The following is a 214680-nucleotide window of genomic DNA, read 5'->3' on the forward strand; positions in this document are numbered from 1 at the left end:
AACATGGATTTATGCTGTATTAAATATAATAGCAAGGAATAGAGACAGATGTTTTATCAAAACGGGTTTCAGGTAACGGTGTTGCATTTGAAAGTAGAAAATAATAACAAATCTACTGCATATGGGCAACTTATTTACTAAACTCATTGCTATTGAAATAGTTATTTTTAGATATTTTAAATAATTGATGATTGATTATACATTTATTGCATTTATTACATACTGTATATTGTCCCATCACTGGGAAAAAAAAGTTCAGAAAAAATATTCAGATGAAAAAAACAAATAAGTCAAGAGAACTACACACATCACACTCAGTAATCAGATTCCCAGCATGCACAGTGGCATGAATAAATTATGCAAATGACAGGTTTTGCTCTCTTACCTTATTTGCTGCTTTTATTTATGATGTTGGTTGTTGTGTTTGTTGTCTCTTTCAGTTATTTGTCATGTAGCTCATTGTTTTACTTGATGTGTTTCTTGATTATCACCATCATTGTGATTTGCATGTAAAGTGTTGAGACCTGTGTCTCTTTGACAATGTAATTTAAATATGATTGAGGGATTAGATGCTGGTTTCTGATCATCAACTGGCCATTTTACATCAAATAGCAGTTTATTTCTCCCCCTGAAATTGAGATGACCCTGACAAATATACATATATGTTTATAAAATTAAAATATGTAATTGAACTAACAGTCAAGTTTACTTAAATGTTGACACAAATTAAAATTTAAAGGCGAAGTCAATTTATACAGTATATTCAGCTTCTTTTTTTTTTTTTTTTTTAAATAAACATTTAATTTATGGAACACAAAAGCAGATTTTAGGCAGAATGTTTGGGACTGAGAGCCTCACACACAAATGCTTGGTCGGTGTCCTGTGGAAAAATCAACGTGTGTGTTCTGCTCATTATGTTGTGGTGGCACCAAGCGGAGGAACTGGCACTATGAGTATTAGCCTTTTCATATGCTGATCCATGAGAGGCACAGATGGCCCCTTTTTCTCGTATCCAGGGACCCACTATTGATTAAGTTCCTGATGTAAAAAAAGACTTAATTACATATGAGACAATCCCACAGACAGTGAAAGAAACAAGTCATGAAGGCTCAGCTATATGCTATCCTGTAAATGCCTCTTTCAATTAACATCACTCAAGATGCAAGTTTTCTGTTTGCATTTTTATGCTTACATGGTGAGGTCCCAGACGCCCACATTGCAATTTGTCACAAAACGAAATAAGACAACCATGACTGGCTGCTTCCTGGCAGTGACCTCATCAAAGGTTATGTTTACATTATTCTTGTGTGCATGACAAAACTGGTTTGTTGCATAGGGAAGTTTATGTCAGAATACATGGCGATAAACAGCATGACTTGCAGTCATTTAATCCCTTCAACTTGTTGTGAACTTGAGCTCTTTTCTAAATATGCAACAAGAACCTCTAACATTATTACATTTTCTGCCCCAGTTTTTATTTTTTTATTTTTTTTATGCAAGCTTATAATCTTATTTAGAGGCTGTGGACAGTTTAACAATTCATGGTACTGGTAACCTACATACAGTAGTGGCCAGAAATATTGGCACCCCTGGTAAATATGCACAAAGAAGGCTGTGAAAAAAATCTGCGTTGTTTATCCTTTTGATCTTTCATTAAAAAAATTCACAAAAATTTAACCTTTATTTGAAGTTAAACAATTGAAACAGGAAATATCTCATGATTAAATAAATATTTTTCTCCAAAAAGCACTGGCCATAATTATTGGCCCCCTTTTATTCAATACTTTTTCCAACCTCCCTTTGCCAAGATAACAGCTCTGAGTCTTTTCCTATAATGCCTAATGAGGTTCGAGAACACCTTGAAAGGGATCTGAGACCATTCCTCCATACAGAATCTCTACAGATCCTTCAGATTCAGAGGCCTATGTTGGTGGACTCTCCTCTTCAGTTCACCCCACAAATGTTCTATGGGGTTCAGGTCAGGGGACTGGGATGGTCATGGCAGAACCTAGATTTTGTGGTCAGTGAACCATTTTTGTGTTGATTTTGATGTTTGTTTTGGATCATTGTCCTGCTGGAAGATCCAACCAGGGCCCATTGTAAGCTTTGTGGCAGAGGTTTTGATTTTTTATCTGTTGGTATTTGATAGAGTCTGTGATGCCATGTATCCGAACAAGATGTCCAGGACCTCTGGCAGAAAAACACAACATTAAAGATGCTGCACCACATTTAACTGTGGGCATTGGGTACTTCATCTCTGTGTACGCCAAACCCATCTCTGGTGTTTGCTGCCAAAAAGCTCTTTTTTTGTTTCATCTAACCATAGAACCCGGTCGCATTTGAAGTTCCAGTAGTGTCTGGCAAACTGAAGACACTTGATTTTGTTGTTGGATGAGAGCAGAGGCTTTTTTTTTTTCTTGAAACCCTCCCAAACAACTTGTGGTGATGTAGGTGATGTCTGAGATATATATATATATATATATATATATATATATATATATATATATATATATATATATAAACTTTCTGACCTCAAGACCCAACTAATTTCTGCAATTCTCCAACTGTGTTCCTTGGAAATTCTTTGGCCACTTGAACCATCCTCTTCACTGTGCGTGGAGACAATATAGACACACGTCCTTTTCCAGGCCAATTCTTAACATCTCCAGTTGATTGTAACTTGTTAATTGTTGCCCTGAGGGTGGAAATGGGCATTTTCAATGCTTTGGCAATTTTCTTATAGCCAATTCCCATTTTGTGAAGCTCAAAAACCTTTTGCCGCACATCAGAACTATATTCTTTAGTCTAACCCACTGTGACTGATGATTAAGGGAATTTGGCATGTGTGTTACCTCATATTTATACCCCTGTGAAACAGAAAGTCATGGTTGAACAATTTCATGTTCCTAGTCACCCAGGCGCACTAAAAAATTTAAAATATGAATGGGAATATTCTTCAGATATATTTTACTCATAAGAATTTCTAGGGGTGCCAATAATTGTGGCCAACGTGTTTTGGAGGAAAATATTTATTTCATAATGAGATATTTCTCCTCTTTTAATTGTTTTACTTCAATTAAAGTTTAGATTTTTGTGATTTTTTTGAATGAAAGATCAAAAGGATAAACCATGCAGATTTTTTTTCACAGCCTTCTTTGCTCATATTTACCAAGGATGCCAATATTTTTGGCCACTACTGTATGTGTCATGCCCCCTTCGTCCTCCTCCACTCCAGCCATCAACTGCTCTAGTTCACCCGCACTCTCATCAGCCACACCTGTTCCCAATCACCTCATCAAGGACTCTATATAAACTCACCTCATTCACTCACTGTTTGTCAAGTTTTGTCTCAGATCACCATTCCTCAGTGTTATTCTTCTTTGTTTTGCCTTTTATAGTGCTCCGTGTTTTCTTTGTAGTTTTGTTTGTCATTAAATACACTGCAATTGGGTTCACTCCAACTCCCGTCTTTGTCTCTCCTTCCATCCAAAGTATGACAGAAGATTAAATCTCCAACAGGAACCCAGCAGAGTGCCTTTTTTATTTGGACCACATTAGCATGTGAGTTAGCTAATGAGGTTGACTTCAATGATGTGGCTCTTCAGTCCACAGCAAAAAAGGTCCTTAATGAGCCTGTCAAATCCCTTATTTCTCATGGCCAAATCATATGGATTCTGGCCCAATTCATTGATTTTGCACAATTGATGAGTGGTTCATCTTTCACAGTGGGAGTGGCTGAGGACCTTGGCACTCCTACAGTGAACACACAGCCAGAGTCAACCTCAGAGACTGTGTCCACGCCGGCCACGAGCCAGTGACCACGCACTCTGATCCTCAGCCGCCTGCTTGGCCCCCTTCTTGGGCCTGCCTCCCTGTCCACTGGATCCCACTCCCTTGGAGGTGCCGGACCCCACCCCCATCTTTGGGCTGCCCCCTTGGTTTCATTAGCTGGTTCTGTTTTTTTGTTTTTGGGGAGTCGGGAGCCGCCCCTTGGAGGATGGGAGGGGGGGTTACTGTCACACCCCTGTCGGTCTCCACCACTCCAGCCATCAACTGCTGTAGTTCACCTGCACTCTTATCAGCCACACCTGTTCCCAATCACCTCATCAAGGACATGCAGTTGGGTTCACTCCAACTCCTCTCTTCATCTCCTATCCAAAGTATGACAATATGACATGGTTTTACTTTGGTCAAAGTTATTATTACACTGACTTATACTGACTAATATTAATAAACATGTACAGTTTATACAGTAGTGAATGATTTTATGGAGCTGCTTGCTGCTTTTTGGTAATATAATTATATGAACATTTTACCATGTAATATGTGCAACATGTGGGACATTGTAATAAAAGGTGTTACTTTTATATTATACTAATGCATATGATAAATCTACATAATTGTATTTAGCAAAAAATTAATGGTCATATCCTCTGCATCCACCCACCCCCACAAGGGATGATCCTATAACTACTACTATAGTGCCCAAGACACTTAAAGGGACAAAATGATTATGTTCTCATTTATCCTCATGTCATCCTCTTTGAAACACAAAATATATTTTTCAGAATGTTCTGGCTGCCGTTTTCCATACAAGTCAAGTTGGCTTATTCTCATTTTCTCTTTAACATGCAGTATAACGAATCTGACACATATTGTACATGTCTCAAGTGAGGGGATGGGGGCTTTTGCACTTCAAAAAGCACCATAAAAGTAGTCCGTGCCGACATGCATACATTCAATTATGGTGCATCAAGATGAGCCACACTTACGTACCAAATAAAGTATGTTTAAATGTAAGAACAGAGATGTCAGAGCTACAATTAACTCCAATAAACTTCAATAAACTTTTCCATAGGGATTTTTTTAAACTACTTTTTTTTTATAACCAAACCAGCTAGCTCCAAGGTGAATCATAACACTACACACTTTGATTGGAAGCAAAAAAGTATTTGAAAATTGGACATAAGACAAAATGTGCATCGCAAATTGCACACTTCTGCACAATTCTATGACATTTTGTAGTGTAAGTAGCTTTAGTAGTATGTTTACACTGAAAATGCAACAAAAAGTGTACTACGAGTACCCGGATGATGAAAAAACACCCCGCATCTTAAATCGCATACTGTCAGAGTATGTACTGTATTTGATGAATGTATTTATCAGCCGGTAAAATAGTACATTATTTAGGTATGCATGCATTGCAAGTAATATGAATAGATTCTGGACATACTTCATCTGGGGACATAGGTATTGACCCATGACCCAAATATATAATGTAATAACCATGAAAATATTCTGCACGAGGTTAGTTTTTTTGCTTTAAAAGCATCATTTGAGCACGAGGAACAACTTTATATCAATTAAAGTTGTGTGAATATGTACATTATTTGAGATATAAGTGTTGGACTGAGGTTGGCTAATGTGCTGAAACAATCAGCAACACATCTTGTGCATTTAAAACGTCACTTCTGTCACTGAGAAACAGCAAATGCTTCCATGTAGTAAAAAGCAGTTAGTAATGTTCAATTTGGAACAGAAGGCTACGACACTTTAAAAATTCATACACTAGATGGCATTAGTCTTATGGAGCTTTTATGCAGCCTTTATGTGCTTTTTGGAGCTTCAAAGTTTGGTCACCATTCAGTTGCATTGTATGGACATTCAGAGCTGAAATATTCTTCCATATATCTTCATTTGTGTTCAAAAGAATAAAGAAAGTCATAAACATCTGGGATGGCATGGTAAGTAAATGAAATAATTTTCGTTTTTGGGTGAACTATGCCTTTAAACAGGATTTTCACTAATAAAGTTGAAATAATGCAGACTGATGGCTTCAGCAGAAGCATATACCATCGATTAACAACATCGGAGCTCACAGTAGGTCTCCATTTAGGTTTATAAGTTAGCCTATTGTTAATAATCAATTCCCAAAATATGTTTAGTATTTCTTAAAGGTGTATTCAGTATTTATTTCCCCCAGTTTTACTCCTAAAGAAATAAACTGTAATTTTGAAACATACAGTATGTATAAAATCATGATCACTCACATGAGATGAGGACTCTAGTCATATCAGTAACCTTATAAAAGCTGTTTTATTTTACATGGGCAGGGATGCTCTCATGGGGGCTGCCATTTTAGAATCACATGACCAGCTGAATACTACTCACTTAATCTCAGTAATGGTCTTGTTATTGGACACTTTCACTCTTGGATTCAATTAATCAGGACTGACTGTAAATGATGAATTTCTACAATGGCATCTGTAACTGAAAACTATTGATTTTGAATGATGTTGCATCCACAACACTAGGTGTCACTGTAAGTACAAGATGACACGAGCAAAAAGGTACTGTGTACCTGTAAATCTGCATCCAGTGCAAATGATGACAGAAGTTTAATTTTCAGGTTAATCCAGTGGTACTGTGCCTGTAATAAGAGCACTGTAAATCAGTCAGGATCAAAGCGTCAGCTAAATTAGACAAGTAAGGGCTGTTTTCTTGAGGTCTCGAAGTTTACACCATGTGACCCGGTGAATTCGAAGTCTGCCAGTAGGCGGACAGATGCGCGCGGCAGGTGCTCCCTTTAAACGAACACCCCACCCACTAGACTGGGGCAAAATAAGCCATCTGCGTGTCCTCCAGCAGCCAGGCGACGGGAGGAGGGTGAAGCATGTTCAAACCGAGCACCACAACACGGATGATGACGAACGGAGATCCGTACTCCTGTGAGACTAGACTGAAGTGACGCTGTGACATCATATCACATTCATGTCTCCGTGTGCTTCACCGAGGACCATATGAAGTGATGCGCAGACCAAACCCAGTCAAAAGATGAAATGCTTCTCCCGGTATCTGCCTTACATCTTCAGATCTCCTCCGAGTACCATCCTCTCCTCCAGCTGTCACACTGAAGGTAAGTGCGCTCAGTTACGAGTTCATATATATGAATGGGGGGATGATTCTAGTGGAATACACAAGCACACATATTCTACTGTAAAGTGCATGGAGTGCTCACTATTTATATTTCACAGTCAGCTGAGCTCACAAAAACACACGTGTTGGAGCGCCTATGATGCTTAACGAAGCTGTCTTGGTTGTCCGTCTTTTATATTTTGATTGTTACACACTGTAGGCAATATTATAGTTCCAATGTGTGTTTGCATGAGTACAGAGAAACAGGGTGAATACAGGTTAAGGGGGGCAATCTGGTAGTCATGTATCATTATGTTTTTATTCTTCCTTTTAAAAAAAGAAGAAATGAAAAAAAAAATAAAAATAAATCACCATTAAGTTGATGCTATTTGTATAAAAACACCAATGGCAAATTATCAGAAACTGTCCCACTTTACCTATATCCACCCTGTACTTAATGAACAACATGTAAACGGGGGAAAATAAACCTAAAAAAAAAAAAAATGTGCTTCATGTGGTTACATCTAAATTAACTGGGTTTTATTCAAGTCAAACATTTTATTTAACATCACTAAATCAACCTGAATACATTAGGTTACACCAAAACTCATTTCAAGGGTTAGATCTGGTAGAAATAGCTCCTTATAGTAATAATGGCACCGAACAACTGCTCAACTTACACCTTGTCATATATTTCTGTTATATATTTCATGTATGATGATAATTATACAGTATATTTAGAGCATGAGAGAATATTTTGTGGTTAAGTGTTTTTAAAACAAGCATACTGAGGTAAACCAGGGCCACCTGTTAATTTTTGTGACCTAACCCAATATGGGGCATGTTGTCACATTTTATGGAATTAGTTGTCACACTGGAACCTGCCAATAAACAGCCTATTATAGATTTTTTTTTTTTTTTAAACACAAAATACATAACACTGTTTAATAAAAGGCAACATACAAAAACTGTCAAACCATTGTTTTGGCCAAAAATATAGTAATTAATAAATTATTTAAATCTATAACATTTAAAACACAGTTGACAATGTGCCCTAATAAAAATGTCAGCCTGATCTCATGAACGTAACGTGACCATGGAAACTTTTTTGCAAAACTAAATGATGTGCTTCATTACACGTTTGGCTGTAGTTCCCCAGTTAAATGTCCAGCAGGGGGCGTCAAAGAGTGAAACGATGTCGTAATCAGACAAGGTTTTTTTATTAGAAGGAGATTTTAATGAGTAAAACGTACCTCCCTTACCTATAACTTTAACCTAAACTTAACCAACAGTGTCCTAAAAGCAAATGAGAGGTAAACAAAACAGACATCCTTACCTTTAACCAACACCTAAACCTAACTGAGAGTGTCCTAAAAGCAAATGCAACATGAACCACATTTTCTGAAGCAACCACTTTTGTCTCACGTGTCAGCTTGTGTGCTTGGCTGTGCTCAAATCACAGTCTTCCAAGTCCAGAGTCAAACACTCTATCGGGTGAGCAACCACGGAAACGAATCACATTGGGATAAGTGTGTAAATGTAGGTGTGTCTGTAATACAAGCCTTACAGTACAATGCGTTAGAGTACAAGTGTTTTGATATCATAACATAGCGGGGGGTGAGTAATAGTGTGAAAAATAAGTGTTTATAAAGTCATAATCAGCCGTTGTAGTCGTGATCTGTGTGAAAGTGAATAAAACGCACAGTTGTTGTAGGGCCTCTAGTGTTCATTTCACTGCAGCAAGTATAAGTCAGTTAGCAAAACTGTAGTTATAGTAACGTTCATTCTACGAGACTAGGTTGCAAATGTCCCCAAATGGACAATTATGAAAAATCCACTTCTCTTGAGAACACATTTAAACCTTTCAGTAAAAATCTGCATCTTCATAATATAGTTGAGCCTTGCATGAATGTATATATGTGTGGTTTTATTGTGTTCACTTGCTTACCCAACAGCTATAGTAAAAATATAATTTTTCTAATTTAAGCTAGGTTTTTGAAACCAATATACAAAACCATTGCTAAAGGAAACACATTTGAGGGTGATTGGACTTTTGACTCAAAACTTTATAGTTACTAAGATACAGCCTTTGTGACTCCTTCCATGTGACAAGTGGCCCCGGTGACAAATTGAGCTATTTTGACCAGTGAACCTCATCTAAGCTGTTATTGCGTTGGGAATGAAATAGTGTTCAAATAGGGGTAAAGGTGATCGTGCACATGATAGGTCCCTTGGAGCATAGGTGCTACCTTTCTAATAAATGTGTCATTTTCATATATCATATGTTGAGTTGATGTTACCTTACCTTTCTGAACTGATTAGGAATTTGAAGATGGCATGTTTGTGTATCACATCTTTATTAGAGCGTTCCACTGCATACATGCATAATTAGATTTATTTCAGATTGATTTGTGGCACATGAATCTATGCTTGAAAACTAGTGCTGTCAGGAGTCTGTTAAAATTGCAACCCATTCAAACAGCAGCCTATATGTTTAGCTATAGAAGCACTAAACTACATTTGCAAAGATGCAGTCTGGCTCATAATTGTCATCTTAGCACTGAATTTGATTTAATTGGCTGTCTGTCCATGTTAAAGGAATAGTCATTATTTACTCACCCTCATGTTGTTCCAAACCCCAAAATGAGGTATTTGTGGGCCAAAACAATGGTTTGACATTTTTGTATGTTACCTGTTCACAAAACAGCAAAAATGCAATGTGTTTTGTGTTTCATAATTGTTTTACTATTTACATTTTGCTTAAGAAACCGATCCATTACAAACTCTGCTCCAACAGCTTCTTTCTTTAGCTGACATATTGGACTTGTAATGCAATACAACACCAGCTATATGTCCTTTTCTCTGATTCTTGTTCTTTCACGTCTCGTTATTCCTTTTCTTTTCAATCTCCCTTTTTTCCGGAGGATGTAAAAATGCTGGTTATCATTACATGCTTCACTGCGATTCCTGCCACTGGTCTGGTGAAATATTTCAGTTCGTTGTCTCTCCACATGCCTGATTCTGTGCTCCTCTCTTACTGCTTTCATCTGTGTTTGCTGCCTAGGCTGCATCGATTGGATCTTGAAAGGTTACAGTTCCCTTGCTGCCGATGATGCATTCTAATACTATGCATGCAAGCCTATTACCAGTTTATATTTGTTTTGAGGACAATCTTTGTGCCAGGGAGTTGTTTTTTATTAGACAACTAGCCTTTGAGCTGCTCTGCTACCCTGGAGTGATACACTTGTGACTCAAATGGGAGACAAAAGAGATAAAAGCAATGTAAAGAGACAGATGTCATCAATTCATCCCACTGCTAGAATCTGTTGAAAGACTGAAGGTCTGCATACCAAGAACAAAACAGAGAATTGAAATCAATCGCTGATGAAAAGTCTATTCACACCAACAGCTAAATTAAGGTGTGGTCACACAAACTGTACCTTAGCACAGCAAAATTCCACGGGTGAAGAAGGCATTGGTGGATGTTGAGCACATGTGAAATAAGAAAAGAAAAACTGCCAAACAGCCTCTTTTTAATGCTGCACAAGTTAAAAAGAAACTCACCGCCAAAATGATATCCTTGTCCACTGTGAATATTCAGTATAGCTGTGTACGAAGCACAGCCCACACAGAGGGCAACTTCCTATTGGTCAATGCAGCAAATTCACCTGTCAAAGTTCTCCAAACTTGAAAACGCCACGTGAAAGCCGCGAGGGGAAATTCTTTGCCACCGGAGGTCCAATGCGCGAAATTCACGATTGCGCAGATTCCCATTGAGATGACTGTATTTCTCCCACGGAATTTCGCTGTGCAAATTCTTAAAAAAAAGCACATAATGATATTTTCAATATTTTATAAAGTATAAATGCTATGAGTTTAAATTAATGCACATACCTCCATTAAAACGAGTCTCCGTTAAACTTCAAAAGGTGATTTTCCAGTATCAAACTAAACAGTTATGAGCATGGTGAGTAACGGTTCCAGAAGCATTTTCACTTCAGTATATCCCTCTAAGATTATATTTTTACTCTACACTGATGCCTAGGATTAGGGTTAGGGTTTGGGATAGGGTGTAAGGTTAATAATATATGCATTCCTGTTGACTGTATTACATCATCTAAAACTAAAAACAACTCACTTTACAACTCTCTTTTGGTGCCACTCTGTGGACATTTCACCCTGAAACTGGAGCTCATATATGCGCATTAATTTAACAACACTTCCAGTGTCTGCCACTGGGGACAGTGATTCAAATTTCAGCAAGCACAGACTGATTTTAGATGAAGATCTTTTGACCTGCTGTCGCCGAATTCACAGTGAGATCTGATCCCTAAAATCTGCAGGTTCAGTTTTCATCTCCCTCATGCCTCATTGAAGATTTAGTCATCACCAGTCAGATTTGACTGCACTGAGACCCCTGGAATAGGCCTAGAAATGCATTATTTTGATTCAAAGTCTTGTTCACACCGAATTTTCACTCTTGGTGTGAATAGACCTTGAGAGTAGAACAAAAAAAAAGTTTAAAGGTGGAAATAAAAATGAAGGAAGGAGAGGAAACAATTGCTAAAGAGGAAACGGGCCTTTGTTGACAGATTTAGGTAGATAAGTTACTGTAGGGCAAACTGGGGAAAAAAAAAGACTGTCTGTCTATCAGAGAATCCCCCAGTGTGTGTTGAGAGAACAAATGTGAGAGACAGAGAGAGCAGTGGATATTGATTGACCTGTGGAGTCTGGTACAAATAGAAAAAAACATGTTTACTCTGGTTTAATTGAATAACAAACATCACAGGTTAAGTTAAGCTCAATCGACAGCATTTGTGGCATAATATTGATTACCACAAAAAATTATTTTAATTTTATTATTTATTTTTTTGTATTTTTTTCTCCCCAATTTGGCATGCCTAATTCCCAGTGCTCACTAGGTCCTCGTGGTGGTGCACACCTTGATTCAGGTGGCGGAGGACGATTCTCAGTTGCCTCCACTTCTGAGTCAGTCAGCCCGCGTATCTTATCACATGGCTTGTTGGGCACGTTACTGCTGAGACTTGGCACGTGTGGAGGCTCACGCTATTCCCGCGATCCCTGTGCACAACTTACCATGCACCCATCGAGAGCGAGAACCACTATATTGTGACCACGAGGAAGGTAACCCACGTGACTCTACCCTAACTAGCAACCGGGCCAAACTGATTGCTTAGGAGGCCTGGCTGGAGTCACTCAGCACACCCTGGATTCGAACTTGCAACTCCAGGGGTGGTAGTCAGCATCTTTGCTTGCTGAGGTACCCAGGCCTCCTTTTTCTTTAAAAAAAGCTAAAAGTTACAGTGAGGCACTTAAAATGAAAGTGAATGGGGCCAATTTTGTTATGTTAATATACTCACTTTTCCAAAAGTATAGCTACAAGACATAAACAGTATGTGTGTTAACAGGATTTTAGTGTGATAAAATCACTTACTAACCTTCTCTGTGCAAAGTTATAGACAATTTTAAAATTTAATTGTCATGACAATGTAATGTCAACAAACCCAAAAACCCTAAAACGACCGTAAAAATGATGATTTAAACAACTTTACAGCTCAATTAATACATTAATTTAACAGAGGAATTAATGTAAGTGCTTTTATAAAATGATAAGCTTCACATTTCTGACTTTAAACCCACCAAAAATTGGCCCCATTAATTTCCATTGTAAGTACCTCACTGTAACCTCTATTTTTAGAGAAAAGGAGGGACTAGTCAAAATAATTTTTTGTGGTAATCAATATTATGCCACAAACGCTTTCGATTGAGCTTAACTTGTATTGAACCCAAAATATTCCTTTACAGCTCAGGGCTGTTAACTGGAAGGTTGCTGGTTTGATGGTGACCCATTATGACTTAAACTTCAGTCTATTCCTGACACAATGCTAGCATATGGCCTCAGAAGACTTGTAATATAGCACACAAGTCATATGGACCAATTTTATGGTGCTTTTTTTTTTTTTTTTTTTTTTTTTTGTGGAGCTTATGGTCCCATGTCATTGCATGCTTTCATCGTATGGAAAAAATCAGCATGATCATTATTCAAAATTTGTCAATAATGTCAGTTAATAAATACATAAAGTTTATTTTTGGGTAAACTCTTCCCAGTACCCCAGGTTGCTCCATGAGGATATAAGTGTTTTGAAAGTTGCTTTAGATAAAAGCGTCTAATAAATGGCTAATTACTGCTTAAAGATGACATCAGGTAGTGGTTATTACAAAGCATGCCACATGTCATGAGCAGAAGCAGAAGAAAGACACTTGTTTCAGGCTTCAGTAAATATACAGTATACATACAGAATATGATATGAGCACAGCAATCACTTGTGACTGATGTCTGGAATGACTGACGCGTGTGTTTCCTGAGCAAATCACAGACTGTTCTATTGGAGCATGTTAACACTTTTTAGTCTGGCACTACTGTAAGTGTATGAAAGAGTGGATGTAACTGGAGTGCAGGAATGTAAGGGAAAATGGGTAAGGGAAATCAGAGAGAACAAGCTGAACCATCTCTGGGTCTGGGACACACTTTAGCGGTGTCAGCAACTGTGAGGAAAATCAGGGCAGCCAAGAGTTTGGATGCAGGTTACAAATAAATAAAAAATAAAAAAAACTTTTATGGACATATCCTGGATCACAAATCATTGATTTGTAGGCTGAAAACAGCTTTTTTTGTGAGCTATTGAGCTTGATTGTTAAAATTCAGTTGCTATTTCTTCTTTACATGCCGTCATATGTCCTGACACCTCATTTAACTTCTGTTCCATCAACCTTCTATTTTACCTCAAGTGCCAAGCTTATTTTCACAGAACATTCTGGAGTATTAGAATCAATCACACACAGATGCTCTCCTCCTGGGATCTGTCACGGAAATCTGGGGCCATTTGTGCAAGTTTATAAGTGTTCATTAGAGGGACATCTTCGACAGTTCTACTGTTTGACAGCCATTCTTTACTATGCTGTTATTCAGACACATTACTTTTTTGATGCAAATCTTATATTCATAATAAATTCAATAAGAGTTTATTCTGTAAACGTGTTTCAATCATAGTTTATGTACATTTCACAGGGGAGTGTATATGTTTTTTTATATGCATTTTGAAGATTTTATTTGCATCTTGGTGATTCCATCCAGCAGTTTTTATGAGAAATCCCAAAATTTGAATAGAAATACTTGGATGGAAACCCAGCTAGTGAGTTGTTTTTCCCACTCTTATAAAAACCTAAAAACCTATTTCCTACTCTCGTAATGTTAACACATTATTTTTGTATGTTAAGTAAGGGATAATGTACAGTCAGCTGGTTGTTATTGCAAAATAAACCCCAATGGTGATCAGGTCTTGTATCAGCCTGAAGGGGTTTATTTTGCAATAACAACCGCCTGACTGTACATTATCCTGCTTATTGCATGGCTGCTAACAAAATGAATAAATACATGGACATATAATATTTATTTGTGATGAAATTATGTAATTATGTGAGAAGAAATAAATCACAGAATAGCTCAACCTCCGGTTGCGTCGGAGTTCTGTTGGTGTTTATTTTGTAATTAATGACTGTCTGACTGCTCATTATCTCACTTATTACACTACTACTTGCTAGATAAATAAATAAATGCACATGAAACATTGATTTGTTGAAATTATTTTATTAGCTTACTTGTAGAGATCTCACAATGTTCCGAGAAGCAGGAAAGATGGCTCACAATACCCGGATGAGCGGTCTGATACATGGGTTTGCGGTTGTTACTGAGCAATATCAGACCGCTAGATGGCGCAACTGACTAATCAGAAAACTGAAAACTTAAACTTTGCCTGCTGCAAGCCCCTCCTCCCCTCGTGTACGGTGGCCGTTCCTCAGCCTCCAAGCGGCCGGCAGCGACTCCTCCGTCCCCCGGCGGACAGCCGTGGCTGCTCCTTTCGGCGGTTGGCAGTGGCGAGGACTCCACAACAGTGCATCCCTCTTCCTCCCCGGATTTCGGCACCAATGTAACAAGGTTTAAAATGGGCAAGGAGGAGGCGGGAGCCGGACGAAGCATCAAAGTAATATTTTAATGAAAACTTAAACAAAAACACTCAAAACCCAAAGACACACACGGCAGCTTCATGTGGCTCTCTCTCTCCCGAACTGCTGCATCCGGCTTGGCTTTATCCCTCTCCTCGATTGATTAGCCCGACTGGGGCCGGCCATGCGCTTTCACGGCCCGGCCCCACCCTCCTCCTCGTCACACTGTGACTCAATATTTCATAATCAGGGTTTTCATTTATACTCCTGTCACAAATGATTACTATTTGAACATCTCAATTGTAAAACAGTGATCAAAAATTATAGCTGAACACTGGGGGCCTGCATAGCTCAGCGAGTAAAGACGCTGACTACCACCCCTGGAGTTGCGAATTCTAATCCAGGGCATGCTGAGTGACTCCAGCCAGGTCTCCTAAGCAACCAAATTGGCCCGGTTGCTAGGGAGGATAGAGTCACATGGGGTAACCTCCTCGTGGTCGCTATAATGTGTGCTTCTCGCTCTCGTTGGGGCACGTGGTGAGTTGTGCGTGGATGCTGCAGAGAATAGCGTGAAGCCTCCACTCGTGCTACGTCTCCGCGGTAATGCGCTCAACAAGCCACATGATAAGATGCGCAGATTGACATGTGCATATGTTAACAAAGTGACACAGAACCCGCAGAAGGAACATATCATTGCTTAATCTCGGTGCTCATGATAGGTCTTTTTTGAATGGTTTAGATGTTATCGCAAAAAAAAAAAAAAAAAAAAAAAATGTCTCTATGGAGAAATTGAATGGGAAACTATATGACATCTTATCATGCATATATAGTTTGATGGGTTGTTTTGAAGTAATCTTGGATTTTTTCATATCTAGCAAGTAGTACTCAGTTGTTAGTTTTGTTTGCTTAGATTTGCTAGTAAGTGACCCAGTGTGAAAAATTCAAGCCACAGTATCCAGTTCAGCAAAAAGGCATCATTATGTAAGCTGTAGATTCAGCTGAGCTGTGATGGAACTGCTGGGTTATTTAATACAGAATGGCATTTCCCTTAGCTGGTGTATGAGGCACATTTAGCCAAGTATCTCCTTTATTACTTTATAAATCCTGTGTCAGTGCTGGCTTTGATAACAAAAAGTCAATGCATCTGGGGCAAAAATGTGTCTTCTATACATATTATGGAAAGAGAAAGAGTCAGGACGTGAGAAAAGCAGACATTGAATATCAATAAGTAATTCAGGTTTCATTATGGAATATATGTATGTACATAAGCCGAGACCCAAAGATGAACTGCAGTCACAAAATTGAATTGTTAATGAAAGCGAAGTTGCATTGTGCACACAGTGCTTATCAAGCATGAAGGAGCAAAGTCATAGTCTTACTGTTTGCTGGAGTCAGAGTTGGCACAATTTTGGCAATTATTAGGGCAAATTCAAGAAGCATTCCTTTCCAATAGTACTGCAGTGGTAGTGAGTTGGGCACTCATTTTAAGTACATACTGTACTGCTACAAGTTACCATCACATAGAGGCTAAAATTTGACTCAAAAAACATGTTACATTTTTCAAGAACTTTAAAAGAATGTATTAACTCAAAAACGTCTGAAAATAAGGCAGAGGCTATTTACACTAAATGGAAAATTTGATACTATTTTCACATTTAATTACTATACTTTTAATTAGTAACACAATAAATAATTAAAACCCACTCAATATGCATCTGACAGTGCAAGATAATATTTGATTTATGTTGTTAATTAACAAGAATTCAGGACAAATGCCTTCTGGCTACATATTAATTTAGTGAAGAACTTAATTTGATGTTCAGTGTATTTGGAATTAAAGGCATAGTTTGTAATACCTAGCTTCTGCTAAGAACAAAATGTAATGTAAAAACTTTCATGTATCTGAAAGAAGAGGTCGACCGATAGTGAATTTTGCCAATACCAATAACTAAGGTGGTGAAAAGTGCAGATAACCGATTAATCGGCCGATATTTAAACAAATAAAAAAAATCGATTGGTAGAATGTTAAAAAAAAGTTTGTTTTGACTTTCCTTAGAATGACGGGCACAGACATAGAGGCTTCAAGAGGCAAAAATAAATAAAATCCCAGATGCAATTTATTGTGCAAACAAAATCCCAGTAATGACCAGAACAAAATGAAGATAACATGGGACTTTTAACTATAAACAAGCCCTAAACCGGGACTCTTAATTTGAAATGATGCAGACTTGGCTCCGTTGCAATGCTGTATATTTAAGTATTTACCAAATTAGGCTTTTTATAGCATATTCACCAGATTAAGGATTTATTATTATTTTTATGTATTTTTTCACAAGAAATGAAGTAGGAGACTTGATGTATGTGCTGACAGGGCACGTTACCATATAGTGCCTTTTTTTTTTTTTTTTTTTTTTTGCAAACCATTGCTTCAATTTAGAACACTTGATTTATCCAACCAAAAAAGTTAGATAAAGTACACTAAAAATATGTATGAATACTGGCAATAATGAAAGGCTGTAGAATGTTCCAGAGGAGGAACACAGAGAAATGATAATAATAAATAAATAAATAAATAAAAAATAAAGTATTGGCAAGAATCGTTGTTGATTTTGCCGATAACCGACTGTTCCAAAAAGCAACTTTCGACACTGATTAATCATTAAAACCGATATATTGGCCTACCTCTATCTGAAAGTTGGCCAGCATCTTGTCTTGTGTAGCCAGACTATTGACTATATTGGGCATAAAGTCTGGTCCACTTTGTAGCTTATTCTAGCAAAGAATGCCCATTTTGGAAGACATAGGCTGCGTTCACACAGTCAGTGTTTAGGATTGACAACCACATTTACTTACAGGTGTATTTCTTGAAATGTCCTGTTCATACAACATCTTATAGTTGTGGCTTGAATACTGTCTGTATGAACAAACAACCGAAGTCAAGCCTGTATTGTAACAGCTGTAACCCATAGTGACAGTGGCTAAAGTAAATATCAAAGATGTCGACGTCTGTAACAACGGCATTGATGGCGTGTTATTAAATAAACAAGTCCAATTGAGGCGTGAATTCATCTATCAGAACATAATTAACAGCCAGCATCTTTGAATGCTTTTTAACCGCGTGCAGAGTGCAGCATTTGTATTGTACGTCTCGTTCTCACGAGCAGCTCCGGTGGAGGACAGTGTCTGGATCTTCGAAAGACACGCAGCTCATTTCTCTGTCTCCATGAGTTAACAAAACCCCACATAAAACACACGAGACACATGCGTGTAAAATGCAGCATGGCTCTCTCACATTATATGACGTGACTGAAAACTAGTTGTTCAGTACTGTTCCATTCACACAGCACAGATTTGCCGAAAAATAGGTTGTGAGCCCTGAAATTTTCCGGGTGTCAGTTCGGTTATAGAATGCAGCTGTCACTCTCATAAATAACTGAACTGTGTGTGAACATAACCACATTAAGCACTCAAATACAGGACTGACAACCGTATCCTGCTGCAGTGTGAACGTGGACATAGTTTGACTGACATCTAAAGTGACCTTCCACAAAAGTGCTCATTGTATCAACTCTGAAAGATATATTTTCCTGTAAATTATTACTAAAATGTTTTTGTAAAGGTGGAAATCCTTCAAGATCGCCTTGGGCTTTGAGTGGTGTAGTAAAAGCAGAACTGTCTTGACAGTCCCTTTGGCTCCTAATGTTTCCGCTTGCTCTCAATGGTTTGGCTGCAGTTGTTACTGATTTTTTGCAGCAGTGCTTGTCTGGTTCTAGTCCCTAAAGGATACTATTGATGCTGGCTCCTGGCTCATACTTCAAACTGGATACTCTTAAATTTTCATTTGCACAGAGACCTAAGGTCTCATTTAGATTGTGAATTCTTGCAGTGGAGTTGTGGAGGTGCCTTACACCTGTCACACGATGTGCAACATTTGCTCAGCTACGTAGTCTGACACTGTTGTGCCAGTGCATCAGTTCCAGTGTGTTTAGACCAGCGGTTATGCAGCCCTGGATTTTTGTAAAAGCTAACAGCAATGACAGTGAAGCAGCACAAGTCCTTGATAAAGCAGTGAGATCAGGATCGGGGTGGAAATGTGGGTCAAAAGGAGTGGGCAGGGGTGAATCAAGGGATTTGGCCAGCATGTATATGCACATCTGGCTGGCATTATATATGCATGAGGAAGTGGCAACCAATGATAGACCGACGTGTTGAAATCAATGGTGGTCTTACATCAGGCAGAGGTTTTGTCTTATGACAGGGCTTTACAATAAGGTCTAGAACAGTGGGCTGCAACCCCCAAAAATGGGTTGGTGGTGTATTCTGATAAGGTTCCGGACTGCAGAGAAAAAAGCATTGCTACAATGCAAATAGTAAAATGCAAGTGACTCAAGTGATTCAAGTTATTTTTTGTATAAAAACATCAGGCAATTTCATATTTCTTTCTCCCATTTTCACTTTCTGACAAAGTCAGGAAGATTTTGTGGGCTAGAGCAAAATATATTCTTCATCAACAGTACCCAAAATACATACAAACTAATTATACAGTCAACACTAACAACTACAACTTAATCATGTCCAAGACCAATTTGCTTCTGTCATGATCAGTGGTGGAAAGAGTACAAATTTTTTTTACTTAAGTAAAAGTACTGCTACTGAAGAAATAATTCACTTGAGTACAAGTACTGAGATATATTATGACTCAAGTAAGAGTAAATAAGTAGTTTGCCAAAAAACTACTCAAGTAATTCTGTTACAAGTTACTTTATGAAAGTTATATTATATATATAGTATATACGCTTCCATTTTTAGAACACAAAGACATTTTTATTCTTGAAATAAATTTATGCTTCCTTTCACCAAGGATGCATTAAATAAATCATAAATACTGCCAAAATCATTAATTGCAAATTATTATTACGGTTGAAATAATTTTTTAAGTGGTATTTATTCCATTTTTTCTTTACCCGTGATGGCAAACATATACTGTGTAACCTATTCCTTACAAATGCATTCTAAAGTGCTAATTTGGTACTCAAGAAAATGTTCTTATTATTAGAACAATTGAAAATGGTTGTGCTACTAAGCAGAAATCACAATACAGTGAATTGTGATACAGGTACAGGTATTGATGTAACGAATGGTTACTGAGATGATACAGGATACATAGGATCTATGTGCAGGCTTTAATAAAAATGACAGTCAAACAACAAACAGGAACTGACAAAGAAGGAACTAAACTAGAGGGTATTTATACATACAAAAGCTAATGAGGGAATGGAAAACAGGTGAGAACAATCAGGAACAGATGGCAGTGATGAGGGCAGTGCATACTGGGAAATGTAGTCCGGGAAAACACTTCAAAATAAGAGTGCTAGGAAACATAAAGGAGACAGACTGTGACATAACCCCCCCTTTAAGGGGCGACTCCTGGCACCCCAAAGATGGCTGAGGAGGGCAGGAAGATACTGGTGAGGAAGGGGACCCGGAAGATGACCAGGTGACCAGGGCGGAAACCCCAGGGTAAGGATTGGGTCCAGAGGTCTGGGGGGGCCACCACAGGGTAGAGACTGGGTCAGGAGGTCTGGGAGGTGGCCTCAGGGCAGGGACTGGGTCAGGAGGTCTGGGAGGTGGCCTCAGGGCTGGGATAGCATTGGGAGGCCTGGGAGGTGGCTGGTATGTATTATTGTATTACAGTTGTAATAAGTCTTAATTAACATTATGGTTATTTAACATATTGAGATATTATTATTAAGTTAATTGTAGCATTTTTTTATATTATGTTTTGTGATTTCTCATACTTTTCTTTATATAATGTCCATGCCTTTTGGCATGGACATGCCTCTAGCGGGTGAGGCTTTTCAGACAGATAAACAGCAGCACAGGGCAGGAAATTTAATGCAGGAGTACAATACCGAACTGATGCGGATTGATAGAAGCGGATAGCCCATCTGTGACCGATGGTGCCAAGAAAGAAGTCAAAAGAAGATCACAATGTATGTAATTGTAACTATATCAGATACTATTAATAAAACACGGGAACTTGTTGCGTGGGCATTTTTTGCCCCCATATTTTGAATTTCGGGGATATTTTTGCCCCACGTCCCCATTAATTTCCGACACAGTTGGCATTGTATCTTTCTAAGGTATTTAAAAGTTTATTTTAGACATATAGTAGCAAGTAAACGAGATATCCCCAAATATATATCAAACTACATTGTGTTAATGTTTGACACAGTTAAAACATTGCCTAGCTTAAAAAAAGTGAAGTTTGATCAGATGGTTCCCTTGTACCTGAATGAATGGCTCCTTTCCAGAATAAAATGAAAAATGCAGAAAATCACATTATTAGATCTTGTATAGTGACAGGGCAGAAAGTCTTCAAGAAGCTAGAGAAGCGAGTACACCGGTGTTAGTTTATGCAATCTGCTGTGCTCATGATGCTGTGCCCTGTGGGCTTCCGTCGTGAGAACGACAGACAGATAGATAGAACAACAGACAGATAGATAGACCGACTGACCGACCGAACGACAGACAGGTAGATAGAACGACAGACAGACAGCGCGTTTTAATTTATAAACAGATTTAGCACTTATAACTTTCTTCTTCCCAAAAATTCAGAAATAAGCATTTTTGTGTACTTTGTAATTGTGGTGAAACATAACTGTAGCGAAACTGAATATTTTTAATCAACACAAGTAAAAGTAAAAGTGCTATTATTTATTTATACTTCAAAAAGTAGAAAAATGTGTTCTCAAGTACTGTAACGAGTAGTTGTAATTCATCACTTTAAACCTCTGACAGCAGAAATATATGGGGCTTTTCCACTGCACGGTACAGCTCGACTCGACTCTGCTCGCTTTTTGGGGGTTTTCCACTGTGGATAGTACCCGTTAACTGATACTTTTTTAGTACCAGCTCGGTCGAGATTCCAAGCGAGCCGAGCCGATACTAAATGTGACGTCAAAACCCTGCAGATCACTGATTGGTCAGAGAAAATCGTCACTACCAGCGTCACTGGATTTGCGACACGGGACATCAAGCCGCTAGTTTTAAAGTTAGCAACAGCGACAGCAATATCATTGTTCACGCGACTTTCGAATTGTAAAAAGAAATGGCTGTGCGCAAAACCACGCTGTGGTCAATAAACGAGGTGTAGACGTTCCTCTCGTTAGTGACGAACGAAAAGACGCGAAACGATAAAGTCTTTCAGGAAGTGTCTCAGCTGTTGGCCGCACATGATTTACCAACAGTGTAGGGAAAAGTTAAAAAAACTTAAAAGTGACTACAGAACCATCAAGGACCACAACAGCTGGAGTTGTTCAAACAGAAGAAAGTGGAAGTGGTTTGACCAAATGGACGCTATCTATGGCAATAGACCGGCGAGCAATGGGAGGGAGAGTGCCCTGGACTCGCCGTTGTTGGAGTCCATGATTGAGGATGGTATGTTTTGTTACGTTAACTCTATATTCTGCTTGAAACCAGCTACTGGAAAGCTTGCTTCTAAAACAACCAGGCCAATTTAACTGTTACTCTTGTGTAAAATCACCATGCAACAACTGCTTTATGCAGCACAATGAGCTAGTAGCTAACAGCTAGCGGTTGTGTTATTGTTTGTGGTCAGTAATGTTTGTGTCATGTTTAAGATGATGTCACGGCAATAGAGGCGGCGCAACTATGACGATCATCTTATAATCCCACCCACGTTGAGGCGGCACTAAACTGCAGTGGAAAAGCAAGCTCAGAAAAGTAAAGCGAGCAGAGTCGAGTCGAACCGTAACGTGCAGTGGAAAAGTGCCAATAGATAGACCGACTGACCGACCGACCGACAGACAGATAGATAGAACGACAGATGGATCAATCGACCAACAGACAGACAGATAGATTGACCGACCGACCAACAGACAGATAGATCTACAGACAGACCGACTGACCAAACGACAGACAGATAGAATGACAGACCGACCAACAGACAGATAGATAGAATGACAGACAGACAGATAGAATGACATACAGACCGAAAGACAAGACAGACAGACAGATAGAATGACAGAATGACAGACAGATAGTTAGAATGACAGACAGACCGACAGACAGACAGATAGAACGACCGACAGTCCAGACCGACCGACAGACAGATAGACCGACTGACCGACCGAATGACAGACAGATAGATAGATAGAACGACAGACAGACAGATCAAATGACAGACAGACAGATAGAATGACAGACAGATAGATAGACCAACTGATAGAACGACAGATAGATGGATCGACAGACAGGCCGACTGACTGAACGACAGACAGACAGATAGATAAACCGACTGACCAACCGACAGACAGACAGTTAGAACGACAGACAGATATATAGAATGACAGACAGACAGATGGAACGACAGAATGACAGACAAGACAGACAGACAGATAGAACAACAGATTGACAGATAGATGGATAGATGGATGGGTACCTGTGATAAATATGTTATCCTTCAGTGTCCTACTGTTGGCACTCTAGAAAAGTAATGGACTAATAGTCTTAGATCAGTGTGAATGAATCTACTCAACAACCCACTGCCATTAGACAGCTCTAAAGCACTTAAATAAGACACAGAGATGGAGATCAATCGCAAGAAACTGCATTCATTTGCAGATGACAGATGATCAGTCTTATAACAGATAATAATGAATCAGACTACAGGAAGGAGGACTCTACACTGAATGAATGGTGTTGTACCCATAATCTCAAGTTGAATGTCTTAAAAACAAATGAAATGGTATTTGATTTCCATTAACCATCAATGGCCAGGATATTGAAAATGTACAAAGCTTCAAGTTCCTGGGAATTACTATCTCTGCATCTCTGAAATGGGATGATAACCTAACAGGCATTATCAAAAAAGCCCATCAAATACTTTTCTTTTTAAGAAAAAAGTTTGGTGTATCAAAAGATGGTATGTCCAATTTTTATAGAGCAGTGATAGAAAGCATATTAACTTTCTCTATCACAGTGTGGTTTGGCAGCTCCACAGCTCAGCAGAGAAGACAGATCGGTGGCATAGTACGATCTGCCTCAAAAATTATTGGTCATGATCTTCCTGCTATTTCTGATATTTATGTGTCACGTATGCAAAGTAAAGGAATGAAAATCTTGAAAGATCTCACACATGCTGCTAAGTGCCTGTTATCTCCTCTACCTTCAGGTAGATGCCTGGTAGATGGGCAATTAAATCTAAGTCCACACGCTTCCTAAATAGTACTTACTGTAGGATTGTTCATGTTCTTATTTCCTCCAAGACTCACACATCTGTACCTTATACCATACAATGATGGGCTGTTTTCTTATGTTGTACCCAGTGGTGCATGATGTTGATTTGCTATTGCACTTATGATGATATTCTTTGTTTTTTTTTCTCTCTCTCTTTATTGTATGTTATTATTGTTGTGAGCTCACCGGAAAAAATTCCAGACAACTATGTTGTTTGGCAATAAAGTATTGATTGATTGATTGATTCATGAGGGGAACTTTGGTGCACATCTATACTTAGACACACTGAATGCCACCTCGCTACAGGAGGGACTGCAATTATGCTCTCAGCAATGAACAGAATAAAAGACCCCATATACAGCGATTACCTTCATAAGCACATGTTCAGTTTTGTTACTATGGAATGGGAGCCAGGCATTGTCCTCTTTATGGATTGCATTCACTAAAGCACTTCAGTTGGCTCTGCAGCACAGCTGATTGAACAAAGCAATGATGTAGTCTTGACATGAGCACACATGAAAGCCAGCACAATGTCAAAATTAATACTGTGAAACTCTGGATTTTCTTAAAGCCCAGATTTTCAGAGTTTGGGGGTGAATCATGACCAGAGGGGGAAAGTAATGAATTACAACTACTCTCGTTACAGTATTTGAGTAAATTTTTCAAAAGTTTCTACTTTTTAAGTATAAATAAATAATAGTACTTTTACTTGAGTTGATTAAAAATGAAGTATTCAACTTTGCTACAGTTATTTTTCACCACAATTACAAAGTACAAAAAAATACATGATATTTCTAAATTTTTGGGAAAAGAAACACTAAATCTGTTTGTAAACTAAAACATGCTGTGCGCGGCACGACGGAAGCCCGCAGGGCACAGCAGCTTGCATAAACCGCCGCCAGTGTCCTCTCCTCTCTAGCTTCTTCAAGACTTTCTGCCCTGTCACGATACAAGAACTGTAATACTATGATTTTCTGCATTTTTCATTTTATTCTGGAAAGGAGCCGTTCATTCAGGTACGAGGGAACCGTCTGAACATGTTTAACCACTGATCAAACTTCACTTGATTTTAAGGTAGGCAATGTTTTTAACTGTCAAACATTAACACAATGTAGTTTGACATATATGTGGGGATATCTTATTTACTTGTTACTATATGTCTAAAATAAACTTTTAAATACCTTAGAAAGATACAGTGCCAATAGTGTCAGAAATTAATGGGGACTCGGAGCAAAAATGCCACCAAAATTTACAAAAATATCCCCGAAATTCAAAATATGGGGGCAAATCATTTTCATGCAACGAGTTCCCATGTTTTATTAATAATATCTGATATAGTTACAGTTAAATACATTGTGATCTTCTTTTGACTTTTCACTAAACATTCTTTTTTTCCCCACCGTCTGGTTCATCGCACCATCGGTCACAGACGGGCTATCTGCTTCTATCAATCCGCATCAGTTCGGTATTGTACTCCCGTTAAATTCCGTAACTGTTTGCCCCTCTTGTTCAAAATAAACTGTCCTAGTGGGTAAAACTCTTGCTCACTGTGCTGTACTGTACTTCCCTGCTGTTTATCTGTCTGAAAAGCCTCACCCGCTAGAGGCCAAAAGTGTGCAAGGGATGGATGTTATATAAAGAAGGTATGAGAAATCACAAAACATAATGTAACCAAATGCTACAATTTACTTAATAATAATATCTAAATATGTTAAATAACCATAATGTTAATTAAGACTTTATTATTATAATTGTAATATAATAATACATATACAGAACAACCACTTTTAGTGTTTGAATCAATCCTATCTCTCACTAAGCACTAGTTGGCATGTAGGAGTTGATAACAGTTTGTTTAATAATCTCATTCCATATCTGGATAATTGCTGCTATATCATAGAGGATACATTTCCTCTTTGATTTTGGATTATATTAGTTTTGTACAGTATGTTAACTTAAAGGTGCAGTATTTAACAATTTCCATGTAATATTTTCCCCTTTTTTTCCAATGTGTGAAAGGCTTGTAACGCAACTTAAAACATTTGCCCTTCCCGGACTTCCTAGGTTGCCTATTAAAGCCTATAGACTGATTTTCATGCGAAGGGAGCGGGTCGTTTTTGCCGGGAAAATCCAAAGGATGTGACGTTTATACGCACTCCCAAGAGCCTTCTACTGCGTCCCGTCTGGCTAAGTGGGAAAGTGATCGTGGTCGAGCGAAAACTAGATTGAACCTCGGCAGGGCATTTGATTCCTGGAGGGAACTTCGTTCGGCTTTGGGGATCAAAACCGACCCTGAATTGCCATTCTTCTTATTGGACAGGTAAGCTTACATAACTGTAAAGCATGTGAAATATAGTGCCATAAGAATTGATCTGTATAATTTTAGCTAACTTGATCTTGCCTGCTAACGCTGATGAATTGTAAGCTACCTTGCTTCGTAACTTTCAAATAATTTCAACGATCTTCTCTTTATACTAAAAGTCAGGTATACAGGATAAATTTAAACAATATGCTAGTTTCTTAATCGTAGTACAACATATGACATACAAAACATACGTAATAGTGCAACTTAACAGTGCAGTGCAACAATAAACGTCTTGGTTACTGATGTAACCTCTGTTCCCTGATGGAGGGAACGAGACGTTGTGTCGATGTAGTGACACTAAGAGTTCGATCTTGAGAGACCCAATCACCTTTGCTTAAAATAGAAAAGGCCAATGAAAATTGGCGAGTGGAATTTGCATGCCACTCTCTGCCCCGGACATACGGGTATAAAAGGAGATGGCGTGCATCACTCAATCAGATTTATGCTGAGGAGCCGATAGAGAGTCCCGGCCATGTCAGCGACCGGTTCAGTGCCACGGCAGGAGGGACACAACGTCTCATTCCCTCCATCAGGGAACAGAGGTTACATCAGTAACCAAGATGTTCCCTGTCTGTCAATCACTCAACGTTGTGTCGATGTAGTGACACTAGGGGTTCCTATAGGTAATGCCGCAGGCGTTGAACCACGTCACGAGGCATGGAAGAGTGGACACGGGCAAGCTGCTGCGTGCCTCCAGCGAGTTAGGTAAGGCAGCTCCCTAGTCCCATTAAGGGGGGAGAAGGCACATACCCAAGTAGGCTACCGGTGGTGCCTTTCTTAATTTTAGTAATCTAAAGTAATCTCCCGCTGAGAGCACTACGGAGACCACATCCTGCCAGCGGGAGGTTAACATGTGGAGCATACCTCACATGGACTTACCAATGGGGAAATACACATACACTATATTGCCAAAAGTATTCGCTCATCTGCCTTTAGACACATATGAACTTAAGTGACATCCCATTGTTAATCCATAGGGTTTAATATGACGTCGGCCTACCTTTTGCAGCTATAACAGCTTCAACTCTTCTGGGAAGGCTTTCCACAAGGTTTAGGAGTGTGTTTATGGGAATTTTTGACCATTCTTCCAGAAGCGCATTTGTGAGGTCAGACACTGATGTTGGACGAGAAGGCCTGGCTCACAGTCTTCGCTCTAATTCATCCCAAAGGTGCTCTGTCGGGTTGAGGTCAGGACTCTGTGCAGGCCAGTCAAGTTCTTCCACACCAAACTCGCTCATCCATGTCTTTATGGACCTTGCTTTGTGCACTGGTGCGCAGTCATGTTGGAACAGGAAGGGGCCATCTCCAAACTGTTCCCACAAAGTTGGGAGCATGGAATTGTCCAAAATCTCTTGGTATGCTGAAGCATTCAGAGTTCCTTTCATTGGAACAAAGAGGCCAAGCCCAGCTCCTGAAAAACAACCCCACACCATAATCCCTCCTCCACCAAATTTCACAGTTGGCACAATGCAGTCAGACAAGTACCGTTCTCCTGGCAACCGCCAAACCCAGACTCGTCCATCAGATTGCCAGATGGAGAAGCGTGATTCGTCACTCCAGAGAACGCGTCTCCACTGCTCTAGAGTCCAGTGGCGGCGTGCTTTACACCACTGCATCCGACGCTTTGCATTGCACTTGGTGATGTATGGCTTGGATGCAGCTGCTCGGCCATGGAAACCCATTCCATGAAGCTCTCTATGCACTGTTCTTGAGCTAATCTGAAGGCCACATGAACTTTGGAGGTCTGTAGCGATTGACTCTGCAGAAAGTTGGCGACCTCTGCACACTATGCGCCTCAGCACTCGCTGACGCCGCTCTGTCATTTTACATGGCCTACCACTTCGTGGCTGAGTTGCTGTCATTCCCAATCACTTCCACTTTGTTATAATACCACTGACAGTTGACTGTGGAATATTTAGTAGCGAGGAAATTTCACGACTGGACTTGTTGCACAGGTGGCATCCTATCACAGTACCACGCTGGAATTCACTGAGCTCCTGAGAGCGGCCCATTCTTTCACAAATGTTTGTAGAAGCAGTCTGCATGCCTAGGTGCTTCATTTTATACACCTGTGGCCATGGAAGTGATTGGAACACCTGAATTCAATTATTTGGATGGGTGAGCGAATACTTTTGGCAATATAGTGTATGGTGATACCACATAAGGACCCTATCTACAGAGAGGGTACGCAGCACTGCGGCTGAGACAGAGAAAGCTCTGACGAGGGGAAACACAGGTTTCACCTAAGGGGGAAACCGAACAGTGGAAACTCATCATACGGGATTACCAAAGGGGAATCACCACGCATGGAGCACTGAGCCCAAGCACACGGGCTCACCTGAAAAGGGGAATACCATGAGTACTGGGCCTGGTGGCGTTACTCCTCCGCAGAGTTCGTCACCAGACAGTGCTAAAGAATTAAAGAGGCATCCGGAGTTCACCAGTACGGGGAACTGTTGTGGACAAAAAGCGCACATTATCACCTTTGAAAAAGGGGAAAGGCGCAATGCAAGTGGTACACCCAACCGGTTGGTCTACCTGCTGTTACCGCATAACACTCAGGTCAAAACCGGGTCTATGCATAGGTTATAAAACCTCACAAAGGTAATGGGTGTAGCCCGTCCTGCAGCTCTGCATATGTCTGCTAGAGAGGCCCCCTTGCTAGTGTCCAGGAGGATGCAACACCTCTAGTGGAGTGTGCCCGGAACCCCAAGGGGCACGGCAAGTCCTGAGAATGGTATGTGAGAGAAATGGCATCCACAATCCAATGGGCCAACCTCTGCTTGGAGACAGCTTTCCCCTTCTGCTGTCCTCCAAAACAGACAAAGAGCTGCTCTGAGCATCTAAAGCTCTGCGTGCAGTCCAGATAGGTGCGCAGGGCGCGAACTGGACACAGCAGCGACAAGGCCGGGTCTTCCTCCTTTGAAGGGAGCGCTTGCAGGTTCACCACCTTGTCCCGAAAAGGAGTAGTGGGAACTTTGGGCACGTAACCGGGCCGGGGTCTCAAGATCACGTGAGAGTGTGCCGGCCCGAACTCCAAGCATTCGCTGGTAACAGAGAGCCCCTGCAGGTCCCCCACCCTCTTGATGGAAGTGAGCACCACCAGGAGGGCCGTCTTCAGAGACAGAGTGCTGAGCTCGGCCTGCTCCAGGGGCTCAAACTGGGCTCTCTGTAGGGCAGGTAGGACCACAGAGAGATCCGGCACGGTCTAGGAGGATTCAATCTCCTCGCGCCTTTGAGGAACCTGTTGATCAGGTCATGCTTCCGTCCAGTGTATCAGGGTAGAGGGAGACAGCCATCTCTCCAGCCCTTCCTGAAGAAAAGACAGCACAGACCCGATGGCGCATCTCTGTGGGTCTTTCCCCCAGGAAGTGCACTGCTAAATGCACCGCTACGGGTATAAAAGCTCAGAAGATTCGTCTGCTTCTGATAGCAGAAGCCCACCCTCCGATGCCATGACCGAAAGCTCATCCTCGTCGCAAGCCGCGAATGACACATTAAACCCGCCCTGAGGCAGACCGCCTGCATCGCTCGACCGCTCGTCCGGACAGAACAAGCATGATGGGGAATGGGAGGTCCACGGGGACTAAGCCGGCCAGCTGAGCATCAGCCCAGGACAGACTGGGTTGGGGAGCAGCCACGGTGGCTCCTTGCTTCATGAAGAAGGAAGTGAACTGCGACCGCAATGTTCTCATGGGCATGTTCTCGCAATGAGAACTAACCCTTCCATGAAAGCCGCCTCGGCGTGCTGGCGCCCCAGACACTCGAGGCAGATTTCATGGGTATCCGGAAGGAAGAAATAATGGCCACATCCAGTGCGCAAACGTGGAAGGAAATCTTTAAAAAGACACCAAGCGTTTACGCGAGCTCTTTTAGAAAGAAACTCTTTCTAATATACTCTTTTAGCACCTGCAGACTCAGGCTGCTGAAGTGCCCAGGGGAAACACAGCACTCAACCGTGTGAGGGTGACCACTGATATGTGGCGTAAGAATCCAGCAGCGTAGCAAAGGGTGAGAGGACGAACACACAAGCATTCGGCTCCGAAGAAAAAATCTTCCACTCGCCAATTTTCATTGGCCTTTTCTATTTTAAGCAAAGGTGATTGAGGCTCTCAAGATCGAACCCCTAGTGTCACTACATTGACACAACGTTGAGTGATTGACAGACAGGGAACTGTCTGGTATAGTTCGGTAGTATGTAGCTGTGTGTGTGTATCAGTATGTTATGTTAGCTGATAAGTAGTTTTAGTTTAGTCTCAAAGTTTGTAGTAAAACAATCATAACTGTGTAATTTTAATTATGCTACCTCATCTGTCAGCATGATGCCGGTGGATCACGTTCAGTCTCTTTGTACGTTACATCATTGTTTTGGTGTTCCTATGGAGTGTGTGCACGAGCGTGAGCACGAGCAACAGGTAGCTGGCTGCAGTTCACTTAATAGCCACAGGTGTCATTAATAACAAGGATTTCTGAATCGTACATTCTGCACTTTTAATTGCCAAAATACTTGGACATATGTGAATGAGAATAAACCTGAAATAGGAATGTATTTCAGTCACAATGCACATTATGTAGTTTAGAGATGATTTGGAGACATTTAGTATGTTACAAATGTCTATTTCTATTTAAATAAATGTTGTATTCTTAAAATTTTCTGTTTGTCCAAGAATCCTCTTGCAGCAATGCAGGTCTTTGGCATTTAGAAGCTGCTAGTTTAGGGCCTGTTAGGAGCCTGTTTCTCAAACTAGAGACTGTGATTTACTTGTCTTTTTATTGTGCATCTGACCATCCACGTCCCTCTCTATCCTGGTTAGAGATTATTTTTTCAAAACAGTTATGCATGGAATAGCCTTCATCTCTCTAAAACAATAGACTTTAGGAGAAAATATAATCAGGAGCAATGTGTATTTTTAAAACCAAAATATGACTTGCAAGTGTAAAGCAACTTGTAAGAACTCAATACCTCAGCAAATGGGGAAAAAACCCCACTGTATTGTGATTTCCGCTTGGTAGCGCAACCAATTTCAATTGTTCTAATAATAAGAACATTTTCTTGAGTACCAAATTAGCACTTTAGAATGCATTTGTAAGGAATAGATGACAGAGTATATGTTTGCCATTGCGGGTAAAGAAAAAAATGAATAAATATCACTTAAAACAATTATTTCAAACCATAATAATAATGTGCAATTAATGATTTTGCCAGTATGTTTGATCAGTTTAATGCATCCTTGGTGAAAGGAGGCATCAGTTTATTTCAAGAACAAAAAAATCTTTGTTTTCTAAAAATGGGAGCGTATATACTATATATAATACAATTTTCATAAAGTAACTTGTAACGTAAATACTTGAGTAGTTTTTCAGCAAACTACTTATTTACTCTTACTTGAGTCATAATATTTCTCAGTATTTCTACTTGTACTCAAGTGAATTATTTCTTCAGTAGCAGTACTTTAAGTAAAAAAAAATCAGTACTCTTTCCACCACTGTCTGTCGTTCTATCTATCTATCTGTCGGTGTATTGGTCTGTCATTTTGTCGTTCTATCTGTCTGTCTGTTGTTCTGTCTATTTGTCTGTCTGTCAGTTGGTCAGTCTGTCATTCTATCTATCCGTCTGTCTGTCGGTCGGTCTGTCTGTCTTTCTATCTGTTTGTCTGTCTGTCTATCTATCACGGAATGGGGTGTTTTAAGGAAGGACCCAAGCACAGATGGCATCAATGAGCTTTTATTTAAAACAGAAAACAAACATAACAGAAACTCTCTCAAGGCAGAAAAGAACACAAACAAAACCAACTGAAATAAATACACATGGCCGGGAGTGCTAGCAGCGATTGGGGAATGGCCTCCGTGGCCGGGAGTGCTGGCAGCAGCAGGGAAACTGCGGCGAGAATGGCTGCCACCTCCTGGTGGTCGGCCGCGAGAAGGGCTGCCGCCTCCTGCCGGTCGGCCACGGGAACGGCCGCCACTTCCTGCCAGTCAGCCACAGAAATGGGTGGGGTTGCTGCAGCTAATCCATTCTTCCTCCTCCTCTGTTTATGGGTCATAGGAGGATTGGGGATTGGGCTTGTTGTGGGTGGTAATGCCCACCTGGGGAATGTCCTACTGGTATGGGAGTGCAGACTCCCCGCAGTCGAGAAGGTGATACACAAAGTCCCAAAAGCCCAAATGCCCCAGCTTTTCCATCTCCCCCCGACTGAGAGACTGATCGACGCAGATGTTAAATACATTCTTAAGATCAGTCTCATTATAATCCAGCTCGTCCACTGCAATAAAAAACAAAAAAAACAAAGGCAAATTCCCTCATGTAAGTTCCCCTCTGACAGACATTGTGGAGGTGGACAAGCTGGATCATGCGGTGACAGGTTGAAAATACCATGGGTGGAGATGGAAAAAGGAAGATGCCCATTGTGCCTCTGCTTGGTCCAGTAGTGGCTGGATCATTCTGTCACGGAATGGGGTGTTTTAAGGAAGGACCCAAATGCAGATGGCATCAATGAGCTTTTATTTAAAACAGAAAACAAGCATAACATAAACTCTCTTGAGGGAGAAAAAAACAAACAAAACCAACTGAAATAAATACACGAAGAACTGAACCGTCAGGGAAGGAAACCAACCAACGAATGAAACAATCCAGCACAGGACAGCAAACATGAGGAGCGAATAAAGGGAGAGAAATCAAACAGGTTAACGAGGGACAGGTGAAACCAATAAACTAATAATGAGCAGACAAGGAGGTGGGGTGTGACGCAAGACTGATGCAAGACTGAGAGACACGTGGCAATACAGTAACTAAACATAGCCACGCGCTCTCACAGACACATATTGCCAGAGACAAAGGCAACTTGCGCCCATGCCAAACGACAGACAAGACGGGACATTTGTGCGAGAGTTCGGCTACAAATAAACAGGCACCAAGACCGAAGCAGCCGAACCCCAGCACAACACGACAACGGATTGCGACCCGGGCGCGCAGCACATAGCGAGCGCAAGAGAATGCCTGACAGCGGCACAAGGACGAGCCATGCACTCTCACATAGACTAGACAAGACACTGAACAAGAGTGTCAGAGCTCAGCCACAAAGACAACAAAACACAATCAACGTAAGTGGCTGAACTCTGACATCTATCTATCTATCTATCTATCTATCTATCTATCTGTCTGTCTGTCTGTCTGTCTGTAAAGAACTGGAATGTTCATAGGAATGTACTCTACAAGCTTGTGTAGTTTGAGTATACAGGAAATTTGCTGTCCTAATTGGGCTGTAATTCTATTGCAGTTATTATGCACTGAGATCAGGCGAGGTTCATCAATAACTGAACCTCACAGCAGTAGGTTGTCTGACTTGCCTTTACTCATTTCAGATGTTAATTTCCTATTCAGCTCTGCCATGAAAACCACGTCTGTGACTGCGGGTGAGGCATTTATGGTAATTGAGTGTGCACACATTGAAGTGTTCCTGATTCTGTCTGCCTTTGACATGGGAAATCAGTACAGTGTTTTGGAAAAAAAAGTTTAATTTTGTGCTAAGTAAAATGGTCTAGACCAAGGTAAGGAATAAGAGTTAATTAAATGATTTCTCCTTGGGACATGCACATTGAAGTTATGGGGTCTCTTTTTTCCAACAGGGCTTACAGTTAAATAACAATTATTTCCCCTTAATTTTTCACTGACTCGAGCATGTTGATGAATGCACTGTAAAAAAAAAAAAAAAAAAAAAAAAAAAAACACACACACACACACACACACACCCCCCCCCCCCCCCCCAAAAAACCCCACATAGATAGGGTAGGGTGGGGTAGGGTATGACAGAATATAGGATATGATCACATTTGAAGCCTGTTTAGAGAGGAGCAGTAAAAGAGAATAGAATAAATAAAAAAATAAACACAATAAGAGTAAGTGGTTAATATATCAGCCAGGCCTTTTGAGATCATCAGCATCTTGTGTCAGTTCTGAAATTTAAAAAACAACAATTATCAATAGAAAATGAGTATTTGGTAACACTTTACAATAAGATTGTATACATTCAAAATAGTTAATGCATTAGGTATCATGAACCAACAATGATTTTTCTCTGAATATTTTCATTGGTAGCAGCCACTGAAAAACCCATATCAGGTGATATTTTGACTTCTAAAGGCACATTTTGTCTAAATGCTACAGTATGCTTGTCTGCTGCCACAATATACAGTATGCATTTGATGTCATATATTTAAATTATAGGAATTACAATATTATTTTGTACATTATATTTATACATTTTAATTATTATATATTAAATTATTTTTATTTTGGGGCATTTCACTATAAATATTCATATATGCAATAAATTGCGATTAACTCAATTAATTAATTTGTACATCATGTATTAATTTAATAATGTATTTTAATTGATTGACATCTCTAATTGGTATATGAAAGTAAATGATTCTGTCTGCAAAAAGTGCTAACATGTAATAATACCCTATTACTTCAACAGCAAGCGAAATGTCTCAAGACCTGTCAACTTCCTTATGACCATTAAATGTAAAAAAAAATATATATATAGGCAGGAATAACACATGTACGTTGTGCATCACTGCTATTATAATCTGTAAGAATAATACATACTATGATCACAAGACACAAGTAAATGTATCACATTCATGTTAGTGTTCCATAGACAAATGATGTAATGTCTAAAGCTGGTCAGTGGGGGGCGCTACATGAAAAGTGTTATTATTGTTGAGGAGGCTAGAAGTGCAGCACAATAGTGATGGACAGCAGTGTGTGAAGCCAGGTGGTCTTGTTTCTGCATCACTGCCTCTGTCCTTTACTCCCATCATGTTAGGCTTAAATGAACATTCAGACTGCCAGATCTGTGACTCTCTAGATGTGAATTAGACTGGAAGTGTGTGTACATGTGCTTTCATACATCTTCTATTTCATATTGCACATTATGGACATTGTTGTTCTGCCTAAATGACAAAAGCAGAAGCTTTTGTTTTTTGCTCAGACCAAAACACTGCTATCATCTAAACTATTCTCCACGATCCATAGAAACACATTCATTATGTATAGTCATAACCCATGGGAGGAAGACCCCACATCACTGGGTTAACGCTTCTCACTCTAGATCACATCTAAACCTGACTCTGAAAATTACGAAGGTCACCTTATTAATATTTAAGCACCATTAGTATCTTCACCCATTTACTTACCCTCATGTTGTTCCGAACACGTATTACTTCTCTGGAACACAAAATAGTCTCAGTCACCACTCACTTTCATTGCTTCTTTTATCGATGCAATCAATGAAAGTGAATGGTGACTGATGGTAAAATACTGTTTAGCATCTCCTGTTATGTTCTATGGAAGAATGCAAGGCATATACTGTAGCTTTTGAACAACACAAGTCAGATATTGGATATAATTTTTACTTAAGGACTCTGACCTCATGTTTTGGACAAATTAAGGAATATTGATGATATTGTGCTCTGTAATGAATGCTTAATGATGGAGAGATGTGTTTCCTCATCGTCATGGTTACACTGCCTCAGACAAAGTGGGAGCAGTGGGGGAGCGTAATTTCCTGCTATGAGCCGTCTGCCTGATTCACGGAAAAGCCTTCTCCACATGAAGCGTGACTGATGTTAAGGACAACAGGTCAGTGTTTAGGAGCAACGGCTCTGTGGAGCGAAGGCCATATGGTGCTGCTGGTTGGCAGAATGGCCGTCTGATTCAGGCTCACTGAAGAGACCTGTTCCTGTAACTCAACTGGTAGTTCAATGCCAAGGTCATGGGTTTGATTCCCAGGGAACAACCCCAATTCCGAATAAGTTGGGACAGTATGAAAAATGCTAATAAAAGCAAAAAGGAGTGATTTGTAAATTCAATTCACCCTGTGTTGTAATGAAAGAACTACAGCATATTATTTGATGTTTTACCTTGTGAATTTAATTGTTTTTGAAAATATAAACTAATTTTATATCAGATGATTGTTGCACACTCCAGAAAAGTTTAGATGGGCAATTTAAGACCAATAACAATTTGATGAGTTGAAATAACAAGATGATGTGAAAAAGGAGATGTTAAACAGGTGAAGCAATCATGTCATAGTAAATAAGGAGCCTCCAAAAACAGCCTAGTCCTTCAAGAGCAAAGATCAGTCGAGACTCACCAATTTGCCAACAGATGCGTCAGCAAATAATCCAGTACTTTGAAAGCAATGTTCCCCAAAGACAAATTGGAAGGATTTCGTGCTTTTTACCCTCTACAGTGCACAATATAGTTAAAAGATTCAAGGAATCCGGTTAAATCTCGGTGCGTAAAGTTCAAGACCGAAAACCACTTCTGAATGTGTGTGATCTCCGATCCCTCGGACATCACTGTTTTAAAAACCATCATTTGTCTGTAATGGATATCATAACATGGGCTCGGGAATACTTTAGTAAACCATGTTAGTCAACACCACTCGCCTCTACATCCACAGCTGCAAGTTAAGACTTTACTATGCAAAGCAGAAGCCGTACATCAACACATTCCAGAAGCGCCGCTGACTTGTCTGGGCTTGGTCTCATGTAGTGATAATCACTTTTGGCACTAATTAAAATGTACACAAGGTACAGGACACCAAAGCATGTGGTGATTTTTGATCATGCGTCACTCAAGGTGTGTATGTGTTTGTGTTTATGAATGTAAGAGGGCCCCTCCCTCCATCCTCAGGGCACAAGCTAAAGAATTTAATTTAAACAGTATAAAAATAATCCAGTTGGATCATTCAATAAATTAGAAATATGTAAATTGTAGGGAGTTGGTCATCTGATTAATCTGAAGGATTTGTGAGATTCACCCTAACCTTTAGAGCCCTTCTGTATCATAAACACAAGAAAGACATGGGTATAATAAAATACATTTTATTTATAAAAAGATAAACAAGAACAACTAACAACTACTAAATGGTAATAATATGCTATAAGATTCTACGAATGGATAAGAAAAATGCAAAGGATGGAAAGATGCAAGTGGTTGAGATGGATAAAGCTATGGCAGAGTATTGGTTATCTTCTGGAAAGATAAACTGCTTATTCTCAGTAAACTAATAAGGTGAAGACCTTATCTCTAGTTAACCCTCTGGAGTCTGAGGCATTTTTTGGATCCTGGAGATGTTTTGACATGCCCTGACATTTGTGCTTATTTCAGTTACTTACACCATATTAATCGCAAAAGTCTCATTATACTGTATTCAGCACAAATTGTGCTACAATAATACTGTATGTGAGGAACATGTATGTACATGTTTTTATTTTTGAGAAAATCAAGTTTAAACTTTATTAGTAAAAACAAAAACAAATTAAGGACACTGGGTTAAGGCCATAAACCACATACTAAATATTTTTTCACAAGACTTTTAAGTGCTGGATTTAGTAGACCAAGAGTCTTTGCGACAACATATTGTGAAAACCATCCTGTCCATTCATTCACATCAAACACTACATTAATTTAACTTTTGTATGACACCTTTTGTTTTAGGGCGTTTTGACACCTGGCTCGTTTGGAGCGTTTGTTTTGGAACCTGGTGCGTTTTCTCCCTTGGTTTGGTTTGTTTAGGCATATATGAACAATCGCACTTGAATCTGCACCAAAACAATCGGTCCGAAACCGCCTGATCGAGGTGGTCTTAGACCAATTGCAGACTAACTTTGGAGTGGTTTGCTTGTGGTGAGAATACAAATCGACCCAACGGACCAATGAACCAAACAATATCCCTATAAAAACCATGAACATAACTGAGGGATCTTTGGAGAAGACATCTGTAGATCAGCACTTCTTTGTAATTAATCATTAAAACGTGGATATAGCCTTTTGACAACTATATTAGATATAATTGCACTTTTAAAATAGGAGCTGTTTTATAATTCCTGAGGTAATTTTGGTACGATCGTTTCTCTCTTTTGGATAGCGGAAGAACACGGGTAGGACGGCGTTAGCAACTTTTTGACAAATAAAAAACATTTTTACGCAGCTTTACTCTGCTGTTTGTGTGTGTGTATGTGTGAGAGAGGGAGAGAGAGAGATCTGTGAGAACAGGCACGTTTCAATAGAGAAATAATGCAAAAGCAACTAATGACGGATAAAAATAACCATGACGGAAACTTTACAACTCATATCTATCCGAGTGACGGATCATTTGTATTTGCTAAATTAAATACGTGGCTCCTTACCATTCACGCTGCAATCTTATCACCACGTGAGGCGATAAGATTGCAGCGACAAGCAATTGTGGCGGAACGACATGCCCCCCCTCTCGTCATTGTCGCCCCGCCTCTGAGGGCCATCCTTCAGCCAGGCTCACGACGGGATTGGGCAGGAGAGAGAAGAGGCGCATAGTTAATAAGCCTCGTTTGGGCAGTGGGTGACAACACCTGATGTGCATTGGGCAGCGGGTGACAACACCTGATGTGTGTTTAGCCTCGTCACTGCTGCCATATAAATGCAGAGTGCGCCTCCTAAGGGAGCCGGCTTCTATTTTCCATGCGTACACACACACTGGCATCCTTGCAGGCACAGGTGCAGAGCAGGCAGGGTTCCGGCCGAGTTAGATGAGTTGCCGGACCCGCTCCCTGGACCCCCCATCACGAGTTACTGAAGATGTGTCGCCAGGGAGGACAGCACGCGTTGCAGCTGACGGGCTAGGAGGCCGGGGCGCCTTCCCCTCACTCTTGCCGTGGGCATGGGAAGACAGGCCGCCAACGACGCCACCGCCCCTTGCACCCCGGGAAGCAGGGGGGCCGTCAGACCCCGCTCATTCCCTGGACCATTCCATGGACTCTTTCCCGACCTTCACTCAGCCCCGTTTCACCATGAGGATCCCAGATCTGCCCTTCCTTTGGACACTTATCCCCCTTGGCCACTTTATTTTCCCATTCTTAACATTTTATGTTTATTGTTATTTCCAATAAACGCCTCTCCGAGGCCTGACACCACACCCTCTGTGTCTGTGTCTTGCTCAACCCGCTACTCAATCTGTCTGTCCACACTAGACCCAACAAAGCACCGCAATACACATACATTAAAATAATAATAAATGACAATTAAATCAGAAATCAGAACAGTCAGTTGGAACAGTCTGTTTAATTGAATGTAACTTATTTTATCACTATAGCTGCATATGGGCATACGCTTTCTACGGCAAGCCCAGAGGAAATATACTGTATACAATCACACACATACTCAGGGCAAAGTTACTTTATGAATTGCATCCTAATTCAATCTATTACCATTGTTTATGTTCATGTGGTATCTCCTTTTCCTAGATAGCAAAATACACTCAAGCCAGTTCTGGTTAGGTCCTCACCTGCTGAAAACGTACCCCTCGTCCCGCTTCCGTCTGTTGTAGTCATATTCCAGACTTTAGTGATGTACTGTCGCAAAGTGGTCTCATCATTGCACATTTGGCAAAAAGGAGTGCTTTTGAACACCCTTCTGAATCATAAAATGACAATTGGGACACCCTACGGTTCACATCAAGTGTGCCATTTCGGACAGTGCTCTTTTTTCAGAATGTAAATCGTCATCAACACCAACTTAGGCCAGGTGGACACACTGCAAAGGATGTAATATAAATCTAGGGATGTCCCGATGCCATTTTTTTGAGAACGAGTACCGATACTTTTTTTAGTACTCACCGATACCGAGTCTGATACCTTTCTGAACTCAATATCAGCAGTTTATTTCAAGTTTATTATCAAAATTGTGTTTAAATAAATACATTTAAACGTTTTTTTTCTCCCCTTTTCTTCCCAATTTGGAATGCCCAATTTCCAATGCACTCTAAGTCCTCGTGGTGGTGTAGTGACTCGCCTCAGTCTGGGTGGCGGAGGACGAATCTCAGTTGCCTCCGCGTCTGAGACCGTCAACCCGTGCATCTTATCATGTGGCTTGTTTAGCACGTTACCGTGGAGACATAGCACGTGTTGAGGCTTCACGCCATCCACCGTGGCATCCACGCACATCTCACCATGCGCCCCACTGAGAGCAAACCACATTATAGTGACCACGAGGAGGTCGTCCCATGTGGCTCTACCCTCCCTAGCAACCGGGCCAATTTGGTTGCTTAGGAGACCTGGCTGGAGTCACTCAGCACATGCTGGGATTCAAACTCGTGAACTCCAGGGGTGGTAGTCAGCGTCTTTACTGGCTGAGCTACCCAGGCTCCCCAATAAATTAAAACTTTAATCAAATGAAAGTATAACAATTAATTTTCAACATGAAACTGTATTATATTTTATCAAATTAAGTGATTTTATACAGAACCTCACAGCACAATCCTAAATACAACATTGGAGTTATTTTTGTCAAATAAAGTGCTGCATAACAGAGCATTACAGATTTGAGATATTGCTTAAATATAATACAGTTACTATTGATTTATTATTATTAGTAGTAGTATAACAGTGAATATTACATAACTATACAGTAGTGATCTATTTCTGTAGTACTTTTTTATTTATTTAAATTGAGCTTTTATTTTGGCGGAGCTTTTATTTTGAAGTGTTTCTGTGTTGTTAGACCAAGGAGCTCTGACGTAATGATGGCAGATTCCCAATCCGGAAAAGCCATCACTATGTATCTCAAAGTGATTATTAAACCGCAAAAGGCTACATTTAAATAAATAAATATGTAGTCTGTATATAACTCGTGCTAAAAAGTGAATTAGTGCTCTGCCTGCTGTCATCTGCTACAGAGTATGTGATGCTCATAATAGTGTTTTCCATGTATGAGCCAAGGATCTCTTAAAGGTATGAGCAGTTTGTGTCTCTATGTCTGCACAACACCGGCTCCACACATTCACAAGCACTCACATTTAAAATGCTGCATCTGTTTATCTCATTAAATCACAGCTTTTGCTGTTAAAAAATCTCACTAGGACATGACGTGATTTTAATCTGTGTTCTGAATGTTTACGTAATGACATTCGTATGGGCACGTGTGATTTCCAATTTCCAGGTGAAATGTCCACAGATGGGCACCAAATGCGAGTTGTATTTTTTTAGTTGTAAATAATGTAATACAGTCAACAGGAATACTTGATTTATTTACTCTACCCCTTACCCAAACCCCAACACTAATCCTAACCATCAGTGGGGTAAAAATGTAATCTTAGAGTGAAAATGCAACTTCCGAATCACGCTCACCATTGTTTATGTGAACGCACGTGCTTCCTGTTTTCCATGGGACCTGAACCCGTGTCTCTGAAGCTGCTCACATTATGCGTTATCAGCAGTGCCACAGGAAATAGTAAACACATTTTAATTGATGCAAAAATATCTGATGGGGGATGGCGCTTGTCAGTATACCAGAAAGGGGTCGATGTCAGAGTACCGGAATATTCGGTAGCAATATGTCGAGCTTCGTGTGATCATGTTGGTAGATTCTAAGCCAGGACATCTGAACTGTTCTTGGGTAGTTGACATGAAATTTCAAGCAGTGCCCTGCATTATGACTATTTAAAAAAAAAAAAAAAAAACATCTTACAATTCTCCTATAATTATTAACCATGCAATTTGTATGACCACAATGTAACTGAGGGACTACATAATATTTGTACATAATATGCATACTTTTAAAAATTCCTTTGGCACACAGCAGGTCCATTAAAATAAGATTTAAATGTAGAAATGGGAAACTCTGCCTAACTTGTACATACACGCCCACTCATACACATTTATATCATCATCCTGTAATCATTTCTAAATCCTTTCTTGCTTTAAATTTTAGCATTCAGTTCTAGTATTCTTAGTCCTGCAGATCTTTTATTGTTCTCACTGTCTATTTTAGTCCCATTGATTTAGCAGTATTCATTATCTCTTTGTCCTGTCCCCCTGCCCCCTGCCACCCTGCATCTAAGGCATCCTGTATTTTTTTTACAGCACTTTGCAAGTTTCTGACTCCCTTCCCTTCTTATATCCCCTCCTAAATAGATAAATTGTCTCACTTCCTAATACAGCTTTGTGGAGCATGGCAAGGTGTCAAGGGAGAATAGAGGATGATGGCCCAGCTTAATCATGCAAGATCTGGACATGCAGTGTACCCTGGTGTAACTCACTCTGACTACTTCATACTGTATGCTCTCACCAGTGACTTTTTAGGCTTTATGTATTGTACTGTGACTCAAGCTCATTCCCAGTGGATATCATTTGTGCTGTGGTCATGGCTGCTATGAAGGTCAGCTCAATAGTGTCAACAGCAGTGCTGCTTGGAGCATATGGTGAGGTGTAAGTAACACATACACACCAGTCATGCTCTATGTACCAGGGTCGGATTGGTCATCGGGAGAGTTGGGATTTCATGACTTCCTAATAATCCACTATACATATAAATTGGCTACATCACTGTACTCTTCTCTGCTCCACCAATGGCTGGTGTGTGGTGGGCATATGGCGCACTATGGCTGCCGTTGCATCATCCAGTTGGATGCTGCACACTGGTGGTGGTTGAGGAGATTCCCCCACTTGATGTAAAGCGCTTTTAGTGCCTAGAAAAGTGCTATATAAATGTAAGAAATTAATTTTCCCAGTGAGCAGCCAGCAGGCTGATGCACATTATGACATACTGTATATAAAAAAGATTAAAAAAGCCAAAATTTATGAATAAATCTCTTTTAAAATATTACATTATTGCTGTACAATGTATTTCATTTTGAATATAAAAATGACCTCCAGAATGCTTTATTCCTCAATGTTTCACGTGGCCATCTGCTATTAGTCTGTTCACGATCCAGCTGCATAAAGATAAGCATGAGTACATGAGATTGTGTGTCCTGTGCTATTATAACAGTTTCAATGCGTCATCAATTACATCAGTCAGTGGGTCGTAACATGGAACAATCTGTTTTATTTATGCGCAACATAGCCTATGAAACCATATATAAATCAAAAATAATAAATAAATATATTAGATACTGTATGTTAGATATCTAAACTTATGTTCAGTGGGCCGCAAGAATTTTGAAATTCCTGGTAAAAATGTGTCTCCCAATTCAACTCTGATGTGTACCGTATGTACAGTACATGCAATAAGGAAAAGAAATAATATAAAAGATAAAAAGATAAATATAATTGATATTATGCTTTTCAATTGTACATTAATGACAGTGAGCATTTCTGATGTTTGTGAAGGAATAGTTCACCCAAAAATGAAAAGTAATATATATATATTTTTTTTATGAAAGGCACATTTTGTTCAGGTGATATGGTGTAACCCTGAGAAAACTTCTTAAAATACTTGACAAAAAAATTAATGATAATAGTAATAATAACAATATATACATATATATTAATGTTTGGTTCAAGTCCACCTTAGTCGAGTCCGAGTCAAGCCCGAGTCTTTAAACAATCAAGTCCAAGTCGAGTCCGAGTCAAAAATGGGTCCGAGTCGGACTCAAGACCGAATCCATAACAGACCGAGCAGAGTCGAGTCCGAGTCCGAATGAATCTGTTCATGAATCTGAATTAAAATTGTAACCGTAAACTCAACATCAATATTTTAAGCTTATTTTAAACTTCACAACTAAGAAAAACAATTTGTCAATACAAATGCAACAAAAACACCTCTGTTGCATTTCATATTCACATTTTATGATTAGTATCCTGCTGAACAGACTTCAAATTTAAATTCGAGTTTCAGAATGAAAACATATCCTTTAGGTGTATGAAGAGAAAACTGTCCTTCAACACACTTCTTATTGTGTTCTGTTGACATTTCAATTATTTGTTGCTTTTCCCCTCCACTCAAACATACACCAAAGAAAATGAAAGCTGTGTTAGTCATTACAACCAGAGTTATCTTTTTTTTTTTCAATTTGGAATGGCCAATTCCCAATGTGCTTTTTAAGTCCTCGTGGTCATGTAGTGATTTGCCTCAGTCCGGGTGGCGGAGGACGAATCCCAGTTGCCTCCGCGTCTGAGACAGTCAACCTGTGCATCTTATCACGTGGCTTGTTGAGCGTGTTGCCACGGAGACATAGCGCATGTGGAGGCTTCACGCCACCCACTGCGGCATCCACGCTCAACTCACCACGCGCCCCACCGAGAGCGAACCACATTATAGCGACCACGAGGAGGTTACCCCATGTGACTCTACCCTTCCTAGCAACTGGGCCAATTTGGTTGCTTAGGAGACCTGGCTGGAGTCACTCAGCACGCCCTAGGATTCTAACTAGCGAACTCCAGGGGTGGTAGCCAGTGTCTTTAACACTATACCACTGAGCTACCCAGGCTAATTAATTTAATTAATAAGCTAAGTAATTAATTAAATACATTTAATATGTTTACTACATTTAATAAATGGTAACATTGAAACATTTGATAATGCCTATAAAATTAAACATAAAATAAAAGCAGAAAAGATCAGATACCATTAAAAGAATATTTATATACAACAGTACTACACTCCACACTTTTCATTCCACTTGCAGTGTCCAGGTGTAGCCTACTTCCTTAAAGTTAAGATGACATTTTTTATGACAAACTCTCCTTGAGCTGACGTTTCGTTCTTTTTAGTATGGATAACTAAATATAATGTGTGTTCTTTGTTGTATTTTCGGACTTTTTTGCCATTGAAACGCAAGTGCCAGCTTTACAGGTAATACACAGAGGTTGCGCTACAAATACGTGACGGACTGAGTTGTACAATTTCCATCATGGTCTATTTCATCCTTCATATTAGTTTAAATATCCCTAATATGTAGCATATTTGATTTTGTCTCGATATAGTCAACATTTTCAGTTAGAAATAGTAACATAAGTCTGATAAAAACAAAATTCTATTTAATAATTTCAGAGTTGGGGAACGTACTTTCAAAAGTGTGCTTACGTTATTGATGTTTCTGGATGAGAGTGGCAGACACGTGTGGTGATCTCTTTTGCGCACACATATACAGCACACACACGGGCGAGAGAGAGAGAGAGAGAGAGAGAAAGTATACGCTGCTGCTCTCAACCACAATAACCACACATAAGGATATATACGTGTGATAACTGATGTGCAGTATCAAATACACAGAATGTATGATAGTACTAACTGTAGAGAGCACATCAATATGAAGACAAAGCCAAATCCCGGACATTTAGAGGCAATTTTGAAATCCCGGCCGGATGCTTTTTTCAGATCTGAAAAAGAGGACGTATGGTCACCCTATGTTACGTTATTTTTTTGCTTGTTTGTTTGTCATTGCATCACAGATGCCATGGACTCGGCTGAACTCAGAAAAAATCCAGAGTCCAAAAGACTCGAGTCCGATTCAAATCCGTGTAAAAATGCATCCGAGTCCGTGACAAGTCCAAGTAAATTAAAATTGGACTCGTGACTTGTGACTCGGACTCGAGTCTGAGTCCGAACTCGAGTACCCCAACTCTAATATATATATATATATATATATATATATATATATATATATATATATAAATTTACCTTGAAAAAAATATGTTGGAAAACTTTTTTGAAATTAAAGATTAAGTTTTATACACTCACATGTATAAATTTTTTGTTGTTGTAGAAAATACTATAATTTTGTTTCAGAAATATACAGTATGAGACCAATTTGGACATAACGATTATATTTCTTCAAATTTGACATGTTTTAAACTACATTTAAAAAGATTTCACATTTTTATCCCCTCGGACAACCTTATTTTTCAGTGACCAAAAAAGGAGATGTTTAGCAGAATGTTCAGGCCGCTTTTGTCCATACAGTGAAAGTGAAAATGTTACATTTTTGGGTGAACTATTTTGTAAACTATTTGATTATTGAATATTCAAGAAGATACTATTTTGAAGAAGAAAAACTGAACAGACTAACAGTCAGGCCATTTTATTAGCTCATAAATAAAGTACAGTTGCCAGGAAGCTCTTCGTCTCTCTCTCTCTCTCTCCATCTCTCTTTTCCATCTCTCTCCCACACATGCAGACACAAAGAGTAATGATAAAGCTGGCTCACTGCTGCTGGTCTAGCTGTGTGCCCTGAATAGATGAGTGTTAATTAAAGCAGGAACACTATTGATGTGACCCTCCACCAGTATGAATGTGTGTGCGTGTATGACAGTGTGAACGAGAGAGGGGGAAAAAGGGACACTGGTATGCAAAATTTAGGCAATATTTGGGCTATTGCATTATGAATAGATCCAGAATGTATATTTCCTTACTAAGTTCAGTACAGTAAATGCATTTTTAGTTTGTTTTTACAAACTTAGGGTTGAGTCAAAATGATTTTCTTTAATAAGTCAGCATGATATCGAAATTGACCCCATTTACTTTTTTGTTCCTGGTCTAATTATGCATGATTCATCGGTGGACGTTGTTCCAAAGAAAAAAATATTTGTCTTTGTAATCCTTCAGCAAAATGCAGTAACTTGCTCCATCTCTGAAACAAATTTTCATTTCAGCTGACATCATCTAGGCCGAGTGGGCAGGGAAAATAAAGTTAACTGATTGTCAAATAGCTTTTAGGGATTGCTTTAGGCTACTTTTGTGAGCAATGAATAAATTATGGCTTTTAGATTTGACAATAAGTGTTACCATTGGATTATGTCAAGATGATTTTGGACAAAAAGCCTCTTCAAAAGTGGGTGCCGGGAGGGAAGTAGTCATCCACAATCGACTCACATTTAGGTCAGGCTTAAGTGTAGTATGGAATGTCCACTATTCATAATCCAATCAATTCCAAAATACATTTTATTTTCTCATTGAGAGAATACATGCATGTTTTTACATTGATTATGTTTAATATGCCGACAACATGCAAGGTCATGTAAACGCCATAAGCGTCGTTCTTTTTTTGTGGTAAGGTCATTAACGGTTAAAACAATAAACAATCTGCACACATCGATTTTTGCCCATTACCTTGATTTTGCACTGCATGTAAACACCTTTACCAGCGTTCCTCACAGCTTATCCAGTGTGTGCAAGTGTTGTGCGTTTACTTTTTGACAACCCTATTAAATCAAATCTGATTTTTGGAATAGTTTGATTTTTGGTAGTTGTCAGCGAATTAGTGTGCATGTAAATGCACTTAGTAAGGATTCGGTTTCACTCAAAAATATGTCACATTAACATAGTAAAATGAGTTGCGAATGCTGTTTCATGTTGACTTTTAGTTGTATTTAAAAGAATGTTCCGGTTTCAGTACAAGTTAAGCTCAGTCAACAGCATTTGTGGCTTAATATTGATAACCACAAAAAAGTTTTTGACTCATCCCTCCTTTTCAAAAATCTTAGTTACAGTGAGACAGTTACAGTGGAAGTGAATGGGAGCCAATTTTTGAACGTTAAAATACTCACTGTTTCAAAAGTACAGCTACAGGACATTAACAATATAAGTGTTAACATGATTTTAGTGTGATAAAATCACTTACTAACCTTTTCTATGTAAAGTTATAGTCAATTTTACAACTTCGTTGCCATGACGATGTAATGTCAATAAACCCTGAAACTCTAAAATGATTGTAAAAATTACCATTTAAATGACAGCTCAAATAATTCATTAGTTTTATCAGAAGAATTAATGTAAGTGCTTTTATAAAATTATAAGCTTCACATTTCTGCCTTTAAACCCCCAAGAAATTGGTCCCATTGACTTCCATTGTAAGTGCCTCACTGTAACCTCGATTTTTGCATTTTTAAAGAGAAAAGGAGGGACAAGTCGAAATAATGTTTTGTGGTAATCAACATTATGCCACAAATGCTTGTATTCTGGGTTCATCTTGTATTGGACCCGAAATATTCCTTTAAGCCATAATATTCCTTTAACCTTGTGCGATCCCATGTACACATGCATGGATGTTGTATTTTGGCTTTGCTATACGCATAGCAAATGTTGTATTTTGCATGGATGTTGTATTTTGGCTTTGCTATACACATAATTTAAATTCATTTAAGCTGATTGATCTCAGTTCAGAAGACTCTGCGTTGTCAGTAAAGATTAAACTTTCGGCGAAAAAAGTCATGTGACAGAACAACATGGCGTCGAACACAGTGGAGTTTGTCTTTGGGAGAAACGCCAACAAAACTACATCTGGTAAGAAACCTCATTAAGTTTTTACACTGAAACCTGTTTGAGTCAAAAGATTAGAGTCTCTAGTTTCATCTGATATGTCATTTTTTAAACGCTGCTAAACACAATGTACACCGATGTGTACTTTAGCGTAGAAATATATGTTTACATTGCATTATCACATTGAGAATCAATGGGTTCATCCAAAAGCTGAAAAATTTTGCTTTCAGAGGATTTATATGGAGTTAGGATGAAAATAAGGTGCATTTCGAAATGTTCCGAGACCAGTGCAGACAGGACTGTACACTGGAGGTTAAGTGGTTTACTAAACAGGGAGCTAGGGTGCATCCTATAGCTTTCTATGCAGTTAAGTGCATTCACTCCTAAAATAAAACCAAAAGTTCCATTTCAGGCTGCAGATGATGTTTGGACCACTCAACATGTTTGGCAGACATGGGTCAGTGATAATCAGTATATAGATTCAGAATTGTATAATGCAAAATTTTATTTTAACATGGTTGGCAGTAATTGGACGATGTTGGCCATTACTTTTAATCAGAATTAATTTTGCTAATTTCTGATTGGTAAAATGCTTCAGCTCTGGCTATCTTTTGTTTCTTTGACTGTGCAAAAAGAGAACATTGAGAACAATATATATATATATATATATATATATATATATATATATATATATATATATATATATATATATTGCATGTTTATTAGATGCTACTAGTTACAAATCAAAAAGGGAAATGGAAAATGCACAAAGCAGTCTCATGAGGTTAAAGGGTTAGTTCACCCAAAAATGAAAATTCTCTCATCATTTACTCACCCTCGTGCCATCCCAGATGTGTTTGACTGCTGAACACAAATTAAGATTTTTAGAAGACTTATGGTTGTATGGATTACTTTTATGCTGCCTTTATATGCTTTTTGGAGCTTCAAAGTTTTGGTCACCATTCACTTGTATTGTGAGGACCTACAGAGCTGAAATATTTTTCTAAAAATCTTAATTTGTGTTGTGCAGAATAAATAATGTCATACACATCTGGGATGACATGAGGGTGAATAAATGAGAGAATTTTCAATTCCTTTATGTAAATGTACAATTCTTATCCTCAGGTTTCGACCCAAAGATTATGACTTAATTAAAGACTCCATTGACTGTGCAGAAAAAATATCTTATGTAATTCCACCAGAACTAGTATTAAGATTACTCCAAGGGTTTTCCCTGCCCTGTTATCTTCTAATTAAAGGGATTTGATGCAGAGAGGATTTCATTTGCCACATGTGACATGCAATAGGATTGGGATATGGGGATTTTGAAGTGGTAAACGGTAAGGCAAGAAGGTGAATGCTTCAGCAGTCTGTATTATGGAGGAAAAAAGATCAAGCATTTGACTAATTTCATGTGCGTTTCAAGGGCAGTGATGTGTCAAATAACCCGTGCAGTCTTTAAATGTTTCAACATAGAGTGGAGAACAACATGCAGTTAAACATGAGTAAATCTGATCCATTGTTGTCTGCTTAAAGGAATATTCCATATTCAATAAATTGAATCCAGGAATATTCTTTAAACAGATTGTTCACCAAAAAATAAAAATTCTCTCATTATTTTCTCATGATATCCCAGGTGTGTATGACTTTCTTTCTTCTGCAGAACACATTTGAAGAAAAATAGAAAAATATCTTAGCTCAGTAGGTCCTTATAATGCAAGTGGATAGTGATCCACCTTTTGAAGCTCCAAAAATCACAGACAGTCAGAATAAACGTCATTGATACGACTCCAGTGGATAAATTAATGTTTTTAAAACTAATGACTTTTAAAGTTAAGTACTTAAATATGGATCTTTTTCGCACCAAAAGCAATCGTTGCTTTAGGTGCGAAAAAGATCCATATTTAAGTACTTAACTTTAAATTAGCGCTTCGGTCAGCAGCAGTATGCGCATGTGACGTAAACACGTTGACATGTTCGCACGAGAACTGACACGCGTGCGTCACGGCCGGAAGAGCAGTGCTGTTTACAAGCGTAGGAGTAGGAGGAACGCTGTACAGCAGCTTGGTTGGTTTAGGTTTAGATCAGTATTTATCTGTTTGTTTACTCACAATGGAGCATTTGTGTGCTCATCCTGGATGTCTCAACCAAGAGAAAAACATGAGATTACATCCATAACATGCCAACATGAATTCGTCACACGAAAGACCACGTGAACTCAGCGTTCTCGTGAATGCGTATACGGCTGCTGACCAGAAGAGATGGTTTATAGTTAAAAAGTACTTAAATATTGATCTTTTTTAAACCAAAAGCGATCGTGCTGCTTTAGAAGACATTAATTTAACCGCTGGAGTCGTATGGATGATGCATAAGCTGACTGTCTGTGATTTTTGGAGCGTCTGATCACCATCCACTTGCATTTTAAGGACCTACTGAGCTGAGATATTTTTCTTCAAATGTGTTCTGGTAAAGATAAAAAGTCATACACACCTGGGATAGCATGAGGGTGAGTAAATGATGAGATTTTTCATTCTTAGGTGAAATATCCCTTTAAGTTAAGCCCATTTGACAGCATTTGTGGCATAATGTTGATATCCACAAATTGTATTAATAAAATAAGTAAATAAAAATCAATGGATAAAAAAATCAATAATAATAATAATATTTTGGACATGTACCATGATAGTACCATGGTATTCTTCGAAGCAGATTAGAATCAACCATTGAAAAACCCATAAAGTTCGACCACTAATTTGACTATTGGAGCCCTTATTGTCTGTGGTGGTTACTGCTCTGTTTTAAAGTACTATGGTAAATGCCATGGAAGTACCATTGAAATACATGAGTATAGTAATTATTCAGGAACATGATCAGACCAGACATACAGGTAGTTGACATACAGGTAATGACAGCGTCATTCAGTGTGACAAGCTATACGATATTCACACTATGTTAACAAAAGTGTTTTTAAAAATTGTTGCATAATTATACATGCAGTTTTTATGAACTTTCATAAATTATATTAAATATTAGAACTTACAAAAATTAATTTCTCACATTGCAAGAGGACTATTTGTGCACAAAACTTAAGAAAAACAAAATATAAAAAAATTGTCATTTTAATAAATAAATATGCTGTAATTGTCAATGTTATTAATCTACACCCATATATCAAAGTACCATCACTGTACCATGGTATCGCTACAGTACTTTTTTGTAAAGATAAGCAGGAGCTCATCATCATCATCATCATCATAATCATAAAATTGTCTCAGATTAGCATAATTTAACAAGTTCTGATGGACCATCACACGTCGCATCATGAGCCAGACTTAAGTCATCACAACAAGTGGTCTCCGCCAGCACATTTGCGCACACTCTGGAGTGATGCTGACGCAGGTGTACAGAGGCGAGCTGTCGGGGAGGAGTCATCACGTCACGCGCCCTGTAGCGCAAGTCTCTCTCTCGCGCGCGCACACAACCGATGCGGCGTGTTGACAGGAGCGTTCGCGTGAGCAGTTCACTCAGCGAGCTCTGTATGCCGGTAGTCTGTGAGGCAGCATCGCCGGTCACGTCTGACGCTCCTCAGTCGCTGAATGACAGTTGATTTCCAAGTATGAATTTGGACTCGGCTTGTTGATGTATTCTTGGATGACGCCCGTTCAACTTGAAATGACCGCAGACAGCCACGCCTTTTGACACTGCGAACCGGCACCGACTTTCTACCGTCTTTCAGTCCTATTATTGTTCATTTATTCGAGGATTTAAGTGCGACTGCTGTTTAATATCCGTTTACACCATGACGCCGGTGCGCGCGTATCTCGCGCGGCGGACTCTGAGCTGAACGCACGAGCGCGGATCATGGATTGCGCGTTCTCTTGCTGCGTTTCTCACTGTAATCAGCGCCTTTCTCAATGGATGAGGAAATAGACACCCGCAAGATCAACAACAGCTTCCTCCGAGACCACAACTATGCAACTGAAGGTAAATAAACATAATAAATGAGTCATATGAGCGGGTGCACATAAAGTCAAAAATCCTAAATGATGTGTACAGGACTGCTGAATGACATAATAATTTGGAACCAATTCTGTATGATACTGAAGGGATCAGACTGGATAAACTGGAATATTGAATAAAAAAACAAACTGAAATGGCTGAGGTTTGGTTCCAACCTAAATACCGATCCTGTATACATCCTTTGACTATAGGGATCCACAGATTTGAGTTCTTTGATTATATGCATGCAAGTGATGCTGGCATCTTGTATCTTTAACACAAAGATGGTCTGATGTGTAATACAGATTGTAGTGTTTTATTGTGGCCCAAAATAGCTGAGCAGCAGTCTAACACCTTAAGAAGCTTTCCTGCTGGTGGTTTAGTCTGCCCAGCTCCATCAGTATAAGAGCTGACAGTTTAGATCTGTCCATCCATCCACTCAAGTTTATAGCCGATTATCCTATGTAAGTTTAGATTTGTGCAACATTTGAATGTGGTCCATAACAAATGTAGGATTCATGCACGTTTCACAAACCACGGTTAAAGTAAACCAGTTATCCAACTTAAAAAGTCAACCAATCCTGAAGGAATGTGTGCAGGGATTCTGTTGGAATTTCTTTAATAGTTTGGAATTCTAAAGCATCCAAATGGGAAATTTCTTATACGATTCCAACACAACACCAAAAAGACAAGCTATATATTTTAGAACAGTTCCAAAAAAGACTATTATGTTTATCAATTGGATATAACCCCTGTAGATCATCTAAAAGAATTTAATGGAATTTTTTGAGGATTTTAAAATCTATCTCCCCCGTCTTTTATAGACATTATTCTGATAAAGACGACACAATAACCAATAGAACTCTAAGAATCTAAAATAACAAAAAAGCTTTAGTTTATCATCTTATTTGATTTTAAAAGAGGATTTTTATTTTATCCTATTAGGATCCTTTAGGATTGAAGAGGAATCCAGTTCACATTCCTTTAAGAAATCTACATACAGATTAACAAATAGTTCATCACCATTCCTCTACTGTCTTCATAAATTTACAGACATTATAAAGTTCTCTCTTCTTTCCACGTCAGTAGACTGCAAACTCTAGAGATCATATTGAGAGTATAAAGGCATTCTTCTTCTCTGTCAATAGACAGCTGATGAGTTTCACTGAGCCCAGGCACAGACAAGAAGCCTTCAACAGGACTGGTGTGATGCATTAGTGAATGGGGGGTTGGTTGGAGACAGAGACGGAGAGAGAGAAAGGGAGGGAGGGAGGGAGAGATGGAGGGAAGGGAATAAATCAGAGATTAAAGGCAGAGAACACATAGACAGATGTGATGTCATTTCAGCTGTGAAAATCCACATTTAAGTCCTCTTCCCGTCTCCAGACTCTGCTCAAATCCAGCCTCTGGGAGGATCTTTTTCCTCAGTATTTTTCTCAGGATGGTATGGTTGAATCTTACAAAAATGTGTAGTTACATTTCACCCCAAAAATTTTATGAAAATTAATCAGATTAATTTAAAAATTAAGAAAATAAGTGAATAAGTAATTACAGTGCATCCGGAAAGTATTCACAGCGCTTCATTTTTTCCACATTTTGTTATGTTACAGCCTTATTCCAAAATGGATTAAATTCATTATTTTCCTCAAAATTCTACAAACAATACCCCATAATGACAATGTGAAAGAAGTTTGTTTGAAATCTTTGCAAATTTATTAAAAAATAAAAAACGAAAAGAAAATCACATGTACATAAGTATTCACAGTCTTTGCCATGACACTCAAAATTGAGCTCAGGTGCATCCTGTTTCCACTGATCATCCTTGAGGTGTTTCTACAACTGATTGGATTCCACCTGTGGTAAATTCAGTTGATTGGACATGATTTGGAAAGGCACACACCTGTCTATATAAGGTCCCACAGTTAACAGTACATGTCAGAGCACAAACCAAGCCATGAAGTCCAAGGAATTGTCTGTAGACTTCCGAGACAGGATTGTATCGAGGCACAGATCTGGGGAAGGGTACAGAAAAATTTCTGCAGCATTGAAGGTCCCAATGAGCACAGTGGCCTCCATCATCCGTAAATGGAAGAAGTTTGGAACCACCAGGACTCTTCCTAGAGCTGGCCGCTCGGCCAAACTGAGTGATCGGGGGAGAAGGGCCTTAGTCAGGGAGGTGACCAAGAACCCGATGGTCACTCTGACAGAGCTCCAGCATTTCTCTGTGGAGAGAGGAGAACCTTCCAGAAGAACAACCATCTCTGCAGCACTCCACCAATCAGGCCTGTATGGTAGAGTGGCCAGACGGAAGCCACTCCTCAGTAAAAGCCACATGACAGCCCGCCTGGAGTTTGCCGAAAGGCACCTGAAGGACTCTCAGACCTTGAGAAACAAAGATTGAACTCTTTGGCCTGAATGGCAAGCGTCATGTCTGGAGGAAACCAGGCACCGCTCATCACCTGGCCAATACCATCCCTACAGTGAAGCATGGTGGTGGCAGCATCATGCTGTGGGGATGTTTTTCAGTGGCAGGAACTGAGAGACTAGTCAGGATCGAGGGAAAGATGAATGCAGCAATGTACAGAGACATCCTTGACGAAAACCTGCTCCAGAGCGCTCTGGACCTCAGACTGGGGTGAAGGTTCATCTTCCAACAGGACAACGACCCTAAGCACACAGCCAAGATAACAAAGCAGTGGCTCCGGGACAACTCTGTGAATGTCCTTGAGTGGCCCAGCCAGAGCCCAGATTTGAACCCGATTGAACATCTCTGGAGAGATCTGAAAATGGCTGTGCACCGACGCTCCCCATCCAACCTGATGGAGCTTGAGAGGTCCTGCAAAGAAGAATGGGAGAAACTGCCCCAAAATAGGTGTGCCAAGCTTGTAGCATCATACTCAAAGACTTGAGGCTGTAATTGGTGCCAAAGGTGCTCCAACAAAAGTATTGACAAAGGTTGTGAATACTTATGTACATGTGACTTTTTTTTTATTTTATTTTTTTATAAATTTGCAAAGATTTCAAACAAACTTATTTCACGTTGTCATTATGGGGAATTTTGAGGAAAATAATGAATTTAATCCATTTTGGAATAAGGCTGTAACATAACATGTGGAAAAAGTGAAGCGCTGTGAATACTTTCTGGATGCACTGTAATTTAATTAATACAAAATAAATGTATAAATAAATGCGCTGTAATTGTCCGTGTTATTTGTCAATACCCGCATACTGTATCAAATAACCATCACTGTACCATAGTATCACCACTGTACTTTTTTGAAAAAGTATCTTCACAAAAATTATTCAGATGATCATAATTCATCAAATCCATGTAGAGGTCGACCAACAGCCGATAACCAATTAATCAACGGATAGTTTTTAAAATTGATACTGAATGAAAAAATAACAAAGTAAAATAGTGCTGAACTTCATTACAAAAATAAACAGTACTGACTGAACCATGAAAATTTACTTTTTAAAAGTATTATTTCATTTAAAATTGACGTTGTTTCCTTGGTCCACAAGAGGGCGCAATAAATACATAAACCATTCAGCACCCTTATATTATTGCATAGAACGTTCCTATCCTGGCTGTTAAAAAAAGAGCATTTCATTTTCAACTAATTTGCATAAAATAAATAAAACATTTTAGTCAGTCCATATTCTCAAAAGTCAAATGTAAAATGAGGGGGGAAAACGCTTCAATAGACAGTTCAAATGGTGTTACACTTGCACTGATTCCTACTACTCCAGACTCAAACTTCATAATAACAGCGAAACACCACATTGTTTTTTATTCAGTACAGTTGTATGTAAAGTAGCAATATTCACAGATAGCAGTGGTATTTGGCTGAACTCAGTGGTGAAGTGGCTCAGACTATGAGCCCAGGCCAGGGGCTGTTCAATCAGATGGAACACAACAGACTGGAACCGAACGCGAGGATCTTGAGACACATATTTCCAAGTTGAACATCTTTCCTGACAAAGCGTTTAAACAACTCATTGCTTAATCTGAGAAACGCTTATTAAGAGAGCAAGACGCAACAGCCAAAGACCTCCACCAACAGTAAGGGGCTGTTCACACCAAATGCATTTGCAAACATCCATTTGTTTTTCTATGTAAACGCGTGCTAGACGAACGTCTTTGTTTCCCTTTGTTTTTGTTTATTCAGCGTCTCGTGCAGGAGTGCTGTTTTTTAGATGATGCGTCTAATTAAAAAGAACTTTAATAGCATATTGAGACACCTGCTTTCTGTTAAACTGTATTTGTTGCACTGTGTCTAGCCTTTTTTAGCGCAAGCATATGATCAATCTGAAGTCATCATATTACAGTGAGGATAAAAAAACTGAATTGAAATCAGAAGCGTTTCTGATTTGTTTATATGTTTCTCTTGGCTGCATAAATATATTAATTTGCTTTCTAATATCACTAGCTTTAAATATGCAACTTATCTGGCTAACGAATACATAAACGTGACCTGCTGGATATAAACTAATGCAAATAGATGGTAATAAATGGCAACAGTCGTGACAGTTAACATTTGGGTAGGACTTGCCTATATTTTTGTCACATTGTTCTAACCGCTTGAGGTTAGCTTTAATGTTAGCGTCCTCTCAGCCTTGTTGTCAAACATACTGCTGTTCTCTACTAATGCAGCAGATCTAGTCAACAAATTAATTACTTTATAGTGATATAACAACATGTACTGTAGTGTACTGTATACATGCCTTTTCACTGTTGATGTTTTAAATCCGCATCTGAAGTGTTCTGAAGAGTGTAGTCTCATGTGTCAAAACAAACCACAAGGCATCAGTGAAGTGTTTTTATTTCACCTCTAGAGGCCGCTCTCATACTGTATAACAACAGCTGACCCTTCCCAGCCGCTCCAGCACCAGACACAATGGGGAAAAACTATCAGTGTGAATTTTTGCCGATAACCGATAGTTCCAGAAATCATCAACGATCATGCCATGGTCCCCATTTCTTTTGTCCCCATTTTTTTTCCCCATTCTGTTGGTTGATGTGAACATTAACTGAAGCTTCTGACCTGTCTCTACTTGATGTTATGCACTGCTGCAGTCGCTTGGAAATTGTTGGTGCCAGATGGGCTGGTTTGAGTATTTCTGTAACGGCTGATCTCCTGGGATTTTCACACACAACAGTCTCTAGAATTTACTCCGAATGGTGCCAAAAACAAAAAACATCCAGTGAGCGGCAGTTCTGTGGACAGAAATGTCTTGTTGATGAGAGAGGTCAAAACAGAATGACCAGACTGGTTCAAACTGACAAAGTCTACGTTAACTCAGAAAACCACTTTGTACAATTTTGGTGAGAAGAATAGCATCTCAGAATGCTATTCTGATATGCGGGTTGGCACTGTTTTGGCGGCACGAGGGGGGACCTAAACAATATTAGGCAGGTGCTTTTAATTAAATGTAAATTAGGATGGATTGGGGACCATACTGAAGTTCACATTTTCAAGCAGACTGTAGTTCAGAAAAACGCTTTTACACCAACCAAATGAATCAAAACGTGATGGCAAACAGACTTGAATCAGCACTAAAAGCTCTGTGGTGAAAGCACTCTTATTTTAACACTAATGCTTATTGTTGGCACTAAAATGGTAAAAATGTGAATTTTTGTTTGAAAACTTCCAATTGTGCTATACATGTTGGCATCAATTCAAAACTACTTTAGCAATTTGTTTTTCTTTTTTGGAGCATTTCAAGTGTTGATTTACGTCTGTGTGTACTTCACAAGCAAGCGCTGCTCTCGTCTGGAGATTACAATCTGCCACTGTGGTTTTGGCAATCGGATAAATAAATAATGACTTGTGCATTTTTAAAATTTTAATGCATCCATGTTTACCACTGCTATGCTCTGTTCCCCAGTGTTCTGTTAGAATCTTTGTGCAGGGTAGACAACAACAGACCATATATAAACCATGAAATCAAAACCATCACAAAGAGACAAAGTTGAAACTCAAGCATATGATGAAAGGTTGATAAACACTTGTTCTTCAAGACCTTTTGACCTCAGTACATTGTCAGTCACATAGAAAACAAAGGTAATGTTTTTAAAATTATAACTGAGCAGACAAAACAGCCTGTGAATGTTATGTCTGCAGTAAAAGCAACCTGGTCTCATAGAATTATGTCAGCCTATGTTCAGACTAATACATTTGTGATTGAAAACGCATTCTTTTCTCTGTGTTTTGGCCTTCCGTCCACACTGAGACACTGTTTTTGTCCAGCAAAAACAGAGCTTTTTGAAAACGCTCTTGCAAGTGGATGAATTTGAAAACCCCCTATTCGCATTGTAGTGTGGACAAGGAAAACTTAAACACTGGAAAACAATGATTATTTGTTGTCATGTGACGCAGTCGTGATCCATCCAACCCAAAACAATCAAGATGGCGTCCCATGTTTTAGCGGTGTTATTGTGTCTGCTATCCACTTTGATAGCATTGTTAAAGGTACAAGTTACCTTGTACAACCTTCACATTGCATTTCTCCAAAGGCGACAGGAAGTTTACTCAGAATTGCTGTCCAGCAGAGGAACACCCAAGACAATTGCGTTTCAGACCGTAAATGAAATCGCAAATTTTCACAGTCAGAGGATTTAAGCATTTTCAGACATTTCAGTGTGGACAAGAAACTTTTGGAAAACGTATGAGAGCGTTTCGAAAACAGAATTTTGTGGACATTGCCTTATTTGTTACACTGTCCTGGTGAAATGAACACTAAAGGCACTACAACAACTACTTTTTTCCCTTTCACACAAATCATGAGTACAATGCCAGATTATCAGTTCATAAACACTTACTTTTCACCCTGTTCAATACATTTTAGCATTTGCATTACATAACCAACTACATTTACAAACTTGTTCAAGTGTGATCAGATTGTGCAGTAGCTCAACTGATAGAGCATTGCACTTGCGATGCAGTGGACTGGGTTATGACTCTTGAAGAGCATGCAAGTTGAAGTGTTAGGCGAAAGTGTCATAAGCATCACAAAATTATGCTTTGATCTCATATTTTCTATCTTTAGGTTTAAGGTTAAGGGTAGGGAGGTTTTGTGTATTTAAAACTCAATAGAGCATTGACTTTAAAAGCCTCATTTGTTTGGGAGAACAACTTGCTTTTAGCAACACACAGTGGACATTTAACCTTGGAACAGCTGCAATATGTGCCATGAACCAGGTAATATAATTTAGCAAAAATATAGCCACAGTCATGTAATTTCCTGGCTGGGTAAAAGAACACTGCACTCTTCAAAGAGCCTATTTACTGTTTGATTAGTCACTTTATGAATCTTGATTGATCGACTTGCATTCCGATTGGGTATACATTAATGTGTTTCAACAAAACAGATATTAATCTGATCAAGTATTCCCAAACTATATGCAAATTTATCTTCCGAAAATTAACTTCAGCGATGCTGCTAATGCCGGGCAGTGAAATTTTTGTTTGGAGAGTTTCTGTTTTACAATCTTTTCACCCTATATGGCAGTTCACAAGTTCGTCTGTCCATCCAGCTTGTAATGGAATTAAAGGGATGTCTCTGCTCTGAATGCATCTTGAAGGCTATATACACTTTTCATGATCGTCTAGATATCAGTTGATCAAGTGTAAATACCCCCAAAGACATTGGCTGAGAGGTTGGGTATTTTATTTTCTGATACTATTACTAAAAAAAAGAAAATTAGTAGTATCATATGGTGATCTTCACTGAATACAGATCAGAGTGAAAACTGACCTATTTACATTCTTAAACCCTTTCCTGGACTTACTTCAGCATGATTCACTGGTGCATGTTATTCCAAAGAATATACAGGTCCATCTCAATAAATTAGAATGTCGTGGAAAAGTTCATTTATTTCAGTAATTCAACTCAAATTGTGAAACTCGTGTATTAAATAAATTCAATGCACACAGACTGAAGTAGTTTAAGTCTTTGGTTCTTTTAATTGTGATGATTTTGGCTCACATTTAACAAAAACCCACCAATTCACTATCTCAAAAAATTAGAATACATCATAAGACCAATAAAAAAAACATTTTTAGTGAATTGTTGGCCTTCTGGAAAGTATGTTCATTTACTGTATATGTACTCAATACTTGGTAGGGGTTCCTTTTGCTTTAATTACTGCCTCAATTCGGCGTGGCATGGAGGTGATCAGTTTGTGGCACTGCTGAGGTGGTATGGAAGCCCAGGTTTCTTTGACAGTGGCCTTCAGCTCATCTGCATTTTTTGGTCTCTTGTTTCTCATTTTCCTCTTGACAATACCCCATAGATTCTCTATGGGGTTCAGGTCTGGTGAGTTTGCTGGCCAGTCAAGCACACCAACAACATGGTCATTTAACCAACTTTTGGTGCTTTTGGCAGTGCGGGCAGGTGCCAAATCCTGCTGGAAAATGAAATCAGCATCTTTAAAAAGCTGGTCAGCAGAAGGAAGCATGAAGTGCTCCAAAATTTCTCGGTAAACGGGTGCAGTGACTTTGGTTTTCAAAAAACACAATGGACCAACACCAGCAGATGACATTGCACCTCAAATCATCACAGACTGTGGAAACTTAACACTGGACTTCAAGCAACTTGGGCTATGAGCTTCTCCACCCTTCCTCCAGACTCTAGGACCTTGGTTTCCAAATGAAATACAAAACTTGCTCTCATCTGAAAAGAGGACCACTGGGCAACAGTCCAGTTCTTCTTCTCCTTAGCCCAGGTAAGATGCCTCTGACGTTGTCTGTGGTTCAGGAGTGGCTTAACAAAAGGAATACGACAACTGTAGTGTCTGTGTGTGGTGGCTCTTGATGCCTTGACCCCAGCCACTGTTAACAGCCAGCTTCTTTGGCAATGAATGTTTGTGGCTTACCCTCCTTGTGAAGGGTGTCAATGATTGTCTTCTGGACAACTGTCAGATCAGCAGTCTTCCCCATGATTGTGTAGCCTAGTGAACCAAACTGAGAGACCATTTTGAAGGCTCAGGAAACCTTTGCAGGTGTTTTGAGTTGATTAGCTGATTGGCATGTCACCATATTCTAATTTTTTGAGATAGTGAATTGGTGGGTTTTTGTTAAATGTGAGCCAAAATCATCACAATTAAAAGAACCAAAGACTTAAACTACTTCAGTCTGTGTGCATTGAATTTATTTAATACACGAGTTTCACAATTTGAGTTGAATTACTGAAATAAATGAACTTTTCCACGACATTCTAATTTATTGAGATGCACCTGTACATTTTGTCTTAATAATCTTTCATCAAAATGTAATACTTGCTATGACTCTGAAACAACTTACCTTATACATCACCAATCCCTACTCTCACATCCACCAATTTTGGCATGTAAGACCAATTTTTACTGTCTAACCAGACATAGGAAAAGAGGAATCCAATCATTTCCTGTATAAAAGGAGTAAGATGCACACAGTCAAATAAGCATGTGAGCATTTGAAAGCAGCCGTCTATCAGTCAGACAGTGCACAGGGACAGAAAATGAGTCGGTGTTCGGTACTACAGAAACACTGGAATCTTTTTTTTTTATTTTAGAATCGACTTGTTACCGAAGTATTGGTACTTCTGACATCCCTAGTAGGTATAGTAACCTGATTCTATGAGATGAGGTTGTAAAACAATTAACAAAATAAAAGAAGTTGTGTAAAATCAAATGTGATCCTTCAACATGAATTCAGGTGGATGAAAGGAAAGAAAGAACCTAAAGTGCACAGTATGTGAAGATATTGTATAAAGACTCAAGTATACTCGCCCCTCCAGCTTCAGCAGAGGCCTAAAATAGGGCTGCTTCCTTTGGGACAACTCATGAGTTCAAAGGGAAGAGAGATGCTGAAAAACAGAGGGGGGTGTTTTCTACAGAGTATATTATAAATAAAATACACTGAGATGTGTTGTTATCTGTGGATGTGACTTTTCTTTGTGCACCACTGTGTCATGAAGAAATATTTAAAAATCACTTTTTCTGTGAAGTAGAATGGATGCAACTTGCATTAAAGGGATTGCTCACCCAAAAATCCAAATTCTGTCATCATTTACTCTCCCTCATATCACTTTCTTTCTTGAATTTAACACAAAATGAGATGTTAAGCAGAATGTTAATAACTAACAGCCTCCGTTCTCTTTCACTTTAATTACATCAGCTTTTGAATTGGTGTTTCATGGAAGAAAGACAGTGATAATGATTTGGAATGACATGAGGATGAATAACTTAACCTTTTCATGAGTAGGGTCTAAATTACCCTGCAGTCCCTGAGCTACAGTATTTTTGCAGGTGACACTGCACAGCTGGTAGAGGGGGCAACATTTTTTATTTCTTGTAATTATAAAAATAAAAATACTGTATATAATATAGAACAAATGGGTTATGTCTGCTGTACTGTATTTGTTTTATTATATATACAGTTGAAGTCAGAAGTTTACATACACTTAGGTTGAAGTCATTAATACACATTTTTTAACCACTCCACAAATGAGCAATTTTCCCAACAGTTGTTTACAGACAGATTGTTTCACTTTAATTGACTATATCACAATTCCAGTAGGTCAGAAGTTTACATACACTAAGTTAACTGTGCCTTTAAGCAACTTGGAAAATCCCAGAAAATGATGTCAAGCCTTTAGGCAATTAGCCAGTTAGTTTCTGATAGGCTAATTGGTAGGGATGCACCGATCCGATACCCGGATCGGTATCGGCTCTGATACTGACATTTTTAAATGGATCGGGTATCGGTCTGATGAGTCCGATCCAAATCCGATACGGTGTGTTAGTCATCTTCGTTACTGTCAAGCTCCAAAAATGACATAAAAGAACCATAAAAACACCATTAAAGTAGTTCATATGACTCGTGCATTTTATTCAAAGCCACTTGAAGATGTGTGATAACTCTGTGAATCACAAAAGGCTGTGCTTTATAAGTAAATATATAAAATGCACGCGCAGCGCCAGCGCGTCAGTGAATGGTGCTGCTCTGTTGACACACACACACTCTCACGGCTATTTTTAGCCTTCACGCAGTGTACAATATTTGAGCGCTACTCACAAACAACAAATCAGATGTAGATGCTCAATAGTTCGGTTTACTTATAATATGCATTTAGAATGGCACCGGAGGAGCATTTTACCAGAATTTGAATAAGAAGCGAATTAAACTACTGTGAACATGCCTACAAAAAGACACCTACAGGACTTCCTGAGGATTTCAGAATGTCAAAATAAAAGCCAGAGGGTTTTAAAGTTAAAGGTGCACGATTGAAATATATTACTTTAGTATTTAAAATTCTAAAAGTCAATTATAATAGTAATAATAATGATGATAATAAAATATTATTATTTGTTTACAAATTATAACAGTATTTAAGTTGAATGAAAAGTGAACTGATATCTTACAACTAAACTGAACAAAAAATAAATCTGAATCCTTTAAAATCCAGATACAAAATTGAAAACATTTTGCAAAAAAAAAAAAAAAAAAAAAAACTGCTTCTTTTCTACTGAACACTTAGACTGGAATTACTGTTAATTTTGCTGCTACACTATCCAGTAGACTAGATAACAGTAATGTTTCTCTTAATAAGCTATACATTTATATTGAAATAATGTATATTTACACAGAAAAGAGTACCCCCAATTAGTTCCACACAATAATGTAAAGATATTCTAAACTGATTATGCAAAAAAAAACAAAAAAAAAACAACAACACTGGTATGCGATCGGTATCGGCCAATACTGAGATTTTGGATATCGGATCGGAAGAGAAAAAAGTGGTATTGGTGCATCCCTACTAACTGCCGAATTTGAGTCAACTGGAGGTGTACCTGTGGATGTATTTGACATAACCTGAAAGGCTGCTCAGCAAGGAAGAAGCCACTGCTCCAAAACTGCCATAAAAAAGCCCGACTACAGTTTGCAAGTGCACATGGGGACAAAGATCTTACTTTTTGGAGAAATGTCCTCTGGTCTAATGAAACAAAAATTGAACTGTTTGGCCATAATGACCATCATTATGTTTGGAGGTAAGAAGGGTGAGGCTTGCAAGCTGAAGAACACCATCCCAACCGTGAAGCATGGGGGTGGCAGCATCATGTTGTGGGGGTGCTTTGCTGCAGGAGGGTCTGGTGCACTTCACAAAATAGATGGCATCATGAGGGAGGAAAATTATGTGGATATACTGGGCTATGATTAACACTAGAAATTCATAATTGTGCTGTGAATATTTATGTCTTGGGCTGTTTCAAGTGTATGTACACAGCCTTTGAGCATACGTTTGAGTGTCTGTCTGTCTGTGGCCCCAAGAAAGCTCAGCTGAATTCATCTGTGTTTACAAGAAGCTGCAGACATGCGTGTGCATACGGGTGGCACTAATTGGAATAAGACATTTACTCATAGCACACGTGAAGCGCTTTTACCTTGGGCTGCATCCGAAAACATAGGCAGCTGACTTGCTACCTTGCTGCCTAATCAGTAAATGGCTTAACTGACATCTGTTTTGAATGAATGGAACTCTTAAGGAAACTGGTCTGTGAACAGTTAGCAAAGCACCTTATTTTCATCGTACCTCCGTATACAGCCTCTGGAGGCAGCATTTTCCTGGTTTCGGATGCAGCCTTGAAGTTGCGCTCACACGCTTGTGCAGATCCAGTGCGAGCCTCAATCTCCTGACAGTATAAACACCCTGGATTGCCTGCTTGGATTGTTACGGAGTGACCGCCATGATTTGTGAATGAGAGGAACTTTTGATCCTGATCCTGAAGTTTTTTATTCTGGCTGATATAATATGCGCTTCAGAGGAAGATATTAGATGAGCGCTCAACGGGAAGAAAACACTGGATTTTCGCGAGGTTTGTAAATGTCATCTGTTTAAACGAGATATAATATATATTTTATTAATATTTGCCTTTTATCATTAGAAAAGTTAGAGGGAACTGTTGAGTAGAGACTGTTAGAATATGTGCTTCAGAGGAAGATTTATGAGCGATCCACATGATGCTGGATCTGCTGAAGTTGTGTGAGGTTGGTTTATTACATCTGTTTAAACGATATGTGCATATTTGCAGACGGTATATGATATTAGTTTTATTGATATTTGCCTTTTTATCATTAGACAAGACAGTTAAAAGTTACAGGAACTGTTGAGAAGAGAGAGGGAGAATGAAACAGGTGAACACTTTAACATTTATCGGCTGATTTATCGGCCTTGGCGATATATCAGACGACCTCTACTTGTGTGTGTCAAGGTGTGTGGATTTTGCAACATATGTTGCTGTGCACAAGGTCCCATCTCACATCCTCCATTTAACAGTCGATTTGCAAGTTCCATCTGTCTATGAAGTGGCGGCACTGACTTTAGAATTACTTTACGGCTGATTTCATCTGGCATCTGTGTAGAGTCCATGCGATCAATCTGAGGTCATTACACACCCCAGGAAATCGCTTAATTCCACAGGCAACTATTTTTAAGAGTTCTTTCATTTCTGTGAAGTCCTTGAAAATGAAAAATTGGTGCTGGAAAAAGTACTTGAAAGTCATTCAGTGATACCTGTGTGAACCCTGAATTAGGTTTGACTGAAACAAGTGCCTTGGTAACACTTCAGACCTTTGTGCATTCCTAGTGTAACTCAGGCAGTTGTTGTTTCCATCCTGTACCTGTCCCGCAGGTGTGATATTCCGATGTACCGATCCTGTGCAGGTGTTGTTACACATGGTCTGCCACTGCGAGGACAATCAGCTGTCCTTCCTGTCTCCCTGTAGCGCTGTCTTAGGCGTCTCACAGTACAGACATTGCAATTTATTGCCCTGGCCACATCTGCAGTCCTCATCCCTCCATACAGCATGCCTAAGGCATGTTCACGCAGATGAGAAGGGACCCTGAGCATCTTTCTTTTGGTGTTTTTCAGAGTCAGTAGAAAGGTCTCTTTAGTGTCCTAAGTTTTTATAACTGTGACCTTAATTGCTACCATCTGTAAGCTGTTAGTGTCTTAATGACCATTCCACAGGTGCAGGTTCATTAATTGTTTATGGTTCATTGAACAAGCATGGAAAACATTGTTTAAACCCTTTACAATAAAGATCTGTAAAGTTATTTGGATTTTTACAAAATTATCTTTAAAATACAGTGTCCTGAAAAATGGACGTTTCTTTTTTTTTGCTGAGTTTACTTTTTAAACAGTAATGATGCAGTGACCTATTAAAAGGTAGTTGTAAGTCACCATTCTCCCCCCAACAGTCCCTCATAAAATAAAGCCTTTAAGACGCTTGTTCATGCGTAAATATGATTACCCCGCTCCCAGATTCATCTGATTGGGCCATTGTTTTAAAACATTGATCCGCTGTATGCGCTATGTCAAAATGTAAACTGTTTTTAACTTGACACAGTGTCTTAAAAACATGGAGCTCATGGCATGAGACACAGAAAAACAGCAAGGTGCACCATAAAGGGCAAATACTGGCCATCACACAGGATGTGTTTTTGCGTTTCATGTATGCTTTTTTTTATTATTATTGTTGGTGTATGTACATATGTATGTAAAATATTTGCAAACATGTAAAAGCTTGTATGCCCCTTATTTTCTGAAATGTTCACACAAAAATGAAAATTCTGTCATTGTGTACTCACCCTCATGTTATTTCAAACCTGCATGATATTCTTTCTCACACAAAGCTATCTCATGGCTTCAGAAGATTATATGAGTCGTATGATGTTTTGTTTTGGACAGTTGGAGCTTTAGTCACCCCTCAGTTTCATAATATGGAAAAGAGTGGCCAGGGAATAAAAAAAAAAACCATATATATATTTTAGTATTTCACAGAGTAAAGAAAGACATTGAAGAGCATAAGTGGGAGTAAATTATTTTAGGTGAACTTTTCCTTTAATACTTCATAACTGATATTTTTCAATTCACTCAAAATTTTTGAAATGCAGGCTTTTTTTTCTTTCTTTTTTTAATTTTTTTTTATACAATTGTCACAAGTGAAAGAGTAATATTCCTAAACTGTGGTAGGCTACAGTTTGTTGCTTATACAAATTCATAAGATGTGACAGAGCATTAAAGAGTGTAAAGTATTGCTAATATTACAAGCTCATCATATAATTAAAAGAACATCATAGATGTTGAACATCATAGAAGTCTTTCAATTCCATAATGACTTTCCCAACTGTTTTGCTCTGTCGGTGGAGTAAGGCAATCTTTGTCTCAGCCAGAGGGGTTAACTTATTAAATTTCACATGCTAATGTCCCCAGTCAAAGATGGCACATTAGCATTTGTAGTCACTATCATGACACTAGAGACCAATACATTAAAATCAATGAGAGTCCTGTCAGAATACATGTATGGCAGGATGAACTGACATTGAAAAACATGTATTTTTTTTATATTAATTGTTACATTGTTACTAGTACAGACATCCTGATATAAAAAATTTGTGAAATGCTAATTTTTGATATCTAAATGCATTTTAACATGTCAGATTTGGTATTTCAGATATCTGGAAATGAATGTCAGTTATTAGTAAGTTAAAGAGTAATTAAATATATCTTAAAAGGCTATCTTACTAGTTAAAATAACATTATAGATATCTGAAGTTGTAGATATCCACTAGTGAAAACAAAGTTACTGATATCAAAAATCAGCATTTTTACTAGTTGTAATTCAATTGTTGATATCAGGAATGGATATTTGCACTAGTAGCAATATAATAATCTGTATCAAAATATCTGTATAAAAATTGTAATTTTAACTAGTAAGAAGTGCATTGCTGATGTGTGTATTTGGAATTTCAACTTGAAATAAATTAATTATAGATATCTGTAACTGACAATTATGAAATTGTGAAATTCTACTAATAAAATGCAGTTACTGATATCAAGAATTATGTTTTTTACTAGTTAAAATTCAATTTCGTTTATAACAGGAATGGGTAATAAAGTAATGAAGTAATTTTTGGTATCAAGAATTGACATTTTTACTAGTGTACACTTAATTACTGATATAAAAAATGACCACTTTCACTAGTAGTAATTCCATTCCTGATATCAAGAATTAGCATTTTATAGTAAAAAAAAAAAAAAACACAATAATTGTTGATATCTAGAATTCATTATCAAGTACATGATTAAGTCAGTTCGGCTTGCCATACCAGTCGTTATTAACTGAAAATTGTGTCTTCCGCACTAGCTCTCAAATGCTGTTTACACTTCCTCATGTTAAATTGGCACATTCGCAAAAAATATGTCAAAATCAGTGAAGTTTGTGTGCGGTTTGTATACAAAGGTGCGGTCACCTTCCTCTTCTCTGTTTTGATGTTGAGTTTGCTGCTCTATTGGCTGTATGCAAACAAAAAAATTTCGGTTACATCATGAAAGTGCCAGATTTAAATGGGCAGAAGACAAGATTTTAATAACAACTTAAATTTCAGTCTGTTCTTTACACAAAGCTATTGTATGGCTTACAAAGAGTTGGAAATTAGTACAAAAGTTGTATGAACTACTTTTATGACATTTTTTTCTTCCTCCCTGCTGGAAACAAACAAACAAATAGGTTCATTGGTCTTCACTTGTCTCCCAGTTTTGCCTATCTTGTCTGTTTGCTGGTTTTAAAGGGGTTTTGGATACTTTTTTAACAGGTTATGCTGGGTGACCAACTGGCCACCTTGCTAAAGCAACTGAACAACATGGAGACCAGCATAAATCAGCTATGAGCATCTTAAGCCTGGTTATGCCGTTTTTGAAGCATGACAGCCACTGGTCACTGTCTAGTTTTGTTGAACGGATAAGAGCAGCCTGGACATTCTGAGATGTTGGTGAGATGTTAGGTGTGCAGCACAGCTCAACAACCTCGGCAATGGAAATAGAGGGAATTTGTCACACTAATGTGTGTAAGACATCTGAGTTTCACCCATTTACATACCCAATACCAGATACTTTATATTTTGCCTCCATTTACTAGGGATGTGCGAGACTAGTCGAGTAAACGGTTCTGATGCTGATAGTCGACACTGGAATTACTAGTCGGTTAATATTTCCCCCCATTAAACTGATCAACATTTTTACACATCTACATTTGGCTTTATATTTTTACAGAGGATGCGCTTAAATTACTGTCATATTAATGTTACATATTTTAAATAGAATTAATAATACAAAAAATATTTTAAAAGAGGATATCTGGGGGGGCCTAGGTAGCTCAGTGAGTATTGACGCGGACTACCACCCCTGGAGTCACGAGTTAGAATCCAGGGCGTGCTGAGTGACTCCAGCCAGGTCTTCTAAGCAACCAAATTGGCCCGGTTGCTAGGGAGGGTAGAGTCACATGGGGTGTAATGTGTGGTTCTCTCTTGGTGGGGCGTGTGGTGAGTTGTGCGTTGATGCCACGGAGAATAGCGTGAAGCCTCCACACGCGCTATGTCTCCGTGGCAACGCGCTCAACAAGCCACGTGATAAGATGCGCAGATTGATGGTCTCAGACGCAGAGGCAACTGAGATTCGTCCTCCGCCACCCGGATTGAGGCGAGTCACTATGCCACCACTTAGGCTTAGAAAATGACTGTTTTTATTTTCAAAGAGGTGCTTACGGGTTAAACTATCTTTTATGTGTGCACGTCATGTTTAAAATACATTAGGTTTATTTTAGGCTGCATCACAGGCCTATTTTTTTCTATCCTATACCATTTTTTTTTTTTACATCGTAACTTCTTGATTAACGTTCTTTACAGAACAGCTGTCATTAGATCAATGGCTAATGCACGACTGTACATCGTGAAATACATGCAACTTTCCAGCAAATTTTTTTCTCTCTTGTAGATTTGGCTTAGTCTACATGTTAATTATTTTCAACAATGTCCTGACTGTTTTAATATGTTCAGTAACTGTTACGTGGTGAATTCCGTTTAGAACAGGCTGGGTTGATCTATTGGTCCTGCACTATTCATTCAATTGTTTTCAATAAATATGCATGTTATAGTCGCTAACGTTGATTCAGTGAATGCGTGTCATGTTCTATATTTAATGTATAATGATCATAATTCAAGGCGAGCACGTCGCTGATAAATGCCCCTTTTCAGTAGAATTTAGCTTCGGATTTGGAATAGATTAAGTATTTTAAATGGGTCGCATCAATTTTATTTTATTTTTCTTTTACTGTTTCTGAAGGTTGGTTTATTTTTACATTAGTCGACTTCAAAATTTCAGTTTAAATGTCAGTGAAATAGTTATTCAGCACATCCCTACTATTTACAGCGTATGGGCATACTTAACCTGTATTACAGATGCATACGGACACAGATGTTGCCTATAATAGAGACAAACAGTGCCAGTGTGCATTGTGCCACTGAACACTGATGTGAAAGCGTTTATAAGCTACTGCATGAACAATAACAGCCAGACCCATTAATGGAGACCAGATGTCACTTTCACAGATGTGCTCCCTCGCTCTGGACTGCTCAGACACACTCAGAACTGCATATATAACTGTAAATCCCATCAAATAAAATGCTCTTTAAAGGGATAGTACATCCCCCCCCCCCCCCAAAAAAAACAATTTTGTTCCATGCAGATAAAATAGTCATTTGAGTATGGAACAACATGAGAGTGTGTAAATAATCACATAATGAAAAATAAATTTTGGGGCTGAACTATCCTGTTATCTCAGCTTTTAGTTTGGCTCTCCTCAGTTGCGTCTTTGTTTAGTGCTGGTACATAGTCATAAATCAGGATTGATTTATTTCCTCCAAGCCTGTTGTAGATACCTGTGGGGTTATTTATGTATCCTTATAGAGTGGGCCTTTCTCCAGTACCGCGGTGGAAGGGTAGTGCTGCTTCAGTACCTGAGCTCAGCAAAACACCTCTTTATATTTACTGCAATCCTCCCAGTCAGCATCAAGCAACCCAATACAAAGCTTCCCACTGCCCCCTAACAGTCAACAATGGAGGGCCAGCACTGCAGGGAATTAAATTCAAAATAGGTAAAAGCCTTTAAATTCTGTATACGGGACCAGGAGTGGCTTCTGTAAATCTGTGCATTTAAAATGATAGTTCACTCAGGAAATGTGCATGGGTCTTAAAAGAGATAGCAGAAATGTCAAAGCTGCTCTTTTCCATATAATTGGAGAATAATTGGACCAATCAAGCTCCAAAAATGACCATATTCCATGTCTTATGTATGTTATTTTTCACTGAAATCCTTGTCTTCTGCCATAGCTCTCAAAATGTCCTAAGACATGTGAGAACCAGTTAGGTTTGTCTGGTTTTATTCTGCTCCTAATTCTTCTTCAGAGTGTGTTATGCTTCTGTTTGCATGCAAACAAAGTTCTTGCACACATGAACAACACACTTGAACTGGCAGAATGCAAGATTATTTCATGAAAAACATCTAAATTTTGGTCTCTTTTTCACACAAAACTATTGTATGGCTTCAGAAGACTTGAAATATAGCACCATATATGCAAGTCATATGGACTGTTTTCATGTTACATATACAGGATATGTGTCATTTTGGGAGCTAGACCACCCCAGTTATTTTTCTCTATATGATAAAAGAAAGAAAAAACACTACCTTAGCTTGCAAAAATACTCTCAGTTGTATTGTGTGAGGGGTGCCTACATTAAAAAAAGCAGCTTGGACATTCTGCTAAGTAATGCATGGTATGGGCTGCTTTCATGATATGTTTTGGAAATTGACTGCTCCAGTTACTATTCACTTTCATTGTATGGAAAAGAGCAGCTTAGACAAATATTCATTTATAATTCATTTTATTCATTCATTTTTGCTTTACATGGAAGAAAGTAAGTCATACGGGTTTAGAACAACATGAGACTGAGTAAATGATAACAGAATTTCATTTTTAAGTGAACTATGCCTTTTACATGCAGTAGTACTTTACATAGAGCTGAACACTGGGTGAACTTAAAATGATTAGACATGGCAAAGTCTAGAATTTCTTTTCTTAAAAACTAAACATCAGTCAGTAACTCAAATCTTGAATTTCTATTTCTAGTTTCTCCATATTTTTGACCTGAACCCTACTGTACTGTACTAGTTCCCTTAGGCCTTTAGCCTCTCTATCAGAGTGGTGCATTTTGGGTAAGCTGAAAGCAAACTCCAGCGGTCTACTGCTCTATCACTGTTAGCATGTAATCTCTCTGGATCATTAGATTCAGAGTGGGGCCTGTGTGTTATTGACTGGTTCTCTGTAAGTGTTGCTGCCAAGCCAAACACCCCCCGGCCATTCTATTCAATTTATTCATGAAAATAAATATTTCAGCTTCAGCCCCCAGGGGTATATTCATTATTCCCAAAGAAAATCTGCCCATATATTTGGCTCACAATACGATGGCAGGAGGGCAGTTCGGTTGATTTAGATATTCACGCAGTAGTTTTTATTTCTTGCATTAGCATTCTACTCTGTTATTGATAACAAAAGACGCAGTTTTATGTTTTGAAAATGTAGTCAGATTTCTTTGGAATACTGTTACTCTTTCTTACAACATAACTTCTTCCTATTTTTGTTGTTGTGTGTTTTTATATTATTTATTCAGTGGGGCTTTTCAAGTATACTGTTGCTCATACTGATAATTGAGTTTAAGTGAAGAAAAACATAAAAACAGACTTTTTGTGTGTTCATGCTATGGACATGAATATACTTCATACTGAGCAACTTGTTGACTTGTAGAGATACATTTCATGGTGTTCTGTTAGAAACTGGATTAGTGATCTGTGAGATGGATATGCCTCAGGGGCTGTGTGATCCATCCATGCTTCTGCGATTCTCTTGTTAAGCCAGGGCATTAGTTTAGCTGTTGCTTGTTTCTTGTAAACAAAGGCAAGCATTTGTTTTTCTTTTGATGGTTCATTTGCAATGAAAGGGTTATTTAGCTGCACTTACAGTGCATCCGGAAAGTATTCACAGCGCTTCACTTTTTCCACATGTTGTTATGTTACAGCCTTATTCCAAAATGGATTAAATTCATTATTTTCCTCAAAATTCTACAAACAATACCCCATAATGACAATGTGAAAGAAGACTGTTAACGAAACGAAAAACGAAAAAAACATGTACATAAGTATTCACAGCCTTTGGCACCAATTACAGCCTCAAGTCTTTTTGAGTATGATGCTACAAGCTTGGCACACCTATTTTTGGGCAGTTTCTCCCATTCTTCTTTGCAGGACCTCTCAAGCTCCATCAGGTTGGATGGGGAGCGTCGGTGCACAGCCATTTTCAGATCTCTCCAGAGATGTTCAATCGGGTTCAAGTCTGGGCTCTGGCTGGGCCACTCAAGGACATTCACATAGTTGTCCCGGAGCCACTCCTTTGTTATCTTGGCTGTGTGCTTAGGGTCGTTGTCCTGTTGGAAGATGAATCTTCGCCCCAGTCTGAGGTCCAGAGCGCTCTGGAGCAGGTTTTCATCAAGGATGTCTCTGTACATTGCTGCATTCATCTTTCCCTCGATCCTGACTAGTCTCCCAGTTCCTGCCGCTGAAAAACATCCCCACAGCATGATGCTGCCACCACCATGCTTCACTGTAGGGATGGTATTGGCCAGGTGATGAGCGGTGCCTGGTTTCCTCCAGACATGACGCTTGCCATTCAGGCCAAAGAGTTCAATCTTTGTTTCTCATGGTCTGAGAGTCCTTCAGGTGCCTTTTGGCAAACTCCAGGCGGGCTGTCATGTGCCTTTTACTGAGGAGTGGCTTCCGTCTGGCCACTCTACCATACAGGCCTGATTGGTGGAGTGCTGCAGAGATGGTTGTTCTTCTGGAAGGTTCTCCTCTCTGCACAGAGAAACGCTGGAGCTCTGTCAGAGTGACCATCGGGTTCTTGGTCACCTCCCTGACTGAGGCCCTTCTCCCCCGATCGCTCAGTTTGGCCGAGCGGCCAGCTCTAGGAAGAGTCCTGGTGGTTCCAAACTTCTTCCATTTACGGATGATGGAGGCCACTGTGCTCATTGGGACCTTCAATGCTGCAGAAATTTTTCTGTACCCTTCCCCAGATCTGTGCCTCGATACAATCCTGTCTCTGAGGTCTACAGACAATTCCTTGGACTTCATGGCTTGGTTTGTGTTCTGACATGCACTGTTAACTGTGGGACCTTATATAGACAGGTGTGTGCCTTTCCAAATCATGTCCAATCAACTGAATTTATCACAGGTGGACTCCAATCAAGTTGTAGAAACATCTCAAGGATAATCAGTGGAAACAGGATGCACCTGAGCTCAATTTTGAGTGTCATGGCAAAGGTTGTGAATACTTATGTACATGTGATTTTTTTTTTTCCGTTTTTTTATTTTTAATAAATTTGCAAAGATTTCAAACAAACTTCTTTTACGTTGTCATTATGGGGTATTGTTTGTAGAATTTTGAGGAAAATAATGAATTTAATCCATTTTGGAATAAGGCTGTAACATAACAAAATGTGGAAAAAGTGAAGCGCTGTGAATACTTTTCTGATGCACTGTAGATCTCTGCACTAGACACTCACCATGATTTCATCTATTAAAAAATTAATGCATTTGGGAGGAACCACACAATTTTTTGTTAGTTGTTTATGCCAAGTACCTCTATAATATCTGGAGAGAGCTATCTGTTAGCATTCCCAATGATCTCAATGGTAGTTGCTCGGTTGGCACATGTATCACCCCTCCATGATTTTAATGCTTCCATCTATGCTCTAGAGACTTACTTGAGATCTCAGTTATGTTTCATATTTGTTTAAACTTTCCTGAAATTACTTAGAAGAAAAATACATAAATGAAACAGTTAGGCCTATTTACATTCAGTAAGAGTATAGCGCTATAAACTTAATGCTGATAGAATAGCTCAGATCATTTGTTTCTTGAAAAATTTGATGACAAACATTATTGCTGAGAAAAGCAATAATGTCAAAATCTCAGTTGTCGAAAATCCCAAAATACACTAATTATAGAATAAGTGACACATTTTGACTCTTCGGTTAGTGCAATACTATGTGTAGTTTGTGGATTTCAGAAATGTACATCTGCAAAGCTCTGGAATGCATCATGGAAAAAACTCTTTACAGGTACATTACTGGTTTCAACATAATTTGTACTTAAAGGGATAATTCACCAAAAATGAAAATTCTCTCATGATTTACTCATCCTCATGCCATCCCAGATGTGTATGACTGACTTTCTTCTGCAGAACACATATGAAGATTTTTAGAAGAATATTTCAGCTCTGTAGGTCCATACAATGTAAGTCTCTGGAGTCCAAATCTTCAGGGTCCACCAGATAAAGGCAGCATAAATGTAATCCCGTGGTTAAATCTATGTGTTTAGACACAATATGATAGGTGTAGGTGTGAAACAGATCATAAATATTAAAAATTCTCCTCCCTGTCCATTAGGGGACCCCTCCATTTGCAGCGAAAGCCATTCACACATCTGCATAAAGTGAGATATGCCTATCCTCATTCTTTTGTCTGCATTCTACCGTTAACACTCCTTTTTACATCCATCTTTGCAATAGCATCAGTGTCATCATAAATTATAATAACAGAGTGTAATCAGCACATATTATGGCCATGTATAGCGTGTAAGCGCATTAGCTACATGAATTCAGAATGTAAATAAAAGAAATTACACATTATCTACTGTATATACATTTATATTACTTCAAATCATCATAGAGTAGTTAAAACAGCTTCTTTTACTGATCTTCTGTGAATTCTACTCATAGAATGAGGCATGAAGTTTTTAATGTCATATAAGTTGATTTTGAACATGTAGGGTCCTCATATTTAAATGCTCTTCTTAACACCTTCCCAAGCGGTGTGACCGGTGTCTGAATGTTCACAAACAGTATGTCGTTGCTCAGCTGTTTCAGACTTTTTCTAACCTCTGGATGAAGAAAGAAGAAGAACTTCTCTGTAAGTGTGCTAGGGCCTTTAAGAGCCCTTCAAAAACTCGGTCACTGGTAAAACATCTACTAAAATACAATGGGATATTTGAATGGCTGTCAATGGAGGAAGATGTTTTTTGCCCGATATAATAGTAAATAACAGCAGCATGGCATAACTGGATCATGCTAACCAGCCAAACCTTGACCCCTTTGTTTACACCTGCACATCTGAAATGAAGTGCATGTACTGTTCTGTTGATATGCCATCAGGCCTGGCTGACTGATTTAAGGTTTAGATCAGACTGTCCTGACCAATACGTGCCTAAAGAGATCTGTGATATGGCCGCCGGCTAGCATGGATCAGTTATTTATAACCCTAGAGAGAATTTTGAATGGCTGTGTTTGTTGTTTATTGCCACAAGATTAGCAACTGCTATCTAAGCTTCTTAGTACTGCAGGTCAAATCAATAGGAAACAATGAAAACCTCAAATTAATGGCATAATGGCCATGCTGTAATGCGTGCTGGACATCGTGGAGGCATTGAGTTTAAATTAGTTATGAGTCTATTAGCATATATTTCCAGAAGTACATATTAGATAGGTGCATATTCATAGCCTCTAGCTTGTGTCCTTGTAACCGGGTCAGGGTGCAACCGGTACAATAATCTAGTCAATCCTTGTGACGCACGTAATTTATATACCTCAGAGCACTAATCTCTATCCCATGCAGTTGTTTTGAATTTACCTCTACAATCTGTCATTCCTACGTCTTTTTCTCTCCTCACCATTCCACCCTACAGTTATTGAAAAGCTGCATTGCAAGATCTTTTTTTTTTTTTTTTTATATATATATTTTCAACATTCCCAAAAGCTATGTGTATGCTAATAAATCCAAGCTGGTGAAATGTAGGCATGCAAGCTGTACCCATGTGTCTTTTCTGGAAATGATTTTCTGAAACGTGAAGGCTTTGAAGCTGCTTAAAATGAATTCACTTCACCTCCTTTTTCATAATGAAACCTCCATCTCCCCTCTCTACTTTTGTTCTGCTCTCCCTCTGCACTTCAGTTTCAGCACAGCCTCAAATCCAGCACTATCTGCATCCTCTCTATGCTAATTTTAGACTTCTTCTGATGATACATCCAATCTCACCAAAGTCAGGGAGTCAAAAATGTCCACATAGCCAATATCTTGCATTCATATTTAATTATATGAGACATAACACTGTCTGCTATAAGGGGTCGAGGGTGAACTTGCTTGCTTTATTGCAACCCTGGAGTCATCTGTTTGTTATTACGAGAAAGGATTTCATTTGGGGACAGTCTGGTTTCACGTATCATGATGACTTTTAACCCAGCTGTGTTTGGAGGTTCAACTGGCTTTTTGATTTATTTTCTCACTCCAGATCCACCAGACAAGATACAGTTGGTGGGTGAATTGATAGATGTTATTCTATAAGAAAAAAAAAAAAAAAATTCTGTGCAACATATGATAAAGAATACATCTTTGCAGTGGGAAAAATCCTGATTTTTTTCAGTTTTAGAAATGGACATCGCATCTGGAGCATGCATATGGTGCCTTAAAATTATGCTTGCGTATGTTGCTTACTAGGTTTTGCAACAGAGTCAGGAAGTCAACAATTAAACATGAATTATTTTTAATCTACATGTAAAGCAGTTATAGGCCTCCAATTTCATTTCATATTTATTGAAAAGCAAGGAAAAACCATTGAAAAACCTCTTTGTTACAAGAATTATTCTTGTCTGATGAATTGACTGCAATCATTAACAGCACATAATCACAGGAACAAAACCATTAGCTTGCACACTCATCCGATTTGCTCCATTAATTAGCTTTTCTATTCAGTTCCTCACTTTTCTAATGTGTTAATAATGGATACAGCTTACAACAACACTTCGCTGCCAAACTGCTACCCGCTAACACACACCAGCTCTGTGATTCTGTCCACAAAGCCCTTCCCAAAACACCACCACTATTATTACACACACTAACCATTACTGTCTATCTCATGTCATCTATCTTGTATATTTGATGCCTCTTCCTTCCAAAAACACACATTTAACACAACTGGGAATTTGTAGAATGTGAAATGAATACGGGGTGGAATCAGTTATGTCTCAGCTAGTCAAAAACTCTGACTGCCCGCAGGCTGTTCACTGATCGTCGCGTTTACAAGGTACCATTTTGATACAACAAGTGCTTTTGAGGATGGAATAATCACTGGATTAGTGACTGTTTAGTGACATTGAGTCTGAAATATTTTCAGTTTTTTGAGCCACTAAGTAGCAATTAAATTATATATTCTCAAACTGATATTTTTAGTCTCTACACATTTTAGCTATTTCTGTGCAACCATTCACAAAATGGACAGTTCTTGGCCAGAATAACCTACAATGAGGACCAGAACTTGCCGTTCAGTCAAAGGTCTGGCTCTGCAAGACCAGATATGAGCTAATATTACATTATTTTACAATCACAAGTGTAAACCAAACTTGTCTTACGGAATCACATAACTATACCTACATTTTGCAAAATATTTTTTTTGCTGCTCGTTGTGTGTATCGCTGCAGTTTCGTGGTGAAATGAACACTAGAGGCGCTACAACAACAACAACCTTTATTCACTTTCACAGAAATCACGTGTAAAACGGCAGATTATGAGTTCATTAACCCTTACTTTTTGCTCTGTTCCTCACACAATGCTACCTTATGACATCTTTTACTATAGCACATGACTTTTAAGGTGGTACATTTTAAAGTGTACATTACATAACCAACTACATTTCTGAGCTAGTGTAAATGCAATCAAATTGCACCATAGCTCAACTGATAGAGCATTGCACTTGGGACTGGGGTACGAGTTGTTCGACTTGTGAGCCGAAAGTGTCATAGAAGCACCACAAAATGTCCTGGTTACTAATGCAATTTCTAGGGCTGCCCCCTGATAGTCGACCAAAGGTTAGTCGATGAGAAGTGTCTTGGTCGACCAATCGGTTGGTCACAGAAAAAAATATATATATACACACACACACACACACACTCTACCGGTCAAAAGTTTTGAAACACGTGACTGAAATGTTTCTCATGATCTTAAAAAGGCGTATGCTTAAATGTTTCAAATTAGTTTTGTAGACAAAAATATAATTGTGCCACCATATTAATTTATTTCATTATAAATCTAAAATTTAATAAAAAAATTAAGTTTTTGAAATTGATGGCTTGGACCAAATAATGAAGAAAAGCAGCCAATAAGTGCCCAACATAGATGGGAACTCCTTCAATACTGTTTAAAAAGCATCCCAGGGTGATAACATAATTCCCATAGTTCCATTTATGTTATTCCATAGTTTTAATGACTTTACTATTATTCTAAAATGTGAAAAAAAAATAAAACAATTATAATAAAGAATGAGTAAGTGTTTCAAAACTTTTGACCGGTTGTGTGTGTGTGTGTGTGTGTGTGTGTGTGTGTGTGTGTGTGTGATATATATATATATATATATATATATATATATATATATATATATATATATATATATATATATATATATATATATAATCACAATATCCAATTACATCGGGAACCCAGGGCTGAGGAATCAGTGAATATTCTTGCTTTAGTGATTTTGCAATGAAAATTAAATTAATTTATTAAAAAAACGAAAAACTTAAATCAAATACATTTCTAAATTCAAATTGCACTCCAAACGAAAAAGCAAATAAAATACTGAAGTGATAAAAAAAATATATATATATATATATATATAAGTAACCACCTTTTCATTTACCGTCAGGCAAATATCCGTCTAAACATGCAGGCAGAAAATTGCTTACACAAATGAAGACACAAAAACAATTCTAAATGTAAAAATAATAATTATAATGATGATAATAATCACTGAAATATAAATCATGGTTCAAGGTGAATGTGTTTTTGTATTATTTTATGTTTTAATCACAGATATATAGGCTGCAGAGTTGCGTTCACATTGAACTGCTCTGTGGAAATAAAGCGAACTGAACTCAAAGCACCTCCTGAGCTGAGATGTCCGAGGTCATTTGCAGCACTCATAGACGATACTGTTCTTGCATAAAAAAGAAAAAAAATTCAGATGACAGAAACAAAGAGTGAGAACCTTTTACATGCGCGTGTTCCATGAGACTGCACACCTCTGTGCAAACTGCATGCGCATAGATGGCTTTTCTGCCATCTGTTCTTAATAATATAATAAAGTGTGTTTCTTCAAGCGCGTGTCTGTGTGTCTACGTGCAAATTATTTTTAATATTAATTTGATAATAATAATAATAATAATAGCAGCCTAATAATAATAATAATAATAAGGTTATACATGGGAAAAAGAGCCAAATATCGTCTTGACATCGTCAAAGGCATCAGCTATTGGCGATCACTCTGACCATCGTCGATCCCCGAGATCATCGTCTGTTGACACAACCCTAATGTGCATTTCTCTCTATAAATTAACAAAATGTTCAGACAGTCTTCTTGCTGGTTTTTCCGACACATTCAGAATCATTACCACTTTTGCCGGTGTCACTGCAGCTCGCTTCGTGCGTGCACTTGTAAAGTTTATATTTTAAAGGCTCATTATTACGGTTTAGTATTTCTCTGTAATGTTGAACAGTGTTAGCAATGTTACTTATAACATTCTTTCTCAGCCCTGGAACTCATACCATTTTCTGATGCCCCCCAAAATAGATATATTTAAGTAATTAAATGAATATCATAAACGGCTTAAATTAACGCCTACTAGTTGACTAGGAAAATCTTTGGTCGGGGCAGCCCTAGCAATTTCATCTCACATTTGCTTTTTCTCACACTGTTGGTTAGGTTTAGGTTTAGGGTAGGAAGGATGGTTTTATTTAATTAATTCTTAGGGATAAGTTAGAGTAGATAATTAACCCTAAAAACCTCTTTGGTTTTTCATCTTACATTGGCTTTTATGACACAGCTGTTTAGGTTTAAGGTTTAGGGCATGAAGGTAGTTTTTTTTGTTTGTTTTTTTTAACTCGGAGCTTAAATTTAACTTTATCTGTTTGGGAGAGCATTTAATTCGCATTTAGCACCATACAGTGGACATTTCACCTCGGAAATGCCATGATACGGGTAAGCAACCACATAATATTATTTTGACTGGTGCAAAAATGGCACCACAGTCACGTAATTTTCATGAGATAAGGGGGGTTCACACTGTGGTTTAATAAAACAAAGTATCCTGTCAAGTTCCAAACACAATAATGATTTTACATAAAACAATTTGACCTTCTTTCCATCTATACCTACCCAGATGGTCAGGTGTGTTGTTTTCTTTGTCTCCAGCATTTTCTTGCCACATTCTCTGCCGATAATGATAGAAAAGAAAACGGAGATAAGTAGTCAAAAAATTGGGTACTCCAGGGGACTAATTAGGTCAGCGTGTTTTGCTTCTCTGAGAACTCATTTAAAATTCTGCTTCTGCAAGGAATCTGAATACGATTTTGATGTAATTATTTCATCCCCTCAACCCCACTGCCACCTTTTCACTCTAGCCCATGATCCTGTGTGTGCTCTGATATGGTTGTTTAACGTATTTTTTAACAATGTGGGTGAGTGTGGTTTTCAGACCTATGTGTAATCAATGATGTGTAGAAATATAAAGTGTTCTACTGAGAGTTCTGTGGCACATCTGTCCAAGTGTGTCCCTAATAGGGTCACATTTTCCCCCTGTAATGAATTCCTTTTGTTTTGTTTTTCTTATAATGTCTGATGGATTTCTTAGAATTTTCTTAAAAAAAAAAAAAAAGAAAGCTTCTTTACCACTTTCTTTAGATGTGGTTTCCAAAAACACAACTGAAATCTCACAATTTACATTATGTGGACATGTGTGTTCCCTGCTGAACATTATAATCTTAGCTGTATTAGCTGGTTTTAGCTGGATTAAGATGCTCTAGTCGGTCATCCTGCCTAGGCCAAGCTGGTACTCAGTTGGTTTTAACTTGTTTAAGCTGGGCTCGTTGGTCTCCAATCTTGGCCAAGCTGGTATTCAGTTGGTTTTAACTTATTTAAGCTGGTCTGGTTGGTCTCCAGTTCTGGCCAAGCTAGTATTCAGTTGGTTTTAACTTGTTTAAGCTGGTCTGGTTGGTCTCCAATCCTGGCCAAGCTGGTATTCAGTTGGTTTTAACTTATTTAAGCTGGTCTGGTTGGTCTCCAGTTCTGGCCAAGCTAGTATTCAGTTGGTATTAACTTGTTTAAGCTGGTCTGGTTGGTCTCCAATCCTGGCCAAGCTAGTATTCAGCTAGTTTTAGCTGGTTTAAGATGATCTAGTTTTTTCCTCACTGACTGGTCAAGATGGTATTCAGCTGGTTTGATGGTCTCAGCTGGTTTGAGCTGGTCTAGTTGATCTTCCTGCCTTGCCAAGCAAGTATTAAGATAGTTTTAGGTGGTTTAAGATGCTCTGGTGGTTTAAGCTGATCTCTTGGCCCTCCCTGGCCAAGCTGGTATTCAGCTGGTCTAGCTGGTCTCCCAGCCTGGCACATCAGGTATTCAGCTGGTTTAAACTGCTCTAGTTAGTCATCCTGCCTGGCCAAGCTGTTATTCAGCTGGTTTAGGCTGGTCCAGTAGGGATCCCAGCCTGGCACATCAGGTATTCAGCTGGTTTAAACTGCTTTAGTTAGTCCCCCTGCCTGAAACAGATAGTATTCAGCTAGTTTAAGATGCCCTAGTTAATCTTCCTGTTTGGCCAAGCTGGTATACAGCTAGTTTAAGCTACTCTAGTTGGTCTCCCAGCCTGGCCAAGCTATTATTCAGCTAGTTTTAGCTGGTTTAAGCTGCTCTAGTTGGTCTCCCTGCCTGGCCAAGCTGGTAGTCAACTGGTTTGCAGGTCTCAGCTGGTTTAGGCTACTCTAGTTGGTCTCCCAGCCTGGCCAAGCTAGTATTTAGCTGCTTTGCTGGTCTCAGATGGTTTAGGCTACTCTAGTTGGTCTCCCAGCCTGGCCATGCTAGTATTTAGCTGGTTTAGGCTACTCAAGTTGGTTTCCCAGTCTGGCCAGGCTTGTATTCGGCTGGTATTCAGCTGGTATAAGCTGCTCTAGTTGGTTTCCTTGCCTGGCCAAGCTGGTATTCAGCTGGTTTCCTGGTCTCAGCTGGTTTAGGCTGGACTAGTTGGTCTCTCAGCTTGGCCAAGCTAGTATTTAGCTGGTCTGCTGGTCTCAGCTGGTTTAGGCTACTCTAGTTGGTCTCCCAGCCTGGCCAGACTAGTATTTGGCTGGTATTCAGCTGGTTTAAGCTGCTCTAGTTGGTCTCCCTGCCTAGCCAAGGTGGTGTTCACCTGGTTTGCTGGTCTCAGCTGGTTTAGGCTGCTCTAGTTGGTCTCCCAGCCTGGCCAAGCTAGTATTTAGCTGGTTTTAGCTGGTTCAAGCTGCTCTAGTTGGTTTCCCTGCCTGGCCAAGCTGGTATTCAGCTGGTTTCCTGGTCTCAGCTGATTAAAGCTGGTCTAGTTGGTCTTTCAGCTTGGCCAAGCTCGTATTCAGTTGGTCTAATGCTCGTTCAGCCCGGCTAAACCAGTAGTTAGCTGGTTTAGCTGATCGACGAAGATGGTCTCCCAGCCTGACCATGCAGACAAGTGCGCAAAACCACTTTCAAACCGGTTTAGGCTGGTATAAGCTGTTTTTTTCAGCAGGGTTTTTGTAAGGACGTTGATGAGCCAATACTGAAGGCTCACAAGTGATGGCTTAAATGTCCATTGATAATCTGAAAGAACGCCCATTAACTCACTGCACAATGACTCTGATTTTGTCACAGAGGTCGAGTGTTTGCCAAGCTTTACCACTTTTAGCACAGCAACATAAAGTTCTTCTTTCATGCAAACAAGTTGTCCTATTTTCAATGCAACTCACAAAGGAGTGACCACTCTTACTTTGATTTACGGATGCTGCTGGCATGTGGTACAGAATAGGCTAACAGCTTAACTACCAAAGAGCTTTCCCTTTTCTCTGATTAATCCCATCAAGAACATTGTTTGTGCAGTAGATTTTCTGCATGCATACAATTTTGCTTTTATTTGTATAGCAAATCGGATGTTTGCTCTGTGTACAGACAACCTATCTTGTTGCTTGTTTAGTAGCTTGTTAAATCCGAGCAGGGCACAATTAGGTGAAGCGTATGAAAACCTGTCCGGGTCATATTTAATCACAAAATCAAAAGAAAAAAAATTAGAAATTATATTTTGCATTAAGAAAGTGAAGCCCATTTTAGGTCCACAAACATTTTTGTATTGTTATATTTTCATGTCAGTTAAGCACATTTTCTGGCCATATTCTCTTTACTGTAATGCAGTATTTTAAAATCAACATAAATTAAATGTGGTACAACAAATTCTACAAACAAAATGATGTATTCGTACTTTACAATTTAAATAATATATATGTTATATAATTATATATACATACTGTGTAGGTTTCGTGAGATAAACAGATTAGGCACATTCAAAATTTCTAGACCCTATTAGATGTTTGCTTCATATCAGTTCAAGAGAATCTGACCATAAGATAATAACTAGTTAAAACCAAGCTGAGCAAGGCGCGATTGCTCTAAATTCACTCCGTGCGCTGCCAGTTCACACCACAAAAACAAAGTCTTTGCAAGAATCCCACACAGCCCTTGTTTTAGTCCAAAGAAGGGTTGTCATGGAAACGCTGCACTTACATTCTCTGTGCAGACCATATAAAAGCCCACAGAGGTGTATTGGTGTGAAAAAACAACAAGCCTTTTCAATCCCTGTTTCTTTTCTTAGACTCTGTCTCTCTCACTCTTTCCGTCTGTCTCACATTATCACTCTTTTTTTTTGAATGAATAAAGCAAATATTTAGAAGTCATATCATCTTTATTTGTTTGGGATTTATGCAAATGATTCCAAGCAGACTATTTCAGGGGTTCTGCTGGACTCATTTTAAGATTGTGAGGCGAGAGTGGGCGAAACGTGAGACTATACAGTATCGCCAAATAGAGTTACCTGTGTGATAGAGCAAAAGAGAGAGAGAGACAGAAAACTGCTGTTAGTGCAGCAGAAACAACCCTTTTCTTTTCACATTAAGGATCACATAGCAACAGTACATCTCAAACCTAGAGAAACAGATGCATATCCTTGAAGAAGACCAAGGAAGATGTGTCAAAGGTAGGAATTGATCTGCATTTGCACAGATGAGGGAGTTATTGCAGTGTTTGCTAATGCACTTTGACTGTAACGCCTTTCGCCATTCGTCCATATCTGAGATTGTATTCATGTGGCAGCCAGGGAGTGTGCGTAGGGTGTAATACTGTTGTTGTGTTCTTGCTGGGTCAGAAAGGGCTCAAAACTGCAGTTTATTTTGGGAGTTTGACATATAAGCTCCAGGTAAGGTGAGGACACCTAGAAATATTCAGAAAACATACAAAGATGTCTAGATGTCTAGTCCACCTACTAGAGGACGATGTTAACGATGCAAAACAATTGTTTTGTTTTGTTAATTGATGAGCTAAAATGTATGGGTCTTTCATATGCTATTATATTTTCCATGGACAGTTCAAAGTCTGAATTACTACAAAATGTTTAACATTTAAAGGGATAGTGCACCTCCAAATTTTGTCATAATTCATAGACAAAAAGTGTGTTTCCTCTGTTCCACAGACGAAAGTCATATGTTTGAAACAACATGAGGTTGCACGAGTACATTTTGTTTTGTTTTGTTTTTTTTGTTTTTTTTGGGTGAGCTATCCTTTTAAGTCTTCTTCTGGCACAACAAAGCATTTTTAGACACAACGCAGACACATTAAGCACGTTAATATTTAAGCTACCAGAGAAAATGCTGTACAAAAAGAACCTGATTTCCTGATTTTCTGGATTCCCTATCGTTAGAGGGGCTGCTTTAATTAACTGTCCCACCCTGGCCCACTTTTCCCCAGTGGTGGGCTGCCGATTAGACACAGTATCATCTCACAATTGGAGCCATTCAGCTATGAAGCTCTTTGAAGTGCCAACAGTCTTTGTAGGTTTGGAAGTGGGTCACATACAGTTCAGATCATGTTGGGTATTTAGAAGTGTGCTGTATCTTTTGTAGCACAGGTAAGGCCCAGGAAGACAGGTTTAACTATTTAGATTAAAGAAATAATGTAAAAATTTTTCAATGTGCCGTAAACAGGGTGTTCAATTAGAAAATGAGGGTGGGACTTGATTTTGTCCGTCTGAATTTATTTAATGTGGAATTGATTGGAATTGTGAAAAGTGGGTGTTCCACACCAGAATGGAGCCAGACCTAAATGCAAGTATGCAGTGATTGTAGAGAAGTCTTCACCTCCTGAAACCAGTGTTGTCTTTCCACACAGTTTTTATTTTAGTCATAATATTTGTCTTTTGACGAAAATGTCCTTTAAGTTTAGTCAATATTTCATCGTCATATTCATTCATTTTAGTCAGTTTTACTTCGACTATAATGGCTCTGACTTTTAGTCGACAAAAACAACATATTTTAAATGACAAAACATGTATCGAACTGTAACAGACCAAACTTTTAACCAAATATTTTGAAAAATGCATAAACTGCCTACAATTATTTAAACATATATCAAACATATATTTGTTTCATATGTTAGATTAAACAACATAAGAAAACTGTCCTCAAATAGCATATAATAAATATACTAATAAATATTAGCTACTTTTTTTTTTTTTGAAGTTACTCTGTTGTGAATTCTTCACGTTTAGGCAAATTAGGATATAGCGTTAAGAGTAGTGCGTTTTTAAGGAAACGGCATATAAAAAATGTAAGTTACGCATTCTGAATAGCATGTAATTTAGTTTGTCCACTTGTTCATTGGCTTCATTGTCTGTGCAGATGTAAGTTGTAATATTACATTTATGTTGTGCATACAGGTGCATTTGAGTGAGATAGTTAACCCTTTGGTAAAATTCATTAAACAGGTGTTCAGCACTTTCATCTTACGCAGCTCAAACAGGGAAATTATAAAAATAATTTTTTCTTTCTAGATTTTTTTTCTTTAAAAAAATATAAAATACAATAATTGCTTGCTGTTTTCCTCATTTGTAAGCCGCTTTGGATAAACGTTTCTGCTAAATGACTAAATGTAAATGTAAAAACAGTGTTGACAAATAAATTTAAAAAAAACTTGTCAGTGAACATTTTCGTCAGTAACCTCGCTGATGAGATTAACACTGCCTAAAAGACCAGAGGCTGAAGGTCAAGTTCAACCTCAAGACAATCTCAACACGTCCCACTATTTTTTGTTTCAAATCTATTGTTATTTGCTATTATTGCCTTAAATTTTATTAGATTTAATTATTGTGTCAACTCTCAGTAAGATTTTCGAAAGACTGCATTACCTACAATGGTGGCCTAAGGCCGTTTTCAAAATCATTTTCAATTTCCTAACGTCATCTTTTTCCGAATTATGCGGTAAAGGAGAGCATTTTCGAAACGGTCCATTTTCAGTGGAGAAAAACGGTGTTGTAGTGTGGATGAGAGGCATAAATGTAGCAAAATTCAATCGAAAATGTATTAGTGTGGACATGGCCTAAAACAATGACTAAATAGCTATTTGGATATCAATTAACATTATCCAATAACTGGCACAGCAAAGCTGACGTCAGTATAAGAGCAAGTTATTACATTTTGATGAAAACTTACGGAGACAATTATTATCTTTTTTTTTTTTAAATGTTTTTTATAATGTGTACTGATGAATCGTGTGCAGTAAGACTCGAAACATTTATATAGAAAGAGTAATTTTGATTTCTGATTTAGATTTTTGAGGAAATCCAAGGAAGAGACTTGGTAGCAAATAATGTGAATTTCCATTAATTGAGACCAACTGAAAGTGAATTTTGCCAATACCGATAACTAAGCTGGTGGAAAAGGCAGATAACTGGTTAATTGGCTGATAGTTTTTAAAAATGTATTTATTAAATGTTAAAACATTTTCTACATCGTTTCTTACTGTGACAGGCACAGACATAGAGGCACCAAGAGTCCAAAATTAATCAAATCTGATTAATTTGATTAAATTAAAATAATATCTGCTACTATTTGCACTGGTGTGTAAATAGCATATACCATTATTTGCACCAGGGTGCAAATAGCATCTGCCAAAAAAACAACCAAAAAAAACAACCTAGATGTATTGCACACGGGACCTTTAGCTTTGCACATGCCCCACAGTACATTGGGGACTCTTATTTTGAAATGTGCTCTCAGCTCACACAAACACATGCAGCTCACAAAAACAAACAAAATATGCACTCTTACAATCATCTACAATGTATTACAATATAAACATCATAAGGTAATCATTGTCATAGGCTAATAACTACAGTATAAGCAGTAATTCATTAACAGTAATCATCATTTATCAATAGCAGTAGTCACATGGCACAACAAACTCCATGCAGAGTCAGTGATTGTTTTTATTTCATCTCTAGAGGCCGCTGCTATACTGCAGAACCAAGAAGTTCTAAATGTAGAACCCCCCAAGCACCCAAAACAGAGGAATAATAATAATAGCTATCGGCATTGATTTTTACCGATAACCAGTAGTGCCAAAAAGCAACTATCGGCACCGATATATCGGCCGAACTCTTGCCATTAAGCAAGATTGCCTTAAAGCAGTCTTTCCTGCTGTTATGAATTAATCTATCAAATTTGTTCTGTACTCATCTCCTTATGTGCCATTTGCTGTGTTGGCTGGCTCTTGAGATCCAAATAATTTATTTTGTTTGAAAGCAATCAATCCACCACATGCTGCCATAATCTTATCTGAGTGTATGCAGACAGGAGTGAGAGTTCATACCTTTTGTGTGTCTGATCTTTCACCTTTAATAATGTCCTTCATGAGCACAAGGGATTTTGTCACACTAGTGGATGACGAATTGCTGATGATGTCACACCCTAAAATCTCTCTGTGAATCTGATGTCATGCATTCATCCCAGGGACAACGTGACAGGTGTGTGCTATCTGCTACATGTCTAGTACAGTCCCCTTATCAACCTAGAATCTCTCATTGTTCACTGTTTCTGGCATTTCAAAGGTCTAGCTAGCATCTTCCTGGCTTTAGAAGATGATATTTGTTGGCATAATGGTAGTGGATGATATTTGGCGGGATTTACATATCAATGGAGTGGTGATGGAATGGGGGGATGTGGGGAAGTGAGACAGGCTTCTTTATGATGGGGGAGCATTTGGAGAGTTGCTCTTGGCGTCAGCCTGGATGAGCGTGTTATCATATTTGACATGAGATGGTTGGACTGGTCTCAGGACAGCTGTTAACTGTTCAGTTGAGTTATTCAGGCCCAACATGTTTCTATTGAGATTGGCAACCAATCATAATGCTGTGCAATGTTAAGCTTACCTTTTAAGTTGAAAAAAATCCCTTTTATATTATTACTTTTTAGCATTTGTCTCATTGTGGAGTATAAAATGTAAATATTTTGAGTTAACACTTTGATATATCAACTTCTTTGTCTTCCTTACAGCTGACATCATATCCACGGTTGAGTTCAACTCTACAGGAGAGCTCCTGGCCACTGGGGACAAAGGCGGACGAGTGGTGGTCTTCCAGAGAGAACAGGAGGTAATTTTATCCAGATAATATATTCTCTTTAAACTCAAGAACCTTCTGAAATCTGATTGGATGAGCCATGTTCAAAGCCATTGTAAAATAGCCAATATACGCACACCAGTGACCGCACATTGTTTAAATCATGTATTAATGCGGCAATGCTTTAATTATGCACGGCCTCCTGTCACCAAGGTAGTATCGTGTTAGCCAAAACTCAAAATACTTTAAAATAGTAGTTTTGTAAATACGCCATGGCTGTTATGTCTAGAACTACATAAAATAATATACAATACCTGATCAGGTAAGAATGCGCCGCGGTGGTCGACTAATAGACTAGTCGTCCAACAATTGACTAGTCGATTAGTGCGGTCGACTAACATTAATATTTTTAGAGGTGGTGGTTTAATGGGAAACACAGTTCTCAAATTGATTGAGAGAACTTCTTAAAAAGATTTTTTGCATGATTATAGCTTGCTGTGCTTAAAGATGAATAATAGTCAACACAGTAAAACCTTCTGCAATACGTTTTGTGTCTTTATTGCTTTAAGTGTAGTCCATTTATGCACCGCTCCTGTTTCAGCCATCAAAACACTGCATCAACATTACAAGACAATCACTATCGGACTTTAAATCCTCTGCTTAGTAATGTTTCTGTTTTTGCGAGGTGCTCTGGAGAGATTAAAGTCTTTTGCTGATTCTGTCTGACACTGCTTATATAAATAGTTGCTGTCAAAAGGGTGTTTAAACGAATTGATGTCGTGAACTAGATTTGTACCCGCATCATTATCTTGCAGTTCTGCGCTTTTGAATATGCAGTGAGGATCAACCTAAGATTATCAAGTGCTCCAGTTACATTGAAGCCCATCATTCTGCATTCAGGATGTGAATAAGCGGTGTTGTGCCTCTCTTTCTTATTTCTTACTTTTACTTTTATAGTATTTCTGCAATAAGATGTTATTGTTATTTTGCCTATATTTTGGTGAATATCCTTAGTGTTCGCAAATCCCTCTGAAACGTGTCTGATCGGGGTCAAGTGATCATAACAGAGCCTAATTATATGTACATTAATATCCTTCACACAGACTAGGTGACTGGTCGTTCAAACAACCGACCGACTAATCGATTAAGGAAACGGAAGTTTTGCACATCCCTAATATAAGGACTGTATCTTTTTTTGTCATACAAACTAGTCTGAAGCATGGCTGGGCATTGCCCTCTACATTTTCCTTGAGTTAGGATGACGAAACGACCAAGGGGGACCCGGTCAGGCAAAAAGAGAACCTATTGCCTCATGATAGAATTAAATCAAACTTGTAGCGTGAAATTTCTTGCAATTTGGATAAAATGTGATTAAGGTATTCTGACAACCCTCCTAAAATCAGTAAGGTAAAATCAGTCAGTACTTTTACATGCACTTTAGAAGTCTTATTTCAGTTTGACTAAAATAATTTGTCTTTTTAAGATGTCATGTGAACGCTTTAGTCTGATTTTAGCGTAGTCGGACTAACAGACTTAGATAATGCGATTGTAGCTTGGATTTGTTCAGCATGTATACACGTTTTTTGGACCACAGTTGGCCCTGAAATTGCACACTTGCTCCAAAAGACAGTGGTGATGATTGCCGTGTATTACCTGCACTTTCTCAGCTGACGTATATTTGATTACACATTATGTCTTACTTGGGACAGACAAATGAAGACTGTTGCTTGACGATGCAAAAAAACGCTGTAGCTTGATTATAACTGTGCGTGTAAACATACTTAGTGTAATTCACTGTCCTTTGCGTTTCATAGATCCTAAAAGGGAAGTTTATCTTTATTCAACTGTCTTCTATTAACTGAAATAACATTTTGTGTGTTTGTAGTGAACCATCTTCGATGTTGTGTCTAAGAACTGTTCAGATCTAAAACCCCCTCAATGTTTTGTCTAGCAGGACAAGGGTGTGAAACCCTGCCATCCACCCCACCTCTTTGCATCATCTTTAAAGAGATTTCATGGTGTCTGTTAATCCTCACACCATGATTCATGCCCCACTCTGTTCCAGACCCCCTTTAACCCCCTCCCTCCCACAGAGGGGAAATCTGTTTCCATTAATACCCCCGTCTTCTCTTGGCTGATCTGAATTCTCCTTATTGATTTAGATGCTTCCCAAGGTGAGAACTGACCCTGAAGGTTTGCATGGACTGATCGGTGTTGAGATATTCCTTTTAAACCCAGACCACCTTTGTGCCTTGAGATCGGAACCTGCCTCACTTACATTTTACAGCCTCCAGGAACAAAGAAAATGGAAAAATGTAATACTTATTCTACATTCTATTTTTGGCTCTAAAAGAGCTACAGACAGTGGGATATGGCTTACATAGAGGGACTTAATATGAACCAGTGTTCAAGCTGAAATTTCCAATTAACATGTGTTTGTGCTGCCGCTGATTATGTCTTATATGCATAATTAAGTTCAAGCATTTTAATGCGGAGCGCTGTATGAATTGTTTATGCAGTCCTCTTATGATGTGGGATACATTTGTATTGCATGATAACATGCTATAAACAAAAGCAATGCACAAAATACAAAAAGTTTGGGAATCTTCTTGATTCATCGCTTCTCACAACTAAAACGTCTATGTAAATGCACTTTTTTTTGTTTTTTTTTTTTTGTTGGTATAATACAATTGATTTCTAATTTGTTATTGGGTGTTCTTCAACTTTGGGTAATTTTATGTCCCAGGGGTTGATTCTCATTCACATGAACAGATTTAATTATTTTTTTATATAAGGGTCACTATAAGGGTCATTAAAAACTGACTTGGAAATTTTTATCAGGCCTTCAACATTTATTTTTGATACCTTTTACTGTAAATGCCTTTTATGTATAGATTTTTACATTTTAGGGTTGGGTTAGGGGTTCCAGAAATTGAAAATCCATAATAAAAATACAAATGATTAGATTTTTAAAACTATCATTATCTAAACAAAGAGTGAAATAAGAATAAACTCTTTCAATATTCAATTCTCTATTCAATTTTTTTTTTTTTTCAATTTCTCAAAAATTACAACTGTCCCACAGTTGTGGCATACTTTCCACCACACTAAACAATTTTGCCACAAATAAAGTTTCTTTAAAAATTAGTGTACGTGTTAACCAAGTCGACAAAAGTGTCAGTCAAGTTCATGCTTGAGATTAAATATGACACAAGTAATGTTTGAAGAAAACAAAGAAAAATTAAGGTAAATATCACCTGTGAGCAGGATATTTGTATTGGCTGTCATTTCCAACATACAAAGCTGTAACTTTGCCGATTAGCCTTAGAAAGACAAAGGATTCAGGCTTTTTATGTTAAAGTAAAAAAAAGAAAAATAATAATAATAAAATATATATGTATTATTATTATTATTATTATTATTATTATTATTATTATTATTTGTTTTATTTATTTATTTATTTTTAATTAATTTTTTTTTTTTTTTCCATCACTATCATTTCCACAGCAGAATTCAGTTAAACACAAAATAGAATTTGATATGTGTTGGAAATTACACTGTGATGAGAATTTTCATCACTTTCAGAAGAAACAAATGACAAAAATTAAACAAATCTCCTTTGTAGCATGTACATAGTTAGATAAATAATGATAATAATAATACAAAAACTAGTGAGTAGTTTCTTTCTCAAAATTACTAAAAAGAATCGGATTCTACTTAAGTAGAAACAGAATCAGCTCCCTTGACATTTTTTATATTGATCCATTGACCATTAACACTATAAAGGGATAGTTCACCTAGAAAATAAACATTCTGATCTCATTAAACACCCACATGACTTTCTTTCTCTGTGGAACACAGAAGGACATGTTAGGCTGAATGTTAGGGACTGACAGCCTCAGTCACCATTTACTTTCATTGTATGAAAAAAGCATGCAATGAAAGTAAGTGGTGATAGAGGCTGACGTTCTGCCTAACATCTCCTTTTGTGTTCCATGGAAGAAAGAAAGTCATACGAGTTTGGAACAACATGAGAGTGAGTAAATGAGAACAGAATTTTAAGTTGGGTTGAACCACCCTAAAGACTATTTTTCACTGTCTTGATTTAACCATAAATACTTACTTCATTGCAGAGTAAGAACCAGCCTCACCGTCGGGGGGAGTACAATGTTTACAGCACCTTTCAGAGCCACGAGCCTGAGTTCGACTACTTGAAAAGCCTGGAGATCGAGGAGAAGATAAATAAAATCCGCTGGCTGCCTCAACAGAATGCCGCCTATTTCCTCCTCTCCACCAATGGTGAGCCAACCACTCTCGTATGATTTATCTGGAAGCTTTCATCCACTGAACACACCAGAATGTTTTGAAAGCTGGTCTCCAGAGCGGGAGTTTGGTCCCCATTAGTCATCTTTAAAGGAAAAGTTCACCCAAAAATGAAGATTCTCTCATCATTCATTCACCCTCATGCCATCCCAAATGTGTATGACTTTCTTTCTTCAGCAGAACACAAATGAAGATTTTAAGAAGAATAGTTCAGCTCTGTAGGTCAGCTATTCATTGTTAAAGTCATTGTTTACATATACTGTATGTAAATGAGATATACAAAAGGCACCGATTTTGCAGAATGACCATGTTGAAAATGTACACTACAGTTCTTACACAGTTAAAATGTATATTTTCAGAAGAGTCATTAGATATAAGATGAACCGCAGTAGAAACATGTTCCATGTGTTTTCTTTTTCACTCCTAACAGAAATTCATGCTAGTCCAAGCTAGCATTTCCAACAAAGTTAGCCATTTTGACTTCAAAATACAGGTCTGCGAGTTGTGATATAAATCTTAGATTAACTAAAATGTATTTTTTTTTTTTTCATTTGCTGTGTCTGTTATAGTTACTGTTAAATGGCTTAAAATGATGTGTTTATGCAAAGTGGCATGCTATTAGTACAGTATGAAGCTCTAATATACAAACTCACATTCATCAGTCTTCTGAGATGGATGGTATGCATGCAAGTATAGTCCTACTTTTGGACACATCAGAGCTGTTAGGGATTCAGGCAAAAGCAACGTTTAATCAGGTTATTTAGGGAGATATTGATCTTATTTGATGAATCTCCTGTCTATTTGTGTCATGCCAGCTAAGTTCACTCCCTTTTCTTGCTATTTGCCTTCCAATGGATCAGCAGATTAAGTTTCTCTCTGTTCCTGCCACAAACACTGTTCCCCCTTTCCTTGTTGTCAATCATGTCATCTCTTCTCCCAGATAAAACTGTGAAGCTATGGAAAATCAGTGAGAGAGATAAGCGACCAGAGGGCTACAATCTGAAGGATGATGATGGAAGGATACGGGACCCCACCACCATCACAGCTCTAAAGGTTAGTCATGTTACCTATGACTTCCATGATATTGTTTAGAGCCTCAGATGGCACATTCACCGATTACCTACTGTCTGTTCACTGACCATTAGGGCTGGCAATATATAAAATATTCACAATGTTGTCGCGATGATTTGACCGGTGATAAAAAAATAAATAAGCAAAATTGGAAATATAGAAATATTAGTCCAGGCTGCACAATTAATAAAAATAACATAAAAAAAAAATCCAGTTGAGGAAAATATGACAGAAATATATTTCTGTTGTATCAAACAAATCCTCAAAATAATAATTGTAATTCAGTATCATATTATAATAACAAACTTGACTGGACAGTAATACATAATATTCAACTGAGTTCCAAAATATAAATGAGTGAAGTTGTAGTTTCTGCACACCCTGTTCATTCACAGAAATGTCCCAGGAGATCAGCAGTCACAGAAATACTCAAACCAGCCCATCTGGCACCAACTATCATGCCACAGTCCAAATCACTGAGATAAAATTTTTTCCCATTCTGATGGTTGATGTGAACATTAACTGAAGCTCCTGACCCGTATCTGCATGATTTTATGCACTGCACTGCTGCCACATGATAGGATGTTTAGATAATTGCATGGATGATTTTTGGTGCCAGATGGGCTGATTTGAGTATTTCTGTAACTGCTGATCTCCTGGGATTTTCACGCACAACAGTTTCTAGAATTTACTCCGAATGGTGCCAAAAACAAAAAAACATCCAGTGAGCGGCAGTTGTGTGGACGGAAATGCCTTGTTGATGAGAGAGGTCAACAGAGAATGGCCAGACTGGTTCGAACTGACAAAGTCTACATTAACTCAGAAAACCACTCTGTACAATTGTGGTTAGAAGAATATCATCTCAGAATGCTATTCTGAGATGCAGGTTGGTGCTTTTTTGGCGGCACAAGGGGGACCTACACAATATTAGGCAGGTGGTTTTAATGTTGTGACTGATCGTGTGTGTGTGTGTGTGTGTGTGTGTGTATATATATACAGTTTTGCTCAAAAGTTTGCATACCCTGACAGAAATTGTGAAATTTTGGCATTGATTTTGAAAATATGACTGATCATGTCTTTTATTTAAGGATAGTGATCATATGAAGCCATTTATTATCACATAGTTGTTTGGCTCCTTTTTAAATCATAATGATAACATAAATCACCCAAATGGCCCTGATCAAAAGTTTACATACCCTTGAATGTTTGGCCTTGTTACAGACACACAAGGTGACACACACAGGTTTAAATGGCAATTAAAGGTTAATTTCCCACACCTGTGGCTTTTTAAATTGCAATTAGTGTCTGTGTATAAATAGTCAGTGAGTCTGTTAGCTCTCACGTGGATGCACCGAGCAGGCTAGATACTGAGCCATGGGGAGCAGAAAAGAACTGCTTACAAGCAGTTATGGAACAAGGTAAAGATGGAAAAGGATATAAAAAGATATCCAAAGCCTTGAAAATGCCGGTCAGTACTGTTCAATCACTTATTAAGAAGTGGAAAATTCAGGGATCTCTTGATACCAAGCCAAGGTCAGGTAGACCAAGAAAGATTTCAGCCACAACTGCCAGAAGAATTGATCGGGATACAAAGAAAAACCCACAGGTAACCTCAGGAGAAATACAGGCTGCTCTGGAAAAAGATGGTGTATTTGTTTCAAGGAGCACAATACGACGATACTTGAACAAAAATGAGCTGCATGGTCGAGTTGCCAGAAAGAAGCCATTACTGCGCCAATGCCACAAAAAACAACACCTTGACATGCCTCACATCTTCTGGCACACTGTAATTTTGAGTGACGAGACCAAAATAGAGCTTTATGGACACAGCCATAAGCGCTATGTTTGGAGAGGAGTCAACAAGACGTATAGTGAAAAGAATACCATCCCCCTTGTGAAGCATGGTGGTGGCTCACCGATGTTTTGGGTGTGTGTGAGCTCTAAAGGCATAGGGAATCTTGTGAAAATTGATGGCAAGATGAATGCAGCATGTTATCAGAAAATACTGGCAGACAATTTGCATTCTTCTGCACGAAAGCTGTGCATTGGACGCTCTTGGACTTTCCAGCACGACAATGACCCTAAGCACAAGGCCAAGTTGACCCTCCAGTGGTTACAGCAGAATAAGGTGAAGGTTCTGGAGTGGCCATCACAGTCTCCTGACCTTAATATCATCGAGCCACTCTGGGGAGATCTCAAACGTGCGGCTCATGCAAGACGACCAAAGACTTTGCATGACCTGGAGGCATTTTGCTAAGACGAATGGGCAGCTATACCACCTGCAAGAATCTGGGGCCTCATAGACAACTATTACAAAAGACTGCACGCTGTCATTGATGCTAAAGGGGGCAACACACAGTATTAAGAACTAAGGGTATGTAGACTTCTGAACAGGGGTCATTTCATTTTTTTCTTTGTTGCCATGTTTTGTTTTATGATTGTGCCATTCTGTTATAACCTACAGTTGAATATGAATCCCATAAGAAATAAAATAAATGTGTTTTGCTTGCTCACTCATGTTTTCTTTAAAAATGGTACATATATTACCAATTCTCTAAGGGTATGCAAACTTCTGAGCACAACTGTGTGTGTGTATATATATGTATATATATATATATATATATATATAAACTCAGCAAAAAAGAAACGTCCCTTTTTCAGGACACTGTATTTTAAAGATAATTTTGTAAAAATCCAAATAACTTTACAGATCTTTATTGTAAAGGGTTTAAACAATGTTTTCCATGCTTGTTCAATGAACCATAAACAATTAATGAACATGCACCTTTGGAACAGTCCTTAAGACACTAACAGCTTACAGACGGTAGGCAATTATGGTCAAAGTTATAAAAACTTAGGACACTAAAGAGACCTTTCTACTGACTCTGAAAAATACCAAAAGAAAGATGCCCAGGGTCCCTGCTCATCTGTGTGAACGTGCCTCGGGTATGCTGCATGGAGGCATGAGGACAGCGGATGTGGCCATATAATATTCCATCCAATAAATTGCTATGTCCGTACTGTGAGACACCCAAGACAACGCGACAGGGAGACAGGAAGGACAGCTGATCATCCTTGCAGTGGCAGACCACGTGTAACAACACCTGCACAGGATCGGTACATCCGAATATCACACCTGCAGGACAGGTACAGGATGGCAACAACAACTGCCCGAGTTACACCAGGAACGCACAATCCCTCCGTCAGTGCTCAGACTGTCCGCAAAAGGCTGAGAGAGGCTGGACTGAGGGCTTGTTGGCCTGTTGTAAGGCAGGTCCTTACCAGACATCAGCGGCAACAAAGTCGCCTATGGGCACAAACCCACCTTTGCTCGACCAGACAGGACTGGCAAAGGTGCTCTTCACCGACGACTTGCATTTATTGTCGAAGGAATGAGCGTTACACCGAGGCCTGTACTCTGGAGCGGGATCGATTTGGAGGTGGAGGGTCTTTCATGGTCTGGGGCGCTGTGTCACAGTATCATCGGACTGAGCTTGTTGTCATTGCAGGCAATCTCAACGCTGTGCGTTACAAGGAAGACATCCTCCTCACTTATGTGTTACCCTTCCTGAAGGCTCATCCTGATATGACCCTCCAGCATGACAATGCCACCAGCCATACTGCTCTTTCTCTGCATGATTTCCTGCAAGACAGGAATGTCAGTGTTCTGCCATGGCCAGCGATGAGCCCGGATCTCAATCCCATTGAGCACGTCTGGGACCTGTTGGATTGGAGGGTGAGGGCTAGGGCCATTCCTCCCAGAAATGTCCAGGAACTTGCAAGTGCCATGGTGGAAGAGTAGGGTAACATCTCACAGCAAGAACTGGCAAATCTGGTGCAGTCCATGAGGAGGAGATGCACTGCAGTACTTAATGCAGCTGGTGGCCACACCAGATACTGACTGTTACTTTTGATTTTGACCCCCCCCCTTTGTTCAGGGACATTATTCCATTTCTGTTAGTCACAGGTCTGTGAAACTTGTTCAGTTTATGTCTTAGTTGTTGAATCTTTTTATGTTCATACATATATTTACACATGTTAAGGTTGCTGAAAATAAAAGCAGTTGAAAGTGAGAGGATGTTTCTTTTTTTGCTGAGTTTATATTATATACAGTGCCTTGCAAAAGTATTCAGACCATTGACCAATTCTTTCATATTACCGAATTACAAATGGTACACTGAAATTTCATTCTGATTGATATTTTATTTTAAAACACTGAAACTCAAAATCAATTATTGTAAGGTGACATGTTTTTTTGTTGGGAAATATTTTTATTAAAAATAAAAACTGAAATATCATGCTTGCCTAAGTATTCAACCCCCACACATTAATATTTGGTCGAGCCACCTTTTGCTGCAAAAACTGCTAAGTCTTTTGCGGTACATATGTACCAGCTTTGCACACAGTGACGAAGTGATTTTGGCCCATTCTTCTCGGCAGATTTGCTCCAGGTTGTTCAGGTTGGTTGGGTGATGATTGTGGACTGCAATTTTCAAATAGTGCCACAGATTCTCAATAGGATTGAGATCAGGACTTTGACTGGGCCAATGTAGGACATTTATCTTTTTGTTCTTGAGCCACTCCAATGTTGCTTTGGCCTTGTGCTTGGGATCATTGTCAGGCTGAAGGGTGAGTTTCCTTCCATGCTTCAGTTTTTTCAGCAGACTGAAGCAGGTTCTCTTGCAGTAATTCCCTATATTTTGCTCCATCCATTCTTCCTTCAATTCAAACAAGATGCCCAGTCCCTGCTGATGAGAAGCATCCCCACAGCATGATGCTGCCACCACCATACTTCACTTTAGGGAAGGTGTGTCTTGAGGCATAGGAAGTGTTAGGTTTGCACCACACATAGCACTTTGAGTTTTGGCCAAAAAGCTCTATCTTGGTCTCATCTGACCACAAAACCTTCTCCCACATAGCAGCTTGGTCACTCACATGCTTTCTGGCAAACTCCAGACGTTCTTTCAGATGGTACTTTTTGAGTAACGGCTTCTTTCTTGCCACCCTCCCATACAGGCCAGCATTATGCAGTGCTCTTGATATGGTTGACTGGTGCACCATTACTCCACTCCCAGTCACTGAACTCTATAGCTCCTTCAAAGTGATTGTTTGCCTCTCTGTGGCTTCTCTCACATGTCTCCTTTTTGTTAGAGCACTGAGTTTTGAGGACGGCCTTTTCTTGGCAGTGCCTGGGTGGTGTGGTGCAGCTTCCACTTCCTGATTATTGATGCAACTGTGCTCACTGGGATATCCAAACATTTGGATATTATTTTGTTCCTTTACCCTAATCTATGCATTTTTATTACTTTATCTCTAACTTCTGTGGAATGCTCTTTGGTCTTCATTTTCCTTCAGATTCACAGCCTGACCAATGATCCTTCAACAATGGTTTTTTTTTTTTTTTTCTCCATAAAATGTGATTGCAACATTAATTATTCACAGGTAGATGCCAATGGTAAAGTAATTGTGTCCTCGTTAGGGCAGTTTCTTTCATCGGTGTAACCTGGCAGCTTCCACAGCACAGGGGTTGAATACTTATGCAAGCAAGATATTTCAGTTTTGTTTTTTTGTTTTTTATATTTCCCAACATAAAACCAATGTCACCTAACAATAATTGATTTTGAGTTCCAGTGTTTTAAAATAAAATATCAAACAGAATGAAATTTCATTGCACCATTTGTAATTCAGTAATATGAGATAATTGGTCAGGGGTCTGAATACTTTTGCAGGGCACTGTATATATATATATATATATATATATATATATATATGGTCCAATGAAATTTCATTCTGTTTGAAATTAAAAACTGAAATACCTTGCTTGCATAAGTATTCAAGTCTTGTGCTGTGGAAGCTGCCAGGTTACACCGATGAAAGAAATTGCCCTAACGAGGACACAATTACTTTACCATTGGCATCTACCTGTGAATCACTGCATGCCCAATTATTAGGCATGTGAGTATTCTGATCTTATCATTATTTCCATGCACATTTTCCAACTCCAAACCATATAAACTTGAATGCTTATTGGATTCAATCATTTTCAGGTGGTATATATTTGTATAATGAGGGAGGGCGTGGCGAAAGTGACTAACACCTTATATCAAGGTGTGCATAATTATTAGGCAGCTTCATTACCTCAGGTAAAATGGCCCAAAAAAGAGATTTAACTGACACTTAAAAGTCAAATATTGTAAAATGCCTTTCAGATGGATGCAACACTCTTGAAAATGCTAAACTATTGAGGTGTTACCACCGGACAATCAAACGTTTTGTTGCGAATAGTCAACACAAGTGATGGCTGAAATTGCCAGTTCAGATCGGATTTAATCAGGACACACAAATTTTCTATAACCTCCTGAGTCCCCCACGTGACTGGTGTGCATTTTCCATTTCCCTTTTTGATTTCTAACTAGTAGCACCTAATAAACATAAAAAATAAAAAATGTATGTCCACATATGTAAACAGCAGGACATTGTTGTGAAATTTTAAGAAATACCAAGCTATAGAAAGTCAGATTTTTTTCATCAAATAGTGTGTCCAGGAGTGTTGGTTATTCCTGTTTTTGAGACGTTACAGCTGATTTTCTATAAAGCTGAATTAATAATTCTGATTAAAAGTAATGGCCAGCATCATCCAAACACTGCCAACCATGTTAAAATAAAATTTTGCATTATAAAATTCTGAATCTATATACTGATTATCATTGTTCCATGTCTGCCAAACATGTTGAGTGGTCAAAACATCATCTGCAGCCTGAAACGGAACTTTTGGTTTTATTTTAGGAGTGAATGCACTTAACTGCATAGAAAGCTATAGGATGCACCCTAGCTCCCTGTTTAGTAAACCACTTAACCTCCAGTGTACAGTCCTGTCTGCACTGGTCTCAGAACATTTCGAAATGCACCTTATTTTCATCCTAACTCCATATAAGGCCTCTAAAATCAACAATTTTCAGCTTTTGCATGAATACATTTATTCTCCATGTGAAATGCACTATAAATATATACAGTAAGAATGCATTTACTAATGTTAATGAATAGCACCGTATTGTACAGTGATAACAAAATAAAATGAGGGCTGTCGATTTAACGCGTTAATTCAGTGTGATTTAATTATATTAAAAAAACATGTTAAAAAAAATAATGCAAGTAATCATGTCCCTGGACCATGATAAGGTATATTCCTTCCATCTGAGCAATTCAAGCTTATAGTACCACCTGTATTCTCCAGGGGGCAGTAAGTGAAACTTCAGCTGTTTGGGCAATGCGGTTATACAGAGAACAAACCACACTCACCGACAGCAGACAAAAGAAGATGAAAACACGTTCTTGCTTTCAAACACAGATTGATGGAGCGCAAATACAAACGCAGGGATCTCAAGACGTGTTTTTCTAAGCCTCAAACTATGTTTAACTTGACACAGCAACCTAAAAACTGTATGTTTATAACGCAACGCAAACGAGACACTCCAAAAGCGTCTGACGCAGGTGTGCATTGACGCGTCCTTAGAAAAGCCCTCGTAATAAATCTACCTCGGACTGATTGACGAATTCAATTGCAAAATGGATTTTGTGAACTGTAGGCCAATGATAGGCAGATGACATAAGTTCAATAATATGGAAATAAACAAAATATTGCATACTGAAGCCACTTTTGAATTGTCTTTTTGGTAACACTTTACAGTAAGGTTGTATTCGTTAATATTAGTTAATGTATTAGATATCATGAACAAACAGTTAGCAATATATTGTTTACAGCATTTATACAATTTTGTTAATATTAGTTAATAAAAATACAACTGTTGATTGTTAGTTCATGTTAGTTCATAGTGAATTAACTAATGTTAACAAACACAACTTTTGATTTGAGAAATGTATTAATATATGTTGAAATTAACATTAACTAAGATTAATAAAAGGTGTAAAAGTAGTGTGCATTGTTAGTTCATGTTAACTAATGTTGTTATTTAACAAATAGTACCTTATTGTAAAGTGTTACCGTCTTTTTTTAATGCTTTACTCATGTGCCACAATGATGTAATGCATTTTAATTATCTATATTATTATTTGTTATAATATATAGTTTAATTATAATGATTTAAATCTAACTATAAGTATTTAATCATTATTTATTGAATTATTGTTATTTGAGGGGCTTTCTAAGCAAATATTTTTATATGCGATCAATTGCGATTAATTCGATTAATTAATCGGCATACCACGTAATTAATTTGATAAAAAATTTTAATCGATTGACAGCCCTAGAACAAAATTTATATTAAAATGAAGTAAAATAACCCACAGATGTGTTATAGTTGAAAATTATTCAAAATAACTGTATTTTTTCAACTTTTAAGGGAATAATGTCCTATTTTCCACATATGTGGACTTTATCTTTATCAGCGTGCTGACACTTGGAAAATGAATGGATTTTTTAAAGCGGCATATCAAATGAAACTAGAGACGCTACTCTTCACAACTAAATAGGTTTCAATTAAAAATCTTAAAGAGGTTTCTTACCAGAGGCACTTTTGTTGGCACTGTGCCCGTAGTAGTGCTTCACGGAAATCTATGTCATGCTGTTGCGTCATGTGACACGGTGCACCAGAAGTTTAATGCTTAAATGACAGTGTAGAGTCATGTCAACAGTATGCATTCGGTTTTAATTCATTTAAATTATGAATTGCGTATAGCGAAGCCAAAATACAACGTCCACGCATGTGGATGCGGGATCGCATAATGTTAACAGTCCACCTGGAAACAAAGTCGTGTTTACAAGGTACCAGGCTGATACAAAAAGCACTTTTGAGGATGAAATTATCACTGGATTTGCCAACGTTTTCCAGGTTAGTTGCATCAAATCTTTTAAAGATATTCGGAGTTTTGTTTGATGTGCTAAGTAGAAAGTTACCAAGATATCCACAAGCCAAATTATATATTTTGCGAGTTATGTCCACGCTCCTAAACAGCACGGAAAAACAAAACAAACAAATGCAAGTTATGGCTGAAATCACCAGTTCAGAAGACCTGGATGTGCACTTATCAACAATCCACTTTCTTCCTTTTAAGTGGGCGGTTCTTGGCAAGAATAAGCTGCAATCTGGACCATATGACTTAACGCCACTAGTCAAAAGTCTGAATTTAAGCATATGGAGAAAAGGAGCTGTAAGTCTTAATCCTTTGGCTCTAGAATGTGAAGGAAAATAAGGTCAAGCTCTGCTGTAATTTGGCAGCCATTGCTTGCATGATTGCACCCCCTGCACAACATTTGGTGAGTTTCATATCTCACCAAATGCAGCTGACAAGGTGTGGGGTAGTATGGTGGAGGTCGTCAAATTTATTGTAAAATGTTTGTTGGATGCTTGTTGTTTGAGGCTCGAGACTGGAGAAAGACCTGTGCATCTGTCAGTGCAGACCCAGAGGAATATATCCCCCTACATACATGGATTCACACCGTGAAAGTGAAAAGTGTCCAGGGGTGACCTGCTGCTACAGCTGGGGGCAGCTGATAAATGTCAAATGTTAATTCTGTGTTGATACTCTGGTCTTTTCTTCAGGGAATCAATAGATTGATGCCATTTGAGAGCTTTTTTAGTATTGTTCCTCAAAATACAAAATTTTCCCGTGAGTTTCACTGAATATGACAATGCAACAGTAAAAAAAAAAAAAAAAAAAAAAAGGCTAACATTCCAAAGTGCAAGAAATAGTTCACCCAAAAATGAAAATTCTGTCATCATTTACTCACCCTTATGTTGTTCCAAACCCGTATGACTTTTTTTTTTTTTTCCATGGAACACTAGAAGAGATGTTGGCAGAATGTTAGCTTCAGTTACCATTCACTTTCATTGAAACTTTTTTCCAATTAAAGTGAATGGTGACGGAGGCTAACATTCAGCCTTAATTTCTGGCAAAACTATCCCTGAAATTTAAGGCCAACGCAAATGTAGTAATAACTGAAGCAATATTACGTCAGCGAAAAGCAACAAAAGCAACAATTTCCCTTTTATCTACCCATGTGCTGAGCTAAAGGCTTCTCTCAGTTCAAGAAGTCAACTGGAAATATGATATTGATTTATGCCAGCAGTCATCCATTCAGAGAGATATCAATAGTTCAACCCCAGCATTACTCAGATCGTGTCATTTCACATTGATGATAATTTTCTTCACTGAGTTTGGATTGATCCCTTACGTAATGGGTGACTTAGTAGATCGATGTAAAATCTCATTATGTGAGTGGGAGATGGACTTCTCAGACATCACTGAAACTTAATAAATATCCCAAAGCTTACAGACAGTTGGTTCTCATACCATTATTGCCAGTAGAAGAGATGTCCAAGACGAGATAACACTCATATGAAAACAGCTTGTATTTAGGGGAAAGCTATTGTACTTACAGTATTTAAGGTATATATTATACATGTCCTGTGGACTCCTTTTATGGTGCTTTGTTGTCATTTTTTGGAGCTTGACAGCCCCTGGTCCCTATTTACTTTCATTGTATAGAATAGAGCAGCCAGAACTAAACATCTTATGTGTTCCACGAATGAAATGAGTAAATGATGACAGTATTTTTGTTTTTGGGTGAACTATTTCATAAAATGGAAATGTAATGTGAATTAGATAAATCATCCAGGTATCTAGACCTGCATCCATTATTCATTTAGCATTGATTTATCCCTCACGGTTTCTGTTGATGATACAGTGGTGGCTCTGGATAGATTTATTAAGGATTGTGTTCTTGAGATGGCTGTAATGTGTGCAGGGCTGCAGTTCTCTCTGATCCTTAACTAAGACTGCAGTGCACTGGAGAGCAGAGCTGGAAGAACAGAAATGCAGTCCCGTGTGTGTGTGTGTGTGTGTGTGTGCGCACTTGCACAAAAGCACGTTATTTATCACTTTGCACAGGCTGAGCAGAGTGGAAAAAGAGATAAAGGGGGAGGTGAGATGGGATCCCTCACAGGGAGTCCACAGGGTACATGTGTCCCCATCGGCAGGCTGTTATCCATGACGAGTGGTCTAACCCGTGTTTAATGCCTTCATCTGCGACTGCACCTCCAACACCAGGGGATTCACCCCGCAAAATTGTTTCTGCAGGGCGGGGGGAGGGAAGGATGTAGGTCGTCACTGCCAATAAAATAGTCAATCAAAGACATCTTTAGGATGGTGGAAGATGTGCGCTTTTGTGGTTGACTCGAAAACAAAAGAAGGGATATATGCGTGAATCACACCCAAAAAAAAAAAAAAGTGCAGGTAATATTTCTCCAGAAAAATCAAATGAATAAAATGAGATGTGTTTTGCATAAAGACCTTGAAGCCCATTTGTAGGACCATTAAGATATTTTCCTTCTGACATTATTTTCATGACAATAAATCATACACACATTCTCTTTACCATAATGTGTCAGGACACTTTCCTTTTGATTGTTTTGTAATTCATTTATTCTCAATGGTGAATGTCATTACAGTAAAAATTCTATATTTATTTATTTATTTTTTTCAGGCAGCGCAACAAACATTACAGGCAGTACATTAAATTCTACCATGACATAAATTCTTGAAATTTGAATAATTTAAAGAACTGTCATGAAAATGTCACAATGCAAAAAATCTTAATGAATCTCACTAAAGTTTGTGGCAGGTCATATTGCTCATCAAAATAAAAAAAAACAAAAAATAAAAAAAAAAAACATTATTGTAATGCATAGTTCACCCAAAAATGAAAATTCTCTCATCATTTACTCACCCTCATGCCATCCCAGATGTGTAATGATTTTTAGAAGAATATTTCAGCTCTGTAGGTCCATACAATGTAAGTGAATGATGACCAAAACTTTGTAGCTCCAAAAAGTACATAAAGGCAGCATAAAAGTTATCCATAAGACTCCAGTTGTTAATCAATGTCTTCTGAAGCGATCTATTTGGTTTTGGGTGTGAACAGACCAAAATGTAACTCCTTTTGCACTGTACATGTTGCCATTGCAGTCTCTAGGCACTATCATGATATATTGAAATTATGATTGCCAAGAAGACTGCTGTCAAGATGTACAGTGAAAAAGGAGTTACATTTTGGTCTGTTTTCACCCCAAACCAACTGGATCACTTCTGAAGACATGGATTTAACCACTGGAGTTTGATGGATTATGTTTAAGCTGACTTGATGTGCTTTTTTGAGCTTCAAAGTTCTGGTCACCATTCACTTGCATTGAATGGACATACAGAGCTGAGATATTCTTCTAAAAATCTTCATTTGTGTTCTGCTGAAGAAAGTAAGTCATACTCATCTGGGATGCCATGAGGGTGAGTAAATTATGTGAGTATTTTCATTTTTGGCTGAACCATCCCTTTAGCACATTTTACAATGCTTAAATCAAATACATTAGAGAAAAAATGATGATTTCTGAACAAATCTGTGCAAAAATTCCTAAAATGTCCATAGACTGTGTCTGGGCCTGTCGACATGTAATGTGTGAATAAATAACCCCAAATAGTCTCTCATAATCCATGCAGATTTATGATTAAGCTTTAACACACTAAAATAATGAATGACATGTGAATAAAGTGTACCCACATATCCAGCCCCTCTTATCATTAGTGGCTGAACATCCCAGCAGTCAAACTTAATTAAGGCTTGATTGAGAGATAATTGAGGGGCTGGATTGAGAGAGCTTCAATCAGTCTTGATTGTTCCTGTCAACTGAATTCATGAGGCTATGCCCGAATGGCAAATTGTATTATTGCAGGCATATGTAGTGTCTAGTAATTAGCAAAAAACTGTTGACAACAGTTTGGCTGTAAAGATGTCAGTGTTCAGAATGAATTGTTTCCTTGCAAAATCTAGGTAACATTTTGTTAGGTTCCATTTGTTAACATTAGTTAATGCATTAGGTTTCATGAACAAACAATGAGCAATATTTTAAAACAGCATTTATTAATCTTGGTTAATTACTGTAATAAAAAACACTTTTGTTCATTGTTAGTTCATGTTGCATTAAAGGATTATTCCGGGCTCAATACAGCTCAGACCACAGCAATTGTGGCATAATGTTGATATCATCCCTCCTTTTCTTAAAAAAAACAAAACAAAAATCGAGGTCACAGTGAGGCACTTACAATGGAAGTGGATGGGGCCAATTTTTGGAGGGTTTAAAGTCAGAAATGTGAAACATAATTTTATAAAAGCACATACATTAATTCTTCTGTTAAAACTTGTGAATTATTTGAGCTGTAAAGTTAAATCATCATTTTTACAGTCATTTTAGGGTTTTAGGCTGTAAATTGGCTGTAACTTCACACAGAAAAGGTTAGTAAGTGATTTTATCACACTAAAATCATGTTTACATGCATATTGTTTATGTCCTGTCGGGGATTATTGCAACAATGAATCATTAGCTCTTAACTGATTATTCAGCTTGTGCCCCAATTTAAAAGGTTGTATTAAACGTGCTTAGTAACAATAAAAAGGACAAAATAATCTTTTAAAAATACCTCTAAGTGACATCAACTGAATTAAAAGGGAAAAATACTTTTTATTAAGTTTAATTTAGTAAAGAAATTCACTGCAAAAAATCCTATTGTTATCAAGAGTTTTTGTCTTGTTTTCCATTTAAAATTGTCTAAATATCCTTAAAACAAGATTCATTTACTTGAGAAGGAACATATAAGATATTTAGACTTGCTTTAAGAGAATGTCTCTTAAATATAAGTGTAATTTGTATATAAGTGTATTTTTTTTCACTTGGTTATACTTCTGCGAGTATAGTAAAGACAAAATACACTTATATTCATGATTTATTCTCTAAAAAGCAAGTCTAAATATCTTATATGCTGCTTCTCAGGTGAATGCATCTTTTTTAAAAGGATTTTTAGATATTTGAAAATATTAGTATTTTTAATATTATATTCAACATTCTCAGATAACAATTTTTTCTTCTGCAGTATAGCTGCTAAAGTAAATGTACGTAGTTTTAAAGGAGTTTTAGATATTTACAAGCCAAAACAAAAACAAATCAAAAATGTATTTTGTTGCAGTGTATAATAGGGTGAAGACGTCCCTTTCTCACCTTTCTGTTCACTTCAATCCATCTTTAACTCACAAAAAAACAAACTCTCTCTTATTAATAAAGCTGCGTATTGCCAATTTTCTTCACGATAAGAAATGCACAGTGACATATATTATGATTCAATAAGTCGCGAGCCATCACGTTATAATCTAGCTGCTTTAAGTACAGTTAGGCTCAGTCAACAGAATTTGTGGCATAATTTTGATTAGCACATAATACATTTTCAACTCATCCCTTCTTTTGCTTAAAAAAAAAAAAAAAGTATTACAACGGAGGTGAATGGGGCCAGTTTTTTGGAGGGTTTAAAGGCAGAAATGTGAAACTTATAAAAACATCATCACTGCACTTTTTCATAATACAAGCGTTTAATTGTTTTTGAAAATAATGTCATAATGCCAAAAAAATCTTAATGATTCTAAAACAGACTTCTTTTTTCTTTTGATTTTGGGATCAAATATGACCTGGATGTTTTTTCACTTTATTCACCCTGCCAGTCTTTGACTCTAAGCTAGCCTCAACAATGTATTTTTGTCACATTTCTAAGAAAACATTAGGCCTGGTGTAATGTTTTACTGTAGAACAAAATCATGAAATGGTATAGGCAGTTGCAAATATATGTATTTTACAAATGTATACATCAACAATAGGGCATCCCCCATCCCACCCCCACCTGCTAATGAAAAAAAGATGGAGTTCCCATGTGTGTGGTGATAATGACCTGCCTTGGCAGTATGTTCCCCTCACCCACCCCCAACTGCTGGGTGATGAGCGTTCCTCATCTCTGTACTGACTGGAACATGTCTGCCGTGCTGGATCTGTCATTAGTAAAGGGCTGGCCCATAAAACACGTCTTGCAGTGAAGCACATGTGTCAGCTTTTAGATTAGTCATCATTAAAGAGACGGTAGCCCTGTGCCTCCTACTACTGCACTGTATTGGGATCTTTAAATGTTGCCATTCAGTTTTGGGGGCTGGTGGGTGCAGGTGTGGGCAGGTAATTAGGGAACAAAATACCACCTCTGTGATTTCAGTTGCTGGATGGTATCTCTGATTTTTTTTTGTGGAGGAAATGGCACAGTTCCCTGCACACATTGTAGGGCTGCATGACTATGACCAAAATTATTTCCTTTAAAATTGCATTTGCATGTTGATTTACAGAATTTACATTAAAAAACATATTTTGTTTAGGGCAACTGCATGCCATAGATTGTACATCCAAAACAAGCTGAGAACTATGTTCATGTGAGACATAAAATATGCATCAGACTGCACTAAACTTGCTCTTTAGGTCTGTAAATGATATTCTAAATTCTGTCTTATATTGATACAGACGCTGCTGCATCTAATGTGATGATGTTTCGTTGTATCGCTATTTAAAATCACCTTATTTTCTAGTTATAAGCCATTATTTTTGTATGCCACATAGGTGGGAAATCTTTCCAAATTGCCTGTTGAGTTTAATGGGTTAAAAACAGCATTTAGACATCAACCAAACTGCTGAAGTGAAATGACCACTAATTTGATACAATATTTGCTCCAAATTATCAAAAAAAAAAAAAACAAATGAAAATTTTGTAAAATGTGCATTATCCATTGGCTAGACTGATATCTTAATTTTGACAGATTAATGAGTCTGGCCAATATAACAGTAATTAGTTAGATTTCATTTTGGGGCAATCCCAAATCTTAGGATGTGTTGCAAATATTGACATTGTACCTTTTCTTTTACCCTTCTTTTCTCCCCCCGACCCCCCTGCCTCTTTCAGGTGCCTGTGTTGAGGCCCATGGATCTGATGGTGGAGGCAACACCTCGTCGCATTTTTTCTAATGCACACACCTATCACATCAACTCCATCTCGGTCAACAGCGACTACGAGACATATATGTCCACAGATGACCTGAGAATCAACCTGTGGAACTTGGAGATCACGAACCGAAGCTTCAGTATCCTTTCACAGTTACCCAAGTTAAATGTGAATGGTTTCGTGTATAAAAAAAACTTGAGTGTGTGTGTGTGTGTGTGTGTGTGTGTGTATATATATATATATATATATATTTTTTTTTTTTCATTGTACAAACAAAAATTGGGGTTTGATGCCTTTGATTGATTGTACTTTAACATAACGTAGCCTTGTGCCGCTTTTAAAAGAGAAGGTTACAGCACTAAAATTTTATTGGATGTTTCAAGTTTGAAGCCGTTATAAAATTGCTGGTGTTCACATGTCCGGGAACATACATCAAATAATGTATTAATGTGCCAAGTCAACTGAATTCTATACTAATAATTGGTCTTTTTGCGTAAAGCTACACTATATAACTTTTTCCACTCTAGCGGTTGAAGCAAGATACTTGCGGAGGAACATTGTTTTGGTAATTATGTGAGTTGGGCTTTGGCTCTGCTCTTCTGCGCGGATGAATCTGATGGCCGTTGTAACCATGGTTACAGGTGATCTTATATCAGATTGAATGCCACTAACGCCAACAAAACTTGTCCCCTCCCCTAAAAAAGAAATAACGAAAGAAAGAAAAAGACGGATCCGAAACATATGTCTTATTAGCATTTAAGTAGCATATCTTCTGCTGTTATTTTGACTTATTGAAAACAATTGTTTTAAAAATAAATAGCATTACAAAAGTTTGGCAATGATGACTATCTGATATGACTAGCAATCGTTGTCTAAAGTCAAATGATGGAAACTATTATAACTTAGCTAGCAGGCAAATAGACCAAGGTAGTAACTGGTTTAGAGATTGGCACTGTTACCAGCATAAAGTTAAAAAAAAGAATTCCCCATTTTCCTTCCTCGAAAATGAAATCAAGCACTGCAGAACGACAATCCATAATAAAATGGCCCATTAGAGTTGCTAACGCTATCTAATGAACTACCGCACTAAGAGAGCTTCCTGGCTAACTATCGGTCCAATAAAATATCTTACCTGTTAAGCAAGAAAAAGCCATCTTTGGGTCGGTTTAAAATCCTTTCAGATCTCGGGAGTTGTCGCCACCTCTGAAAAGCCAAGCTGATGTTGATTTGTGTTTTATTACGGGCTCTGTCGCTTTCCCTTTTCGCTTGCAGACTGTTCGAGGTTTCTTTATTTTGAAAACGGGTGATCCCCCAGAGGGTTGCCTTTTTGAATGATCCATGGTCAGTGTTGCTCATGTGTTGTGACTACAAGCTTTCAGCTTCAAACTAATACCACACATATCACCGCACATACACACACGCTGTAGTAGCTCTGGACCTTCTTTTCTTTATTTACGGACATGACGTAATTACGCATGGACGACTGACAGAAGTATGCAATGTCCCGCCAAATCCGTCCCGACAGCTCTAAAATATAAATCATTATTATAGGCTTACCATAGTGAATCAAGGCAAAAACATGGTTTGGAAGACAGATTGTTGGTGTACTTAATCATTAATGAAATTGTTCATTTCTAACAAAAAAATCTTACATTGTGCAGCTTTAACACCCTCAACTATGATAACCATACAGAAATGCATGGCCGCTCATGGTTTATTGCTTTGTTTTGCTGTAAGTTATTCTGCACCCAGACACAATAAATAATGGCATTCTTCTGTTACTAAACTAAGTACAAAAGGATTCTCCAAAACCAGCGACAAAACCAATAAACCACCACTGGACTGTCTCTGCTGTCACTTAATTCTGACAGATAACACCTCTGTGATGTACATTACGCCCATTACCCTTTATCAAGTTTCCGCCACTAATCTTGACCCTTGCCTAGCACTCCCGAAGGTAAATAGTGTCTGGCTTACTCAGACATGCGTCCCTATCGATCATTATTGATTTCTGTTTTCAAGGACCCTGCAGAGCTGAGATGAGAAGCTCTGTAGACAGTCTATATGGATAGTTATGGGCTAGTGTTGCTCAGGGGACTTGGAGAGAAGACAAAGCCTGTATTAACCAAAGCTCACACTGTAAACGTATGATCTTCACCATGTCAGGATGAATAACTTGTCACTGCACAATACCAACAAATCTATATGATGCTATTTTTATTGCTTCTTGAGCTCTTTTGTCAGGCTTTTCTGATTTAAGCAGGTAGTGAAAGTGTAGCAAATTATCAAATGCCCCTGGGAGAAATTTAGCACGAGAGATTTTCTCAGTTGTGGATTTACTTCTTTGTAAGCTGGTTTATCTTTGTCTTTTGGGAAATGTAGAAGACATTTCTTTTGCTGCTTCCACTATATAGTCTCACATAGCCAGGCTCTTGCAATCAAACAAAAGTGTACTTGGTTCGTCTTGCGCACAGCGTGTAACGCAAATTTCATTATCAGCTGTCTGCGCTGACTGTCCGTGCGCAGCCCAGTTTTTCTAAACACGTGGACAGTTCTCGTCTGTGTGCGTTGTCTGTACATGTGCCTGCTGTTGACTGCACTAAAGCAGTCCTGGTGCACATGCGTCACGCAAGAGTATACTTTGAAAGGCTGAGCGATCGACAGTGCGCGAGAGAACAGCACGCAGAAAAATGAAGAGACTTTAGACTGGATGAGTCTGTCTGATTGACATATAATCTGACCAACCACAGAGATACTGGTGTGGAAAAACTTGAGGATATCCAACATCCAATTTACTTGCTTCTAAGTGCCTCCAACAAACAAGATGTTTAATGAAATGGATTTAATGGTTTATGAAGATTTTTTGAATTCATTGTTCATTTCAGTTTACATTTTTCAACAGTTTTTTTTTTTTTGTCAGAATATTTGTCTTTTGACAGAAATGTCCTTTCAATTTAGTTAATATTTCATCATCATATTCATTTTAGTCAGTTTTTCTCTAATATGGCACATCATTTAAATGAACAAAAATAAAATTTAGTTATAATGTGCAAAATTACATAAACACAAACTGTATCAGACCAAACTTAAACCAAATATTTTGAGAAATGTATAAACAACTTTATTATTTAAACAGGTATCAAACATATTGATGATTAATATGTAAGATTTAACAACACAAGAAGCCGGTCCTGAAAACCTGAGCTCTTGAAATAATAGCAAATAATGAATGTACTTAAGTATTAGCTACTTTTCAAAAGTCACTCCAATGTGAATTCCTTTATTCTTTAGACAGATTAGGATATTGCGAGTAACGTTACGCATTTGGAATTGTTCGTAATTTAGTTCAGGGTAACCTGTTCATTCGCTTTGTCTGTGCAGATGTAAGTTGTAATATTATGTTTATGTTGTGGATATAGTTGATTAATGTCACATATATAGGATGCGTTTGAGTGAGGTAATTAATCAGTGAGTAAAGTTCATTGTGCAGGTGTTCAGCTCTTTCAGTTCAAGTGGGGAAATTATTTAAATAAATTCTATTCCAGATTTTTCTTAAAAAAAAAATTATATACAGTATATACAAATCATTAGTGCATTCTTAATGTCACAGCATTATTTGCATTGTTAATGTCACAGTTTTATTTTTTCATCAACAGTTTGATTCACATCATTATGCATCTTTTTCCTCTCATCTTCCTTATCGTTGCCAAACTAAATCAAATAAAAAAAACCTCAGTCAACGAACATTTTCGGCAGTAATTTTGTTGACTAGATTAACACTGGTTCATTCGTCTAGATTTTTCTTCATTTGCCATGTGAAATTTTGGATTGTGTTGTGGTTCCTTCATCATACTTACTCAAGATATTGTGGACATTAAGCCAGCCAACATGGAAGAACTGACTGAGGTGATCACAGCGGCGGAGTTTCACCCCAACCAGTGCAATACTTTTGTCTATAGTAGCAGTAAGGGCTCCATAAGACTGTGCGACATGAGAGCCTCCGCACTCTGTGACAACCACTCGAAGTGTGAGTTTACTCAAGTCTTTAGTTCTTTTGTAGGATTTTTGATTGATATCTGCTGAACATTTCGTTTGTCAAAGTGATTGTTTGAAAAATATATGTAATATTTGCAGAGAGTTCTTGGTTGAAACTAACTGACCCTCAATACCCCAACAATACCAAACCCTCTAAAACCTCCTAGACCTTTTAAGATCCAATATCACACCCTCCAAGGCTCAGACCAAGATCTGTTGTCCAACAACCAGGATGTCCATTTTAATGAAGTAAATCGCATTGAGCTACTTTGTACAGTGACTAAGTAGCCGTTAAGAGCCATGCAATTCTTGTGAAATTTTCCGCAATAGTGACGATACCATGCCGACATGTGATTGAGATAATTGTAACTTTTAGCACACTGGAAATAGACTGTGGTTGAGACCCTCATCTACACCAAGACTAAGTTTTCAGACCCAGACCAACAACACCTTTATGTAGTCTGAAGACCAAGACAACAAGTTGATGAAGCCAACTCTGCTCCCAAAATATTGCTTAAATATTAATGTCTTCTTTTTTCTGTCTGTCAGTATTTGAGGAACCAGAAGACCCCAGTAATCGCTCCTTCTTCTCAGAGATCATTTCCTCAATCTCAGACGTGAAGTTCAGCCACAGCGGACGCTATATGATGACCCGTGACTACCTCACAGTGAAGGTGTGGGATGTCAACATGGAGAACAAACCTCTTGAAACTTACCAGGTACAAAGATGCCATTGAGATGTTGTCCTTTGAAATGTTTTAGGCATTACCAAAAACTTCATTGCAGATCTCCAAACATTTGGCCCACTATGACGACACTTACTTAAAAGCCACAAAATTAACCATGCTGACCATAATGCTTTGAGATGATCCAACAAAACCACTACTCCATGCAGAAAAATAATCTGTCTTTGTTGAAAATGTCTTCATTCAGACGTATTTTGTGTGTGCATTTTACATTTCCCCTTTTGATTTGGAGAGCGGGACAAAGTTGTGGAATTTTAAATAATACCAAACTATAGAAAGTAAGCTTTTTTTTTATCAAATAATTGTGTCCAGGAGTGTTGGTTATTCCTGTTTTTGAGATGTTACAGATTTTCTATAAAAGCTGAATTAATAATTCTGATTAAAAGTAATGGCCAGCATCATCCAAACACTGCCAACCATGTTAAAATAAAATGTAGCATTATAAAATTCTGAATCTATGTACTGATTATCATTGTTCCATGTCTGCCAAACATGTTGAGTGGTCAAAAGAAATGCACCTTATTTTCATCCTAACTCTATATAAAGCCTCTGAAAGCAACATTTTTCAGCTTTTGGATTATGCACAGTACAGAACAATTGTAAAAAAAAAAAAAAAAAATTTTAATCATAGCTTATATTTTATGTTTCCTAAATACACACAATAATCTTTTTGATTAGAAATGATGCACAATAAATATATTCTGCACAAATTACATTTACCTTGATTTTTCTTCAAACATCACTAGTCTCATATTTCATCTCAAGCATGCACGGTAAATATACAGCAATGCATTTACTAATGTTAATGAATAGAACCATATCGTAAAGTGATAAAATGAAGCGAAATGACCCACAGATGTGTTAATGTTGAAAATTATTTGTAAAAAGTTTTTTTGTTTTTTTACTTTTGGAGCACGGTCCTAATTTCCACATATGTGGACTTTATCAGCGCGCTGATGTGCGAACAATAATATATATATATATATATATAAAGCAGCATATCAAACGAAACTAGAGACACACCTCTTTACAACCAAACAGGTTTCAATCAAAAAACTTGGAGGTTTCTTACCAGAGGCACTTTTGTGGTCGTGGGGTCGCACGAGGTTAATATAATTCAGTGGTGGAAACAACGTTCTAAAATTTCCAAATAATTTCATAGCTAACATCTTATGTTTCCTAAATACACACAATTAAATACTATTTTTACACTTTTTGGATAATTTGGGGAAAATTACAGTTTGATTAGAAATTATGCACAATAAATATTCTGCACACAAATTATATTTACCTTGATTTTTCTTTTTCTTCAAACATCACTAGTCTCATATTTCATCTCAAGCAGACTCTTCTGACAATTTTGTCCACTTTGTTAATAAGTACACTAAGTTAAAAAAAAAAAAATATATATATATATATATATATATTATTAGGTGCAACATTGTGGTGGAAATGACGCCACAACTGTCGTAACATTAGTATTTATTTATTTTTTTTAAATATAGAATTTATTTTCACAAATATTTAAATGGTTTGTGTTTATTTTACTCTTTGTTTAAATGATCGCAGTTTTAAACATGTAATAATTTGTATTTTTATAATTATTTTCATACCCAGAGCAGCCAGATATCAGGCCCTCTAGGGGGTGCTGATCACGGAAAAAAATATTATTATATTATTCAACAACCAATTGCTTGATCTGGGTTGTTTTAAAGCTTAGACACTTATCTTTACCATGAATATAGCTGATCTGACCAAATCTAAAAGACTGCTTATAAATTTGCTGATAAATTAGAACGGTTCCATTTTCAGAATTTGCAAATTTGCGATCACATGCGTCATATATTTTTGGAAAGGTTTTGATTAGTAGAATATAACAAGAAAATGTGATTCATTCAGAGACCAAACTACAGTGAGTATTACTGTGTGAAATCCACATAAACAGATTAACAATTATCGTCACATTTTGGTTTATTCACGTAAAATAAACATGATTTAGAAAATGGCATATCACAACTTACAGTAGACATTTCTGAATCAAACAAGCCCACACTTAACATAATATGGGTGGCTATCGCTAATGGCGTCTCTATAGCGATGGTTTCTCTGGGATCAATTCATTGAAACATGATCCTTTATGTCAAGGATGTGTCAGATCATCCTCATTGGATGTCTCGAGAGTGTTAGATTCCATATTTGGAAACAGGCATGCATCCCACGTGACCACAAACTGTGCACAAGAGGGCGCTCAATGCACATTTTTTGGAGTGATGGAATGATAAGCCAATGTGATCATTTTTAATTATTAGGCACTAAGTTAATATCTGTTAGTTTAAATCTGTTCGATTAAACAAAAATCAACCCCTTAGACACCCTTGCGCGTTTAGCAGATGCTTTTATCCAAAGTGACCTTGTATTCTTTTCCTAGCATGTAATTATAGATATAGTTTAAACATTCATGTGTAATCACAAGTATATCTTATTGTCATTGTAAAATAATGCACAGGAGTTTACTGTGTGCATTGTGGACTGAGTTTTTGATCCTCTGTGCCCGGTTCTGTCTTTTACAGGTCCATGACTACCTTAGAAGTAAGCTATGCTCTCTGTATGAGAACGACTGCATCTTCGACAAATTTGAATGTGTCTGGAATGGGACTGACAGGTATGTCAAAAACAATCAAATTGTCAGATTTTGCATTATTTTGTGACTTTGACTACCAGTTCTTTTTTGTAGCTTCTTGCAACTACCAGTAATTGTCGTATTCTTTTCCCATTAGTGTCCTAATGACAGGCTCCTACAACAACTTCTTCCGTATGTTTGATCGAAACACTAAGCGGGACGTGACTCTGGAGGCCTCGCGGGAGAACGGCAAACCCCGAGCCATCCTCAAGCCACGCAAGGTTTGCGTTGGTGGCAAACGCCGCAAAGACGAGATCAGTGTGGACAGCCTGGACTTCAGTAAGAAGATCCTTCACACGGCTTGGCACCCCAATGAGAACATCATCGCCGTTGCCGCCACCAACAACCTCTATATATTTCAGGACAAGGTCAACTAGCATGTAGCTAGCAAGTCTCCAGTAATCATAACGACAAAGGGACAGAATGTGTGATGGTTAGCCTCACTATTAGTGGAGACTTGGGCTTCAAAAGAGGAACTTCTAGATGAGCTTCACCTTTTACAGCAGACTGTTGGTACTGCACTAACAAAATGTAAAACTTGAAGGTGCACCGCAAACCACGGACAATGACACTGGCTTTTGGACTGCTTCCGTTTTTAATTTTTCGCATTTTCTCCCTTGCTGTAGTTTTTGTTGGGGATGCAAAGCAATACAGAGAGGATTGTTTTACCTATTATTTTACTAAAGGCCCTTTCACATGAGGGCTTCAAAGCAAGTGAAATGCTTCACTTTGACCTCTACATGAAAATTGTTGCAGAAAGTGTACCCAGTAAAAACGAATGAAATGTATTTGAGCTTAGAACAAAAAACATCTGGCAATTGTTACGATACATCGCTGAAGGAAAAAAAGGACAAACAAATTTTCTTTAAATGTCAATATGCCAGATTTAGATTTTCACGTCCATGTAATATATCATGCAAATTGTTTAGTAATCATTTGATGCACTTTGAATGAATTGTCAGTTGAAACAGTATGAGCTTTGAGTTGCAACTCTTCTGGGTAACACTCCATTGAGGAGTTCAATTAATTGCGTAACATTAATGCAAGTCATGTGAAAGGGCCTAATATGGATAGTTCACCCAAAACTTAAAATTCTGTCATCATTTACTCCCCCTTATATTGTTTCAAACCTGTTTGACTTTCTTACATAGATACAAAATGAGATGTTAGGCAAAATGCTAGTCTCAGTCAACGTACACTTTTATTGTATGGGAAAAAAGATGCAATGAAAGTGAATGGTGACAGACAACATCTTTTGTATTCTACGGAGGAAACGTTACATGGGTTTGGAAGAATGTGAGGTTAAGTAAATGACAATTTCATTTTTTGGGTTGAACTATATTTTTAAGGTAGAGCGAGGAAATGTTTTAACTGAAACAGTATTCAGGCTATGTCCGCTTGATTCTGATCTTGGCAGAACTGAGGATGCTATTGGCTAATAGAATTTGTTTCATCAACTTTTCAACTTTCAGTTCTCATTTTACTTCATGGAGGTGCATACATCATTTCGGAACCCAACTACTGTATGGTTTGATTGATGCAACAAAGTGATGGCATAAAACTGAAGTCAAATGATGTAGCAATGTTCTGCTTGTTCTAATTTTATAAAGAAATGGGGAAAAAATTTAATAAAAATCAAGAGGAACAAATATTGTATTCTTTGAGTTCAGTGACAGAAAACACACAACTGCTAAAAAAACAAAAAATGTTGCATTTATTTCCAGTTAACACACACAGAAATATAGCAACATGTCCAAATCAAACCACTTTAAGAAACATTTCATATACACATGGATTGGAAAGTGCACGACTCGATTCACTCTTTCCTGCATTGTCATATTAGCAGCGTACTTAAATTGGTACTCCACATCATTGCCACAATGGGCTTCAGTACCAAGCGTGAATACATTTATCCCTGCAGGTTCAAAGATTGACTTTAACGGATTAGTTCGCCCAAAGATGAAAATGGTTATTTACTCGCCCTTGTATTGTTCCAAACCTGTATTGCTTTCTTTTGTGGAACACAAATGGAGAATGCAAGTGAATGTTCACTGAGTTTCAGTCCCTAACATTCCCCTTTTGTGTTCCACAGAGGATAGAACATCATACAGGTTTGGAACAACAGGAGAACATCATTTTCATGTCTGGGTGAACTATTCCTTGAACAACTAGCCTACAACCAGAGGGCGTACTTCGAGCACAGTTTGAGTAGGTAACACGGATGTTTCGAAGTTACATGATGTCTTTTAACACTGTGCTATGATGAACGCAGGGCCGACACGTGCTCGAGTCCTTTAGCGGCCAGTAGTACCTCACTTTGTGGAGCGGCGGGTGGGTTCTGAAGCCGTTGGGGGTGGTGGGGGTCCCCGGCGGTCCAGATCCTCAATATAGAACATGATGAGTTTGCGCCGTTCCTCTGGAACACACTCGAGGACCAGGTAACGTTTATCGTTCTGTAAGACTTTCTCAATGTCCTTCAGGTGTTGGTCTGACTCCTGCATGAGCTTCCGTGATCTAAAGAGAGAATGCGAATTTAACCAACCATTTTTTTTTTTTTTAATAACCAATACTTTAATCCTGAGATATTAATGGGATAGTTCATCCAAAAATGAAAATGTATCATTTATTCATCCATTGTTCCATTCCTGTATGACTATTTTTCCCATGGAACACAAAAGGAGAGCACAAGGCAGAATGTTAGCCTCAGTCAACATTCACTTTCATCATATGGGAAAAAGTGAATGAGGCCAAGGATCTGCCTTATGCATTCCAGAAGAAAGTCATAGAGGTTTGGAACAACGTGACAGTGAATGAAAGGGGGACCATTTTAATTTTTGGGTGAACTATTCCTTTAAGAACAGCCTGTGAAACACGCATACCTGTATGTGATGAATTTCGTTTCTTTCAGGAGACTTCTAAAGTCAGCTTTTGCTGTGATGTATTTGTCCTTTATGTAATCTTCAAATTCCCGTTGTTTTTTCTAGATGTTTAGAGATAAACAGAAGTCAAATATAGCCACATGATGCATAAACAACATTAGCATGATATAGAAACCAAACAACTCCACTCACTCTATCACTGCTGGAGAACTTGATACAGCGTGGGTCTTCTTTGATGATCTTCTTCACTTCTTTCCATGTGGTGGTCAGGGTTATCTACCATTAAACAGTGACATCAGAAGCATCAAAAATATACTATATCAACAACAATTTTTCTCAATTTACCAACCATTGCCAGGCGTGGAAATATTGACATTTTGGAGAATTTTCAGAGTCTTTGAGTGCATATATTTTATTTTTTATATAGCTTTTTATCAAGCCCTGTCTCACCATAGAGGTCTCATCTAATAGCAGCCTGAAATGTTCTTTCTTCCTCTTGGTAAGAGCCTCTACATGTTCCTCAAACAGTTTCTCCTTCTCATGTCGCTCCAGCAGAGAGGACGTCTCCCACCGGTGGTCTTTACGCAGATTGCGCCTTGTCTCTGACCAGGAAGCATCGGTTGACTTTACCTATGTGCAAACATAGGTATGTCAGCTTAGGACTCAACATGACACACAATTTTTGATTGGAGCAAAGATTTCTAAGAGTGAGCCAGCACTGACCATATCAGACATGAGAGCTCTGAAGTGCTGTATGGCCTCCTCTCGTTTGTACTGCTCTCTCTCTCTGTCAATCTCTTTGGTCTGTTCAGATCGAGCTTTCTGCACTTCCCGCTCTCTCTCCCTCAGACTGGCCTCAATACGAGCCTGTCTCTCCAGCTCCTTCTCCTTCTCGGAGTCCACACTCTAGACAACACAAAGACACTTCTGATGACGAGAAAAGCAGCAAATAACCACGCGAACAGAACATGAACTTTGTACATTAAAAGACAACGTGAAACAGCATTCACATTTAACTTCCACAATCTGACATTTTTCCAATTGGAACAGAAAATTAAGTGGAAAAAAACAAATGTAGGAAGGGTAGTCTTTAACATTAAGCAACAGCACATGGAGTAACCGATTGCAGTGCATCCTTCGAACCTTCGCCTGCTTCTCCACATACTGTTGGTACAGTTCTTCTCTAGCGGTCGAGCTCTCCACGGCTTTGTAGCGCTGGTCTGTCTCCAGCTTGTCCTTCACTTTGCTCCAGCGCTGTGAGATGTCCACATGGTGGTCTGACAGTAAATCAAAGAAGTCCTGCTTCACCTGCAACCACAAACAGGGCATTTGAAGGAACTTGAATCAAGTTTTCAGAGCTTAATAAATTGTGCCAAGCCATTTCCATCATGTGAAACCTACATATTAGAGCTAGGAAGCTAAACATGGTCGAAATGCACCATTTGATGATGTGCAGCAAAACATTTCTTGATTTTTAAATAGAATGGTGTTTTGCTTTTGTGTGTCTGGAAGATTTTAGAAATACTTGGCTGTATTTAGGGATGAGGAACACCTTAAGACTGGTCTAGTATCACAGAGTGGTACACTAAGTAAAACAAGGGCGTTCCAAGTGTACTGATATATTATAAGCTGTTGGTCTGTGCATTACTCTAAGACAATAGCTGATTCAGCTTAGGCTTCTTTTGGAACTATCAATATAAAAAGACAAAATAGCTGGCCATATTGTGTCTAAAACGTAGTTACTTGATATTAACTTGAGCTATTAAGTGCAGTTGTAGACTGATATATCAGTTGTACCGATTAATCAGTGCAGATAGTTGTCGATAGATACATTTTCAAAATAAGAGTCATAGTGTGTTTCGGGCTTGGTTATAGTTAAAAGTCCTGCTTTTCACACCAAATCTTCATTTTTTATTAGGATTGTGGTTGCACAATAAACTGCATCTGGAATTGTATTTGTTTTGGACTCTGCATCTGTGCCTGTCATAGTAAGGAAAGACTAAGACAATTTTTTTAACATTCTATAAACTGATTTTAAAAACCATCAGCCGAATAACCAGTTATCTGCCTTTTCAACCACCTTTAGTTATCGGTATTGGCAAAAACCACTATCGGTCGCCCTCTAGTTGTATGGCCTTTTCCTCAACTTCTGGATAAAAACTTTTGGATTAGAAACACCACAATACAGAATCAATTACCAGATACATTTAATTTCCTTTAACAAAAAGACGTGACTAGTCATTTCTGAGTGGTTGTGGGAGGCTGGTTACAGACCTTATCTACTTTGTTCTTCGAGTCTTCTTTTTCCTTCTTTCTCCAAGCCGTCATAAACTCTGTGAACATGGCCTCTCTGTCTTTCATCTTCTCAATGGCCTTGAAACGAGGATCCTTAGCATGTTTGGCCGCAAACTCACTGAACGTAGTCCTACAAGTTGAAAGCAAAGTTAAATCTGTGGCATCATGTAATACCTACTTGCCTAGACAGTCTAATGGCACTTTTCCACTGCACATTACGGTTCGACTTGACTCTGCTCGCTTTACTTTTCTGAGCTTGGTTTTCCATTGCAGTTTAGTGCAGCTTCAACGTGGGTGGGATTATAGGCTGATCGTCATAGTTGCGCCACCTCTTCGCGTCTCCCCATCCAGCTCTCGTTGGATCCTCTCCTCGGCTACTAACGAGAGGAACGTCTGCACCTTGTTTATTGACCATGGTGTGGTTTTGCGCACAGCCATTTCTTTTTACAATTCAAAAGTCACGTGAACAAATGATAATGCTATCGCTGTTACTAACTTTAAAACTAGCGGGTTGATATCCCGTGTCGTAAATCCAGTAACGCTGGTTGTGACGATTCTCTCTACCAATCAGTGATCTGCAGGGTTTTGATGTCATATTTAGTATTGGCTCGGCTCACTTGGAACCTCGACCGAGGTGGTACTAAAAAAAAAAAAAAGTACCAGGTACTATCCACAGTAGAAAACCCCCAAAAAGCGAGCAGAGTTGAGCTGTACCATGCAATGGAAAAACCCCATTAGTCCAGCTTACAATACAAGTCTAACTACAGACCTAATGTTAAGTTTGGCATCTTCCATCATCTTCCTGAAGTCATCCTTAGCCTGCATGAGTTTATTCTTCTTCTCCTTCCTCTCCTCTTCAGCACGAGTCTTCACATACTGATCAAACACCTGCTCAGACGAATGGAGGCAAATTCACAAAGCTGTCCACTTCCAATCAGGACTTGCAGGCTATAGCTCTCATTTAAAGCTTCTACAAACCACCAAGACCCAAGTACTTGTACCTGTTTCCTCTCTTTGGGGTTGAGCAGCAGATATCGAGGGTCAAACACAATCTTGTGCAGCTCCTTGTCCCAGGTGGAGAAAGCTGAAACCTGCAAGTATGAAGTGGACAAAAGGGATGACTTACCAAGGAACAGTTTATCCTATAAAATTCAAGACACTTTAACAGCAAAGAAATAATTCAGTGCTTCATTCAGCTTTTAATGCTTACTTAAACAGCTTATGTAGGTGTGCAAACTTTTGGCTCCAATTTGATGATCCAATTTTCAATTGATCTCCAATTAAAATGACAAATATTTGAAATCTATTTCAGGTCATGCAGGATACTCAGAGTTTAAGAAAGTCCCATAATCCGTAATATTTATAGGTAGTATAGAAATTACAATCAACTAGAAATACACGAATGGGTCATTCCGTGTCAATTTAACCAGTGGTCCCCAGCTCCAAAGATTTACTGGTGAAAGAAAAACATAAATGATTCTGAAAGCCAAAATATTACATGCCACAGATGGGGGGGATTATATAAAAACAACTATTTTCACCGATGATTTGAAGCAAAACTACAGATAATTATTTTATTTTTTTTACTTAGAATGGTGGAAGTGTCACTTTTTTTATTTTATTTTTTTTACTTAAAATAGGTAGGTCTATTACTAAAATCAGTTTAGGTTTAATCCATCTCAAGTGGTCAAAGGTTGCTTTGAGAAGTGATTACCTCTGTATTGGTATTGCAAAACCACCAGTTTTTTTATTTTATTTATTTTACTTGGTTTAACCACAGCTGCCATCTTTGTGTCATGGCGCACAACAAATTTTGGTTATACAGCTGTTTATGGAAACCTCACTCTCTCAGCTCAGGATGGTCCTAACTCTTTGGAATAAAAACTGATCTCTAGAGCAGTGGTTCCCAACCTGGGGGTCGCCAGAGCTTCATGGTGGGTTGCCAAGCTCTCTCCATTTTGAGGGTTACAAGAAGAAAATAATCAAATGTGTGAAAGTTACAATTATTTTTGTAATAAAGCACAAACAAATAGGGCCATTTTTGAATATTTTAATAATATTTACCTGTTTATGAGATATATGCAGTTTTTTTAAAGATGCTGCAAAATTGCTGGTTCTTTACAGTACAGACTAGCTAGCCAAACGAAAGCAACAACTATGGCAAAGTGAGAAGAGGAAAACATAAGTGGTAAAAAGAAAACAAGTATTTATTTTAATTGATCTATTTATTTGAATATATTTGAATTTAATTTGGTTTGAGGCAATGGACAAAGTGCAAAATGTGTGTGTGTTTTGTGGTAAAAGACTAGCAAATTAAACATGAATGAATAGAATGGGTGCGCGATTGAGTACTCCAGGAGTTGAGCACTAATGGAAAAGCACTAGATATTATCCATGTCTTTTCAACACTAAAAGATTGCTGATTACACCCAGGAGAGGGGGTCATTCTGGATTTTTAATGTTAAAATAGGGGTCCCCAGGAAAAAAGGTTAGGAACCACTGCTCTAGAGCACATTACAAGGTACATGTATAAATATTTTGCACATTCTTGTTACTTAGACTTTGAACTTAAGTCCTAATGTACAGATCAAGATTGCTCAAATTTCCACTTTTAGGGTCAATTTATAATGGGAAGGGTTCGAGTCTCAGTCCTAAACATTTTTTAGGAGGTACCTGGGTAAGTGTAGTGTACATGCAGAACATTTCAGCTGTAAGACTTCTCTTATATATATATATATATATATTATGGGGGTGAGAAAGTGCAATTTTTTTTAACATTTCCCCTCACTTTCGGGTTGATAATCTCTGGTGGGGGACCAGTAGTCAACTCGGCAGGTGTCAGTTTTCTGAGAACATGTTCATGGGAATCCATGCTTTGTCCTCAGCAGATATCTTGAATGATGTTCTTGGTCCAGGTGGGTGGAAGAATTGTACAAAAACACAGTTTTCCTCTCTGATGTCCTCATCCAATCCTAACCACCACTGTTCATCATAGACACAAGTGACACAGTCATTATTCCGTAGGATCAGAGGGACAGATTTCATCACTGCATGTTCTTTAAACTCTTGCGATGCAGATGTAAAGAAGCACCTGATAGTACACTGATATTGCCTCAAAACAGTGAAATTTCCTTGTACTCTTAATTCTCTCACACTTAATCGAACCTGTCCTTGAGTTTCAGTTCATGAAGTTCCGTTACTTCCTCGCTTATGATGTAGATGTACTGAATGTAACCCCCTTACTCTTTTCGTTGCAAAAGAGGAAAATATCTTCAGGGGTGAGGATTTTGACCCTCTGTTGTAAATTTTTCTTTAATTCTTCCACCCACCTGGACTAAGAACATCATTCAAGATATCTGCTGAGGACAAAGTGTGAGTTCCCATGAACATGTTCTCAGAAAACTGACACCCACCGAATTGACTTCTGCCACCAGACGCTCCCACAACATTTCCGAGAGACTGAGTGAGGAAATCTCACAGCTTCTAATAAAACATGTACATGCAAACATGTAAAATACTGTTCATTTTTGTTATTTGTAATGCTTATATTACATCTGTTCGTTTCTCAAAATGCATGAATAAAAAAGGCTTTCCCCAGATTTCTACTAGCCCTAGCTCTGTATCCAGTGGAATCTCAAACTAAATTTTTTTTTTTTTAAAAGCAGAATGTTACCATAGAGGACTTATACCTGTGAAAATTTCAGGTTCCTATCTGGTCCACCACCAGAGATAATCAACCTGAAATTAAGGGGAAATTTTAAAAAATTGCACTTTCTTGCCCCCATAAAAGAAATGAGAAGTGTCAAACCTGAAATGTTCTGCATGCACACTATACTTACCTAGAAACCCCCTAAAAATGTTTTAGGACCGAGGCTCGAACACTTCCCATTATGAATTTACCCTAAAAGTGGAACTTTCAGTGATCATGATCACTACATTAGGACTTAAGTTCTAAGTCTTAGGAGCAAGGATGTGCAAAATGTTTATATATGTACATGTACCTTGTAATGTGCTCTAGAGATCAGTTTTTGTTCCAAGGAGCTAGGACCATACTGAGCTGAGATATTGAGGTTTCCGTAAACATCTGTATAACCAAAATTTGTTGTGCGCCATGACACAAAGATGGCCGCCTTGGTTAAACCAAGTAAAAAAAAAAATTAAAAAATAACCGGTGGTTTTACAATACCAATACATAAGAGGTAATCACTCAAAACAATTTTGAAAATTAAAAATGGTCAAGCAACCAGCTTTACAATTATTGGCCCACTGCAGATGGACTGACCCTCGACTTTAGCGCCCCTAGTTGCACTATATGCCAATGGTGTGAGTCCAAAAATTGGAATAAACATTATTTGTGTTGTTTTATCAAGATTAGGAGTGCATATAACCCCAGAAATATTAAAGATATCTTATTATCCTTTTATATTCTGGTTCAGAACAAACTTTGCATTTTGTATCTTAATTTTTAAGGCCCTATATGGTTAAATCCCAGAGATACAGGGTTCTCAGTGTGGTTTCATGTGTAAATTGTTACATTTGGCCCAATTACAATGGTCAAAATCCAAATGTGGGTCATAAGATTTGAAGCTAGTTTTTCCAGTCCAACAAAATAAAGGTCTGATCTACAAATAATGTTCAAACTAAAACCTACATTTATTCACATACAATGACGTCAACCTTTTCAAGAGTCCTAAAATTCACCATTATAAAGATTAAGCGACACATGTGGCTCTTCAGTTAGTCCAATACCTCTATTTTGTTTTCGGATGTCAGAAATATCTCTGAGATTTAACCATACAGGGCTGTGTTTCCCAAAAGAATCACAAGCTTAAGTTGATTGTGGAGACCATTGGTGCCAATGGTTTCTATGATCTATTTAGGCTTACAATGTTTTTGGGAACTGCAGCCCTGTTCCTTACGAATAAAGATACAGAAAGTTTGTTCTGAACCAGAATATAAAAAGATATTTAGATATCTCTACAACTTCTGGAGTTATAGGCACTAAAAACCTTGGAAAGACAACACACAAAACACAAATTTCCACACCATTGACAATGCAACAAAGGGTCCTTAAGTCAACTGATTTCAGTAATATACCTACCCATCTCTGTGTAAAAATAAAATAATGATAGTGCCACCTTCCTAATGTTGTTTTTTTTTTTTTTTTTTTTACCTGTAGTTTTGCTTCATTATGGGAGAACATTTTCATTTTAACCCACCCCCTTTACAAAACAATTGATTACTCAAAAATTATTCAACAGCATCTAATATTTTGGCTCTCATTAGGGCCCAAACACTGAAAGTGCGGAGACACTATTGTTCTTCTAAGGATTATTATTATTAGGGCCCAAGCACTGAAATTTCTGTAACGCCCCCTTGAAAATGGGCATGTATGGGGGGGCTCTATAGCACCCCCATTTTTCAACTACAGTCACCAAAATTGGTCGAACAACTTTCATACAGTCATTAGCTCCGTCCAACAGAAAGTTGGCCATTTTAGATTTTCTGAAAATCGCAGGCTCTGAACTTTTAAATACTCCTCCTAGGAGATTCATGTGACTGGCACCAAATCTGTGCAACATCATGCCAAGACACTGTAGATGCTACATTGCGAACAGATTTTGATATATCGAATGGTGTTGCCATGGCGAGGCATTAAATTAATGGTGAAAAATAAGAAACAGGAAGTGCAATGTGTGATTTAGATCTAAATTGAGATGTATGTTTAGTCTTGGGGCTAATCGCATGGATTTGACTATTTTGGGTCATGGTCACTACGCCGCCACCTGGCAGCAGGAAGTGTGGCTCTCACAACAGACTTTAAAATAGTCCTCTTTTATTTACCCAAATTGCTTCAAAATGGTTTAGAATAATGTCAAACGCATGTGTCCACCTTCCATTGTTTTCCGAAAGCCACTGGGTGGAAATGGACCAGTTGTGCTTGGGCCCGTCATTGCTGCTTGCAGCTTTATTTATTATTTATCTCGTTTCAAAAAAGTAATAACAAAATAAAAAAAATAAAAAATAAATCAGCCAGGAAAGTTTCTAAACCTTTGGTTGATTTGACATGGAATTAACCTAATGCAAACTCCCAATAGTCTGAAAAAAAAAACAAAAAAAACAAAACATATCAACGAATCTGTTTCCACAGTACAGAGCAAAAAGTACAGGGTCAACAAGACCAGACCAGAGTTTTAATACAAAAGCTGAAACAGCTTTAGAGATTCCATTATGCAAAGTTACAAGAGAGGGCACGAACACTACTGTCAAGCACAAATCATCTAACATGACTTCACTCAAGCCCCTTTTCCACCGCCCGGGTGCCGGTTGCCTAGTCTAGAACCATTCCACATACAGTATTTCCACCACAGATAAGGCAAAAACACTTCTGCGCCAGAAAAATTGGCTCAGCGTCAGCCCCAAAAATTTGCTGGTCTAGTAACAGAAACCAACAGAGGTCATATGCAGTATACACTGCATATTGAACAACCAAACATATCAACTAAGCTTTTTCCATTGGAAATGCTCAATGTGAGGCAAGTTCAATTGACTGAAATCTTGTTCCTACACGTCGTGTTGCACAATGGGTCCAGCCACTATATTTTCTCCATCCATCTAAAATAATTTTATTTATTGTAACTGTAAACAAAGACTGTGATGCGACATCTTTCTGGGCAGGTTATGTAGTAACATAGTAAGTTACGTCATAGTTTGGCTCTCAAGTCAGTGAAAACATGAAATGATTCTGAGAGAGGTCTGCAGACCCCCCAAGCCACCACCAGCTTGGTAACCAGCACCGTTTTGGTGGAAAAGGGGTATAAGTGCACCTCAGAAAAGACAGATAAGAAAAATGTTCGACAGACAGAGTTGAGAGGAATATAAGATTCTGATAATAATAATGATAACAATACAAATAAAGGATAGTAATAAGAATGAACTTAAGATTGTACCTTGGTGGGCTTCCATTCAGATTTATGTGTCTAACATTACAGAGCTGGTTAGAGTATTGCGTTGGATTGAAGTGTTTTACCCCTCTCTCCAGCAGCATGTCCCTGAACTGGTTCATGCGGGCCTCTAGGGGCACCAGTGCCCGATCACGAGCAGCCTTCAGCTCGGCCTCCACAGATGCATCTTTCTCTGCCTCCATCTCCTTCGCATCATCCTTCCTGTAAGGGAGAGGAGGACAACATAAGGAAGAGTGCTCTGGAATGACATTTCACTTTGTTTTGCTTGTTGAAAATTTTGAAGTGTTTGAGAAGAAACAACTCGAGATTTCCTTTTCCCTTTCATTGCTGTGTGTGTTTACATGCACAACAATATGCTGATAAAAAGATTATTAGCGCATTCTAAAAACCAGAAGAAAACTGAGTTTACTTGAGATTTGTAATTATCAAATCATGTCTGTTTACGTCAAAACGTAAACAGACATGCGCACATGAGTGCCAGTGTTTACATGCAGAGCGTAATCAAGGTAATGGGCAATAATCTACATGTGCCGACAGTTTAAGGTGTTTACATGACCGAACACATTGTCAGGTTATAAACGGGGTTCCCACCCTTTTTGACCAATGAAATTCCAAGACTTTTCCATGACCTTTCCAAGCATTTGTGATTACTGGAAACAGAATTTTCAAATACATTTGAATGATTCATTCAGATTCATTCACTGTGAGCCATTTTAACCCATCTTTAACCAAAAAGAACGATTCTCACAAATTGCTATGTCTTCAAGCCATTGTGTTCAAGGTTTTTAACAGCAAACACATTTATCCATCAATCTGCGTGTTTTTTCAATTGTTTTTCTATGTAAACGTGTCACAAGCGCTGTGTCTCAAGACACCTGTGTTCTGTTATATTTGTTGCGCTGGGTCTAGCTTTTTCTTAACTCAAGAACGGATTCGGACTAAAGAGCAATATCTAGCTGATAAGATATTTCCATGACTTTAACAGGCCTGGAAAACACAATTTGAAGGTTTTCCATGACTGGGAATCCTGCATAAGGCATAATCGGGGTAAGATCGTGCATGTAAACGCACTCAATGGGAGCTATAATTCTATTAACAAATATATTTGAATTTAAGTAGGTGTGATCAAAGGCTTAAAATCTGGGGTCTACTTTTAAAGTCCTTGCATAAATTAGATTACATTTTTGTGATGCTTGTGGTTGCTTCCATAGAATACTACAGTGTGGTGTACTGCAGGGGTCAGTGGTTAGCCCCTTATGGGTTGTGTTGAGGGCTGTGGTACTTACTTCCTCTTCTTAGCCTTAGAAGGCTCATCTTCCAGGGTCTCTTCTGTAAATGGCTCAGTCTCAAGACTCTCTTTGCTGATGCCTGCAGTCAGAAAAAAATAAAATAAATAAAAATAAAATAAAATAAAATAAAAATCCAAATCCTTGCAGAAAATTACTAGGTGCCAATTTTCAAGTTAATTCAGACACTCAAAAAAAATTTTCCACGCTTGCAACAATATTGACAGAATTCGTTAACCAGCTGGTAAAATCTCAAACTGTTGGAATTAAACACAAACACAAAAAAGGTTTGAAAGCTCTACCCTGGAGAGGAAGAGTTCCAGGCAATTCCAACTTAAAATGTTAGACTTATATTTACACAACGCTATAGTATAGCTTCAAAAGACATGGAATTATAGTGTGCAAGTCATATGAACTACATTTATGGCATTTTCTTTGTCATTTTGGAGCTTAAAGGAAAAGTTCATAAAAAATTCCATAAGACTCCAGTGGTTTAATCCATGTTTTCTGAAGCAATCCAGTTGGTTTGGGTGAGAACAAACCAAAATATAACTCCTTTTCACTGTACAGCATGATTTCAACCTTGATTACACATCCTTGTGTTTGTGGCATGTACAGGGCGCTAGATGGTACTAGCCTAATTGAGCTTGAAATCACGATCTCCAAGGAGACTGCAATGGCAAGATTTACAGTGAAAAAGGAGTTATATTTTTGGTCTGTTCTCATCCAAAACCAATTGCATCTCTTCAGAAGACATTGATTAAACCACTGGAGTCGAATGTATTACCTTTAAGATACCTTTATGTCCTTTTTAGTACTTGCATTGTAGGGACAAACAGACATCATATCTCCATTAAAAGGTCTTTGTGTTCCGCTGAAGAAACAAAGCCTTGAGATGACATAAGGTTGAGTAAATTATGAAAGAATTATCTGTGGCACTTAAATTAATTTTCATTTTTAGGTGAACTATTCCTTTATTTTTTATTTCACCAGTATTGGTATCAACAAATAAATGTTAGTATCGATGACAATCCTTGTTCTACAATTACTTGTTTCTTCATAATGCTGATCATTCATAAACGATTTCAGACAACCCATTAAAAACACTGTGTAACAATTATTATTATTTATTTTATTTTTTTGTTCCTGGGTAGTAAGTGTTTTTTCCTAATTGCTTATGCCTCAAAAGCATAGAAAATGGCTATTATTCCCCACAAACTTTGCTTTTGTGACCAGGACAGTGATATTTTGAAATGTACCTATTTCCAATGAGAAAACGTGCGAATGTGTCTTTTCGTTCACATAAAGTCAGAAAAAAAAACAACATATGAATCCAAATTAACATGTATTTATACTCAAGTAATATTCAAAGCCATGCTGGTCCATAATGGTAACAGGTACCTTCCCCTGGCTCACTCGGTGCACCTCAAAGAGGATTAAAATAGCATCAAGACCTTTCTGGACTCCTTAAAGTATGATGAGTATGGTTGGGAGGTCACAGGAGAATTCAAAATGGTGGCATTCCTGATGGGTCTCCAAGGCGGTTTTACCAAGTTTCCCTGGTATCTTTGCCTTTGGGACAACAGGGACACCAAGGCGCACTACCACAGGCGGTACTGGCAACAGCGGATTGAGTTCTCTGTGGGGAGGAACAACGTCAAGTGGGAGCCACTGTTGGACCCCCAAAAGGTGCTGATGCCACCACTGCTCATCAAATTGGGCCTTATGAAACAATTTGTCAGAGCTCTAGATAAGGAGTCAGCAGCCTTCAAGTAACTTTAAGACTTCTTCCCTAAGCTGTCTGAGGCAAAGGTCAAAGCCGGTGTCTTCGTCAGACCACAGATAGAGAAGGATTTTGGATTCATATGTGACTTTATGTGAACGAAAAGACACAAATTCGCACGTTTTCTCATTGGAAATTGATACATTTCAAAATATCACTGTCCTGGTCACAAAAGCAAAGTTTGTGGGGAATAATAGCCATTTTCTAGAGGCATAAGCAATTAGGAAATAACACTTACTACCCAGGAACAAAAATTGTGTTACATAGTGAAATCACATACACCATGCAGTACAACTCAATAAAAACACACACAATATGCAGTACAAGTCAGAGTTTCACCTATTTTCTTGTTGTTATCTTGCCCCCTTTTGTGGGGGGGCTCTTGAATGTATTTGTCAACATCAGCCCGGCCCACCAGCTCCTCTGGTTTGTCCCACATGGAGAGTCGTGTGGTTGGGTTGTAGTAAAATACACGTTCATCTCCAGTCCAGACCACACACCTTTACACATTTTTTAACATTTTACTGTTAAACCTGTTCCTTTTGAAGAGGTTAAAAATAGCAACATTAATCATTGAATAGTTAGAGATAAAGGGGCTCACCAGGGAGTACCAGGAATAGGGTTTGTGGCTACAGGTTTGGCCTTCTGTGCTGCTTTTTCCTCCTCTGTCATCTCTTCCTCTCTGGGCAACTGAAACATGACAAAAAATCATCCATAATATTCCCTAATAAGGCTACATAAAAAATAATTTTAAGATTAATCACAATCAATTCTTAAAATCCTATGATCTGTATTTATATGCACAACCCTCTACAATGGAAGTAAATCACTTACATATGCAACCAATTTCATGCTAAGTGAGAAACCTTTCAAATTTCTCTTGCCAGGGATTGAGTAGTATAATGGGGTAGTTGAGCACCGAGATCCTTTCACTGCATGTTGAAAGTAAATATTTAGTTTGTCTCATTCTGTGTGTCCAAAGACGAGATCCACGCAATCTGCTTGTCACTAAAAAATGTCTCTCAAAAACAACCAAAATTAATCATTTAAAAATAATCAGGCACCGCACGGATGCAGTAAAGGAGCCATTCAACTCCACTCTCGTTAATGTGGTCAACCAAAACACTTTTGTGAGACGCTCGCTGAACTGCAGTTATTCTTAAAGAGACAGTACCGTTTTAGCACTTGTTCTACATATCAATGTAAATGCTTGTAAATAACACAAATTATGCATATGTGTATATATATACAGTGGTGTGAAAGTGTTTGCCCCCTTCCTGAGTTCTTATTTTGTTGCATGTTTGTCACACTTAAATGTTTCAGATCATCAAACACGTTTAAATATTAGTCAAAGATAACACAAGTAAACACAAAATGCAGTTTTTAAATGAAGGTTGTTATTATTAAGGGAAAACAAAATCCAAACCTACATGGCCCTGTGTGAAAAAGTGTTTGCCCCACCTGTTAAAACATAACTTAACTGTGGTTTATCACACCTGAGTTCAATTTCTCTAGCCACACCCAGGCCTGATTACTGCCACACCTGTTCTCAATCAAGAAATCACTTAAATAGGACCTGCCTGACAAAGTGAAGTAGACCAAAAGATCTTCAAAAGCTAGACATCATGCCGAGATCCAAAGAAATTCAGGAACAAATGAGAAAGAAAGTAATTGAGATCTATCAGTCTGGAAAAGGTTATAAAGCCATTTCTAAAGCTTTGGGACTCCAGAGAACCACAGTGAGAGCCATTATCCACAAATGGCGAAAACATGGAACAGTGGTGAACCTTCCCAGGAGTGGCCGGCCGACCAAAATTACCCCAAGAGCGCAGCGACGACTCATCCAAGAGGTCACAAAAGACCCCACAACAACATCCAAAGAACTGCAGGCCTCACTTGACTCAGTTAAGGTCAGTATTCATGACTCCACCATAAGAAAGAGACTGGGCAAAAATGGCCTGCATGGCAGAGTTCCAAGACGAAAACCACTGTGAGCAAAAAGAACATTAAGGCTCGTCTCATTTTTACCAGAAAACATCTTGATGATCCCCAAGACTTTTGGGAAAATACTCTGTGGACTGACGAGACAAAAGTTGAACTTTTTGGAAGGTGTGTGTGTCCCCTTACATCTGGCGTAAAAGTAACACCGCATTTCAGAAAAAGAACATCATACCAACAGTAAAATATGGTGGTGGTAGTGTGATGGTCTGGGGCTGTTTTGCTGCTTCAGGACCTGGAAGACTTGCTGTGATAAATGGAACCATGAATTCTGCTGTCTACCAAAAAATCCTGAAGGGGAATGTCTGGCCATCTGTTCGTGACCTCAAGCTGAAGCGAACTTGGGTTCTGCAGCAGGACAATGATCCAAAACACACCAGCAAGTCCACCTCTGAATGGCTGAAGAAAAACAAAATGAAGACTTTGGAGTGGCCTAGTCAAAGTCCTGACCTGAATCCTATTGAGATGCTGTGGCATGACCTTAAAAAGGCAGTTCATGCTCGAAAACCCTCCAATGTGGCTGAATTACAACAATTCTGCAAAGATGAGTGGGCCAAAATTCCTCCACAGTGCTGTAAAAGACTCATTGCAAGTTATTGCAAACGCTTGATTGCAGTTGTTGCTGCTAAGGGTGGCCCAACCAGTTATTAGGTTTAGGGGGCAATCACTTTTTCACACAGGGCCATGTAGGTTTGGATTTTGTTTTCCCTTAATAATAACAACCTTCATTTAAAAACTGCATTTTGTGTTCACTTGTGTTATCTTTGACTAATATTTAAACTTGTTTGATGATCTGAAACATTTAAGTGTAACAAACATGCAAAAAAATAAGAAATCAGGAAGGGGGCAAACACTTTTTCACACCAATGTGTGTGTGTGTGTGTGTGTGTGTGTGTGTATATATATATATATATATATATTAGGGCTGGGAAATTTTACATGTTAATTTCTGTGGTTATTAGTTGACTGTTTAAATAATAATAATTAAATAAATAAAACGCAATTAATGCCGTTTTTTTTCCCCACTTCCTGAAACTTCACTAATGTTTTTCCCCACTTACAGTGGCTAAAATTGGCATATTTAAAATTTCCAGCAGGTACATGCTCGACGGCACATCCTAGCACAGAAACCGATTGTGTGGAGCAGTGCACGCTTAGTCACTACATGTGCATGTCAATGGGCATAATAAAGACAGCAGCGGATTTTCTGTACATACAATGGAGACTGCACCCGCAAGTGGCAGGACAGGTTTAGCAGAGATACCGACAAGCTGCCATATGTCTTCACAATGCAAAACCACTCAAAAGAGACCCAGCATGTGCGCGACAGAGATTCAATGGCTGAAAATAACAGTTATAAGATTTAAAACTTATGCAAATTAAATCTGTGTGTATAGTGTCTAATAAGGGATTGGTAATGTAAACTTAAGTTTCTCTTGCCAATAAAGTTTGATATGAATTTAATCTGCCCACTTGATCCTATTATTAAAAAAAGTCCACTGTAAAACACCAGAAGGTTTTGCCCAATTTATAATTTCAGCACCTGATTTTATGGCATGTATAGATACACTTGTGTCAAAGATTTCTGTGTACATGTAATAATGTGTCTAAATAACTATACACAAAAAAACTGAACATTTAACATGTTTACATTTAAATAAAGTAAATGCCCTTAAATAACTGCCCCTTAATGGACCGTTTCCAATGAGATAACAGGCAGGTGTAATACAAGTTATGTAATTTGTCAAGCACATTTTATTCATCCATCATCCTGCTGTTGTTGAGAAGGTAAATAAAAACTAATGATTTGACTAAAGTAGTAAAAAGGAGCGTAATCAACGACGAGCGAGCAGAAGAGAATTGCTGGAAAAATGCGCATGTAGTTCATGCATAGCACGACTGCATGTAGACTATATTTCATTATGTAAAAGAGCATGTTTCTGGAATTAAGGTGTAGCAAGAATATGGACATCAGTTGAAGAATGGTGTGGATTTACAGTAAACGCTGTCAGTGAATGGATTTATTATTGATAATGGAAATGAATAACTGATGAGAAGTAGCTGAATTGGCTTCATTATATGGGCAGAAACAGGTAAATGCACTCACTTTTTCAGAAACTCTTGCCAACAACATAAGAATGAATGACTGAATGAATTAGTAACTTGCGCGTGTTTTTTTATTGTATTCCGTCTCACAATATTAAGATATTTGTGGGTGTTCTGTAGGCAGAGTACATGAGCTCGTTCATGTGCACATGATTTTAAGATCAATTGTGAATTATACAAAAACCTAAAACAATCACAGCACACCTTTAAGTCTTAATTGCTGTGATTTGGTCACTTACCTCTTTGGGCATGCCAAAGGGGTCAACTTTGGCTTCCATGTCTATATCCTTGGATTCTGAATCATCATCAGTCTGACGATCTTTAGCTTTGTCACGCTCCTTATCTGCTCATACAAATACAGTAATGTTTATGAAAGTATCACTGACTCAATAAAAGCATATGTGCACAAAATCAAGGCTAGTATACCTCTTTCTTTCAGCTCTGCAGGTTTGTCCCAGGTTGACTCCAGTGTGCGATTGTTGTAATAGTAAATCTTCCCATCGGCTGTCTTGTACTCAGTCCATTCAGGAAGAGGAAAAGCCCTCGCCAGAGACGCAGGAGCTGCAGTGATAGTCAGTTGTGGGTGCATCATGGGTACTAGAGGAGGGACCATACCTGGCAGCATACCTAAAAACAAATTAAAAGTAATTCACAAATGAGGACTTTGAGCCAAATATTGTCTCAAAGGTAAAAACAAATTCAGTCAAACTGAGTTCTATCCAAAATTGGGTCTCTTCACCCCTATTTCATACCTGCCAACATCGTTTTGTGAAAAACAAGGTGTTTTTATTGGGGGGGGGGGGGGCATTTGGTTCGTATGTACGAGGAATGGCAGCTGGTGGAGTTTCTGGTGCCCACCTAGGGTAAGATGGTGCCCCCGTACGGAGTCGGTGCACTACGCAGACTGCATAATATGCGTATAGGGAGCGGCAGTACCGGTCAGTAACTAGGTTGAAGATGAACAATACCAAGAAATTGGCCATGTATTCATATAGTCCCTTACCACATCCTTCACAGTTTTAGCAATAAATGCTTTGAGTTATTAATAAAAAAAAAGTGTAGGCTATAACCTTTCTTATGCTGAGAACTTTCCTGACCCATGACTTATAAAAAAATGTAATTATTTTTATTTCTTCGATTATTTATCTTATGTATAGATCTGTGTTGGTTTATATGTATTTTTAAGTTGTTGTTTTTTTTTTTTTTGTTATTTACTTTATTTAAAAAAAAATGTTTTGCTTCACCTGTACTTGTCTTAATGACTCAGTGATAATACTTATACATTGTTGTATCTGTGTAATTTTGTACATCTTATTGAACCTTCTGTTTTTCAACAAAAAAATCCACAGTTTTAGCACAATGTGTGGACTTTGCAGACGGTCTCTTACCACACAAAAAAAATAAATTACATAATGTCATGTTCCTAATGAGAGCAGATTGTGCATAATTAATCAGCACAGCTAAATACATTTTCTAAAAGGTAAGTTCCGTGTGACGGCAGTCTGTAAATGCAGTAAACACACCTCTCTCTGCGATTTACACAGACATCGCTTATCTCGTGTGACTCGATGGTAAACATTACAGACGTCTGCAGTAATAATCACTTTACACACATGACCAGAAAACTAATCCTCTCTGAATATGGCTTTAGATTATGACCTCAACTATGCTCAGATTCATTGAAACCACAGTGAGACTATTTTATAATTCACATTTGGCTGGACAATCAAAGAAACCTTGGAGTCATTTGTCTCAGTTTCAATGTTTGTATAGTTACTGCGTTTTGGCTTTATAGGTCAGAATAGTATTTGTATGCAGTGTACATAGAAAGTAAAAAATATATCTCTGGATGACAGTAAGTTGGTGCCATCTAGTGGCTTTAATGTGACTATAGCAATGTTTCCATCCAAATTGCGAATTTATGCAACAACAAAAAAAACCTTGAAATATTGTAAAAAAAAAAAAAAATTATATATATATATATATTCCACTGTGCTGTGGAAAAGTATCTGCCCCCATCCTGATTTCTTCTGTTTTTGTGTATATCTCATACTAAATATTTTCAAAAATTCTAACAAAATCAAACATAAAACAAAAGGCAGTCTGAGTAAACACAAAATACAGTTTTTAAATGATAATGTTATTTATTGAAGCAAAAAAGTTATCCAATACCAACTGGGCCTGTGTGAAAAAGTATTTGCCCTTAGTTACTAAATCCCCAAATCTATGAAAATGCATTCATAATGGGGTTCAGCTGCACTAGACACACCCAGGCCTGATTAATGCCAGTCTTGTTCAATTAAATCAACACCTAAATAGAACTTTTTCAGCAGCATGAAGTTGGCTAAAAGGTCTCACCCAGTAGTACACTGCCAAGGTCGAAAGAAATTTCAGAAATGAGGAGGAAAAAGGTGATTGAAATACATCAGTCTGGGAAGGGTTACAAAGCTATTTCAAAGTCTCTGGGATGGGGCACTTAATCTGGGAAGATTTCTCCAAATGGAGAAAACTTTGCACAGTAGTGAACCTTCCCAGAAGTGGCCGACCTTCCAAAATGTCTCCAAGAGCACAGCGATGACTCATCCAGGAAGTCACAACAAAGCCAAGGACAACATCCAAGAAACTGCAGGTCTCTCTCGCATCAAAAAAGGTCACTGTTCATGACTCCACTATCAGAAAGACACTTGGCAAAAATGTCATCCATGGAAGAGTGACAAGGCGAAAAACACTGCTAACCCAGAAGAACATTAAGGCTCGTCTGAATTTTGCCAAAACACACCTTGATGATCCTCAAACCTTTTGGGAGAATATTCTGGGGCTGATGAGTTGAAAGTGGAACTGTTTGGAAGACAGGAGTCCCGTTACATCTGGCGTAAATCAAACACAGAATTCCACAAAAAGAACATCATACCTACGGTCAAGCATGGTGGTGGCAGTGTGATGGTGTGGGGATGCTTTGCTGCTTCAGGGCCAGGGTGACTTGCAATAATTGAGGGAAACCTGAATTCTGCTCTCTACCAGAAAATCCTAAAGAAGAATGTCCGGTCATCAGTCTGTGAGTTGAAGCTCAAGTGCAAATGGATTATGCAGCAAGACAATGATCCAAAGCATAGGAGTAAGTCCACCTCCGGATGACTCAACAGAAGCAAAATTAAAGTTTTGGAGTGGCCTAGTCAAAGTCCTGACTTGAACCCGATTGAGATGCTGTGGCAGGACCTTAAACGGGCAGTGCATGCTCGTAAACCCTCCAATGTGACTGAACTAAAGCAGTTCTGCAAAGAAGAGTGGGCCAAAATTCCACCACAGCATTGTGAAAGACTGATCTCCAGTTTTCAGAAGTATTTAGTTGCAGTTGTTGCTGCTAAAGGTGGCACAACCAGCTCTTAAGTATAAGGGGGCAGTTAGTTTTTCATATTAGTGATACAGGTGTTGGATAACTTTTTTCCTTCAATTAAAAAAAAAAATGAATATTTGAAAACTGTATTTTGTGTTTACTCAGTTTGCCTTTGTTTTATGTTATATATCGTTTGAAGATCTTAAACAATTTAGTATGAAAAATACACAAAAACAGAAGAAATCAGGAAGGGGGCAAATACTTTCATATATATATATATATATATATATATATATATATATATATATATATATATATATATATACACACACACACACACACACACACACACACATAAATGAATATATTCGGTAAATGTGTTTTCATCATAGTTTATGTGAATGTCTTCTTACACAGTAAAACAATTTATTCACCTCAAGTTAGCGTATATGTTTTTATGCACATTTTGGAAACTTTATTCGCATCTTGGTGTTTCTATCCAGCATTTTGTATGCAGTATCCCAAAATTTGCATACAAATACGTGGATGGAATCTTATTATGACTATTATGATTGCACCTTCTCAACACTAACTGCAAATCCACAATGAACTCTACAAACATGCAATAACCACTACAAAACACCATATACTGAAGGATTTACTATAAGATATAGCATTTTGATCTATGCATTTCTTAATGCAGAACAAGCAGAATAGCCTTTTTGAAGCGGTTCCCTCTCACCTCTATGCTTGCTGGTCTGTTTTGCTAAACAACCTAGGAAAACTTTGGAACTTTGAGTATGGAATCGACCTTTCATACCTGGCAGTGGGATATGCATTCCAGGCAGAGGGACTCTGAATGGAGGTACCATAACTGAGGGGAATCCTGGGATTGCAGCAGGCGGCTGGGCCACAGGCAGGCCTGGAGGGAGACTTTGATGTAACAGTGGCATTGTCTGCACTGCAGTGACTGTAGCCGTTACCGTAGGAACACTGACCACAGCGACAGGCGTCACAGCCACACTGGCAGGGGGGGTGGAGGCCACTGGAGGCATTTCAGTAACACCGGATGCTACAGGAGGGAAAAAGCAAAGACAGGGAAGGAATGTTAGGCGTACAAAATATAACTAGGGATGCATGATACATATTGGTGACCGTAGGCCAATTTTACAGATTTCTTTTTAATGAGCAGCTTCAGACCGATATTGGAAACGGATAAAATCAGGGCTTATATTTCCAATACAAACAGTATACTCTCTATGCTGTTGTGTTTTCTGACTTGCTGTTGTGTTTCAGGATTTGGCCATGTGTTTTCTGATTTGTTCTTTTGTTTTCAGATTTGCTGTTGTGTATTATGATTTTTTGTTTTGTTTTGCACTTCACAGCCACCGTAGATGACAAGCATTTTCTTATCCGAAGCTCCTTTAATACAGGTAATCCACTATGATAATTCTGCTCGAAATTTTGCATTTGTGCTTAGATTAAATTTCAGCTGCATATGGGAAAAACAGTGTGCTGGTTTTGTTTGTACTTTCCTTGCCTTCTATGACTTTTTCGCAGTGTATTATCATGCAGTAACACACTGACATAGTAATTGATGTACAGTGCATCCGGAAAGTATTCACAGCGCTTCACTTTTTCCACATTTTGTTATGTTACAGCCTTATTCCAAAATGGATTAAATTCATTATTTTCCTCAAAATTCTACAAACAATACCCCATAATGACAACGTGAAAGAAGTTTGTTTGAAATCTTTGCAAATTTATTAAAAAGAAAAAAAGAAAAAAAAAGAAAATCACATGTACATAAGTATTCACAACCTTTGCCATGACACTCAAAATGGAGCTCAGGTGCATCCTGTTTCCACTGATCATCCTTGAGAGGTTTCTACAACTTGATTGGAGTCCACCTGTGAGAAATTCAGTTGATTGGACATGATTTGGAAAGGCACACACCTGTCTATATAAGGTCCCACAGTTAACAGCGCATGTCAGAGCACAAACCAAGCCATGAAGTCCAAGGAATTGTCTGTAGACCTCCGAGACAGGATTGTATCGAGGCACAGATCTGGGGAAGGGTACAGAAAAATTTCTGCAGCATTGAAGGTCCCAATGAGCACAGTGGCCTCCATCATCCGTAAATGGAAGAAGTTTGGAACCACCAGGACTCTTCCTAGAGCTGGCCACCCGGCCAAACTGAGCAATCGGGGGAGAAGGGCCTTAGTCAGGGAGGTGACCAAGAACCCGATGGTCACTCTGACAGAGCTCCAGCATTTCTCTGTGGAGAGAGGAAAACCTCCAGAAGAACAACCATCTCTGCAGCACTCCACCAATCAGGCGTGTATGGTAGAGTGGCCAGACGGAAGCCACTCCTCAGTAAAAGGAACATGACAGCCCGCCTGGAGTTTGCCAAAAGGCACATGAAGGACTCTCAGACCATGAGAAACAAAATTCTCTGGTCTGATGAAACAAAGATTGAACTCTTTGGCCTGAATGGCAAGCGTCATGTCTGGAGGAAACCAGGAACCGCTCATCACCTGGCCAATACCATCCCTACAGTGAAGCATGGTGGTGGCAGCATCATGCTGTGGGGATGTTTTTCAGTGGCAGGAACTGGGAGACTAGTCCGGATCGAGGGAAAGATGAATGCAGCAATGTACAGAGACATCCTTGATGAAAACCTGCTCCAGAGCGCTCTGGACCTCAGACTGGGGCGAAGGTTCATCTTCCAACAGGACAACGACCCTAAGCACACAGCCAAGATAACAAAGGAGTGGCTACGGGACAACTCTGTGAATATCCTTGAGTGGCCCAGCCAGAGCCCAGACTTGAACCCGATTGAACATCTCTGGAGAGATCTGAAAATGGCTGTGCATCGACGCTCCCCATCCAACTTGATGGAGCTTGAGAGGTCCTGCAAAGAAGAATGGGAGAAACTGCCCAAAAATAGGTGTGCCAAGCTTGTAGCATCATACTCAAAAAGACTTGAGGCTGTAATTGGTGCCAAAGGTGCTTCAACACAGTACTGAGCAAAGGCTGTGAATACTTATGTACATGTGATTTTTTTTTCTTTTTTTTTTTTATACATTTGCAAAGATTTCAAACAAACTTCTTTCACATTGTCATTATGGGGTATTGTTTGTAGAATTTTGAGGAAAATAATTAATTTAATCCATTTTGGAATAAGGCTGTAACATAAAATGTGAAAAAAGTGAAGCGCTGTGAATACTTTCTGGATGCACTGTATGTCATCATGAAACTCCCCTCGAAGTCTGAACACAAGTGTTCAGAGGACATGCATTTAAACGACCAGGTGTAAACAGCGATATGTCTTGCTTGACCACATGTGATCGGATCACCCGAAACGCATCATAATACCAGGTGTAAATGGGGTCATTTATGTTATTGGGACGAGTTATTCACTGAAATTTAAAACGTAGGGTTAGAGGTTTGTTTTCAAGCAATAGCGAGCCTTAGCAAGCACCACAAATATCATCTCTTGGCCTTTGTCAGTATGCTAGATTTTTCAACACAATAATTCTCTGTGCTAATACTCACTGTTGGAGGGCTGGGAGGTGGCAGGGGTCGGGCTGGTGCTGGGGTCAGGGCTGGTACTGAGGGTGTGGGTGGGGGACAAGCTCTGAGTGGAGACTGAGGCAGGCACAGCTGTAGCAGTGCTGCTAGTTGCAGTGGAGACAGCGCTGTTTGGAGCCGCTGCAGCTCCACCAGACTGAGCTGCCAGAGGATTAAGGTCTGATTGCTGGATGATCTTCACTCCCTCTGGTTTGGTCCAGGCAGACTCACGTGTTCGGGCATTGTAGTAATATACCTGCAAAAGTGTAGTGTTTGAAGTTGATGATTAAAAAGATTATTTAATAGATCTCAGTGTCTGTCAGCACTCTGCACACTAAGGGTGTGTTCACAGTTGTAGTTCAGTTCTCTTGGTCTGGACCAAAAAAGAAAATGATACGTTTAGTCCTGGTTCGCTTAGCGTTCACACTGACATTTTTAACACCGAACCTAACAATACAACACAAAAAGAAACAGGAAAAAGTCACAACCTGATTGGACAGCTTTTATGACATATATTTTGTGATGGAACTTGCCGAACATCCAAAACAATGTTGGATGTTGGGTGAAATGCTCTCGTTAGATTTACATATGTATATATGGTGGTATTTTTACCAGCTGAGAACAAACGAAGAGCTAATAAAATGTGTAAAGGAGTCAAAACAGCGCCAGAAATTCCTCTGTTGCACACACAAATGAAGATATGCTGCAAGGACGGCTGACGGCGGTACCGACGCCTATACGAACTGTAATGGGCAACATAGCTCCTATGATGAGAAGAACCAGGTATGCTTGAGGTCAGTATTAGGCAAATTACTTCCTTCGGTTTAAATTACTAGTTCGGTTTAATCTAACCAAACCTGCCAAGTGTGAACACACCCTTAAACTCACTTCAAAACTACGAAATGCTAGACATTTATTAATATACTTCAAATTGCCTGCTGTGAGCAATGTTCCTATTATAATGCATAATCTGTACGTCTCGGTTTTCTTTTTTTTGGTGAGGACTATAAAAGTTTTGTAAAATGAAATATTTCAGTTATTAGGCCTATTTATTTGTTGAATATCTGTAAATTACCCAGGGCTCAACAATATGGCCTGTTGACTCAGGGTCAGTGTGAGAGAGTTTTGGGCCTGTTGATGGAACGTTCACAGCCACTATCAGGCCAGTGATGTGCTGTCATTACTTATATTCATAGATCTTGTAATGGTTTTCATGCATGGCAAACTTAAACATTTGGTATTGAATATTTTTACCAAAACTTTTAACGAAAGAAAAAATTCACTCATTTTCTAGCGAAGCTAGAATATAATTACTGCAAGAAAACCACAAGAAAACCTAACATTTCATGAAAAATATAAATATTTCTTGCACACATACATATAAATTTAAGGGTGGGAGAAAAATCAATTCTCCAACGCACTGCGATTCTTTCTCCAGTGATTGTGGATCAATTCTCAAACATTCAGAATTGATTCCGAGTTTAATTTAAACAGCAACAGTGCATTGGCACTTATGTGTGCAAAAGAGACAGAGTGAGATGCTAAAAATAAATAGTCAGATGTGCATATACACTGGCGGCCAAAAGTTTGGAATAATGTACAGATTTTGCTCTTATGGAAAGAAATTGGTACTTTTATTCACCAAAGTGGCATTCAACTGATCACAATGTATAGTCAGGACATTAATAATGTAAAACATGTTCAGAACTTCTTAAACTACTTCAAAGGTTTCTCATCAAAAAAATCCTCCACATGCACCAATGACAGCTTTGCAGATTCTTGGCATTCTAGCTGTCAGTTTGTCCAGATACTCAGGTGACATTTCACCCCACACTTCCTGTAGCACTTGCCATAGATGTGGCTGTCTTGTCGGGCACTTCTCACACACCTTACAGTCTAGCTGATCCCACAAAAGCTCAATGGGGTTAAGATCCAGAACACTCTTTTCCAATTATCTGTTGTCCAATGTCTGTGTTTCTTTGCCCACTCTAACCTTTTCTTTTTGTTTTTCTGTTTCAAAAGTGGCTTTTTCTTTGCAATTCTTCTCATAAGGCCTGCACCCCTGAGTCTTCTCTTTACTGTTGTACATGAAACTGGTGTTGAGCGGGTAGAATTCAATGAAGCTGTCAGCTGAGGACATGTGAGGTGTCTATTTCTCAAACTAGAGACTCTGATGTACTTATCCTCTTGTTTAGTTTTACATCTGTCCGTCCACATCTCTTTCTGTACTTGTTAGAGCCAATTGTCCTTTGTCTTTGAAGACTGTAGTGCACATATTTTGTATGAAACGTTCTGTTTTTTTTTTTGGCAATTTCAAGCATTGTATAGCCTTCATTCCTCAAAACAATGATTGACTGATGAGTTTCTAGAGAAAGCTGTTTCTTTTTTGCCATTTTTGACCTAATATTGACCTTAAGACATGCCAGTCTATTGCATACAGTGGCAACTCAAAAACAAACACAAACACAATGTTAAGCTTCATTTAACGAACCAAATAGCTTTCAACTGTGTTTGATTTAATGGAAAGTGATTTTCTAGTATCAAATTATCAATTTAGCATGATTACTCAAGCATAAGGTGTTGGAGTGATGACTGCTGGAAATGGGGCCTGTCTAGATTTTATCAAAAATGACTTTTTTCAAATAGTGACGGTGCTGTTTTTTACATCAGTAATGTCCTGACTATACTTTGTGATCAGTTGAATGCCACTTTGGTGAATTAAAGTACCAACTTCCAAAACAGCAAAATCTGTACATTATTCCAAACTTTTGGCCACCAGTGTTCTAAAGCCAAGAACGGATCGCAGGCTGGCTGTATCAACCACACGATCAACATCCCCAACTGAAACTACGACCCCAAAATTCATTCACAAACTCACGCACACAGCAACGGGAGAGTTTATTCTGATAACACATCAACAAACAACCTGAAAGACAGGCTCGCGCCCATTATTGCACTGCTTTGCATAGAAAGGAAAGAACAACAGCTGAAAATAAGGATGAGACAGTGGATTGGGAGACGTGGGTGATGTTTTTATTTTCGAATTATTTTTTGTCTTCCACTTCCCAATGCCTCTCACCACTTTCGCTCTCTATTTCTTTAGCTACTGCTTATGTCGCTCTCGCTCATCGGGAGAGTGCGCACATGAGATGCTAGATTGATTTCTTGAGCAGAAACCCCACTATTTGTGCCGCTTTACCGTTACCCGTGTTGTGGAAAGGAGAAGCTGACATCTGTGCTCTCACAGAAGCAGATAACTCGTGTTGCCATCCTGGACCAACAAGCGATTGTTGTGGTTAAAGTTACAGGCTAGGATTAATTTTAAATTAATAATTTCATACTATTTAATACTGAGTGTATTGATAATAAAAATTGGAGGACAAGATGCATCGAGAATAGTTTTGTAATCAAATCGTCACCCTTTGAATCGTAATCGAATCGTGAGGCCAGTGAAGATTCACACTTCTACTAAATATACATAGTTACAAATAAAATGTTTTTTGTTTTTTTTATGATGGGGCCAGTGAAAATGTTAGCAGGTTAAGTAGAATCTGAACTACTGGCCCAACTGAGAACAAAGCACTGCCCACACAGAGGTCACTGCCAAACTATTGGTCAAAGCAGCGAATTCACCTGTTAAAGTACATTAAACTCCATGAAAGGGGGCCTGAGTAGCTCAGCGAGTAAAAGATGCTGAATACCACCCCTGGAGTTCATGAGTTCGAATCCCAGGGCATGCTGAGTGACTCCAGCTAGGTCTCCTAAGCAACCAAATTGGCCCGGTTGCTAGGGAGGGTAGAGTCACATTGGGTAACCTCCTCGTGGTCACTTTAATGTGGTTCGCTCTTGGTGGGGCACGTGATGAGTTGTGCGTGGATGCCGCAGTGGATGGCGTGAAGCCTCCACACGCGCTATGTCTCCGCGGTAACGCACACAACAAGCCACGTGATAAGATGCGCAGGTTTACGGTCTCAGACGCGGAGGCAACTGAGATTCATACTCCACCACCCGGATTGAGGCGAGTCACTACGCCACCACGAGGACTTAGAGTGCATTGGGAATTGGGCATTCCAAATTGGGGAGAAGATAAAAAAAAATAAAAAAACCTTCATGAAAAATCCACCGGAAGTCTATTGCGCAACAATTATGGTTGCGCAGATTTTCATTGAGGTGACTGTATTTCGCCCACGGAACTTCGCCATGCGGAGGTAAATGTGACCGCAGCATGCCTTTACCGTTCTGTTAGAATTGAAGGTCTGTGCTTAACACCAATACATTGCTGAGAAACACATCAGTGTCTGGTGAAATAAGACCCTAAACAAGCCCAAATGTATCTTTTAAAACGGAACAGTTATTCAGACAACCCACTGAATATTCTCTTTAAAATATATATTTTTAAAAGCCCTCGTGCATGCATGTCACAAAAGTTAAGAATGCATGGCTCAGAAGAATATACTTTAATATTTTGAAAGGAAAAGATTTCTTTGAAAAGATATATATCTCAGAGCTAATAACCAACAGTATGTGTATTCCTAAAGAACTATGTGATGGTGGTGGTTAGTCAAAACAAAAATGAAAGGAAGCAAAGAAAATCACAAAATCTCTTTTGATTTACAAAACAATTCAGTACCTTTCCCTCTGGTGTGGTGTTCTCTACCCAGATGTCTTCATTAGGCACACTTGAAGCTCCTCCTGCTGCTGGTGACGGAGGCATTCCAGGTGGAAAGATCATACCAGGAGGAGGAGGCATGTTTACGATGGGTGGAGGCATGAATGGTGGCCTCTGGGAAAAAGTCAATAGGATTTTTGATATTGAGACAAACTTCCTTTCATGATATAAAAGTAACATTAAATCACATGTACTTATAGGGTAATTTTGTATTGTCAGACAGTGGCTATCTTTATCCAAACTTATAATATCTACCTGCAGGTGTGGGGGTCCAATGGGTGGGGGCAAAGCTCCAGGAGGAGGTATAGGTGGCATATTGGTGTCAAATGGTGGACGTCCAAAAGGGGGTCTGGGGGGTGGTGGGGGTCCTCTCATAATGCCGAAGGGCGGAGGTGGGGGTCGTAGTAATGGGGGTGGTCCTCGCAATACTGTGCTAGGCGGTGGAGCAGGGCCATGAAAACGTAAGGCCTGCTGTAGCGCCATCCTGAGGATAAATAAAGAAATTAGAAAAATACTTTGCAAGACCTCAACTTGGTTAAAACAGTAGAGTAAAATGTAACTGACAAGATTTCCCAATAAAATCGATGCAACCACCTGTAAGGAAAATATGAAATTATAACATATGGTTTGATTTATATGACTACCTTGTAGAATCACTGCAGTTTTTACAGCCAAATACAAAAAAAAAAAAAAAAAAGTACTGCGGCAGTACAGTATTATGGCACAGTGATTATATCCGATGGTAATAGCATGGTACTTTTATACATCATGGTACTGATCGGTTACCATATTCAAGTACCATGGCATATACAGTTGAAGTCAGAAGTTTACATACACTTATGTTTAAGTCATTTAATTCATTTTTTAACCACTCCACAGATTTAATGTTAGCAAATTATAGATTTGGCAAGTCGTTTAGGACATCAACTTTATGCATGATGTGAGTAATTTTTCCAACAATTGTTTACAGACAGATTGTTTCACTTTTAATTGACTATATCACAATTCCGGTGGGTCAGAAGTTTACATACACTAAGTTAACTGTGCCTTTGAGCAGCTTGGAAAATTCCAGAAAATGATGTCAAGCCTTTAGACAATTAGCCAATTAGCTTCTGATAGGAGGTGTACTGAACTGGAGGTGTACCTGTGGATGTATTTGAAGGCCTTCCTTCAAACTCAGTGCCTCTTTGCTTGACATCATGGAAAAATCAAAAGAAATCAGCCAAGAATAAAATAAAAAAATGGACCTCCACAAGTCTGGTTCACCCTTGGGAGCAATTTCCTAACACCTGAAGGTACCAAATTCATCTGTACAAACAACAGTACGCAAGTTTAAACTCCATGGGACCACACAGCCATCATACCGCTCAGGAAGGAGACGCATTCTGTCTCCTAGAGATGAATGTAGTTTGGTGCGAAAAGTGCAAATCAATCCCTGAACAACAGCAAAGGACCTTGTGAAGATGCTGGAGGAAACAGGTAGACAAGTATCTACACTGGCGGCCAAAAGTTTGGAATAATGTACAAATTTTGCTCTTATGGAAAGACATTGGTACTTTTATTCACCAAAGTGGCATTCAAATGATCACAGTGTATAGTCAGGACATTAATAACATGAAAAATTACTATTACAACTTTAAAAAAAAAAAATTCAAAGAGTTCTCATAAAAAAATCCTCCACGTGAAGCAATGATATCTTTGCAGATCCTTGGCATTCTAGCTGTCAGTTTGTCCAGACACTCAGGTAACATTTCACTCCATGTCTTGTGGGGCACTTCTCACGCACCTTACAGTCTAGCTGATCCCACAAAAACTCAATGGGGTTAAGATCCATAACACTCTTTTCCAAATATCTGTTGACCAATGTTTGTGTTTCTTTGCCCACTCTAACCTTTTCTTTTTATTTTTCTGTTTCAAAAGAATCTTTTCCTTTGAAATTCTTCCCATAAGGCCTGCACTCCTGAGTCTTCTCTTTACTGTTGTACATGAAACTGGTGTTGAGCAGGTAGAATTCAATGAAGCTGTCAGCTGAGGACATGTGAGGCGTCTATTTCTCAAACTAGAGACTCTGATGTACTTATCCTCTTGTTTAGTTTTACATCTGGCCTTCCACATCTCTTTCTGTCCTTGTTAGAGTCAGTTGTCCTTTGTCTTTGAAGACTGTAGTGTACACCTTTGTATGAAATCTACAGTTTTTTGGCAATTTCAAGCATTGTATAGCCTTCATTCCTCAAAACAAAGATTGACTGATGAGTTTCTAGAGAAAGCTGTTTCTTTTTGTTTTGCCATTTTTGACCAAATATTGATCCTAAGACATGCCAGTCTTTTGCATACTGTGGCAGCTCAAAAATAAACACAAAGACAATGTTACGCTTCATTTAATGAACCAAATAACTTTCAACTGTGTTTGATATAATGGCAAGTGATTTTCTAGTACCAAATTATCAATTTAGCATGATTACTCAAGCATAAGGTGTTGGAGTGATGACTGCTGGAAATGGGGCCTGTCTAGATTTGATCAAAAATGATTTTTTCAAACAGTGATGGTGCTGTTTTTACATCAGTAATGTCCTGACTATACTTTGTGATCAGTTGAATGCCACTTTGGTGAGTTAAAGTACCAATTTCCTTCCGAAACAGCAAAATTTGTACATTATTCCAAACTTTTGGCCGCCAGTGTATATCCACAGTAAAAAGAGTCCTATATCTACATAACCTGAAAGGCTGCACAGCAAGGAAGAAGCCACTGCTCCAAAACCAACATAAAGCCAGACTACAGTTTGCAAGTGCACATGGGGACAAAGATCTTACTTTTTGGAGAAATGTCCTCTGGTCTGATGAAACAAAAATTGAACTGTTTGGCCATAATGACCAACGTTATGTTTGGAGGAAGAAGGGTGAGGCTTGCAAGCTGAAGAACACCATCCCAACCATGAAGCCTGGGGGTGGAAGCATCATGTTGTGGGGGTGCTTTGCTGCAGGATGGACTGGTGCACTTCACAAAATAGATGGCAGCATGAGGAAGGAAAATTATGCATATATATTTTAGCAACCTCTCAAGACATCAGCCAGGAAGTTAAAGCTCGGTCGCAAATGGGTCTTCCAAATGGACAATGACCCCAACCATACCTTCAAAGTTGTGGCAAAATGGCTTAAGGACAACAAAGTCAAGGTACTGGAGTGGCCATCACAAAGCCCTGACCTCAATCTGATAGAAAATATGTGGGCAGAACCAAAAAATGTGTGCGAGCAAGGAGGCCTACAAATCTGACTCAGTTACACCAGTTCTGTCTGGAGGAATGGGCCAAAATTCCAGCAACTTATTGTGAGAACCTTGTGGAAGGCTACCCAAAACATTTGACCCAAGTTAAACAATATAAAGGCAATGCTACCAAATACTAACAAGGTGTATGTAAACTTCTGACCCACTAGGAATGTGATGAAAGGAATAAAAGCTGAAATCATTCTCTCTACTATTATTCTGACATTTCACATTCTTAAAATAAAGTAGTGATCCTAACTGACCTAAGACAGGGAATGTTTTCTACAATTAAATGTCAGGAATTGTGAAAAACTGAGTTTAAATGTATTTGGCTAAGATGTATATACAGATGCATCTCAAAAAAATTTGAATATCGTGGAAAAGTTCATTTCTTTCCGTAATTTAATTCAAAAAGTGGAACTTTCATATATTCTAGATTCATTACATAAAGTGAAATATTTCAAGCCTTTTTTTGTTGTAATTTTGAAGATTACAGCTTACAGCTCATGGAAATCAAAAATCCAGTATCTCAAAATATTAGAATAAAGAATTTATAAAACAGAAATGTCGACCTTCTGAAAAGTATGTTAATTTATGCACTCAATACTTGGTCGGGGCTCTTTTTGCACGAATTACTGCAAATAATTATTGCTCAGTGGTCCAAAGTCCTCTTTTCAGATGAAAGTTGGAAATCAAGGTCTCAGAGTCTGGAGGAAGAGTGAAGAGGCACAGAATCCAAGTTGCTTTAAGTCCAGTGTGAAGTCTCCACAGTCAGTGATGATTTGGGGTGCCATGTCATCTGCTGGTGTTGGTCCACTGCGTTTTCTCAAGTCGTGAGTCAATGCAGCCATCTACCAGGAGATTTTAGAGCACTTCATGCTTCCATCTGCTGACAAGCTTTATGGAGATGCTGATTTCCTTTTCCAGCAGGACTTGGCACCTGCCCACAGTGCCAAAACTACTAGTAACTGGTTTGCTGACCATGGTATTACTGTGCGTGATTTAATTAAAATAAAATAGAATACATATAAAAGGAGATTTAATAAATTGTATATTTGCCCTGTGTAAATAATAATATATAGAAACTGTATCTAAAATAAATAAGGGGTGATACATACTAATACAACAGGCTGGAAAAATAGACATTTATTCATTTTAATATCCTATATATATATATATATATATATATATATATATATATATATATATATATATATATACACAGTTGTGCTCAAAAGTTTGCATACCCTTGGAGAATTGGTAATATATGTACCATTTTTAAAGAAAACATGAGTGAGCAGACAAAACACATTTCTTTTATTTCTTATGGGATTCATATTCAACTGTAGGTTATAACAGAATGGCACAATCATAAAACAAAACATGGCAACAAAGAAAAAAATGAAATGACCCCTGTTCAAAAGTCTGCATACCCTTAGTTCTTAATACTGTGTATTGCCCCCTTTAGCATCAATGACAGCGTGCAGTCTTTTGTAATAGTTGTCTATGAGGCCCCAAATTCTTGCAGGTGGTATAGCTGCCCATTCATCTTGGCAAAATGCCTCCAGGTAATGCAAAGTCTTTGGTCGTCTTGCATGAACCGCACGTTTGAGATCTCCCCAGAGTGGCTCGATGATATTAAGGTCAGGAGACTGTGATGGCCACTCCAGAACCTTCACCTTTTTCTGCTGTAACCACTGGAGGGTCAACTTGGCCTTGTGCTTAGGGTCATTGTCGTGCTGGAAAGTTCAAGTGCGACCCATGCGCAGCTTTCGTGTAGAAGAATGCAAACTGTCTGCCAGTATTTTCTGATAACATGCTGCATTCATCTTGCCATCAATTTTCACAAGATTCCCCGTGCCTTTAGAGCTCACACACCCCCAAAACATCAGTGAGCCACCACCATACTTCACAGTGGGATGGTATTCTTTTCACTATAGGCCTTGTTGACCCCTCTCCAAACATAGCGCTTATGGTTGTGACAATAAAGCTCTAATTTGGTCTCAAAATTACAATGTGCCAGAAGATGTGAGGCGTGTCAAGGTGTTGTCGTTTGTGGCATTGGCGCAGTAAAGGCTTCTTTCTGGCATCTCGACCATGCAGCTCATTTTTGTTGAAGTATCATTGTATTGTGCTCCTTGAAACAACCACACCGTCTTTTTCCAGAGCAGCCTGTATTTCTCCTGAGGTTACCTGTGGGTTTTTCTTTGTATCCCGAACAATTCTTCTGGCAGTTGTGGCTGAAATCTTTCTTGGGTCTACCTGATCTTGGCTTGGTATCAAGAGATCCCCGAATTTCCCACTTCTTAATAAGTGACTGAACAGTACTGACTGGCATTTTCAAGACTTTGGATATCTTTTTATATCCTTTTCCATCTTTATAAAGTTCCATTAAATTGTTACGCAGGTCTTTTGACAGTTCTTTTCTGCTCCCCATGGCTCAGTATCTAGCCTGCTCAGTGCATCCACGTGAGAGCTAACAAACTCATTGACTATTTATACAAAGACACTAATTGCAATTTAAAAAGCCACAGGTGTGGGAAATTAACCTTTAATTGCTATTTAAACCTGTGTGTGTCACCTTGTGTGTCTGTAACAAGGCCAAACATTCAAGGGTATGTAAACTTTTGATCAGGGCCATTTGGGTGATTTCTGTTATCATTATGATTTAAAAAGGAGCCAAACAACTATGTGATGATAAATGGCTTCATATGATCTCTATCCTTAAATAAAAGATAGTTTTTTTGCATGGTCAGTCATATTTTCAAAATCAATGCCAAAATTTCACAATTTCTGCCAGGGTATGCAAACTTTTGAGCTCAACTGTATTTTGAATGTGTTGAAACTTGACATCGGGTGACGCACCCTAAAAACGGCACCGTTAGATCGGTTTGATACTGAAGAGCTGCTTAAAAGAAAGCTTTTTTTTCTCTCTCTCGTAAATGTAAATGAGTGTAAATGCCAACATCATCATATATGTCGAAAGGACTGATGCTTGTCAACCAAAACATGAGCTCACTGATGTCATTAAATATCAGTCTGCTTTTTTATTCAGCCGTAAATATTTAGTTTATACGTAGGGTTACGTCCTACATAAATGTAATGGTGCAATGCTCAAATATTTAGTAGAGTGTAAATTGTGACTTAGTGCCCATTTACGCCACAACTAGGCTATGTTGTAACGTACGTATAGCTGATGCAACCGGCCCCTGATGTTTATTTAGCTATTTATTTTAATCTATTCTTTATTTAAATGGTCAGCCATTGACTGATACTAAACAGTACTGATGTTTATTTAGCTATTTATTTTATTTGTATTTATTCTTTATTTTAACGTTGGGCAATTGACTGATACTAAACATACAGTACTGGTGTTTATTCAGCTATTTATTGTATTTTTATTTATTCTTTATTTTAATGGTCAGCAATTGACTGATATTAAACATACAGTACTGATTTTTATTTTATTTATTCTTTATTTGAATGGTCAGCAATTGACATACTAATAGTACTCATGTTTATTAAGCTATTTATTGTATTTTTATTTATTCTTTATTTTCTCAGTGTTCATTTCTAGAATTTGTTGACAATGTATCATAATAATGACAAATGTTCTTTGATAAAAAATATGTTTAAGAAAGCAGCCTTCCGAGTACTTTTGCATAGTCATATCGGTGCAAAATCTGTGAAAAATCCACATAGAAAAGGTCTATTTTCATTCCAGCTCAAAATTAAATATATCGGCCACCATATCGGTAATTGGTGAATTTTCCCCCTCTAAAATCGGTATCAGTCTCAAAAACCCATATCGGTCGGGCTCTAATATTTATATATATTCTCAAAGGAATATCACAGTGCAATAAAATATGTTTGTGAGCGCTTAAATGAGGCACATGGGGGAAATCGCCCTCTGATTATGACCAAAACACACTGGTTATACCATGGCATTTTCATCATTTGCATACAAGTAAACAATTTTAAATAACCATATAACCTTAACCCTTGTGCGTCAATAAAAAAAAAGTTACTCAGAGGTCCTTAGAGGACAAAAATGTCTGCGTCAAAAAACTGCCATAATAATATTATATATTAACATAATTTTCCACTTTCAATTAGTTTTTTTTTCATCAGTCCTGATCATAACTACCAAATATTCATTCATTTTCAGGATTCTAACCCTTTAAATGCCAGTTTGTTTATAAAATGCCACTATTGTTTTTTTATGAAAAAACAAAACAAAAAATGAATTATTTTCCATATACTAAATGCTAAGAGGAAATTTATTATTTATATTTATTTATTTTGGATTATCACAGTCTGGGAAATGTCAATGATTAGCAACAACATTGATGCATTTTGATGCATTCTTTTTTGTGAAGTGTCAGATTAAAAAAAAACACAAAAAAAAAACACTCAGGACCTTAGAGGACAAAAATGTCCATGACAAAAAACTGCCATAAAAATATTATATATTAATATTATTTTCCACTTTCACTGACTTAGATTTTTAACCAACATCAGTCCTGATCATAACTACCAAATATTCATTAATTTTCAGGATTTTATCCCTTTAAATGCCAGTTTGTTTACATAATGCCACTGTTGTTTTTTTTACACACACACACACACACACACTCTCTGACATCCATACCAACACACCCTCACAATTTTAGCTGCATCATTTATTCAATTGGCCTGCAGTGCTCTAATACAGCAAACAGAAAACAGGAAAAAAGCATGTATTTGCTCCATAGGCTAAACATGAATAATGGTGCCATCTGGTGGAAAATATAAACAATTACAAATTTGAAGCCAGGGCTCCAGAATGAAAGCATAATATCATAGAGTTTATGCTTAGATGACACTGGGATCAAATATTGTAGTTTTAATGGGTTTCAATGGGGACATTTTTGTCCTGAAGGTCCTGAGTGTAACTTTTGTGTACACAGTGTATTATAGGTGTATTATAGGAACTGAGGTTGAAATATCAAAATCCCCCCAAAATACACACCTTTTGCAAAATGTATGCCGTATTGGCATTAACACAGCCAAAATTATCGAAAAAACAAAAATGTAAAAAAAAAAAAAATACCCCGAAGTTCGCACAATGGTTAAATCCCACCTCTGTGTTCAGAACTCAACGACTCGTGTGTTTATTGTGATAAATATTAAACTGAAATACTGAACTTCAGTGCTAAGCTAAACAGATTTAAACCCAAACTAGAATTAATTTATCAAACCTCAAAGACGCATAATAAACAAACTCTCAACTACTTTCATGGCTAGTCTCTAACTCAGTTTTAACCTTAAACAGATGTATTGTAGTCACTGTGGGCTAAAGTTAGCTAGCAAAGAAAATATGTCCAACACGTCAGCTAACAATTAGTTCGCTATACAGGAAAAATGTTTATCACTTATTTCGCTGTTAAGTCAAAATACCTGAGTTCTGTTTGTGCCTTCTGTGCGTTTGGCCAAATGCGCATTACTTAAATAATAATGAACACAGTGAATGTTTATGGTGACTGAGCAAAGCTGCTCAGCTAGCAAACAAGCTAACTGTGCTAACCCTGTGCCAGCGGCTGTTTTCACACAAGAGCACAGCACAGGTTAACATAGGTTACCTCAGTCCATAATAATCAGTCCTGTGTCCTCACTGTTAACGCATTATAAAACTAGAAGTCTCCAGTTACAATCAACGACGCTGTTTACACTCCGCGCGCGCGATTCGGCGACAATTATTCAGGTTCTTGTTTTGTCGCGACTAGCAGTTTAGACACGATTGAAGTAAATGTCTTCGTCAATCTACATGCAACATAGTCATAATGCGACTTTTAGTGCACTTTTCTGACCTGTTCTCTCCGAGACCAGTGCTCTCTCCATCTACGTTCTCCGCCATCACTCCAAAAACTAAACACACAACAGCTGAACTTCCTGCTAGTGAACCACTTCCGCCATCATTTCCTCTTTACACTTTCCTTTCACGTTATCGGCCGGATTTACTATTAAAATCTCAATTGGAAAAACGCATCGACTCAATGTAACAAATACTTTATAAGTAACACAATTAAAGAGAAAATAAATGTATTTGTCGTATAATTGCAATGTCATTATAAAGTAAAGGATAAGATGGTAAAGTTATGTAAAAATAGTAAAGCAAAAAAAAAAAAAAAAAAAAAAATTTTTTATATATATATATATGTAACTTAACAGTTTGATTTTGTCTTTTGAAACCCGTTTTTTTTTGTTTTGTTTTGTTTGTATGTTTTTGTCGTTTACACTGTATTTGAACATGTTTAACATGTGAAGAAAAAAAAGAGTATCCACAAACGATAATAAATAAATAAATATCTCAGAGCTCAATCAAAAGGTCTTGTTAAAAATAATTGAGGAAAATTACTTTAATAAAACAGTAATACAATAAAAGACACAAATATTAATTAAATTGTTAAACTTATTTTGTATATATATATTTTTTTTTATCAGAATAATATTAGCATTTGTAATAATCAGAACAAAAATTATTCCTGCCAATTATTCCACAATATGTGGTTCAACCTTTTTTTGGCTCCAAGTATCCAACCTCCCCGTATTTAAACATACATGTACACTTTTGAAATTCTACCAGTATTTAGGAAAATAAATGTTGCATATATGAAAATGCCTATTAGATTTCTATTTTTAAATAGCCTGTTGTATATAAATCTACAAGTATGTGACTTTTATATGAGCGAAAACCACATGAACAAATATTTCAAATATGTTTCACATATATTGACATATGGTATCAGATTTCTTAATAGGTTTCCATCCTCTCTCTCTCTCTCTCTCTCTCTCTCTCTCTCTCTCTATATATATATAAAGGAAATTAGAATTAATATAAGACTATAACCTGCCTGAGACCAAAAAAAAACAAACATTTTTGTCTATAAAATAAAATATTTCTGTATAATTAAGATTTTTAATTAAGGTTTATTTTTTGTTGCATTTGTTACATTTGTTTCATGACCATTAAGCATATTTCAGCATATAATATTTTTATAATAATAATAATTATTATTAATAATAAATTGGCCTGGGTAGCTCTGCGAGTATTGACACTGACTACCACCCCTGGAGTCGCAGGTTCAAATCCAGGGCATGCTGACTGACTCCAGCCAGGTCTCCGAAGCAACCAAATTGGCCCGGTTGCTAGGGAGGGTAGAGTCACATGGGGTAACCGCCTCATGGTCGTGATTAAGTGGTTCTCGCTCTTAATGGGGTGTGTGGTAAGTTGTGCGTGGATAGTAGAGTAGCATGAGCCTCCACATGCTGTGAGTCTCCACGCTGTCATTCACAGCGAGCCACGTAATAAGATGCAAGGATTGACTGTCTCAGAAGTGGAGGCAACTGAGAGTTGTCCTCCGCCACCTGGATTGAGGGGAGTAACCGCACCACCACAAGGACCTACTAAGTAGTGGGAATTGGGCATTCGAAATTGGGAGAAAAGGGGATATAAAAATATAAAAAATTATTAATAAATTGTTAAAATATGTATGCATCATGACAGCATTTGTTTTGTAATTTAACTTATGATTTTAATGAATACAAATCATAATGTCCAGACAGGATGATTTTCATAACTGTATTACAGTCATGAGAATCATCAACAAGAATAATGACTACTAACAAACTCAAATTGTTTCCCAGGATGTGAGATTTACCAATTTATCCACTAGAGGGAGCCACATAACCTTAGATAACTATAACAAAATGTTCAGAATGTCAGATTTCCTGCAGAGCTTAGCTAGCTCCTTATTTACAAGAAATATATTCAGATTATTAAAGATTTAATACCACCAATATAACAACAGAAAAAACTCAAATGTCTTTCATCTCAGAGTACCTCTACAGGTCCTCTGATTTGTTCCACATTTATTTGGCTTTAGTATAAGCAATATCGAAACTCCTCTGAGTAATACTATAATAGAAAATATTATGATATTCAATTAATTTAATGGTCAACACTTCCTCAAGTGAAGGCCAACTCCTGTGTGTGTGTGTGTGTCTAACCTGCTAATGTCTAGTTATGCTCAGCAATAAAATATCCCACGACTGGAAAAGTCATGGAAATTCATGAAAAAAGTCACATGAATAATATAGATAATATGATATGTTGCCACTTGATTGGCCAATGTCATTTGCTTAGGCCAAGCAAGTCAAATAAAATGTGGCAAAAGAATGTGCATCAGGTCTCTGGTGGCAATAGAAGATTGTCCATGATGGTCCACAAACACTACAAACTATCCACTACTAGGACTACCAAGAGTCCTCGTCCACTGATCAATGATAAAAGGCTGGACCCAACACCATCAGATTAAAATCTCAAGACAGATTTTGATGAAATTGTTTAATGGTAAACAAAGTTTCTGAGTACAATAAAATCCAAAAACTAAATCTGAAAAGAAACTAGAATGAAAGAGGCGCTTGCTCTCATGTTTCTCTTTACATTTGAATAAACTAATAGGTGTTCACTCAATAATTTGCCCATGCCTAAAACAATATGTATATGCACAGGATCTCTCTGTATAATGTTACGTATTAAAATAAGAAACTAAACCCCTATGGAATAAATCTAAATAGTAATAAAATAAAGATTTGGTCATTTTGAATATAATGCCTCAGTGCCTGATGGAGGGCCCCCCCGTTTCCATAAAGCAGCATATGGGGAAAATGGACAAAACCAAAAAATAAAGTGACAGTCACCTTCATTTGGGGTTCACAATGCCTTCAGTGATTCTGTAGCCATCATACAATCTTGTGACAGACATTCCATAAATGTAACATTGACTCGCAACAATGCTCGAAACTATAAACTTGAGACACTTCATTCATGCAAGAAAGCACAAACAGATATGATGGTTATTATGAGGCATCATAAACACCAATTCAAGTAGTTCCTGGAAATGCGTAACAGCTCGTTACCACGACAAATGTATTTGTACGGCTAAAGTCGAGAAATACGGGACCCTTAGAATCAAACCTCTGTTCTCACCCAAGGTACTCAGTAATAGTCACACACCTGCTCTGAAACTCGAGTGACATCTCATGATTGTTGCAAGATGGCAATTCCTCAAGTATTGTTTACAAGCTACACATAGATCACTTTCATTATAAAAAGGCAGCCAGTGCATCTCCAGGCACACTTCAAATTACGGTGAGGCAGCTTGCTACACAAAAGTACTGAAACTATACCTACAGATATATAGTCTGTAAAAAATGTTGACCATATTCTTTGACTCGCTGTATGAGCCAGAGAGGCTGTCACGAGCCCAAATAGCAGATTTTTGGAGTGATAACGGAATTCAAGGACTATTTGTCTGTAATAATTCAAACTGAAAATAAAAACAGCAACCAAATATTAAGAACCTGTGGTCATTTGTCCCATCTTATACATTTGAGAACGGAGTAAAATAATTTCTTTTTTGCACACTGCCATATTTACACTGTCAAACACTTGCAGTCTCAATCACAGCATGAATAATGTAAATTATGAGGTAATTTCTGAACTCAATCTTAGTTAAAACGGTGAACGGTGCCATGACAAAATACACAATGTGTATGAAGTTTCTGTTTTAAAACAGTGGAAAATGTACCAAGCTGCAAAGGACACAGCCATCGGTTTTCCTTTAAAAGTACATAATATGCTTTGCACCATTTACAAAAAAACAAAAAAAAAAACAAACACCCTTCGATCACCTACCCCACATGAAAGAAAAGCAGATACTTGTATGCTTTGTTAATCTATCAGGACAGATGATTGAAGAGTCATGACACTGGCTAGTTTTGTCCATTTTACTGGATGCAGCTCCTTCCTTCTCGAAGGTTTATTTGGACCGAGAACCCACTTGGAGCGGATCACCCTTCACTTTCCAAAGTTGCCAAAGTTTGCGAAGGCATCTTGTTTAGGCTGCACCATGGCGGGGTTTATACCCTGACCAATGCCCATGCTAGGCATGCCAAGGGCACCTTGAAGGCCTATGCTAGTGGGCGCCATGTTCATGCCTATTAGTCCTTGATTGACGGGCATTCCTCCAATACCCATAGAGTTAATCCCCATGGTGCCCGTTGCCATAGCAGGAGGCACTCCCATGCCCACGGTCCCTCCAGCCATCATGGGGTTCATTCCTGCTCTGGTAGGAAGCGCTGAGGGTTGGGCATTGAGCGTTATTCCGGCAAGATTCTGTGTGACCATGTTCAAGGGCGGCTGAACACCTAAATTAGAAACCAAACAAATCCTTTAAATTATAGGCCTGAGAGATTTTTGTTGCGTAAAACATTCTGCCATTACGATGAATATATCTAGATATTTTAGATCGCTCTTGACATGATCCATTGCTATGTGATATTGCTTATGATTGAGATTCAATGTAAAGATAATCTCATGGCAACACATTTAACTGTCTAACAATGACTATCCACGTAGAGCTTTGCAAAAAATAGTTTATGTTGGAGATATTTTGTAACCTTGCTGCATCATGGTATTGAGTGTGGGCTGTGTGGGCTTGGGAGGGTTCAGGCCTGCAGACAGGAAATCCAGGTTGATGTTCACGCTTGGGTCTGACCAGGTGGCGGGCATTGATAGCTTTCCCCCTGATTTCTGTAGTCCCATCTGATGGGGCAATAATGGACCCCCTATTGTCTGCAACAAGAAGAGTAATCAATAAATTACTGTAATTTACTGCTTTTGATCAGAGCACTTCTATTAGGGAAGTTATTTCCAATACATTAAATTTTATTGGCAATATAAAACGTAAAAGGTAGGGATGGGTATTTGGGGTATATTGTATTGATACAGGCCACGTACACACTACAAAGTTTCAGGAGTGACAACAGCATTTAACCTTTGTGCTGTGTTCCTCAATGGTGTCCACCAGGTCAAAATGACTGACCCATTAAGATGGTTTATAAATCTCTCATAATGCATATATTATGACAAGATATTGCATTAGAACTTTTTATCAACTTCTTTTTTAATAATTACTATAGGTTTTGTAGTACTTTCTTAAACATATTTTAAAAATATATATGTTTATTGATATACCGGGCAGGTGGGAGGCACTCCCTGCAGAAAAAATAATGTAAAAAAAATTACGTAATAAATTAATAACAACTGCTTGATCTGAACAAAACAGGTGTCGTTTTAAAGCCTAGAATCTGGACTTTACAATGCATATTGATGATCCTACCAATTATTAAATAATGCTTTTTAATGTGCTGACAAATAAGAACTGTTTCATTCTCATCATTTGGTAAAACCATAAAAAAGATGAGCTAGCCATGTTATTTATCGTTGGAAAGGTCAAAATTAGTAGAACGCAATGAGCAAATTTGTTTCACTCAGAGGCCAAACTGCAGTGAGTATTAGTGTATGAAATTCCCACTGACACACATAAATATAATACAGAATTGTAATAACATACATATAACATAGACAATGACTACTATAGCAGACTATCCCGATTCAAACGAACCCAAACAAAACATAATATGATGAGTAGATTTTTAAATATTCCTCAAAAAGTGTACATGGAAAAACGATGCACAATAGGGCGCTCAGCACACGACATGTCTGTGTGTGTGTGTGTGTGTGTGTGTGTGTGTGTGCATATGTCCGAGGACTTTGAGTGTGCAAACACACAACCACGTGTGTGCTCATCTAAAGGGATGCTCCTGAACACTTAATATTTCTGTATTTTTTATTGTAATCCATTGATTTCCAATGGCCAGGAACACAACAAGTGTAACAAAGTATCAAAGTAAAAAAAAAAAAAAAAAAAATGAAAACAAAATGGTCAAAATGTGTGTGTGTGTGTGTGTGTGTGTGTGTGTGTGTGTGTGTGTTTGTTTTAAGATACTATATATGAACAAAGTCAAATAATTGTATTCCAATTGGATTTAAAAATTAAAAAAAAGAAAAATCCGGGCCAAAATGACCAGAACACAACATAAGGGTTAAATGTAGGAATTAATCCTCTAAATTGCCATTCCATGTGTGTAAGGAATTCAGGACTGACTCCCGCAATTGCGATGTTTGACAAGTGATAACCATAGCTATGCTGCAGCGTCTTGCGTCTGTGAACAATAAGCATGAATTACACCTGTTTAACCTTTTTTTGTTTGCTATTTTTGAGCAAAGAGACTATCCACTAGAGACATATTATTATCCGGCAAGGTTTAGTTCGATGCCGTTGACAGAATCGCCGTGTTTTGTATGTGTGTGTTTAAGCGGCTGCTGTTAAACAGTACTCGCTCTCTATGGACTGTAATGTACAGGTTACATGAGAGAAACTACAGTGGAGAGAGAGACTGGAATATATGAATGAAGACACATACCTGTTTTTATGATGGGCATCAGGAGAAGACGGACACATCTCACATATGCTAATGATCATGTCATTAACAACTAGTTACAACTAGAGGGCCAGAGGGCTCCTAGCGGCTGCCGCAGGCCCGAGCCTAGGGGTCACTGGTGGGGGCGATAAGCCGCCCCCAGTGTATGCGCACCGACCGGCATAACTCGGGAACCATAAGGCCCAGAGCCTCAGGACTTGCCGAACACCGCCAGCCCGAGCCCTGAGATGGCACCCTCGGAACGTGGCGCATTTGCAGGTGGCTACCGGCAGGGACCGTGGTGCCCTACCAGACCCCTGATTTTTGAGTCTCTGGGCCTTACGGTTCCTGAGTTACGTGCCGTTAGTGCGCATACTTCAGAGGGCTCCGTATTACCTCCCATGAGGTCTGCCTCTGGCCCTTTCCGCAACCGGGGTTTGGAGGCCAGGGCCCTCGGCATTCCCGATATAAAAATAAATGATCAGACTACGTACTGGACTGTACAAGAGTCCACATGAACCCCAGACCAGTTTCATGTGGCCTCTGGTGTGGTTCGCTGGTATGCACCTGAGTTTGGAAAACAGTCTTCACACTAGAGGTCGACCGATAGTGGATTTTGCCAATACCGATGACTAAGGTGATGGGAAAGGCCGATAACCGATTAATCAGCCAATAGTTTTTCAAATTAATTTATATAATGTAAAAAAAAAAAAAATCATATTCTTTCCTTACTATGACGGGTGCAGACAAAGAGTCCTAAATGAATAAAATCCCAGATGCAGTTTATTGTTCAACCAAAATCCCCAAAATAACCAGAACATTTCAGATTTGAAGTTTAAACAAGACCAAAACACACCGGGGACTCTTATTTTGTAATGATGAAATTTTGAAAATACTATCGTCAACTATCGCCATAGATTTTTGCCGATAACGATAGTTCCAGTAAGCAACTATCGGCACCGATAAATCAGTAAAACCGATATATTGGTTTACCTCTACTTCACACCACCCAAACGAACTGAACTCTGTCGACAACCGGACTCAGGTACACACCAAAATCGCTAATGTGAAAACACCCTAAACCTTAAAGGCGCATTTAATATTACTGGTAACTATTTACAACTTCAATCCAGTCCTAATTCCCATGAAGTTCCCTGAGGCACAGTTCTGGGTGCTCATCCAATCAGCTCAAGCCATGGTCTAAACTCCAAACTGACTCAAAACCTGTAATTCTCGTGTAGGAAATCAATTCATAATCATTCAGAACTTTGACTTCAGGTGTCTGTTTACCTGTGATCTGGACATGGCTGCAGTATGCGGGCACATGTTGAAGGTCATGCTTTGGGATGCACTGAGGGTGCTGTTGTTGGGGCCTATCAGGTCAAAGAGGTCAGCAGAAGGTGGTTGGGTGGATGTGGGTGCAGGCGCGGCTGGAGTGGACACGTCACTGAACAGATCTGAGATGGCAGATGGAGCAGCAGAGGCAGGAGGACTGGTGGAGGCAAAGGCGTTCCAGTCACCAAATTCACCATTACCAGTGGACAGCGAACCTGAAGAGACAGAGAACACAAACAGTGTAAAACTTTACATTTGAAGTGCACGTTATAAAACAGATAGTTCGGCTCTAAAATCTGACTGAGTGAGCCATGCTCGAAGTTGCTTTAAAATAGCTGATAGATGCACACCTTCATTGCAGATAGATGCACACCTTCAGTTTCCAGTGAAAACTTAGTACCTTATGTATAGGACTAACTGTTCTTATCATTATATAATCTTGACATTAGATTTGAAATATGTTTTAATACACACATACATGCTTATTATTGGCAAGGTTATTGCACTGTTGCTGTATGACTGTTCAAGAGCACTATAACTGGATCCACACACACACTGCTCTTAAGAGTGTGTCTCTGTCAGGGGAGATGGGGCGTAAATGATGGGAGCTGATTCGTGTCTGTGCTCATAACACTCAGCAGGTAGCTGCTCCATCTGGACCCCTCAGTCACTCATCAATATTTCACTGTCCTGTGTGCACTACAACTCCAATCACATTTCAGACAAGCCAACAGCATTGTCATTCTACTGCCCAAAAGTAAAGTGCTCCTCACTCAGCATTGAGCTGAGGCCCAGAGAGGAAAAAGCATGATAGGAAGAGTCAACACAAGCCCAGCTAAATAAATCCTTGGTCAAAGGAACCAAAATACTTGTAGCAAGATAATGCACAATGTAAAACATTTTAATGGTTGATAATTGTTCTCAACTCACCAGCTATTTGCAATCAATGGTACATTCTGAAAAGTACATTCTGAACTGTGTACAGTTGTGTATTGTGCATGATGTTTGATTGAACATGCTCTCAAAGTGTGCAGTTGATCATACGTACCAGCAGCTGACGGGAGACTGGCAGAGGCAGCAGGTGAGGAAAAATCTGCAAACTCACCAACGAGGTCTGAGCTTCCACCTGCAAACCATTAACTGGGTTACATGACACATAGACACTATTCAGAAAGCAATTATCCAATTCTGAAAATTCTTACTGAATATGCTGAGAAATTACAACAGATAATATAGACACTGAAGGCATCGTTCACCCAAATATGTAAATTCTCATTTTTGGGTGAACTTTCCCTTAAGATTACTAACAGTGTGCATACACTCACATTGGGATGACAAAAGTACAGATACTTCGGCAACTAAAATAAAAAAAACAAAAAAAATAAGTAACAATACCAGTATTTCTACAGTATCAATATTAGTACAGAATCAATTCAGTACCCGGGTACTATCATCAGCACTATCAATTGTGGTCAATTCAATTGGTGTGCGCCTATTACTAAAATATGGCACTTTTCTGATCACTTTCTTGTTTAATAACTTAGTTGGCTAGTGAGTTTTGTAGGCAAGTACATATGCGGTAAATACACAAAGAGACTTCATTGAACATTTTTTAGTTATGGCGCAATCGCAGAATCAAAGAGTTCTTAATGGATTCACTGAAACGGACAGTTTGAACCGATTCATGTAAACTCATTTCTATTCTACAGCATTTGTTCTACTGAAGTTAAAATCAGACGCTATTTAAATTGCCTACTTAGCACCAAACAATGCAAGTTCTCACGTAAACAGGAGTGCCACTGTGAACGAGCTTCTCTCATAGTGTTCAAAATAACTTATACCTTTCGGATTGTTTCTTACCAAAACGTATGCCTTCAGAAGACTTGGAATATAACGCATGAGTTGCATGGAATACTTTTATTATTAACTTTTTATGCTTTAACCTCGTGAGACCCCGTGTCCTTCTGCGTGGATATTGTATTTTGGCTTCGTAATATGCAACACATCATTTAAACCGACTGATCTGAGCTGTCAGTAAAGGGTTAAACTTTTGTCGTACAAAGTCATATGACAGAACAACATGGCGTCGAACACAGTGGAGTTTGTCTTTGGGAGAAACGCCAACAAAACTACATCTGGTAAGAAACCTCATTAAGTTTTTACACTGAAACCTGTTTGAGTCAAAAGATTAGTCTCTAGTCTCTAGCAATTTATCGTGAAATGGCACGCTGTTAAATACAATGGACAATAGCGTTAGTTTTTCTTTAGAAATCCTATATTTACTGTGCTTTTTCACACTGAGAAAATAAAAAAGCTTTCAGAGGCTTTATATGGAGTTAGGATGAAAATAAGGTGAATTTCGAACCGTTCTGAGACCAGTGCAGACAGACAGCACACTGAAGGTTAAGTTATTCACTAAATAGGGAGCATCCTATAGATTTCCTATGTAGCTAAGTGCATTCACTCCTAAAATCCAAAAGTTCCATTTCAGGCAGATGATGTTTGGACCAGTCTACATGTTTGGCAGGCATGGGAGAATGTTAATCAGTATATAGATTCAGAACTGTATAATGGTAAATTGTATTTTAACATGGTTGGCAGTAATTGGACGATGCTGGCCATTACTTTGAATCAGAATTAATTTTGCTAATTTCTGATTGGTAAAATGCTTCATCACTGGCTATCACTTGTTTGTTAGATAGTGCAAAGAGAGAACATTGAGATTTTGTTGCCAAAGGAGAAAAAACATTGTAACGAAGTCAAATCATTTTTATTTGTGTAGTTTTTTATTTGTGCTTTTCCCAATACACATTGTTCCAAAGCAGCTTTACGGAAAATCAGCTGTAATATTTGTAACATCTCAAAAACATGAATAACCAACACTCCTGGAAACATAATAAACACTTTGATAAAAAAAGAAATCTGACTTTCTATAGCTTAGTATTATTTAAAATTTTACAACTTAGTCCCACTGTTCATATATTTATGTGGACATCAATTTTTAGGAAAACAATTTGCTGTAGCGCTTTTTTTTTCTGCATGTTTATTAGGTGCTTCTAGTTACAAATCTAAAAGGGAAATGGAAAATGCACACAGCAGTCATGCTCAGGGGTCATAAGGTTAAAGTTAGGCACTAATCAACTACCACTGTATTAATAAGGCAGTCTGCATAAAAATGTAAGTAATACAAATTTGGAACAAGGGTGAGTAAATTATGAAGGAATATTAATTTTTGGGGTAAACAATCCCTTTAATGGCCAAATAAAAAGTGCATTCAAATCTTTGCAATCTTCACGATGTTGAATTTTATAATGCCTGCGATCACTGCAAATGAATATTCAATATATCACCCAGCCCTTTTGACTACTGAATCTTTGTCCACGCACAAACGCACAGGCAGACACGTTTACATGCATGCATTCACACCCATGTGCATGCACGTGCACAAACAATAAGGTTGTGACAGCTCATGACTTCCTGACTGATGCTAGTGGACACAGCACAGCTGTCGAGTTGGTGACAGGATATGGAGGGACAGCAGCATCTGTGCCACTATCCCCTGTTCTCTCTCTCTCCCACACACACTGATGCCCAGATGGGGCACTCAAGACTGCTCTGACTACATCCCTGAAGAAGTTACCCCACAAGTTCATGATCTCTGTGACCATAGCATTAAAAGTTGCATCAACTTTCAGATAAAAGTTTCTAGGGTTGGGAACTGAGAATTGGTTCTTATTCAGAATGGTTATATATATATATATATACACACACACACACACACACACACACATATACTGTAAATAAATTATTTCATTATCATTCATGTCCAGAAACGGTGTGGGACAGGTTACACACCAAAGTTAAGCTTGGGGGTTTAATCCCTCACTAGGAGCAATATAAATAATAATACTTGCCTTAAAAAAGCACTAATTAGCAGTTAAATATGAAGAATGCAGCAAGGGAGATCATACCTGATGAAGACACTGGTTGACTTGAGCCAGACTCCACCATCAACAGATCAGCCAGCCCTCTGCTAGATGACTGACTGACTATTGTCTGAAAAGAGACCGGAAGAATGTCACACCTCACTTCTACCACATGAAGGCAGCAAAGACTTGCTTTTCCACCCTGAGTCACTTCATAGAGAAGACTTCACAATGAACTCACACGGTTTCCACACATATTGCCTCTTTTAATGATTAGTTATAAAACATAAGCAATGACTAGTAGAGGCCATGAAAAAAAAAAAAAAAATCAGCCTCCTTTGTACATTTAGGGAACTGCCTTTTATTTTTTTTATTTTTTTAAAGGTCATTGTGTACTGTAATAAAGCAATAAGCTACGCGTTAAGAATGTGCATTAGTGGCGTGCTGAGTGACTCCAGTCAGGCTTCCTAAGCAACCAATTGGTACGTAATTATTTACTTTTATTAGCAGTAACACGATCTGTTTCATTTACAGACTATGAGCCAAATGTGGCTCATCCAATCAGATTTTAGTCCTAGAGCCATCCGTTTAATAATTTATAATGTAGCGCGGCATAAAAAAGAGGGCTTTATTCTACCTTTGTGTCGTCAGCATCTGGACTGCTTTTACCACCAGTGTAATGAGCAGCCGCACCCAAGTCAACAGTTTTGGACGGGACTCCGCCGCGTTTGCGTGTGGAGATGGTGGTGGTGGAGGTGATGCTGTCTGTGGTCTGTGTGATCTGGATGCTCCTGGTTGTTACGGTCTCTTCATCATCCTTGAACTCAGACTTCGCAGGCCGTCCATTCTGTGAAACTTTGTCCTCCTCGTTGTCACTACAGGAAAAGGCAACAGAAAGACAAACACTCATGCTGTTTCAGATTCAGCAAACAGATAGCAATGCATTATCTCAATTCAGGTCATTCAGTAGGTATTCCACAGGAAAAAGAAAACATGATAAAAGGCACCTATTCCACAGGAAATGTACCTGACATGGTCTGGCGAGTCGTCACTCTCTTTCTTGCGAAATTTACTGATTGTGTCATCAATGGTGCTGCCAATTTTGTCGCTTATCTCACCGAGTTTTTCACTGAAGGGGAAACTGCTCTTGTTTTTGTCCCAGTCCTCATCCCATCTGCTTTTGGATTCGGGGTCAAACTGTTCTCCCGCTGAGGATGTCAATAAGGATTTGAGTTAGGGACTTAATTCATTCAATGGACAAAGGCAAATATAAAACATGGTTGACCAATATTGTTATGTAACTTTGTATATGTATTTTTTGTTATGTAATATTGTAATACTGTAATGCTGCTCTATTCATAATACAATTTAATGATGGTAAATGACACTTGTTTCATGCAATATTTACTTTAAAAAAAGAGAGAGATTCAAAAAGAAATATTTATTAATCAAGGACAAAGTCATCACTTACTGTTCATCAACCAATGCCGATAATTTCAAAATGGCCAGACATTGCCTTCCCAATATATCGGTCTATCACTATTAACGAGGGCGTGAGGATATGCTTTGGTAAACTTCGAAAACTGTGGAAAAAACACCTGACTAAAACACGAAAAATATAACTTACTAAAATCAGAGCTCTCTACCCCCTCTGACCCCATGGTACTTTGATCTTCTGTAGCTAAAACAAATCCATCGCTGGCATGCCATCATTAATTGGCAATTTGAAACTCTAGTACAGCTAATAAAGTGAGAAATCAGAGTGCCAAATCAAAGGTGACTAAAATCAAAGTGCAATCTCATTTCACACATGCTGAGAAACAACACTAATGACATGACAAGGGACGTGGCATCTCAACTTGATTAGACACATCTAACAGAAAACATGTTCTATTACAAAAAGCAGAGATCTGATTATTTCTGCATGAACTTGATCATAAACATCCCCAAATGATGCAGTGAGCAAAGTTGAAAAAGTGGTAGCCCTGAAATCAAAACAGCTCTAATCAAAAGATCAGTTGTGGGAAGAAGGGAATCCAGGGTGAATTGGTTGGATGTGAAAAATCTTCAGAGGGCCTAAGACAGGTCCCTGTGGGACACCTGCAGTGCTGAGACAAAGCAGCTATTGTTTTGTGTGAATCACAGTTTCTACAGATACAATAAGGCCCAAAATATCTGACCTGAGACCAAAGGGAATCTCATGCTTCATAATACAGTGAAGTATAGACTAACCCAATGGATCAAAGACCTCAACATTGCGCTACATTTTAAAATAATTGAATAAAACAAAACAAATTTGGCCTGAAAGAACAGTACTCTGCGTTGTTGCCCATACCCAATCTGGTTTGCTATTTTGTTAAAGACCACAAAGCTGCCCAAGGGCAAAGAAATGGAAAACTTCGAATTTGGCAATACTCTGTTATTTGCAGCACTTCATCACTTACAGTTACTTTGTTTGAAGCCTCCTCCCATGCTGTCTGAAGAAACTCCAATGTATTTGTCCTTGTTCTTCTTGGCTTTCTTCCTCTCCTCACGTAACCGGTCATCATCCTGGACAAACTCTACCATTTCTTTGACCTTCTGCCGTACATTTATACCCTGATCTTTCCCATTTTCATCTAGCAAAAAAAATAAAAAATAAAAAGAGCATGTCAGATCATATTAGGCTGCTTTGCCCATTTATTCTTATTTCTGCAAACCTCCATTAGATACAAGATGCTATGTTCTGCAGAGTAAGGTCAACACCGCAAGAAAAAAAAAATAGGTCAAAATGTCAGTAATGCTTCAAGCCCAACTTTGAAGGCTGGGTTCTCACACCTTTTGATCAATGAATTTCCATGACTTTTCCAGTCATTTGAGATTACTGGATAAGGGTTATCAAAGATCATTTTATAGATACTGCACTCACAAAAAGCAATTTGTAGCCAGTGAAATAATGTATAGCTATAAACATTGAGGTATATTCAATTTATTTCCAGATTTCCCATGATAGTGGGAACCCAGTACATGATCTACAGTATAAATGGGTTATTGATGCAAATCATAAAAATAACAGTTAATAAAGTAGCTGGAACAAGGTGATGCCATGTGAGGATCGGACGTGTGAACGACGAGCTCTGTGCACTTTGCTAGTTTTAATAACGTTTATGATATTAAATCGGTGAGATTCGATACACTCTGTTCCATAACTGTTCTAGGAGCACAATATGTCAAAGAATTCAAAATCCTCAGGCTCTGGAGACATTAAAAGACACTTATGTGCTCAAGCTGACACCCCTGGACAGGCCGCGGACCAGGGAGTTGATTTGGTCGGGGAAGTGAGGGAAATGCGGCGAGAGATGTTGAACATGTTGGCAATGCTGACGAAGGTCGTTGCTGACTTGGAGGATCTTGCTGTAATACGTCGTTCGATCATTGCCATGGAGGCAAAATTTACTGATGTGGTCACAAGAGTGGGGGATGTTGAGAAACGGATCGCTTATCTGGAGTAATCGGAGAGGGAATTATCTGCTAATCCACTAGCGACTAAGGTGGATTTGGAGCTTGTCTGGGAGAAGTTGGAGGACATGGAAAACCGTAGCCGGCGGAATAACGTCCGTATCGTATTGTTCCCAGACTTTGCGAACTTGACGAGAGAAACGTGATCGATTCAAGGAATGCAAGAAACTTTTACACCAACGGAAGGTTGCTTTTGCACTGATATTCCCGGCCAAATTGAGAATAGATGCTAAGGATGGCCGTAACACATTCACATGCCCACAGCAAGTGATGTCCTTCATAAAGTCAATGGAGTAAGTCACACTGTGGTACTCACGTTGCAGCCAAATGGACCGGCTCACTGAACATTCGCTTGACTGTTTGAAGATTCTGATTGCTCTTTTTGTGCTGGTTCCGCCTAGCGGCTGGAGTTTATTTTGTAGAGCAACACACCTTCGGGATGGTTTTGTGGATGAATCTCCACGCTCTTTGTGCTTATTCCGCCTATCGGCTGGAGTTTATTTTGTGGAGTATTTCTGGCAAAGTCACTGGAGTAAGTTATTTGCTTACTCTCATGTTGCAGCCGAGTGGGCCGGCTCACTGAACATCCGCTTGACAGTTTGAGGAACCTGCACGTTTTTGTGTGTTGGCGCCACCTATCGGCTGGAGCTTATTTTGTGGAGTATTTCGTGCAAAGTCATTGGTGTGATTAAGTCATTTGCTTGCACTCATGTTGCAGCCGAATTGACCGGCTCACTGAACATTTGTTTGAATGTCTGAAGAATCTGCGCGCTCTGTTGGCGCTGTCGTGCGCGGGGTTAATGTGCACGTTTTTCTGTTCTAAGGGATGTTTGGGGTTTGATTGTTACACTAATGTTGGAATGTGGTCTTTATAATCTTGTCTTTGACACACAGTCTAGTTTTTCTTATATGTCAAAATGTCAAATGTTAATATGAGTGTATTGTCTCTTCCCACGTGGAATGTGAATGGGTTGGGGCACCCCATAAAAAGAAGGAAGGTTATTTCTCTTCTTAAGCATAAGAAATATGATATAGTGTTTCTTCAAGAAACGCACCTTTCTCCACAGGAAGCTGAAAATTTTTGAAAGATATGGGGTGGGCATTTTTTTATAGTGCTGGCTTGAGTAAGAGCAGGGGAGTCATTACACTGATAAGTAAACATCTACAATTCAAATGAGATTATGGGAGAAAGATTTAAACTTGGTATTGGAGGAGGGAGTGTAGGCTAGGATTCTAAAAATGCCAAGTCTACATCTAGAGATGCAAGGGTGTGCCTTATGCAATTTAACCTTTTACATTGATTCTATTGGACCCCCTCTAGATTGTATAGGCTTGGTCTTAAAGACACACCCACCTGCTGGTGATGCCAATCAGAAGATGGGGACACAACCCATGTTTTTGGTGGTGTGTTAAGATCAAAGAATTTTGGTTGAGGGTTCCGAGTTTTATGTGTGACGTTTTGGGCACTTAAATTTCATTTTGCCCCAGACTCTGTATTTTAGGCGATGGGGCGGTCATTAACATGGGGGATAAATATATAAAGAATTGGGTCCTGGCCAGTGTAATGATTGGCAGACAAATTATTCTTAGGGGATGGAAGTTGGCTGGAGCACCCTCGTTTCAAGAGTAGCATACAGAGATGGGCAGGGTAGCAGCATTTGAAGGAATGTCATAGGTAGGTAATATGGAGTTATTTAATGAAAAATGGGGCAACTATTTAACCTTTTTAGAAGGTTCTTGGGGAGGGGCATTGGAGGTAGATTTGTAGTTTTAAACGTATAATTTTATTTTTTATATATACTCTTAAATGTTTCCTCTTGTCTGTTTAAAATGTTTTTTGTTTTTGTTTTGTTTTTTTTGGTATTTACATGTGTGTATACTTTCATTTTGTGTTGGACCAGTAGATGTTTGTAGTGGGGGGATGTTCAGGGGGAGGGACATATTATTTGTTATAATTTGGTTCTGTGTGTGTATGTTCTGTTTCTTCAATCCTGTTTTTTCTTTTTAAATCAATAAAATGTTAACATAAAAAAAGTAAATAAAAATAAAACAATTTTTTTAAATAAAAATTATATATATATATATATATATATATATATATATATATATATATATATATATATATATATATATATATATATATATATAGCTTAATAAAGAATGTACGGTGGCTTTAGAAAAAATTCACCACCTTGATTTTTTTTCATTATTTTTTATGCTTCCAATTTAAAACCTCGTCCACAGGAGCGTATTCAAATGTTTGTCCAATCACATTCTCTTTAAAGTGAGAATGTCCCTCCCCCTTCTACCAACTGCATATACTAAAGGCTATTGGTAATTTTAAAAAGGGATAATCCCTTTAAAATGTCCCGCCCAAGCTTCCTGTTTCAACAGGAAATACATCAAGCCAGGGAAGAAACCTGTGCTCGTCAACCTACAGTATGTCATAAGGTCTTTAATGTTGGCTTTATCAAAAGTGGCACACTTCTTGAGACCAAATCTGTGAATGAGAGATTGAGTTGATGTCTGGACAATTTCTTGCATTTCAGCAAGACATTTTTGTGCAATATTTATTGTGAAACCAATAATTAAAACAATTGATAATCGAGTCCTGCACCTGGTAAAGTAATGTTCAGGTTTACATTTTCAACATAATTCTGAACATGAAGACAAAGAATTACTTCTACAAAATCCCATTTAACCATGCTTTAATTTAACTTTTCAATAGAATGAAAAATAATCAATGCACAATGAATACTTTCTGTAAGGCATGATTTAAAACAATAATTAAGAGTACTTCAAAGAGTAAAAAGAATGTTAAGAATGTCTCAATTACTACATTTTTCTGATGCAATTACATTTTTAGACATTGTGATGACATCTGGCAAGCACTGCAGGCTATAACAGACAATACAGATGTTAAACATCCTGCTAACTGAATCTGCAGAAAAATGTCAAATATCTCACGTTTATAAAAACATTTTTAATAGCAAAGATCTGCATTTGTGATTAGTGAAGTGAAGAACACCATGCCAAATTATTAAAACACCAACACATCTCTTTTTGCTCATGTGCCCTATGCATCTACTTTTACATTTACAATGATTTTTCCACAAATTAATTTTCTGCTACAATGATATTGCAGAACGACTATCTTGTATTTGTATTTAATTTTTATTAAACCTGGCAATCTTGCCATCTGTTTAAACTTACCTACAAAATGATAATTTTCCAAAGAACGCAGGTCATAGATATGTTCTCTGGTGCTGGTGACCACCCGCTCTGACCCATTTCTGATGAGGTATGCTAATAGTAGTAAGGCCTGGACACATGGAAGGGTGAATTATTAGATCAGATCAAGCAAAAAAAAATACTATATATATATATATATATATATATATATATATATATATATATATATATAAACAAATCTGAATACAAGTTATAAAGCGTTAATTGTCCTAATGGCAAAACAAATTGTCAATGAGAATCTTCTAGGGTTTTGTCTTTATCGAATGATCAAATATGGGATGGTTGGGTCAAGACCAATTCATATTGCACCTTGAGAAAGAAATAAAAATAAATGTAAGGCATAATGTCAGCCAGCCAAAAATGAAACACAGGGGTGTTGTATCACCCTGTATGGGTTTATTTTGTAATAATGACCTGCTGACAACACAGTTTGATACATAGCTACTTTCCAAATAAATAAATATACATGAAAACTGAATTGAAAATATTTTAAACATTTACCAAATTTGACATTATTACGGTTTCAATGTGTTTTCTAATTATTACAATATAATACTTAATACAAAGTAAATATAAAATGGAATTATTCAATATTGTACACAACGTATTTTCTTCATAATATTAAGCTTACAATTTTCTCCGTATATGAAAATCTATTGCTGTCTTTCTATTATTTTGGAAGGGGGTCCCTCGCAAGGAGATCATCATGTTTGGGGAGACTTGGCATCAAAATGTTTGAAAACCCTGCATTACAGACCTAAAAATAGGTTTTATTTTCTTAATGGACAGTACAATTTTTCTATCTTTCTTTTGATTCAGTGAATCAGGGAAATGTGACCTGAGCAGTGCTTTGTACCTTGTAAACTCTTCTCCAATTCTTCTTATTGTCTTTAAGCATTCTAGTCCAGAGCATATTCATCACTTCAGGGAACTGCTCGTACATAAACGTTGATCTGTGGTGTGAATAAAGCAGACACATCACGGCTAATGTACTATTCGGCCGAGTACACATCATTGTCTGAATACTAGATCTGAAAAGCTTGGATCCTCAAAGCCCTGAATAACTTTAATCAATAATTTTCAAAACCTTTTATAACTTTAATCAAAAAATTTAAACATTTAATAACTTTGGTTTAATAATCAGTAGGTTATAAAAATATCATGTAACAACGTTGATTTTCTTTAAATATACTTGAATAAAATTAAGTACTTTTGAGAGATTTGCAGCAGCATCAAATTAGACTATCCTAAACTGACTAAATATAAGGGATTGGAGGCATAAATCAAAGTGTGACAGGTTCAACTCTCAAAATAGCCCTTTTCAGACAATAAAAAAACCTACACTAACAGCAGGTTCACATTTGTATTTATATCAGCTATTCAAAGCCTTTATACAATGAACAAAATTCATTTAAACAGAAAACAAGCTTTGTAGACAGACACTAAGGAATTTTCAAACATTCAGGATCATATTAAAATTCTGTCAAACAATCCATCCTCTTTCTTATTTTATGCAGACTGTCTTAGCAGTAATTTAATTCCAGACACTAAATTTGTATAAAATTAGATGGAGAAGGTAATTAATCAACTTTCTGAGCTAGTTCTCAAGTCAGCTATCAATGATGAGATCAATGTAATTTTCTGCATTAATTGCCCTACAAAAATGCCTTGGGGTAATTCTGAGGAGAGTGAATGAATGCCTGAGGGCTCAGACAGAACCACAGAACAAGCACTTACTTGGCGATCTCACCCATGAGCTGACCTGATGGGCCCCAGGGGTCATCATTGGTGGCTTCTCGAACCTTGGACTCGATCTCTGAATAGTTCATCACCACGTTGGTGCTGGGAAACAGCAAAAACCAGGGAACCACAAATAAACACCAGTAATGACTTCAAAACCACACACAGACACAAGAATACAAGTCAATATATCACTGAACATGGAGGCCTTTATAGAGCTTTTTTGACACTTTTGGAGCTCGACAGCACCAGTACAAAGAAATATTCAAAATATCTCCTTTTGCATTCAAGGGAAGACAGACAGTAGGGCTGGATGAAAAAACTAAAACAAAGATGAATTTCCAATTATTTGGCGATTTTTATTTCACAAAATCAAAAATCACAATATTGATTCTTAAAATAACAAGATCGATATTTTACTTTCCCCTTGGATTTAATTACGTCAATCGCGGGGGCCTGGGTAGCTCAGTGGTAAAATATGCTGGCTACCACCCCTGGAGTTCGCTAGTTCGAATCCCAGGGCGTGCTGAGTGACTCCAGCCAAGTCTCCTAAGCAACCAAATTGGCCTGATTGCTAGGGAGGGTAGAGTCACATGGGGTAACCTCCTCGTGGTCGCTATAATGTGGTTTGTTCTCGGTGGGGCGCATGGTGAATTGAGCGTGGTTGCCGCGGTGGATGGCGTGAAGCCTCCACACGCGCTATGTCTCTGTGGCAACGCACTCAACAAGCCACGTGATAAGATGCGCGGGTTGACTGTCTCAGACACGGAGGCAACTGGGATTCGTCCTCCGCCACCCGGACTGAGGCGAATCACTATGTGACCACGAGGACTTAGAGCGCATTGGGAATTGGGCATTCCAAATTGGGAGAAAAAGGGGAAAAATCCCCCCCCCCCAAAAAAATAAATTACATCAAACGCGATCCAGCAGTCAACTGCAAGACAACCATTTGCTGATCTTGATAACAGGCCAAAAGAAAAAGAGAAATTTGTTCTTACTTTATGATTGACTGTTTGCTTATACTGAATAATTACTTGATAACTTGTTTGAATCAATGTTAACTCAAATTAGCTTTTTTTGTGTTGTTGAAATTGATATTGAGAAGTCAAATTGCTTTTATACAGTCAAAATGGTAAATCAGTCATAAAGGTTTGGAATGACATGAGTAAGGTGAACAAATTAAGAAAAATTTTTACATTTTGGGTGAACTAACACTTTGGACCGAACTTTAATAATCTGTAAAACAGTTATATACCTAGCTACTACAAAATCAGACAAAGGGGAGACAAGGAAATTTGGAAGAGTAGAAGGGTGCATCATTAACCTACTGCTCGTGTAAATTCTGTTTAGTTGTGAACAGTTTCTTGCAAAACTTTAGATGAGAGAAAGCGTAGGAGGACAAAACAGTGATCCCATGTGCCTTTATTGAGCATTGTAAAAAAGAAAAAGAAAAAAAAAAGTCTATAACTAGTACACTTGAGTCCTGGTTATAAGACAGACTGAGTCAAGGGGGGGTCAACATGTAGGCCAGTTTGGACTACAGAAGACTGTGGGAAAGATTGACAATTGACCTCATGAGACATAAACATTGCTTATTGTTTAACAGGGATGGACCAGGGTTGTTTAAATAGGTTTAATATCAAACCATTCCTCAGAACTGACAGGACTTCCACATCTTTAGAAATGTTTGGTGAGCACATTTGAAAAGAGATGTACAGTACACAAGGTCATGCCTGTATATCTCTTAAAACAGTTTTGAGAGGGACATATGAGGTCAACAATCCTTGTTTTGGGATGGGCAAAAGTCTAAATTATTGTTCTTTCGTCACAAGTCAAAGTCAAGTTTCAAGTTTTTTAAAGAAAAGTCTAAAACAATTCTCAAGTCTTTTGTCATGAGTCCATGTCAAGTTTCAAGTCTTTCAAGGCCAAGTCTAAAACAATTCTCAGGTCTTCTATCACGAGTCCCAGTCAAGTTTCAGGTCTTTCAAGGCCAAGTTTACAACAATTCTCAAGTCTTCAGTCACAAGTCCAAGTCAAGTTTCAGGTCTTTCAAGGCCAATTCTAAATCAAGTCTCAAGTCTTTTGTCACGAGTCCATGTCAAGTTTCAGGATTTTCAAGGCCAAGTCTAAATCAAGTCACAAGCTTAAGTCAAGCTTCAGGTCTTTCAAGGCCAAGTCTAAATCAAGTCACAAGCCTAAGGCAAGTTTCAGGTCTTTCCAGGCCAAGTCTAAATCAATTCTCAAGTCTTTTGTCACAAGTCTAAGTAAAGTTTCAGGTCTTTCAAGGACAAGTCTAAATCAAGTCTCAAGTCTTCTGTCACGAGTCCAAGTCAAGTTTCAGGTCTTTCAAGGCCAAATCTAAACCAAGTCTCATGTCTTCTGTCACGAGTCCATGTCAAGTTTCAGGACTTTCAAGCTCAAGTATAATTCTTTTGTAAGTCACTTTGCATAAAAGCTTCTGCCAAATGAATAAATGTAATATAAATCAAGTCTCAAGTCTTTTGACATGAGCCTAAGACAAGTTTCAGGTCTTTTAAGGCCAAGTCTAAATTCAAGTCTCAAGCCTTAGTCTTCTGTCAAGAATCAAAATCATAAGTCTAAATAAACTCTCAAGTATTGCAATATTGACAGACAATGTTTTCCTCGTAGATCTCAAGACTTGTGCTTTTCACAAGTCTCTAATTCTAAGTCTAAATCAAGTCTCAAATCAATTGCTTATCAGTCTTAGTCAAGTCCCAAGTTTGTTTTGCAACTTAAGTGTGATGCACACTTAAGTTTAGAAGTTTCTAAATCTGATAGGTGGTGCTGAGTAGACGAGATTTACCCTGCTAACTCTACAACAGCTGCAAACAATTTACGAATTTGAAAAAGTTCATTCTCACAATCCCAGAGGGCAAAGAGGGTGGGAGAGTAAAGGTGAACTTCTGGAAGTGATTACAGACAGTCTAAGGTCGTTGGGTGATGTACGGAAGAAACAGGAATAATGGCAGGTGGGGAACTGCATCCCAGTGGAACGATAATGCAGGTGGTTTAAGAGAACAATGTAACTGATTCGCATTCATTTGAAGAGTGAAAGTCTCAGCCAAATCAATGACAAAATCTGGCATGATCTTTCCAAAAGATCATCTTGACTTAATAGTAAAGCAATTGTAATCTGCAAACACTTTCGAAAGCAAAACCTCAAAATTCCTTAAGGAATTCAGGCAATTCAGATGGCAGCACTGCACACATGGTCTTGATGAGTGAAAGGTGAATTTAATTGTTTGGCAGCTGGCAAGGAAGGATTAAATTGTTTAAGCAGCACTCCTCCATAAAACCAAATTGGCATTCTTCTAACAGCCTCTTCACAGTACATGTGTGTGTATATTGAGCTGGAAGAAATCAGTGTGCTTGACCACTTCGGCATCAATATTTCAAGCATGTCTCTCTACTACAAGTATACACAAGACTCTTAAGCGGCAGTTACTTTTAATAAATCATTAAAAAAAGACTCTTGAACCGCAATAAGTTATCAATTTAAATTATTCTGGCAAATCCTTTACTGAATCTGTCAAAGCAGTTACAGAATTAAAATTTGATTCACTTAACGGAAAGTCATCAGATCTTTCATTCACGTTCGACATGAAATGAATCCAGATTTTTACTGTGTTATGTGTACTTAAGGTTCGTGAGACTTAGATCAGTATTACATCTTAAATTTTCAAGATTTCCTAAATAAAGGTACAAAAGCACTAAACCTACTAGCTTGACCACAAAGTTGTGGCTGAGGTAAGTCTTTTGGCATTAGATTAAAATAACAAGGAGAGTTTACAATAGAGGAAGTGCTGATAGACGTGGTTCACACATGTAGGAGAGAGTGCTACAAAGTTGGCCCAAGATTTCAAGTACAATCTCAGGCAACTGAATAATGAATGATGTCGATTTATGCAAGCAAGGGGCCTGTAAACAGCCACACCAAAAGAAATTCATTCCAGACGCATGTACAGTGCTGTGTACTATGCAGTGCATATTCCACTGGAATATTCAATATGCAGAAAGACAAAAGAAGAAGAGGCATGCTTTCTTTCGCACAAAGAGAAGGGGCACAGACAAGCATATGGGCGTCTTGCCATACTTTGAATCCGCTGCCTCTTTGTTCTATAGGCCTGCCGAGATTTACTCTCGGAGCTTTTTCTCTCCTCCGCTGTTTTCACGGGCAGTGGATGGGCGTATTTACACATTAACTGTGGAGCTATGGCCTGCAGAAAAAAAAAAAAGGAAAAAAAAAAAACACAAACTCAAAACACAGAACATGAAAGCTCTCAGAGTGGTTTCAGCTTCCCTGCTCCGCCACCTCAGACTAAAAAGACTACCTAGAGCTTCAGAGGCAAGCAAAGGTCTGGATGAAGCTTTACGATGGAGATGAGGATGGTGGAAGTTTATAATAAGTATGATGGAGAGGGAACACAAGCGCCAGCTAAGTGATGAAAGGTACGATACCTGGACAAGGGAAAGTTTGCTAGGGAAAGAAATCCCTTGGGATGAGAAGTATGGAGATAGGCGATTCTGAGTTGGGGCTACGACTGAGTTCTTCTTTAAAAAACAATATATAAAGTATTAGAAATTCAGCCCTGGCGATACTGAAGATTTTTGAGGTGTACAATCAACAGAGCAAAGAGGTATAACAAGGAGCGGTCAAACGATATGGGTTTTTTTAATGGCCGATGCCGATATCCAGAGAGCAGGGTATAATATAATGTTGATATATCACACAATTTAATATAGTAAATAACATACAAATAAAATTGCTTATATATATATATATATATATATTAAATTTTATTTAGCACTATATTTAAAATTTCGCACAAAATTGTAACTTTGTAAATAATAAAGAAAATCTTGAAGAAAAAAAAAGAAGAAGATTGTGTATTTTAAATGGTAGCAAAGTCCCTTTCAAGGCAAGTTAGTCCACTTGGCGGCAGGGGTGGGGCCAGAAGGGTGGCATGGGGTGATAGCTGCCATCCTGAAAATTAGCTTTGCCACCCTACTTTCCACCCCAACTCGGACACCGCACTTACTAGCTTTTTGTTTATCATATCCCAGTTCAAATCGCAATATTTTTTTAAATAATACACATTTTGACTTTTGTCTATACCGTGATGCCTAATCCAGGCTCATAAAATATGCGCTTCAGAGGAAGACATATGAGCGCTCTGCAGGAAGAAATGCTGGATTTGCTCAAGCTTTGTAAGGTTCATAAATCATATCAGTTTAAACGAGATACACGCAAACAAACTGTGATTGGTTATTTACAAGTTTCAGATGGCTCCTTCATATGCTAGCAGGCGATTCTCTGCACTCTAGCGGCAAGAGAAACAAATCGACCTAACGCGAAAATTTATCGTGCAATGCCAATAACTAAATTCTTGGCAATATAAAAGTCGACAACTAGTTACAAGGTCAGAAATTTACCAGGACTCAAGGCAAAAATACACTGAGAGTGAAAAATTGCCCCCATATCTAAAATGTGGGGGCAAAATTACCCACGCAGAGAATTTCTCTGTTCCTTTTTTCTTGGTATGTTTCATTATGTTCTATTCTAGGAATTAGAAAAACATGTCTTGAAATCCCTGCATTCAGAGTTGTGCTCTGTCCAGCTGTGTTTGAACGCAAGAACGTATTTTCATCTTGTTCTCTCGATAGTGTCAATCCTGAGTTTGATTTGCTGTCTGTACAGCTGCACGTTGCCCAAACAGCTGGCATGTTACAACTAACTTGGGCCAGTGAAGAAAGAAGACAGTAAGAAACTATTAGACTGCCCTGGGTTGAAACAAATGCTTTCATTTACACACCACACATTTGAAAGTTCCAGTCAAGATGAGTTTCCTGTCAGTTAAAAGCTTTCAGAATCAAAAAATGGTCAATTAGCTAGCAGCACGTGCCATTTATGCAGTCTTAATGGAATTAAACCGTTCCAAAGTGACTAAGTGTTTGCATCATAAAAGGCCAGTCTTTGCAGTGAACAGTGAACTACTTGTGCAATCAAATGTAATAGCAGAAAAAAACTCACAAAATGGAACAAATTGTTTCTATGGCATGTGCATTATTCTCTGTACATGTACTTCTCAATTAGACAGAAATGGACAGCAAGCCAACAAACATAATAAACGTTGGATTCTTTTCTTATTTATTTCCTTGGGTGCCACTGCAGGAAAATATAAAGAAGCCTAACCGAACATAAGCCAGTGAATGCCAATGAAAAGGCCAACTATATCAATATCCACCTCCTTTCAACTGAATTCATGCATGCTTAAAGGATCCCTTTAGCTGTGGCATCCATTACAGTAACCTGACTTGACTGCAGGGCTTGTTTTGTACAACAGGCTCCCAGAAGCACAGTGAGTCTACAACAAAATACTGGGCAGAAATACTGCTTGAGAAGTACCAACTGAAAAGTCAAAATAGTCTCCATTCAGAAGCAAAAATGTTGCATAAGTGAACAGAGTTCGAATCCAGGGTGTGCTGAGTGACTCCAGCCAGATCTCCTAAGCAACCAAATTGGCCCGGTTGCTAGGGAGGGTATAGTTACGTGGGGTAACCTCCTTGTCGTCACGATTAGGGGTTCTCGCTCTCAATGGGGCGTATGGTAAGTTGTGCGTGGATCGCGGAGAGTAGCATGAGCCTTCACATGCTGTGAGTCTCTGCGGTGTGTCATGCACAACGAGCCACGTGATAAGATGCACGGATTGACGGTCTCAGAAGTGGAGGCAACTGAGACTTGTCCTCCGCCACCCAGATTGAGGTGAGTAACCGCGCCACCATGAGGACCTACTAAGTAGTGGGAATTGGGCATTCCAAATTGTGGAGAAAAGGGGATATATAAAAAAATAATATCTGATTTTTAACCTCAGTACCAAAAATGCTGATAGAGTTGGAAAGTTTGATTCATTTCTTGAAAATATTTTTTTAACTGTCCATTTCAATAAATTCATTTGTATAATCATTAAAAAAAATGCACAGAATTTTGCATGCTTAAAATTTTTAAATGTTGGTGAAAATCTATGTAAAAATGCTGTTTATTACTATGTATTGTTATATTGGTGCATATAAATGAAAATTATTAAATATTCTTTCTTCTATTAATTTAGTGGAAAACATGCCTTGATTATTTTAACACATTTCTAATGTATTTTTCTTCTTGCATTTTGAATCTACTTTGGAAAAATGGCTGCTCGGTCAAAATGACAGTTCCTGATTGAAAATAAATTCAGTTTTTCTTAAGTCTTTTCAGAGCAAATATATAAAAAGACATACGTCAAATATTGTAAAAACGCTGAAAAATGGGGGCCTGGGTAGCTCAGTGGTAAAGACGCTGGCTCCCACCCCTGGAGTTTGCTAGTTCAAATCCCAGGGCGTGCTGAGTGACTCCAGCCAGGTCTCCTAAGCAACCAAATCGGCCCGGTTGCTAGGGAGGGTAGAGTCACACCTCCTTGCGGTCACTATAATGTGGTTCGCTCTCGGTGGGTGCATGGTGAGTTGTGCGTGGATGCTGCGGTGGATGGCATGAAGCAGGGAAAAAGCTATGTCTCCGCGGTAAAGCGCTCAACAAGCCACGCGATAAAATGCTCCGGTCTCAGACGCGGAGGCAGCTGGGATTCGTCCTCTGCCACCCGGATTGAGGCGAGTCACTACGCCATCACGAGGACTTAGAGCACATTGGGAATTGTGCATTCCAAATTGGGAGAAGAAAAAAAAAAAAAAAAAAAAAAAAAAAAAAAAGAAAACGCTGAAAAATATTATTTTTTTATAGATAAATCACCCAGACCACTGCCGATGCTCCTAAACTGACCCCCATGCGTATAACAAACCCTGGCATGTTCATCGTTTTAATATAAATAATGAATTAAATTACAATTCAAATTGTAATTAGCCGGTACACAATAGGACACTTAATGCCTATATATCTAATAATATGTCAGAAAGTGATATAGAAAGATTATCTTGATTAATAAAGTATTTTTTTTATAAAGCAATTTGTCTTTGTATGTTGGAATTTGATATTCATCGAAGCTCAAGATTGTAATACAAGTGAAACACTCCATTAAATCGAAAAACTGCAGGAAAAACAGCATAACATGTAAGAAGAGTTGTGTGTTATCTATAATCCTTTCAGATTTCCATGGACATGCTTTCATTCGCATTTTGATATAGTTTGAAGGGGTTAAACAAAGAATAACTTTTTCCACTTATGTCAGCTCCAAAATACTAAGAAATTCTGCTTTTTATGCTTTCACAAGGCTTTGCAAAGGTTAATATTCTCCCAGGGATGGTGAAAAATTTATTAGAAACAAACCAACAGGAATGTCCCACTGAACGGGGCACACTAACAAAAAGAAGGAAAAAACAGTAAGTGCTGTAGTTAAAATGTTCATTTACACCTTGGTTACAAAGATAGTCCTCCAGGCTAGCTTTTTCTTCAACTCTTTTGATGGAGTTGTTTTATATCCTCACCAGCAATGTACCAACAAATTCATGCCATTCAAGCATAGTATCACTCTAAATTTTTTGTTAATATTTAAGTTAACAGCAGACAAATAGCTATTTTTGGCTTGTGCATTATTAAGCACAAAACATTTTAAGTACAAATTTTAGGAATACACCATTACCACTTTTTCTCTACCGGTCGATTCTCATACCTGAACTCTCAGTATCAGCCGATACCACTCCGATACCAGTGTTATTTTTTGTTGTTTTTTTTTCATTATAGATATCTACTGTATACCTCACTGTGTTTAGCTGTATAACTAACTGAGGGTACTCTTTTATGTAAAGAAACAAACCTCTAACTACACATTATTTCAATATAGATCTATAGCCTATTACAAAAATCGTCATTGTTAACTAGATAATGCAGTTGCAAAACTTATTCCAGTGAAAGTCTTCAGAAGAAAAAACACCAGCTTTCTTTGCACATTTTTCCCCCCCCAATTCACAAAGCTATTCGCAATTCACAAAGCTAGTGCATGTCTTCAAAAGACTTTGGATAAAATCCACAAGTCATATGGACTACTTTAATGGTGCTTTCATGGTTCTTTTATGTCATTTTCAGAGCTTGACAGAAATGACCGTGACTGACAGATCATATCGAATCTGTCTAAAAACGTCAGCATTGGAGCCAATACCGATCCATGAATCGGATCGATGCATCCCTACTAATTTTGAGACAGGAGAGGAATTAATTACAATGCACTAGGACCGTGTTTTGGTACAGGCCTTGGCTGACACTATATACAGCTTTTAAGATATTTTCAATGAACTATAAAGTACAGGATCATGGTTTAAGGAGAGCTCAGGATGCAAACAAACTCAGGCAAATTAATGAGCAACATCAATGATCTTTAAAAATAAAAGTGATCTTAAGACAATACAATTTAAATCATACAATTCCCACATGATGGTCTTGGTGAAACTTACAAAGTAGCTTTTAGGTTTCTGAAACAGCACTGAGGTCGAGTCAATCATGGTGTATATAAAATACTTGTTAAAACTTTGAGTAGCATTGAGGAATATTGAGGAAAAATAATAAATAATAAAACCCCACGAGAATGATCTTGCTTATTTTGAGATAAGCAAGATCATTCAGCATGAATTATATTATTAGAGATGGTGATAACACATCTTGTACTTTTCAACTACAAGATGTGCCATCACTGATATTGCTTTTGTGAATTAATTTGTGAATTAATGATCATGCTGTGAAAACCATCAAATACATTAGCTGAACGCTCTTAACCTTATAATAACTCATTCAGTTTTAAGGTAAAGAGCACTTAGCATGGTGGAGCAAAACAAGGCCCACGGGTGATCCCGAGGGAATTTGGAGTGTTAATTGTAGGGTTACAGGTAAATCGTCAAGTCTGATCTAATTTAAGTCTGTGTAATGACTGTAATAAGGTTGAGTGACACCGTTATTCATCCCGGTGTACGAATATAGCTGGTGACTGTAGCTAAGCTAACAGGCTAATTAGCATCAATAACGAATCAGTGAGCCGGCTAACTGTACAGCATTTAAATATCATTTGCAACATTACACACACAAATACACCCATACTGCACACTAACTAGGTATACCAATAAAGAATCCGAAGAGCCTTCAGGCTCGTGTGCTGCTCAGAATCACAATGTTGTACCGGGACAGCACTCTCTATAACATACAAGAGTGTTTTCTTTCTTAGGGTGGATCAAAAACTAGCGAGCTGCCTACCTAGACAGCATTCTTGAGCATCAAAGGCTCATCCAGCACTTTTTTTAGCATAATTTGTGGGCAAGGTAGCGCGCCTATAATCCCTAAAATGCTACACGCTCCTATAATACCAAAAGATGCTGTCTAGGTAGGCAGCTGCTTAGATTTGAGACACAGCCCAAAGGAAAAAACACGTAATACAGTGTGTAAACTATATAGGTTTAGAGAACATTCATGGTAAAAGCGGGGGTAATGGATGTTTACTGAATGTAAACAGTGTAATAACATAGCTCGTAATGTTACATTAATCTTGTGGCGGCGCTGATGATCAGCTGAGACTGTGACGTCACAGTCTCCGCACCGTTATAACGGGCCTCTGCACCGACACACACAAGCTCTTTAGAAAGCAAAAGGCCAGGCATACTCACGCTTTATCCACCAGCTCCCTGACTTTCCACATATTCAACATCCTGGCGCTTTAGGCAGCGGCTCTCCGCCTCAATATCGCGTCGTCCAGTCCGCACACAAACACAGATGGACTCGGATGTCTGTTACAGATAATAACAGAATCCCCAGCCCCATCCGCCTCTCCAGCGCTAATCGACACAGCAGTGCAACGGATCGGCAAGTTATTACGGTGACGCGTATCGTGCGTCAGGGGCGAGCGGACGCGGGTATGACGTCATACGCAGGCATTAAGGGAAGTGTAGTTTTTAGCGAAACATTTTATTATTTGTACAGGATACAATAGACTCCAAAAGTATTCACTTTTTTTCTTATACAACTTTTTTATTTTACTTGGAAAATATCACATCCATGTGAAGAAATGGATTAAAGCTAAGCCAAATTTTTGATTAATGTATAAATGAAGTCAAGCAATATGGCACTACTTTGGACAATATTAAAAATAAAAATAAAAAAGCAAAGAGGACTCATGAGGCACTTCTTTCTTTTAATTTATTATAATTATAATTGCAATTGTAAATTTTACCCCTGGCATAAAAGGTTCATCTTACTTTATCGTTTATCTTTTTTTATTCACATTTGTTGTGAGTTCTATATGTTTGTATGAATCTTGTATATGTATAAGCTATCAATAAAAATAAAAATAAAAAATAGCGAAATGCAACGAGCCAACGCAAGGCACTAGTAGATACAGAACATGAAGTGTGTGTTATACAAACAGTTATTTAAACAGCATACCTAATAAAAAAATATAGCATATAATATAAATATTTATGGAAGCCCATTTCTGCCACATTGAACTAGAAAAAGTGCTTTAAATCATAATTATGAGATACTGTCATATTTATAAAATATAAAATATGAAAAATTATTTGATTCAAAGTCATAATTCTGACATAAAAAAAATCAAAATTATGATACAAACATCTTAATTGCTATTAATCTCCTAATTATGACTTAATATCTCATAATTATAACTTAGCAAAGCAAGCACAAAAGTGCTGTGCTTTTAGCACTTTCCGAGTCTTATGTGAAACGGGCCTTAAAGGAATATTCTGGGTTCAATACAAGTTAAGCTCAATCGACAGCATTTGTGGCATAATGTTGATAACCACAAAAATTAATTTCAACTGGTTCCTCCTTAAAAAAAGCTTACAATTTAAGTGAATGGGGCCGATTTTTGGAGGGTTTAAAAGCAGAAATGTGAATCTTATAATTTTATAAAAACACTTACATTAACTCTTCTGTTAAAACTTGTGTATTACTTCAGCTGTAAAGTTATTTAAATTGTCATTTTTACAGTCATTTTAGGATTTTAGGTTTTGTTAGAATTACATAGTCATGGCAACGAAGTTGTAAAATTGGAAATATCTTTGCACAGAAAAGTTTAGTAAGTGATTTTATCACACTAAAATCATGTTTACACGCATATTGTTTATGCCTTGTGGCTATACGTTTGAAACAGTGAGTATTTTAACATAATAAATTGGCCCCCATTCACTTCCATTGTAAGTGCTTCACTGGAACCCAGATGTTTGCTTTTTTTTTTTTTTAAAGAAAAGGAGGGACGAGTTGAAATTATTATTTTATTGTTGTTGTTGTAATCAATATTATGCTACAAATGCTGTCAATTGAGCTTAACTTGTATTGAAACCAGAACATTCCTTTAATCAAGCCTGAAATCATGATTGTACTTAGAGACTGCAATGGCAGGATGTATAGTGAAAAGGAATTACATTTTGGTCTGTTGTCACCTAAAACCAATGAGATCACTTTAGAAGACATGGATTTAACCACTGGAGTTGTATGGATTACTTTTATGCTGACTTTATGCTTTTCGGAGCTTCATAGTCTTGGTCACCATTCACTTGCATTGTGAGGACCTACAGAGCTGAAATATTCTTCTAAAAATCTTCATTTGTGTTCAACAGAAGAAAGAAAGTCATACACATCTGGGATGGCATGAGGGTGAGTAGATAGTGAGTAAATGCTAGACCCCCTTCAGTTTGCTTACTGAACAAACAGGTCTGTGGATGATGCTGTCAACATGGGACTGCATTATATCCTGCAACACCTCAACAGACCTGGGACTTATGCAAGGATCTTATCTTTGGACTTCAGTTCAGCCTTCAGTACCATCATGCCTGATCTTCTCTCAACCAATCTGACCCAGCTCTCCGTGCCCACCCCAAACTGTTGATGGATCACCAGCTTTCTGACAGATAGGCTGCAGCTAGTGAGACTGGGGAAACTCACATCCGGGACCCTCAATATTAGCACTGGTGCTCCTCAGGGATGCATTCTCTCTCCACTGCTATTCTCCCTGTACACGAATGACTGCACTGCAAAGGACCCCTCTGTCAAGCTCTTGAAGTTTGCAGATGACACCACGGTCATCGGCCTCATCCGCGATGGTGACGAGTCTGCATACAGATGGGAGGTTGAAGAGCTGACTGTCTGGTGCGGTCACAACAACCTTGAACTGTACACGCTCAAAAAAATATGCTCAAAACTGGGGAGATGGTAGTGGACTTCAGGAGAAATCTCCCTGCCCCCGGCCTCACCATCCTGAACAGCTCTGTGGCAGCAGTGGAGTCATTCAGGTTCCTGGGCTCTATTATCTCTCAGGACCTGAAGTGGGACACCCACATAGAGTCCATTGTGAAGAAGGCTCAGCAGAGGTTGTACTTCCTTCACCAGCTGAAGAAGTTCTACCTGCCACAGGAGCTGCTGACACAGTTCTATTCGGCCGTCACTGAGTCTGTCCTGTGTACATCTAGAACTGTCTGGTTTGGTTCAGCCACCAAATCAGACAGAAGGAAACTCCAACAGACAGTCAGGACTGCTGAGATGCGTTTTGGTGCCCCCCTGCCCATCCTCCAAGACCTGTACGTCTTCAGATTGAGGAAACGTGCAGGTAGAATCACTTTGGACCCCACACACCCTGCCCACTCCTACTTTGAACTGTTGCCCTCAGGCCGGCGCTACAGAGCACTGAGTGCCAGGACATCCAGGCACAAGAACAGTTTTCACCCTCTATTTACCACATGAACAATTAAATTGCCTTCATGTATTATGTACATTCTAATACGCTAATATGTAAATTCACATATTTAATTCAATACCTGTGCATACCTCTACCTTGCACATACATTACCACTTGCACGTGTACATACGGCATTCTGTTATATTATTTGTATGTCTATTTATACTCTTACCATGTTTTATACTCAGTGTCTCACTGCAATGTTCTGTGTGCACATTTCTCCTATCACCAAAAAATAAAAATAAAATAAAAAATAAAATAAAAAATTATCATTTTGTACATGAGCACACTTAGCAATAAAGCTCATTCTGATTCTGATCCTGATTCTAAATGATGAGAGAATTTTCAGTTTTGGGTGCGCTATCCCTTTAACCATTTAAAAGCACTCCAACCGAGCTTTTATTATGTTACAATATTGTGTGCCTTATTTATGGCTACTTTTGCATTATGTTCTAACACTTTACAATAAGGTTGTACACCTTTACATTAGTTAACTTAACAGTTATCATGAATTAACAATGAGCACTACTTTTACAGCAATTATTAATCTTGGATAATGTTAATTTCTAGATATACTAATACTTTTTAAACTTTAAAAGTTGTATATGTTTAAAGGAATATTCCGGGTTCAATACAAGTTAAGCTCAATCGACAGCATTTGTGGCATAATGTTGATTACCACAAAGTGTGATAAAATAACACACTATCCTTTTCTTTGTAAAGCTGAAGACAATTTTACAACTTCGTTGCCATAACGATGTAATGTCAACAAACCCTGTAAAAATGACTGTAAAAATGACAATTTAAACAACTTTACAGCTCAAATAATATATGAGTTTTAACAGAAGAATTAATGCTTTTATAAAATTATAAGATTCACATTTCTGCCTTTAAACCCTCAAAAAAATTGGCCCCATCCACTTCCATGGTTAGTGACTCACTGTGACCTCGATATTTGCTTTTTTAAAGAAAAGGAGGGACGAGTCGAAATTAATTTTTGTGGTAATCAACCTTATGCCAGAGATGTTGTTGACTGAGTTTCACTTGTATTGAACCCGAACTTCAATATTCCTTGAACATTAATGCATTATGAACTAATATGAACATTAACCAATAATAAATGCTTAAAAAATATTGTTCATTATCAGTTCATGATACTCAATTCACTATCTATTATGTTAACATGCAGAACCTTAATGTTAAGTGAAACCAACCAAATTGGTTCAGTTGAATGATATGACATAAATGGATGAAAAATGCCCCTTTATTGCCTTTTTTATATAAAAAAGTAAATGTCTGACACTGCTGTGAACCACCAAGCACTGTGCCAAAATCAGCTATTTTATTTGAAAATGGGTTTTAAAGCTAGCATTTTACCTTGCACTTGCTGCCTGTATCTCTTTTTGCTCATGAAACTGGGACAAAGCTTTCCAATTTCTATATAAAACCTCATGGACATTTCCAGTACACCCCTTATTAAAGCCTAACAACTGCAGTCAAAAACAAAATTACTGCATTCAGAAAACACCGTGATCTCTCCTAGCCCAAATAGAAAATGACAGAAAGGAGCCATCCTTGCAAGTCTACTAATCCGGCAGCACTCTGGCATCTTGATTCCATCATGTTTGTCTTTGAGATGGACAGCGGACATCAGTGGAGGTTAGAGCACTGGCTTCCTGATGTCATCTCCAATCCAGGGTCCATTTCTCAAGAGTCTGCATCTTATTGCCTCCATGTGTGAATTCCACTGAATTGCTGAGATTTTAAAGATGGACTCAGATGGAGATAAAAAAGGCAACCTTTCAAATAAACACACTGTATAAATAAATCATTACCTGATGACAATCAAACAAGCAAGAAACATCGATTGTCTAGAGTGACAACAGACACAAGACGGCACTTAATGTCCTCAAAGTCTAGCACTCAAGGGAGCCGAAAGACCATTGTGAGCAGATTTGAAGTCTAGATGAGGACGTCAAAACACTCCAGAACCATTTGATCAGTGTAACTAGGAGGAGTGGCAGAGATTGACAGCTTAGGCTGTTTTGTGGCTGCCAATTAAGTATTCAGGAGTGGTGTGGCCATAGGGAGGGGGTTAAGTGGTAAACAATGTCCATGTGAGGCACTTAGACGTGGGCCCACTGGCTGTGGCATGTCGCATTGTGGTGTGATGAGGCACAAGATCGACGGGCCCTTGGCAGTTTAGACTATCATCATCCCGCTCTTCCAACTTCCAACATGGAGACAATTTTGTGTTCTGTCTTTGGCTTTGCACATAGCATTGTGCTCAAGCCATATCCACACTAATCCGTTTTAGTTTGAAATCTCAGTTTTTAGTTTCCTAACGCCATCGTTCCCAAAGTATGCTGTATTGGAGAGCGTTTTCACTCAGATTTTGCTACAGGAAAACACAGTTCTAGTAGCGAAATCAATGTGTTTTCAAACATATGTATTAGTGTGGATGTGCTAAAATAACTCAAAGCACGCACAATTCCGTAAATTCTAGTGAATGGATTTAAACTTAAAGGAATCGTTCACCCACAAATGAAAATTCTCTCATCATTTATTCATCCTCTGAAGCAATTTAATCAGTTTTTGATGAAAACAGACCAAAATGAAACTTCTTTTTCATTATAAATCAGCAGTCACTCTGGCGTTCATGATTGCAAGCTCAAATCCACTTACAAGCACCTTCTAGCGCTCTGCACGTGTCAAGCGCTAGAAATCTGGGATGGCATGAGGGTGAGTAAATGACAAGAGAAGTTTTCATTTCAGGGTGAACTATTCCTTTAAAACGTAAAGCTCAATGCATTGTCAAAATCACAAATATGCAAGGGTGGCAGATGTGTAGAACTTTGCAAGGAAGGCGTTCCAATTCTGTGCTTGTAGATTCTATGTGGGTCTAATTTTTAGATACCAAATAAGCAAATATAACTATACCTCTTTAAGTATAATCTTTGGTAGTTTGGTAGACTGGGGCTAGTTGTCACACTGGGAAGTTGTTACAAAGGCTATATCTCAGTAACGGTAAGATTTGGAGTCGAAAGTCCAATTGCACAAATGTGTGTTTTCTCTCGCAGAGCTTTTGTGCAATTGGACTTTCGACTCCAAATCTTACCGTTACTGAGAGAACTTCCCAATGTGACAACTAGCCCCTGTCTACCAAAGGCTACCAAACTTAAGAGCTTGAACAAAATTATGAAAAAAAGTACACATAATGAAGCTACACTGGCATAAATTCAGGCCAGGGTCAATGATGTTATAAAAGGCAGATTTTTACAGAAAGGTTTAAATGTGTTCAGTAGGACAGGGGTATTTTTCATGAAAGTATGGTAGGGGGCATGTTGTCACGAGTGTTTTAAATGTCATATATTTATAGAGTTTATTAATTACAATCTTGGTTGACCAAAACAATGTTTTGATATTTTTGTTTGTTACCTTTCCCATTTTTGTTGTTTACTGAATCATTTTGAACTTCATATGTGTTTTAATTTTCAAACTTGGCTGACAAGTCTATAATAGGCTGTTTAATGCCGGAATATAAAGAGAGGCGTAGATTTTGAACTCAAGATTTTTTTAAGATTTACACATTACAATTTCTTAACAAAATTCCAACACATTGAAAATCTTTATCCAAAAAAAAACAAAAAAAAAAACATGATTTTAAATTCTGTTAATTAAATTTTGTTAAAAACTACACAATTCAATTTGATGGAATTTTGTTATGAAATTGAAATGCGTGAATCTTAAAAACATGCCAAATTTTGCTGGCAGTGATGGTGGGGACACATTCCCCTGTCACCCCCCAATGTTCACATAAAAACTGTCAGATCCATAGTGACAACTTACCCCATTTAATGTTGTCATGTTGTCACAAAAGTTCAACGTGTATTCAGTGAACTTTTTTTCTTGGGCAAGAACGGGGAAAATGTTCATAGCCTTTCTGAAGCCAAGACTTCAAGGCATGTGGCTACGCAGATATTGACTTTTCAAAAATAAACCTACACTGAATCACCAGAGTAAAAACTGTGACAACTAGCCCCAGCACATTTGCTTATTTCACCAACTAAAAAGTTTCATGGGACTACCAGCATTTTTTGACATAGTACTATGGCAATGCCATGTTTTTTAGGACATGCATCAGGGTAGTAACAAGATCACAATATTTACTGAAGGGCCTTGAAGTACCATGTTATTGCCATTGTGTATGAATATCCATTCATCATTATATCAACGTACTATGGGATTACCATCTGATACCATCATGACACTTTTTTGCATGGGGTATTTGTCTTAGAAAATGGGTGTGAATCCATTTTAAATCATTAATTTTAACAGTAATTTATTCATTTAATTGAATTTTCATGTAAAAAAATTAGATTTGTATGCTTAGTTTGGACCACGTGGTGAATTCTGCTCTAAGGCCTAAAGTGTTACATTCCCCAACAGAGGGCACTATGACTCCTCAAAATGTACAATATATAAACTCCTAGACCTCACATTCCTGTTAGGAAGTACACCCTAATTATCCAGTCACACATAGTAAAAATATGACACACACACACACACAAAAAAAAGAGTTATTGAACTACATATGTTACTAATAATTTAAAACCATAGTACCTATTTTATACCATGGTCCCGAATGATTACCATTTTCATATAACATTGTAATTATGTGGTACTCCACATGTACTTTCATGGAATACCATGACATTGCCTTGGTAAATGTCTAAAAAACATGGTACATTTTGAAGCATGACAATACAAAATAAAAATAGAATATTAATGGCATAATAAAATTATATTTGTGTAACAGCTCCTGTTTTGTCATAAAAAGATGCATGCAACCACATATCTTAGCCAAGGTCAAATATATGTGGGTGTGCAAGATGTATACCGCTTGGGAAAAGACCTTAGGTCTACTTGTGGTCAGAACAGAGACCAAGAAAAATATCTTTGTATAAAATATTGAGAAAAGTCCATGCAAGAACAACAGTCATAAGCCTGTCAATAAATGACACAATATTAGCATGACATAGTTTAAAACTCCACAAAATAAAGATTTGTGTGTTTGCATAAAATTTTGAACACACAAACTGGGAACCATGTGCCCCTGCAGCTTTGTTTTGTTACAACAGAGAGTGAAAGAAAATACTGCAACTTGTCCGTGACTGTGCACAGTGATTTGGACCTCATCTGCCATGGGAAACTCAGCTGAATAAACAAACCCTGAACATTATCGTTCATAAAACCTGACAAATAGTTCTGAACTGCCATCTTGTCCCAACCTGAAACCCCTTCAAAACCTACAGCCCAAGTCATTTCTAATAAATAAACAATGTTTCTCAAAAAAAAAAAAAAAAAAAAAAAATCTGAACACTATAGATTTTACATAGTTTGTGTATATCAGCACATAATCAATACATTATAAATACATCATTAAAGCACTGCAAAATTCTTACAGTATAGTTATTTTTTACTAACCCTAAGCATTACCCTAAAGTGCTTTATTTTAACCCAGTCACAGTAAGTTTAGAATTCATTCACTTATAATGTAAATAGATAACTGAATCATTGTAGTATAATGCCTTATCATTTAATAAATAAATAAATAAATGTATTTATTTATTTATTATTACCACAGTGCATGGTACTACCAAGATTCAGTTATCTATTCACATTGTAAGTAAATTAATTATTTAATAAATCATCAGATTTCTCTTTTTAAAATGTTTTATGCCAGTGATGTTCAAAACGTTGCTTGGTTGAAGGTGGTGCAAAAGTCTCATGATAGCCTTAACTTGCAAACATAATTGCACAACCTTGAATTATTCATAGTCAATATTCTTGTGCTCTGTGCCAAAAAATTTTTTTTTTCTAAAATATTAAATCATTATGATGTTTTCCAAAACGAATGTGTCCTAGTATTCTGTTGTTGTAAGTAGTAAGTCATGTGGACACATAGCACAAAAATAACAACGTTTCCTGAGAATGATCCAGAAAAAATCTTAAGCAAAGTCTAGGCTTTAGATCAGTCATGCCCTATTACAGGTTGTTGTTTTTACCTTTGTCTCCTGTTGTTTAGAGTAAACACGTAGTAAACGAAGTAAACACGGTTCTGGTTCATAGCTCCTGTTCTCCGATACGTTGTGAAATCATGGCCTACAGTGCTTCATGGCAGAATGCCCTCTGGATCACCCTGGCAACCCCTGTTTAGTTACACTACCGCCAAGCTGGAAACAATTGTCACTGTCATAGACTGTTTACGCTAAATTACAATTGCTGTAATGTTCTTTATCCTGCTCAGATCCTTTGCCTGAACAGCTGCCCTCAGTTTAGGTTGTCACATAAAAAGTTTGCCAGTGTTTTTTAGCGGTTGGACCTATTTTTCTTCTCAGTTTTTGGTGACACCACAAGAGAAATGTCCAAGAGAGAAATGCCCATTGTAGGTGGCATCTAAATATACAAGTTACAGTACCTTTCCACTTTACCGCTCAAGGTTTAGAAACAAGAGGGAGGCGCCTTCTTTATTAACTGTGGCGGCATTTACTGAGATGCAAACTGTTTTATTTCAGGCAAAACCAACAAGAGGGAATGCATTCCAAGGCTGTTACCAATATTAACTGGCTAGTAATACAAAAATTAGCCCTTTTTTAATCTCATTTCTAATCTGGGGTGTACTGGGACCTTTGCCCATGGGATAGGAGAACACATTTGAATTTACCGTCTTGTATAGTCTTGTAAATGGTTCCTTGTGAAGAGAGAAAAGTGATTTGTTATGCACTGAATCTTATATGACTACACATCTTTTCTGAGTTAGATTCTCTCTCTTTTATCCCCACTGTTAAGAATAACCTGATTTCGTTTTGTTGTTGTCTCTCTAGAGCTGTCAATCACAAGGATTAGAAGAATTGCTCAGTTAACAACAGAAAGATAGATCTTTAAAACATCACAAATAAAATCAAAGGGTACTGCTGGAGTCAGCCGTCTTTTTTTCTGTCCTGCTTTGGCCTCTTTGTTTGAAGAAAAACTGGTGCACTTAAGCATCTTTTCTTTTATGGTCAGATTGAATAAGCAATTTAGTTGAGTTAAAAAAGGAAACATCTGTTGTCCTTCAGAGTTAATGTGAACTGTAGGTTAAAATTTCTGCTGCAGAAATTGGTCTGTTTACCGAAATTTGATGCACTGTCCTCAGTGGCCAAAGCTGGAAGTGTTGTTGAACAGATGGGCACATGTGAGCTCTAGTTTACAGGTGAAATGTCCACAGAGTGCTGCCAAAAGTGAATTGTATTTTTAGTTGTAAATGATGTGATACAGTCAACAGGAATGCATATCTTATTAACTCTACTCCCTAACCCTAACACCAACCCTAAACCTAACCATCATATTTAGGGTTTGAAATTTACACCCACCAACCTGCCAAATGTAGGTAAAAACAAATAAAAGACTGAGCACAAGCTGGTCCTGAATAAATTATTTAATCAATTACAATAATGACAATTGTGCAAGTGCACAATTTTATTTTTTACTCTGCTTGTGCATTGTGGGATTTAAATGTATCCAAGTGGCTCGAGTGTTTTGATTACATTCACCAAAATTAGTTCAGATCCATTTAATGATTCGTTCAGTGACCATTTCTGGTGATTCCAGAAGGAGGTGACAAATGAGTGTCTTGTGTGAAATGAGTTAGTCACTGACTCAATGATCAAAAGAACATTTAAATCCTTTAAAATTTTTATGTCTACAGACCTACAAAGAGACTTTAGTAGAGATTTTAAGTATTATAAGAACAAAGCAAATCTATAATTTCCCAACAGTTTGTGAGCTGCGGAGCATGACTTTTATCAAAAGACAACAATAATAGTCTTATAAAAATTATGAGTTTCAATAATGTTCGTACATTTTCATGTATAAAAAAGCATATCTACATATCTATTGACTTCAGTAAAAAGGTATGCAATGTATGTTCTTTCTAAATTGCTCCCAAACGATTGTTGTTTAGCATAGTAGGTCATATACCACGTAATATCTCCATCATGTCAAGTTAAGTCAAGTCAAATCACATTTATTTATATAGCACTTTATACTATAGGCTACAGATTGTTTCAAAGCAGCTTCACAGTAATAAACAAAAATAACAGTAATGTTTCAAAATGCATCAATTATGAAAAATACTTAAATTTCAGCTATAAAGCAGCTCAAGACAGTAATGTAATTATTCAGCTCAATTCAGTTCAAGTTTTGTGTTCTCATCCGATAGTGTCAATACAGTTAGTTCGATAATATTTTAAGTCATTTAAGCCCCCAATGAGCAAGCTAAAGGCGACAATGGCAAGGAAACTCCATCAGATGACAGTAGTGAAGAAAAAAAAAACCTTGTGTATCCTGTAATAATAGAGTATGTACCCCATAGTTCAAAAATACCTACAGTAGCCTATGTGTAGGTACACTATTATTACAAAAAGGTATGCTGTGTATGTTCTTGCTTAATTGCTCTAAAAGTAAGATTGTTGTTTAGCATAGAATAAGGTCATATACCACGTAATATTAGAATAGTTACCACTTAGTTATAAAATACTTACAGTATAAATTATTTGTAATTTTCCAGGTTGTTACCCCTTTATTCCCCAAACTTTGCATATTGTTCCCTTAAACCTACAAGTACATACTTTGTAGTTACACCATTAATACAAAAAAGGTACGCTGTAAATTCGGTGTACTTACACTGTAAATTGCAGGCTGTAATCTAAAGTGTTAACATCACTTCTTACTATTCCATGGTCGCACTTAAAGCTCAAAGTTGATTGAGACTTTTGTCGCGAGTCCGAAACTGTGGAACAGCTTACTGTAATGAACGATAATGAGACAAACAGACCCAAGAGCAGAGGAACAGTACAAAGGATTTATTAACAGTATTAATGAACAGTCACTGGGTTGAGGAATGTAGAAAATCCTAACACCGGCTACAGCAGCAGGAAGAGATCTCCAATGGCATGCACGCTGTAGTCGTGCAAGGGGCAATCCGTGAAGAGAGTGTTAATAGGATGAGTGTGTGCATTGTGGAAGTCAGATTTGTAGAATCCTCCGTTGAAGCTTAGTGAGATGCAGGACAACGCACAGAAGAGATGAGCGAACTTAACTCCCAACACGCAGAGATGAGGTATCCTCCATGGAAGACCAGCTGACACACAGTAATACTGGAAGGCAACCACACACAGACACACGGGCAACCAACAGATACACTTACCCAAGTAGGCTACCGGCGGTGCCTTTCCTGATTTGCTGTTAAGCAATTTCCTGCAGAGCACTTTCTAGAATAGCGCTGGGAAGTGCTCTTCCCTCTCCAGGAAGGAGAGCACTATGGAGACCACATCCTACCGAAGGGAGGTTAACATGTGGAGAACACCTCACATGGACTTACCAAAGGGAAGTTCACATATGGAATGATACCACCAAGGTAGAGAAAGCTCTGGCGAGGGGAAACACAGGGTTCACCTAAGGGGAAACTGAATAGTGGAAACTTATCATACGGGATTACCAAGGGGGAATCACCATGCATGGAGCACTGAGCCCAAGCACACGGGCTCACCTGAAAAGGGGTATACCATGAGTACAGGGTCTATGCGTAGGTTATAAAAACTTGCAAAGGTATTGGGTGTAGCCCAACCCGCAGCTCTGCATATGTCTGCTAGAGAGGCCCCCCTTGCCAGTGCCCAGGAGGACGCAACACCTCTAGTGGTGTACGCCCAGACTCCCAAGGGGCATGGCAAGTCCTGAGACTGGTATGCAAGAGAAATGGCATCCACAATCCAATGGGCTAGCCTCTGCTTGGAGAAAGCTTTCCCCTTCTGCTGTCCTCCAAAACAGACAAAGAGCTGCTATGAGCATCTAAGGCTCTGCGTGCGGTCCAGATAGATTCGCAGGGTGCGAACTGGACACAGAAACAACAAGACCGGGTCTTCCTCCTCTGAAGGGAGCGCTTGCAGGTTCACCACCTTGTCCCGAAAAGGAGTGGTGGGAACTTTGGGCACGTAACTGGGCCGGGGTCTCAAGATCACGTGAGAATGTGCCGGCCCGAACTCCAGGCATTCGCTGGTAACAGAGATCACCTGCATGTCCCCCACCCTCTTGATGTAAGTGAGCGCCACCAGGAGGGCCATCTTCAGAGACAAAGTGCTGAGTTCGGCCTGCTCCAGGGGCTCAAAGGGGGCTCTCTGTAGGGCAGGTAGGACCACAGAGAGATCCAAAGAGGGAAACAGGCACGGTCTAGGAGGATTCAACCTCCTCGCGCCCTTGAGGAACCTGTTGATCAGGTCGCACTGTCGTGAGGGCCTCCCGTCACTTTCAGGGTAGAGGGAGACAGCCGTCTCTACAGCCCTTCCTGAAGGAAAGACTGCACAGACCCGACGGTGCATCTCTGTGGGTCACCAGGAACACCAGCTCTCGAAGAGACACCACTTCAAGGCATACAGCCACCTCTTAGAGGGGGTTCTGGCCTGAGTGATCATGCTTACCACCGCTGGTGGAAGACCCGCTAGATCTTCCGCGTCCTGTCCAGGAGCCAGACGTGGAGATTCCAGAGGTCCGGCCACGGGTGCTGGAGCGTGCCCTTCCCCTGTGTGAGAAGGTCCTGCCTCAGGGGAATGCGGCAGGTAGGTGCTACTACCAGGAGTGTCAGATCCGAGAACCAAGTCCGGTTGGGCCAGTATGGCACAACGAACAGGACTTGCTGCTCGTCCTCCCTGACTTTGCACAGATTCTGTGCAATGAGGCTCAATGGAGGAGACGTATACTTGCGAGGCCCCTGAGGCCAGCTGTGTGCCAAGGCACCCGTGCCAAGGGGAGCCTCGGACAGGGAGTACCAAAGGGGGCATTGAGAGAACTTTTGGGAGGCGAACAGGTCTACTTGCGGGCGAGTTGCGACATGTGACGCAAGCGTATGCCACCTTGGTGGTTTATGTATGCTACGGTCACTGTGTTGTCGGTCTGGACCAACACATGCTTGCCCTGAATCAATGGCCGAAGCCTCCACAGGGCCAGCAATACCACCAGCAACTCTAAGCAGTTGATGCTCTGCCAAAGGAGTCGGGGCCCTGTCCAGAGCCCCGAGACTGTCTGCCCGTTGCACATGGCACCCCAGCCCAAGTTCGAGGCATCTGCTATGACCACAACGCGCCTTGAGACCTGCTCTAGGGGAACACCTGCCCATAGAAACGTCAGGTCCGACCAAGGGTTGAAAGTCTGACGGCACTGTGGTGTGATGGTCACACGCCGGGTGCCGTGGCGCCATGCCCACCTCGGGACTCGAGTCTGTAGCCAGTGCTGAAGCGGTCTCATTTGCATCAACCCGAGGGGGAGAACTGCCACCGAGGATTGCATATGTCCCAGGAGCCTCTGAAATTGTTTCACTGGCACCGCTACCATCTGGCTGAAGGTCTTCAGGCAGGTCAGCACTGACTGAGCACATTTGGTTCTAAGACATGCCTTGAGAGTGACCGAGTCCAACTCCATACAGAGAAAAGAGATGCTCTGCACAGGGGAGATGCGAGGGGACAGGGACCGACCAAAGGGGAGGACCTTGTTCTGGTATGCTCGTCCCTCAAAGGCAAACCGAAGAAAGGGTCTGTGTCGAGGAAGGATCGATACGTGAATGTACGCGTCCTTCAGGTCGTTGGCCGCAAACCAATCCTGATGTCGTACTGATGCCAGGATGCGCTTCTGCGTTAACGTCTTGAACGGAAGCCCGTGTAAGTCTTTGTTCAAAGCACGCAGATACAAGATTGGGCGCGACCCTCCCCCTCTCTTGGGCACGATAAAATAAGGGCTGTAAAAGCCCTTGCGCAACTCGGCTACGGGAACGGGGAATGAGGAAACTGCTATTTTACCAACCATGTGGGCACCGTGGCCCAGAGGGCACCCAGTGATATAATACTTACCATGTGATGGCCCAGGGGCAATGGTGGGGCTGGAGAGTTCAACCGGGTCAGACCGGTCTGAGTCAGTCGCCTCATCCCGTGCCCATGCCAAGGCCACCTCGGGGTTCTTGGGGGCTGGCTGACGGGCAGGTGGAGCCGACTTCCCGTTGGAGGATCTTCTTCTCTGAGGCTGGCATACGGGCTCTGATGGTACGGGAGCCAGGGCCGGCACTGCAGGGCAATGGCTCTGGCGGTGCAGATGGGGCGTGGGACTTCGGAGGCCTGAAGGTGGCCGAGTCGTGCCGCGGCAAGATGTGCTTAATCGCCTTAATTGTGAGGCCCCCGAGGCCAGCTGTGTGCCAAGGCACCCATGCCGAGGGGAGCCTCGGACAGGGAGTACCAAAGGGATAGCAGAAGCCCACCCTCTGATGCTGCGACCAAAAGCTCATCCTTGTTGTGAGCCGCGAACGACACATTAAATCCGCCCTGAGGCGGACCACCTGTATCACTCGACAGCTCTTCCGGATAGAACAAGCGTGCTGGGGGATGGGAGGTCCACGGGGGTTGAGCCGGCGAAAACGCTCCCATATCCACATCCAGATCGCCCGTGGTGCTTGCCGACCCGGCCGGCTGAGCATCAGCCCAGGACAGATCGGGTTGGGGAGCAGCCGCGGTGGCTCCTTGCTTCATGAAGAAGGAAGTGAGCCGTGACCGCAACGTTCTGATAGACATGTTCTCGCATTGAGAACATAACCCTTCCACGAAAGCTGCTTCGGGGTGCTGGCGCCCCAAGCACTCAAGACAGATTTCATGGCTGTCCGGGGGGTGAGATAATGGCCACATTCTGTAGCGCAAACGCAGAAGGACATCTTTAAAAAGACGGCAAGCGTTTGCGCGAGCTCTTTTAGAAGAAAATATACTCTTTTGAATATACTCTTTTAGCATCCGCGGACTCAGCACCCAGGGGAAGCACAACACTCGACCGTGCAAGGGTGACTGCTGATATGCACCGTAAAATCCAGCAGCGCAAGCGAATGGTGAGAGGACGAACACAATACATGCATTCGGCTCCGAAGAAAAAATCTGAATGAGTGGTGCACGCCTTCTCCTTTTATACTCGTATGTCCGGGGGCAGAAAGTGGCATGCAAATTCCACTCGCCATTTCTCATTGGCCTTTTCTATTTTAAGCAAAGGTGATTGGGGCTCTCAACATGGAACCCCTAGTGTCACTACATCGACACACCATTGAGTTGAATATTCAGGCTGTCAAAAAAGTAAAACTAATTTAAAAGATAATAACTAAATTATTAAAATTGGTTCAAATACAACATTTTGACAGAGAGGGCACAGTGGTCTGGCTGAGGGGGCACTGCCCCCTGGTGCCCCCCTTGGCGCTGACCCTGCTTCATAGCTGTGCGTTTACTTAAAAAATGATTGCACACCTTAGAACATCCATCAACCAATCAGAATCAAGCATTCAACAGACCCATAGTATTCACCTTATTCAGCCGCGCCCCTTTTCCATGCTCCGCTCTTACGAATTTTGTCATCTAACTTCCTGTTTGTATTTAAGCTACTGAGAAGAGTCGATTCAAATGGATTACGTATGGGAGCACAGAAAGTATTTTTCACCAAGAGTTGATGGTGTGAGTCTATAGCACCCCTTTACTACATGAAAATTCTAGTGAGGTGTTTTTTCTATCACTGTAAATGTTCGTTTTTTCCCAGACCTGCAGAGGTAAATTGGACCTGGCAGATCACATTCAGAAAGCTATGACACACTGCACTTTTTCATAATACAAGCGTTTAATTGTTATACATGTAATTCTGCATAATCTTTAGGTTTCTTGTTAACTAATTATTTGTGTTCAAATGTGTAGTTGATATGAAATTTCCAACAGTGACAGCTCATATAATTACACATGCAAGTTCAACATTAAAGACAATTACAATTGTACTTTTTAAAATTAATTTCTCACCCTACATTTTTAGAGGCTTAAATGTAATTAAAAGTGTTGTAAACGGAATATAAAATAAAACATACTTTCACATGTATTTGTGTGTGTGTGTGTGTGTGTGTGTATAAATATAGTTGCACCCTTCCCCAGTCCCAGTTGTTTTAAAATCTCCCCAATCTGCTTCCAGTTTTTATGACACACCCTGAACACTTTAAAATACTCATGATACTTTTGAGAACTCTATAACCTGTAAATCCACTTCAGTAGCTAATTACACTTTGACATCAACACCATAGATATCTATGTAGAACCGCTATAACATAGGTTCCAAGACAAAATTTTCAAGATGGCTGCGCGCTAGTTTCTCTGGCAAATAAGGTGAATAAGCACCTAATAAAGGGTTCAGTTCAAAAATTGCCTACCTTGTTGTTTGCCTCTGTTTGCCTTGAGATCAAACAGTAAAAATACTTATATCATTGCTAATACTTCTAACAGTTTACACTGGTCTAAGGGTGACCCGTACTGTACTCTGCAGAATTTCATCATCCAAAATACAAAGGTGCCAACATAAGCTCTTCAGACAGCAGACCTTTAAAAGCCCAATCCCAATCAGAACCAGTTGTAAACGGCTAATTTGCTGCATAAACATCGACAGTTGGACATGTGTTTCACACAGATTAATTCAAAGGCAATAACGGGAAACATAAATCTTGTGTCAAAACTCGCAAGGGTGAGGTCACTGCAAAAGTATTGCTCAATGTCATAAATATGTCATCCGCCGGTCAGTAAAAAAGTCTGCAGTTTTTTTCTTTCTCAGACTAGATTAACATCAAAACATGAGGGAACAGAGAGAAAGAGACAGAAATGGTAAATATACCCTGAAGAAAAAACTGGCCACCAGAATATGTTGTGTTTTGAATGCTGATTCCATAGAAAAATCTGATATTTATATGTACTGTATATGGCAAATTATGAAAAATACGTAGAGTACATACATATAAAAAATTACTTGCACATGCAGTATATGCAACATATATTTCAAAATATTAGAAAAAATTGTTGTTTTCATATATACAGTTGTGCTCAAAAGTTTGCATACCCTGGCAGAAATTGTGAAATTTTGGCATTGATTTTGAAAATATGACTGATCAAGCCAAAAAAAAAAAAAAAACTGTCTTTTATTTAAGGATAGTGATCATATGAAGCCATTTATTATCACATAGTTGTTTGGCTCCTTTTTAAATCATAATGATAACAGAAATCACCCAAATGGCCCTGATCAAAAGATTATATACCCTTGAATGTTTGGCCTGGTTACAGACACACAAGGTGACACACACAGGTTTAAATGGCAATTAAAGGTTAATTTCCCGCACCTGTGGCTTTTTAAATTGCAATTAGTGTCTGTGTATAAATAGTCAATGAGTTTGTTAGCTCTCACGTGGATGCACTGAGCAGGCTCGATACTGAGCCATGGGGAGCAGAAAAGAAATGTCAAAAGACCTGCGTAATAAGGTAATGTAACTTTATAATGATGGAAAAGGATATAAAAAGCCTTGAAAATGCCAGTCAGTACTGTTCAAACACTTATTAAGAAGTGGAAAATTTGGGGATCTGTTGATACCAAGCCAAGGTCAGGTAGACCAAGAAAGATTTCAGCCACAACTGCCAGAAGAATTGGTCGGGATACAAAGAAAAACCCACAGGTAACCTCAGGAGAAATACAGGCTGCTCTGGAAAAAGACGATGTGGTTGTTTCAAGGAGCACAATACGACGATACATGAACAAAAATGAGCTGCATGGTCGAGTTGCCAGAAAGAAGCCAATACCACAAAAAAAGCCCTGTTCCAATATGCCCGACAACACCTTGACACACCTCACAGCTTCTGGCATACTGTAATTTGGAGTGACAAGACCAAAAATAGAGCTTTATGGTCACAACCATAAGTGCTATGTTTGGAGAGGGGTCAACAAGTATTGTGCTCTAGCCTCTTCAGTGCATCCACATTAGAGCTAACAAACTCATTGACTATTTATACACAGACACTAATTGCAATTTAAAAAGCCACAGATGTGGGAAATTAACCTTTAATTGCCATTTAAACCTGTGTGTGTCACCTTGTACGTCTGTAACACGGCCAAACATTCAAGGGTATGTGAACTTTTGATCAGGGTCATTTGGGTGATTTCTGTTATCATTATGATTTAAAAAGAAGCCAAACAATTATGTGATAATAAATGGCTTCATATGATCACTATTCATGCATGATCAGTCATATTTTCAAAATCAATGCCAGAATTTCACAAATTCTGCCAGGGTATGCACACTTTTGAGCACAACTGTATATAGCATGTACAGTATTTACCTTAAAAATAGTAGAATAAAAAAACCATATATATATATATATATATATATGCCTAACTATATTAGCTATAATTTTATACATTTGTTTTCAGGTTTTCAACATAACCAGCTTTACAATCTGGGCATTAGACCAGCACCAAAACCAGCACTCACCAACATAGACCAGCCTGGACCAGCATGGGAATTCTTGGAAGTCTTGGTCTTTTCAGCAGGGTTGATGACAAGTTAATGTGCTAACCTAAATATTTCCTCCAAACTGGTGAGAGGGAGAGTTTAAGTTCTTAAAACAACACCAAACTGTCAAAGCAGTTCTCTCACTGTACTTAAAGTGGGTTAAAATCTCTGTTTTAAAACATTAAACTGTAAGTGAGCTGACGTGACCCATAGCGCTGCTGGCATAAACAAATGTTATTCCTTCTCCAGCCAGAGAGGGAGTCAGCTGCCTCTGAGAAAAGGTGTTACTCGTTTTCAGGCTGTCATCTTCAAGAGCTGTTGTGATCAATTAAAGTCATCACAGAGTGGTGAACGTGCTCCGTGAAGAAACAGGATATATGTGTGTGTGGAATGCAAGGAGCTGATATAGATTAACTGTGTTAAATCTGCAGTGAAAAACATTTTTAGAGGAATGTACAGCCCAAATAGAGTCTCAGCTTGGGTGAGAGTCGATAAAAATTGTTGAAAGTAAAGTTTAAGTAAAACATGAATGACTAATAATTCAACTTAAAATAAGATTTTTTCATGAACAACTGTTGTTCATCTAAAAATGAAAATTATGTTATAAAATCACACTCATGTCGTCACTGCATGATTTTCTTCTTTGTTTTTAAACGGAAATGGAATTTGAGAGCCACAGCGTAAAGGAAGATTTCCAGTGATGACTTCAATATGGGTCTGTTCTTTACACAAATGCATCATATTGCTTCAGAAGACTTGTAAAATAGTGTGCAAGTCATGTGGACTCAACAGGATCACACGGGAAGTCGGCTTGTTGTTTCTGACAGTTATGGTACCCTTGGATCGGCCACATTATGCTGCTATCACTTACCAGACATTTTTGCATCGGCTCAAGTGTGTTTACTTTCCCCTGTGGCGCAAATGGATGTGCATTAGGTTTGGGGTTTGGGGGTACAGTTTATAAAATATGCATTCCTCTTCACTGTATTAAAGCCGGTACAGCTGAAAATGACTCGCTTCACAACTCGCTTTTGGTGCCCCCCTGTGTTTCACATGGAAAATGCTCACACGTGCCCATACGCCCAACAGCAGTTACAACTTTGGCCACTGGGGGCAGGGTTTCGCATTTCGGTAAGCACAGATCGATTGAAGCTAAAGAAAAGTCAACCTGTTTCTGATTTCACTGTGAAATCAGTCTGGTGGATTGCTTTTTCAGTACTTTTATAGTGCTTTTTTTTTTTTTTTTGGAGCTTGGCAGTCTCACCTTCCAACCTTCATTGTATGGAAAAGAGCAGGTCAGACATACAGCAAAATATCTGCTTGTGTGTTAAATGGAAGAAATAAAATAATCAGCATCCAAACTGGACAAATAATATTTCAGTGCATCTAAATTCTTGATGGAGAAACTCCCTAAAAACCCAACACATTTAATCATAAAGTACCACCAACCAAAAGACTGACAGTGAAACACTAGAAACTCAGGAAAACAAATTGGGTTTTGTGGATATGAGATGGAAGATAATTGCTGGCAGTAGAATCTGAAAGCCCCTCATACAGACCCTATTCCTGGGTAATGTCAGTCGATCAGCCCCTTCAGCCCCCAGCACTCCACACCAAACTCAATATACTGATAGCTGTAGAGCCGGAAAAAAATAAGGTAAAGCGACAGAAGATTGACGAAGGCAATAAGAAACCCTGAAAAGTTGGATAAAGGCCCCACGGTTTAACTGCGAAACCACCTTTTTGGCTTGTCCACCTGTCAGAGTGAATAAATGTTGAGATACTGTGTGTGGAGTAAAAGACAGTACTTTTACTGTACCCTTCCAATAATGAAGATTATTGATACCAAAATCACTTTGCATTATGCATTATTGTATTATTTATGTCTTGCATAAACCAAAGACTTATACCATAAATATACCATACTCAGGAACTCAGAGCTCCTGATGGTCAGAGAGAGTTCAAGAGTTTGGGCCTGCTTTAAACAAAAAAGGGTTTTGTTTTGGTATAGGTTTGGGTATAAATTATTTGAGAGTATTCCGGTTTCTGACTTCCAATGTGCATCAGATTGGTGGCATTTTCCACAACCCAAACCACAGAGCATGAATTTTTCATGACCCATTTGCATGGGCTGTCCGGGCCAATCAGGCACCCCATTCATAAAATCTGCCTCCCACTCTCACAGCAACAATGAGTGAGGCTTTTTCACAATGAGGAGGAACCATGTCCCTGCCCCATCAACATTAATTATCAGCAATCAGGAGAACTATTATCACTAACGCTAGGAGAAACCTGAACCCGCACAGATGGGCGCTCGCTCCACCTAACTGTGATGATCCCTTAGAGAGTTTATTACAGTAGATTAGGCTGTCAGTCAACAAAGACAGCCTGTGCTCCTCACCTGATCCTTCAAGTCTTCCTGTAAACTTTGTTGACGGTATAATTACAACCAAGGTGTTGCCAGTCTGTCTTAAAATGACAGTTCACCACCACCCCGCTCCAAAAAAATAAAAATAAATTTGTCATAATGTGTTCCAAACTTTGACTTTCTTCCATTCATTGTATGAAAAAAAAAAAAATGCATTTAAAGTTAATTGTCACTGAGGCTAAAAATTTTCCATAAAGCATAACAAAATCTGTTGGGTAAGTTTCTCATAAAAACTAGTCCACAATCACTTCTCTAAAATTATAATTAGATTACTCTTTCCATGAAGAAATCAATAAAGCAATCACATGGCTAATTAAGTTACTCTCTAAAAACACTTTACAGAAAAGATTTTGTTTTTCAGTTCAACAAATTCAAATAATGTCTTTTTCCCTCCTTGTTCATTGTGTAACATTTGCAGGAAAGAGGCGAGAGAAGGAGGATCTATGTGCAGGCTTTTTAATTAAAACTCAGAGAAATAAACACAACTCAACTCACAACAACAGAACAAACTATTACATCCATGAAAGGTTAACAACTGACAAAGACAGAGAGAACATGAGGGCAATATATACACAAGAACTAACAAGGTTAACAAGACACAGCTGGGATCAATCAAGGGGAACACAGAGAACAGAGACACATCAAAAACCAAAACCAATCATCAAGCAAAATTCTATATCCTTCAAGCGACCTCTAGAGGCTGCTAGGGAGAATGTCCCAAGTGTAACATACTGTCGCTTGCAAGTTATTATATACAGACAAACGTAAGAACATAATTCATGTTTTAAATGTATTCTACATAAATAAGTCTTTTTAGAAATATGTGTAACCCAAAGAAAAGTCAGTAAATGTAATCTGAATACAAGAATTTAAAATGTAACGCATTACACTTATTTTGACTAAAAAAAGTACTACAGTAGTTAATTACTTTATAATCAGATTACACATAACACAGCTTATGAGGCAAGAGTTGTCTCTTTACGGACATTATCCCAAATATTTGGGATTTATGGCTTGATTTATAAAACCATAAAATTGAAAAGGTGTCTATAATATTATTATTTTTCTTCAAATGACTGTATAAATTTGTTTGTCTGCACTCAAAGTCTGGCCCGTGAGAACCCTGTCAGCTCTTGTATGTAGTTGAGACCTGAATTGAGGCACTTTTTCTATAGACTCTCTCTCTCTCTCTCTCTCTCTCTCTCTCTCTCTCTCTCTGTGTGTGTGTCTCACCCCAGAGGAAAGAGCAGCTGTCAGCCGTCAGTGCGCGAGGGATCCTCCAGGGCACCTGGGGACCACCGCCAAGGCCATCAGGGCCTGCTAGATCCGGTCTGTCAGTGAGTAGCCACCCTCAGGGAGCCCTGAAACCGTGGTTCCCGCCTTCCTCTTTCCATGCCTTTTTTCTCTGTCTCTTTCTTCCTCTGTGACAGATGAGGCAGGACAGTGTGAAGATGTGCACCTGTCTATACAGCGAATGTGCATTACTGTAAGAGCTGTCTGTCACACACAATGTCTGATCTTCTGTCAGACCAAAGAGGCTGGATCACATTTACTGACACAGTACATGTGTCTGGGTGAATATGGGAGTGTGTTCATATGTTTGTTACTTTAAAGGTACATGCGATTCAAAAAGGGCTCAAGTGTGCACAACAGGGTTGGGCAAAATTCAGAGTTTAAGAATTGGCCCCTTTTCAATTCTTGTGTTGGAATTTGAACCGAGTTAATCTTTTTTTTGTGCCATCACACAACAGAGGAATTTCATTAGTATGTGTTGTAGGTTTATACTGTAGTCCATCCAATTTAAGTTAATTTATTATACTGTAAGAAAACAATAATAAAAAAAAGTTATTTTTTTAGAAATCATAATGAAATATATTTCATTTAAATGCCAATTTCAATATATGGCATTTAATTGATCATTAGTATTATCTAATGACTCTATCAATATGTTGCGTGTATGATAACAAAGTCCCCTTTGAGGCAAGTCAGTCCTCTCGGCAGCCATCTTTGGAACGCTTTGTACTACAAGCAGATTAAAAGACAGCTCCTTCGCCTTGATTACAGCTTGTACAGCTGAAAATTACTCGCTTCACAACTCGCTTTTGGTGCCCCCCTGTGTTTCACATGGAAAATGCTCACATGTGCCCATACGCCCAACAGCAGTTACAACTTTGGCCACTGGGGGCAGGGTTTCGCATTTTGGTAAGCACAGACCGATTGAAGCTAAATAAATGTCATCCTGTTTCTGATTCAAGAAGGGGGGTTCCCCCTTGATCATTTCAGAAATAGACTTGTTGGCACCCCCCTTTGTGTGGTACCCTTATGTGATGCATACATTGTATATATATATTTTGCAGCTCTTGGTCTTGCTAATACGAATGCACAATTTCGAGACCTGAACACAGACAGGCGATGTCTGGATTTAATAGGTGATTGGCTCTTTAACCTGTAAGCCGGGACTTCCTTTTCTACATCCACTAAATTGTTCAAATTTCTCCCATTCTTTTTAATACAAATGCTCCATCTCAGACTAAACAGTCTTTGATAATCACTAGTGTTTATTGTACTCTGATTACAAAGTAATTAGTTACAGTAATATAATTACTTTTTAAAGGGAAAAAAGTAGTGTAATGCATTACATTTAAAATTCTTGTGATCAGATTACATTTACTGATTTTCAAATAAGGAAATTACTTTTAAGTACATTAATTGGGATACATATACTATTAAAATAATATAATTTATATAGAATACATTTAAAATATGAATTATAGACATTATTTTGAATTCACTGAGTGGAATTTTTTTTTATTCCAAAATGAGTAATGTGATTACTTTTCCAATTACTTAATCAGTAAAATAATCTTATTACAATTTTAGGGAAGTAATCAGTAATTTGTTTGGATTACTTAACTTGTAATTTATCCAACATGGATGATAACATGCTTATGGGTAATGTATTATTTAAATCCACTTACAGTGGTAAAATGAATTTCTTTACAATTTCTTCCACTTTAATTCTATTTTTTTCCC

At 38.5% G+C, this 214680-nt stretch overlaps 3 protein-coding genes across 7 annotated transcripts; 1 reads left to right on the plus strand and 2 right to left on the minus strand.

The window, feature by feature from the left end:
* Positions 1–6694: 6694 nt before the first annotated feature.
* On the plus strand, positions 6695–120350 carry LOC127431289 (serine/threonine-protein phosphatase 2A 55 kDa regulatory subunit B beta isoform). Of its 4 annotated transcripts, none has more exons than XM_051681669.1 (10): positions 6695–6916; positions 90010–90107; positions 92237–92389; positions 94208–94373; positions 95338–95450; positions 111297–111474; positions 115198–115362; positions 115920–116089; positions 118687–118778; positions 118894–120350. In XM_051681669.1, the coding sequence occupies exons 1-10, from the start codon at positions 6835–6837 to the stop codon at positions 119171–119173; spliced, it is 1497 nt and encodes a 498-aa protein (XP_051537629.1). In that variant the 5' UTR covers positions 6695–6834; the 3' UTR covers positions 119174–120350. The 4 variants fall into 4 exon arrangements, with proteins under 4 accessions (XP_051537629.1, XP_051537631.1, XP_051537630.1 ...); XM_051681670.1 differs by lacking the exon at positions 6695–6916 and adding an exon at positions 51872–52580; XM_051681671.1 differs by lacking the exon at positions 92237–92389 and having other exon boundaries at positions 6700–6916.
* A 137-nt stretch (positions 120351–120487) lies between these two features.
* LOC127431283 (transcription elongation regulator 1-like) lies at positions 120488–158896 on the minus strand. The gene is made up of 20 exons (XM_051681660.1): positions 158796–158896; positions 149940–150168; positions 149646–149798; positions 145001–145271; positions 142263–142514; positions 138535–138735; positions 138348–138451; positions 134606–134694; positions 134344–134504; positions 132222–132303; positions 131001–131136; positions 124972–125061; positions 124740–124858; positions 123950–124100; positions 122819–122983; positions 122399–122581; positions 122126–122305; positions 121868–121951; positions 121676–121776; positions 120488–121310 (listed from the first exon to the last, which is right to left on the minus strand). The coding sequence occupies exons 1-20, from the start codon at positions 158840–158842 to the stop codon at positions 121109–121111; spliced, it is 3000 nt and encodes a 999-aa protein (XP_051537620.1). The 5' UTR covers positions 158843–158896; the 3' UTR covers positions 120488–121108.
* A 2421-nt stretch (positions 158897–161317) lies between these two features.
* LOC127431286 (clathrin interactor 1-like) lies at positions 161318–189897 on the minus strand. 2 transcript variants are annotated; one of them, XM_051681663.1, is made up of 13 exons: positions 189720–189897; positions 179064–179168; positions 178183–178279; positions 177288–177396; positions 173021–173194; positions 171604–171784; positions 171214–171451; positions 170622–170706; positions 167976–168008; positions 167699–167776; positions 166606–166865; positions 163450–163624; positions 161318–163197 (listed from the first exon to the last, which is right to left on the minus strand). In XM_051681663.1, the coding sequence occupies exons 1-13, from the start codon at positions 189758–189760 to the stop codon at positions 162848–162850; spliced, it is 1926 nt and encodes a 641-aa protein (XP_051537623.1). In that variant the 5' UTR covers positions 189761–189897; the 3' UTR covers positions 161318–162847. The 2 variants fall into 2 exon arrangements, with proteins under 2 accessions (XP_051537623.1, XP_051537624.1); XM_051681664.1 differs by lacking the exon at positions 167976–168008.
* Positions 189898–214680: the final 24783 nt, after the last annotated feature.

The sequence above is a fragment of the Myxocyprinus asiaticus genome, chromosome 40 (assembly GCF_019703515.2).
Source record: "Myxocyprinus asiaticus isolate MX2 ecotype Aquarium Trade chromosome 40, UBuf_Myxa_2, whole genome shotgun sequence".
NCBI classification, from domain to species: domain Eukaryota; kingdom Metazoa; phylum Chordata; class Actinopteri; order Cypriniformes; family Catostomidae; genus Myxocyprinus; species Myxocyprinus asiaticus.

What these genes read in the sequence shown, in the direction of transcription:
- LOC127431283 (XM_051681660.1), bottom strand. Translation starts at nt 158,842, where the DNA reads ATGGCGGAGAACGTAGATGGAGAGAGCACTGGTCTCGGAGAGAACAG. An exon ending in ACTGGTCTCGGAGAGAACAG is followed by an intron (nt 150,169 to 158,795) that starts GTCAGAAAAGTG and finishes ATTTATCCTCAG; the next exon opens with GATGGCGCTACAGCAGGCCT. An exon ending in TTGGACCCCCACACCTGCAG is followed by an intron (nt 149,799 to 149,939) that starts GTAGATATTATA and finishes ACTTTTTCCCAG; the next exon opens with AGGCCACCATTCATGCCTCC.
- LOC127431286 (XM_051681663.1), bottom strand. Translation starts at nt 189,760, where the DNA reads ATGTTGAATATGTGGAAAGTCAGGGAGCTGGTGGATAAAGC. An exon ending in GGAAAATTATCATTTTGTAG is followed by an intron (nt 173,195 to 177,287) that starts GTAAGTTTAAAC and finishes TTTTTTTGCTAG; the next exon opens with ATGAAAATGGGAAAGATCAG. An exon ending in TGTACTTTTGTCATCCCAAT is followed by an intron (nt 167,777 to 167,975) that starts GTGAGTGTATGC and finishes AATGGTTTGCAG; the next exon opens with GTGGAAGCTCAGACCTCGTT.
- LOC127431289 (XM_051681669.1), top strand. Translation starts at nt 6,835, where the DNA reads ATGAAATGCTTCTCCCGGTATCTGCCTTACATCTTCAGATCTCCTCCG. An exon ending in TCTTCCAGAGAGAACAGGAG is followed by an intron (nt 90,108 to 92,236) that starts GTAATTTTATCC and finishes TTATTGATTTAG; the next exon opens with ATGCTTCCCAAGGTGAGAAC. An exon ending in CTGTGACAACCACTCGAAGT is followed by an intron (nt 115,363 to 115,919) that starts GTGAGTTTACTC and finishes TCTGTCTGTCAG; the next exon opens with TATTTGAGGAACCAGAAGAC.